General features: G+C 37.3%; 12 protein-coding genes and 1 long non-coding RNA gene across 36 annotated transcripts; 4 read left to right on the top strand and 9 right to left on the bottom strand.

The window, feature by feature from the left end:
* The first annotated feature begins 1,578 nt into the window (after window positions 1–1,578).
* LOC109102951 (arrestin-C) lies at window positions 1,579–8,496 on the top strand. 2 transcript variants are annotated; one of them, XM_019116282.2, is made up of 16 exons: window positions 1,586–1,856; window positions 3,189–3,222; window positions 3,674–3,704; window positions 4,181–4,241; window positions 4,577–4,621; window positions 4,707–4,900; window positions 4,979–5,038; window positions 5,129–5,205; window positions 5,294–5,429; window positions 5,535–5,619; window positions 6,758–6,830; window positions 7,019–7,156; window positions 7,360–7,464; window positions 7,686–7,735; window positions 7,961–7,964; window positions 8,085–8,496. In XM_019116282.2, exons 2-16 carry the CDS (start codon window positions 3,215–3,217, stop codon window positions 8,119–8,121), a joined length of 1,104 nt encoding a protein of 367 aa, XP_018971827.1. In that variant the 5' UTR covers window positions 1,586–1,856; window positions 3,189–3,214; the 3' UTR covers window positions 8,122–8,496. The 2 variants fall into 2 exon arrangements, with proteins under 2 accessions (XP_042594382.1, XP_018971827.1); XM_042738448.1 differs by having other exon boundaries at window positions 1,579–1,856; window positions 4,707–5,038.
* A 1,097-nt stretch (window positions 8,497–9,593) lies between these two features.
* LOC109102106 (NF-kappa-B-repressing factor-like) lies at window positions 9,594–15,138 on the top strand. 2 transcript variants are annotated; one of them, XM_042738446.1, is made up of 3 exons: window positions 9,594–9,758; window positions 11,940–12,064; window positions 12,287–15,138. In XM_042738446.1, the coding sequence occupies exons 2-3, from the start codon at window positions 11,956–11,958 to the stop codon at window positions 14,506–14,508; spliced, it is 2,331 nt and encodes a 776-aa protein (XP_042594380.1). In that variant the 5' UTR covers window positions 9,594–9,758; window positions 11,940–11,955; the 3' UTR covers window positions 14,509–15,138. The 2 variants fall into 2 exon arrangements, with proteins under 2 accessions (XP_042594380.1, XP_042594379.1); XM_042738445.1 differs by lacking the exon at window positions 9,594–9,758 and adding an exon at window positions 10,241–10,531 and having other exon boundaries at window positions 12,287–15,119.
* Window positions 15,139–15,211: 73 nt separating this feature from the next.
* Window positions 15,212–19,581, bottom strand: LOC109102115 (ubiquitin-conjugating enzyme E2 A). The gene is made up of 6 exons (XM_019115433.2): window positions 19,353–19,581; window positions 19,053–19,133; window positions 18,606–18,631; window positions 17,690–17,779; window positions 17,507–17,595; window positions 15,212–16,389 (listed from the first exon to the last, which is right to left on the bottom strand). The coding sequence occupies exons 1-6, from the start codon at window positions 19,394–19,396 to the stop codon at window positions 16,261–16,263; spliced, it is 459 nt and encodes a 152-aa protein (XP_018970978.1). The 5' UTR covers window positions 19,397–19,581; the 3' UTR covers window positions 15,212–16,260.
* A 297-nt stretch (window positions 19,582–19,878) lies between these two features.
* Window positions 19,879–27,436, bottom strand: LOC109102682. Its single transcript, XM_042738444.1, has 16 exons — window positions 26,828–27,436; window positions 26,091–26,202; window positions 25,647–25,860; window positions 25,177–25,319; window positions 24,239–24,398; window positions 23,827–23,882; window positions 23,514–23,716; window positions 23,324–23,434; window positions 23,113–23,238; window positions 22,848–22,955; window positions 22,595–22,753; window positions 21,179–21,761; window positions 20,995–21,058; window positions 20,734–20,909; window positions 20,547–20,635; window positions 19,879–20,452 (listed from the first exon to the last, which is right to left on the bottom strand). Exons 1-16 carry the CDS (start codon window positions 27,008–27,010, stop codon window positions 20,360–20,362), a joined length of 2,580 nt encoding a protein of 859 aa, XP_042594378.1. The 5' UTR covers window positions 27,011–27,436; the 3' UTR covers window positions 19,879–20,359.
* A 5,722-nt stretch (window positions 27,437–33,158) lies between these two features.
* Window positions 33,159–35,630, bottom strand: LOC109102110 (ADP/ATP translocase 3). The gene is made up of 4 exons (XM_019115429.2): window positions 35,402–35,630; window positions 33,912–34,398; window positions 33,694–33,834; window positions 33,159–33,610 (listed from the first exon to the last, which is right to left on the bottom strand). Exons 1-4 carry the CDS (start codon window positions 35,510–35,512, stop codon window positions 33,453–33,455), a joined length of 897 nt encoding a protein of 298 aa, XP_018970974.1. The 5' UTR covers window positions 35,513–35,630; the 3' UTR covers window positions 33,159–33,452.
* Window positions 35,631–36,267: 637 nt separating this feature from the next.
* Window positions 36,268–41,586, bottom strand: LOC109102108 (solute carrier family 25 member 43). Its single transcript, XM_019115427.2, has 5 exons — window positions 41,192–41,586; window positions 39,658–39,899; window positions 38,368–38,540; window positions 37,468–37,602; window positions 36,268–37,136 (listed from the first exon to the last, which is right to left on the bottom strand). Exons 1-5 carry the CDS (start codon window positions 41,461–41,463, stop codon window positions 36,921–36,923), a joined length of 1,038 nt encoding a protein of 345 aa, XP_018970972.1. The 5' UTR covers window positions 41,464–41,586; the 3' UTR covers window positions 36,268–36,920.
* Window positions 41,587–47,165: 5,579 nt separating this feature from the next.
* LOC109102116 lies at window positions 47,166–52,979 on the bottom strand. Of its 3 annotated transcripts, none has more exons than XR_002019817.2 (3): window positions 52,845–52,979; window positions 50,101–50,196; window positions 47,166–49,882 (listed from the first exon to the last, which is right to left on the bottom strand). It is a non-coding gene; the product is annotated as an uncharacterized LOC109102116 (long non-coding RNA). The 3 variants fall into 3 exon arrangements; XR_006156453.1 differs by lacking the exon at window positions 52,845–52,979 and adding an exon at window positions 51,835–51,971; XR_006156454.1 differs by lacking the exon at window positions 52,845–52,979 and adding an exon at window positions 50,532–50,801.
* LOC109113328 (ligand of Numb protein X 2-like) lies at window positions 51,881–68,947 on the top strand. Of its 3 annotated transcripts, none has more exons than XM_042738440.1 (10): window positions 51,881–52,060; window positions 56,294–56,844; window positions 58,096–58,286; window positions 59,476–59,672; window positions 62,350–62,751; window positions 62,904–63,038; window positions 65,956–66,130; window positions 66,220–66,463; window positions 66,596–66,754; window positions 67,918–68,947. In XM_042738440.1, the coding sequence occupies exons 2-10, from the start codon at window positions 56,453–56,455 to the stop codon at window positions 68,051–68,053; spliced, it is 2,031 nt and encodes a 676-aa protein (XP_042594374.1). In that variant the 5' UTR covers window positions 51,881–52,060; window positions 56,294–56,452; the 3' UTR covers window positions 68,054–68,947. The 3 variants fall into 3 exon arrangements, with proteins under 3 accessions (XP_042594374.1, XP_042594377.1, XP_042594375.1); XM_042738443.1 differs by lacking the exon at window positions 51,881–52,060 and adding an exon at window positions 53,523–53,654; XM_042738441.1 differs by lacking the exon at window positions 51,881–52,060 and adding an exon at window positions 54,917–55,358.
* Window positions 68,948–70,507: 1,560 nt separating this feature from the next.
* LOC109113324 (cysteine-rich hydrophobic domain-containing protein 2-like) lies at window positions 70,508–76,783 on the bottom strand. 3 transcript variants are annotated; one of them, XR_006156452.1, is made up of 7 exons: window positions 76,592–76,780; window positions 75,438–75,492; window positions 74,383–74,538; window positions 73,915–73,971; window positions 73,426–73,485; window positions 73,224–73,350; window positions 70,508–71,884 (listed from the first exon to the last, which is right to left on the bottom strand). XR_006156452.1 is itself a non-coding variant. In XM_019126114.2 (6 exons), the coding sequence occupies exons 1-6, from the start codon at window positions 76,732–76,734 to the stop codon at window positions 71,834–71,836; spliced, it is 522 nt and encodes a 173-aa protein (XP_018981659.1). In that variant the 5' UTR covers window positions 76,735–76,775; the 3' UTR covers window positions 70,508–71,833. The 3 variants fall into 3 exon arrangements, 2 of the variants coding, with proteins under 2 accessions (XP_018981659.1, XP_042594373.1); XM_019126114.2 differs by lacking the exon at window positions 73,224–73,350 and having other exon boundaries at window positions 76,592–76,775; XM_042738439.1 differs by lacking the exon at window positions 73,224–73,350 and having other exon boundaries at window positions 71,863–71,884; window positions 73,426–73,534; window positions 76,592–76,783.
* A 2,292-nt stretch (window positions 76,784–79,075) lies between these two features.
* On the bottom strand, window positions 79,076–82,070 carry LOC109113323 (homeobox protein CDX-1). Its single transcript, XM_042738438.1, has 3 exons — window positions 81,438–82,070; window positions 79,577–79,722; window positions 79,076–79,458 (listed from the first exon to the last, which is right to left on the bottom strand). The coding sequence occupies exons 1-3, from the start codon at window positions 81,925–81,927 to the stop codon at window positions 79,225–79,227; spliced, it is 870 nt and encodes a 289-aa protein (XP_042594372.1). The 5' UTR covers window positions 81,928–82,070; the 3' UTR covers window positions 79,076–79,224.
* A 7,604-nt stretch (window positions 82,071–89,674) lies between these two features.
* Window positions 89,675–131,803, bottom strand: LOC109113326 (vascular endothelial growth factor receptor kdr-like). 2 transcript variants are annotated; one of them, XM_042738419.1, is made up of 30 exons: window positions 131,622–131,803; window positions 119,774–119,870; window positions 118,326–118,522; window positions 116,796–116,920; window positions 115,714–115,876; window positions 115,445–115,581; window positions 115,121–115,286; window positions 114,904–115,021; window positions 114,593–114,762; window positions 113,691–113,847; window positions 112,012–112,132; window positions 108,931–109,039; window positions 107,417–107,704; window positions 106,591–106,737; window positions 106,332–106,457; window positions 105,358–105,464; window positions 104,724–104,859; window positions 103,964–104,068; window positions 101,864–101,977; window positions 101,681–101,769; window positions 101,438–101,591; window positions 100,735–100,832; window positions 100,051–100,173; window positions 99,561–99,672; window positions 97,767–97,866; window positions 95,358–95,463; window positions 94,638–94,759; window positions 93,921–93,999; window positions 93,719–93,819; window positions 89,675–91,409 (listed from the first exon to the last, which is right to left on the bottom strand). In XM_042738419.1, exons 3-30 carry the CDS (start codon window positions 118,498–118,500, stop codon window positions 91,235–91,237), a joined length of 3,723 nt encoding a protein of 1,240 aa, XP_042594353.1. In that variant the 5' UTR covers window positions 118,501–118,522; window positions 119,774–119,870; window positions 131,622–131,803; the 3' UTR covers window positions 89,675–91,234. The 2 variants fall into 2 exon arrangements, with proteins under 2 accessions (XP_042594353.1, XP_042594352.1); XM_042738418.1 differs by lacking the exon at window positions 131,622–131,803 and adding an exon at window positions 128,155–128,651.
* tex11 (testis expressed 11) lies at window positions 131,286–143,121 on the top strand. Of its 2 annotated transcripts, XM_042738436.1 has the most exons (29): window positions 131,286–131,474; window positions 131,687–131,802; window positions 132,044–132,128; window positions 132,326–132,405; window positions 132,552–132,632; window positions 132,823–132,942; window positions 133,118–133,198; window positions 133,326–133,411; window positions 133,568–133,625; window positions 133,939–134,034; window positions 134,134–134,215; window positions 134,312–134,390; window positions 134,495–134,646; window positions 134,726–134,811; window positions 135,529–135,666; window positions 135,748–135,850; window positions 137,927–138,051; window positions 138,212–138,297; window positions 138,425–138,478; window positions 138,559–138,599; window positions 138,690–138,767; window positions 138,872–138,942; window positions 139,065–139,181; window positions 140,741–140,813; window positions 140,917–141,066; window positions 141,540–141,648; window positions 141,768–141,888; window positions 142,259–142,426; window positions 142,759–143,121. In XM_042738436.1, exons 1-29 carry the CDS (start codon window positions 131,447–131,449, stop codon window positions 142,828–142,830), a joined length of 2,736 nt encoding a protein of 911 aa, XP_042594370.1. In that variant the 5' UTR covers window positions 131,286–131,446; the 3' UTR covers window positions 142,831–143,121. The 2 variants fall into 2 exon arrangements, with proteins under 2 accessions (XP_042594370.1, XP_042594371.1); XM_042738437.1 differs by lacking the exon at window positions 139,065–139,181.
* On the bottom strand, window positions 143,110–229,441 carry dlg3 (discs, large homolog 3 (Drosophila)). Of its 14 annotated transcripts, XM_042738421.1 has the most exons (26): window positions 229,140–229,441; window positions 227,940–228,071; window positions 220,875–220,960; window positions 215,676–215,786; window positions 181,953–182,006; window positions 181,512–181,562; window positions 179,898–180,022; window positions 178,289–178,458; window positions 177,906–178,042; window positions 176,198–176,342; window positions 173,076–173,250; window positions 171,972–172,118; window positions 164,189–164,345; window positions 162,894–162,996; window positions 156,365–156,479; window positions 153,324–153,500; window positions 153,145–153,220; window positions 151,543–151,572; window positions 150,574–150,673; window positions 148,366–148,407; window positions 148,081–148,131; window positions 147,317–147,418; window positions 147,035–147,207; window positions 146,790–146,899; window positions 146,182–146,273; window positions 143,110–146,052 (listed from the first exon to the last, which is right to left on the bottom strand). In XM_042738421.1, exons 1-26 carry the CDS (start codon window positions 229,153–229,155, stop codon window positions 145,946–145,948), a joined length of 2,784 nt encoding a protein of 927 aa, XP_042594355.1. In that variant the 5' UTR covers window positions 229,156–229,441; the 3' UTR covers window positions 143,110–145,945. The 14 variants fall into 14 exon arrangements, with proteins under 14 accessions (XP_042594355.1, XP_042594365.1, XP_042594367.1 ...); XM_042738431.1 differs by lacking the exons at window positions 151,543–151,572; window positions 171,972–172,118 and having other exon boundaries at window positions 229,140–229,438; XM_042738433.1 differs by lacking the exons at window positions 220,875–220,960; window positions 227,940–228,071; window positions 229,140–229,441 and adding an exon at window positions 216,766–216,801.
* Window positions 229,442–231,690: the final 2,249 nt, after the last annotated feature.

Genomic DNA, 231,690 nt, shown 5'->3' with positions numbered 1-231,690 from the left:
AGAGCATAGTAGTGATCAAAACACCTTTGCATGCCATTTGAGCAGAAAGCACAAGTCCTATAAACTTAGACCATCTGTTACAGCAGGTTTGAGATATGATGAGAGCCCAGATGTCCCAGTCTGATCCTTTTCCATCCTCAGAAAAAGGTTTACATCAGTCACTACTTCCATTAATAACAATATGTTCAACACTGCATTTCCCATTCAACACCCTTTAAATGAAGCCCTCAAAGGATAACATATAATAAAAAATAAAATAACCTTCACAAATGTGCTTTAATTAATATATTAATTATACTGACATATTGTTTTAACAAACCCTTTTTTGTAATTTAGGTTGTGTGAGAAAGAGTTGGGACTAATAACAAACCTTTTCAGCTGTGTTTTAGGGACATCATGTAAAACAACTGATAGTGGCACCTAGTGGCGTGGATGTAGTGTCACTCAAAGCTATGATCAGCAGTGACATTGCACTATAGATATGCATTATTGTCAGTCATGACAAATTTATTCCACAAGCAAAAGTGTCTAATAAAAGATGGTTTATCAAGTTTTTGCATTCTGCTTGTCTTTATAAATATGTAGCTGAAGTTATTCAGCATTAGTGTCGATGCATTTTGACCTCTTTAACCTCCTCCTTTGTAAGTGTGATTGATAACCCTCTTTGTTAAGCAATGCAAACAATATTAAAGTTATCGAATAGCAAATGGGTTTCTCACTGTGAATTTCAGGTAAGTTATGCCTAAGAAATCAAGTTCAAGTTCATTTTATTTGTATACCACATTTACAACAGCCACCAGGCTGACCAAAGTGCAAGATTGCACCACATACACAGAAAACAGACCAGACAAAAATTTAAAACAACCCGTTTAAAAAATAACCTTATCACAGTAGTCAATACACTAAGGAAAACAAATAGGTTTTTAGCAATGACTTTTAGCAAAGACAGAGAAGGGGCCATTCTAATCTCTAAAGGCAGGGTATTCCAAAGTTGTGGCCCTGCCACCGCAAATGCACGCTCCCCATACGCTTAAGCCTAACGTGAGGGACTATCAACAAAGCCTGGTCACAGGATCGTAGGCTTCTAGAAATGCTGAGTGTAGTGTACTGGGCAGTGCAAATACTGTAGTAACAGCCTACTAGCTGTTAGTACTATATGTCGTGTTCACAAATCCCCCTGAGGATACAATGAGAATGTCCCTTTAACTGCTTTTGAAGAAGCCAATATTCTAAAATAGTTTGACACCCACCTCATTCCCTCAAAACCCAGAAGACTGATGCCGAGAAAACCATTTATGGATTTATTATACCAACAGGAACAATGTGAGTATAGGAGTTTTAAAGCTGATTGTACCTTTATGCCTAACCAAACTCATCCTGTTAGGATGAATGTGCTGAGTGTTAAGAAGCTTTAGGAGCAGTTGTTATTGTTATTCTTGCATCATGACATCGAATGTGTGAGGACATACCCTAAATGGACACATGCTATGTTGGAGGTGGGGCACTGAACACAGACAAGAGATGCAAGCGTATTATCACAGTTCTGTCATCCAACCAAATGACCCTGAGGCTGACACCCTCATTCATACATGTACTCCTCAGTAGCTAATCCCTAAGTCTATTTGTGTCTATTTTTATACATATTGTAGCCAGATAAAGACGAGTACTAATCAACTAATAGGATAGGGAGCGAAATTAACATTTTATAGGCCGTGTAAGCCAAAGAGAGGGAGGAGAGTTTGCACTATAAAGGCGGACAACTGGGAATCACACTAGGAAACTATCAACACTAGCTACAGAACGGTGCTCCCGTGGAACAGTCAAGAGTAAAGAAGAAGACACCCTCTCAAAACCAGGTAAGATCTGAACTGCCATTACACTTAGACAAAAATGCACTTAGACTTTGAGGTGCAAGTGAAAGAGTTTAGGACAGCTGTTGATTTGCGTTCAGTTTATATGAGATTGTTCAGTGTGAAGACTAGCATTATTGTCCACTATAGGAAGATTGAAGTGTAGCATAGTATTTGTACATTTTCAGAAAAAATTGTTGTCAATAGGATGGCACCCTTTTAAAAGGTACACATTTGTACCTCGTTTACACCTAAAGGATGCATTTTAGTACATAAGTGGTACATTTTAGTACCTTTAGGAATGGGTACTGCCCCAGTGAAAGGTTTTGTACCTTTTTTTCTGAGAGTGTACTTAAATACAAGATAACAGATTGCTATCATGTAGACTACAGGCCGAGGAGCATCAGTTGTTTGCTATTTAGTGTCTTGCTTTCCAGTTAACTAAACATGCTAATATGCTAATTGATCTAACTCTAACCTGAAGGAATGAGGCCATCTTTATCAAGAATATTCATAGTCAATCATAAGAACGATAGTCAGCTAAATGTGACATATGATGCTTAGATTTTGTATCCTGATTGCACTTGAGAAAAGATTGTGATCATTGTGTTTTGTTATAATTTCTACGGCACGTTTTATTACTTTTGAACCACACAAGTGAATCAGTTTAACTGAACATACACACTAAGTCACACTATAGAAATCTAGGTAATTTTTAAACAAGAGCATGATGGATGAATTTTGCTGGCCAAATAAGTGTCTTATATTTCATGTGATTTATTCATATTAATTTACACATGAATAGTCTTAATTGTTGGGTACGCTCCTGTTCAGACTTTGAAATATTTCAATATTATTTAAAATATGTATTTTTAAATATTTCCAAATGCCACGCAGTCCCACATTTTAAAGGAATTTAACTTGTCTTCTGTTAAAATGTTTTATGCACATTTATATAATGTATTTAGCAAAGTACAACTCATTTTGCACCAATTTTGCACCAACTGACAAAGATGACTAAACACTTTGCAAACATAGTGCTTGAATATTCAAAGTACATTGCCACTAGTTGGCCTCATTCACAGAGACACATTAGAAACAGATAAGAGCTAATCCTGAGTGCAGCTTCTCCGGAGGATTATGAAGCAGTCTATCGTTATGCTAATCTCCTCTTCCCTGATTAGCTCTGTTGGATTGAAATCTCAGCAGGACAACATTGGAACATGAATGGTTTTCCAAACAATATTTTTAATTCTGGTACTTTTAATGTTGCTAAATCACATGACTGCTCTCTACTGGCACATTTTTACACTCCAACCTTTTCACTTCTCATTTCAGAAAGCCTCAGGTGATTTTCCAGAACCATGGCAAAGTAAGTTTGTACATATTCATTTATTGCAACAATTTATAAATACTTGAAATATCAGTCATAAAGACATTCAAAACATCATAATCAAGATTTAAATGTAATTAAGACCATCATTTCTCTGTATCCTATTCCTACAGACTATTCAATATTTTATACATATTTATGACAACAAGATTAAGGAGCCTTCATGTAATGCTCCTACACCCTGTTCACTAGTAGTATTAAATCTGTAAAAGTCTCTTTGGTCTTCAGTCCTAATGGATTACCAGATTATAAGGAATCCCTTTTAAAGTGGATTGACAGGATTACCACAAGAGTTTAATAGTAACAGTGCAAAGCTTAGCATATGCAGATGACACCTCATGGAGACTAACATATTAAAAGCATGCAAAAGCTAAAGATATTGTACTCTCTCAATGATTATAATATCAAGATTTTAATGACGTTTTTACAGGGTTTACAAGAAGACTAGTGGCAATGGTTCGGTAAGGCTCCCTTTATACTGCTTACACTTCCCATTACTTGTCATCTGCTCCAAATGCACATGCTCTCAACTAGCGGATCAAAACTAGCCAAATGACCCTAGCCCAAACATCAAAACTCAAAACATGCCACTCCAAGACCTAAAATAGATATTATGCATTACACACATTTTTAAATCACTATATAGGCTATATAGACTATATATATAAAGTACCTCACAGGAGTTCAGTGGCTCCCATCCCTCACAAAACTCATCATCTAGCACAGTTTTATCATTAGTAGAATACAATATATCAGTTTAGGCATTTCATTCAAATATAATTTATGATATATGTCAAACCTTTTCGTTTTATTTAATGTCAAGTTGAGAAAACAACAACCCCCTCAACGGGAAAACAACAGAATTGGCAACCCTGCACTAAATATATTTATAAGACACAAGCACACTGATAATCATCTCAGTAATCATTTATTACAGTTATGCCTTTATTTGGGGAGAAGAGACTTTGTGGACCATGTGGAACATGTTGACCCTATTGGTACGTTCTCGGCTATTTTTACCTTGTACTTTTTTTTATTAAATGTATATATGTATATCTATTCACATTACGGTCACACTTTATTTGACAGTACGTGTACTTACATGTACTTATAGTGTACTTACAGTGTATTTATCTAAGAAAGTTCTGGTAATACAAGGTAACTAGATGGGGTAGGGTTAGGTTTAGGGGTAGGTTCAGGGTTAGTACCTAGTTCTTACATAGTTATTTTAATTACTATAATAAGTACATAGTATGTACATGAGGAACAGGACTGTAAAATAAAGTGCTACCCACATTACTCTAGTTCAAAAGACTTGTAATTTCCCTCTCAGATGGGGTGCTCAAAATTGATCCTTCAGCTCTTAATGGAAAGAAAGGTATGATGTAATCTAAAACATTATCATTATGAAAATTTGTCATTAATTCATTTAGAGACATCATTTAAATTATTACATTTTTTAGTGTGGATACAGCTTGCATGTGCCTTCCACTATGGACGAGAGGATCTGGATGTGATTGGAGTTTCCTTCAGAAAAGACATCTGGATAAAGCGCATTCAGATGCATCCCTTTGAGGGAACCAAGCCCCCAAACACTCCAATGCAAGATGCGCTTTTGAAGAAAGTTGGAGACCAAGGACATCCCTTCACTTTTGATGTAAATTCACATTTATGCATTAGGTACTGTGAAAACAATCAAGGATGTCCTTCATTGGTCTCTTCTGTTCTGTCTCAGATTCCAGTACATCTTCCATGCTCAGTGTCCCTTCAGCCAGCACCAGAGGATGCCGGGAAGGTACAGTAGCAGAAAAACATGCATATGTGCAAATACACTCACATACAGAAAACTATGATTCTCTAATATGTAACATGTCTACTTTTACAGCCTTGTGGGGTTGACTATGAAGTCAAAGCCTATATTGCAAATGAGGAAGACGAGACAGATGAAAAGGCTGTCAAGAAGTATGTAATGCTTCATTTTAACATAAAGATATTTACCATCAAAATTAATACATTTTTATTCTGATTCCAATATTTCTACCAATAATAGGGACACTTGTCGTCTGATTATTCGTAAAATCCAGTATGCACCAAGTGAGCTAGCAGCCGGACCCAAAACAGATCTCAACAAACAGTTTATCACTGCAGACAAACCAATTCACGTGGAGGCCTCCATGGAGAAAGAGGTATGGTGTTTTAAATGCCTGTTGTTGATAATTCATGAAATTATGATGTTTTTATCATTTGCAGTTCTATTTCTCTTTATTCACGGTTGATTTCTCGCCCTTCAGCTCTACTATCATGGAGATCCTATTCCTATCAAAGTGAAAGTGAATAATGAGACCAGTAAAGTAGTGAAGAAAATCAAAATCAGCAGTAAGTATTTTTATTATTCATATTAGAGAACTAAACAGCCAGTTTTCACCCATTTAAACTATTTAAAAGTGATATATACAATGCTTACATATATACAATCATCAAAAAATGAAAATCTGCTAAGTACCCTGCTGGGAAAATAACAAAACAAAACAGAAACCCTTATAGAATTTGTAATGGTTTTGATGGGGAATTGTGTTGGATTTAATGGAAACTTTAAAGGGTCACTCCACCCCAAAATAAATATTTTGTCATTAATCACTTACCCCATGTCGGTCCAAATCTGTAAAAGCTTCATTTGTCTTCGGAACACAATTTAAGATATTTTGTATGAAAACTGGGAGGCTTTACTCAGCCACGACATAAGGATACGTTTTCTACATGTAGTTACGCTTTGATTTGAACGAAAACAGCACATCCGTGCAGCGCGGCTGACACAGAAGAGCGTATGCAGTTTGCGTTCAGAAGATCATATTCTCCAAAATGGCGCTTCGGTGAAGTGGAGAGACAAAGAGGAGACAATTTGTTGAATAAAGTCATTATTTTTTATTTCTTCGTGTACAAAAAGTATTCTCGTCGCTTCATAACGTTATTTGAAGCAGGCTGAATCACTGATGGCAGATGGATTATTTTGACGATCTCTTTCATCCTTTTCTGGACCATGACAGTGTAATTTACTTGGCAGTCAATGGGACAGTCACAAGCCTCCCGGTTTTCATCCAAAATATCTTAAATTGTGTTCCGAAGAAAAACGAGGCTTTTACGGGTTTGGAACGACATGGGGGTGAGTGATTAATGACAAAATTTTAAATAGGAGAATCCCTTTAATGGTCCCTTTGGGTCTCTGTTGGTAATTTGTTGACTTCTATTGGTGCCAATTTTTAAGAACATTAATTCTTAATGAAATATGGCCCAAAACAAAACACACTACTGGACAGGTTTGCCAGGTCTATGTAACAAAACCAGCCCAAAGGTCAATTTCACAGGAAAATCGCGTGCTTGTTTTTGTTTGAGATGCGGTATTCCCTTGCGACATCTAGTGGTTGAAAATCGTATATAGCACCTTTAAGAATGATTCATTATTGCTTTTAACTAGAAGTATGCGTTTCCCATAATGATCCACAATTGTATGTTTCAGTTCACCAAATTACAGATGTACTGCTCTACTCAGCGGACAAATACCACAAATGTGTTCTGAACGAAGAATTTGCGTGAGTGCACAGAACTTCACATCACATTTGAGAATTTTTTGTATTATTTTTGTAGCACATTTAATAAATAATGTTAAATAATATTATACTCAAATAATATCATAATTGTTCACATTTTTCATATCTTTCAAAAAAAAAGTTTGTTTTTGATTGTTCTTGAGAGGTGAACAAACCCCTTTTTGTAACAGGGACCAAATTAATGCAAACTCCACCTTTGAGAAGGAATATAGAGTCACTCCTCTGCTTGCTAATAACAAAGAGAAACGAGGTCTTTCACTGGATGGCAAACTGAAAGATGAAGACACCAACCTGGCTTCTTCAACAATGTCAGTTAATCTTCATTACAACATTTGAGTATATCCTTGAATTGGTAGTTGGAAAATATAAAAGTCATCTGTATTAGACAGATTTTCATGCTCGTAGTCCAAATAACATCTCTGTATTTTATACAGTATAAAAAACTTTTATTTATAAAAATGCAAGGCTGATAAACAAGGTGACTTGTCTGAATCTCTGTATCTCTTTGCAGTCTACTACCCAACATGGATAAACAAATACAAGGCCTCGTTGTTTCCTACAAAATTAGGGTTACCCTGATAATGGGAGGTGGTCTCTTGGGAAGCCTAACATTAAGGTTTGCATCTTTACATTTCATCTCATTGTCTCAGTGAAGAGTCATAGAGAGCATTTTACCTCTTTCTTTCTCTAATGACATTTGCTGTTATTAAGGAACAGTCTGCTAAGAGTCATCTTGTCATGAACCAACAATGAAAACAAATCCAGCAGTGATGTGTGATGTGGTTTACCATTGTGAACAGTGAAAATACTCAGGACATGTTTATCTTCCATACACAGTGATATTACCGCTGAACTCCCCTTGATTCTGATGTCACCTAAACCAGCAGGTGAGGTTTCTGTTCTTTTATATCTAAAATGAGGGGGACTTGGGTGTGTGAGGTTTATACAGCTCAGTTTTCCAAGGATACTTCTGTATTTGTGACCACAACGTATTTTCAATTTCAAGTGATACAAATTTTACCATTTCTAAAGTTGCACTGCTATGAAACATTCTAAAGAGCATAATTTTCTTGTTTTCTAACTGCATCCTTGTGCATTATCAAATTGAGCAGAAGTGTAAGTATCAATGTAAATGTTTTTCCCATGTTGAGAAAGAATGTTACATTTCTTTTTGTTTTCGTTTTGAATCTTAGACTTTGAGGCTTTAACAAAAATGAAACTTTTTTTTAAATCCAGGACTGATATAGACCTTGAAAGACTCTACAGCCAGTGACGGAGAGGAACAAGTCAGAGGGACAACTTCATTTCATGAGCTATAGACTATAGATGCTTCCTTGTTGCAAATATCTGTGTTAAAGGAATTAACTGTATAATGTTAAAAATGGGCTAAAGGCCTTGTACACTAAAAGGAACTCATTGACACTGAAACCATGCATTGGTCTGATGCTGATGTCATGTTTATTTCTTCTGCCTTTATCATGGGATCTCAGATTAATGTTTTAGTTTCTTTTTGTATGTGAATGTAAAAAATAAAGGAGTAATGAACTAACGATATATGTATTATTATAATTATATTAAATTCTATTCGTTTTTCTGTCTGTGGTGATGGTAGAACTTAATAAACACTGGACTGTTATTTGGACCACTATCAAAGTCTTTCCTCATTCTTCATCATGACTTTATATAGATGCAGGGGATTATTTTTTTAATCATCCTAAAATTACACCCACTATAATATATTGTTAATATACATATGTGTATATAGATATTCGTAAACTATGTATGTGTGTATATACACTACCAGTCAAAAGTTTGGGATCAGTAAGACTTGTGATGTTTTTAAAACAAGTCTCTTATGCTCATCAAGGCTGCATTTATTTGATCAAAAATACAGGAAAAAAACAGTAATCTTGCTAAATGTTATTACAATATAAAACAATGGTTTCTATTTTAATATCCTTTAAAATATAATTTACTTCTGTGATGAAAAGCTGAATTTCCATCAGCCATTACTCCAGTATAAAGTGTCACATGATCCTTAAGAAATAATTTTAATATGCTGATTTATTATTAGAATTATCAATGTTTGCAACAGTTGTGCTGCCAATTATTTTTTTTTTGGGAAACTGTGATACTTTTTTTATTAGTCTTTGATGAATAAAAATTTCAAAAGAACAGCATTTATTCAAAGTATAAATCTTTTCTAACAATATAAACTTTTACTATCACCCAAACTTTTGAACGGTAGTGTATATTGTTAGAAAAGATTTCTATTTTAAATAAATGCTCTTATTTTTAACTTTTTTATTCATCAAAGAATCCTGAAAAAAGGCATCACTGGTTCCAAAAAAATATTAAGCAGCAGAACAGTTTTCAGCACTGATAATAAATCAGCATATTAGAATGACAGTGACACTGAAGACTGGAGTAATGATGCAGAAAATTCAACTTTGCAATACAGGAATAAATTTGATTTTAATGTGTATAAAAATAGAAAAACGTTATTTTACATCATAATATTTCAGAATATTATTTTTTCCCTGTATTTTTGATCATATAAAATCAACATTGATGAGCATATGAAACTCCTTTAAATATATATATAAAAAAACCATTAAAAATCGTGTGTGTGTGTAGTCAAAACATTAACAATATGTATCATGTACATGTAACATTACTTACATAAGAGAAGAAGCGTGTATATATACTAACAGATTAGTGAAGTGAGTTTCACTGGTAACTACTGAGACACCGTTTCTGAATGAATGACTCTTTTCCAGGTTGCAGCAGTGGATTAGCTTTAGCAGTGTCAGTTTAAGATGCATATTCGTTTGTAAATCTGAATTCACCTCAAATCGCGACGGCTTTACACACTCAAGGTCACCTAAACAGAGCTGCTGTACGACAAAGGTAAGCTTCACTTAGTGTTATGCTATACATTCGTGTACATCGTCGTGTAGTTCACCGTAAACGCGCATATACATCATAACAAAACGGTTAAAAAAAAAAAAACACTGTGTGAGAGAATGAAGATGCGACTGCGTCATCCTATTTAAACTGTGGTTAGCTTAACCATAAAGTGAAAAATAACAAACATTTTCCTAAGTGCATGTATGACGAACGCTGTATTTTAAAGAGTTGCGGTTGTGCTATTTAAAATACAAATGATTTGTAATTATGTCGAGAAATATCGCAATAGTAGGACAGCGATCTCAGTTATATTGTTGTCATATGTAACAGTAAATATGCTGCAAATACAGATCAGAGCATATTGATTCGTTAAGTTTGTTACTCAAACGACTCCCATAACACTGATTGTGTGATTGTTTTAGCAAGCCCACATATTCTGTTCTGCATCGGTGTATCATAATATTATTGGGCCGTGTGAAGTTCCCAGTATGCACTGCGCGCACTACGTTGTTTCCGGTTAGCTGCTGGCTACCGTCAAACACCGGGATGATCAGACCTCATTCACCGGGCCCGTGTGTTTCGAGTAAACCCGCGGGTCTTCGTTACTGGAGCTGTAATATCGATGATTACCGGCAGCAGAACGAGAGTGACAAGCAGTGGTCCGCTAGACGTCAGTTCATTGTGAAACACATTGAGGAGTACGAGGGAAATGCTCTTGATAAGCTGCTGGCCCTGTCGATGGTGTGGGTTAACCATGTTTTCATGGGATGCAGGTGGGGATTGGATTGAATAGGATTTGAGAATTGGGCCGTTTAACTGTTTTTGGCGGGAGTTTGAGTGAATACTTATATCACAAACGTCCTGGTCATATTTATGTCATATTTATACATATATAATTATTATATATAATTATATATAATAATTGCACTGTTATACATAAGTAATGCAGGGCTCAAAATTAACGCTTGTCCAGGACAAGTGGATTTTGTGAAGGGGCAAGTGAAAGATAATTTTACTTGCCCGACCGGACAAGTAACCTAATCAAAATTTTAATAACAAACAATAACTAGGGCAGCACCGAAACATTGGCGAGAATGATTCTGATTTCATTACTTTCAGTGTAAATGGTGACTAATGACGGATAATGTATTGACAATATCAAAGTCTGGTTAGTTGAGGCTCGTGCAGCCTGTATTACTCACGGAGAAATCAAAACTATACAGCACACACAAAGAAACAAACATACTGCAGTAGAAAAACCCCCCATAAATATTCTATATAATATATGCAACATCACACGACCAAGAGTGATGTTTTCCCGACTTTCAGCACGATTGCAAATGTGATATTGATTTTATACAACTTTAGTTCAATAAACAAGTAATATTAACTGACTTACATTTTAGACACATTATAGATTGTTTTTGCTCCGTTTCGCTAGTCGCGCATCTCCGAGCAACACACAACAGTCTTGAATGATTCAGCATTTCTGAAGGAGTCAATGATTCAGTGAGCCATTCATAAAGAGAGTCACTTGCTTCATTTATTGGATGAATCAGCCGTTTGAACGAATCGGTTGAATCAATGATTCAGTCATTAAGACAGTGACTTGCCACCGCCTACTGGTGGTTTAATTTCATATTTAAAAGTATTATTGCATTTTTCCAACATTTCATATTTGTTACGTTAAAAAAGTAAAACATTAATCTAATAACATTATTTATGCATTTGCAATTTTGAGTAAATGAATTTATGGAACCTCTTATCTTCATTAAACAGTAAATACATCTAAATGGCACTTTCGATGCAGCTGCTGTGTTTCCTCTGAAGTGGAAAGATGGAGTTTGTTGATACTGATTTAATTTTAATAGTAACAACCATATAGTGTCTTATAATTCTAACTTAATGTTTTGATCAAATTTAAGAATTTGATGTAAATGGGTGACGTACATTTAATCAGGTTAGGAAAATATTGTCCTTCATAAAGTTAAAAAGTGTAACAGCAATCAATTTAAGGCAAATATCACAAATATACTGATTAAAGTAATTCCTGATAGAGCACTGATGAGTGCTCGGAATGACTGATTTACTGATTTAAACACATGTCAAAGCTTAATGTTGAGCTCTGTAATGCCAACCAAAGCATGTCGTCAACATTATGGCTGTTCTTTCTTGGGCCAGGTATGGCTCCCAACTGATGCACAAGGTGCTTGAGATGGCTGAAGGGATTGATGTTGGCGAAATGCCCTCGTATGAACTAGTTCCAAACGCTGAAGCAAATAAGAGGCCATATTCATCTGATGGAAGTAAGTTTATCAATGCTTGAAATCAGTCTGTCTGTCTGTTTATCGATCTATCACGCAAACATATTTATAATACATTTTTCAGCTTTGAAACATTTTGTGGGTGTTTTGCATCAAATAAACAAAATGTAAATATTTTATGAAGCATTTAAACAAAACTAAATTATAAGTAATCATATTTGCATGCAAATGGATATTTTAATTATGTATTATTTCATATATCAGGTGAAGAGCCCATGAAGAAGATGCCTGTGTCAAAATTCACATCCAGACCACGATTTGAACCGGTACACTTTGTAAGTGGTGGAAACAGCGGCAGTGGAATCGGAGAAACGGACGAAAAAGAAAACGAGAAGGAGCTCAGGAGGGATGAGATGAATGACGTAAGACTAAGGGAACCAGATCATCCACCATATAACGGTAACCATGGCAACGGCTCCTCTTCCTCCTCTTGCTCCCTTGAGACCAGGACGTACGGTTATGAGTCTTGGCCTGAGCACAGAAGTAATGATGTGGCCTCGGGCAGCACAAGTGGGCTTGGCTATGGCAGCAGAGGGTCCACCCCGAACTTCATGGGCAAAGTGCAGCAGGAGTACACCGCTAGATATGAGGCGCATACTGCCAGACAATCAGACTCATACACACAGGCAGGCCAAGCTGATGGATACAGAGGTTCTGGACAGTCTGGAGCCTGGGATAGTAGATGGCGTGGACTGGGATTTGGACATCAGGATAGGCCGACCTCCAGCAAGGCTTTCAGCAGGGTATACGACGGTCCAAGCAGAGGTGGCTCTGGCCTTCTCCCAACACCTTCACTGCAGTCTTCTCTCCCTGCATCAACAATTGATGAAAAACTGAGGCTGATTACCAGTGTATCATCGGCTGTTGCCGTTACCCTGAGAGATCCTGCGTTCATGAGTGGACCCGACATGCCAAACTACAATTTCATACTCAGCCGCAGCATTCAGGCTTGCAAGACAAACCCAGAGTACATCTATGTTAATTTAAGAGATATTCCACCCGCTGACCTTCCTAAAAACAGAAAAGTACCCTCTGATGGATATGCATGTGAACTGAGGTGTCAGTCTGTGTACCTTGCCACTGGGTACTCTGGGAGCAAAAACGGTGCCAGAGACCGAGCGTCAGAACAGGCTGTCAAACTATTCATGAGGCCGGTGGAAATTCGTGTCCTGCAAAGGCAATACAAGCGTACTTACGTTAATGACATGGTGGTGTGCCAGGTAAACACTCCAAACCCAATCCTTCCCCCACCTCTTCGCAACCCCGAGGACAAGATGCCCCCTAGTACCAAGGGCCAGTATGAGCCTGACCGAAGCAAACACTGGACAGAATTTGTAATCATGGAGAACGCACATGATGCCATCTGTATACTCAACAACTCGGCTGCGTTCAACCGCATGAAAGTTGATTATACTTTTGACCCGGTTCCCAACAGCAGTTTCTGGCTCTGTAGTGTGTACTTACAGGGCGAGCTGGTGGCGCAAGCCAGAGGGACCAAGAAGAGCTCAAAACACGCAGCGGCGGAGGAGGCGGTAAGGAAGTTGCGAATGAACCAGGCTGTTCGTCAACAAGAGCAACAACAGCAGCAGAATTTTTCTGGAGGGAACCACACTTCAGACCAGCCTGGTAGTCGCTACGCCCAGCAAAGCAACAAGAAGGCGCAGATAGGTGAATTGGTCATCCTTGAAAACTCAGATAACGCTATTTGCATAATAAATGACACTGCTCAATTTAATAAAGTGCTTGCTGACTACAAGTTCACGGTTCTGCCAGACCATCGCTGGCAGTGTGAAGTTTACCTCAACGGTCAGTATGTGGCTGCAGGCATTGGCCCCAAAAAGACGGTGAAACACATTGCAGCAGAGGAGGCCCTCGCCACACTTCGGCGCACACAAGCTGTGGTGAAGTCCAACCTCTGGAAGGAGGGCCACGTGGATGCGATTTCCCGAAATCAAATCATGGCTCGTTCTGGCGAGGAATCCATGCGGCAGGAGATCAAGGAGGACAACATCGGTAACCAGCTTCTCCGTAAGATGGGCTGGACGGGTGGTGGTTTGGGTAGAGAAGGAGAGGGCATTGCTGAGCCCATCAAGGTCAAAGAACAGTTTACCAGGGAAGGACTCGGTATGGACATGGACAGGCAGAGTAATCAGCTGACTAAGCGCGATATTGAGGAAATAATTCATAATTATGCGAGTTCTGATCGTCAAGATGACCTGCGCTTCTCCACAGAGCTCAACAATGAAGAGCGCCGGCAGATACACCAAGTATCCCAAAGATACGGGCTGCGCAGCAAATCATATGGACAGGGTCGACAGCGCTTCCTCGTGGTTAGCCGCAGAGTTCAGAAGGAACAGCTGATTGGTCAGCTACTGCAGGAGGGGCAGGTGGGACGATATGAACTGGTGAAACCTCAGCCTTCATAATGACTAGGCCTCTGAGAAACCAACAGATGACCATTGATAAAAGCAAATCGGTTTTACTTGTTACTTCACCTGTTAATTTATTTCCAAAGAGTGTAAACTATTTTAAAACAACAACAAAAAAAACGGAAGGTGGACTGAAGCCTGGAAAATCTGTCAGTTCTCAATGACAACAGTCTGTACCCTTTGCCACTATTTACCATGTATTTCTGTACAGTTCTTCCAGATTTGTCGTTGGTTAGTTTGAGACCATATGATGAACAGACATTACTAACTAAACTTTGTCATATCACGTATCCTGTGAATGATATTTATTGACATGGATATTAGTGGGGCCTTTTGGCAGCATGTGCTCCTCTGAAATGACATTCCATTTAATGTTTTCACAACAGACAATATATCATTCACGTCATTCATTCGTTGTAAAATAAACACTTGAAATATAAAAATAACCTAAGTAATTACAAAACAGTATATATTTTTGTCATTTTCTGGTTGTTTGTAGAATTAAATATTTATCTCACCCTTTAATCTCTGTCTGGAAAATCCTTAAGCAGCAATCCCTGTGAAATTGTTTGCCATTATGAACACTGTCATCCAGTCTGCTTGTAGTGGCGCATTAAATTTAGTCTGTTCATTGTCCATTTCTTAGTTCAGTTAATGAAATGTAAATGCTTCTCTTTGTTCAAGAACAAACACCACAGAGTTCATTTTACTGTTTATTTACAAGAAGTGAGAAAATGTACAGTTTCTTACATGGGTTACTAGTGCAAATCCGACACTCTTGGTAAATTAGAAGGAAAAAAAAGGAAGATTAGCTTAAATGGATACTGCATGACAGAACCACATCAGTATGGTTGGAGAAGCAATTTAATGTGAAAATAAACGGCACTTTAATGGAACTTAAGAAAATGAACAAAATAACCATGCATCTGGGTTGCAACACACCCTCAACTATGCCAATTTGTAATATTCTGAATCCCAGGCCTCAAGCATGGGGCTTTGTGAGACCGACAGATCACTGTGTACCTTCAAACAATTACACCGTGTCAATAGACAACATCTTAAACAACAGTATAAACTGCCTAATTAAAAGAACAAACCACTTGCACTTGATTAAAAAGGGCCATTTCCAACATTTGGTACAATACAATTTTCAAACTGGTTTTAAAAGTTCAGGTTTTCCAAGTGCAGTTATAAAGACATGTTTCTGAAACATGTAAGCTTTCCATACAAGACAATATATATGCTAACAAACATCCAACTTTAATGTCCTTGCAGCTTCATTTGGAACTCTGAACAACACATTAAGTGGCATTCGGTATGACACTTTTGCAGAGACTCAAAGAAATCAATCTCTGGATTCAAACAAGGATACTCAAACTTGCATTCATACTGAAAACAGCAACCAACATGTTAATACCCAAAAATGAAATCAGCCCACAGTGTAGGAGCAACTCATAAAACCAAAGAAATAAGATGACAAAAATGAGGGCAGGCCAAATAAAAGGAAGTAACCCTAACAACAATATTTTGTAAAACTAAGGTTTATCCTCATCCAGGATAAGGTTCTGCATGAAGAGGGAGACCACAACACAACATCATTCTAATCCTGCAACAGCTACAGAACAGACAATTCTACCGAATACGTGGAGAATGATTCAAAACATGATGTGTTGTATTTTATTCTTTGCAAGGTGGTTTTCCTCTTGTTGGCGAGGCAGACTATTGTTCGTATGTGAACTGTAAGGAGGGTCAACAGTCACGCCAGCTCTGTTCCACAATGGCCGACACGCGCTTCTCATACTCTCTCTTGTTTTCCTGATACAGCTGAGCTGCCTGGCTGTTGGCAGGGCTGTTTGGGTTCGGCTCATCCAGTAAAGACTGTGACAATGAAAGGTATGTTAACAACCTGAATAATGCAACATTTTTTATAAAAACATCAAAAAAGGCATAAAGAAAAGTTTCAAGCATAAGAAAAAAAGAAAGTCATGTGAATTAGATTCAAAATTCCAGACTTCTCTTTAGATTTTAAATTCACGATATCGAATTTACAATTTGTTACGTACCCAATACTACAAACAAGAGTTTTGTGAGTTTTGTAAAATTAAGTAGTCTTTTTTAGTATGTTTTTATATTTCAGTGTTTTTGGTAGTTTTTGGTAAAATTATTTGTAGCATGTACTCTTAAAATATTTTTCAATTGAGTAAACATTGCTTTAAAAAGGTCAAGTGAAAAGTAATCAAATTAAAAACAAAACAAAAAAATGTACTGCATAGGATAAGTGGCAAGTCTCCAAGATCTATTTTGACATACTAGATTTTTTTGTTTGTCCCATTCACTGCTATGGCTCTCACTGAGACAATCACTGCAATTTTGGATTCAGTCCCACATTTAAATAGTTTGCACTCTTGCCAAAACTCCCATTATAATCAATAAATACATCTACACTGCACAATGAATCTCTTATTTACATGGTCATAATGAAATCACACAGAACTTTAAACCTTGTGCTGAATAAAAACTCCAAAGTTTTGAGTAGAATTCTCTCTTACTCTACACATCTGATTGACAGGAGCGTTCACACCAGTCCTGTAGAATATCTATCATTACATTTTAAAAATTTCAGTACTGACTTAGTACCGAAGTACTGGTACTTTTGACTACTATAAACAAAGCCTGAATGAAGAAAAATTCAATCTGAATGTTTACTTTAGTAACTTATATTATACCAATTTGTTTCTTTAATTCTAAAAAAAAAAAATAAATACTTTTTATTGCAAAATAACTCATCAGGAATGGAGTGAGACTAAAAATCCACCAAGCATAGGGTAATGGTGATTTTTATTTTAGTTTTATCTTTTTTTTTTTGTTTTTTTGAAATTCTTAAGTTTTGTATTTTAGAAATTAGTTTCTTTTTTTTTAACACAAACATTTTCATACATTTCCATAATGTATAGGAACCCTGTAGTTTGTGCAAAAAAGCGTAGACATTTCATACCTGTATTGAGGTTAAAATTGAGGAAACATCATATGTTGGACTCCAGCGATTCTGAAGAATGTCCAAACATATACTACCATCTGCATAAACTGAACAAACACAAAGAAATACAATTACATTTTATGGTCCACTGAAACAAACTTCATAAATGCAATACTAGGATTTTAGAAATATAAAACTTACCATTAGGGTGAAACATTTTGGAGACAAACCGGACTGTAGGAGGTTTGTTTGGATATTCTTCTGTAAATTCTATTGTGAGTTTGAAAGTTCCTATGACAAGAAGTAAAAGAAAATATGAAGCAAAACCATTTGCCACATATAAGCAAAAAGAACCATACCATGCCGAATCCTAGTACACAATTATACAGTGGCACATACAGTATAATCAGTTGTCGGTATTAGGAACCCAAAGCGCAATCCTTTTTCAGCTGTCAGTGTGGTTTAAATAATGTTTTATCAATTTGTTTATCAAAATGTTGTATCAATCTGATCAAATCTGACAGTGAAGACATTTATAATGTTACACAATTTGATTACAAATTTAAATAAATAATGTTATGAAATAATTTTTTAAAGATAGCATTATACAAAAGTTTGAAGTCAGTAAGTTTTTATTTAATAGAAACTGATACTTTTATTCAACAAGGACACATTAAATTGACCAAATGTGACAGTAAAGGCATAAAGATAAGTAAAAGCTAAAAAAAACAAAAACAAAGAAGAAAAAAAACTAAATATTAACAGCACAACTGTTTTTAGCACTGACCAGAGACATGTTTCTTGAGCAGCAAATCAGCATATTAATATGATTTCTGCAGGATCTTGTGACACTGAAGACTGGAGTAATGTTGAAAATTTAACATTGCCATCACAGAAATAAAATTTCATTGGAAGACAGTCATTTTAAATTATACTAATAGTTTGCAATATTACTGTGTTAACTATTTATTTATCAAATAAAAGCTACCTATGTGAGCAAAAATAATAATATTTTTTAACTAACCCTAAACTTTTGAAGTTATTACTCCAACTGCCACATTAAAACTGAAAACAATTTTGTGAAATAAACATAGCGGTTTGTGTTTTCTTGACTTACCATCTTCAAAGGGTGTTCCTTCGGGGCTGTAGGCAGAAGAAATGGGTCAACATGTCAGGTTACACAAACACTTGGCATGACAGCAAGAAACAAAGCCAAAATTACCAGCCAACGTGCAGCAGACCTGCGCATTAACCTTACTGTAGTCCAAAAATAACAAGGCACATAGTCTACGGATATGACATTATAACCTGTTTTCTCCACCACAACAACACAACACAACACAACACAACACACGGCTCTATTCAGGACACCGTCACTTCAAAGATCAAATAACCAGCACCTCTTATGGGGGACCACTGGCCATCTGGCCTATTTAAAACTGCTTACATTATCGCTAACAAGCTGGATGTCATCTCACAGACCTCGAATGATCTGAGATCAACAAAATCGCCAGTGTGTTCACTTCACTGCTCATCGATGTCAAAAAAGGCACATGATACAAACCCAAAAATGACAGCGTTCCAGACCATGATGTTGTTTTCCGACGGAGCTCCGCTAACTCCTGCTGGTGGATCCTCCTGGAGACTGAAAAACAAGTTACCCGCAGAAGTTACACTACATATACTACACCAACATTACGACAACACTAAACACTGCAGTAATAGCATCCAAATACATGGTGGGAGAGGAATAATGATGTTTATAAATGGCTATTGTGGGGGGAAGTCGCAATGTTAAAGCCCGAGAGCAGCCGGTGTTCATGCAAAAAGCTACCGAGGGCCTTTAGCATTTTCTGTCGCTTACCGTTTAAAATCTCTCATCAGACGCCGTCTTGCTGGGGTTGACATGGTTTAATTAGATAGCCAAGACGTAAACATAAGGTATCGACGTTGTTATTTTAAATCAGTTTCAATTCTTTTAATTCAACGGACGTCGGCTTCGTCGATTCCGTTAAATGTCGATATTAGCCGTTCGCTGGCTTGGATCCTCCTGCCTGCTTTCTCTACTGAACCCTCTCTCTGAGACTGGACCATACCAACACAACGTGGGGGACAAGCAACTGCTCGGTGATATAAAAGTAAGCTCGTTTACACAACTGTAAAATTATTCGTGGTTTAGAAATCATTAGGAAAGTATATGTGTGACTGGGTTTATTAATTCGAGTGATATCGATTAATAAGAAATACAGATATATTTAAAAGCCGTTTACAGGAAACCCTTCAAACACGTACAGTTGTAGCAGCCTAACATAGTTACGTCACGGGTTTGACAGTCGAGGTTTTTACTTATTTTACAGTTTACTAATGTGCAAGAAATTAATCACTCGCAATTAGTAGTAAATATATTTATTGGCATTATTATTGTTCGAATACATTCCTCACAGACCGCGTACTGTAAGTCTTATAAAAAATTATCATCAGTATCACAATGACTTTATCTGTTTTGTCCTGAGTAACCTGTGCTGTTTATTAAAACAGAAAGTCAGTTCTTCACAGTGTACAATTTTAAGGTATGAAACAAAAAGTGAACTTATACAGTGATTTTTTTTTTAAATGGTAGTTAAAACATTATTGAAGTGTGACAATTACAGTACATTTGTTAAAATGCTACATTTAACAGAGGCTGGCATTTTTGTTTATTTAAAAAAATATCAAGAAATCTTAAGAGTGTTCACGTTGCTCAAAGTGAAAGTAAAAGGCTGACCTGTCTGAGGTATATCACAATGCATCCTTAAAGAATATACACATAAAATATTAAATAATGCACATTTTAAGACATTAGACAACTTACATTAAAAAAAATACACTCAATTATGAAACAAAATCCTTCACAGTTAGATTAGCTATTGCACTGAAGGCAGGCTCCCCGGGTAGGAACTCCCCAAGAATGTACGACAGCAGCATCTATGGACACACAAACACAAGGACAGAAATGTTAATCTGGGTATTTGTTTCTAAATGGATTTTACTGCACAAGAATCTTAGCAAGAGTCCTCACATAAACCAGTTTCTTGTTCTCCTCAGTGTCCTGGAAGATCTTGAACACAGTTTCAACATCAGTCTTCTTGAGAATTAGAGAGTTTGAATCTAAAACCACCACAACAATTACTGAATACTGGTTAGGATGAAAGAAACATAAAAAAAAAAAAATGACAGTCTAAGGCATGAGGAAATATTGCACATACATTTTGAACTTATAAGCTGTAAAGCCTTCTCCTTGGTCTTGTGTTTCTCCTCACTGTCAGGTGGCGGATGGATGGGTGCGTTTCCTTCCGGCCATATCTTCTCCCGGAAATTGTCAATGTAGGATGCAATCTGAGCTTCAGTGGGATTCATCTTTTTTAAAAAGTTGTTTATTTTCCTGCATGGGAAGAAAGCTTATGCTCATCTTCACATCGAAGCTGAATATCTTTGGTGTTTGAATAGATATAAAATGGGATACTTACTTCTTTACCAAAGGCTGGACTGCTTTTAGAATGGCATCAACGATGTTAATGAAGACTGAGTTACCTGAAGATGTTAAAGACAAACATTGAACACCAAAAAAAAAAAAAAAAAAAAAAAAATCAGTTTTAGTTTCAGTTCTTGGCGATCATAAAAGCCAAACAGAACAAGTGAGTCACATCATACCAGTTATTTCCTTAACTAACTCAAATATGGCTTTGGTGGCCTCAACTTGGTCCCAGTTGTTCTGGGGTTCCTTTTTCTGTGCCTGAGGCTGATTTGCCATCTCGTCCTTGAGCTGTCCCGTTTTCTCTTTTACGTTGGCCTTTTGAAATCCATTTGACTTTTTTTGAGTTAACTTTTCTTTTTTGTTTGTTTTGCCCCCAGACTGAGCATCGACTGAGTCAGACTGTAAGCCTTCAGTGTGGTTCATGACTGAGCTTGAGATATCACCCGAGTGTCCTGAAGGACTGACTAGTTTTGACCTATTAACAAAGATATCTAAACTTTCAGCAAGGCTCTCCTGTCCATCTGAAACATTCTGTTCATCAGAGGTCTGATCTTCCATATCTGGTTCTCCACTTTTGAAGGCGTCAGTTTCTTCACTAGGGTTACAAAACCTAACGTTTGTAGTTACTGGTACTTCTACAATGCCCCCCTTTGGCTCTTCATCTGTGTCGATGCAGGCTGGCTGTCCTGTCGACTGTCCACTGTTATGTACTGAGGCTCCTGCTCCATAGAGCTTTTCTTCTCCTCTGGGATTATGTGACTGTGAAAACAAAAAAATACTAGTATCACCAGAGGGTGGCAGTATTCTCAAAAATTTGCATTGTGCTGAAGCTAAAGGTATATGTCTACTATAAATCAACAAACTTTAGCTCTTTGGATAAGACATCAAATCTTGATGTATGTATATTGATCCAAATACATACAATATTGATAAAAATATATATATATATATATAAAAATAAATATATTTAGATATATATATATATGTTTATATGTTTTTGGTTGGTTTGAGGTTGTGTATTTTTTTATATTTTTTTTTATATTATTTATTTAGAATTCTTTATTTTTAGGTTGGTTTTAGCTCTATTTGGACAAGATTTAAAATCTTGCTGTATTTATATTGATCCAATTATATAACATATTGTTACAAATATACTACCATTCAAAGAGTTTTTTGATGTTTTGAAAGAAGTCTCTTATGCTCACCAAGTCTGGATTTTTTTTGTCTATTATTATTATATAGGCTGTATTTTTGTGAAATATTATTACAATTTAAAAAAAAAAAAAAGTTTTCTATTTGAATTTAATATAAAATGCATTTTTTTTGTATGATGGAAACGCTGAATTTTCAGCAGCCATTACTTCAGAAATCATTCTAATATGCTGATTTGCTGGTCAAGAAAAATTTCCTATTATTAATGTTGAAAAAAGTAATATTTCTTTTTTGAGCATTTGTTTAATTTAATGCATCCTTGCCGAGTAGTAGTATTTACTTCTTTCAAATAAATCTTACTGACCCCAAACTTTTGAACAGTAGCGTTTCATCAGTTTCATGAGGTTTCCATTAAGCAATTGACCTAAATCTGCTTTTACCTCATCCTCATCTTGGCTAGGATTAAGAAAGCTTGCAAGTCCATTCAGAAAACTCCATACACCTCCCTTATGGTCCTTATTACTCAGCAGCTGTACAATGGGACACAAGAATTGGAACACAGGCTGAGTGTGTCCATGCTGTGCATCAGAAACCAGCTCCTGAAGAGAAATGAGAGGAAAACATTGCCAGGTATTTATTTCAACTGACAACCCCTTCTTTAATTCTAGATAGTGTGTGTGTGTGACAGCTTACTTGTAAAAAGTGCTCCAAGGCTGATCCAACTTCTTCTGCATATGCACCATCAAGATCCTGCTTTGTTTTCTCTACTATTGCAGATATAGAGGGTAAAGTGGAAGTATCCTTTAAAAACAACAGAAAGTGAACAAACATTTTATAAGCAGGCAACTACATACATTAATCAATAATAATGAGTAAAATATGAATGACTATAATACAAAATAGTATGGGTTTAGATACAACTGATGCATTGAAGATTCCTCACAATTTCCTCTCTCACCTGCCAGAGGCTGCAAAAATTATGTACATCTGACTGGGACTTTTTTACATCCCAGTTGAGATTCTCAGGGTTATTTTTCTCCTCCAGGTGAAGCGTGAAACAAAGCTCTTCATTTTCCTTTTGAACCTAAGACAATTGTGTTTTTTTACTTATTCAACTCAGCGTAGCTTGTACGTTGTTTAGCTTCCGTTGTTTTTAACATATGCCTTACATTTGTAACACGGACTGCCCACTTCCCCACCCGCCACATCTCATAGGAAAGCCTGAACTCCATCATATCTTCTTGCACATATGTTGTTAGGTAAACATCCGTTTCACTGCCCTTTTAAAAGAAAGCACAGACAAACTTAGTTGCACCGAAAACTTCATGCAAATCAATTCAATATGCATGTGTTCCATACATAATCTGAGTCCATGCCACTTCTAATGGAGCCCTCTCTGCTCCTTGCACTATCATCTTCAATAACAGCAGATCTTCGTGCTGATAAAGCCCTCTGTAAAAGCTCTTGCTTCTCCTTCTTCTTCTTCTTATGGTTTTTCTTTTGGGCTTTCTTTGACTTGACCTTATCAACAAATTTAGAAAATCGTTCTTTGATCCTATTGCCTGCTTAGATAACATTGAAAAAGGTAATTAAATTACACTTTATTACATTATTTATGTACACTCACCGCTCATAAATCAAATTACTGAGATGAAAGAGAAAGATACATCACCCTTCTTCTTTTCTTTTGTGTCTTCAGAGCGACCATCCTCTGCTTCATCTGTCACTCTGCGGAATTTGTGAAAACCAGAATTAGGCAACCAGCTGAGATTAAGTGAGTGAAGTGACATACAGCCAAGTATGGTGATTATTATTATGGATTATTGATTTGTTTTTAAGCATTGAGTTGTGTTGTATTAAAATGAACACAAACCCAGAGCAGTGGGCAGTCATTTATGCTGCGGCGCCCAGGGAGCAGTTGGGGGTTCGGTGCCTTGCTCAAGGGCACCTCAGTCGTGGTATTGCCGGCCCGAGACTCGAACCCATAACCTTAGGGTTAGGAGTCAAACTCTCTAACCATTAGGCCACGACTTTACGATTAATATGATGAATATGCTAAAACATTATGTTTTTAGATGACTTACACTTCTGCTTCTTCACTTCCCATGGAAGATGGTGTGCCTTCCCTATCTGAGTTTAGCAGGTCTCCTGTTGAGCTTTTAAAGGTTACGCTATCCAGCTGCAAAACCACCATCTGATTCAGGTTGTCTGGATTACAGAGGCATGTCACAAGCACATCAAGAGCTAGAGATGGACAACAGGAATAACAAAGAATCAGTAAATTAGTAGAAAATACACAATACAATTACTACAGCACAAAAATAACTTAAACACTACTATTTAAAAGTTTGTGGTCAGAGTTTTGCTCAAACATTAAGCAGCAAACCTGTTTTCAACATTGATAACAAAAAGAAATGTTTCTTGATCACAAAATCAGCATATTAGAATGATTTCTGAAGGATCATGTGACACCGAAGACTGAAGTAATGATGCTGAAAATTCAGTTTTGCATCACAGCAATAAACTGAATTTTACAGTTTTAAATTGTAATATTTCACATTATTTTTTACTGCATTTTTTATCAGATAAGTGCAGGCTTGAAGGGAATATGTTAAGACAGTAAAGGTTTAGTAAACCACAAACAATCATGATTTGGTATACAAAATTAATAATATAAAATGAATTTCATTTTGAATGTATATTAAATATGATGTTGGAGGCAGTTAGAGACAGAAAGAATTCACTCTGTTGCCATACCCACTGTGAACAAAGTGAAGAATAGTTGTTTTGATATCCATGAGTTTTGTGGCACACAATAATGAAAACAAACAAGTTTGTAAAAGCAATGAAAGGATGGTGAGAATCTTTGACGCACTGAGTGACAAAGTAATGTTTGTTTCAGAGAAACAGTCCTAAACATAACAATGAATTCTACGAATGTTGATGCCAGATTGCTGGTGAATGTTCAGATCATTAAAAAGATCATTAGAAAGTATTTAGCACAAAGGTCAGTAGGACTAACCTTTTGTAGCAACAATCTCAGTTAGGACACACTGGTAGAGTTTTGCTTCCCAAAGGTACTCAGGAAAAAGGTTTCGCACTAGAGCTTCAGAAAATGTCCTGAGGACTGCCATCTCCTCAGACCTTGAACCGAACACTGGAGAGCTTAAAAAAAGATCAACAAATGAACATGCCGGTTTTTATAAATGACTCATATTACTAGCAGTATTCCTGGAAATACATCAAGGGATGAGTCATAGGTTAGGATGGAAAGTCCATGAGTTTTGGCAGATATTCTTTGATTTTAAAACATTAGCTCAAGAATCATAAGACTCAGTTGCTGTGCTGATGGTCTCTAAAATGGACCAAGCATAAAATAGAAAAGGAAGGAAAATGATAAAAAGATAGTGATGTCACTCATGTCAGAATATTACACAATATTCTCAGAATAAATGAGGCATACACTACATAATGACAGACAAACTTGCTCACCCATCTGACTGCTTTGCATTATGCAGGTGCTGAGTGAAGATCCTAATACAACCCACACTGGTAGCAGACAGATCGAAGTTCTTTGCCTTGCAAATGACTCTCTCGACTACCAGGTTAAACTCCGTCTGTAGTGCCCTATGAAGGGGCTGACTGTCGCCAAGTTCTGGGACTTTGTACCACGGCTGGACCAGGTTAACATAGGCACATTTAAACACTGCAAAGACATTTTAAAAAATCTTTTTAATCATGCACAACTGTAATGATCCCCTTGTAATACCACGTTTGTCCCTATCACTTTTGGTGCGGAAATGAATGTGGTATATCGCCACACAAACCTGTGAAATATTACCATATTATCTGATCTTCTGCTTCCTGTTCTGTCATGTTTACATTAAATCTCATTGTCAGGGAGTGAAGCTTGCAAACAACAAAATTATTATTTACCCTGGAGGAGTGACCTCTGTACATTTGGATAATGCTTTGTCTCAGACTCAGTTTGTGCGGTTCTGGCTGCATCAGTCTCATCACTGACACCAACATGGTGAGCTTTCTTTGTCTGAAACAGGAGGATTAAGGTGCAAGGGATTAAATTCCAGTAATTTCACTGATGATGTCTGAAATCAGAGTCATGAATACAGAAATGAGGTCAGAAAGAGCTTAGGGTTTTTGCTTTCTGGAAGACCCTCCATACAGAAATAAGGAACAAAAAGTGATCTTTTTGACATGAGATCCGAAACTCTCTCAACCAAAGCGTTCAATAATTCCTAGTAATGATGCTGTCCAAATTCTTCCCACAGTTAGTTCTGCCTATAAATTGATTTTATTGTTATGTATCCATTTACAATAACCCTTACAGGTACGTATTAAATTGCCCTGCTGAAAAATCCAACTTATGATAGAAGTTTTGTTTTGGGACACAGACAGTGGTTTCTAGCTGGTCAGCTGGTCAGTCCAGTCCAGCAGATTTTGGGAACATAACAGCTGGTCAGCCAGCAAATGACCAGCTTGAACCAGCTAATGGAAACTTTAGAAACCCTGTTCCAAAATACAGTTAAGTTAGATTTTCCAACAGGACAGTGTCAACCACTCTATGCACGTTCAAAGTAGTAGTAGTAGTAACAATAATAATAATAGTACGTACGTTGATATATATTATGCAGCAGCAGAAATAATCTTGTTACCTGTTGTTCTGTTTCTTCAAGTGTGTCGTCCGTCTGAGTGCTTGTTTCACGGTCTTGCTTTTTGAAAGGTAAATTGAAAAAGCATAAAAAACAAACGAATGCTTGTGTCCATATGTGTCCAAACTCCGAGAAGTACCAAACAAGTACAAATACAATGGCGAAGAAACACCGCCAAGTGTACATTGTTAAAAAGGTCTAGGTTCAGAAAGAAATTCCTTTGCATTCGATTGCTTCATTGGCCCACTTAAACGCAACACTGTTTCCCTCTCCTCTCCATTCAGACAGACAGACTCATATTGAATGCAGATCCGGAAGGTAAGTGTTTATGGTTTGAGGAACTTGTGATTGTAATGTGATTGGTGCACTTGAAGATGTCGTAGTATTTTGCCCTCCCTAGAGCTCCTGCTTAATCTTTACTATAATCTGCTCTCTGCAGGTAATAATTGCATGATGCAGCAGTGATTTCATGAACAAATAATTCTCGTTTACTTTCACTTTACTACAGACAACCGTTTACTGTGTAAAAAATGACAAGAGTAAAGCACGCACCATGCGATAACATCAAGCATATGGTGAAGTACATCCGACTTTCTTCAACCATGTTCGCCGCATGGTGGCACACCTACATTTCATTTAGGGAGTAATGTCTTCGCAAAGCAGGTGGTGAGAATTTGTTCACTTATTGTTGTTCAAGGTGACAAAATGTAACATGACATGAATTATACCACACACACACACACACACACACACACACACACACTTTACCGCCTTATTAACATGGAATATTGTGATTTTGATAGTTCCACCCTAATGAAAGAATCGGTGTTTTTAAACAGATCTTTAAATGAACGATTCGCTGTCGTTTACTTTCGTTTGTGTTGAACTGAGCGAACTAAGCATACACAATTAAAATAACGTAAGGAAGTTATTACAGCTTTTAATTTATATAAGCTATTGTCTTTATCAGGAGTTTGATAAAACAGGTGGATGGAGGAAGGAGTCTTGTTTCGGTCAAGAATAGCTAGTGGATGTATGGTACACACTCATAAACACAACTCTGCCACCTACTGGCGTAACCTTGTAGTCTACAAAAAAAAGCACCACTGAACGAATCAGTGAATGAATGAATCTTTTTATGAACGATTTCAAATCACTGAGATAAATTGATGAATGCTTCATCACTGCTGGTTGTGTACAACCTTCATCTTTGGCATGATCAGGGTTCCGGTTCGCAGAGGAGAAATGGATTCCTGGACAGGTTCATTCAGGCAACTGGCATATGATTAAACCTCTACAGTCACATGATGGAGTACAGCACCCTGACACGCCAGCCAGAGATTACACCCGTAAAAATAGACCCCTATTATGGCAAGCCGATTTAGTTTAAAATATTCCAAGCGTTACTCGTCATAATTGCATTTTACTAGTAACAATTCAATTAAAGAGCTCTGCAATTGCATTCTTATTAGTAAGAACTGAATTAGAGAGTTCTTTGATTACATTACAGGATCTGAAATTAACATCCTCCCCTCCCTACCCCTACTGTTTCTCAGCCTGATCTCTGTGAAGAGGATGTATGCAAAGTTTTCAGGAATCAGAATATAAGGAAAGCCAAAGGCGTCTCTCCAGCCTGCCTCAAAGTCTGTGCTGTCCAGCTATCATCCATTTTCACATTGATCTTAAACAGATCCCTGGATCTGTATGAAGTCCCCTCCTGCTTCAAATGTGAAGTGAAGTGACATACAGCCAAGTATGGTGACCCATACTCAGAATTCGTGCTCTGCATTTAACCCATCCAAAGTGCACACACACACCGTGAACACACACCCGGAGCAGTGGGCAGCCATTTATGCTGCGGCGCCCGGGGAGCACCTAAGTCGTGGTATTGCTGGCCCGAGACTCGAACCCACAACCTTAGGGTTAGGAGTCAAACTCTCTAACCATTAGGCCACAACTTCCCCTGTTAGGCCACGACTTCCCCTCATCCCTTCCCTCATGTTCCACCATCATCCCTGTACCCAAGAAACCAAAAATCTCAGTTAATGACTACGGACATGTTGCTTTCACATCTGTGGTCATGAAGTCATTTGAGAGACTGGTGTTGGCCTACTTGAAGGACTTTACTGGATATTTGCTGGACCCCTTGCAGTTTGCTTACCGAGCAAACAGGTCTGTGGATGATGCAGTCAATATGGGATTGCACTACATCCTCCAACATCTGGACAAACCAGCGATTTATGCAAGGATCTTGTTTGTGGACTTCAGCTCCGCTTTCAACACCATCCTCCTGGAAAACTCACACAGCTCTCTGTGCCCACCTCCATCTGTCAGTGGATCACCAGCTTCCTGACAGACAGGCAGCAGCGATTGAGGCTGGGAAAACTCACATCCAACACCCACACCATCAGCACTGGAGCTCCACTGGGCTGCGTTCTCTCCCCACTGCTCTTCTTCCTCTACACAAATGACTGCACATCTAAAGACACATCTGTCAAGCTCCTGAAGTTTGCAGACGACACAACAGTCATCAGCCTCATCCAGGATGGAGACGAGTCTGCATATAGACAGGAGGTCGAGCAGCTGGTTGTCTGGTGCAGTCTCAACAACCTGGAGCTGAACATGCTCAAAACTGTGGAGATGATCGTGGACTTCAGGAGGAAGCCCCCTGCTCTCCCTCCACTCACCATCATGGACAGCACTGTGGCTGCAGTGGAGTCATTCAGGTTCCTGGGCACAACCATCTCTTAGGAAGCGGGACATTCACATTTACTCCATTGTGAAAAAGGCCCAGCAGAGGTTGTACTTTCTTTGTCAGCTGAAAAAGTTCAACCTGCCACAGGCACAGATTACACAGTTTTACTCAGCTATTAATGAGTCGCTTCTGTGCTCTTCTTTAACTCTCTGGTTTGGGTCAGCCAGCAAATCAGATTTAAGAAGACTGCAACAGACTGTTAGGACAGCAGAAATGATGATTGGTGTGCACCTGCCCAGTCTTCAGGACTTCTAATTTTTAAGAGTGAAGAGGGGGAAAGTTTTAATAATTAGTTTTAGTTTTAATTTATGGCATTACATTTTTGAAATTATAAAGTGAGGCAGATGCTACAGATCTCTGTGTACTAGAACCACTGCACATCTAGGAATAAAAACATTTTTTCCCCCATGCCATCTCCAGCTTAAACAGCTAACATATGAATCATTACCTGAATTCTGTAATTCATTCCCTAATTCATTCTACATCTTACATTTTTGCCTCTCTCAAGTATTATGTAAATACATATGCATATCTCTTTATTTATACAGTTCTATATAGAGTAAAAATGCACAAATCTATACATAAATCAATCGACTGTTTCAGATTCATACACATTATTTATTGTTAAGTCTTACTATTTTTTTTTTCTGTTCTCATGTCAGATGTGTATGTATGTATGCATGTATGTATGTATGTACCAGGAGCACCTTTAAAAAAAATCCTCGTGTGTTTGCGCACACCTGGCGAATAAAGCTAATACTGATTATGAATTAAACATAATCTTTAATGTGTTTTTTATTAGTAAGAATTAAGAGCTCTCAAATTGGAATTGTTCCTAGTAAACATTGAATTAGAGAGATCTCTAATTGGAATTATTACTAGTAAAAATTTATTTAGAGAGCTCTATACTTGGAATTGTTACTAGTAAGAATTCAACTGTAGAGCTCTCTAACTGTAATCCTTATGAGTAAAAATTCAGTTGTAGAGCTCTGCAATTAAAAATTAATGGAATTCAATGGAGACATGACTAGTAAAAATTAATTTGTAGAGCTCTCTAATAGGAATTAAATTACAGAGCTCTGTAATTGGAATTCTTACAAGTAGTAATTGAATTAGAGAGCTCTCTAATCATAATTGTTACTAGTAAGAACTGAATAAGAGAGCTCTCTAATTGGCATTGCTACTAGTAAGAATTTAATTGTAGAGTTCTCTAATTTAATTGTTACTAATTAAAACGCAATTACGACGAGTAATGCTGGGAATATTTTAAAGGGTAACTAAACCCCTGGTCAAAGCCTGACTGCACCCACTGGCAATATTTGAAAAATGCTGAAAAGTGGGCAGAGCACAGCGGAGATAGAGGGGACAAACCGAGGGCGGGGCTGAGCGGGTGGGGCGTGAACCTGAGACCCGCAGTAATAGATTAATTGACAGCTGCTGTCAGAGTCACTAAAATGGAGAGTGACTGTAGTGAGGCAAGTAGCTTTGCATCAGAGCGTTCATTTGAAGTAGAGGACTTTTCTCCCCCACCTCCACCTGAAGTGGAGGATGTCGAGGTGTCTGTGGAAACAGGGCCAGGGCCTGAGCCATATCAATTCGAGCTGCTGGCTCAAACTGCGGTCTTAACTCCCACATCGCGATCGGCATCTGACGATGCTAGCGAAGCAGCCTCTACAGTGATTTTGACAGAACAAGATGGTTTTATACTCCCAAGGGCGTGGTAGCTCATACCAAGGGCGTGGTGAGCTGGAAACTGCTTACGTCACCTGCCACCGCTTACGTCACGTACCACCGCAAACATCCAGTAGGAAAAATCAACTGCAGTAGCCACTGTTCAACCTGAAGAGGGCAGCACTCAGGCGTTTTTACACTATATATTGTAGAATTAAAACACTTTATACTCAAATGTCAAAAAAGTTACTCGAATCAATGAACAGCACTAATAAAGCCCCATTCGATCATTAACTAAAAAAAGTTGGTTTAGGGTTTAGTTACCCTTTAAGCTAAAACGGCTTGCCATACCCTATGAGTGACTGAACCTGTACAAGTCATGTGATCTGCGAGTAGTCTGCAGCCAGCCAGCGCGAGTTTGAACCGCCTTCCCAGGATTACGTCACGTGCAACAAGACTGTCAGAACAAGTCTGACTCTTGTGTAATCGGCTCATCCTGTTAACGCATAACGCGATCCATTATACAAATTTTGTGATTTGTTATACTTAACTTGACATATTTCTCACCTAGCAGTCACGAAAGGGTTAGCAGGACAACTGACAAATTCATAGAATGTGCATAAATTATATCACTGTTTACTCGTGATACTTCCTTTGCTAATTAAATCGAAATTAATCCAAAAAGATTTATTAACCCTGATATATGTATAGCTGTCACAGTGTAGTGTCAGGCAACCAAAAAGTGCTTCATCAAACACAAAGAAAATTATGAAAACAGTTTTTTTTTTAAACCCGCCCCAGTTCCAAAGAAATTAGTCCCAAAGAAACTTCTTGTACCCAATCAGGAGGCCACGAGAGGCCAGAGTGTATTATCACCACCATCCACTATTTATCCCTTCTGAACATCCTGTAATGCCATACTCAGGAACTCGCCATGCTTGAAGTGAAGGTGATGCAAGGACGGATTAGCGTGCTAATTTACGACTAGCCTGATGTCTGCTAAGAGGTCAGCAAGGCTTTTAGCGTACGAGGGCACACACAAGCCAGCTTTTCCAACATACTGGATTACACTAGAGGAGAGCCATTAGCCTTGCAGCCTTTATAAACCTTCAGAATTTCATTCATGCCTCTCGAATGTTATCAGGTCACCTGCAACACATGGACAGGGGCCCAAGCTTAAAGCCATTTTTTCCCTTTGATATCTTTCCTGTGGTTCCTCTACTGGCTTTAAGATCAGTTGATGATTTGAAAAGATATTTGCCTCTTTGGCCTGTCAAGACTTGAGTAAGGAATCTCTAAATTACCACAGATGTAAAAATGCAGATGCACATAAATTAACAAAAATTGAGATGATACTCCAACACACTTAAATATGTGGGGCTCCAAAATAAACCAGGACTGAATTACATTGAGGGGCACAAGTGTCCCCTCAACTGTCCTTGGCTCAGACTCAAGCACAACTCTGGAAGTTCAACAGGGTATGAGGTTGCATCTTAAGAAAATGAAATACTGCCTGACACTCAGGAACATGTTTAAAGGCATGCGAGAAATCTAGCCTCTGAATAATCACTTGGACACTTCCAAGTGACAACTCTTTGCAGTGCAGTTTGAGGGTGATACAAGTTATTTGTTTCAATACTATGCATAAAATGCCCCACTACTCTTACTGCCTAAGGAATTCCCTACAATTTCTGACAATCCAAGACTCCCTAAGATGTACAAAAGGCCTTAGAGGGCTTTCTGCCTGTGAATCATTCTGCTAGTTCAGTTTGCGGACATGTTTTTAAAGGGTGTGGACAGAGTTTGTTTGAATTTATGAACAGGGCAGAAGCCATCCAAACGGCTTAGTGACAACACCTGTAACGCAAGATAAAGTAGAAAGAAAAAAAACACAAGTTACGGTGTAGGTTCATTCAGTGGGTCTTTATTGTTGCATTGACTAAAAACAGACCGGCTGGAAAACAGGTAGATTTTAGTACCTGGCATTCTTTCTTTTTGGGAACGACAGTATGGTGAGGGGAACAAAAACAGAAAATAAGATAAACCGGGGCAAAAGAAAACCGCAAAAACAATTTCCCCCAGTACAACCAGTACTGACATACTAGTTGGTCCCTATAAATAAGGCGGAATTTGAGAGTCCTTCCAAATGTACAAGATATGTTACAGTTTAACATCTCACATTGAATGGTGGACCGGAAACGCTTAAATGACCTTCTTCAGCTCATCATACAAGACCAGCACAAAGGCACCACCCATGCCTCTGAGAACATTGGACCAGGCTCCCTTGAAGAAAGCCTTGCCGCCCTCATCACGTGCGATCTTCTTCCAGCAGTCAATTGTGCCACTGTACATGATGTCAGCTGCAATAAAAGAAAACAAATGATTAATACACTGCTTTATCTTGACAACTTGTACTGGAATGGTCTTAAAAGTGGTAACTGACCTCCTTTGCGTCCAGACTGCATCATCATACGACGACGGACTGTATCGAAGGGGTAGGATGCAATACCAGCAACAGCAGTCACAGTCTGAGCGATCATCCAGCTGACAACAATGTGGGTGTTTTTGGGATCTGGCAGCATACCTAAAGACGAAAGAGCAGATGCAGTGAATGCAGCAAGTGGCACACATTGACAATACCCAAATGCAACTCAAACTCACCCTTGGCTGTGTCATAGATGCCGAAGTAGGCGGCTCTGTAAATGATGATACCCTGCACAGACACATTGAAGCCCTGGTACAGACCTCTGATGCCATCAGACTTGGAGATCTTCACCAAGCAGTTACCCAGACCGCTGAACTCTCTTTCTGCTCCAGCCTTGCCGACGTCAGCGGCCAGACGGGTTCTTGCGAAGTCGAGGGGATAGACGAAGCAGAGGGATGTGGCACCAGCGGCACCACCTGAGGCCAGGTTACCAGCGAAGTACCTCCAGAACTGGGTGCGCTTGTCTATACCATCGAGGAAGACCTTCTTGTACTTGTCCTTGAAAGCAAAGTTGAGGGCCTGGGTGGGGAAGTATCTGATGACGTTTGCCAAGTTTCCTCTCCAAAATGACACGAAGCCCTGCTCCTTGGGAATACGCACCACGCAGTCAATAATGCCCTTGTACTGCTTATCTACTGTAATCTGTTTGCTAGCATGTTGCACCTGTAAACACAGAAAAAAAAAAAAAATCAATGAATGCACACAATGAAAAACAGTGATTGAAATTGATCATTTGAAGCCTCCACGATTACAAATGTACCAAACTGAAGCAACTAACTTAATTAAGCGAGTTTAAAACCAGTTTAAAACAAAGGAGGAACCACGAACACGTGATTATGCTAAACGATAAAAAGCCGGCAACGAGTTAAAACGCGATATCTTCCGGTAGGCGGTTTCCGTAAAACTATAAAAAAAATCGTCCCCGAAAACAATTAAATAATTGTAAAACGGTGTGAAAACTAGAAACATGCGATATTAAATCAAAATGTTTATGATACGCCCATCATACAACGTGTCCTCTTAAACAATACCTGAGACGTCGTCGTTCTGGGACGCGAGCGTTAGCTTGCAAGCTAGCTATAAAGGCCTAGCTATTCACAGGCCTCCCCTTCTCGCGACCTTGGCGAGATCTGTGAGGATGCTGGTTTACCGTGTTTCGCGGAAGTGTTTTAAAATGAATAAAAATACGCCTTTCAAAACCCATACTAAAGGAACAAACCCATTCAGCTCTGTTAAATTCCGACCAAATGCTCGCAGATCGGTAAGAGCTTGAGGCGTTTCTCAGGATGTTCTTTCAGGGAGGGCTGGTAAAGGTTACGGAACACTTAAGGCCTAACTTTCTCGATCTTTTAACGAGTTATTCAACGACCAGCTCGATTTTAAACGGCTCAAAGTGTACCAAAACATCCTTTACTCACACAGATTAAGATTCTCATTTAGTGAAGACGTTCACAATGTCGTTAGACTCTCTCCATTCAATGATTAATTAAACATTAAAATACCGCCGATTAAAATCTGAAAATGCTCTTGGGTTTTATTTAAATCATAAACTCTTCTAGGATTACACTGTGCTGGTTGTATTCACGTTTTAGTCCATTATGTAACCTAATTTCTTAAAAATCAGGGATTATATAATCCCGATATTACTGCGTAGATTTAACGTTACCTGAAGCAGCAGCTTGACTCTCTCGATGGGGGCCACGGCGGTTTTAGAGATAGCAGCGGCGATACCACCGGCCAAGAAGTCCTTGGCGAAAGAGATGGCGGTCTCGTTCATTGTCGGATGTTCTTGGAGAGGTGTAGCTTGAAGAGGTCAATCCCGCTCTGCCGCTGGACTAGTGTGGAATGCCGGCTGATTCGAAATGGCCGATTGAAAAGTTGAGAAGAGATTTTTAATAGGTTCGTCTCGCGATAACACACGTACCGAACGCTTCTAAGATCTGATTGGACCGTCGACTAAACGTCACAGCTTCCAGGAGGCGGGGCCATTTTATGATGACGGAGATGAATGGCTCAAAGTTAGAAAGGTAACCTTAAGCCTTCTCAAGGTGGAAAGCGTAAATGACAACAGGAAGTTTTTAAAACATAAGAAAAATGTGTTTCCAAATAGTCAGTAATTCATGAGTGATAATATTAAAAACGTCACAAAAATAGTTTCATGCACACTGACAATTAAATACAGCAAGAAAATCAGGATTGTCCAGTTTTTCGTTTCAGCTGTCAAGTCAAGAAGCAGTTCTCCAAGGTGACATAGCATGCGTGTTTGTCACTGGCTGTATCGCTGACTGTCTTTAGTTAATGATCTCCAAGGGCATATGTGTAAAAGAAAAAGGGCCAACATGTCAGTACAAAGGCCTTCACATGACTTTTGACTGTGTGGCAGGGTGAGTGATCCATCTGGGAATGTGATTACACAACGCAATAAAAAATCAATACTATCTGTATTACAACCAACTATACTAATGCAATTCAATTTTGTTTGTATTATAAAATACTATAATACAGCAGATAATAACATATGACAAGTATAACAGTTGACAATAAGAACTAAGATATGTTTATTTCTTTAATTTTTACAATGTGCTTAAAGATTTAATCTTAACGTGCCACATTTTAAAAATGAAACACTCAAATACGCTTTTAGTAAACAAATCTTGTCCTTTTCACAGCTGAATCAGAGTCAGTGATTACTGGGTTACCATGTGTCCAGATCAACATGATGTATATTACATTACAATGCACATTCAAAATCATACTGTCATTAATGATCAAATATGCAAATGCAAAAACTGCACCACAATATGACTTTAAAAGCATGTGGTTTATAAATAACAGAAGACCTTTAAAAAGGCCCAAGAGCTAAAATCCGGTAAAAGACCTATACTTTGTTTGACAAAGGCATCGCTCTATATTGTTGAAATGATGTTCAACATATTTCCTGAGAAGTGATTAAAAGAGGTTTTACATTACCACAGTTCATAAAAACACTTAAGTCTGATGTGTTTGAGGTAATGTAGAATGTACGAAATGAACTTGTTTCAAGTGTGCATGTGCAGAATCCTTAATATCGGAAGTTAAATACAATAAGAGGTACAACTGTGAATAATACATTGTGCCTTCCAGCAGTACAAACACCTTATACTCATCATCAATGCACTTCTCAGAGTTCTGTTTATTACTGATAGTTACCAGCGGTTTCCTATGGATGAACTCTGTGCTTTGTGTGATTTTCTGTTTCTCAGGTAGCGCTTAAACTCCTGCAGTTCATGTGGGCCCAGGCTCTGGTCCACGCCTGGTTTAGGCTTGTAGCTTAGTGGAGAAATGATGTAGCCATTCCGGTAAAGGCAGACTTGCTTACACATCTCAAAGCAACTGAAAAGCAGGCCGAAATATGGGACAATCTGTAATGTGAAAATAAAACGTAATATTAGTTTCACAAGGAAGTGTAAATGTATTATGTATACAAGGCGTATCCACAAACACCCATTAAAAATATTTAAGCATGTTATTTCATGCAGAGGCCACTCAAGAAACTCAAGGTACAATTTGATGTATTCATTTCATATAGTGCAAGAAACAGACTGTTGTTCAGGAAATGTTTGTGAAATACAACCCTGTGAGTTTTTTAATTAAATATAAATCTTTGTAGAACCATTTACACAGAAAACATATGGTGCTTGGGTTATTTTTATCTCTGTCACCACGTAAGCATATAAAACACCTTCACTTCACCTTCACCATGTTGGCTGTAAGGCCACTCCAAAGAGCCATGATGCCCTTGTTCTTGATGACCTGTCTGAAGCAGTCTAGCATTCCATTAAAATGGACATCGACTCCTCCACAATGGGGCAAAAGACGACTCTGGGCCTAGAGTAAAGATTGAAGAAATATTCCTGATCATTAAGAAATAATTACATACTTGCATAAGATCCCATAAGAGAATATTGACACTGTTGTTTATAAACAAGAATAAGCTAAAATGTTCTATTTATATTTAATTCATGAACATTTGTTTTCCAGTAACAACTGATTGCCCTACTGTACCACATTCACCTAAACTTATCTACCCTTAAACCCTCTTGATGTGTGTTCTGTGTGCTTTGTTTACTGTGTCTATAGAGACTCTGTTTAGCACCAAACTGAAAGTCTCAGAACATTTAGCAGCTTTGGAAGGTTTATTCCTGACATTACAATTTAACTTGCAAAAGAGGAAAAAGCAGAACTTTATGTTTCTAGTTTAGCAAAACAAAACATATAGGAACCAGATCAGAAACACCATTATGTGTACTGTGTGTGAGAGGTCAGCTATCTTTAGACAATTTATCTTTGGCAGAGACAGACGGTGGACACTATGTACATTCTAGGCTGCTGCAGGGCCTTGTGTCCTTCATAATGGTGTCCTGCATTGTTCTGTGTGACCTGTGCCAAAAACTATTTAAAATTCAAATTCATGTTTCTGTAAAACATTTTAACGTTTCGTTCTTAACATAAATGAACAAAGGGGCCACAGCCAAGTTAAAAAGGTATGAATTTTTAACAAATTTAGGGACTCTCAAGTCTGCGACACTGGTACTATCGTGCCCCCTTGTGATAAGATATAGCATTACAGCATTATGTCTCAAAGATTCTCACCTGCATCTTCTTTTTAACAGATTCAAAGGGGAAGGAGAGCGTCTGAGCGACTCCTGCTGCAAGACAGCCATTGATGAAGTTCTGCAAAGATGTGAAGCGAACATGACGCTCCTGCCACAGCTTATCCAAATTGACATACACCGCATAGCAGCCAATGGAGAAGGGGACAGCACCTATCACAGCAATCCAAACATTAAGTTCCATTAACTTTTCAAGCAGAATTATGAGAGATCCAGAAGGTAATATTATTAATTAAAAGGTTATAAGCTTTCTATTTCTTGGCAATATACCTGATTCAGTTAATAATAGGAATAAATATTTACTCAGGATTCTACTAGCAGCAGCAAAAAAAGAGATTATTTGTCTATGGCACCAGCAGCCTCCCCCAACAAGAACTCAGTGGGAGCAAATAGTTACAGAAATTTACAAGATGGAAAGACTGACATTCAGGCTGAGACTGCAAGAAGAGACTTTTAAGAAACACTGGCGAAAATGGACAATCTATATATCAAAACAGAGAGATGACAGATAACTGCCAAAGTGGAATATGTATATTCATTAATGTAAATGTACTGTATGTAATTAGGATCCACGGCTGCTTGATAGTACACCTACGGAAATGAGTATTATGTTTATGAATGTATGACCACAAATATTCTCGTATACTGTACATGCTTAAAAATATTGGCTTATATTGTTACCAGTTGACCAGGCCGAAATTTCTTTCACTTTTTGTGTTATACTTTGGAAAAATATTTACATATGGACCCATGAAGGAGTGTTGTTTGTTATTGTTTTGACATTCATAAAAAAAGAGTTAAAAAAAGGGTTTTATTTTGACTTTGTTTTGATGTTTATAAATATGTACAGTAGAAGTATTTTTACTTTACTCAAGTAAATTTAAAAGGTATCTGTACTTTATCAGTGTTTTTCTTTGGAAAACTTTAACTTCACTACATTCCAAAGCATAATGTCATACTTTTTACTGCACTACATTTCATAAGTAAAAGTTGTTTTTTACCTTTAACAATAAAAAATGTAGTGCTTTCTTGTACTCAAGTAAAATTTGAATTACTTTTACTTGAGTAAAAGTATGAAAGTACTAGATTTCTAATGTAATTAAGTATTAAATGATATTTAATATGAAACATAGTGCAGTAAAAAGTACATTATGGAATGTTGTGAAGTAAAATTAGAGTATGAAATTTTAAAATATTTTATAAATTTTTGAATTATGTCCGCCTCCTTAATTTGATTATTCTGACGTGTAAACAAGGTAAAAATATATACCTAACACTGTGAGGGAAAAGCCCCTGTAGAGAGCCTGAAGTCCTTCATTTCTGTAGATGGTGGAGAGAGAATGCAGCAAGCCTCTGTATGTTGGTTCTTGGCAATTCTGAGCAATAAGTCTGGTTTCAAGCACCTCCAGTGGATATGTTGCTAGAGCGGCAGATATGCCTGCCAGCCCACCGGCTACTATGGCTCTCCACTGTGAGATATCACCCAGTTCATCAACATGAAGGTGGACAATACTGCCAAAAATAATAAGAATAAATGTTGTGATTCTGGAATATAGCATAATATCATTACCACAGAAGTTGAACCTAAGTTTAGAGTCCCAGTCCTATTAACCAGATACATGTAACTGATATGAAAAACCGAACTATCTAAAGGCTAAAATTTAGACTACGCAGGCTAAAAATGTACTTAATCTTAACAAAAAATTGACATTATCCATTTTCCATTTATTATTTTCTTTATTTTGAATGACTAAAAAGGATATGAGCATATTAGAATCATAACAGAATGATTTCTGAAAGATCAAGTGACACTAAATTCCAGATGTGCAAATGATTACAAAAATAGCCTAAATTTAAACTTCACCAGTTAAATAGAAATTAACATTTATCTATATATATATAAAAAAAAATTGTGTGTGTATTGTTATTTTGTGGTATTATATGTATAGATAATTATTACATTGATTATAATATAGATTAATACAGTATTAATAGTATCACTGTAAAGAGTAATAAAAATTATATCCTTTACTAAAATTTAGATTATTAATCAATTACATAAGCTTGTATTCGAGAGGTACACATATATTCTTTTCATAGGAACAGTGTGTTCAAAAGAGGTCGGAATTACACGAATACACCCTCCACTCTTTTTCCAGGAATACTGGAACACTATGTACGGGTCTTTCTGTTTCCGGTGTTCCGAAAATACACGTGACCCGGTATAACAATAATGAAGTACTTTTGAAAGCTCCCTCTGATGGGTGTTGCTAAGTGCATAGTTCATAACCATAGAAACACTACAGCTGAAATTGCTTTTACTATGTGAAATTGGCGTTTTATGAATGCACATAATTAAGGCCACGCCCATTGCAACTGAGACCACAATCGTGCTGGTTTTCTGAGCTACATGATTGGTCAGAAAATGAAGGCGTGATGGGTTACTGTTTTTATACAGTCTATGGTTACGTCACGTTGAGGCCAATGAAGGAAAAAGGGGAAATTTAAATTATAATTTCTTTAAACGCTCTATTGTAAATGTGACTTCTTAAGCATATTTAAATGAGTTCTCACTTGTTAGAATATAATTACTTCATAATGCAATTCTTTTTACTCGTCTACTTTCAAACGCTATCAAGCTAACACGTCAACTTCCTGTTGTCTTTGTTTACCATCACAGCTGATCTAAAAGTTGATAAGATCTTATAAATTTTACACAGATCTACAACACATGCATCAGGCATAAATGCTAATCATCAAACATTCATTACCGAACGTTAAAAAAAATGTCTAATAACACTTACTTTTTGTAAGTTGCTAAATGTATGGCACTGTAGGGGAACAACCGTAGACAGGAAACCATGTTACCCTTCCAAAAAGCTCGAAGTCCCTCATTCTGACAGATAAAAACGAAGCTGTGCAGGAAGCCACGTTTACAGTGAAACGTTCCTATTTGACTCAAAATCTTCACTACCTCCAGAGGTGACGTTACAGTTTTGCTAAAAACTCCGGCAAAACCGACACACAGTAAACTTTGAGAACTTGTCAGTCGGTCGTCCTTTTTGACTGTGGCCATACTTCATAAGAAAAACGATTTTGTTCTCCAGCCGTTAAAGGAAAAATAAGAAACGCAGGAAAATGAACACAATGTCGGTTTTGTTTATCAAACAGTCCCCCAGCTGCAGCGCAACTTGTCATTCAGTGGGTATTCAAGGTGAAGTTGGTGGTTTTATTCAGTGAGGCGGGGTGTGGTTAGTGCACGCGCAAGTTTGGTTGCATGCATCCAAATCAATCCATAATAGCTGTCAAGAAGCTATAGATGGAAAGACATTGCCATAAACCATCTCGTGTTTCTTAGACAGCCATAAATACATTTAATGTGCTTTCTTTTTTCGCTTTAGGGGTCAATATACATCTTATGAAAAAGGATGAATGAATCATGGACACACCGTGTCAATACATAGATTTATACAGTATTTGATAGTGTGAAAAACAAGTGCTGCACTGCGTTTGAAAACAGACTTTTGCAAAGACCTTTTGACAAAACCAAAACAGCTACATATATTAAATATTTTTTTTCTTCAATGTGTTCTTCTGTTGCAGGAGAGATGAATCATGTAGGTTTATTATTTCTACAAGAAATATGTCACATCAAAACTCAGTCACCTAATTAGTCAGGATAGAATTATGAGCATAATCATTTTTTACATCATATTTTATGTTTGTTATTCGTACACGCGATGTATAACTATTATCAGTTCGTTAAAGATAACGCATAATAGGCCTATGATAGTATATAATAGCTAGATGAATGTACATTATGAACAGTATATTCTAAATACATCTGAGCAAATAAATAACCATTTGATCTCTCTTCCGTACAAATAGTAACTTTATAAAATATTAAACAGTAACTTTTTGTTGCTCCTGCTGCTGCAGTGAATGATTTAGTGTGGCAATAGAAAAGTTCCAGTAAATGACCTGCAGGTGCCAGTCTTGGCCCAAAAACATGAAATCAAGTTATGTTGACTCTTCAATTGTTGAAGTTAAACACAGTTACAAAATACAGTATTACAAATATTGAATCAGCTATGTATATACATTAAATTTACAGTTTAAAATGAAAAACACAGCTTAAATAATTAATACAAATATAATAAGATGAAAGTCTTTACAATAGTCGGTATAATAGTCTTCAGTAGTCTTTCGGTCAGTATAATACTTATAACATGTATTTTGAATTTGGGGAAAATTAACTCACACAATTCTTCATATAGAATATTTGCCAGAAACAACTATATATTAACATACATACACACACACCAAAGTTCACAAAGAAAGAAAATAATACTAAGGTGGATTGAATTCAGGGAAGTGGATTAAATTCAAAAGTGACATTACACATTTATAACATTTCAAAATATTGCTGTTTCAAATAAATGTTCTTATATTGAACTTCATATATTTATTACATAATCACAATTTTCACAAAATATTAATCAGTTTTCAACAGCATATTAGAATTTCGAATCATGTGACACTGAGGACTGTAGTAATAGTTTTCCTTGCATGTATATAGAAGTATTACATTTCATAATTGTATATATATTGTTTTTCTTAAGATGTTGACAAATAGATACTTTCTATATAATCAAACAGACGAAACACATTAATTGTCAAGCAGTGTCTTCTGATGTTCCACAGTCTGCTGGTCAGACAGCCAGCAGATGGCAGTCTTTACTCAAAACCACAGATAGTATTACATGTATGACAAATGAAATATGCTGTTAACCTTTGCTATGACGAAGTGATGTATGTAAAGTAGTATTAATTTAAGCAAGGGAATATATATATGGAATATATTTTTATTCAGTTTGTTTAGGTTAATAATATGTTGTAATTAATTCAATGCATTCATAACCTCATGATTATTAGCAGAGCAATTCACAGTATATAAAATTAGAAGCCTTGTTTTATTATTTAAGGGTGGTTGCATTTAATGTTGAATCTGCCAAAAGCATCAGTATTAGTTCAGTGGGGAACTCATTCCGTTCATCAATCTTGTGGCTTCATTTTATAACTTAGAGCAAGTATTTAGTAAAATACATGTAAAAGGGGGTCAGGTTTTTTCTTAAAAGCAGACACTGGTTTTGTGGGTGTTCTGTTTGTGTCAGTATCTTCTGATCCACCAAACTGTGAGTTACATAAACAACTACACTCCATGCCAGTCATACCTTCAAACCACGACAACAAACGCAATAAAGGATGCCACATTGTGGCATGTTGCCCTATGTATGAAAATGAGCATATGAGTCCCCCTAATTTCCCAGCAGGGTCTTGTAGTTCCTTTCCTGTTAGGGCTAGTGTTTGTTTTCAGCCTGTATCCCCCTGCGATGTGCGCCTCCCTCCCCTGCTGAGTCGACAACCTCAGCTGCCTGTGAAGATCCCACCTCCTGTCTGTAGCTGGGCCACTTGGCTTTTTCACAAAGGCTACTGGAATAACAGTGCCCCGAAAAAGGAAATGACAGTCTGTTCAAAAGAGCCACAGCATTGCACTGGGGGGCTGGTATAGCTTAGAGCAGTGCGGGAGACGTTTTATCATTGCATATTGAGGGATTATTCAACATCTGATAGTCATACCACTCAAGTAAACCCAGGTTTAAGTCATAATGCAGCATAGACAGTGAAACAGTAAACAGCCTCCTCTGGGAGTTACTATATTTACACATTCAATATTTACAGTCACGTTGACTGTCATTGTGATCTGACCGCAGTGAGAATGAGTGAATTTTCAGCCCTCAGAAGCAGTAAAAGTCTTGGCACTTCCTTTGTATGTGACAAGAAGGACTCCTTTGATCTTTCAGTCATATGTATTTGGCTCCAATTACAAGATAATGGAGTGATACTTATGAAAGATCAGGTGTGAAGTGTGCGCATGTGCTGGATCTTATCAATTAGTGGACGAGCCACTTGACAAGACGGACACATTGTGTGCTACCGAGAGAAAATATCTTCTCGGGCCCTTTAATGTGTCTCTCAATCATGTTCTCACCTTTGTTTATTCACTGTTAGCCATCCTCGCCCGCCTCCTCTGTGATCTGCATCTACTATAGTGGATAGGGCACAGATTTCCTCCTCCTCTTCCAAAAATTCACACAGTGCCCTTCCTGACTCCCGCACTGACTCTGTGTTCTGGACTTATTAACCCGGGAACTTTCAGAGCTCCTTTGTCTTGCTCTTCTCTCTAGCTGTGAGCAGAGGGGACAGCTATTGTCATTCACTGTATGCCATGCGCAAGTCTGCCCTTGATCCCTGGCTTTGAAATTGAGTGCTGGAGGAAGAGAGACTAACTCGTCCAATACTTTCTGAACTAGCCTCTCTTTCTCACCCTCTTTATAAAAGTTTCTGCTCACAAATGATGATTAAATGTTCTTTGCGATACAATATGTTTATTTAAATAATGTAAAGTCAATGTAAACTACTATTTGGAGGTCCTCCACAACCCTTGGCCTGCATGATATAAGAGGTTGTGAATGTAAAGTGTCAAAAGAGGGCGCTCTTTGTCAGTCAGTGCTACACTGGAGACAGGCCCCCTCTTGCAAACTGGTGCCAGGCCAGAGACAAGAGCAATAAAATTCTCACCTCATTATCAGGAACACAGCCCACTGCCAGGTGGGAAGGGGAAAGATAGGGGGATGTGGAGATAATCTGGAAAAAAAGTCTGATCTGAAACCCTTCACCTGGTAATACTGCAGATAGTTGACTATTCCACTGCACAGAAAGGGCATTTTTTATATATAATATTTTTTGTAACATATTTTGTCATGTTCTGTAGTGATGAAGTATAATATATACTATAAACACTGCAATACTATATTAAAATCTATAATGAACATAAACATGAAAAGTAATAATGTTTTATTCGTCTGCTGACATGCTAAATACATCCACCATTTACTATCATATATGTGTGTATGTACGTGTGTGTGTTAAATGAATTATTATTTTAGTTATGTTATTAAAATGCATCTTTTCTAGTATGCTTTTATTTAGATTTTGAATTATATATAATACATTTTAAAATAACTGAAATAATCTATTTAAATAAAATAACTATAAAAAATATTTTATTTATTTAACTACAAGTCATGTGACTATTATCAGACAACAGAGAACTATGAACATGTAAATGTGGTGTTAAATTTAAATAAATAAATACATTTAAATATTAATTTTAAATTTGAGGGTCAACGCAAAGGAGTTCGGCTGACAAAAGTTTTGGAATCCTTGTTATAGGCAATTTAGGTCAGTGTTAATATTTCCTCAAGAAGAAGAATTACTATAAGCACTGAGAAGCTTTCATGAGAGCCATTTAGTTATAGAGGCTTGCAAAGTGCTAGATAGACCTGGGCTCCTAGCAGCTGGTCCTCCTATCTTCACATGTACAACCAATAAATCAATATCAAATCTAACAGGAAGCCAGATGGCCTCCCTCCAGACCCTCGATATAGTGGGTCACAGGCCTCTCAAAGCCAGCATGGCTACTGTAAGCCAGACCTTTGAAGGCTTAGACATTCAACAAGGAGGCTATGAATGACTAAAGGGGACAAATAAGCTGTTACGACTCGGGTCAGATCAGTGTTTGTGTTTCTCTGAACATCAAAGGCCTGAGACTGTTTGATATGCATGCCCCACACCTTGATCCAGAGCCGGGACAGGTAATGGGGTGGAGTAGTCCATTGAGTAACAAGGAGGGGGGGCTTGTAGAGTCCTCCTCTTAGGTCTTGCTGTAGGGCACTCGATTCAGACAAAGAATATTTTAGGGCCTCCGACTCCCTACGGAGCAGTCGGCCCCATGAAACCATGAGCATCTTCTGCTCACGGCTGCAACCTATGCCAGGGTCTGGTTATATGGGCCTCTCTGTGGTCCTAATGGGACTTATGTATCCAGTGTCCATTACTGGTACAGATAAATAATATTATATATATTTATATTATATATATTATTATATATTTTTTGTATCACATGGTAATACTGTGGTACATTGTAATATATCTTGGTGCTCAAATTCCATGGTACTTGATGGTACTTCCAAGACCACCATGTATCATAATACTCTATAATCTAGTACTTTTTTCTCTTTTTTTGACCATATACTACCATTCAAAAGTTTAAGGTCATTAAGATACGTAAAAAGGTTTTTCTAATATTACAAAAGATTTAGATTTAAGATAAATGGTGTTCTTTTGAATGTTCTATTAAAAAAATATATATATATTATATTAAATATTATAAAAAATAAAATATTTAGCGGCACAACTATTTTCAGAATTGATAATAACAATAAATGTTTTTCAGGCAGCAAATTAGCATATTAGAATGATTTCTGAAGGAACATGTTACACTGAAGAATAGAGTAATAAACGTAAAACAAAAAGTAAAAAGTTTAGCAGGAATAAATTATATTTTACAATATATTCAAATTGAAAAATTGTTATTTTAAATTACAATAATATTTAGCTATTTTTTACTGTATTTTTGGTCAAATAAATCTTACTGACCTTATTAATAGTGTACCTATTAACTGCACTCATCTAACACCTGCACATTTAACATCATCTAAAATGTCTTTAATAAATGGTTAATGTTATTGGCTTTTTTCGACTACACCTGGATACTTTAATTTGAATCAAAGTCGTCTTAATTAAAACAACAGCACGTTGTAAATCCATTATAAGAAACCATTTTTCCAAAAACACACATCAGTATGTGCCAGGATTAAACACAGATGATGTTGCAGTTTTAAAAAGCTAGATGCAAAATAACAAGTTAAACAGTAGTTTGATTGAATGGCTGTTCACAGAGGAGTGTGAAATGCCAGCTCTATGGTGAGGTGTGACTAGGGTGAAGGGGGCAGCTCTGGCCTTTGTGTAACTCCCAGGCTGAATGTGCGGTGGCTATTGTTCAGGCACGACTGCCTGGCCTCTCAGTCTCTCTCCTCCACAGCTTTGTCCACAGCTGCATGACCACTTCCTTAACCCAGGTCAGGACAAGGTCGTGACTTTGGTAACTTAACCCTAGACCGTCTGTGCTGTCTGCACATCCATAAATGCATAGATGTTCAGTTAGGCTGACTTTGAAATACACTTAAGGACCTACCGGTGGTGGGGGTGTATTAGCTCTATTCAGCTGACATTTTAATGGTAGGAAAAATTATACAAGATTGACTGAAAATCAGCTAAGGATAAAGATAAAAAATGTATAGCATAATAAACAATAAATTACATAAATCACTTCACAGAGTGACTGAGAGTTTACACAACGTGCTCATATTTACAATGTTGAATTAACCCCCCCGTTAACCCTAATGGGCTCTTCTATGTAACTGTGAAGACACAGGTCAGTCTGGTCTCTTTCTCATGTTCCAAGGCCTTATTGGACTGTGAAGAATGAAACCCCTTCTCTGTTGATAAGAAGAGGAAAGGCTAAAGTGCTTAAAGGCATGGTATACACAGTTTTGGTACTTTGATGGAGGTTGAGTGAAGAAGGAGGGGAGGTATATAGGCTGATAAAGATCACCATGGTTCTTTGATCTTTAAGAAACTGATAAGATGTAACCAAGTGGCATGCTGGGTGGACAAGCAGGCCCACATGACAGGTACAAACAAGCAAACACAGCCCCAGAGGTGATGTCTGCAAGGAGAGCCAGATAGCTACAAGAGGAATGGCAGATGGGCAATTAGCCATTTCGCTTTGGAGTGAAGTGGAGTGAAAAGTTAACACAGCACACTTGCCTCACTGAGCAAAGTACTTTAGATTTATATTAGATATGTTATGGATGAGTAGAGAGCATTATTTATGACTTAAAACATTGGAGATCATGTTTCCATTTCCCTAATGGAAATAATCTAACTTCCTTTTTAGCTAAATAAACTTTCCCAGAACTTAAAGGAATAGTAAGAGCATGCTTCACCAAAACACTGAATCAAAGATTTTAAATACATTTGTCTAATTTGATGGCTGAAGATTGTTAAAGTGACACTCAAATGTCAAACTAAGGTGTAGCGGGGGTGGGCTGTGTCTGTGTGCTCCCTAGGCACTGATTTAGGGCCTGCATGTGGATGCCAGACAGAGCCTGAAGGCTGGGGGTGCAAGCTGCAGCCTGAAACAGATGCCTAACTGTCTGGCTGAGGGACGAGGGGGGTAGGTGTTGAATAAGATGTGGGGAGCTGCCTGTGGAGTTAATGTGCTTTGATTGGTCCTCCTAGCAACAGAGCTGTAATATTCACTGCACCTGCACTAGGTCTGTAAGTGTGCATGTTAAGAGAAGGATGCAGGATGTTACAGTGGATATATATCTGTGAGTACATATGTGTATAGGTAATTATGTGTATAGGGTGTATAGGCTGGCACTCATTATATTGTGACAGGAAAGAGAGGTCATTCACACAAATAACATCAGTGATAATTAAATAATCTAGCAAAGACATTTCTCCTTTGATGACAATGCACTTTTGCAATCCACACATGTAAAACTATAAAAAAAACATGCTTTGTATTAATAAAAACGTTTGAAATGACAGTAAAATCAACTAAGGACTGGCCATCGGTTGAGTCAAATCAAATCAATAAAATAAAATAAACTGGTCATCCATGAACGACAAGCAGTCTGGAAATGAATGGATGAATAAAATACGATTAAATATAATTTAAAAAAATCAAATAAAATCAAATGAAATGGTCATCCATCCAGGACAATCAGTCTGGAAATTAATGGATAAAATAAAGTAAAATTAAATCAAATAAAAATAAAAATAAATAAATGAATGGACTGGTCATCCATACAGGACAAGCAGCCTGGAAATGAATGGATGAATAAAACACAATAAAATATAATAATAATAACAACAAGAACAAATTAAATCAAATGGAATGATCATTCATCCAGGACATGCAGTCTGAAAATAAAATAAAATAAAATAAATATTCATCCAGGACAAGTGGACTGGGAAATGAATGGATGGATGAATCAAATAAATAAATCAATTCAAATCTGTGGTGGATTGACCATTTGATCATGACAAGAAGTTTGGAAAATGTATAAACAAAATAAAATAAAATCTTTATATTAAGATTTCAGTTATGTCTAATTCCTGTTCATGGCCCAACGACAAAGACAATTAAAAGAATTAAGACGTAAGAACCTTCATTATCAGTTCCCTCCTACAGACATCAAAAGACACATACAGTGAGAGTGCAGCTGCCCTGGTGGTGTGACTTTCTTCTGTTTGTGTTGAGGATGTTTACCGATCCCAGGAAAGACAAACAGGTTCATTCTTACTTGTGGGAGTTGTGCTCAAACAGAGGAGCCAATAGGACTGATTCAGCAAAAGGGTCAGTCTGTTACTCATTGTTGCCATTGTTGTTTTTCGTTTCCTTTCACGTTGGCTGTGTCTTCATACACAGACGTTCCCGTCAACAGCCAGGGTCACAACTGGAATGTTTTAGAATACAGTGGCTATACTAATGCAGGAAAATGCATTTCTGTTGTATTCACATTTGATGTATTGTATTGTGATGTATTGATGCATATAGTACCATTATCAGATCCCACTATGGTTATAAATGCCAATCAGTTTATAGATAAAATAAAGACTGTACACTGAAGGATTTAAAAAATATATTATTTCTTCTACAAGTTACATAACTTACCACAGCCGCAATGACAAGCTTTCACTGTCAGTCATCCATCGTGAGTGTAAACATCTGGGGACAGCTGCAAAAATGTGGCACTCGCACAGCTGATCTCTGCATAAGAAAACAATTTCATTTAGTTTGCTTTTGATAAATCAGTTTAACTTATGTGATGTTTGTGCATCACTCTGTGTATTGTTGCTGGACAACTGTACATGCTCACAAAACAACATTTAGTAACAATGACAAATATAAAAATAATTTACATAATTCACTGCAAAACCAGCTTTTGTTTGTCATAATGCCTGTAGGTTTGACCTTGATTCTTTTCTAATGACTGTGTAATTTCTAATGGACACTACTTAGTATAGTATTTTGAGGAACTGACAACATTATTAAAACAAAGAACAGTGATTGGTTTGATCTGCAATACTCTGCGCTAGACTTACAGGGGTATAAATCACAGAGGGAACAAGCCTCAGCACAGAGGTTTTATGAGGGGAGACTTCCCTTGCATCCTGCAGGGGGTAGAAGCCAACACTGTTCAAGTGTCAAAGAGCTTTTAACTGGCAGGATCACAAATAAAGAATTATTACTTTATTAGACATCATTTAGGAAGACTTTTTTGCACTCACTCTGAGTAGGAGAAAACAATTAACACAAAAGAGTTATTCTCTTAAAATTATAGTTATTATCAAAAGTTTAATTTGAGATATACTCCTGCTGGGTTGTCAGTTGATAAAAAAACACTCAGAGAATATATCAAAGGTCCTTGCAATTAATCTGTTAATGCATCCATAAAACAATTATTCACTTTGATTTGATATTTAGTTGAACGATGCCCATACAAGTGTTGTCTGAGTTCAAACTTCAGCTATTCTCACAGCGCTAATGGATTGCTGACACTAAACAACACTATTGTCAAAACATGTCGAGAATGGACAATATTCATAGCTACAGAAGACAAATAAGATAGCTCTGCAGATTAACCAAAGCCACATAAATGAATCCATCCAGATTTTGTGTATACATGGGAGACTGGGGGTAGTTGTCACACACTTTTTTTGTGAATTAGAGAAATATTAGGAAACTAAATTGTAAACTAAATTAAAATAAAATAAAAATCTCAATATCATTTTTGTTATAACAGTTTAGAAAACAAGTGAGCACCATAAAACTAACTGGAAAACATTCAAACAAGTGTCAACAATATAGGCTGATAATGAAGAAAGTTTTTAACTGAGCTGTGTTCTCAGGATGAGGGTGTTTGTTATAAATGTAAAGTCACACTGTTATTGCTATTGGGTCTGTTTATAAGTTGTTGTGTGTTTTATATTTAGTACTTTTATAAAATGTAGGCCTATTGTATATATTTGTTTCTGAATTGTTGTATATTGATTGCTAGGCACCTACTGTCCCAACACTGTATCTTCAATTGTTGGCCAAAACAATGGTTTGATAAATTTGTATTTATTCTATTTCCATTTTTTCCTCCTGTTTCATGATTTTCTTGGTATTTCATAATTATTTTAACGTTTAAATGCCGTTTATTAGCATTGTGGCAACATACAGTGTGACAAACCCAGCAACTACAGGGGCAATAACTTTACTGTGCATTGTATAAACTTTATAAACAACGTTTAAAAAGTATCCCGACTTAGTTATAGTTTACAAATGCAGTATTTTTCCCGCGTAACACATCGTCGCACCCGCACGCCACGCGCTGAGTCCAAAGGTGAATTTGTTCTCTACCTGCGCAAACTTCCTGTGAAAGCGTCAGATCCGACTCGTTTGCCTGAAACTCACGCTGGTTGCGTCGCCTACGGTTTATTAATACCTGCCCTGTTGCCCAGATATTAAAACATGGAAAAGGAAATGATGAGATGCTCATATTTTGGAGTTTATCCGAAGTGAAGGCGGTTTGAGTTTTATATGTCGACCGCGTCTTTGTTTTATTACTTCCGGAAAATCCCCACAGGTAAGACTAGTTTCGCGTCTCTTTTCTTACATAACAACACACTAATCTTACAATATTTGCTTAAACGTCTTCTGCAAACTACTGTTTTTGGCTTATTGACTATGAATGTGAATGAATGAAGGTTAAAAGGACGGTAAAGCGAACATTACTCCGCTTCTTTCATAACAGGTCACCTCGAACACATTAGGTGTTTTTAGCAGGTTGGGTACGTTGTGAAGATAAAGATAATTAGGCTGAGTTAAACAAAGAAACACATGCGTTATTTGTATTGCTTCTTTACCCACCATGTAATTCAAGGGCACTCGGTTGCCCAGGTTACCATCAGAATCTCCTGTCAGCTGATTGATGAATGATTTATGACTTCTACTTTCTCGTGTGTCATATCTACCTGCCACGTGTAGGTCAGACCACATAGACCGAATTAAAAAGGTTAGAAAAGTCAAAGATTTTATATGTGATGATATGTGGTTTTAAAGTAGCTTAAAACATATTGCATGTTTTTTAAAGCATGCTGTTTATATTAGTCTCTGACTCCATAAATAGGTTAAAGTTAACCCCTAGAGAAGGTGGAGTCTCCTTTCAGAGTATACAACTGCAACAGACTTCCAAAAGTAAACAAATATGATTCATACTTTTTGTGTCCCATTCTTCTGGTTGTTTGCTTGTGGCGTGTATTATGTAGATAGCTTGTTTATTCCCGTAGAAGAGAACGTGTGTTGTTCAAACTTGTTCTAAGATTAAATGAATCATTCATTCGGAAAATGAAAATTATGTGGTTATTTACCTCTAGTCTTGTATGGTATGACTTTCTTCTTCCGTGGGACACAAAACAAGATGTTGATGGCGTACAGATGAGGTGAAAGTGAATGGTGACCGAAGCTGTCATTCCCTGTCATTATGTCTTCTTGTTCCTTTTGTGTTCCACAGAAAAAAGAACGGTATGGAATGATGTGAGGGGGAGTAAATGATGAAACAGTTTTATTTTTTTGCAAACTGTCTCTTTAAGAGATGAACTGTTGATTAGAGGCAGTGCAAGTATGGTTAGAGTAGACAATGTTTAATCAGCCTTCTTGTTTGTTTCTATTGACTTGGAGGGCAGTGAAGAAAAACTCCAGGTGACTATACAGAAGTATATTTTCATATGTTCCAAACTTAGTCATTCTGTCGGGGCTGTGCAATTGCCCGTGTATTCATTCTATAATGGTGTGTCTGAGAGAATGATTCATGGCCCCTGCTAGAGTTTGGTAGGTGAGATGTTTCAGACTGGGTGTTCACGTTTTCTTTGATTTACCATTTGTTCTGTAGGCGGTGGACAGGACAGGAATAGTGCTAATTTATGACATCAGCACCCTGGTAATCCTAACATCTGGAAACACTATATGGACTTTGAAAAAGTCAATGTTCAATGGCTGTTTGGTGCACAAACAGGTCAGTGACACATTGTGTACTCAGGGAAGTATGTGGACTTAGATTTGTTAGGTTTTGTAATAGAGTTCAACCTTGAAAGGATCAGAAACTCTACATCATTACGGGACAGGAGAGACTGACAAGCTGCTTGTCTCCAGTGTATAAAATACTCCCATGAGGCTGTGGGGTAAGTTCATCTATCTTAGCCAGGGTCGCACTCGCAGCTTCAGTGGGGAAGTGATTCTAACAAAACACATCACTGAGCCTTAAGGTTCGGTGTTTTAGAATGTTTATCAAGGCTGCTCTTAGTAAGTGTTGTTTAGTAAGGCACTTTTGCTATTTAGCTACTGTGCATATTTACTTTCATTGAAGGGTGGTCCAAAACCATATCTTATGATGAGAATATTGTTATCTATATTCAGTTCGTATCACCACAGTTGCGCCCTAGAATTGAAGTGATAAATCTTACACTGGCAAGCATCACTCAGAATTTTTCTACAGTGTGTACTGTGTAGTATTAAACATGCATGGGCTGCACCAATTAAAATTCTGGTAGGTTATTTTCATGTTATTTCCGATATTAAAATTCTGTACTGTTTTGTCTCTAAAACAGTATTTAAACCTAACATCAGGTATTTTAAATATTGTAAGTAAATTTATCAGAGCGTGATAATGTGCAGTACGAAAATGGGATGTTTTGATATTTGCTAAAGATTATGTTTAACAGTGTTACTAAATTGTTTTATTAAATTATAAACTGTTTTTAAAGCTTAACTTTAAGTGAGTGTTAGATGATGGGAAAGATAATGTTAATGTTAAAATAGCAGAATTGTATATCAATATTTACTATATATAATAGTATATAAATTTAATATATATACTATGTTTATCAGGGGTTTTCAAAATTGTGTATGGGGACCCCGAGGGGCCACGAGAGGGTCTGTGGAAAAGTTTACATAAAACAACGCTGAAAATGTAAATATAAATAACAAAAATAATATTAAACAAAATAAATTGAACTAAATTATTATTAATTTATAGTTTTAAGCAAAATATATCCTGGAAAACAAATTATATAAAAAAATATATAAATAATATACCTAACATTAGAGTACTAGCCTTTAGAAACATTTAATAGAACATTAAATATTTGCCAAATAAAATTTTACATATGCTGAATAATAATTTTTCACAGTATAAATTGGGTATTTTATACATAAAGTGTGTAGCTACCTTCTTTTAAAATTTAGGATGGAAGTTCCTTAATCATATTCAATAATATTGGTTGTCTATTGCATCTAAAACTGTGAAAACCCCTGATATATATTATCTGTTAGATTTTCCCCCCCTTTACGGTGATAAATGAATTCTACTTGATTTGCCCCTAGTGGTAAGCATTTTAAGGGTTGTGAATCACTGACTTTATGTTAATTATTGCACTCACTGGGTTATGTCCATTCAGTTATCTGTAGAATATTAAGGAGGTCAGTGAGTGAGAGAAATATGTCCTGCTTGACCTCGGACAACACACGCATACTCGCTGTGTAATTGGCCAGAGGTTGAGCTTGGTTCTTAGAATGCTCTGCCTGCACTAGTACCACATCAGCAGTCTACACTCCCCCTCGTCTTCCGTCACACACACACTCTCTCAACCCCTCCTCCTGGGTCGACACAGCCGGACTCTGAACGCTTCTCTCTAGTCTGTGAGGTCCCCTTTAACTGCATGTCCCTTGCATACTCACACGCACAAACACACTCTGTACCTAGTTGAGTTGAGATGACGGGCTCTGGTTTCAGTCAGGCTACAGGCGGCCAGCGCAGCTGTTGGGCTTGAGTTTCTTGTTTTCATGCAGTGGCTGCTGGGAGTCTGACTGCACTGCCAGCATCTGAGGTGGGTTGGAATAATGATTGAGATTTATTACCTCACATTCATGGCAGACAGTGTGTTTGTTTTGCTCATTCATTATAGTGCCAGTTTGCAATTGTGTCATTGCATTGTGTTATTTGTTTGTATTGAATCAATAGTAGTTATGGTGTAGTGTTATCATTATGTATTTATGGTATTCTAAAAGAGGATTTTTTATAGTTTTATTATGAGGGTCACTGACATATGAGTACCCACAATAAATAAAAAGAAGAATCTTATTTTAAAAACATGCTCTAAATTGCTGTTGGTTTTGAAACACTTTCAAGATCGTATTGAAATGTTAAAATATCATGTTTTACCAACTGAAAAGTAATTGCTTACACTTTGAATACATGTGACTACACATTTGAATCTTTTTTTCCCCCAGGTAAAATATATTATTCAAGGTTAAAATTGTTTAATATGTTGTTATTACTTCATAATAATATTATTCAATTATTAATTCATAAAATGTTTTCGAGTTTTCAAGGACATCATAACATCTTGAATGTAGTGTATTTAAGGTTTCGATACACAAGGTTTCATTGTAGATGGATTTAGCAGAGATTATGTGGCTCACAGAGGGAAGTGGCCCATTACTGATCGGGCATGAAGTCATTAACAACAAGCTTGTAATTTCTACACTATTCATTTTAAGTTCTTGCTCTTTTTGGGTGGCTGCTTTGTTCGCCCTAGTAAGTGAGTTTTGACTGCTGCCCTCCTGTCATTTCACTTAACCCGTTTAATGACTTGAACAGTGATAGTTAGCCAAAGGCTGTATCCTCATGGATACAGCTGCAGCCCTCTTCCCATATTGTTGTGGTTAAGTGGATCCATGTCATTTCCTGTCCAGCCGCCATGAGCCAAAAAAAGAATGCTTGACGTGAGCTTCAGTTTTTCTTTGTTCTCTTTTCCAACAGAAACTTGGGTGTAGATGAAGCGGCTAGCAGTTTGTTCTCTTTCTGGATTGGAAATATTTGATTGCTTCTCATCTGATGAAACTGATGTAGAGTTTGCAAGCTGAGAAAGCGGCATAAGCCCTCCAGCCCTGCGGACGTCCAGCTTAACTTCTTCAGGCCATGGCCGAGCCCAAGGCGTCTCCGGTGGGTGGCGTAACGTGGGCGCGGGTGTGTAAGGACTGTGGACAGTGTCATGATGGTCGAGACAGTCACCTGTTTGAATATCAGGATGAGGTGGATGATGAGCTGGTGTGCCACATCTGCCTGCAGCCTCTGTTGCAGCCCATGGACACGCCGTGTGGCCACACGTACTGCTTCCACTGCCTCAGCAACTTCCTGCATGACCAGGACTTCTGTCCCGTCGACCGCCAGAGGCTTCAGCTACAACAATGCCGTGCCTCTAGCCTGCTGGTGCGCAACCTGCTGGACAAACTGGCCGTGCTGTGCCCGTTCCGCAGCGAGTGCCAGCAGAGCATGCAACGCTGCGAGCTGCAGCCCCATCTTCACAACAGGTTAGTGCGTGCCACCAAACAAATGTTTAACTATCACTAGGGCAACATAGCATGTTGAAGAGATGTAGACATCGATAATGCAGATATCATTCTGTAGAAATGAAATGAAATCAGTTACGAGAAGTCGGTGGATAAATATGCACAAGTAGCCTTTAAGAAAGCTGCTGAAAAATTTCTGGAATTCCACTTATCCAGGTTTCATGTGAACAGAGAGATTTGAGAGAGCTGAGCAGGATTAAAGAATAGACATGAGTGGACCGTATGACTGATACTGAAAGAACAGGGGGACTCTCTTTTACATAATGGAGTTAATTAGGAATCACATGAGTGATTACTATAGAATGTGTCCGAATAGTTAAGCCTCGTCACCTCTTCCAGGAACACATGGGAATTGATGTTTAATTTTTCCCTATTTAGTTAAAGGCTTTAAGCGGTATTAAGTGTTTAACCCTGCTCACAATTGTTTAGTTGATCAAACTTATAGTTTCTACAGTTCAGTATAAAATATAGAATTCACTAAATGGTTGATTCACTGAATCCAAAGCCATAGTATATGATATAGGTGATATGGTATGCAAAAAGGAAAATCCCCTGGGAATAAAACCCATGACTTTGGAGTTATTGCCATACTGTTTAAACTATTGGAACTATGCATAGAATGACCCTGTGCCTCAGCGTTCATCTCCCTTACATGGGTTTTCTTTCTGCCGTTTTATCATATTCTTATCTTCTGTGATGTAAAGCATGGTCTAAAGGTTGTTAGGCTGATAGTCCACGTGGTCAGGGAAAGCCCAATGTAAACACAGAGAGAGCAGCTGTGGGATGGGGAGGGAGGTGTTGACATGGTGAAACCCAGACTAGACCTGATTCTGTTTTTTTTTTTGTTTTGTTTTTTAACCTGTACCATCTCCATCCCTGCAATGCAGCAGAAAAGCCTGTTTGCATAGCTCCTCTTGTTTCTGTACTGAGAATTCACACTCCCTGAGCATGTTCATCTTTAATAGATAAATGCTATGTAGCTTTGCACCGAACCGATTAAGCACTGACTTGTTTTTCGCTGCTGTTTTCTGCTGACTCCTGAATATGGAAGATCCAGAGCAGTAGTCAGCATTGGTGTATGTTTAGGATATTTTTAGTTACTGTTGCTGCTATCTGGTAATGAAAGTCTTGTAGGTTAATTAACAGCAGACCACTGAGTTATGATGCAGAAGTTCTCTCTGACTCGGTGTGCTCCAATTCTCTCTTTCTCAGATGTCCTGCATTCAGACGACTCAGGGAAGAGGCGGAGAGAAAAAAGAGACCCTCCTGGAATGAGTTAAAGGGAAGCAAATCAGATGGAGATTTAGCTGATGCCAAGTCTACCCCAATCGCACGCACAGGTCAGCTCAGTGGACCCTCAGAACCTGGACTGGTCAATCCGGCCTTTGAAGAGGGTGAAGATGGTATTGCAGCACTTTCTGTTTTTCTTGTACTCTGTCTAACAAATATTATTACAAAATCCTATGAGCGTTAGCAGATCAATATCTTAAGTATTTATGATATTTCAAATTTAATTAAAATCAGGAGTATGTGCATAATTTTATGGAATATCGTTACCAAAATGGTTATCAGATAATATTGCAGTTTTTTTTTATTGGTCAGTATTGGATATTTAATTGTTCATGCATATCTGTATAATCCCCTATATTAGCTTTGCTGTCATCTAACACCCACTTAATCTAAACTTAATCTTTATCATTCTGTTGCGAACACACAATAACACAACAAATAATTATCACAATAAATATAAAATTTTTCATTTTATGTAGTATTTTATAGCATTTAAAAACTTATTTTAGCTTTTAGTGTGTTATTTTTAACGAATTTAGGTAAAATAATACATTTAATGTTGGTTATTGATTGTAGCAGGAAAATAATTATTGGTTTATTGGTAATGGCAAAAAATTCAATATTGCTGTCCCTTTACATATATAATATTTGTATAATATCTCTTTTTGCACTGTTTTTCACCACCTGATAAGGATTAGATTTAGAAAAGAATAAAGCACATTCTTGGTGGGTTTTTTTTTTTTTTTGGGATGATTTATGGTTGTTTTTGTTTTTGATTTGTGGTAGCTCAGGCGTAAAGGTGAGAAGAGTGTAGCACAGACGGTGAAAAGCTAAGGAAATTGATTTGCAGCTGTGTTTACTTTTGGTTAACCAAAACAGAGGGAATCTTTTATGTGGCCCTTAATCTTGTGAGTAAATGGCTGAGGAGTGTCAGGATGTTATTAACATTGCATCAAAATGTATTATGGCATTAAAACCAACAATCGTCACTGTCTGAGAACATGTACACTCATGGAGATTCACATCAACTTTTTTCTGATTAAAGCTCTAAAACACCTGGGGGGGGGGGGGGGTCAACTTTTTTATGGATTAATGGAAATGCTGTTAGTCATAAAGTCACCTAGCAACTCTCTAAATATCTCATGGGAATATTACATCATACATTTGTGTGCTTTCCCAAATAAATGACTCATTCCAAAGCAGCCACAAGCAAACTTCTTGTGTTACTGCCATATGTTGGACTACTTAGCTACTTAGTTAGCATTTGTAAATCAGGTTCCTGATGGTCTTTTGGGTTTCCAGACACCCCTCTGAGGTCCAGTCTTGTGGCAGAGGCGACTGTGGTGGAACTGCTTCGAGAGGATCCAGATGAGGATCTGGGATTGCGTATAGTAGGAGGGAAGGACACACCCTTGGGTAACATTGTCATTCAGGAGATTGTGCGTGATTCACTGGCTGCACGGGATGGCAAGCTGGCTCCTGGGGATCATATTCTAGAGGTGAGGCATATCTCAGCTCGCCATGCCATTATGTTTGTTTTAGATTGTCAATCATTATGGATTTGAACCCATTAGATGTTTTCCACTGGTTTTATCTTTCTGAATCTGTCTTTCTATCCAGTTCTCATGTTGTCAGTGTACACACCCCAGCATCATTGTGTTTACATTGCAGTCACATCCCTGGATAAAGGTCACAAGATCCTGCTTTCCCAAATGTCAGGAAATTTCCATTGGCTGGCACATTATTGACCATATAAAAATGTAGCTGTTTTCAGTTCAGTAGACAAATTCTGTCTTAGGACATGTGTGACCTCGAACCACAAAACCAGTCTTAAGTTGCTGGGGTAATAGCAATAGCCAAAAATACATTGTATGGTTCAAAATTATTGATTTTTCCTTTATGCCAAAAATCATTCGGACATTAAGTAAAGATCATGTTCCATGAAGATATTTAGTAAATTTCCTACTGTAAATATATCAAAATATAATTGATTAGTAATATGCGTTGCTAAGAACTTCATTTTGACAACTTTAAAGGTGATTTTCTCAATATTTAGATTTTTTTGCACCCTCAGATCCCAGATTTTGTAATAGTTTTGTCTCATCCAGATATTGTCCTATCCTAACAAACCATACATAAATGGAAAGCTTAATTATTCAGCTTTCAGATAATGTATAAATCTCAATTTCGAAACAAACATTGACACTTATGACTGGTTTTGTGGTCCAGGCTCACATGTATCAAAATGGGTTTAGTTCAATACATGTCCTATAAAACTGACCCACTTTACACAAGTTTTCACTAATTGGTCATATTTAGCTGATTTACAGTTAGTTTGTGTAGTTCCAGAATGAAAGATGTTCATGTTAAATTTGAAAATTCAGATTTCATTAAGAGTGATTTCAGAAAAAGGGGCATTCAGTAGTTCTTTAGCTAACGTTAGCATCGCTGTTCTTTGTGTACTTTAAGTACCGATACCACAATGGTGTTAGATTTTGCACTGCCATCTGTCGTGGAACAACACTAGTCAGTTTTAGAGCCTGGTCTACTACACGGAAATTAATTCCTTTATCTGTCCCAGCAAAATAGAAGCAACTTGGTCTCAGTCATCAAATCTTTCCACCTTGTTTAAGCTGTACTGATGTTTACGCTTGTTTTTTGCCTTTGTAAGTCTTTCCGTCTTCAGCTTAAGACCTTTTTTGCATCTTTGGCCATAAAGATTCTGATCTTCTCTTTATTTAATCTCGTAAAGCACGATAAGAAATGTTCCACTGTCTAATTTTCGCTCTTCACGTCAAACAACACTGTTCAACTAGTGTATCTGCAGATGCGGCAGCTAGTGAGTACACGCACCACCTTTTAGTCAAAGACAGTGGATCATGTCATTTCAACATGGCAAAATACATAATTAAAACACTTTGTACAGTCTTCATCCTGTGCGAATAACACTAATCACATGACTCTTCACAAAAGCACAGTGTATTTTGTTTTATTTGTAAAACATTTTAACTTAGCATATTTGTAAAACATTTTAACAGCACTAAACTACAGAATTCACCTTTAGAAAGCACAGTTACACAGTAGTGCTTCTCAGTTACAATTCAGTTCAGTAAAGCAAATTTACATTCTTGTTCCCACAATCCTACGCTCTCCTAGGATTTCTGCTCCTGGCCGTCCTGGAATGCAGTTCCTTAGTAAAGCGAACCAGTACAACTGTCTTCACATTCAAATTCAACCTTGAGATTTAATGAATGCCTCCAGCTCGTCTTCTCTGAGATCATATATATGGAAATCTGAATGAGGTCAACCATCAACCCTAGAATGATCTGTATCCCAAGCGGAGCTTCTTTGACTTTTTTTTAGGGAGCTAAGGCCTGTAAAGAGATCTGTGGATGGCTTAGATATCTTGTTTCTTGAAATGGGATCTCTCTTTTCCCCTTCTGGTTCAACACAGCATTGATTATCACAAAGGGCTGTTCCAAGCCTCAGGCAGGAAGATTTTCTCTCTTTTTTTGGGTCCAGAAGCATAAATAACAGCATTATTTTAGGATCTTTTAATATGGTGTTCTTTAGAGAGAACAAAGCGTACTGGTTGGATCTTAAATAAAGGTTAGACATTAACCTGAATTCCCACATGAACGGATATCAAGGCAATGCTTTCACTTTCTGAAAGGACTGAGTCTAAGTACAAATATTGACTTAAAGTCTTTAAAAAACATTTTAAAAATAGACACATTAGTGTTGTTTTAGCTTTTAAACATGATGCATAATAAACCAAAATGACTCTCCAAATGATCTTCATAGGTGTTGGGTGTAAATTTGGTGCAATTTGAAAATCGCCTTTATCTATTTTCTAAATGCATCTTATTTAACTTATTGTAAATTATTCATCCATACTTGTTTCATTTAAAAAAAAATGTAACTTGTATTGTTTAAAATTTTCTCTGGTGGCGTATACCAGATTTCTCCAATCATTTAATCCATATAAACCCCATCCCTTTTAGAGCTGCCTCCACCCAAACAATAAATGGTGGACAGAACCAAGTCCCGTCTTACGTTATTTTTTCTTTTTTTTGATAATCTGTTTCACTTAGCTATACGACATAATATGGAAGAAAAGATCTGTAGCTCATTGCATTGCACTGCGACCTCAAACTAATGGTATGATCTTTGCAGGTCAGTGATGTCAGTTTGGCATCCATCCCCCACAGTCGTGCCGTTGCTGTGCTTCGGCAGTCATGTTCCCGCGTCAGGCTAACTGTCATGCAGGAGAAGGGCTTCAAGCCCCGGCCTGAGCATCTTGCTCAACACTCAGCTTCTCCCCCGTCACAATCACCCAGTCCTAACCAGAACCACGGCACCATCATCCAGGTCACTCTCGTAAAGCGTGAGCACTCTGAGCCGCTGGGCATCAAACTCATCCGTAAGTCTGAGGAGCCAGGAGTCTTCATCCTGGACCTGCTGCCTGGGGGACTGGCTGCCAAAGATGGCAAACTGAGGAACAATGATAAAGTGCTGGGCATCAACGGACAGGACCTGAGACATGGCACCCCAGAGAGTGCAGCTCAGATCATACAGGTCAGGAACAGACATACAGAATCACTTTAGAGAGAAAAAGTGTATGTCTCAAACTACTATTAATACAATCTCTTACTTTTAAACACCTGATTAAGATTTCAGGTTTCATAGTAAATGTAAGTGATTGTTATGCTCTGTTATGTGTATGGCAGGCATGTGAAATGCGTGTAAACTTCGTTGTGATGAGACTTCCTGATCTCTCAGAGGAGGGCGGTGAGGGCCAGAGCAGAGGAACCAGGAGGGTCCCGGAACCGCAATACTTCAAGCGACGATCCGAATACATGAAGGTAAAAAGAGCATAATGTTGACAGGTTTAAAGGCACAAATAGTCGTAGCTGTGGTCTACCATTATGCTTACTTGGGTGATGCAAGTTTTTGCTCACTCCCAATCTCCAAGTTCCATATAGATCGAGAAATAAAATGTATTCCCCATCCACACATTTTTTTTATATAGATCGAGAAATAAAATTTTTTTTAAGGGCAGTAATAGTATTAATTATTTTTATTACTTTTATTACAAACTAAAATTAAAAAAAAAAAAACTGTTTTCGATTGTGATATATTTTAAAATGTGACTTATTCTTGTGATGGCAAAGCTGAATTTTCAGCAGCCGTAACTCCAGTCTTCAATGTCACATGATTCTACAGAAATCATTCTAATATGCTGATTTGCTGCTCAAGAAACATTTATTATTATTATCAATGCTGAAAATAGCTGTGCTGCTTAATGTTTTTGTGGAAATTGTGATACCTTTTTTGGATTCTTCATTCAAAAGAATTTTTGCCAAAGAACAGCATTTATTTGAAATAGATTTTTTTGTATTGTCTTTACTGTCACTTTTGTTCAATTTAATGTCTCCTTGCTGAATAAAAGTATTCATCTGAACAGTAATTTATATATACAACACTGGCTAAAAGTGAAGAAAACCATACAAAAGTAAAAGAAAGGTGCTTTGTGATTATAGTTCGACTTGTTGGCAAAAGCTTGGTTGCATGTTGCACATGTGTGCGCGTGAGGTGACTTTTCACCCAGAGACCAGTCACACCCTGCTTTTGTGACACTTCTTCACCAGCTGAAGGCAGAGGCAGCAAACACAGGCTGGATAGTGGGAGATGAAAGCAGAGACCCCCCTCTCTCTCTGGGACTCGTCCCTGATCAAAAGGCCGGGGTGCTGCTCTCTGAGCTGCTGTAGCCACTGTGTTTGTTTATAGCTGGGGATCAAAGCTGGTGACAGTTAGCTTTCACCTGTGGAGATGAAGCTTGAGCTCACGCTGGGAGGAAGGGCCACCCCTCCCTCTCTGGAGGTCTGGAGAAGATGGCTGAAAGAAGAGCGTTTTGCCCAAGCGGACCTCGCGCTCTCTCTCGTGAAGCCAACATGGAAGTGACTAAAACTGCAATTCATCGACTGGCCGCAGGCTGGCTGCAAAAGGGAGTCAATCCCATAGACTCCCCATGTTAAAAATGTCCAACTTTACAGCAGCAAAAAAAAAACATGTTTACAGCCTGGTTAAAAAAATTATTTTGGTCTATATAGCTAACTTTGCCCTTCATGATAACTGTGAGGCAGGTGAATTTTTTTATAACTCTTCTGTTTAAATGATATTAAGCCTTAAAGTTCTGCATAATTAAGGACGTGGCCACTTGAGTGACCAGTGGATTGCCGCTGCTGACACTGCCGTCAAGCTAGGTGGGCATGGCTTCAGCGACCAACTCCCGCCTTTTTGCCCATTTTCGATTATTATAATGACGCGCTGCCAAAATGGTGAAGGTGGTTTCAGGGCACGTTGTGCTTAAAATTGGGTCTTCAGAAATCTGCGGGTGACGTCACGGACACTATGTCCATGTTTTTATACAGTCTATAGTCTTGCCCCAATCTATGAGTTATGATGGCAGTGTGTAAGAGCCACTCACATTAATGCATCTCTCTGCTTGGCAGTGTGTAAGAGCCACTCACATTAATGCATCTGGATCAACATCATTTGTTGATCCTGGATCAACATTACTGTCCAAAAATACAGACCTAACCCAATCCCTACCCCTAAACCTAACCTTACCCATAATGTATTCCTAAAATCAGAGGGAAATTATAGCTGATTAACAAGGGTGTAGAAGCACCTAATCCTGATTGTAAGCCTAAAACTGACATTTCCTGAAAAGTTACCTCTCAGTTCTGATTGGTTGATTGGAACAAGGATGTCGATCCAGGAACATGGTCAAATCACACTCACCCTGCTTCGCAGCAGGATCTGGGATGTTTGTTTTTACAAATGTTTTCACCGCAGGAGTCAGGCACATGTCTTAAACTTTCACTTTTCACCCATCCCCCAAATACAGACCTTTTCAAAACACTATTACTAATCATTAAGCACAGTTACAATGGATCTGCAGTAAGTTTTTGCATAGTTAAGGTACAGTTTTTTGAGTATACATGACGCAATAATAACCATTCTTAAATATTTAAAGGATTAAACATCAACTCTGTCTTTCAGAGCATGCTCACAATGCAAGGCCAGTTGTAGTCTGTTTACTGTGTGTATACGAACAGTTCAAAAGTTTTGAGCCAGTATGATTTATTTTTTAAAGACCGAAATGAATACTTTTATTCAGCAAGGATGCATGAAACTGATCAAAAGTGACAGTAAAGTATTTTACATTGTTACAAGAAAAAAATCATTTCAAATAAAGTTCAAGAATATGAATAAAATGTATCATGGCTTTTACAGAAATATTTAGGAACACAACTGTTTTCAACATTGATAATAGTAGTAGTGTTTTTACAGAAATATTTAGGAACACAACTGTTTTCAACATTGATAATAGTAGTAAATGTTTCTTGAGCCTCAAATCAGCATATTAGAATAACGGGAATAAATTACAGTTTCAAAAATGTTAAATTATGATTTTTAATGTGAATTTTTATTGAGTTTATATGAATTTGTTGAGCATGGCACACATTTCAAAAAGTTATTGTACATAGTAGATAAAACCAAGTTACAATCACATTGCAATATCTAGATCTGATAGTCCAGCTCTTGGCATAGTTGGACTGGTACAGTGTTAACATGACTATTTGAAAGGTGCATGTAACTAAATTCAGCTGTTGGAAAAATTGCTGTTACTTTCATCCACATTAAAACTTTTTTTTTAAATTTTTTTTAAGTTTGTATTTTGTAAGTTGTTTAATGTACATTATCTGGTTTCAGGAGCCTCCAGTTGGGTTCTCTAGTCAAGAGAAGACAGTGAGTCTAAAGAAGGAGCCTCGACACTCTCTAGGCATCACCATCGCGGGTGGGAGAGACTGCCGCAGCCGTTTGCCCGTCTACATCACTAGTGTGCAGCCGGTGGGCTGCCTGCACAGAGACGGCACTGTCAAAACAGGTCATTCTCCTTGTGCCTCCATATAAAATGCTCTGCTCTGAGCATCATGTGCAATGCTTGTGTTAACTGTGATGTCATGGTTGCAACAGGTGATGTATTGCTGAGTATAAATGATATGGACCTGACCCATCTTACCTACAATGAAGCAGTGACCATCCTAAAGACTCAGGCCGCTCAGAACACAATAACACTGCGAGTTATCCAAACCTTTGCTGAGGAGGAGGAACAGGACGGAGAATCCAGCACCAGAGAAGACATGGACACACTGGAGGGACCCAAAGAGGATGACATTAACTGGGCTCCTCTCTGGACCCGCTGGTTGGGCCTGCCCAGGTACAGTTTTTTTTTGTTGTTGAGATATGGATTATTGAGTGCGTAACTCAAATTTGATGTCCTCTTCTATAACTTTTGGGCAAGTATATGGCTCATAGGTGCTTAAACATGATCAAAATTTTTAATCCCAAGTTACATCCACTGGTGTCGTGATATTATGCTGATGAAGACCAACAGTGAGAGCTGGGGCTTCAGTATCGTGGGAGGATATGAGGAGAGTCGTGGCCAGCAGCCCTTCTTCATTAAAACCATAGTGCCTGGAACACCAGCTCACTTTGATGGACGCCTCAAGTGAGTCTCCTGTCCTCTTTAACAACATTACCATTCAAAAATTTGGGTCAGTAAGGTTATGTTGTTTTTGAAAGAAATTAATTATTCTATTTAGGAAGGAAGCAGTACGTTCTTTTGAACTTTTCTCTTCATCCAAGAATACAGAAAAAAGTCACAGTTACCACATAAATATGAAGCAGCACAAATGTTTTTAAAATATAAGAACTGTTTCTTGAGGAAGAATTGGTGATACTGAAGACAGGAGTAATGATGCTGAAAATTCAGCTTTACCGTCATGGGAATAAATTCTCTTTTAAAATGTATGAAAATGGAGAACAGTTATTTAAAATTGTAATAATATTTCACAATATCGCAGGTTTTACTGCAGGTTCTTGGTGAACATAAGAGAAACAAAACATCTTACTGACCACAAAACATTTGAATGGAAGTGTAGAAGTGACTTAAAGTGATAGTTCACCCAAAAATGAAAATTCCTCATCTTTTTCCAAACCCAAAACCTTTGTTCATCTTCGAAACACAGTTTGATATTTTTGATGTATTCAGAGAGCTTTTTGATTCTGCATAGACAGAAATGCAACTACCACGTTCAAGGCCCAGAAAGGTAGGACATTGTTAAAATAGTCCATGTGACAGCAGTGGTTCAACTAGGGCTGGGCAAAAAACACTCACAAATCACAAATCGCAGCATTTACAACACAGATCCATAGTTCACTGACAAGCTACTCAAAATCAGCAATGAATCGCCAGCAATTTTGTGTAGCTTGTCAGTGAACTACGGCTCTGTGTTGTAAATGACACTCCCGGAGCGGCATTTACATTTACTGGGAGCAGAGTGATAATTAAATGCTCAGAGCGCGGAAATTGGGGAAATTGTTGCCGCTCACATACTCTGATCTGAACGCACATGCTGGAGATTAACTGCTAATCACAGGAGTGGCTTTACTGTCGAGATGCACATGAAAATCGCATTAGATTTTTTGCCCAGCCCTAGGTTCAACCGTTATTTTATGAATGACAGAATTTTCATTTTTTGGGTCAACTATCCCTTTAATTGTTGTGCTCCAGTTGTCATCATTGACAAGCTATTATGAACTTGAGTGCAGCGAGTTTGCCTCTATAAAAGGAGATGCTTTGATTATTGACTCCCTCATGCTCTCCTGCAGGTGTGGCGATGAGATTGTGGCTGTGAATGGAGTCACTACAGTTGGCATGAATAACTCCTCCTTGATCCCAATGCTGAAACTCCAGAAGAACAAAGTCACGTTGACCGTGGTCTCCTGGCCTGGCAGCCTGGTTTAAAGACTAGCCTGAACTCTATCACTGTTACTGGATCCACCACTGGATTTTAAGTTGATGCACAAGTCTGTTATTGGAGAAGAGATGTCTCTTCTCTTAAGAACAGGGTGGAAAAACTGAGCAAGTCTGTTAACAATTATTGACCCAAGATTTAAAAGCAAGCCAAAAGGTTTATATTATTTAATCCACTGTAGGCATTTAGTGTTTCACAAGTGTGCATTGCTCTTTGATGAGCTGTAATGGTGAAAAAGTGTGAACTGCATTTGAGGGCACTGGATAAGCTTGACTTCCTGTTTAAAAAGTTGTTTATTTTATCATTTATCATGCCACTTGCCTGGGTGTATATTTTAGAATGGAACTTCTTGTTTCCATATATAACCAGTAATAATCTTTTAGAAGGTTTATGATTGACATTAAGTGGTCAGTAGTGAGGTGATAAATATAAATAATTATTTTGACATTACCTGGAGTTGGACCACATCACATTCTCATGCTGATGGCCGCTCTGATGACACTTTTCACACTGTTATATGTTCTGAGAATAGTTACACTAGTGTAAAACTATGTAGGTGATAAGTATGGACTGTTTTTTAAAACACAGCCTGGCTTGTTTGACACATTTTTAATGTATCTCTTGGGTGCCTTGGATATGAATATGTACAAACACTGATCCACACCTGCCTTAATTGCTTGTATACCAAAAATGCCAATTGTTATCTTTGGCCTTTCATCAACTGTAGAATGTTTATTTGCCTATAACATCTGTATGTTCAACCCTTTACTTTTTAATGCATTTTAGTCAGTTTTAATGATGTTCGGTTTTTTGACAAGCACAGCAAATGTGATGTGACATTTGTGTTATGATGCCAGAATAAACATTTTTGTTTTATTTTATTACATCCTTGTTCTAAGCAGTAGCTGTTTTGTTCAGTTTTTCTGATCTGTAGTATTATATAGTTGTAATTGATTATATCAGGTCTTTTCTATAAATTTAAGAACTTACAGATTCCCAAATAATGATTTATATTTAATATGAATATGGATGTAATCTGCTGAGAATTATTCTGCCATAACAATAGTGGCTTCAACATTTTAACCTTGTTTAGATTAGTGTTGCTTTTCTCTGTAACTCGAGTTAATGCTAAAGCCACATATTTCACTCCCCTTCCAAATCGTTCATTATAGTCCCTGTGGGATTCCCAGGCAATATCTGCGGCTTTGCCCTGTTGAGTATCTCACCATCTGAGCAGTTTGAAGGGCGAGTGGGCCACGTGCTGTCACACAGGGGACCTGTGCAGGATGTAAATCAGCCCTGCACAGTTTGAATTTCAGCCTTGAACTATGAACCAAGGATTAAAAGGTTTAAAATCCTGCTGACAGGCTAAACTAATGCAATAGGTTGCCAACTGTTAAAGAAAAACAAGATTGATGTGAGGCAATCTTTGTTGAATTTGAATTTAAAGTGATGCGATATCCAAACATCTGCTGAGAACGTAAAATCCAACTGTGGCACAAAAGGATATTTTGTTGATTTAACATTGACTAATTCAGATGACATATTTCAGAACAAACAGAGTAAAAATAATATATATATATATATATATATAATTAAAGGCTAATGTACATATTCCAAATGCAGATGATATGTACCAGGACATTCTCAGACATCATTTTAGGCCAGATTTGAAACTTCATGCATTTAAACTGCTCCACATTCTTCATTGTGTCTTAGCCTGCCCCCTAGAGGCCAAATAAAGCTCAACATATCAAATTAGTATTTATTTATTTTTGCGTTAAGTGGTTGCTAAATGAATACTAAGAAGCTTAAAATACATAAAGCGCTAGTGAAAATGGACAGACTACCTCAACTGCAGCTGTCTGTATCTGAATCCTTCATGCTGAGTTACGTTTGTTCGTCACACTCCCCTTTGCACCCCCGCTCTACATTATGTAAACCAATGGGTCATTTCTATCTTTGACAAAAAACAAGCAATATTAAAACCACAACTTTAAATGCCATGTATCTATTTAATCTGAATTATTTCCATTGCTATTATAATACTTTAAACTCTATGGATTACGATCTACAGCTTTTTGTAGTACTTTTGATTTTAAATCTGTGTTACTGTGTATAGTATAACGCTATCACATTAAGCAGTAGTTAAAAAGCTGTATTTATGTGTACTATAACACAGACAGTAAATTAATCACATAGTAAGTGAATAAGCCGTATAAAAAATAAACCTTTGCATAAAACTCAAAAACTATCAAATTAAACAGTTTACTTCATAACTTTAGTTATTAACCAATTAACAGAAAAATGAATGACCATATTTAAAATATATATATATATATATATATATATTATATTATATTATATATATATAAATAAATTTCCTTTAATGTTTATTCATATTTTTAGGTATGGCCAAATATATACATATAAAGAGAATGTTGTTCAAAAAGATCAAAATCAGGAATTTATTGAAGCTTTCCATAGGATTAGGTAGGGACAAACATTTACAGGTACTTTAACAGAACCAGTACTGAGAGCAGATTTCCTTTCTCTCCATTAGATTGCTAGGCAAAGAATTATTCCTCTTCAGCACAGCTCCCTCTCAAGACCATCTACAGAGGCACTCGACTAATGCAGTCATGTCTACAGCACATGGAGCAAAGATGTCATACAGTTACAGAAAACAGATAAGAGGCCGTTTTAACCATTACATATACAACATTGTGTATGTGGTTACCCCAGTAGTAGAACCACAGGATACAGCATCCATGAATACAATTAAAACACACTCCAAGATGAAGCTGTACTGAAAAAAAAAATACAGGGTACAAAGTATATTCCAACAAAAACTTGAATGGGTAAATATCATTGGTGCAAAACTGAATGACACATTTCTCTTGGTAACAAATTCTGCTTGATTGGCATACCTTATTGTTTTTAAACACTACTACTGACATTGTTAAACAATATCAAAAAGCTCCAGGACAATCAGCTTGCCCTCATGTGCTCAGGTGCAATTTTCAGCCCTAACTCGAGTGGCATCTTTTACGTACATTTTATGGCTTACTGGGTAAACAGGTCCATATAAACTGTAAAGTTACAGAGACACGGCTTATAAACAAACAATGCTACAATAATATATTGGCGAAAAACTAATAACCAGCTAAATTACATAATGTAAACATGGTATACCACACTGTACATCCTGTCCATGATATTTACAAGTCAGTTTGTTGACTTCCCCGTGTAGTAGACAATCGCAAATGTGCCAGATCACGCTGCTGACTGGTCCTCTAAGCTAGCTTCAAAACCTCAACGCTAGTCATCGCACTCTGAAAACATTAAAACAACACATTTCTGACTCCTGCACTTTACACGCCCGATTTAAAAAAGTTTGTCCTTTAACATAAGGCAAATTCACACCATAAGGTGCCTTGTTCATAACAACACCATAATATATTATGTGGGGAGGACTTGATGGCTCTTTGGGGTAAATGCACTTTTTAAACAGTTATCAGAGTTTGCTTTCTTCCCATCTCTCATTATATGTAACAAAACGTCTGAGTGCAACACAGGAGCGCTTCTACTACATCAGGTAATGTGCAAAATCTGCTCTAAAGCAAAGTGACAGTGTTGCGAATTCTACTGTACAAGGTACTGGGAGAAGGGGTCTTGTAGAAACCCAGTGAAGACCCTCGATCCGACATATATACAAGGCACTAAGGAGAGGAATGAAGGGCCTTCCACGAGGATCCAGCAGAAGTCCTTTAGTCAGGTCTGAATATAGGATATTTTGGTAAGAACTCTATAAGAATAACCTGTAGACAGCAAAAAAGACAACGTTATGCAAGCACACTTGAGGGGTAAAAATCACCAGCCTCAGGGTTTACAACCTTAAGGTCTGACTTTGTAAGAAAATGCAGAACTCCAGAACAAAAAGAAAAAAAAATGACTGAATGAAACATTGACGAGTCAAATGATCTTTTAGTTACAAATTACAGAATCACATGTTGATGTTTTTTTTGAGAAGCTGTGAAAGTGTGAAGATTTTTATTTTTGCTGTTAACAACAGTCAGTACTGTGATTACGACAGTTTAAGTCTTTTATGGTGTCAGTAAGATTTAGATTTTTCTTTTTTTTTTAAAGAACTTCTACTTTCCTTCAGCAAGCATGCACTAAATTTATCACAAATGACAGTAAATACATTTAAAATGTTACAAAAGATTTACATTTAAAATAAATGATGTTCTTTTAAACTATCCATCCAAGAATCTTAAAAAAAGACTGCACAAAAAACTGTAAGCAGCACAGCTGTTTCAACATTAATATAATATGATGTTTCTGTTTCTGAAAAATCACGTGACACTGAAGACTGGAGTAACGTTGCCGGAAATTCAGCTTTGCATTACAGGAATAAATCACATTTTAAAATATATTCACAAAGAAAAACAGTTATTTTAAATTGTAATATTCCACAGTTTTACAGTTCTTACTGTATGTTTAATACAAATCAAATAAATGCAGCCTTGGTGAGCACAATAGATATCTTTCAAAAACATTTTTGAAAAGTACGGTTAAATATGTTTTTTTCTCTGTTTTTATTATACCTAAGGTACAATTTGATGCTGACACTTTAATGCACATGGTTGTACTTGTGACACATAAATATAACAGTTTTAAAAGTTATTTCTGCCTGTTTTTAAAATAAATACGAAGAGTTCATTTGCAAAAACAGATAACTCTTCTTTTTTTTTATCCTGCATTCCAATCAATATCAATCAAACTTCAGTTGGTTGTTTTGTTCAAATAATAATAACTAAAACTATACAGCTAACTAACACTATAAAAAACATGATTTATTTATTTTATTTAATAAATGATTTGTTTTTTTTTTTTTATAATATATTCTTAATTAATGCATTGTTGATTATGATCACTCAAACAAATATTCCCTTAGAGCATAAAACTGGATTTTTTAAATTATTATTATTATTATTTTTTATATTTGAAAGTTTTTACGATTACAAAAAAAAACTATGAAATTGAATGTCGTCACAAAAGGACAAGTGAGACACAGGCTGAATCTTTTTGACTGACTCATTAAAATAATCAGTACATAAGAGACATTTGTTCAAAAAATCAGTCATCACAACTCACTTGTGCATGATAAATCAGATGAATACTCTAATGAGATGATGCATGAAGTTTCCCTGACTTTTAAATTATTGTTGCACAATCAATAAAAGTGGTGCATTTGCAGTAATTTAAGTAGCAGCTTATAGCCCTGAAATGAAAAAGAAATGATTTACTTTAATCACAGTTAAGAAACTTTCATGAAAAACAACATCCATGAACTTACATATTCCATCATGTTGTTGCTCTCACATTTTCTCTTGCTGAGCTTCCAGTGCAGCCCCAGCTGAAGGCGAGGCAGGAAGAGACGGGTTAGACAAAGCCGTGCGGTAGATCTTCAAATAGACGCAAGCACTTCAGATGCTCAGACACACTTTATACACAAGGGTTAGCTGAGGTCAAGCAGTGGTCAGCAGTTAGCTGAGTTTCCTTAACATGTCTGTCAGTCAAAGCTTCGAGACACAACAAAACGAATGTGGCTTTTTACTGCTGACCTTTCCACAGTCTGGTCAGACTCTGCACTATATCACTGCATCAGACCAAAATGGCTGCGAGGGCAACAAGCATTTGACAGGGTTAAATGTTAGCAGCCATTTTAATGATTGTTATCCACCACACACCAAGTCTTGAAGGGCTCTTTACATAGCAGCTAAACTGGAGCTGATCCGCTGTCCTTATCTTTATGTGTCTGAGATTAATTCTGCAATGAGCTTACCTTGTGATATAATCTGTTGTTTTCCCATTCTAACAATTTCTGGATGGATCTTCGCGTCTGAAAACACACAAACAAAAATGAGCTTATACAAATAAATAATTATACACAAACAAAAACAGACAAACACACAGGATTTTATGCTAATCACCCTGTCAAACTCATGCTTAACAAACTCCAATAAAACTCCCAGGGCATGAAGACTTCAGAGGCATTTATGGACCGAAGCTCGTAGTTAAGCACTTTGTAAGCTGCACGTCACGGCCAATAACTTAAAATTTGTAGTTGTAAAATCACCACCTTTCCAAATTCAACAAGCCACGACTTCTGACATATATCAGTTTCACACACAGTTAATAAGTGGATGAGGTTTGTTACTTGCCTCCTCACTGAGCGGGTTTATTTATTAGGTGTTGAAATGAGGCAGTAAGTAATTAATACAGATTAATGGGGGTAGGACCGGTCACTCACTCTCTTGTTGAGACATATGACAGGCCACAGACTGCAGCCCACCGTACAGCAACAGCACAGGCAGCCGCAGAGCAACCATTTCACATTGACCGGTAGGTTCTTCTTCAAGCAAGCGTTTACTCGATTGACGCTCGTCTTGAACTCCTCTGGAGCAACCTAGAGCAGATGGGAGAGAAGCAAAACAGAATTGTAAATAAGTTAAGTAAATGATTCTGTGTGCTTTATTATTAAGGGAATAGTTAAATAAATAGAAATAAAAATATATAAAAAATAAGAGAAATATTAATACTTTAATAGAATATAAATAGTAACACAACAACTAAATGTTCATTTAAGAAATACATATAAGCTCCATATAAGGTCAAAAGATTTTCTGTTTGCAGATGTTCTCTGGAGATCTTGCAATTGCACGCTTGTAACTTGCCAACCGAGCTCTGACACTCTCAGGGCAAAGGGAGGACAAAAAGATGAGATAAGCCCGTGGCCTGTGGCTGCGCCGTCTAAACAACATGAATGGCTGCTCATTCCTCTCTGGGTATGTACGCCATAAAACCGGGGTCGTAATCTTTTATGACAGGATGCAAAGTTCTCTTTGCAAACAGCAAAAGAACTCGGAATAAAGCCCAGCAGGCCTGATCTGCACCCTTCAGTCATCATAATCCTGACCTCATCCATCACATGTCACTCTGGGTCACAATACTGGAGCTCCGCTTTATTGCCCCGCACTTCCCTCGGCCTGCTCTTCCCCCTGCAGCCTTTTTGTATTTCTGCACCCGTCCCAGGAAGCTTCCTATTCTTGTGGATGGCACAGTGTTTCTTTCATTATTTTGTCTCTAGAAGCCCTGGACGGTTTACTTATTGACAGATTCTGTTCCAAAAACTCAGCAAGCTTGGATTAAAACCATTTTAGAGATTTCATCAAGGGATTCTGTATTAATCAGAGGTTCATGAATTATGGTTGTAAGGTTAAAGGTCAACAGGGAAAGATATTTTATTCACACCATAAACAAAATTCAATAAGATATATATTGTAGATGTGAGTTAGAAATCATTACCTTTCCTGTGAGAACAGAAGGAAACTCTGTGTCAAATTTGTTGCTTAGTCCAAACCTGAAAACAGATTTTTAAAAAGGTTATGATTACGGGAAAAAATATGTTAAGGGTCATTTTCACCACATAGCAAAAAATATACTGCATTGGTAAATAATAATTATGAGATACTATGTAATAATTATGATAAAAATTTGATAAAACTACTAGTCAAGTATGACCGAGAAATTATGACACAAAAGTCAGAATTATTAAATAGAAATAATGAAATTATGAGACATTAAGACATAGTTATGAGACAAAAATTTTATTTTATTTATTTCATTGTTGTATTTTTGTTATGAGGTAGAGTCTAATGTTATGGTATGTAAAGTGAATTTGTTTTGTTGTATTTTTTTTTTGTATTTTTGTTATAATGTCACAATATAGACGTTTAATCTCATAAGTATTCATATTTACCAAAGCATTTTTTTTTTTTTTTTTTATGTGGCAGAAATGATCTTACAAACAAAGGCTCTGTTTGTCAAGACAGGGGAGAAAAGATATCTTGGTTAACACTGGGTTCATTTCAGTTAGATGTTAATCTCATTAAGGACTTGAAAAAACACAGACACAACAAAGTGAGAAGGTTGAGTTTCTACATTTAGCTTGAACTGCCAGAGAATCTGTGTCTTGTGTGATGTCTGTTTATGATCCACTGCAGTACTAGGTTCTGCTGCCCCGTGTAGAAACATCACGTTGTTTACCTCATTAAATAATAAAATACCTTAAATCTCTACTGGTCTAGCTGGTGATTCAACTTCAGAAATGTGTGCATAACTGACAGTTGCAAGGGTACTTGGTACGTATAACACAGTTACCCACAACTTCAAATTAAAGCAAAGATCCTAATGAGTTTGAGTGTGGTTACGGAGCAGCCTTTATCCACAGACAGCAATAAAACCATAAATCTCTGTTCTAACAACAAGGCTTCGGGTAAGAAGGGCTGCTTCTTCCTCTTAAAATCACTGTCAGGACACAGCTGGAGAAGCTCGGACTACGTGTATTTTGATACCACAACTTAGCGACAAAAACATGCAGTGAGCTTAGCATGGAGGCTACACACACAGACATGAGCTAACAGTGACTAACAGCGGTGCTGCCGCGTTCATACGCTTACACGGTGATGTGACCAGCCCCACGCATGACCACGGGCTCGGGACAGTGTCTGACGAGATGTTCTTCACTCACAATTCTCTCATCTTCTTCTTCTAACTCATAAATGGTGTCAAAGTCCGCCATGTTGGGCAGTAGGACGCTCATGACGTCTCTGGCCCAGCGCCGATGACATCATCGCACCAGTGCTGTGGAGGGAGCGTCATCGCAGCGTCGACTGGCACTGTACATAAAACACAGCTTTTTGTTATTTCAGACAGCCTAGATATGAAACATTATACTGAGTTACTACTTGGGCTGAAAAGTAGTAAAGTAAAACGCACTAAGTCTATATGAGAATCTTTTATGATGATCTCATACCCTTTTGTTTTTTTTATTTATTTATTTATTTATTTAGTTATTACTATTTATTTAGTTATTTATTTTTATTTTTATTTTACATGTATTAGTTTATTTTGTTACTGTATATTCTCATTTTCTACATATTATAGTTTATATTCAATTTTTTCTATACTAAATGTTGGAAATTACTATTTTCATGTTCATTGGCTGTAATTGGACTGGCGTTTAACACTGTACACGAATAAATTACAAAAGGGCCCTGAAACTCTTTTTGCAATTTATTCGTGTACAGTGCTAGTCTTTTTTCACACATTCTGTATAAGCTAAACATTTTGAGTGAAATGAGGAGCTTACTTATGCACAAAATGTTGATTAGTGATAAATTTCAAGAGCTGAAATTAAATATTATTTGAGCTGTTTAATTAGATTTTCAACCCTACTTGGGACCTGTTTACAGAATGTTTATAACCACGAATTGTGCGATTTTGTGGTTTGCAATAAACAATAAATAAAATGAAAACTAAATTAATTAATTAAAACTAAGTAAAATAAATACAATTTTAAAAACTCCACATCAGTGTATAACATAGTTGCACATTTTGTCTAAATTACGCTGTGCTTATATATTTACAGAAAATATATTTGTTTAATCCTGTTTCTGGGTGATATTGAATTAAGTTTTGAATTTTTGCAAAAATTGAATGTGTTTATTTTCTTGTCTTTCTGTAGTTTTTCCCCTCCTCAAATAACCTTTAACCAGTTCAATAGATTATAACAAAATTGGCTTCTCAGGTTCTGTCAAGAAGGTATGATATGTCTGAATTTTAAGCCTAAATGATAAAGGCCAAAATATTAGGAAATAGGCCTATTTTGATGTGTTTACCAGACGTTTGACATTTTTCCTGCTTGGTTAATTGTTGTTCAGTGATCATATGTTGTAATTGTTCATCAAACAAATCTAACAAGTGTCACACCAAAGGGATTTGTGCATCTAATGCTTTTAAAATAATAAAGTCAAGACTGTATACTGTTTACTAGGCTAAAAGCAAGACAGGGAAATCAGTGTTCTTAACTGCTCTAATGTCTCACTCTCAACTGAAAAAAAAACAACAAACAAAAATACCAAGCACATTACAACATTAAATACTTGGGAGATTTAGAGCTTGTCACACTGATGACTGAGTGATGCACCTTGCAAACAATGATTGTTTTCTTCCCAAAAAGGCTATTCTATTAAGAGGTTCCTGGCAGACATTTCTACTTGTAAACCATTTTTCGATATTTAATGACATGCAGCTGTTCCCACAATTTAGCCTATTTTTAAGCTATTATTCGTCCTTTTGTGTGTGTGTGTGAAAATCGTTAATTTAAAACTAAATCCTGCTAAACCAATGGTTTATATAAACGATAGGCTATGTGACGCCAAAATAAGACATTTTTGTTGGTCTAATGTCATTCATTTTCAATGAATAGGCTACTGCATTTGTAAAGAAATACTATACAGCCTAAGAACTGTGCAGCCTTACACAAGAAATGCAGTTTTGCAGGTAGGCTACGTTTGAAGATGTTTGGTCTCGCGTTTAAAGGGTAGCTTAAATTAGGCTAAATGCTTGCTGTCCATCAAGCAAAATGTCAAAACCAGAAGAGCGTGCAATATTTAATTCGTTTAAGAATAGGCTATATCAAGACACGATAAAAATGATTGCAAAACTTTTTATTTACACATTGTTGGAAACAAACGTTATACCCGTGTTAGGTGTGTGACACCTGCACATCACCCCTGTGAAGAGAAAGTGAACGACGTGCGCTTTGGACACAAACTGGAGCATAAAACAGCCTTCCATCGCAGGTCATTGGTTTACACAGATAATAAAAGTTTAACAGATCCAGGGTAAGGATCATTATACATCCCGAAAAACGCTGTACCTGTAGCTTCATTTTATTTACAAACATTTAGATACACTCACCACATACAGAAAATGATATTTATATCTTAATTGAGCAAATACAAACAAACCCTTAAAATATTTAGTCTCTGGATCAGACGAACAATGTTTTTGTATGTTTTTTTTTTTCTTAATCTTAAAAACTATTCTATTAAAACAATATTTGAAGAGCCTCCAGAATTTCGTTGCATTTCAGACGTGATTCTTCTGTTGTAATCCACAACACGCGCCTTGATGCATGTCGAGTAATAGTTTGTAATCCGTTTCGGCCACGCGAGCGGTCCGCTTCGGTTCTGTCCTTTCAGCGTGTTGGAGTGCTCATTTAAAGTTGGATCTTTCCAGTTCGAGTTCACTGAGTGACAGTAACTTGCTGTATGTTCCTCATAGATGGTAAGGCGTTCATTCCTGGGGGTGGGTACAGAGAACCGTGTATGTCTGACGGACTCAGTGACCCCGGTACCGGTAGGGGACTGACAGAACCGGGATCGCTGTGGACTGACCCTCCGCTGCCGTCAGACTGACCCAGTTTCTTTTTGATTAATTTCCTTTCCTTAGCTCTGCGGTTCTGAAACCAGATCTTTACCTGTGAAGACAAAGGACAAACGGTTAGAAAGAAATACCCTTCGTCTAATTGTTTTCAGCTAGTGAGATGACTCGTATTCTATAGTCTAAGTAAAAACATCTAAAGTGAAGTGTTTTACCTGTCTTTCTGAAAGCCCGAGGTTTACTGCCAATTCTGATTTTCTTCTGATTGTGATGTAGCGATTAAAATGAAATTCTTTCTCCAGCTCCAGCCTCTGATGGTCTGTGTAAACAACTCGATATTTCTCCTTTGTTCTCGTTTTTCCTTTAAAAAATGGGAAATAAACGAATAATTATGAAACAATGTTCATAACATGAAGAAATTCATCATAAAAAATTTATAATTCTGAAATAAAGACCAAATTAAACATGGCGATGACCAAGTATACCTAAGAATCAGCACACCTTCCCTTCAGTCATGCTTGAAATATGTCATATTGCGATTAATAAAACTGTAATGCAGAGGAAGAATTTGTGCACTGTATAATTTCTATAGGCTAGGCTATAATTATTTTTATCATATTGACTTTCTTCTCTTACATTTATCGTTGCATTTACAATACTAGGCCTAGGCCTATACAATCTCTCATTTTAACTATAAATCATTACGCCACTGGAATATTTAGTCAATTGTATAAACTAAGATTACATTGCTAGATATGCAAACTGAGCTTCTGAAATTCTTTGAGGAGATTTTTTGAACAAACTGCAGAACAAAGAGACGCAAAGACACATACCCAAACGCCACTGATGTGTTAAGAGACAACACGCGTCTTACAAAAAAAATTACAAGGAGATAACGTCAATTTTTTTTTCAAGAGCAGGCTGCACTTGTTTGATGTACAGACCAACTAGATATAACAAAACTTTATATTTTTATGTTCGACTAAACTCATTAAAAACACAATTAATTAGTGATTTTTATTAAAAGTTTAGATGCAGTCACTGAAAGCACGATAAAGTGTAACATCTAAATTTAAATATGTTACCTTAACTTCACATGCATGTCATTTCCAAAACTTTCAGTTTTGCAGTCTTAGTTATGAAAAAGGCCGTTTACATTTAGGTCATGTAACTTTGTGATGGTTTTCTCTGTTGATTTAACATGCGCCGGAGACAGGAGAACTTTATGTGCTGTGAAGTTTGTCACTCTTCGAGGTAATACAACCCTCAAGAACAGAGACAGAGGAAGACGCGCTGCTGCATATCAAAGTGAACAAGGTGTTGAAAGAAGTCGCCCTGAATATGACAGATAACCCTCAAAACCTGAGACAATGTAACAGGAAAACCAGTCCTCACATCTTGTTTACGGGAGTCGCAAATTAGCATTATAAGTGACCCTGGCGCCAATACCCAACACCTTCATTTTACCACAACTATTTGTCTAATGCGTCAAGGAACAAATATATTAATGTAACTCAGATATTCCGGGGTTTTTTTTATATGAACGTTTTCTCAAATAATGAAGGTTGAGAAGGACAGTTAGCGTTTTCATTTCGTAATATTTTGTCAGATGTGCCATTACTTGAGGAAAACATCAAACAATGTAAAGTTAACACATTTTAACAGTGTTGCATTTAGCACGATTGGTCCTTGGGTAAATTATTTGTCCAATATTAAACCAAAATAAGAAAAAGCAACCATTTTGATTTTCTTTTTGCTATATTTTAGACATAGCCTATTTTTTCGAATAATTTTTATTAAAAAAAGTAGCCTAACTGCATTTTAGTAGGCCTACATAACTTAAATTGTAATTCTTATTTTACAACACCGAGAAAATAAATCATAATCATGAACTTTTGTCATTTTTCGATCGCTGATTTCAAGACCTTTAAATCATTGTGCAGTTTACGTTTTAAGGTATTACTTAATAAATAATTTAACGTTTTCCTTTTTGCGTGTTATGCCATATATTTTAAATTCTTAGCAAGCTTTTTTTATTATTATTATTATTTTTTTAAAGACATCTATTGGCCTTACCGGTTGATGAGGACTGCACGGTTTTGCTCATCCACTGATAGGAATTGCGTCTTTCTCTCTCAGGTGAAAGCTGGCCCACAGAAATATTTTCAGGTGGTGGAGGCAGCACCGCTGATCCCGGGCCGTGCATGGCATTATAATCTGAAGAGCAGTAGGAAACTTGTCCCGGGGATGAACTGCTCATAGGTGCAGAAATAGTGTTTGGAGGTCCCAGGCTGTAGGCGCCCCAGTCCTCTCTCGGTGCGCCGTAAGGAGGGCCCCAGGCCCCCGCTGACTGCGCGTGTGTGTCCATGTTGGGCACATGATGGTATCCTGCAAAATCTGAATACTGAGGTGTGGAGACAAAATTCTGTGGTGGAAGACTGATGCCAGATCTTCGCACGGCTCCTTGGTGATACATGCTTCCCTCTTTATCCAAAAGGTATCCAACGTACATGATTCGAAAGAAACCCCTAAATAACTTTTTTAAGGCAACATGCCAGCCATACATCAAGCCGATTATCTCTCAAAACCAAGGCCCGACTCAATACTTTTTACTCAATTGTGTTAGTCCAAAATGATCTCCAGGTCACGCGACGTAGTCCTTGACGTGCTTCAATCAAACATGATGTGACCCTGTTGTCAAGGTGGTGGTGGCAAAGGTATAACCAAGCCCTCCTGACGTCAGCCACGACTTCAAAACCTCCCGATTTGCATTCAAATGACCAGCCAATAACACCATCAAGCCCTCAGAGATTCCTCTAGTGCCAGATTTTCGCATCACCTCAGACTTACATTCACCCAAAACCACTTCTTCCATGTTCAGTAGAGTTATAGACTCGCACTATATGACTCAAGAAATCAAAACATTACACTGTAATATTAATATTAAGTTCAAAATTATTTTCTTTCCTCAAAGAAGCCAATTTGAAAGGGGTTTTGTCACATCTGCTTTAGTTTGACATCTAATAAATTAAAAGAAAAAAGTTCAAACCAGCAAATTCCTTATATTTTTATTATACATGTTTTATATTATTAACAAAATAATTGATTTGATAATCATTTATTTTATTTTGTTAATTTAAATTATTATAATAGGCTATATGTTATATTTTAAGTGTATTTATTTACACAAGTAAGTTTTACTTTTAGTTTTATTGCTAAAGAAGTGTTAATCATAAAAGTGAAATAAGCTGTGACGTGCTTATAGGCAGGCAGCGTCATTCAGCGATTAATGGTCGCTTGAAGTTTTACTGCCCTTTTCTCTGTAATGGAGCTCAACCTGTGGATATGGGAACGCCACGTCTGCATAGTACCCATGCCACTTTCTCGCCTTCAGAGTCCATGCGTCTTTGTTAAAGGATACTCTTGTAAAAGAGGTGCAAAGCGGGAGAAGGTGTCTTGAAGTAAGGCGAACTTTTCACATTCCGTATCCCTCACACCATAACACTCTCGGGTCACACTTCACAGCTAATTCCGGTTTATGGAAATGTGAGGTATCACCTACAGTACCCATGCGACGACAATGTGTCGTGCGTGTCGCCATGTAGTCGAAATATTTAACGAGTTGTTAATTCATTTTACAGAGAGGTTTCTGGGGGTATTTTAAACATTAACATATGCAGACAGTAGCTTGTTCTGGCTTGACTGTCATGTCTCAGAAAATACATGTCATCAATTTCTTACAGCCACAATTCATTTTACATTTTATTCACTACAAAAAAAAAATATTATCATTGTATGTATGTGTGTGTGTGTGTGTGTGTGTGTGTGGGTGTATACACAGGTCAACATCCCACTGTATGAAAAATTGTTTTACAGCAGCTTCTGTTACTGGTTTTCCGTGATTTGAGCTTTTTTTCCAGTTCATTTTAAAAGAGTTTTGCTCTCACAAATTCATATACAATTATTCTTTCAAATAAAACAATGTCATAAAATGCATGTATATTAATTTTACCATTAAAAATGCTTTTTTTTTAATTATTTTAAATAATCAGTTTTATTTAGCAAAAACAGGAGATGCTCACATTTTCAATCATTTTTAGGAAGGCAATGTGAACTATGCACTGAACTATGCAAAAGTAGTTGAGTTTTTTGCAGATTTGTAATGGTGTGAAGATAAACCTTTATGCCTTCAGTAGTTTTTATGCTACAACCCTTAAGTCACAATGTAAATATGTCAAAACAATATTTAATGTGGTTTCTGTGTGATAATGATTGACCTTTGAACATAGCCTAGTAAGGGACTGCATTTCCTTCAAACTGCTCCTTCAGATACAGTGGGACTAATCATCCAGACAGCACTTCAAAGTTTATAACAAATATATTTACTCCAATTTCAATACGGCAACATAATATTTAAAGCAGTTTTCTTCTATAAAAGTGATAAAAACAGTTAAGATTATGTCAAATTAAGTCTATACCCCTACTGGAAAAATCATGTCATATCAGCTTAAGCTGTTTTTTTTTTTTTTTTTTTTTTTTTTTGGAAATGATAGCTTATTTTTTAGATGTCCAAGACAGTCTATAAGATTTAACTGGTCCAGCTAATCCATTTTCTAGATTGGACCAGCTAATGACCTCTTGTCTGTGCTAGTGTATAGCTAAAATCAGGCTATTAGGAAATGTAAACTGTTGGTTGACATGATTCATGTAAGCTTATGAGTAATAAACCACCAGAACATGTTTATATGGGTGACTGATGATATCACTTATAGACTGTAAGCCTATGAGATCAGTAAGCTGCAAGGCAGAACAAATCCACTATGATGATGTCAGGCAAATGTGACCCTGGAGCACAAAACCAGTCTCAAGTAGCACAGGTATAAGGCTATATTTGTAGCAGTAGCCAAAAATACATCATATGGGTCAAAATTATCAATTTTTCTTTTAGCTAAAAAATCATTAGGATATTAAGTAAATATCATGTTCCATGAAGATATTTTGTAAATTTCCTACTGTAAATATATCAAAGCTTAATGTTTGATTAGTAATATGCATTGCTTAAAAACTTCAGTTCATTTTTTTAAAATCTGTTTGACCATTGCTGAACTCAAACTAAGTTATAGTAAATGAGTCTAGGGTTAAACTTCTACTTTTTTTCTTAGATATTTTCCACACAGTTTCAGTCCTGCTCCAAACAATTCGCCAAAAGTGTAAATGAGGGTCATATACGATATGTATAGGCAAATATGGTGCATATTCATATTGCTACCATAACAATCTGAAGGCCAGATCTGGGTTTTGTGAACACAGTAGCACACGCGTTGTTGATGCAGGTGTAGGCTACTCAGTAAAGAAAGCGACAGGTTAGTTTGGAGGCGCAACGCACAGCGCAGTGACGCCCTCTGCTGGTCAAATAGCTGCAAGAGCGACTCACTATGAATTAAAATGTAGTTGCTGCACGGACACGTTTATGACACATTTTCTGATATTTATGGTAGCCTACAACACGTTATTTCTACATCCTTCCCTTACTGTGTTTTAACGAAATGAAGAATGATCTTGAGATTTCATTATAAATTAATCAGCACAACTACAGAAGGACCTCTAGAGGGCAGTATACACCAAGTAATTTGTTTACGTGAAACTGCGCCGTCTGCGGAATGGATCATTGAATAACGTAGTTATGTGAATTAGTTGTAATGATTGCATGTGACGTATAATCAGATACATTTCTGTTGCACAGTTGTCTAATGTTGTAACATTGCTATTCGCTATATATATGGGCAGTATAAAAATCTGATAAGGCGTGACCTGTGGCACTGTGGCCTGTCCATTGTTTGGATATGACAATTCCGTTAGCGATAATGTCACAGTAGACTGTATGTTCCACAAATGAGTAAAATATAGCCTGTCCCTGTATGAGAAGTGCCAAAAAAATAGAGCATACTAAAGAGAGCCTGACAGAACAAGTTTAAGATGCTTGGCTTTATTTAAGAAATAACACTCACTCTTATTTATTTATTTGTAAGTATTTTATCGTAATATTATGTGAGTCTTAAAATTTTGTGAGTCTTAAATAAGGATGGAGAAGGATTTCAAAGGTTTTGTTTGGAAAGGATTCCGTTCTCTTCTGTCTAAAGGAAGAATGCTTTATCTGAGGCGAGAGATGCTCTCAGCATGACAGATCTTTTTTTTGGAAACTTGAAAATAACATGTTTGTCCCAAATTTATGATGGTTTGGGGACACATTGCACTCAAAATAGTTTAAATTACGAATCATATGTTTTCTCATTTTCTTTTCCACTATGAGAACTAGTCACAATACTGTCCATATAGACCATTGCTAAATTTACATTTATTTTTAGTTTAAATTAAATGTTAGATGTAATGTTCTTATCATGGACTTTATAGACTGCAGTCATTCTCTAGTTTAATTCTCCTGTGTAAAATCTGAAATGAATAAATGTTGTGAGAAGTTTTGTTAAAGAATATCCTCAAAATCTTATTTTTAATATACTATAGCTAAACACTGAAAAACAAACACATGTGGCTATAAAAATTTTGTATCCAACAAATTCCACAACGGATCAGTTGCTCTAAGACAGCATATACTCAAGAGCAGTGGCATAAACATTCATATATGCATGAGAAGACGATAAAAGGCGGTATGGATGGATATTACTGGTGAGACCTTAGTTGTTTGGTCCAAATTCACTGTTCTGAGGATTTCTGTCAGATACAACCACAAACCCCCATCAGTTCAGTTAATTCTGAAAGCTTTTCCCACTTTACCAACATTTGCACGAGTTTCACATTACCATTCATCATTTATGAGTTCATCATCAGTAATCCCATCTTGTTTTTCTTTACAACATAAACCAGGAGAATATTTTTTTATTCTGTCAAAAAGCATACAGTATCTAGACAGCCTTTGGTTCAATGCTTAAGCAGATTCGAGTCCACAGTTCCCATAGCGCAGTAGATCAGATGTTTCTGAATTGTTTTCAATGTCAGAATTCTTGACAGATTATAAACAGTTCATTTTTAGTCATTGGAATCCAGTGGGGACAAAAAGAATTTACTTTGATCTGAAGGCCAAAGTCTAAGACAGCTATTTTTAAGATAAACAGTCTGTTGTGATTTAGTCAGAACTCTTTGACCCTGCCTTTGGGCGTCATGGGAGTTTATTAAAATATTTGGGGCTATTTGTATTTTCAGTGCTACCTTTCTGGGAAAAGGTGGGCAAAAGCCATATCTGTGGTGAGTGAGGTCTACCCCATTGTCCCAGGCTGTAGGTGAGAGGTACGGATGTGGTTCCCCCCAACCCCGATCCTGCCGTTCCCTGCACTCCCTCACCAGAACACAGCGTGAGAAGTGCGAGAGGAGGGAATATAAAATAATTTCTGGTTTTGTGACGTCTGATTTATTGTCAATTCTTCCACATGTACAGTACATACATACAGAGAATCGAAATTGCGTTACTCTCAGACCCCCGGTGCATACAGATAACACTAACAGTAGAGCCTAAAAAATCTAGATCAAATATAAAATATAAGATAAAACTATACAATAAGGGAATGTAAAAAAGACATAATAGAAAAAATAAAATAAAAATAAGGTTAAATAAAAGCAGCGCAAGGCACATGGCAGATAGAGTGCAAACCAGTGAACAAACAGTGCAGATAAAAAGATTTTTAGTGCATAAAAAAATATCTTATTCAGTCTGATTAAAAGTGACAAAGTGACAAAGGGCTCAGAGCAGTTATTTTATTAAACTGACTGATGAGGAGGTAGAATGATGTCAGATCCATGGTGAATGAGTAGTGAGCAGACCACTGCTGCACAAAGTGACTGGTGCATGACATTCGTATGTTAGAGGGAGGGGGGGTGGAAGGACCTGGGGATGTGGGACCTGGGGGGGGGGGCGGGGGTTTCATAGTTCAGTGGTGCCTGAGGCAGAAGAGGGACGGGGGGGTAAGTTCGGGAGCGAGTTCAGCTTCCTGACAGCCTGATGGATGAAGCTGTCCTTCAGTCTGCTGGTCCTGGCCTGGAGACTCCGCAGTCTCCTCCCTGATGGGAGCAGACTGAAGAAGCTGTGTGACGGGTGAGTGGGATCACCTGCAATGCAGAGGGCTTTTCGAGTGAGACGGGTTCCATAAATGTCCTGGAGGGAGGGGAGAGAGACACCAATGATCTTCTCAGCTGCTCTCACTATGCGTTGCAGAGTCTTCTGGCAGGACGCGTTGGAGGCGCCATACCACACAGTGATGCAGCTGGTCAGAATGCTCTCGATGGTGCCTCAGTAGAAGGTGTACATGATGGGGGGTGGGGCTCTGGCTCCTCCTCAGTTTGCGGAGGAAGTAGAGACGCTGTTGTGATTTCTTGGCCAGTGTTGCGGTGTTGTCGTTCCAGGAGAGGTCCTCTGTGATGTGCACACCCAGGAACTTGGTGCTGCTCACTCTCTCCACAGTCGCACCGTTGATGGTCAGAGGAACATGCTGAGTGTGCGCTCTCCTGAAGTCCACAACAATCTCCTTCGTCTTCTCCACGTTCAGAGAGAGATTGCTGTCACTGCACCACCCGGCCAGGCGGCTCACCTCGCTCCTGTAGTTTGTCTCATCTCTGTTGCTAATGAGACCCACCACAGTCGTGTCATCCGCAAACTTAATAAAGAGGTTGGAGTTGTGTGACGGTGTGCAGTCGTGGGTCAGCAGAGTGAAGAGGAGGGGGGCTCAGCACACATCCTTGGGGGGCCCCAGTGTTCAGTGTGATGGTGCTGGATGTGTTGCTGCCGACACGTACTGCCTGAGGTCTGATCACAATGGAAGGAGAATGGGGTATGATAGGATTTCAAGGCATTCTGTTTTGTCACTGATTGCAGGAATGAGTTTTGGCAGACTCCCAAAGGCAGCAATATACCACCTCTGTTTTAGTTATTAATGAAGCATCTTGCCACCAGGGGCCTATTTTCCTTGGGAAGGGACTCTGGAAGTGGCAGCGCAGGGACTTTCACATTGTTGAAAGAGAAAAACAAATCGGTCCCAACAGGAGATAGCCTTTAATTAGATGCATACGTGATGTTTTTCTCAAAGATAATTTTAGAAGATTCCATTATAGACTATTAAGATGAAAACTGCAATTCACAATTCATATAATTATAAAGTGCCAAAAATCCTCTGGGAATTCTCATTACCATTCAAAAGGAAGATTTAAAAAAAGTTTTGGATAGAGGTCTCATATGCTCAGTTGCATTTATATGATAAAAAATATATTGTGAAATAATATTACAATTTAACAATACTCAAGAAACATTTATTATTATCAATTTAAAATCAGTTTAATATTTTCTGTAAACTTTTTTCAGGATTCTTTGATGAATAGAAAGTTCAAAAGAACAGAATTTATTGTCACTTTTGATCAATTGAACGTGTCCTTGCTGAATGAAAGTGTTAATTTCTTTTTGTTGATTAGTGAGTTTGTTATATTATATATATATATATATTTTTATCAATTGAAGTAGCTATATATATATATATAATTGTAGCTAGATATTTTTGTGTTATTTAGTACTTTTTATTGGTTAATAAAATGGAAAAAATGAGGAAATGATGCATGATCACGTAATATTCATATTCATTTGTAGCAAAGGAAATTGAGAACTCTGATTAGCTGTAGAGCTCGGAGACTCTATGTACTTCCTGTGAGTTTGGAAAAATATGAGGTGTGCGTGAATGCCACGTTTGCGCTTATGATGAACCCTAACCCTCCCAACATCCTTCCCTTGTTTGTTTATAGCTCATATTCCTGAATCAGTTTGCATGTCTCACAACCTTCACAACAAGCCAATAACACACCGCCAATCCTCAATAAGTCAAGTGAACTTTTACAAAGCACACAGTTGTTTATCTTTAATATGACAAGCAGAAACGGCAACAATATTCACCTTTTTCACCTTTAGCGTTTTAGCGCCAAAGCTGGGGGGCACTGTTGGCCCTTAGGAAGTTTTGTGTTTGGAGCTCTGTTTTGATGGGAATGATGGAGAAGCCCTTCCTTTTGTTGCCACAGAGGTATTGTCCTGGTGACAGACAGACTGCCGTCACCTCGCCCCATTCAGGAAATGTGTCTGCAACCAAGGAGCAGTGCACCGATGCCACACAGCCTAACCATCTCCACCAAGAATCTTATAATAGTCAGCCTAACCTTACTGGAAATATACCTTATCGGAAATCCTGCTATAGGAAGCAGAATGCAGTACTTGACAGGCAAACCATTGTCATTGTACTAGTACAAACGCAATCATGACTCTGAAAAGGTGCTATATATAAATATATAGATCTTTATTTATGCTTGGTTAATATTAAAATACAATTATAATACAAAACAAATATATGTAGAAAATATCAGTGCATACAAATTTATTTCACAAATACCAGGCAGTCAAAATAACATTACTGAAAGCATCATTTGATAGTATATACATTTCATATTTGGAAGACAGTCCATCAACTTTGAATGTAGTACTTGGACTTAATAATAATTAGCAATAACAGGCCTAACTGTTTTTACAACTGTCAATATCCAATCTGATTTAGCCAATGCAATGATTTCCCACCCATTCCGTCATGTTAAGTAGTTAATACTGATAGCACCTACATGTGTGCAGGTTTTTACTATAATCATCATGACCATTTATATAGTGACCAGCCTGTTGACAATATTACAGCCTGCCCTGCAAGCTTTAGTAGTATTTTAGCATGAAAGACTACTGAATCAGTAACAGAATACGTTCCTCTGGTTAATAGCTGCACAACATATTACGTGCTGTTATGTATACAGTAGTGTAAACAACATAAATATGGAAAGTACACAACGCAGTGTAACTATTGTTGAACAGAGCAAGGCCGTTTTATTGTGGTCCACATTTGATCGATAATTAACAGAATGTTTCCTATTAAATGTGCATGAATAATTTACTTGATAAGGCTTTAGAAACATTTTTCACAGTGATAGACTGAATGATAACGGAGTTCTGCCATGTGTTAAACGTTAAGCTTGACTAATTTCTTTAAAATTATCCAGATTAAGAGCTATGAGGATAAAAAAATACTATATGCGGGAACAAAGGTGATTTATTTTATCTTCATTGAACAAGACTCAGGAAAACGGCCCTCAGGCCGAAGCAACAGATCCTGGAAATACAATGTGCATCCGTAGTGTTGATGATCATGTGTCCTGCAATTTCAGATTGAGTTCCGGGAAGGAATTTCAGACCGCACATTCAATTATTCATGATCTGTGGTCTTTGTTTGACATTTGCGTCTGACAGAGTAAAATATAAGTGAAATTTATTCTAAAGAAAAATATTTTCCTAAAACGAAAAAGAGCTTTAGTGAGCTCCGAAATAATTTTAGCAAAATAAAAATAGAATACCATATAACCAAAATTCCAGTTTTCATTACAATAAAATATTTATCTAGAAATAAAATAAGAATTGCCTTTGTCCTCTCATTCCAACCACTGAACAAATGATTTCATAATTAGCCACCATTCTGTATGAAAAATGCTGGGAAAAACAGTGCCATTATTGTAATAAAATGTGCTTGTTGTGTTCACAGTAGACTGCAGGAATACCTGAGGTGGTCCGTTTGTATGTCAGACTGCCACAATGATACGAGTGGCAGCCCACTGTACTCACACACTACCTTGAAAAAGTGCACAGAAAGAGAAAATGTGAAACTCTGAATGACCAGTCCAGTACAGAATAAAGTGGGGGAAAATAAAAGAGATCTAATGTGCAGAGACAAAATGGACCCAACCAATCAGATCCTCCAAAACCGGGTGACACTTCTGGTGGCTAAAGAATGCAGATCAACTCAAACAGGTGGTGTGGAGTAACGGACCACATAGTTATAGTCTGGAGGTGGGCTATGACATTCCAGCTCTGGGTCGAGAGAGTCCTCCAGACTCAGGACCAGTGAGGGAACAAGTAGTGGGTATTTCTCCTTCTCGCCCTCCAGCAGAACTGACTCCTTACTTTTGCTCTTCATCCTGTGGAAGAAGCAAAGCGATTCGAATGAATTCCAATTGAAATAGTATTATTCTGTTGTACTTTGCTCTGTGTGTTGCTACAACTCTTCATCTGGGGTCAATGGGTCAAGACACCCTGGAGGGAGTCTGTGAGTTTGCATTGCTTTTAGTCTATAGTCTCTCAAGGGGTGATAATTAGCAGTAAATACCTATGCGAAATGGCATGTATTGGGGTTTGAACACAGAGTGAAGCAGAGCTGTCAGTGCCAAGCACTTCACATATGTGCATACTAAATGTGAGAGTACCACGTGTAATCCAGAGGCACAATGTGGAGGGAGAATCTTGGACGTAGTAGTAAAGCTGTAGAAGGTCAAAGGTGACAGTGATTGAGTGGGTCCTCGGCAGGGGCCGCCTCTTTACAATATATACATCTTTCTCTACATGCTCCGAGTGGCTCTTTTTTTCCCATGCCTGTGACCATGGCAACTTGTGCATGGATTTGCCAGCTGGTTGCAGTCTGTTCCCAGCTTTTCATCATATCAGGTTGGGATAAAGAGGGCACTGGACATGTAAAGTCGGGGGAGTGCTGACACGAGGCCAGACTCAGAGTGTTTTTAATCCAAACCTGTTGACTACATTCATTTGTAATCAAACTTGGCTCATCAATCATAGCAGTAGAGGAATTTAAAAATGGTGGAAGTGTGGTGTGGTGGTATTAAAACAAGGTTACACAGCTCTCTGTGGAACACTTGAATTTGATTGGTTGATCGCAGCATTCGGCGGTCAGATGTTTGGCGCTGCTTTTCATGTCTCTTGTATCATGCTGTTGACTCGCTCACAGTCATATCTGTACACTGTAGTGAACAATTTATTTTCTTAGAAAGTAATTGCTCCATGTTGGGGATTATTTTTTGATAATGAAAGCTTTACTTCAAAAAATACTTGATCTATACACTACTGCTCAACTGTTTTTTTTTTCATTAATTTTTATTTATTAATGCATTAATTTGTTGGATTTTGCTGATTTTTCATTACTCCTTTTTATGTAAATGTAAATGTTTTTACCGTCACTTTTTCTTTTTAGCAATTTAATGCGTTTTTGTTGAATTAAAGTATAAATTTATTTTTAAAAAATCATGCTGACACAAAACTTTTGAGTGGTAGTATAGATGAATTTTTTTTTTTTTTACAAGACCGTAAAATAAGATAATTTTATAGCTGAAGATCATATAATATAGCCCTGGCATTGTGGTGTAGCCACTGTTGAACTCAGCTGTCAATCTATAGCCAGTCACATATTTAGACTGAACACTTCTAAACAGCATGATCATGATTAGTCAGTTAACCACATTGCCTCTCCAGGTCTGAGTCATAAACCTCCAATCAGTAAGAGATTACCACTATTTGTCTAGCTGCAATTGGTGGTCCAAACTCCTGCCCTCAAATATTAGGATGCCATATAGTCCACAAGGCCTTGAATGCAATTTAGAGGATAACCTTTGTAGATTAACCCTGGCCTTTGCTGCATTGGAAGACCATAAATGCAGCCTAGGATCTCAAACGCTTTAACAAAACCAAGGCTAATCCAGACCTGGCTAATACAGACCTGGCATTAATAACTTAAAAGGCCACCTTCACTTTAGTTTTCAGCACCATTTGCCCTGGGGCCCATTTATGAACAAGTAATGATGTCTCAGAGCCCAGCACACTTTAGTCTGTGGTTCATAAATTATTAGGCAAGAACTGACTATGTTTTTAAGGAGATCATCTTAATTTTTATTAAGCATTCAATATATTTAGGTTGTATTCACAGCTTACCTTCTGTAGCAAAAATAATAGAACCCCAAATGGAATATATTGTAATCACTAAAAGTATTAAACACTCATTCTCTCAAATGCTTCCTAAATAAAATAAAGGCATGTTGTTGTATGAGATGGCCATGTGCCATATCTGTAGCATGTTTCAGTGATGGAGTCAGAGGCCATTACGACCCAAGCGGTACAAACAAAGATGCTAGTCACCAGATCTTACAGCCAGCTTTAACAAGTCACACGCCCAGCACTGCTTTTGTTGTCTGGCTGTTGAGATTGTCACCTTAGGCAATATCTCTCCACTGTGCCATTGTCTGAGAGACTCTCGCGCAGGCACGTCTCTCAAAGAAAAGGGGTAGTGGCTGGAGTCGTGTGGAGATGGGGGGGAGAAACTAAGACAATTGTGGCATCTACATTCCAGCCCAGTGGGAGGGTCTCCAGGGCATATGCCGGCAGACCTACCCATTCCTGTGGTCCAGGCAAAAAGTCTAAATAGTATTGAATGTACTATACTTACGCTCGGGCCATGAAACTCCGGGGTCTGGCCAGTGACTCCAGACGCTTCAGTGTCTTCAGGTCGTCTGAAGACAGACCTATTCCGCTGTCTGACTGGCCTCCCTGTGAACAACCAAACATGATTTAACCACAAATGCAATTTGCATTATTTAGTAATGTGCCTTTTCTTATGAAGGGGAGGGTGTGAAAAACCAGCTCTTCACCTCGTGGATCTTGTTGCTTCCATTCTCCATGATTACTTCATCAAAGGTCTTCACACTCGCTGGGCGGATCTTGATGTTCCTGAAAGCATCAAATATCAGATCAGTGTGGAGGGTTTCTCATGACATCATGTCTGGCAGATCCAAACAAATACATGAAACACATTACAGTGAGAGGGATATGTTCGGTATCACAGTTTCCAAGTAAAAGTTCAATACTGTGTTGGATAAAATATTTGTAATTTAATTTTGCGCAGCAGGGTAAAGCGATATCTTTTAAATTCAGCTTAGGGGATAACATGGATTGCACCATTTCGATACTGTTCTCTACAAATATACTTGAAGGACCTATGGAAACACAAGGGTTGGATAAATATTATCTTAAGGCGGCATAAATCCTGAAACAGCATTTGTGGCAAAAGAGGAAATTCCATGAGGGGCCTATGAGGACCGTTTCTTATCAAGAACCAATTAGTGCTTTCCTTCACTTTTAAACCATTCAAGCATTCAAGGCTGTTGGGATGAAGTGTAGTGCATGTTTGAAACAGGAAAATGAATGGAAACCAGAAAATAGATGGTAGAACCTTATCTACAAAAAAAGAGATTTCTAAAATAGTCCTCATGAATATTGTCCTTCCAAGTGATTAATAACAACTGAATTACAAAATCAAATCAGTTTGAGCATATATTCGTTACATGGATAAGATAAAGCTATCTTACCAAGCCGTCCCGGAATCTCTAAGAGAGACAGGTCTGGTGGAGGTCCCCTCTGTGGGTCTCAGGTTTGAGGGGTCTGCTTTGCTCAACAGGGCCGTGTTGATTGGGATGTAGTGTTTTCCCTCCTAAGACAGAGAAGATGTTTAAACATTCAGCTCATTTTGAAACTGTGACATCACCCTGCATATACTTTTATAGGATTCTGGAGGAATCTGTACATAAATCTGCAAAGGAATGTGTGAATATGTTTTATGGAGATGATGTTATGAGGGGCAGTCAAGGCAGTACACTAAGCTTGATTCCTTATGTGAGAAAGAGAGAGTTTGGATGGCTTCCAATTCAGATGGCTTGGAATATGTTTTGTTCTCTATGCTGTGTAGTGTAGTCTTTTACTGAGACCATATCTTCTATTCAAGCCATGATTCATTTCTTACTTTATTTTTCTTCATGAGTGACTTTGCTTGTCTTAACATTTCTTTAGTCACTCCAAACTCACTTTAAATTTTTCCATTCATCACATTCATAAAATATTCACCTTTCATCTACGAGTAGCTGTTAAACACAGTTTGCAGTGACAGTCTAACATGGTTTTGCCTGTGTAATGGCAATGCATCTCTCATCCCATAAAATCCTTGTGGTTTTGCTGTGGTCAGAGTTGTAAACATTTAAATAAAGTCTGTGGGAAACCCATGCAATGTAATGAAGTGCATGAGACTCTCTTACCTGCTGCACACTAGCTTGTAGCAGATCTCCTAGCCTCTCTACCAGCTCTGTGAAAGTGGGCCTCTTGGATGGTTCTCCATGCCAGCAGTCTAACATGGTTTGATATCTATGGAGAGACACAGGCACACGTTAAAGAATGTCCTTTGAAAATAATACGCCATAATCATAAATTGCAATTCTTCATCAGCTACACCATCCCTCATGAATTACACCCTTTGCCTTGACCTCTAGGTTATTCTGCAAATCCGGTTTATCCAATTAATTACTGTTATCAATAATATTCAGTGCGTGACACGAGGAGTGAGGCTGAGTGTTTTCACTGCACCATTCTCAGGATGAGAGTTTGTGTTGAGAGGAACTTCCTCCTGCTTTACACAAGCTGTCAGCATCTCTCCCCACAAGGGACGTCTGGGGTCCTTTATTGGATTTTGCATTGGCCTATAATGGTTAAGTTTATCTGAAGGCTTAGTTTCAGTTGTGAAACACTGGGGCGTCAATGCACTAAGCAGGCATTTGAAAAAATGATGACTGCCGATGATTGAGCTGTATCCTGTTTATACTACGGTGTTGCACTCACAGGTCCTTGTATAAATAAAGCCTGTTACCCATGAAACTCTCTGATCCCGTCTGATTAGCACAATATTGGGCAATTTAGAGTATGGAAAAATTACTGTACTAGTTAATGACTCATTACTTCCTTACACTAATCAACTAATATATCCATCTGGGTTTGAATTAGGTAGTGATCAGAGAGGAGGTACTCTTCTCCAGGGCTGTGTAGGAGATTAGCAGGAGGAAGCAGGACCTCTAAAATGGTTTTTTTAATGAATCCAGATGGAGCAACTCCTTAAACTAACAGGAAGTTCAGAAAAATGGCAAATGCTGGTTCCTCTAAAATCAACGATACACCAGGATGTTCTATATCCTCTCAAGTTGCGCTCATACTTATGGAAATGTTTATGGAAAATATATTAATGACAGCCCATAGCATTTAGTTCAGTGTATTGGATAGTTATGGGCCTGTGGGACAGTGGGAACCAGTTTATCATTAAATGGGTGAATCAGTCTAGACAGATGATTCTACAGATGATTCAATTCTCTAGTTTGTTCAGGGTCACTCCCAGGGTCGGAAATATAGTAATGTTTAACCTTGATGCCAGCACATAACTTGATCACAGTCTCTTCTCACTTGAAGAACAGTGTTATTAGTGCTAAAGGTAAAACAGTATATTAAATTGACCCTTATCTGCAATGCTAGTTGACAATTTCTTTGAAGCAGAATGGAAAGACTTGTGGGTTTTGAGGACTTGGCCTCAGAAAGGCTGTATTTATAAGGGCCGAATTCAATTCAGGTCTGAGGTCTGGATTGCATTTTGTAGGTCATCTCCAATCACCATCTTTTATGACCTCTTGTTATGTTCAACTGGAGTGTGTGATTGCAAATGTGAGACAACTCGCATTACGTGCTATGTTTAAAACATAAGTGCTCTGTTCAGGTTTCCAAGTGCGTATGATACAGTTACAGAATATCAGATATAAAAAAATTACCATCCTGAACTAGCCCATAGTTTCAAAATGAAGATTGAGTAGAGCACTTCTTTGACAGCAGTAGGGGTTGTTATTGAGAACCGGCTGTAAGTAGTCTTTCTCAGAATGAGGCGATTCAGTTCTGTGCACCTATTTAAAAGCAACTCTAATCTGAAGTTGTCCGCTTCACTTCCTTTCCACATTTAAAACTGATACCATGACCTCTTCTCTCATATCTTGTTACATCTGAAAACTTTCAGATTTTGTTTTGGCTTGCTCTCTAACCCTGTAATCACAATGGGAGTATCTTGCCGGTGGGTTTCCCTGTCTGATGCCCAGGGGCCCTGCCACTGTGCTTGGCCACCCCTTGCTGCTTGGGTAGACTGAAGTCTTTAATGTGAGCTTGAGTTTCAGCTGCATTGGTGTAAGTTTGTAATGGATCCCTAGCACACATCAACTGCACTATAAACTAGCTGCCAATCAGAAGCTGCTTCTTTTCTTTTTCTTAGTGAATAATTGATCTGTTTCCATTTAAGGCTTCAGTCTTGTGTCAAAGCAATGAAATTAGATATTTCTGCTCATTTCAACTGTATCGATAGGAGAAGAGTTTCTTTCCCCAGAGAGCAGATTTCAGTTAATAATCCTAAAAAGTTTTGTAGGGGGTTAAAGAGTGAGGTGAGGTTTGTTTTGGGCTCACTTCAAGTTTGTTTAAAAGTCCCGGGATCACACAGAAGGAACTTACTTAATGACATTTCAAAAAATAAATACCTTAAAAAATGTCCATGCATACTTTGGTACAGTGGCCTGTGCTAGGATAGGTAACAGGCAGTCATATATATATATACATATATATATTAGTGACACAAGCAGAGCGACTCTTACATTTCAGAGGAGGAGTATTCAGGAGCTTTCATCCTGGTGCCCTCCTTCAGTCGGCAGCAGAATTCCTCATCAATGTGTAAGCCAGGGTAAGGGGAGGCACCTGGTGAGAAGAAAGAGAATAATGGGGTTATCAAGACTTTTCCATGAAATAGAGCTCTGGCCACTTCAAAGGGTCTGACAAGAAGCTCACTAAACTGTGAAGTGGGTTGAGAGCACAGAGAGATCAATGGAAAGACCTCTGCACAATCAGCATCAGCGGGGCCAATCTGACTGAACTTGAAAACTCTACGCAAAGCTGTTTTCTCCAGAAACACTAAATTATTAAGACAGCATGAATTTGCAGACTGTTGAGGCTTTGCTGCACACTTGCATAAACCATGATTCATGAAACAATATTTTCATTTACTTGAGTGAAATCCTTTTAATAATATCTGAACACCACTGAAATATGCAGATCATAACAATGAATCTCGGACAAGTTCAATCTTTCATTAAACTATGATCTAAACCCCCTTCTGACATAGATTAGGTAGTCATTAAAAATAAATACATTAACAGCACTTGAAATCTCCTGCAACTTTGGGAATAGAGTGCAGTAGATGTGGAGTGCCTAGAAAAACAGGGATAAGAAATTCAATCCACAACACAAAACATGAGCGTGTACTTTGGGTGCGGTGCAAACTTTTCTCCCATGGACACCATCAAGTAGCAATAATACTTTTTCTAAACTTTTCGTGTTAGTCTATTTGACACCAACTTAAATCAGCGCGGCCCAGTGGTTGTGACAGCTCAGAGTCATCAGTTAAGATCCTATTCCTTCTATATCACTGATAATGGTTTATTTATATTGTGTTTTCCTATAAATGTTGCTTTATTTTAACATGTGAAATGATGCCCTACTATTTTCCCACAGAGTTCATTGCACCCAGTGTGAATGTAGATTTAGGGGAATTTTACTGTTGTTTCTGGTTTATTCATTATGCATTTACAAGGCAAATCTTTAAAAACACATTTATATATTTACAAGTCTGAAACCACATTTATTATCTAGAATTTTAGGGATTTAAATATACAATTTAGTGGTTGCTTAGTATTGTGAAAAACCTTGCATTGTGTTATATTTTTATGTTATTGTGAAAAAGTTATAATGCCAAAAAAAATATTTACCACTTTTGATTTCTACACTATTACTGGCAAAATAAGCGGAGACAGTTATAGCCCTCTACATCTGGAGGAGGTTGATAGCGCAGGGCACCTCATGAGCAGCCTGGTTTGTGCCAGGTGTCTTTGATTGGGGACTCTTGAGTTCATTTTATTTCTATTTGGATGAAGCACAGCATGTGCTGAGTTGCCTTCCTACAGTACTTCATGTGTTTAACTTTGAAATGGGTGCTGAATCCTGTCTGGGCTTTTTGCTTTGGTGTAAAATGCACTGAACCAGTAAAGCAAACAAACAAAGTCTAAGAGACGTCTCTATAGAAGAAAGGAAAGAAAAGCCGACACTTTGTTTCATGGAAAACATCAGAGCAGAAAACACTGTTCCAAGAACTGAATGCCTGAAATCATTAGAGCTTGAAATTATTCTTTGATCGTTTCATAATCGAATCTCTCCAAAATATTAAATTAAGATTGTGTGTGATAACAGTCAAAATAAAATAAAACATTAGAGAGAATTTTAAACTCTTTTAATTGCTACAAGTTCCTGAACTGTTGCAACAGTTCTGTGTATGTCTCCAATGAATAGGTGAATAAAGAGAATGTGAGTTACGCTCTTAGGACAGTGATGATATTTACCAAGAGAGAAGATCTCCCACATTAGCACTCCAAAAGACCACACGTCACTTTGAGTGGTATAGATCTTGTCAAATATCGCCTCTGGAGCCATCCACTTCAAGGGAAGTCTGGCCTATAAAAAGATAAGCAGACCACGTTACTCTCACCTGTTAAGGAACAACTCCCAATATTAAATGTGTAGCTTATAAACTGCTGTGTATTTGATTATACAATCTGTGTGACGTCTTGGCTCACACTTGACCATAAGAAAACATCTTTTGACCAGAATAATATTATCAGGGCTTATAAAATGACTAACAGCACGCCAAAGACTCTTGGCATTAACAGAAACATTTTATCTTTTTCCAGATGAACATTCACAGTGTCAGTGGTTTTTGGACCGTTATCATTTGCGTCCATCACACTAAGTAGTTTTGAAACACTGTGTGCATTATACAGCCTAACTGCACCATGACCGACATGAAGTAATTGGATAATCTTCCACACTTACGTCTCCTTTGCGGACATAGTCTGGGTCCTTGTATACATCTCTTGCAAGTCCAAAATCGCAAATCTTCACAACGTTGTTTTCAGACAACAGGATGTTACGTGCGGCCAGATCACGGTGAATACATTGCAGAAGTAAAAGAGAGATCCTATTACAATATGTTTTACCATATTTCATCTATCAGTTTATTGTAATAGCAGGATGTAATTGTGTTTTTTCTACTCTCAGTGTCTTGACCAGGGAACGCGACTGTAGTGAAGATGCGTTTTGTGTCTTATTTGAACCATGTGTGGCATTACGCTGTCAGATGAAGCACATGATGGAAAGCTGTGTTAATGTAAAACATATGGAACTGGCATTGGGGAAACTCTGACCTGAGGTGAGATTAAACCACATGTGCTAAACCGCATCTTTAGTACGTGGCAATTAATCTCATCTGTTGGATGTGTGTGAATGAGCGTGTTGGATCAATGAAGTAATTAGAGTTTTCATATTCTAGAGTTTTTGGACAAAACTTCTCAAAGTGTTGCCAAAATACAGTGTTCGATTATAACCGTAAAATATTACAAGCCAGAAAATTATTTAAAAAGGAAATTATTATTAAAATGGACTGCCATAACAAACTAAGAATACAAAGATACATTACAAGGGTTAGAGATACTTTTCATGAAATCTTGAGACTCTTACTTTTCTTGAAGCCAAGAACTCCATGCCTTTAGCCACTTGAAAGCTGTAGCAAATCAAATCTTCTAGTGTGAGCACTTTCTTATACAAATCCTCTTGCTCTGCAAGAAGAGGGTAAAGGCTATTAGCAAAATCAAAACCATTGTTTTGTTATGCAAGTTTTGGCAGGCCAAAAAAAAAAGAAACAGAATTTCCAAGAATATCTTTTGCTACCAATCTGTGCTGTCTACAAATTTGTAAAGTTTGGATCCTCTCTCAATCCCTTAATAAAGTTGTAATATATTTTGCCCTGTTTACTACAGACACATCCGAAAGGGAGACACAATGAAACGTTGCTTCTTTTTTTAGATGCGGACGGAGACGTGCACTTTGTCATTGATACTCAAGAGAGGGGCTTTTGGGTGGATCATCCACCTGAGTAAACAGTTTATCAGACCAGAAATAACCGGCATGGGACAGCACGACCCAGTGTACCCACAGCGGACTAGCTCTGGTCTGGGGGAAGGAAATTAGAAAAAGCTTTGCGCGCAGTGGGTGACAGTGGCTCGTACAAAATATCAGTTGTATTTATGAATCCCTGAGGAAGCCACCTATCAGACTGAGGGGGAAAAACAATCAGCGGAGCCTTGAGAGCAGAGAGGGTGGGGTGGAGGTGAGGGGTTGAGAGGGAGGAGGGGAGAAGGGAAGGAAGACACTCAGTCGCTACCTTCCTCCTCTTCCTCCGAGTCACAGTAGCTCTTATCTTCAATGAAGCCGGAGCTGGCTGAACTTCCGGTGCTGGCCACGCTCTCCAACCTGCGCTTGATGAGCTCGCTCAGATCACACCCGGAGCTGGAACGCAGAGCCTTTCCGTCCTGAGACTGTGGATGTTATCGGCACACATTGCCATCAATATAATGCATCATCATGTTAAATCATTGCATAAATGTACAAGAGATATTCTGCTTACCTTGTAAACCACAAAATCTCCCCTCCTACTTCTCAAGTAGTTGGAAAGGTTTCCATACTTGCAGTATTCCACGATTATCATTAGTGGACCTGAGCGCACACCAACAGAGAGGAAAAAGTTTAAAACATTTTACAAAATTCTCATATCGCCATGGTTGAATTCTCTCTGCCAGCTTGCTCTTACCTCCACGCTTTGTGCAAGCTCCTAGCAGATTGACTACATTGAGATGATGACCAATATGGATCAGAATCTTCAGTTCAGACATTAAAGCTCTCCATTCATTATTTGTAGCTCCGGCTGTTGAGTGTAGAGGAAGTTGGAGGATTAATTAATGTAATGTCTTACATCTGTCTATCGATCTACACAGATACATTATTTTGTATTATATTATATATATTATTATTTATAATTGTCCTATAAACAACATAATTTGTATTATATTATATATATTATTTATATTTGTCCTATAAATAAAAAAGGTAAAACTTAAATCATGCCACCAAAACAGTTTGATCAGTGCTTTGATAATCAGGATAAACATCACGTTCACACATGGAAAGTATAAAATTAAAGTTCAAAGCCTGTCCTTGTGTTTAAAGGAAACTTAAACAGACATAATGCACGCCATAAATTATAGTGGACAGATCAACATCTGGCGGCAACATTGTTACAAACTGTCTAAAGGAGAGAAACAGCACTTTTTCAGTTTCTTGGTCGTTTGTACATCATTCTAGAGAAATATGTGGTCAGGAACACTATCCTGGTGACCTTCTGAGGTCATGAAGTAAGACTGGGTTGCTGTTGTTTTAACACGTCAGGTTTCCTGTGGTTTAGACCCATCAAAATGACACAGGAGAGCAATGTTCAACGTTGAGCAGTAATTCGTACATGATTCATACCAAAGACACCTCACAGTGACTTTTACTGAGAGGAATATTGGTGCTGGAATGGAACCAGCGTGAAGACTATTCATGATGTCAAACTGGGGGCAGACAAATTTTTCCTTTGCATTTTAGATTTTTCAAGTTTTGGGTGATAAAAATCATGCAAATAATGAAACATTGACTGCTTATCTAGCAGGCCCACATCATACTCTGGAAATAAAATATATGTAGGCAGTAGATTTGATCATTAGAATGGATTTAAATGAAGGCAACTGCTTTTTATTAAGAGGTGACCTGTGGTGCATAAGGAGGCATCAGTCTTGCCTCTAGTTCTGTGTTTAATGCACAGGGACGACTAATATAATAACACAAGTGGGAACACACATTTAATGAGTGCAGAGATTTATCATCATCAAGAGCAAACAAAACACCACCACCACCAGAGCGGCACTCATCACTCTGTAAGAACGCACCATCACTAAACAAACACTGCAGACAGTTGACCAGACGGACAGAGTTTAAACAAATACAACCGCAAGAGAATACAGTCCTACTAGACCAAAATATTTGTTTTACTTGAATGCATAACACAAATTCCCTGTGTTGACTCGATATTGTTGTATTACAGTGGACATTTTGGAAATAAGCAATAAAATAGAAACTGAACAATTACGTGAAGCGTGCTAGTTCTGGTTTGGTGTGATCTAAGAAACATCTGTTCATGGGTCAGTGATAAATGCTACGTGTGTATTTGCACATTCAGTTCACTTACGTATGTTGTTGTCCAAGGTTTTATATCTGTGGACTATCACATGCAGCATGCAATACCCTGAACAGCTGCTAATTATCTTCATATGCACTCAAGAAACATGCAAGAATACCAAAAGATCCACTATGGACTTCTGTTTTCAATACCTGATTTATATTTGCATTCAATATACTGGATCATTGTATTCAATGCTGCCATAAAAAGGCTTCACATTTCTAACAGAGGAAATTTGTGATGTGAGAAAACTTACAGGAATGTTGATTACATTCAACTAAGTACTTTTTGTGCTTGTTCTGCGTTTCTGTTGATCATTATATAATGTGAGGTCTAAAAGTCTGAAAACCACAATCAAAATCTGGGAATTAAAATAAAGTTCAAAGTTGAAATTTCAAACAAAGAAACGCTCTGGTGGTCTATTTCTAGGTCACTCATCCAATAAGTAAATTTGTGTAAACAGATGTTTTTCTTCCACTGAAGCACAAGATGCTCATCGGATCACTCTCCAAATCATGCTGGAGAACATCATCATAAGGTTTTGCAGAAACTTTGAAGTTCATGCAGCTGGTGACATTAAAAACAAATCATGTCAATTTTCAAATTGTCATTTGTAATGGCTTTTGTTGCAGTTACCTTTCAGCATTTTCACTGCCACCGTTTTGCAAGTAGAAATCTTGTCTATGCCAAATGCAGAGGCCTCTACAACTTTTCCAAATGCTCCATGGCCCAAAGTTTTACCTGTTACAGAGAGAAAGAGAGAGAGAGTCTACATGAGCTAGCCATGTCCTGGGGACTCATAAATCAGGCAGGATGCCCTGTCAGGAAAGATGTGAGGCTGTAATTAAAACAGCCTGCTGAGGTTGGAACTGCTTGACTGACCCTCCACTAAGAATTCATGGAGCAGTTAAGACTGAATGACAGAAGCCGCTTGCTGATATATAAAAGCATAATATTTTCTTTTGAAAACTTAGACAACCCTGTTGCCCACCGTTCTCAAACAATAGGCCTGAGAATTAAGGCAATTAAGGGGCAGAAAGAGACAATTGTGTTCAGCTGTGTATGGATAAATTTTTGTATTTTTATTGCTCTTTACATGTTCAGTACCACAAGAAAGAGACTTCAATATGAATCAATCATTTTAAATGAAATTCTTCCAAAACGAAGTCGTATGAGCTATGCCATCTATATTGACTGAATATAGAAAAATATAAAAAAAATATATATTGAAAACTACTACTTTGATATCTCTAATGAGTCTCATGAGTTATGAATGAATAACTTATGAATCTGGAAGGACTTGAGTTCATTCCTGTTTATATCAGATGCTTTGATCTCAGAGGAAAATTTAAATTTTTAGCTAGTAAAAGTGAATGAAAAAGATCTTTGAACTCACCGAGCCTGAGGCGGTCTCTGGGGAACTCCCATTTGTTGCTGTCATAGGGCAGACGATCACACTGCTCATCAAGGGGGATCTGGTCGGGATCCATGATGATGGACAGGTACCCCGTCTTTAAATCTGCTGAACTTGGCTGGTAGAAATAAATAAATAGTTCATAAAACAGAATATTCATACAAAAAAGAACAGGGTTCTGTCATTCTTCCTATGTAGTTCCATGACTCTTGGGACTCTGATTACATAATTTCACACACATCACTGAGTGTTTTGGGAGAAAACCATGACTATGCAACAGAAATAAAACAACAAATCACTGTAAGTTACATAAGAATTAGTGCGCACACATTCGAAGAAAAAGATTTCAGAGTAGACGTAACTGGAGTAACGGCTGCTAAAAATTCAGCTTTGCCATCAAAGGAATAAATTGCATTTAAAAAATAAAATAAATGGGAATCAGTTATTTTAATGGTAAGAGTATTTACTTATTTCAAAACCTTTAAAAAAACATCTTATGGTAGTTCAGGTACAGTTTACGTATACTTACTGTCAAGTCCTTACTAGACATGTGAAAGCAATATTAGCAATTAATCACAACATGAATATTTCATACCGTCTTATGCCTAGTCCTTACCTTTCTTAATTTACGGACAAAGAGAATGAGCATTATCCAAAGAAACGTTGCTGCTGCTCCAGTAGAAACCAAGATGATCACCTCAATATTTGGTTTACCGTCTTCTCCTGTGTGCAGAAACAGTATGTTTTCAATGAGAGAACCATCTGTACCATATTCATCACAATGCTTTTGTCTAATAAATATTACACATCACAATGTTTTTGTACATGTAATCACATACCAAGTGTACCAAATACAAAACCACATTTCACAACAAATAAACTGGATTTGTCATGCAGTGCTGCTTTCTGCCTTTGCACTAAATTTGAGTCTGATCTACAATATTAGTGCAGCGTTTCACTGGATAGGATCAAGCTCACTTGTTCTCATTTATCATGTACTCCGTGTTCATATACTACATGTAACAAAAGGAATTTTGATTTCCAAAAGAGGAAGGAGAAAGAATTCAAGGCACACTCTGCTCTCCTTGAATGAATGTGTTTGGCTTAGGTTTGCTGAATCAAGTCAAGCTAGTTTTTTACAGGATATACAGTGTAACTGAATTCCACTACTGAGATAAGCAGTGCAGTTGGTTTTGAGGAGTGCAGAGACAAGAATTTTGTTCATATTAAACCCCCTGCTTCTTTAAAGACATTTCTCATTGGTCATTAATGAATATCCTCTGAGCCTATGAAGAGGTCAACTCCCTTGTGAGAGGACCCTGACTTTAACTCCCAGACCCCCATCATAAAAGTCTGGAATTTGCATGGTATTCCTGGCAGCCTTAGTCTGGCGTTCTCATTCAGTAGTTATTCAAAGTTTGGCCAAAAAAGGCTGTCCTGTTTACATTACTATACGGAAAATCAGTGCTTACGGGATTTTGAATCATCTTCACAAAGGAAGTGACAGTTCTACAACAGGACAATTTGCAAAATTATGATAATATGAATGATGAATAAAGAAATAAAAGCAGGTGAAGAGTTGCTACTCACCCACTACAGTAATGACCGCACTAGTTTTTGCTTCCCCTCTATCATTGCTGGCATGGCATTCATAAATGCCCTCATCATCCTTCTTCACCCTCTCAATGATCAGAACGCCATCTTTTAGAGTGATACCTGAAAGCATTATTGAAAGATGCAACATATAAAATAAATCCAAATCCCTGACAGAAGGATCTACATTTAAAGTCACTGTAAAATAGCTGATATCACCTGTGACCACATAAAAATCCATTTAGTGCTTTCTCACCTGGTCCCTCTGTGACAGGAGTCTTGTCTTTGTACCATTTGATATCGGGTTCTGGCACACCCTCAGCCCAACAGGCCAGAGTCAGGGTGCTGCTGCTGTTCACATCCTGATTGGTCAGATTCTGCATCAGTGTGGGCCTTTTCCTCTCTGTGTTAGACAACGAGAGTTATACATTTTTCTCATTAACATGCCACACTTCTATAAAATTACTTGATTATATATATATATATATATATATATATATATATATATATATATATATATATATATACACACATATATATATATAGAATTTATATATACATAGTTTATATTTATGCATAAAACATAACATTAATTTAATATATAAATGTAATCCTATAATTTAGAATTTGATTCTAAATTATTTTCATAAAGTACATTAATTAAATACAGTAATGAAAATTAGAAGTGCCTCATTGTCATGAAAACAGTAATTCTCTTAATGCTCAATATTAATATTTATTACATGTAATTTTTTATAAATGTATATTAATTTATTTTACATTATTCTATAATAATATATATATATATATATATATATATATATATATATATATATATATATTTATATATATATATATATATATATATATATATTTAGAATTGATTGTATTGTATTGCATTTAATTACACTAATTGTTAATCATCCATACAGGCTAATATTTTTAGTATTGCTTTTATTGTATTGGTGCCATTTGTTTCTCACTGATCAGTAACATAAGCTGGGTCTTACATTACATCATATCATGTACGCTGATGCTTTCATAAAGAAAAAATTCTTTGGTTCTTGGTAGTTCAAACTCACCATTAATAGTCAAAAGAGATGTTGTATTGACCATTTTATTGGAGTTGATGTTTAAAGCCCGGCATTCATAGCCCAGTGTGTGGTTTCTAGAGACATTGGGCAACTTGATGGACAAAGATATGGTGTAGGGCTCGATCCGAAGAATTGCTTGGCCTTTGGGAACTATGTGGCCCTGTGGACCAAACCAATGCAACCTATCGTAGAGGTATCTTGTGCCTCTGCAGGTCAATGTAACGTCATCTCCTGCAACAGCTGTCGAGGGCCCAATCTCAAGCGGCTGTGTCTGATCTAGTGAAGGTAAAAGAAATAAAGACATTAAGAAGCAGGATGGAAAAGAACAATTCACTGAACATGTCAGTCAACATGATGCATTTATTGCGTGCTTTTCATGCATAATCTGTATATCGACAATCAGAGAAAGCATGACTAACTCACTAAACATATGGCTCATGAGGGACCTGAAATTACGCTATAGATGTACTGCTGAAAGAGATCACCGTACTCTGGCCTGCACTACAAACACAAAGCTGTCCGCTGCCATGCCAGGAATGTCAAATTTGCAGTTATTTCCTGTTTCATCACTCCTAATTGGAAGCATGTTGCTGGCGAATGGCGGCAGCGATGGCTGACCATAGGAACCAGGCTAAGGCCAGGCCTCCAGGGAGCCGGCAAAACGCTTGTTTATTCACAGCAATATACGTCCCACCAGAGGAGACAGCTGTTTTTACTATTTCATCCCTCTGACCAGCATTCCTGCACACAGTCATCTTCACCTCTTGCATAGCACAGCATATTCTCTGGGGCTTTCTGTTCTGTTCTGGAGACATGCCACTTGACATCCTCCATTTTATCTTCTGTCTCCATTTTTATTGCACAGTTCTCATTTTTCACGCTTCCCGAGTCACGGCTGTTATTCATTCCAGCTCATTTTTTCTCATCACTCTAACCTAGGCAGCTTTGAGCACTCTGACAGCCGACACACTCTACATTACGTAACTCAGTGAATGGGTTTCTCATTTCAGACACATTTGACCCCGCTCAGCTACATATAACAGTGATTCATTATAAAACACAGATTGGCAATCCAGTACCACAGTCCTTTCCAGAGTATGTAAGCAGAACGGGGAGCGGAGTTGCAAGCCTTTGCCTGGAGTGAGGAACTTTTTTCACTGCAAAACTGTTTCAGTTCTGCTCTATCATAAGCATAACGCATGTTAACTTCCCAGAGTAGTTACAAGTCAGCCAGAATTCATCATGTAATAAAACAGTGTTAATAGACTATTAGCAGTCAAAACAAAAATGGAATTTGTGAAATATTATTAGATATGTGAAGATTAAATACATACTGCATGATTATGAGTGTGAGGATAACCAAAAAATGTTGTACAGCATTTATTTATATATATGAAAATAAAATCTGGATACAAACTGTCAAAATTTAAATCAGAAGCAAGTTGCCACAAATCTTTTAAAATGGATTTTTTACTTTCAGTAAATGAAAATGGTCCACTTACTATACACATAGAAAGGGATTCTCATGGTCCGGTTCCCAAGTTCATTCTTTGCTGTACAGGAGTAGATCCCTGACACAGTAGCTGTTTCCACCATCAGAATGCTTACAGTCTAAGCAAATGGATGAAGATCATTAGGAATGTAAACCAGTGATTTGAAAACATAGCACAATATTCTTTTAACAGGAATAACACAATATCATGTCATCTCAGTACCTATGACATTAAACTTTAAACCATTTATTTCCTGTAAGCAGACGGGTCACAGGACTAATTTACTGTACAACTGGACCTTTTACACTCCTCAGCCTCACACATTTAGTAGACCACATCTGGAGTTTTAAGGCCAAATGCAGCACATAGAATACAGCACAGAAGGTGTTCCATGTCATTTCCTGATACACATTTAAAATGCCAGGCTTAATACTGTCACCATTCAAGTGGAACTCATTAATAGCCTATGTAGACATAATAATAATGCAGATTTTTGGCAAAAGACCAGATTCCAGAGCTCTGTTTTCAGTTTCAAACAACATCTGTTTTCCTGGCCGTCACATCAAAGGTATGAAACACTCCGGGTGTATTTCTGGAGCAATATACTAATTTTTCAGCTTACTTCCTGGAGTTCACAGACTGTTTATAAGATGCATTTGAAACATAAGAAGCATGGCTTTGGCTCTGAACAACACGCATTTAAATTTTTTGTATATAAGATGTAGAAAAGTTATACTTAACTGAAAAGAATTTTTACAAAGGTTAGGATTTCTTTTGTACACAACATTACGCTGCTGTACAGACAGAAATGAGGTGTGGAGCTCATTTAATGTAAATCTGTGGACTTGTTGTAATGTCGCTGTTTAGTCTTACATGTAGCTGATTTTAACTGGCAACACTGCACTAAAATATACCTGAAAAACAAGACGCATAATTGGCATGCTTTTCAGCGTAAACATACCTCTATTCTATGTTAAGTAATTTTATTATAGAATGCACATTATTCATGCAATGTTTTGGATAAACTCAGTGACAAATTTCCTGAGTGACATTTTGCTTTTCTCTCAATCTAATGATGTAGTCAGAAATTCGGAGTGACCTTTCTATTTTGTCTTTTAGTTGCTGTGACTGCCTTTTCTTATTTACAAGGTTACAAGGAACCATCACAGATGGACTCTTACCAGGCTGTTATTCACATTGCTGGAAAATTTATATGAGGTGACAGAAAGGAATTCACCCTAAACAAATCCCACCCTGTTAAATGGGGCCTTGTTATCATTGACCGCTGTGCTTTATCCCTGCAATGCATCATCTATTTGTCACAAAAGCCTTTAAATACAGCTAACCACAAAATTTACACCTATTCCATAGTGAGAACGAACCTCCTAGCACAGGGGAGGGCAGGCATGATTGGTTTTGAATGACATTCCTACTGTGAGAATATACTGTGTCACATAAATCTTGCAGTAAGGAAAATCTTGTTGTAAGCTTATATTTTTGGTGGTGACTAAATATCAAATTCAGAGCTTTTTGCTGATGATTTGCAGTTGGATACATGCTTGACCTGGTGTACAGTCAAACTGAAGTGTAGAGGAATGCTACAAATGAAAACCTGTGCTTCATTAAGTTTAGGGTGAGTGGTTTTGGTAATAAAGGCCTCATGGGATGTTTTCCAAAATGTCTGCAGTGTTCACTGTAACATTTGGCAGCACAAGCAAAGGAGTGACAGACATTGGAGATCTGTCTAAGCAAACAACTATGGATACTGTAGCAGTCTGGATTCATCCCAGAAGGGATACAGTCAAATTAAAACAGGGACATTGGGAACTCTCTGGTTTTTCACACATTTTTATGTGATTACAACATTGGAAAGACCACGATGACTGCCCTGTACATAAATAGCATTTAAAGTCATCTCATGTGTTTGAAAACAGGCCTGAAACAAACAACATTCAGTGCATGAATAGTCCTGGGAGAAACTTCTGTTTATGAGGATTTTACTGGCTTCAGTGTGCTCAGTAAGATGGACTGATTTATCAGTATAAACTCTGTCCTGGGGCAACACTCAAAGCAGCAGCTGCCCTGTTTAGTGGCCACTGTTTTCCACTGAAGGTGACTGAAGCATAGCATAATTCACAGCAGAGCTAAATGAGCCTCAGCTATCAGTTCCATTAGGGGGGAACACACAGTCACTCACATGCACACAGTGAATGTCATTCTTCACTAATCTATTGATACTTCAGCCAAATAAGACTACTAAAGTGGAATGCACTGTCTCGAAACATAATGCTGATTGTTGCTTTTTTTGAGGGTTTCATTACATTGAGACCTATTTTCTCAAAATGAGTTATAAAAGGACAATTTAGTAATGTGAATGTTCAATAGACTTTATGAGTTTTAAATGGAAGACAGATGTATGCTGTACATCAGATTTGGATTCTTCTCGTTCACTTCTAAATCACCATTTTTCATATAAACTGTAGTATTTTGAGGTCAATTATTTTGGGCCAAAATGAAGCTGAAAGTATCATTAATCTGGATTAGCAACCCAGTTTCTGCATTATTTAAAAGCTTTGGTTTTAAAAGTCAGACATTTAAACTAATACATTTGCACTTAATTATTCCATTTACAGTCAGAATGCATATTTTTAACAAACAAATCTTTTACATTTTTAAAGGTACACTCAGTATTTTCTTTATGTTAGCAACATTTTAGTCATCAACACAGTATGACAATATGCTGACACTGAGCTATGTGGGTGTAGCATCATGCAAAATGTTCAGTTACCAATACCACTGAAGCAATGCAGCATTCCCATTATGAGAGCAATAACAAGAGTTATTACCAAAATAAAATAAGTAACCCTCTGTCTGGTCATGTCATCTCAACACGAAGAAACCTGCTCCATGTAAAATAAAACAGCTACTTTTTACCTCATGTGAGTGTATGTGATCTGAACATTTTTTATCAAAAATATACTCATTTCTTTATGCATAAAACTTAATAAAGGGAACAAAAATAAGTGCATCTTTTTTGAAGGCAAAACTTTTACTAATAAATAACAAAATTGTACATACTGTAATCCATACCTTGTTTTTACTTTTTAATAATTCAACCTTGTTCCTCACATCCTTAATCAAATTATGAGGATAATGGTTGTGCGATTCAGTGACATCTCCAACAGGCAGAGGATCAGTGTAAGGTTTGCACCTATCAGACAAAAACACACACATTTAGAGAAATCCTAACTGTTTAACCAACATTTGTAATAAGGAATGATATTTCTGCTCTGAAGTTTACAGAGGAAGTTTTTGCCTTTTGACATCAAAGCAGGATGTACACAAGGAAATACCAAGGCGTACAGTCATAAAATTTCAGTGAATACCCTTTCACCAACTTTTTTAGCTAACGTCTTTCAAATACATTTATATTCTGCCGTTAAACACAAGGTTTCATGGAACCTGATGAATGAATGTTTTTTTTTTTTCCTGAATTTGAGGGCCTTGTATCAAGTCATGTGTTTTATGCTTTGAACCGGCAGGAGACCAAAGACCTGTTTTGCATCAATCTGAGTAGAGGAACAATCGGATTAATGAGAGTCGAGGTCAGAGAGGAAACTGCAGCGTGACAGGAAGGGCTGAGTCATGCGTCACTGTTCAAAGGAAACACCCCCACTCTCTGGCCGGCTGAGATAAGGCTGAGCCTGAAACTCCATGGTCAACAAGGGATCACTGATAACTTCTCACAGCCCCTTGATTAAGAAGACTTCTGAGAGATCACCTTCATGAGCGCAATAAAGATATCTCTAACATGGGACCCTTGAAAACACTGATTTTACAGACACTTAATGGCACATTAAATAAAAAATGATCATGTAGGGGATTCACTCCCACAACTCCCAAATCTGGCAGTGTGAACATGGCTAATTTTTCTTTTTGGTCACTGCTCAAGCAATAAGTTAATTTTACTGAAAATAAAAAAAGAATGGTTCTGTTTTTTTTTCCAACTAGGGCATTGCAATTACCCTCCAATGTACCTCTCTCATTAGATGTTGAAAATCAAGTCTTCTCACCATCTATATTATGAGCTGTTGTGTTTACTGCCATTGCTGATTATATTTAGAAGAGGCAAAATGGTATTTTGGCACTGTGGTACAAAGCCCAAAGTATTTTTGTAGCAAATTTGGCAGTACCCCTTGACAAATAATTACTCTCAATTATGAGAAAATCTTGTCATGACACACCAGCTAAGTTCAGTGGGCATCTGTAGCGTTTATAAAGGTTCACTAAAAGGCTGGCACTTACACTGCAGTACTCTTGCTTAAAGCACAATGCAGGCTTGGGGAATGAGAACAATAAATCGCCCTCACATTTACAGAGCCAATGACTGCAAAATGTAGCTCTGGGGCTATTTTTCATCAATAAGCATACTTTATTTTGAACCGATGTCAAGGAAACGGATGCAGTTCATTTGAATAATGAGAGCTGTGGGTAAAGGCCGACATTCATCATTGACTTTAACACCTCAGCAAGAAAAGAGATCTTCCATGTAGTAGGGTAGAACTCCTTATGGAGCCACAAACCAAAGTTTGTGAAAATGACAAAAAAACCAGACCTTGTCACAATTTTTGACACAATGAAATGTGATTAGAAGTAATGCAATCTTTTATCTGATGTAAAATACTAAACAGAAGACCTGTTGATTCAATATAAATTTGAATATGAACAGTAACAAGAATCAGTTTTTTTTTTTAGTACTATTGACTTACTCTGTAAGATCAGGGCTGGTGTCACACGGCTGCCAGAACCAGGTAATGTTTGGCATGGGAATCCCAAATGCAGTGCAGGTGAGCTGGTGCCCCTCATTATATTTGTAAGCTTGTGGGCCCCCTGGAGCCACATCCTCCTCAAAGATCTTTGGCTTCACTGTGTGCATATGGACATACATATCATCAGTCATTTAAATGGTCATTGGCTAACACTAAAAAACTTTCACCTCATAACTCCAAAATGGAAGAGTAAGAATATTCAGGCTAATATAATATTCAGGGAGCAATATTGCCTTTATGGGTCTCATTGAAGAGCATCTGTGCTCATGACAGAGAAAAACAGCATGTTTGAAGATTTAGCATCAGGCAGATTTCAGGATTTGATGAATGATGCCCAAAAACAATTGCAACCAGAAATCTCTTAACACTGTTTCCATTGTTTTTGACCTTGGTTCTTGGTTTTGCTTTTGGGTCTGCAATGATGTCATATACTTTGGTTCAGGTTGAGGACAGAGACACATTAAAATAAATATTTTATATTAGGCCAAAGAAGGCAATCATAGTTGTGTACATTGTGGGATGGAAGGCTTCCAAAAATTAAGGGGATATCTGGGCAGCACATTATGAAAATCACAGCTCTGACAGCACATTCCAGAACTTTCTGAGACGAGGGTATTAATTCATCTGCTTACTTTGATTTCTCCCAACACATTCAAAATTTGCTAAAGAATCTGTTTAGTTTCATTGATATGTAATTAAAATGCAACTAAAAGTATTTGATTTTGTGCTATTAGCTATTTATATTTGTGTTTTATGTTAAGTTGTGACAGCACTTTTTGATCCAGTATTGCCTGAAGCAAAGAAAACCCTCAGATGATCGTATTACAGGGTTTCTGCATTACCTCTGACTTCCAGCCTGTAGCTGAGGTTTCTGTAGAGACCCCTCTCCTGGTTTGACAGAGCAATAGTGAATATCCCAGCATCCTTCTGCCTCACTTGTTTTATGGTGAGGCTGTAGCCCGCTGTCTCATAACACGTGGAATTTTCTGAAATGGCAACTCCATCTTTGTACCTATACCAAAAAATAAGGCCCCATCAATACAATGATCATACAATAAATTCATTACTAGTGGAATACTTTTACATGGTTGCTACACATTAAATTTGTCTCATGGCGTTTGAGTAACATTTATTTATTTTTTAATGAATTTACCACAACACTCTGTCTGGTGCTGGCAAGGCATTGACCCGTGGCTCAAACTGCACCTTTCTACCCTCTATGGCAGAAATGAATTTGCGTTTATTATGGGTCGCATTGAGGAATGGATGCTCTGTAGAGACAAACAGAAAAACAAAACCCAATAAATGTATTAAACTTTTTAACAAAAGCACAAGTTTGTTAAAGTAGAGGTACAACATTGCATCCTCACCGTATACAGTTACTTTAGTTGAATTAATAAGCTTTTTGTCTTCAATTGATGCTATGCACACATACGTGCCCTTGTCCTCCATTGTCACATTTGGCATGATTAATGCATTACTCATCATGACGGTTTTACCAGATATGACCCTATTCTTTTTCATTTCTTGATTGATCTGAAAGCACAGAGAGAAAGTTCAGAGGATGTCAGGCCGAATTTGACATAATGCCAGTTCAAATCAGGTAGCAGATCTGAGCATTAATCTAATAATACTGAATGGCTTTAGGTAAAACTCCAGCACATTTAGCATCTTATCATCTCCTGATAACTCACCTGACCCTTAGGGTTCTGCCACTTAAAATCAATTATGCCATTGTAAGTGGTCTCTGCAGAGCAGTTGAGGATCAGGGTGTCACCGACCAGTACTTTTGGTCGTTCTGGTTTGATGCCAATGTTTTCCAGCTCCGCCGCTAGGCACAGAGAACAGGAGGTACCAACATGAATCCAGGTTATGTCATGAAAAAAGCTTTTGTAATTTTAAATGACAGATTTCAAAAGGTAATTGCGTAACTGGGATTTTCTCCTTAATTAAAATGACTCACTTATCCTTAAGAGCATGTAGACTGATGAAAATTGTTTGTCATCCACACTGGTAATACACGTAATCATTTGGTAGCTGTCAAAAGGTTTCAAGGGAATCTTGAAACCTCTCTTTGGATCCCACTCCATCCTACTTTTTACATGATCTGTCATAGGATTATTCATCTGAAGAGCAAGAGGAGAGAATTTATTTAACACATTTTCTTATAAGGTGACAGTTTTTTCAACTTATGATTAGTAGCCCATCCAGTAATGAGGAAAACAGGGCTGAGTTTGTCTGTGTGAAACTGATCATGCAAGTTGTATACTCAATTTCGCTTCTTTTGTTTGTTCGGAGTCCAAGTGCCCTGCTAGGAAAGAAGGGAAGGAAGGAAACAGGAAGGACGAATGCCACAGATCTTCCAATGGCAGGAAGGTTACATTACTATCTGTGCCATCTGGCTTAGAAGTGTTTATCCATAGCAAAGAACTGTGAGAAATGACCATAGACCCACTACATGGCCATTGGAAGGTTACATTACTATCTGTGCCATCTGGCTTAGAAGTGTTTATCCATAGCAAAGAACTGTGAGAAATGACCATAGACCCACTACATGGCCATTGTGGAAAAACTCTATTTTCACATATAAGTTGCTTACTAGTATACATAATAAAATTAAATAAAACATTAGAGGATTTTTTGTTTCCCTAACCTAATCTTCATGGACGTGATGCTTAAAAAAGTTGTTTTATTTATAACCTGAGTTTCTATTTTGAGTGAAAAACAACAGTACAACGCTACCTTCCTGTTCTTACAGGAAGCAGACAGAGTGACTCCTTAGGCCTTCTTGAGCTTCCCAGAGCTTATGGCACACTATCTCTATCTGTATACACATGCTTTGATGGGTGCAAGAAACGCCCAGGCATTATTTGTCAATGTAGGATTTTTTTGTAAATGTTAGTCTTTTTTTAATATTATAGTCTTTTTTTGATTGGAAAGCAGTTAAAATATTCACCTTGTCTGCATGTGGCCATAAATTAAATGTGAATATTTTTACATGAAGTGGGTTTGAAAACAGTGCTGTTAACATAAAAAAATACTCACAGTCTCAAGGATAACATGTTGATTCGGGGATGTTGTTCTGCATGGGACCACTAAAAAACGTTCCTCCCGATATGCATAAAGCGGTTGTGCTACACTGTGAGCCTCCACAAATGGATGATTGTGATCTATGATTTAAAATGAATAAAATAATACAGTAAGCACAAAATAATAACAGTTTGCAGAGCACAAAGCTAATTTACCGATCACAAACACCATAATTCATTAATTCACTTATGATTTTAAATTGCATTTTTATAAGTATTTAATCTTTTATCAATGAATTCTTAAACTTCAGGCAATACCTAGACATCCAGCCTAGAGGAGCAATTAAATATCCCAGATAAAGTCAGATAATTTTTCTCTTTATACAGCAAACTGCTACACAGGCTTGCCGCTTGGCAGGAGGGGATGTTACTCTACAGCTATGCTGCGAGATTGCCGTGATTAAACAAACAAGATCTTCTGTGTGCTGACAGTGTTCATGTAATAAAATATATTTTTTGAACAAACTTATCTCGCATAAACAGTGGAATCACATAGTGAGATGAACCAGGGGACTATCGGGTACTTAATTGGCTATATATACAGCAGGCCGCAGTTGGAGATGGTCTGCTTAACAAAACAGTTGGTGAGCCAGAGACTTGGTGAGCTTTGTTGCCATTTTCACAGCTAAAGTTATCACTGTCTTTTGCTATAGATAAACTGCAGATCAGCTGTTTTGGACATACCCTACCATTCAAAAGTGTAGGGTTGATAAGATTTTTTTAAAACAAGTCTCTTATGCTCGCCAAGGCTGAATTTATTTGATTAAAAGCGAGGCTAAATATTGTGAAATGTTATTACAATTCAATTTATTATTACAATATCTTTTGAGGGACATTAAAAAAAAAAAAACTATTGCTTAAAATGTTAACACGCAGTTGTCGGGAGGTACAGGAAGACTCTAAGCAGAAGCCCAAACAGGAAATTATCAAAGACCAGGCTTCCAGAACAATCAAACTCTGTTTCCATTTCTAAAGACATCCAGCTTAAAATAAAATCCTTCCTTTTCTGTGTCACTGATTTTCTATTTCCTAGTCTTTTGACAGCTAGGTTCTGTCTTGCAGATATGGTCCAGTTGCCAGTGATTCAAATCGTCTAAGTGAGCGCAGTCATAGCTGCATAGTTACAAGCGCCATTGCCTGGGTAACAGGTTTATGGCTTTGTTTCAGTCAGGTCTACAATGAGGTGAAGTTTCTCATTACTTCATTTCTTTTTTAAATCTCAAGCTTTTCTAAAGGCTTGGAGTTTTTCCAGTTCCTGTTTTACACAGAGAGACCTCAAAATCTCTTGTGGCAATTAATTGGAAGGAAAGGGCCAAGTTCCTTGGTTTATACTGTAGGGATCATTTGTAACCAATAACACTGATGTACACAAGTAAAAAAATAAAATAAATAGAAACTTCTAAAGAGATGTTTTATTTTACTAAACCAATTTTGTACAATCTCTGGGTCTATGCTAAAACATTAATAAGTATTCTAATTATCTTACCTTTAACGAAAAGATATGTGGACACCTCATGATTGCTAGACTTTTGGTAACTGCATGTGTAGAAGCCAGTGTCATTGTGACTCAGGTTGTGTATGACCAGCTTGCTGCAGTGCTTGTGCATTCTCTCCTCACATGGCTCAATCCGTACCGATGACACATCTCTGTTAGCCAGCATCCAGTGCAGGAAAGTTGATCCTCTAATGTAAGCCATAAAAACAAAACATCAGCAACAATAAAGATAATTTCATAGCCAAGTTGGTTTATGCCAGATTAAGTAATCATTACAGTGAGTATCTACCACTATAACATTTGATTTTTAGTTATTCATGTCATATTTTACAGATCAAAATCAGGAAAATTACACAACCAACCACATACAACCACATTCTGCAGCCTACAAACGCAATTCTAAAAGTAACTGAAATGAATCAACAGCAGATGTTTTTGATTGGCATCCTGAGCATAACTTTAGAATTAAGCATAAAGAGGGTTTATAGAAAGACCAGTTTAAAACAAATCCTTCACTGACTGATGCTTCTGCGGTTCCTGATTACATTTGTTTTAAATGCTACAAGAGCTCTTTCTGAATGACTGAAAATTCGTTTTTTACTCTGAGAGCATGTCAGATTCTTCATCCATATTCTCAGAAGGGTTTATTTCTGAAAGTTTTAAAGTCTGTTAGTGTCCCACTTTCACATGGGAACAGGTATTTATTGAATGGAAGCCTTCAAATGTTACAAACAGTGTTTGTTTTTTTAAAAGGGCACATTTTAAGGACCCCAGTGGAGAATCAGACATATCTCACATACTGCTGCTGCATCTAGATTGATGGGTCATGCAATCTCTGTCCAGAGCCAAAGGCAGTATCTGCTTCTGGCTCACACGGCCTTCTAGGGAAGCGTTGCATTAGTTAAGATTCTTCAGGGTCAGCATTCCTGGAATGAATGCATGGAATGCTCTCTCAGAGTCTATGTGTATGTTTCAGAAGTCCCCCGTCCCCTTCTCTTTCCGCTACATCTGAATGACATTGCTATTTTGGTACAACATTGCTTTCTGAGAGCCTCTCATCCCATGTCAAACCAAAAGCAAATGAGTTTCGTTTTAAAGAGTTATGGTGTGAGATCTGTGTGCTTGGATACACAGCGGCTGCCACCCAAGTGCTTATACAGAATTAAAGAGATAGTTTACAAAGAAATATACATTTTGTCATTTACTCATTTACTATGTTCCAAATCTGTATAACTTTCTTCTGTGAAACATAAAATAAATTATTTCTGATTAGATGGTTTTAAAAGAGGTATTTAAAATAATTTGGTAGTTTTATGCTATTCTAAATTGAGTTTAAATCTATTTTGTCTGAATACTGGAATGCTTAATTGTATAATATCAATAAAATAATAAAATTAGCATATTCTAGATTTAGTGTTTGTGTGAGATAGACACAGTACCTGCAGATGAGTGTGAGATTGCCACCCACATCCCGAAGGTGTGTGTCTCCAGTAGGAAGCAGCTGTGGATCAGGCAGATGAGATCCCTCTACCAACCCTACAGAAAACACAATATAGCAAAACACACAATCAGTGACACACTAACATTGCAAGTGCATCCCACAAAAGCCACAATGTGGTCAAATTGATAGCCTTGAAAATAGTAACACCGCAACAAGTTTCCAGGTTTTCAAGTTAATGTCATCTTTTTGAAGATGTGCATTACAGTCATTTCTGGTGAATTGTAATACGAGCACAATGCTAAATGGGGAAGTTGTGGCCTAATGGTTAGAGAGTTTGACTCCTTACCCTAAGGTTGTGGGTTCGAGTCTCGGACCGACAATACCACGACTGAGGTTTCCTTGAGCAAGGCACTGAACCCCCAACTGCTCCTGGGTGCCACAGCATAAATGGCTGCCCACTGCTCCGTGTGTGTGTGTGTGTGTGTGTGTGTGTATGTGTGTGTGCACACACTTTGGATGGGTTAAATGCAGAGCACAAATTCTGAGTATGGGTCACCATACTTGGCTGTATGTCACGTCACTTTTCTTTTTAAACTGTGGTTAAGCAAACCACAAATGGAACACTCTAGGAAGTACAAGATCATTACAGTGTAATTTGGAGACTCTGATTCAGAATGTTAAGCAATAGCCTTTCCGCTCCCATGTTGAGCTGGACTGTCTGTGCTGGACAGGTTTGAGCTGGCAGAGATGTGGAAACAGTGCGTTTGAGCATGTGTATATATTCTAGATCAGAGGAGGGAGGCCAGAGGTACAGCTGTGCCCCCCATGGAGGGGTCACCTCTGTCAGCATGTGTGTGAGAGAACAAGGCAGATCCCAAATGAATCCGATGTCCTTAAACACATCCTTGACATCAATCAGTCCCTATTTTCTGCCCTCTGCATAATGCCACCTTTTTATACTCTGATGAAGAGCTTCATTTTCCTCGGATCTCTCGAGATCTCTTCTGTGTGCTATTATTACAGTGAAGGTTCACTGCTGGTCTGGGGCCAGGTAAAGCTGATGATAGGAGCCATGAGCACACTCGGGACAGGAAACAGTATCATTCCCTCTGCTGCCCAGGACGAGTGACATTCATCTCACAAGTGATTTCCTTCTTTTGAACTTACTCCCTGAACGCTTTCTGTTGTGGCACTGTAATGCAGGTTATTTGTGTTGCCAGGCAAAAAAATTTTATTTTGAATTTTTTTGTTATAAGAACAGCCTTCTGGGAAATATCCCCTGTGAAAAATACAATCTTAGATCAGCACGAACTTTGATTCTGTTCCAAGCTGGTCTAACTAGTGGACCAACATCAAAATGCAGATCACCAGTTTTACAGTCCTAAAAGCACAACGCTCATGCGTGAGACTTTAAAAAAGTGATGCAAAGATAAAAGATATCCATCTAGTGCACATTTGGATAAAAAAAGCAATTAAAAGTAGTTAAGTGGAATGCAAAAACATGTTTTGTGTGGACAGGTTCAATTTTTCATTGATTTTTTTTTATGCATTTGCAGATATCCTCACTTTTCATTTTCTTCTCATCTACACCCATATTACTTTCTCTCTCTCTTTCTGATAAAACACACTTACTAATAAATGATGAAAGTCATGTTCTATTACTCATGTATAGTTTTTTTCCCCCACATGACTTAAAAACAGCTGCATTCACAGAATGAACTTACTACACCAACACTGCCACTTAATATGAACTTCCTCTCAGTATGTTTCAACATCATTGTTGTTTCACAGTCCAAGGTTAGTTAAGGGGAGCGGATGTAACTAGAGCTTTTCACGCAAAGTACACACCTCTACCAGCTTGATACTACCCTCTGACCAGATGAGACATAACCAGACATAACCGCAGATGTCCTACTCAAAAAAATACCCTCCCCTATGGTGACTCACTTATTGCACTACAAATCTGTTCTGTAGATATTTAGACAGATTTGATTTGTAGATTTACGTTTATACATGAAATTAAAAACACATTAAAAATGTCTTTGCTGTGATGTTGGTGTCTTTCATAAATCATGACAAAAAGCCGCTGACCAAACTTTGTCAAAGACAGTAACTTTGCAGGTCCACCCCCTGTCTCCGACCAACACCATTCACCATTAAATTTCCTAAACTCATATGTTGTACATTTTGTCCACGTTTTATGAGTCAGGATGTTCTAGAAACAGTGTACATCTTAATCCATTACATCATAGTTACAAGAAGATGCGGTTCACACTGTACAACAGAGGGATATTAGTTAGAGTGAGTCAAACTGGATTTGACCGCTCGGAAATGCTTGCTTACCACACAGAAGCTTTGGTCTGATACCAAATAAGTTTTTATGAGAATTATTGATTCCTGCTGACATCCACATATTCTTATTTTCCCTCGAAGCCTCGTTCGCAGATGTACGCCTGCATGCAAACACGACCAGTGAATCACATCCTATAAAACCCAACAACTCTCGCTGTCTTCACAGCTGCCCTGTTCAGCAGGGGCCCCCAGCAGCCCACTTAAGAAGAGTACTTTCTCATAAAAACCTCCTGTCTCTGTCCCTGTACACCCACGTATTCCCACAGCACACAGACCCCCACCTGCCCCTGATGTCTGCCCTGTGCTGACCTCAGAGCGACACCTCGCCCCCTCTCCGCCAGCTGTGTACTGCATTCCTCCAGCACAGAGACTGAAAAATGCCAAAAATGAGGCTTGTTGTGGTGCTTCAAGGGCCTGGGACCTGGTTTCCATTAAAGCATATTAAAAATAAACGACAACCATGGATGAATGGAAAAAACACAGCGCTGATGCTACGTGGGTTGCCATATTCAGCATGATTAGCCTACGTGCCTCTCTTGGGAACATATAAAAGACATGTCACTGTCAAAGGCTGCGCTCCTTCTGACCTCCTACAATCATGCAATCAGTCAGTCAGGCGTGCTAATTGATGTTTGTAGATTTGTGAGGAAGAACAAGAGAAGGTTCATGTCCAGGAGAGCAGAGGAGCCTGCACAAAAGATGATAGGTTTAAATGTTGAATGAGATGAAAGACAAAAACACCGAAATTAAACTGAAATGATGTGTGGGCTTTCGTGGAAAGCTGACTTCTGGAGAACTATAAATAATATCAGCATTGTGTTGCAAAAATTTTGACCACAAACTGTTCAGCAAACATAACGTGTCATTGGTCCCTGGTGGATGTTAAAAAGCTGGAACTTATGAAGTCAGACGATGCTTTAGTTTGATTTTTTTTTTTTTTACAGATGTAATTCAATTTACTTGTGCACTGTCTTTTGTAGAGAGGAAATCCTGTCGCTGCCCAGTAAGCGTTGGTCATAATATGCGGAATTCCCTACTCTGTGGCTGGTACAAGACTGCCTGTGCTTCCTGTCCACCCATGTGATGCACAGTGCCGGTAAAGCAGTCTCTGAGGACGGGGCAGGGGTAATTTTTTTTGGGCTTACACAACAATAGAAATTTATTAATCATTTAACCTTGCCACAGTATCCATTGTGATTTCAAAGCTTTACAAGCAACGAAGGCTTCTTAATAAATAAAAATAACGTAAAACAATAGTAAGCGTGTCCATGGGCACAGAACCAAAACGTCAGGCAACTGTTGCACGCGACCAATCGCACATTAATTTCTTTCCTGTCTTTTTGGAAGTAGAAAAAGTACCCTTCTGGGACATGTAAAACTCCATAAATACTTGAATTTTGCAAGACAGAAATTGAATGTGTATATTTGGCTATATAAGCTGATATATTATGACAAGAGATACTGTGACTGTACAATTTCCCCAATAATGTCATCTATATAGTTTATATCATAAATCATGGAATATGTCTGGCAATGTACAGTAAGCTGGGTCTCACTTTGTATTAAGTGGCCTTAACTACTATGTACTTATTTCAAAAAATAAGTACAGTACAATACATATTGTGTTCTAAACACATATTCTTCTATTAGACAACACTTCTGCTGCTCTTGAGGTGGGATACTGGTAAGGTTAGGGACAGGTTTAGTGTTATGGGTTGGTTTAAGGGTGGGTTAAGGTGTAAGGGATTGGTCACCAGTTTAATTATAAATGAAATTGCATAAAATAATTACAGATGTAATTACATGCAGGTATAAGTACAATGTAAAAACATGTATGAACATAATAAATGCAATGTACCAAATTATTAATTTAAATGTAAGTATTGTTGTTGTTGTTGTTACTTGAGAAGAATGAGATAGCATAGTGATACAAGCCTGAAATGAGCACAAGTAGGATAATCAAAATGAAAACATTTAAATCAAGTATTCCTGAGAGCTATAAAACAAATTGTATGTCTGCTTGTAAATTTACTACAATTCATATGGTAGTTTGATGGTGGTTATTCTGTTTCTAGTTACACACCTTTTACATAATTAATGATGGTCCAGTCTGCCACACAAACAACAGTAAAACAAATCCACGAGATGTTCAGGGAGCTGATGGCAGACTGAAGAGAAACTCTTAAACAAAATTAGAGACCACACTCCAAAAAAGTTGCTACTACACCTCCAACTGTGCTGCCTGCCTTCTCATTCATTGAAGTGTTCTCTTGTTGCAAGTCCCTTTGCTACAACTACTGCTCCCTGCCAAGCCGTAAGGTTAAGACAACAGCAATGGAGAATGCAGATTTTATTAGTTCCTGGATTGGTCTTTGGATAGTAGAGTCGAAAACCCAACACATAAACACAACTTGTATGAAAAATGAAATAAGATGGTAAATTAAACAAAGAACAGCTGGCGAGGCTGCGTGGTAATTTTGGTCATAGCCTATTTGACCAAATATTGAAACCATGGAATATGAAGAATGCTGTAAGTGGATCTGAATCACATACTGTAAGCTTCCACAATATGTTCTGCAGCTCAGGGGACTGTGCTATACTCCATGCTGGAGATTCTCCTTGAAATTGCAATATAACGCACCATGAACAGCCATCATGGCCTGCAAAGAGACTAGTGTGTCAAAGAGAAAAGATAACTTAGAGGAAATAACCCATGATTAAAAATGGTACATAAATGTCTCCAAAGCACACCGCCTGAGGTTCTTTGGTTGTCTGACTGTGCACACTAAGGATAATAACTATGAGTATAACGTTTTTAAAATCTATTTCATTAGAATAGGGATGACAACATTTTTTTTCCAGCTGATGAATGATAAAATCATTGACAGCCAATCAAAATCATTTAAAGTGGCAGATGACATAACTGCAGTGTGTGCTTATAAACCAGAACATTACTAATCCGTTGGTGTGGATGCTGAAATATTGTTATATCTCTGCAAATGCATACAAAAGCAAGCGAGCAAGCCAGAAATTATAAAAGAGAGAAAGAAAGAAGAATGTCTGCGCACAGTCTGTACTTGCGTGCCACCCCACCGCTGAGTGGATGAGCTTGAATTGCACTTGGCTGACCCCTACCTACTGTATTCCTCCCAACATGCACTGCTGTTGAACGGCTGTTCAGAAAGAACATTATGGTTCTTCCTGAGCCTGGAAAATAAAATGTAATCCAGAAAGACATCACACTAAGCAAGTTTAAACCATGCACTATTTTGTATAGAACATGTTCAAATAACTATATATGTCACCCATATTAATAGCTTACTGTATTTACACTGCTTGAGTTAGCTCTGCATAGCAAGGTGCAAGTACAGATTCAGTACTGAACCTATTTTGACTATAAATAGTGCACTGAACTTAGCAGAATACAAATTAAATCATCTGCAATATACAGTAGGCTTTTATTAAGCAACATAAATAACTACTCCACTGTTTGAGAAAAATGTCTGTCAGGCTTGATGCACATGTTGCAAACTGTAGGTTATGTTCCGTGTAGATTCATTATAATTTGAATTAAAATGTGGTTCAACTTGCTCATGCAAATATAATTTAACAACTTTTAAGTTTGTAATAGTTTTCAATGGCCAACTCCTCATAACCATTTTAAAATTTATGTCTGTTATCAAGATATCAGATATCATTTTGTTTTCTGTTTACAGCCATATCTCTGTTATGCAGCATAAACGTTTCCAGACGCACAAAGAGAGCCTGCAGTTATGCTCTGCTTACGTGCTTCTTATGCATACAATGTGAAACAGACCTAATTTGTCAAGTCAGTAATTAAATGTTGTATTAATGCAAAGCTGTGATGTTAAAGGGGCAAGTACGAGTTGGCTAGCACGTATTCAGTGACTTCTGGAAAGTAATGCAGTACAGAGGGTTCTCAGATTTGTAAAATTCCTGGAGTATTTTAACCTTTAAATGGTTCAGCAAAATTTGAAAACAGCCCTGGGCAATATCTGGATCATTTCAAGATGTCTTATATCTCTCTCTACAGAGCAGCATTATTGGATATTTCTCTTACTTAAAACAGATTTTATCCTTAATCCTTCTCATTCCTATAAATAAGTTACTTCTAACAGCCAAGTAAAATTGTGTTTCACTTCTCTAAAGTCCGATTTATAGATCTAGTGCTGAGTTTGACTATTGGCTCTGACTCATTCGGATTTCCAATGTAACAGTTTCTACTGAATTTTTAATTCTTAAGAAATCATGTGACATATAAGACAACACCTTATATAGTTGCACCACATGGATAAATTAACACAATTCAGCTTACAAAATTGGTCTTAAATGTAATAATCACAGTGACTACCAAAAATGGGATACGCCTAATGTCTTCATGGCCAATTTTTGTCTAATGGATTAACCATACACTCCTAACATATGAAATATAATGGCATGCTCTTCCGCTCTACCATTGTCTTGAGGTGGGGGGGGACTGACACACATTTGGAGTAGAGGAGCAAGCAAGAAGTCTGGGGAAGGAATCTTTACTCAGGTAGCGTGTCACATTTCCGTGACCTCTACTGCCAGAACAATTCCAGGGTGCCTCCTGCCTCTCCATCCGCTTCCTTCATGTGTCTTTCCCACGCTTTGCGCGAGGATAGCGAAGGAAATCTACTTGGAGACCTTGTAGACAAAGCTTGAAGACCCAAAAAGTCATGGGGGGGAGCAGTATTTCCTCTGTTTGGATCAGAGTGAGTGCTGCTGTTTGTTTGGATAGCAGGAGGAAGACCTGTATCTGTAGTGTACAACTACTATGTCACAATGAACAATGGCATCCATCTTCTGCTATCTATCTTGTTTATAAGGAGATGCAGCCAGAAGTCCAAGCAGCCAGAGTCAACAATACACTTTCTCTTATAAACACATATTCTCTTGTCAAACTGGAGAACAACACTGGAACTGGAGATGTGCCCATACTACCCATTCACAATAAACTGTTTTGAATGTTATCAAAAACACACCTGATATTTCAAACACAATGTGTGTTCATTCTTGGAATAAGTAAATAATGACTTATAATAACGAACTAGTCCCAGACAATGGAGGAATTCAAGAAGTGCCCACTGCCCAACTGTTCTTCCATCGTTAGCTGTGGCAGCAACTGGGGGTCCCTGGAATGATTGGGGTCCCCAGAAAAATGAGCAAACGTCAGTAAAAGGATTTAAGCCCCAGCAGGGAGAGATCACCTCCTGCTTTCTAATTGAACATTTCATTTAGTGCCAGAGACCACTGATGACTGGGTCTTGAAACCCAGTGAGCTGCCTAAATAGATAAATTATGGGACCCCAAAATGGGTTCTAACAATGCATTTGGCACATAAGATCCCCAAAATGTAGTACTATTAAAGTACTACTAAAGTGTAATATAGGCAGCACATTCGGTTTTGAGAAACATTGCCAATGACATCAAAGTAGGTTACCTTTAAAGAATGAGAGAAAAAAATATGACATTTTAATATTTCTATATATATTAATATTTATGTAATTACTAAATTTAATGCCTTCGGATAAGCTATGTATATTTTTTTCTAGTACAAAAACGCTGTAAAATGTCATTACTGCATCAAAAGACATCATTGTGTCAACATATGTGTTCCCATCCATTTAATATGTCTCAATGATTTTCATTATGGTCTCTTCTTCAGTAATTATAGTCGGAATAGTTTGAAAAGTGCAATAAACTCACGACCGAACCGAACATATTGCAATATATTTTCTAGAATGAAAATCATCAGAACTATCAATAAACAGTTGACTAGTAATTCAATGGCATCAGATGTAGGCTGTTATTCTAGCACAATACTAACATGTTTTTATCATTACATCCACATTTGTTTTCATCCATTTACATAAAGTGAACAGAACTTCAAACCGCATCTGTAAAACAGCAGCCATGGAAAGACAAAGATCGCCTGCAGTTTCACTTTACGCGCAGAAAATATGACAAAAAGCTCGCACTTACCCCTTGAGAAGAAACTGAGAAGCAGCTGAAAAGTAAAGAAGCCTTTGACTGAGGTTTGAACAGAGGTCATTTCGTCCGATAAAATAAGCATATTCCGTGTAATCAGCTGTCACTAGCCTATTTGGATGAGGCTGTTATAGTCCAAGTACTGTTATTTCTCTCGGTGAACGGTTAACTTGTTCCCGTATAGTTTAAATGCGTATAGTTCCCGCTGATATGACAGAGACTGTTCTTTCAGTGATGCCTCTGGAGTGAAAACACCTCTCGTAGTCTCTCAGTGACTGTAAAGGTATCGCATGGTACAGCGCCTGCCCCGGTGCACCAAACTACTCCCGAGGGCAGGTGCGACGTTTGCTCTTCCTTCCTAAAACTGAGTGAATGAAATTTTGAAGACTAGACTCTGTAAAGAAGGTCCAACACTAATATAACGATGAAAGAACTAATGCCAACCGACTGATAAACTACAGCACTGCCTTTGGCTTTTCTGCTGGGGTTCTCCTCTCAAAGGCTTTATATGAGTGAAGCAGGGACGGAAGGACGCAACGTCACCATAGTAACCCTGCAGCGATGCTCCAGTTCACTCCACGCGCACTTTTCCTACGAAATTGACCCACATATATATTTATTAAGATATTTTGTCTAGTATTCATCTAAATTATTTAAATGTTTATGCTATTTCAGTCTGACTGAATGAAAGATTTATTTTGTCTCTGTGAAATATCCCACCCAAATGCCTCTATGAATGTGAAGAGGCTTTTACTCTTGTTTTAAACTAAAATCTTTCAAACCTCACCGGTCCCTAAAATATCCAGGTGCAAAGGTAAACAGGCATTGTCTGATAACAAATCAGTCAAAATACCTTGGAAAAATATTTACAGGGTTTATTTTTAACTTTATAGCAACAGGATGTGCAGCTAATTTTATATCAAAGTAAATAATCATGGGGCTTCTTTTCACCTTCGAACACCCCACGGTGTGTGGATGCACCACCGACCGTCTGTCTTTTTGATGTTATGAATGGGGACATGCTACCCGCAACGTACGGCATCGCATTGTCTCTATTCATGTCCTTCCATCTGAATTATTTCAAATGCACAGGATGTTAAATTGTTTGTGTCCTTCCATCTGAATTATTTCAAATGCACGTTTTTTTAAGTTTGTTAATGATGAGTAAATATTGTTAATTAGAGATGAGTTTTTTTTAGTTTTGATTGGAGGATAATGTGATAATGTAAGGGCCATTGTTTGTATTAGAAACAATGAAGGTAGCTGCTAATGTTAAGGATTTAGTTATTTCAAACAATTTTTGATGAAGTGGGATGGCACATATTTTACAAATTAGATTTTGTTCTGTAATGTTTATGCAGACTTTTTATTTTTTATTTGTTAAGAAATTCTGTGTATTTTCACCTATTTTTGATGAGGTGTGATGTAAATTGATTATATTTTATTTTACAATGTTTATATATATATATATATATATATATATATATATATATATATATATATATATATATATATATATATATATATAATAAAGTAACTGTATTATTATTATAGACCTTTTTCATATTTCTGGGTTTGTCAGCAGTGAAAGTTGTCATAGTTGGGTGAATGGGAGAGTACCACAAATATATTTTTTGCATTTCAATTTGCTCAAATAGCAAATGAAAAACCCCACAATAGTGTTTTCATGACTTTAGAAAAAAAGGGAAAAAAATTAGAGATGGATAACGACAGTCAGAAGAGAGAACGATGTAATTTTTTTTTTTAATCATTTTTTTTTAAATCTACATTTAGTTAAGAAGTTTCTGGTCATGTTTTCTGGTATGCGAGGTGAAGTATTTTTAAATCTGGCACAAATGCATAAATATGCCTGTTTATTATTATTTTTATATTATTTATGTAGCAGACTTTAGGAAATCTTGTGTGCATCTCTCTGACCACATATCATAGGGATCATGTTTGTTTTTTTCTTTCTCCTGTGCAGTCAAGCCCTCTGAACTGATCACATTTCCCTCAGGCCAGCACGGTGGCTAGATAAGACTCAGGCAGAAACAATTGCTGGAAGCCGAGCACCGAGAGGAGTGGGCTTTTAAGACATCTTATTTTTGAATCTAGTGCAGTGAACACAATAAGAGAGTCCACAACCGATTCTGTGTACGCAGCTTGAGCTCTTTCCTTCAGCTCAACAATGACCTCCCCTGTTAAAACAAAAACTCCAGCGTTATCAACACACACTTTCTTGTGGGTGAATGAGGTTCTAACTACCAGAAGGTGATGAATATTATGCTTAAACAATGCTATTATACCATAATGCCCAAATCTTTCAACAGGACAGAGTTGGCAATTCTTAATATACTGCAGTCGTGTATGCGTGAAAAGAGCAGTTCTACATTTAACTTAAATGCTTATTTTTGACTTACATCTGTCTTTTAGCTGCTATATTTTATATAGCCTAATAGTATTAAAATTATTAGCTATTTTAAACAGTATACATTTTAATCTCATATGTTTCTAAAAAGTTAGTAAAATGTGACCCTGGAGCACAAAACCAGGCTTAAGTAGCACGGGTATATTTGTAGCAATAGCCAACAATACATTGTATGGGTCAAAATTATCTATTTTTCTTTTATGCCAAAAATCATTAGGATATTAAGTAAAGATCATGTTCCATGAAGATGTTTTGTACATTTCCTACCGTAAATATTTCCTAAATAAATTTTTGATTAATAATATGCATTGCTAAGGACTGCATTTGGACGACTTTGAATGTGATTTTCTCAATATTTAGATTTTTTTTTTTAGTTTTTTTTTTTTTTTTTTTTTGCACCCTCAGATTCCTTATTTTTAAATAGTTGTATCTTGGTCAAACAATGAAAAGCTTATTTATTCAGATTTCAGATAATGTATTAATCTAAATTTTAAGAAAATAGAGTCTTACGACTGGTTTTGTGGTCCATGCTCAATAATAATTATATTTTATAATTTATTTTATTGTTGTAGCAATGATAAGTTTTGTTTTTACCGCGCCAATAAATTTGCTCAAATCTACATGTGAAATATGTGAGGGAGAGGTGAATGAACACATAACCGTGTGTGAGACACCACCTTGTGGCCATACTGTAGAATTACATTCGTACTGCAAGCGCGTGCGTGTTTTTGGCGGCGGACGGTCGCGAGGGGTCGTGTTTCTGTCACTGACACACAGAAAACACTGACAAAATATATTCGACCGTATTAAATTACGTTACTCGAATTGTGTGTTGAAATACACAAACCTGACCGTAATATGGAGCAGTTTGTTGCCGATGTAAAAAGTAAGAGTCTATTTTGTGGAAGATATGTGGCAGTTAGCGCTGGGATTAACGTTAGCTATTAACGTTACGCACGTTTATAAAATAACTGATCCCTTAAGGATATTATTGTTAATTTTAGCACTATCCGGTGTAATTATTTCATCTTACCTTGATGTCATAAAGTGATTTAGCACAGTTTCGTGTTTGAAGGCTGACTCTTGTCTCTTTCACAGACCTGTCAGAGAAACTTCTCCACAGACAGATCGATTCAAACTTGGATGAGGTGATTGAGACTCTCTTCAAAACGATTTCAACTCTAGATGCTGCAGAAAAACTACAGGATTCACAGGTGTGCAATTTCCACCTCAGTTGAAATCTACGGAGGCCACAAGAGATCATGTGTGATTTATTTTTTCCTGTCTTGTTTTATCGCGATCAGATTTCCATGTATTTTCTCGTTATCTTCACATAACTTATTTTTATTATTATTATTTTTTTTTTTTTGTTTAAGTAAGTTGACTCAGAGCTTCTTAGAAATGTGGTAATTATGGTTTAATCTTTAAAAAAAATTATGCAATTGTGTTTTGTAGTTGGAGGAAAGCGCCATACAGCTGTGGAACTGGGCAGTGACCAAACGTGTTGGCTCTACTATTACAGAAGAGCAAAAGGCCAAGGGTCATTTTTCTCTATTATTGTATCTGTCTATTAATATATCTGTGTATCTGCCAACCATCTGTCTTTCAATTTTGTCATAAAGATATTTTTTCCTGTACCAACAAAAGAAAGTTTAAAAAGTCTGTCTCCAGATGTTTGAACAGATGTCAATTATTTGATAAACTACAAATTTGTTTAACTCACTGCACATGTTTCAGTGCGTCATGTGGCATGCAGACTTCTGTATTTATGTGGGCCTGAGAACCCATCGGAGAATATTGTTCGCAAGCAGATACTGGTTTGTGAAATCTGTTTTTGTTTTGTTTTTATCCATTTAGCTTGTATAAATTATAGCAGCAGATATGTTCATTCAATCTTTTTGTATTGTTTCTGGCATATTTTATTACTGTGTATATTACTGTAACTCTAAAATGTCTTCCTCAGATGGCAAGTAAAACGGGAAGAACGTGGCTTGATTGCAAAAGACCCAAAGTTGCTGATGATTTTTTGAACCTTGCTGTCAATGTACGTACATTATGAATGCAACCTCACTATGAAGACAACAAAAATAGACTTTACATGTATTTTTTTTTTTTTAAAATGAATAAATAAAATATAACATACATGCAACCACTGTAAATTGGAACATTGAAAATACCCTTGATTATTATTATAATTTAGTGAGAATAAGAAACTAAGAATGATACTTTCACAGAGCCTGGAGACTCTTTACAGCAGACTCACTTCCCATGGAGATTGTGCAGAAGATATAAACACACCAAAGGGAGACATTGAGAAAGACCTGCTGCGGGTTTTGTCATATCAAGCTGAATCTGTGAGCAGAGATTGTTTAGCTTAAAATTGATTTCTGAATACTCTGAAACCACTGGATCAAATGTATATTTCATATTTGAGATTTAGCAGATTATTGCAATGGTTTTACAATTTACACAACTATATTTGTGTTTTAAGTTTTTTTATATTGAAATTATTTTCTGTTGTCTCAATAGGCAGTTTCTCAAGAACAACATCAAGAGGCCGTGTCATGCATACAGCGATGTAAAGAAATGCTTCTGCGTCTCCCTAAAGAGGTGCAGAAACTGTTGTTATCAGCTTGTCAAGTGGTGTCATTTCGTATTTTGATTTGAGAGAGAGAGTTAGAAAATACAAACTATTAAAAAAGAAAATAAAAACACGCTTTTGTGAAATTTCCTTCAGACTGGCTATCTCTCTCTCATCTGTTACAACTTTGGGGTCGACACTTACAGTCAGGGAAAGCATGAAGAGAGCACATTTTGGCTAAGGTAAGGATATCTGTAATATATATTGCATATACAGTACAACTGTTTTGTATTTTAATATATTTACATTTTTCATTTAAGTTTTGTTGCTACAATATAATTGGTAATACTATAAGTATTTACACTGTTCCTTATATATAAACTTTTTCTGCATTTCAGCCAAAGTTATGATATAGGCAAGATGAATGTGAAGTACTCACCAGGATCAGAGATGCAAGTAAGAAATATTAGTCAACTGAAATTAACAGTTAGATATACAATGAGATCAAATATTTGACCATGAATGAAAACTATTAATCATTATAAATTATTGTCATTTACTGTATATAAATTTATAAAATTCTCTAATCAGGATAATATATGGAGTATATTATTAAAAAGTAATGTTCATTCACAAACAATCACATTTAATGTCAAAGTCCAAACTCTGTTTATTTCCATGTCTAAACTGAATCCCAGATTTTCAGTGCGGTCTCAGACTTTTTTGCATTACCTGGATGCATTGTAATCTTACCTTACCGTTCCTCCAGGCCAAAGTTTTGAGACTTCTTGCAAAGGTTTATTTGGACTGGGACTGTCAGAAGTACCTGGAGAAAGCTCTTCATGCTGTGAGCTTGGCTAATAAGGTAAAGTGACTTTGACACAGCAGACCATCAGATTGGACTGTAACACACACTATGTTTCTTTTTTTTTTACATTTGGCCATTTCATTGTTTTCTTTTCAGGAGAATATGCAGTTATCAGGCCTCTATCTGAAGATTCAAATCCTAATTAAAAGCTGCAGCCCAGATGAGGCAATAAAGTCTGGTGAGCCTGGAATCTCTGCTGAAATTGCAGTTTGTGGATAGTGTATTTTCTACTCTACAAATGTGACCCTTCTTAACATGTTCCTTCCCATGTCAGGGCTGTCAGAGCTACTGGACTGTGAGGTTCCTCTGGAAGTGTGCTTGAGCACAGTAAAACTGCTCGTGGAAGAGAACAGGTATGATCTCTCATCTCTCTAAACAGGCACAAAAAATCATCTTCTTGAAATCTGTGGTTGAAAAGGCCAGGTATGACAGAAACACTGACATCTTGTTGTTTCAGGGAGGCTCTGGCCTTTGACTTCCTGAAGAGGGTGTGTCAGCACTTTGAGTCATCTCCTGAACTGGGCTCTGCTCTGCTCATGCATATAGAGCTGCTGCTGCAGCGGGACAAAGAGCTGCTGGCCAAGCAGAAGATTGAGGATGCTATCACGGGTAATTTTCATTCAGTGTTAGTAACCAAGAATGTGTTTCATGTCATTACTGAATTGTGTGTTTAATAATTGTTTTCTAGGACATTACACTGGAAAACAACTAGCACCTCAGACTCTATCATCTCTCCACCTTCTTCTGTGGGATAGAGCTTCCAAAAACTTTGAGGTACTACATCAGTTTTATGTGATTAAAAAATATTTTAAACCCATGTTTAGAAATGCAATAAATATTTTGGATTCAATAATCATTCTATTACAAATAAGATTATTATTACCTCCATTGAAAACATTTTATCATACCCTACCTCAAAAGTTTGGGGTCAATTAGTTTTTTTATCAATGTTTTTGAAAGAAGTGTCTTATTTTCACCAAGGCTGCATTTGTTTGATCAAAAATATGGTTAGAACAGTGTTGTGAAATTTAAAGTTACAGTTTAAAACAACTGTATTTTAATGTATTTTAAAATATTACTCCATTCTTCAGTGTCACATGATCCGTCAGAAATTATTCTAATTTGTTGATTTGCTGCTCAAGAAACAAGTCTTATTATAATCAAAGTTAAAAACTGTTGAGTTACTAAGTATGTTTGTGGAAACCATGATAAAAAAAATTCTCAGGATTCTTTGATAGGAAGTTAAAAAGAACGGCAATTTTTTGGAAATATTTTGCAACAATGTCTTTGCCGTCACTTTTTGGTCAATTTAACGCATCCTTCTTTAAAAAGAAAAATAATCCTTCCCCCACACTTTTGACCAGTAGTGTGTATAAAGAGTGTGTGGGTATGTTTTTCTTTATATAGTACTGTATAGGTGCAGCATAAATCAAGTGGAGCTTGTTAGTTTGAGTTCAGTGAGACAGCTGTCATGTTTGTTGTCTTGCACAGGCCAAGAACTATTCTGAAGCTCTGGAGTGGTATAACTACTCACTGAGCTTCTACAGAGCAGGCGAGCTGGATCAAAACCTTGCTAAACTGCAAAGAAACCGATCCACCTGTTTCCTGCACCTGCATCAACTCGAGAAGGTAACATCTCATTACGTGGACACAAGTTTTCATACATACATGTCTGGTGTGAAAGTTGCCACATTGTTTAATTCTTGTTGAGCCAAAGAGGCTGTAGAAAAGGCAGCAAGGATTGATCCAAACAACATTTTCACACAGTTCAACATCTACAAGTTCGCTGTACTGGAAAACAATGCAGAGAAAGGTAAGGGATAGGATATAAAGTCACACGAGTGTCTCAGGCGTCTCTGTAAAATAACCAGAAACAATGCAGAGAAAGGTAAGGGATAGGATATAAAGTCACACGAGTGTCTCAGGCATCTGTGTAAAATAACCATTAATAAAAAAAATTGTCTAGAAAGTAATTGATTGACTACATATTGATCTTTGATTTGTACAATAATTTGTAATCACTTTGAGACTTTTAGTCTGCAAGGAAGCATTAAAGGTTCATATAATTAGAATATCAACAAAAAGTTGATTTATTTCACTAGTTCCATTCAAAAAGTGAAACTTGTATATTATATTCATTCATTACACACAGACTGATATATTTCCAATGTTTATTTCTTTTAATTTTGATGATTATAACTGACAACTAAGGAAAATCCCAAATTCAGTATCTCAGAAAATTTGAATATTGTGAAAAGGTTCAATATTGAAGACACCTGGTGCCACACTCTAATCAGCTAATTAACTCAAAACACCTGCAAAGGCCTTTAAATGGTCTCTCAGTCTAGTTCTGTGGGCTACACAATCATAGGGAAGACTGCTGACTTGACAGTTGTCCAAAAGACGACCATTGACACCTTGCACAAGGAGGGCAAGACACAAAAGGTCATTGCAAAAGAGGCTGGCTGTTCACAGAGCTCTGTGTCCAAGCACATTAATAGAGAGGCGAAGGGAAAGAAAATGATTTGGTAGAAAAAAGTGTACAAGCAATAGGGATAACCGCACCCTGGAGAGGATTGTGAAACAAAACCCATTCAAAAATGTGGGGGAGTTTTACAAAGAGTGGACTGCAGCTGGAGTCAGTGCTTCAAGAACCACTACACACAGATGTATGCTAGACATGGATTTCAGCTGTCGCATTCCACTCAAGCCACTCTTGAACAACAGACAGCGTCAGAAGTTCCTAGAGTCTGGAGGAAGAGAGGAGAGGCACATAATCCGTGTTGCTTGAGGTCCATTGTAACGTTTCCACAGTCAGTGATGGTTTGGGGTGCCATGTCATCTGCTGGTGTTGGTCCACTGTGTTTTCTGAGGTCCAAGGTCAACGCAGCCGTATACCAGGAAGTTTTAGAGCACTTCCTGCTGCTGACCAACTTTATGGAGATGCAGATTTCATTTTCCAACAGGACTTGGCACCTGCACACAGTGCCAAAGCTACCAGTACCTGGTTTAAGGACCTTGGTATCCCTGTTCTTAATTGGTCAGCAAACTCGCCTGACCTTAACCCCATAGAAAATCAGACACAAGAATGCAGAAGAGCTGAAGGCCACTATCAGAGCAACCTGGGCTCTCATAACACCTGAGCAGTGCCACAGACTGATCGACTCCATGCCACGACGCATTGCTGCAGTAATTGAGGCAAAAGGAGCCCCAACTAAGTATTGAGTGCTGTACATGCTCATACTTTTCATGTTCATACTTTTCAGTTGGCCAAGATTTCTAAAAATTTCTAAAGCCTTGTAAAAATTCGACGTGTTTCAGAAGGCATCAGAGCACACCTTGCTTTTCAGGTTCAGTATGTGGAAAATAATGTGTTTTTTTTAACCTTAACCTGCATAAACACATTTCATTACACCAAATACACCAAATTTTGTTCTTTTTAGCAGCATCATATCACCCCTTTAAGCAAAGTTACAAAAGATTTATATTTCAAATAAATGCTGAATTTTCTATTTCTTGAAGAATCCTGAAAAAAGTACCATAGCTTCCACAAAAATATTAAACAGCATAACTGTTTTTAACATTGACAACAATAAGAAATGTTTCTTAAGCAGAAAATCATTGTGACTGATTCCTGAAGGACCATGTGACACTGAAGACTGGAGTAATTGGGCTCAAAATTCAGCTTTTCCACCACAGGAATATATTAAAATTTTTATTGTATCAAAATAGATAACAGTTATTTGAAATTGTAATAATCTTTCGCAGTGTTTTCACTGTGTTTTGATCAAATTAATGTCACCTTTGTGAAAATTTTTTTAAATGGTACAAATGGAAATCAGCCACAGAAATTACTATACGTTTTTAAAAACTCTATAATGTGTTAATGCTGCCGCAGCTCTGAGAGAGATTTGCGCCCTGGCTCAGAATCCGGTCACCAGTGAGGACAGACTGCTAGTGACTGAGAACGCTGCTGCAAACCTCCTCAGCCTGGCCGCACAGATCGCCCTTGAGGTTGGCCATATCATACCAGATTCTTATGACTTTTCTCTCATCTGTATATTTCAACAAAATAATATTATAAGACAGCAGTCACTGTGCCTTTTTGTTTGGTTTAATAAGCCACATAATTGTCGGTACCTCGGAAGTATTTCAGCAGTATTTTTCACCACAGCATGAGCAGCAGGAAACAGCCATCAAAGCCCTAGAGAGTCTGTGTGAACACTCACAAGATGTTACTCAAATCCTCACTGCCTTGAGGTCAGTCACACATTCATTTTGACCTTTGACTCTAAGCTTCAGCTCATAATGCTTATATCAGCAGCAAACAGGAGCACATCAAGTATCTCTGCTATAGAAACATCATGTCCTCATCTTTCTTTGTCAGGTGTTTAGTACGACTTGTTCTTACAACAATGGAAAACATCAGTGAGGAAAACAGGTTAGTAGATCAGTGGTGCAGTGGCACAAATTCAGCAAAGCTGCAACTCTTATTGATCACACACTCTGTTATTAAAACAGGAATGCCAACTTGGATATCCTCTTGTCATATCTAAAAACAGGTAAATTTACCCATAATATTTCATTACACTGTTGTTTTAATCAGTCATATTTCTTCACACTGATTTACTGTATGCATACTGAATTTACAGCTCTTGAGAAGTTCTCACAAATTCATGGCCACGGAGCACAGCAGCATTCAGAAGACGCCAACTGGTTCAGGAGAATCGGTGCTTTATTCCTAAACCTCCAGCTTTTGAGACATTTACCTATTTGTTGGTTGTGTTTGATTGATTGTGTGTGTGTGTGTGTGTGTGTGTGTTGTCTCTGTCAGCGTGGAACTCAGCCCTGCAGTGTGAGCACAGTCCTGTGAGGATGAGGGATTTCTTTCTTCTCTCCTTCCAGGTAGGTTCAAGCACTGTTCCTCTTAGTAGCTGTAGGCTAGTTCATAATCACATACGCTGATACTGTAGCTGTAGTTAAGTGTAGTTAAAGCGAGATGTGTGACGTGCTGTCTGGCTGGGCAGCTGTCGCAGCTGTGCGCCCCAGACCGAGGTGTGTTGATGGGGCAGAAGACGTGTCTGCTGATGGCTGCTGCTGCGTCTCTTGAGATCTGCAGGAGCTCTGATCACACTGAGCAACAGGTGGATCACTCACTCGTTTTAGCAGTTCATCACTTCCACCTGATTAAACAATAACCAGGAGGCAAGAGGCGTTTTGCTTGCTTTTTAAAGACAAGGTGGAGCCTTGAAACTTGACACTGTACAAAGCAGGAGGCAAGAGGCGTTTTGCTTGCTTTTTAAAGACAAGGTGGAGCCTTGAAACTTGACACTGTACAAACATGCTTTCTTAAGCTAAAAACTCTCTGGTCCTACTTCATATTAAGTGGCCTTAACTACTATGTACTTACATAAAAAAATAATTACAATGTACTTATTGTGTTCATATTGTATTGCAAAACACATTTGCTGCTATTTAGGTGGGATACGGGTAAGGTTAGGGACAGGTTTGGTGGTATGGGTTGGTTTAAGGGTGGGTTAAGGTTGTAAGGGATGGGTCAAGAGTGTTATTATAAATGTAAACACAGAAATTAATTAAAGATGTAATTACATGCAGGTATTTTTTTTAAATATAAGTATAATTTAAAAACATGTACGTACAAAATAAGTGCATTGTACCAAATGCTTAATTAAAATGTAAGCACAGTAGTTAAGGCCACTTAATATGAAGTGGGACCAACTCTACACATCAGCGGTCTTCAGCCAGGTGCAGTGTCAGTGGGCCTCTGTATTTTCTCAGCATTGCTGAGTCCAAGGCCTCCTATTGTCCACAACACTATTCGGAGGCCCAATAGTCTATAAATGCAAGACGCTATAAATCAACAGAAAAAAGAAACTCATGCAGGTTTGGCTGTCAGGTCAGGGTGAGGAAATGATGATAACATCGTAATTTTTGTGTGAAAGTTTCCCATTCTGTCTAACCAATGACTTTCCCAGTCATTTGTGATATACAGGACAAGGGATAAGGAAAAATTATTTTTTTTAAATATATTTTTTAACTCACGCTTTCTAACTCACACTTTCCAAAAATGTATTATTAAAAATCATTATAAAAACCCCAGAGGAGTTTTAATCATTTTTAAATTTAATAATTTAATAATTTGTCCAGGCCTAGAAATCACACTTTTAAAATTAAAATTTTAAAACTTAACTAATCCAGGTTTCCCTGTTTCTTCAAATAAAGATAAAAAGTTTATGAGGTGAATTAAACTAAAAAATATCTTACTTTTTAGTTAATTTAGCTTGTTTTAATGGCTAATAGCTTATTTTATTTTAAATTGTGGCTCCCTTGTTGAGAATCACTTTTCTAGGGGTATTTTTTTTATATATGCAATATTTACATAAATATACAGTTATTAAATATGAATAATCATTTATTTATTATTTGTAAGTCTAACAAAACAATTCTCTTGATTATTTTTAATATACTGACAGCCCTTCATTTTGTAAACATGAATTATTTCCAGCAGAAGTACAAAAGCAAATATCAAAGCCCATGTTGGGTGTTCTCCAGTATTGTTTTTGACAATGGGAGACCTTGAAGTTGGAAAGTTTTGAGAAACACGTTCTCTGATCTCAGTTTATCCTTGTTACTATGACTAACCAGCAGAGGGCGCAGTGTATAATATCTGCTGTGCTTTCAGACCGAGCTCCTGACCCAGACTCTAGAGCACATTCAGCTGTGTAAAGAGATCTGGACCACCATCAAAGCATCAGGTGTTTTCATTCTTTTACATTTGTTGGATTCTAAATGCAGACTCTACCTGTTTGTCCAGATTGACAAGATTCTTAAGCATCTTTCTGGCACATTCTTTCCTAGGCACTTCCTCTAAAGACAAAACAGACACATTATTGCTGCTCTACGAGTTTGAAGCCCGGGCCAAATTAAATGATCCAAAGCTTGAATCTGTGCTCGAATCAGTTTTGGAACTGGATCACATTGAGACCAAGCTGCTAGAAATGATCGCAGGTGAGCTTCTAGAACCATAACCTTTTTTTTTTTTTTTTTTTTTTTAAATTTTTTATTTAAAAAATTTAAAAAAATGTAAAAAAATGTATGGATGGTGACACTACCTTATTTATTTTTTTGAAATAACTGAATACTTTTATATGGATGGTGACACTACCATTTAAAAGTTTGGGGTCATCAGGGGTACATTAAATTGATCAAAACTGACAGTAAATATTAAGCAGCGTGACTATTTTCAACATTGATAATAACGATTCTTGGGCACCAAATAAGCATATTAGAATTATTTCTGAAGGATCATGTGACACTGAAGACTGGAGTGATGGCTTCTGAAAACTCAGCTTTGCCATCACAAATAAATTACATTTCAATATATATATATTTGATCAAATAAATTTTACTGACCCCAAACTTTAAAATGTTAGTGTATAAAATACTATAAGCTCTGATGGTCCTGTACTTTGTGTCTACAGTCCTGGCGATGGAACCGCCGGCCCATTTCCCTGTTCTGTGTAAGAAAGCACTGAGGATCGCCTTGTCACTGCACAGAAAACAGCCACAGGTCGACCTCACGCGCTGCAGGTCAGACTAGCCGAGCGTTACTTACTTACACAGTGAATTTACCACACTGATAGACAACAAAAGACACCAAACTGTTCCTCGTATGACACACTCCTTATACATGTGTGTGTGTGTCACAGTAACTGTTTACACAGCCTGATTCAGCTGACCCTGCCGAGCGGCGTGTCTGAGGTGCAGCCCTGCGTGCTGGAGGAAGTGTGGGGCTACTATGAGGAAGCTCTTTCCATCATTGCAACCGCAGTGAGTTGGTAACTGTGACTCAGCAGCCATCACACACGACCCGCTGCAGCTCAGCCCCGCAATTATCCCCATCTTTAAAAGAATCTCCTGTTTCTGTCAATGGGCTTTTAGTTATGCCTCATTTCCCAGATGCTCCATTCACCAGCTTCTTCCTGCCAATTTGGATGCTAATTTGAAATCTCGCCTATGTCCTTTATCTTGAACTAGCGTTGCAGAAAACATGCATAAGCATCAGGGGTGCTATTCTGAATTCATGACCGTCACGACACCATCGATATGAAATCACATTATATAATTCTGCAGCTATTATTATAGCATCTGATCCATTCCTCCTTGATATCACTAACGGACATCTTGCTTTCTCACACAGCCCGAGGACTTTCCAGAACTGGAGATCCTGTGGCTGCTGACCCGAGCGTGGAATACAGGAATCCTGCTCTACAGTCTGGCCCAGTATCCCGAGGCTGAGAGGTGGTGCGGGCTGGGAATGAGCTTCCTGAAGCACCTGGGCTCCCTGCAGGACAGCTATCATTCTCAGGTAACGCTGCAGGAGGCAGATGGGCTGCTCTATAGCTGTTTAAGTGCTGGATTTCATTTTCATATTCTCCTTGCCTCAAGTCAGGTGCGTGAGCTGCTTTTTTCATCACCTCAGTAGGAGGTTTAATTAGAGCAGCAGGGTTGGTTACAGCTATGTGGGTCGGTAGTTAAAGCAACATACAGTAGTTCAGCTAGTAGTTTAAATGTGTCATTTGGCAAGAATGATTTCAAGAATTCACAAGATAATATTCAATAAAAACATTTTGTTAATGTTGTCTGTTAAAAGAAAACGTGGCAAGGTGTGAATAAAATACATGAAATGTGTCTCCCCAGATGGCGGGTCTGTACAGTGAGGTGTTGGACAGACTGGATAAAGCAAAGAAGAATCTCATTATTGAGGAGTAAATGACAGCGGCTTCAGTCGCAGATGGAGATCTCAGGTCTAACTGCATGTGTTTAATATGTAGTGTGAATTTCTGTGCATGTTTTTGAGAAGCTAAGAGATGTACAATGCATCTGAGGGGTTTGTTTGAACAGTTATGGAATGGTTCATATTCAGTTAATCTGAAATACTTTTGTCAGTATTATTTTATTACCTGGCATCCAGTTATCTGTTTGAGCTTTTGTCGGTTGACTAGTTCAAAATATCTGCATTGCGATACTAAACAAATAAAAATGCATGCATTGAAATCGTAACAGAGTCACATAGTTTATTTCCAAACAAATAAACTCTTGTCCAGTCCAAAAAAAGAAAAAACAAAACGAAACCAAAATAATAATAATCGGTAGGACTGTGTTCCTTCTTGACCAGGATATAAAAGAGCAGTTTTCCTTGTGTCCTGATGGGTTGTACCACCTGTAATCTTGGGGAGGACACTACTGTACAATCAAAGGGTTCATATTTGCAAGCACTTACTGCACAGGTGTGCTGTCACATCAAAAACTCATAATCACTCAAAAAGACAAATCAGACCCATTCCCTCCCCATTTCACGCTCGTGCCTTCCAGAGCAGAGACACTCATTAGTACACCAGAGCTGTTCTGATTCAATCCACTTCTTTAGAAATATAGTACAATGAATCAAAATTCTTTGGGCTTCACCAACACGGCTGACCGGCATCAACAGTGCGAACGGTCAGTTCCTTTTCCTCTCGTCACCTCAGTGGACCATATCTATGCTAAAATGAGTCATTTAAGCTCCTGGTTTACTTTAATATCAATCTATGGGTTGCTGTCTGCATGTCTTTTTATATATTTATATTTATATATATATTTTTACATTTGTTTTTCATCTATATACTCAGACAAGTTCCACAAGATATCACAAGTAGACAGGCCGTGTTGTAGAGAAGCTGGTTCCCGACTCACTAAAAAAATGTTCTGATAGGCAGCTGAAGATATTTTTTTTCTATAGAGAAATACCAACGTTACGGCACATTTGTATGGAAATTAATCTCAGAATAAATTCAAGGTTTACTTACCTGACATTTGTGTTTTATAAAACATGTTTGTCCCAGTTGTATCACACATGCATGAAGCACAAGTGAGGGGGATATTTACACTTTACAGCTATCATACCCATTAAAACAGTCTGTAAGCAGTTTATAAATGGCTCTGTTCCCTTCGATTATTCCCTGAACTCTGATTTTGACACAGGTATGACAGCTGATTTCGCAGAGACGCTTGGCAGGTGAGCGCACCTGTTTAGAAAATGCCTGCGGGGCGGGAGGAAGAGAGTGGGCCCAAGAACTTCCCTCACTTCCTGCGGGATCCAGACTTCTTGATACAGAAAGAAAGATCGAAGGAAGTACTGTACTTCTGTATCCTGTTCCGTCGCAATCCCGTTCTCTCCGGCTGAACCCAAGGGCGACCACAGACATAGTGCTTACAAAGTGTTTCAAAAAAAAAAAAAAAAAAAAAAAAAAAAAAAGAGGAGGACTAAATATTTAGAATACACAAGTATAATATATCAGCATGTCTGGGTGTTCAGTTAGAGGAGAGAAAATCATCCCTTTGAGTTCATACTCTATTCCATCACAATATGATCGCGGCCCTTTAGTAGTGTAAAATAAATTGTAGTAATTATCCATCAGATTCCTGAGCTCGCCAAGCTCATCCCAGCACAAGGCTCAACACAGTGGAGTAAACATCAGCCCAGAAATGAAGGAGCAGAAGAAAAAAAAATCGTTTAAAAGCTTTCATTACAAAGAACAGATTTAATCAAACCATCGTCGAGTTCTGGGGAAAACGGTCAATTTCAGGCTCCACTAACGCTTTAATATCAAGAAGGACATCCAATACAATTATTGTCTTGATTTTACCCGTTTTAAGGCTGCGCTCCTGGGCAGCTAACAGGACAGTACCTTGTTACCGTTCAGTCTGAAGAGAATATAGTCATGGAAGGCAGAGGAAGTGCAAGTGGGCTGTCTGCTTTTCAACAACTTCAATGGTGGCCAAAATTGGATTTTGCTTAAGACAAAAAAAGCTTTGCAAAAAAGGATTTCACAGAGGTAAGACACTTAAGTCTATTGCACTCACAAGTTAGGCCTCCAATAGGATGATGGGAAACTCACAAATAGCAGTAAAATCGAGTCTCCCTCCAAGCACTGATAGGTTGAATATTGTCATTCCCCCTCTCCCCCAAGATTGATAGGAATTTGACAGAAGTGTTTATTCATCGTAAGGCAGTTTGGTGGTCTGCAGAGAGCCCAGTTACACCTCTCTACCCCCATCTTTAATACAGAGCAGCTAAAACCACAAGAAAGAAAGAACACAAAAACCCAAAGACAAGTAAATGAAATCTAACAGCCCTCAGAGTAGACAATTCTAGTGAAGTGTAAAATGTGTACCGTATCATTTTGTATTATGTAGTAAAATCTCTCCGTAGGGTTTTTATTTTCCATGTGATTTCAGTAATAGAAATGTATAGACTCAAACCCCGTTTTCCATTTTGTTCTGCCTCCGAACGCATCGCCATACAAACGGCCAGGCAGCCGATCGAGTAAAGCGAGCTGGTTTGTGAGTTCTGTTTTGAAGTTTATCCGTTAGAAATGCGAGCAGTGACTGTACCATCAGCAGGTTTGAACTGTACTTAGTCCTCATAAAAAACCTCACACAGCATCCTCGAATGTCTTTTTCCATGAAATCGAATGAACATATACAAGGTTCCCGCTCGTGCCACCATCTCCAAATCCCCGGCTCCCCGTTCTCACTTCAGTGTGACATTCTCATCTTCAAGTCCATCCGAAATGCACGAAAGGATTCGCTCAGGTTTCCCTTTTTTGTTTTACATGACAAAAAATTTCTTTAGGAATGGCATTTCCAATCTTGAATGGAATTGCTGAGAAACTCATGCAGGGGTGTGCACAGTCACAGTAATGATGATAAGACGTCTTTCAATTGAGGATAACATAATGATGACACTAAAACTTGATTTGAAACATATCAGTGAAAGGGAAGGAAAGGTGTCGGGTGGGAGTGGGTGCGGGGTCAGGTGGGGGGCTCCGTAAAGGCGGCGAGCTCAGAGCTTCTCTGCGGACGGGATCCAGATGTAAGGGCCTGACTGCTCCTCTATGATCAGCTTGATTTTATTATAGATCTCATCTAGTGAGTCACCCTGGACTATGGCTGTGGAGACAGAGAGAGAGAGAGAGCAACAGTCATACTACAGCACACTGTTAAACAGTAACAGAGGGGCGGGACTAAAAGATTCCCTCTGGATACAGTAAAGAGAAATCACATGATGGTGGGGGTTACCTGTGAAATACTCTCCAAACTCTTGTTCGAGCTTCATTGCCTTATCAAAGACTTTATTGGCTTGCTCATATGTCTGCCTCTTATTCAATTCCCTGATAAACACAAAGAAGTGCATTACTTATTTCACATTAATAAGCACATGCACAGAATTATGAGACAAAATGTAGATAACTACCATTTAAAAGTTTAAAAGTATTTTTTGTTCACCAAGGCTGCATTTATTTGAACAAAAACACAGTAAAAACAGTAACTTTGTGAAATATTATTACAATTTAAAATGGTCTTTTTTAATATTTTGTTTTTTTTAGAAGCCACTACTCTAGTGTCACATGATCCTTCAGAAATCGTTCCAATATGCTGATTTGCTGCTCAAGAAACATTGCTTTTTATTATAAATACTACAAACAGTTGTGCTGCTAAATTTTTTGTGGAAAACAAAAGAGCAGCATTTATTTGAAATTGAAAAATTTTCTAACAAAAATATAGAACCTTCAAATTTAACACATCTTTAATGGAAAAAACAAAACAAAAACAACAAACATGATATACATGACACCAAACTTTTGAACGGTCGTATATAGATTTAATTTACAAAATCTTAAACTTACATTAGGGCCTCCACAGATTTTGGCTTGATGAAAATGGCGATTGGATAGAGCTGTGCTTGCTGCAGTCGCTTTATGGCGTTCCCAGACACATCCAGGATACAGTGTTTTCCCTACAAGAGGATTAAAGAAACCCTTTCATCCCGTGTTTCACTTTCACTGCACACAGTAATTGCCACAGGGAAAATATTCAAGGATTAAACAGGAGTTCAGATCCTCTGGCATGTTTACACTAGGGAGTCACTGACCCTTTCAGCCACTGCCCGGACAGACAGGATGCTGGTCCCATACAGATTCTCATTGAACTGGCCGGCCTCGATAAATTTGTTGTCCTGAATGTCCTTCTCCATTTGCTCCCTTGAAGCCACAAAGTGGTAGTCCTGGCCGTCCATCTCATTCTCTCGCTGAGGACGAGTTGTATCTGAAGAAACGTGTGTATGTCTTGCTTTACTTTTACAAGAACTGCTAAAACATCTGATGATAAAGATGTTGTACATGCAGCCAGCATGGCCTTTCCTTATTACACTCACGTGGGACGCAGGATCCAAACTTGTGGGGAAACTCTGAGATCAAGTCATCGTTTACTCTGTCCTTCATTGGACCCAGGATAATCACAGGCCTTGTGTAATGGACTGAAAAGAAAGCCAAATCAATGTTGGTCAAAAACTTCCAGCCTTTAGAATAATTTCTTGGCTTTCCTCATGGAGGACATATAACGGAAAACAGGATTTTTCTTTCTTTCTTCTTCTTCTTTTTTTTTTTTTTTAAATACAAGCTCCCTCCCCAGTCCACTTAGACCATTTAAGAAAACTAAACTGCAAACACATAATTTACAAATGGTCACATTATCGGATGATGTTCATATTTGCATATCAACAATTGTTTATTCAACACCTTGACCCACCCTAATGAAAAACAGCTTTAACTATGGCACATACACTTCATGTTAAGAAATTAAGGCATCATAAAAAGAGGTTATTTACATATAGAAATCCTAATGCAAAAACAGTGTTGACTGTGACAGTTCACACTGCTACGACAAACACAAACACACCAACTTGTGTCAGTATGCTTGAGCAGAGAAAAGTAGATTGTAGCTTGAACGCACAAAAACTAGATCATAACTGTGCATGTAAAATGCAGCAACTAATCCAAAAAACATAACCGTTGGAATTTGTTGTGTGTTGGCATGTGGGCAGTGAAACCCAGGATTAAGGGTCAGAGTGAGACTGGGAATTTGTCATGTAAAACTAAATTACAACCTTATAAAAAATATTAAATTCTGAATACTTACTCTCCTGTCGAATTACTGGCTCATATGATAGAATTGTGTCTTCCTGACCCTCTGCATGATGAGAAAAGATAAAAATATCTATATGAAATATGAAGGTTTTAATTATCATCATTCAATACAAAACCAATCCACTTAAAATACCACTGGAATGAACTTGTAGGTGATAGATCATAGCTATAAAGGTTTATAGCATGACACTGATCCAATGGAATGCTGCACCTCTGCAGAATACATTGGTACAGATTTAATGCAGTAAGCACAAAATGGATGTTTAGAGGCACTTACTGGAGCTGCTTTCACTGTCACTGGTGTTGGACGTCAAGCATTCTGTGGATATAAGATGAGTGAAGTTTAGAAATGCACATTTTTGCCCATATGTAAGATTAAGAGTATATCCAGTACAGCCTGGAATGAAACTATACACCCTCCCGTACCATCATGCCAGGAATAGAAAAGGCTGAGTGAAGAGAGGAAAACAAACAGAAAGAACTTTTGGGCACTTAAATGGCCGCAGTTTCCTTAGAAGGGAAATGGTAGGATGAGGCAGCAATAGGAAATTAAGTATTTCCTTTTCCTACGACCCTAGTGATCTTAGATTCTGTGCTGAGCGTTTCCTATGACCTTGCCAGTGTTCGGTTCATAAGACAGTGATACTGCCCCTCATGCCAAAGTAAACAAGCCAGTGTTGGATTCCTTACAGGAATCAAATTACAAACATCCCTTAGATACAATGACAACATGATTAAAACATTAAAAACACTAAACACAAACTCACTCCAGCCCAGTATGAGCTGGCTTTGAAGACAGTATGGGACCTCAAGAGGTCTACCATGGATTCACTCTCCCTTCAGTGTATCATATGGCAATCAGATCTCTGATTTAAAAATATTTATGTGAATGATTTGTGTGTTTAAAAATGGTCCCTTTCAGGTCATGGTTTGTGAGTCCCTTGCTATGAATTCTTTACTGATTTTTATAAAGTAAACATAAGAATAACGGTTATATTTTTTTGTAATTTTTCAGTATGAACATTTACTGGACAGAAGCAACTTAGGTTTACATTATTATACATAAATAGTTTTTTTTTTTTTTTGGAAAGCCATGTTACAATGTATATGATACAATGAAATATGATAAACCAGGCTTTTAAGAAACATTTATTTGTACCTCCCACAATCATTGTATTGCATTGCATTATACATTTTAAATGCAATAAAAACTTCACAGCGTTGATCATAAAACTAAGCAAATATCATCCTCTTAAAATTATTAGGAGAGAGAAAGTGACTATATATTTTTTGCAAGTAGTCTGTTATAAAGATATTGATTTACATTATAAGCTATCAGAATTTTTATCTTGCCTTTTTGGCCATAAATATCAGCATCAGCACCAAATTGCATTATTTTGACATATTTTCTTCCTCGTGAATGAGCTCCCTATTTTCACTATATCTACTGTATGAGCCATAAAAGGCTGACGGTTCAAATATACCAAAAAAAGGCTATTTATTTTAAGATTTTTATTATTTATTTTTGTCCAAGACTCAAACTGTTTACAGGGTAACATCTTTCAAAATGTAATAATTTGTACTTGTAATTGCTTTGTTTTCATGTAGGCCATACACATTATTGGATAAAGTTAACAAAAATGATAACTCTCTTTTTAAGCATGAAAACTCACATTAGGCCTGGCTTTATATTGGTACGTTATACCCACTTTCCCACCTTTTAATAGACACTTGATGGATATAATCAAGTCCTACATTTTAGATGCTAAACATCTTATTTCATTCTGAAATGTGTCACTAAAATGAGTTGCGAACGTCAAATAATGTGTACTTTCAAAAAGCAGATGACTATTAAGGTGAGAAAGAGAAACAGAAAGAAAGAATAAAATGTGTGTGGTGTGTGGCACAGCCGGTTCAGTTAGCTCAGGGAACAGCTGCTTGACAAGAGGAACCACACACTTACTCAAACTCTTTGATCCATAAAAGTCATCGCTTAACCCTGGGAAGTCCTGAGCGTCCCGACAGGTGAAAGCAAGAACAAAGAGAGAGAGCAGAAAGGAAGAAGAAAGAGGTTAGTGAGAGGCTGGGAGAAGAGAGGTGTTGCACTCTCGAGGGATGAAGCAATACTAACATCACCTTGCTGTGCGATGAAAGATCTGGGTTGTCCGTTTGTGATTTAAGGGCCTTCCCATGCAGATTCGTCAGTAACAAAATTATAAGTTCAAATGCTGAAGGGAGCAGCTCTAAACAGCTCTGACACTGATGGATGTTCTAGCACAGCATTTGAGTGTTAGTGCAGCCTCACACCTGTGAGAAGTGCTGAGGTCCCCCTCAGAGCAAGACAAAGGCCAGAGAGGCCCTGATTTGCTCTGTTTCCTCACAGAAAGGTCAAGAGCCAATCAGAAGCAGTCTCCAGGGTGAGTGACAGTGACAGGATGAAGCATGAAGGACAGAGTCAGAGCCCTCGTCACAAGCTCATACTCACGTTCAGTCTCCACCAACTCCTGCACTATATTCTCCTTGCTCTTGTAAAACGGGAACTTGCGTGATAGGTTGAAGCTTTTTTTGCGCTTCACTTTGACTGACTGTGTGGACACGAGCCAATGGTGGGGGAATGGGGATGAGGAATGAAACAAACACACAAACAAAAACAAACAAACACAAGAATGGGTTTCAATGTAATTCACAGCACGCATGCAGAAATAAAACCAAAGATGACATGGTCGCACAAACAAGTGGGGATAATGAATTTAAACAACATTTAAATTAAATTTATTTTAAGTTTTGATGTTTTAACTGTGAATGTAACAGAGGGAATACATAACAGAACAATGAAAGATGTAAAATATCTTCATTGCACAAATTGCAGAAGAAAATCATGGGTGTCAGCGGCAAAACAAATACAATTTAAAAAGTAAAAGTGAAGTGTGCAATTTTTTTTGTTAAAAAAAACTTTTGTCTTCCGGTTAAATGTGCATAGTCGATTACACCACCATTCAAAAGTTTGGGCTCTGAAAGATTTTTCATGATCCTTCAGAAACCATTCAAATATGCCGATTTTGTGCTCAAGAAACATTTCTTCTCATTATCAATGCCGAATACAGCTGTGAAAATTATATATATATTTTTTAGGATTATTTGAATAGAAAATTTGAAAGAACAGCATTTATTTGAAATGGAAATCTTTTATAACATTATAAATGTCTTTACTTTAACTTTTGATCAATTTAATGTGTCCTTGTTGAATAAAAAAATCTTACTGACCTTATTTTTGCACAGTAGTGTACAAGTATGCCATATTGAGACTTGGTTTTTTTATTTTTTTTTTAAAGAAAGTACACTGCACACGTTCAAAACATTGCTGTTTGTTTGAGCATCCTGACACGTCCATTACACACTTCACCCTTAAAAGTTTAGTTCACCCAAAAATAAAATATGGTCATTATTTACTCACCCTTATGTCGTTCATTCTGCCAAACATCTCCTTGTGTTTAATGAAAGAAAGAAAATCATACATGTTTGTAATAACATGAAGGTAAATAAATGACAACTGTTATTTTCGGGTGAACTACCCTTTTAAGATACAATAAAGTATTTCTCAATCCTGATTCTAGAGGGTCCCCAACAATCAATTCAGGTCATAAGCCCTATTCGGACGGGACTGTTTTACAGGGAATCGTTAGAGAAATTTGTTTCACAGACATACTTTGCGATTTAATCCTCTCTGAATCTGCCACGTCTGTGTTTTTCTCACACAACCTCTGTAATAATTCCAGAGCAAATTACCTACTGTATTTCAGCAAACTCTGTGATTCTCTGAGAAAATTAATCCCGTTCGAATGCTAATGTCTGTGATTGCTGACAATGTTTTTTCCACAACACATTATCTTGTGTTTTAGCCAATGTGAACAACCGTAGAATAGGGGTGTTTCATTGCATCAATGCAGTAATAGACTGTAATTGATTATAGCCTACTGACGTCATTAGCATACGTGCTTATCACGCCAGTATTAAAAAAAAATGTACCCACTATTTTTAACTTCCAGATCTGGGCACATTTTTGGAAAAAACAAGTTTATAGTGGCACATGTGCGCTAGAGCCTATCGGATTTGTTGTCCTGAAGCATGATTTCGGCTGCAGTTAAATGCACTTGCATCTCTGAATACTTTTATGATACGAAATTGCAGTAATAAATAAATAAATAAATTTGATATAATCGTGATGCACTGTGATACTGAATCTAATCCTGATAATCATAATCAGATCGCATTGTGAAACCAGTGAAGTTTCACACCCCTGCCGTAGATGGTCTTACTAATGCGCACATTTTTTTTTTATGTTTGCCTTCAGACACAGAAATAAAAAAAATTAAATCAAGAGCCAGATTATGTAATCTGTCAAGACTGGCTGCTGTAATATCAGTCAGGTAAGATAACTCCGCTTCATTAATGCACTCAATTACATATGTACTTTTACGAAAATTAACCACGGCTTTGCTATACTAGCCATAGCTGAACTATGGTATTTATAGTAAAACTGGTTACTAATGGTAATCAATCCAAATAACTACACACAATGCACGCATACAGAGCACGTTATCTCTGCAACGCCCAGGTGTACAATATTGACCCTCCCACCTCTGTTATAAACGGATATACTAGTCCCGTCTGAATTGGTACATGAAAATCACAGACATCAGTGATGAGAATCGAAACTCAAACGTAGTTTAGAAAACTAGTCCCATCCAAATAGGGCTATAGAGCACTTTACTAATGAGCAGAGAAGTAGAATCATTTGAGGGAAACATCAGAAATGTGAAGTTTTGGGGGCCCTCCAGGACCAGAACTGAGAAGAATTGATCTAACCATCATAGCTGATTATGATGGCACAGTGCATGTTTGTAATTGTACGCTTTTGTTTGTGTGGCTGTGAGAAATGAGATGCTCAGTAACAGGAGCCTTCAGGATACTATGAGAAGCCACCAATTCCCACACTCAGGGGAAGTGGGGCAGCTCCCATGAGCCGTTCACAGGAGGAGGACGACGACTCACTCACCCTGTTGGACTCAATCATGCCCGTCCTTGCGTGGAACTTGACCGTTTTTAACCGTGCACGCTCTTTCTTTTCCACCCTGTGGATTAAAAAAACAATTTTTGTATAATTGGCAATGAACACACTCCATTACTACAGGGCAAATGCTTTGATTCTGTCTGGGCTTGTTGGCAGTACTGTACCTTTTCTTGCTTGGTATGACCCCAATTTGCTCACTCTCCCCATGGGGTGTAACCAGCCGTGCCTGCCACCACTCATCATCGGAGGCATTGATGACATGCAGGATGTCACCATAGGAGAAACTCAAGCCCTGGCTAGGGAGGCAACTGTCCCTTGTCCTGTCGTAGTCAAAAAGAGCCCTGGGAAAACCAAACGAAACAATACATACATCAACAGTGTGCTGGAAGAGTGGGTATTCAGGATTCATTGTAAAACATCTGTTGTGTTTGATTAAATGATGGGTGTGTAAATACACATACACAGACAACAGTACATCAATGGACATCTGCACCTATTTGTTGTTTAAATTTGTTTAGTAGATGCTCTCTCATTAAAAGCAACTTACAACACACTTCCTACCAAAGTCATAGCAACCACTTTAAAAAACATGTACATCCTTCCACACTTTGCAAGATTAATTTTAAATTTACAGCACTGTTCGGAAGTTTTTGATTGTTTTTAAAACTCTTTTACACTCAACAAGGCTGCGCGTAGTTGAGAAAAAAATAAACAAAACAGTAACTGTTAAGTTTTATCACAATTTAAAAGAATATTTTTATATTTTTATAATGCAATTTATTGCAGTGATGGCAAAACTGAATTTTTAGCAACCACCACTCAGTCTTCAGCATCATATGATCCTTCAGAAATCATTCTAATATACTGATTTCATGCTTAAGAAACATTTCTTATTATCAGAGTTGAAAGCAGTTGTGATGCCTAATATTTTTGTGGAAATATTTTGTGGAAACAGTGATGCATTTTGGTATTGTTTACACTGCCAGTTAAATGTGACCTAATTCAGATTTTTTGCTCATATGTGACACAGATCGGATCTGTTCTATGACAGTGTAAATGGGAAAAAAAACGCATGCATGCAAATGGGTGTGACTCATTCATTTTTTGTCGGATTCCAACAAATCCTAAATCATTTTGAAGGTCTTTTAATGGATAATTTATTTTTCCCAGTTTTTTTTTTTTTAATTGCTCATTGTGACTCGTTTTGTCAGCACAAGTCACATTATTCTCATGTGACGTTTCATATGGCAAGTGTAAACACATGAATCGGATATGGGTCACAATTGAAAGAATGTGTAAACGTACAGCCAAAAAACTTCGGATATAGGCAACAAATTAGAATTGGGCATCAAGACCTGCAGTATAAACGAGGCCTTTATATTCTTTGATGAATACAAAGTACAAAAGAAAAGCATTTACTTTAAATTTAAATATTTTATAGCATTATAAATGTTTTGTAACATTTTTAAAGTCATCATCACTTGATCAATTGAATGTGTCCTTGCTGAATAATTGGGCAAATGTCCCCCCATTTTTCTTATCATTGCTACATCCCTGCACAGTCAGTCCCCCGGATTAACATGAGGTTAAGCACAGAGGGGCTCAATAGTGATAGAAGATCCACATAAAATCCTGAGAGAAAAAACAGATGGTAGATGACGTTGAGTATAGAAACACAGTCAGGCATTGTGTTCTAAGCTGAATGTTTTTACCTTGTCAGACAGGTAAATCTAAATGAAAGGAGGAAACCCAGTGGAGCAAGTCTTCCTGTTTTTCTACATACCTTTCTCCTAGGACACACTAATTACAAGCCCACCGAGACACACACACATAGTTTGCTACACAGCTAAATTGAGAAAAACATCAGGCCTCTGTTTTAAGATGGAGCAGTGCAGTGTGGGATCAGCACTGAGTGACATGCCTGTACCATTCTGACACACTTTTATCTCATCACTGCATTTGTAGGAATGTGAAAACACCTTGAGATTTCACACTTAACATTAACACGTGTGGTCAGATGACTCATAAACCCGCAGCAGCTGAACGCTGCGTTAAGCACAGCTCACCTTAGGTACAAGCCATTGTCAGGAGGGCAAACATAAATTAGGTGGATTATATATTTATTATGCACATAACTATACTTACTGCACACTATGGAAAATTAAAACTATTATCAGACATTGATATAATTTCTTTAGAAAATATCAAAATGTCAACTTCTTTTTAATATGAGATCCTGTCATTAAACCTAATCAATGGCTGGTGGTTTTGCCCATTCATTGTGGGCAAATTGCTCCATTCTCTCAGGTTTGATGGGTGCTTCTCCCAACAGTTAGTTTCAGATCATAAGGCCACTTCAGAAGGCTTCAGAGTTTATTTTCAACTATTCTTAAGTGTTTATTGAGGCCTGTTTTGGCTCATTATCCTGCAGGAGAACTCAGGACATATGACTTGGTTACAGATCTCTAACACAAGGCTGAATGTTCTGCTCTAAAATGACTTAATTGACCTCTGATTTTATGATGCCATGCACAGGTTCAAGGTATCCAGTGCCAGAGGCAAAACACACCAAAACAAGAGTCTTCTTGCATTTTCTACCATGAAGACCATTTTCATTCAGAGGGTGACAGATGGTTACAGACTGTTGCACCTTGTGAACTTGGATTTGTTTTGTAGATTCCCTTGGTCCTTTCTATACCATTTGCACAATTTTTCATTGTAATTTTGAAATAATTTTCTTCCCACTGCCATGTCCAGAGACACTGGTTATACTCCCATGAATCCTAAACCTATTTACAGTGAACACTTCAATTAATCTGGCTGAATAAGTATGGAATACTTACCATAAAGTTGTAAACACTGGTGAAACTATTCAGGGAAGAATTATCAAATCAAATATCTCCCAAGAATACCAATAATATTATCCTGGCATTTTAGGATATCTTTGTACAACAAAAATTATTTCAGTTTTTAAAAAGCTTTAAATTCCACTGCAAACAAAACTACATGTGTTGACGACAAAAATGTATAATTGGACACTTTTTAGCAAAAAATGGTTGCTCACTGGTATTAAATGCAAGAAAACTGATACTCTGCTGAAAACATGCCTTGACTATTTTAACTAGAATTTTACTTGTATTGACTCTGTTTGATCGACAAGAAGATTCCTCGGTTTGAAAAAGCACTCTTATAAATATTAAGATACCTGACGTAGAGGGAGCGTTTCTCACTGGTGCGGAGGGAGCCAGAGCCAGAGCTCATGCTGCTGTTCATCATCTGCTCCCTCAAGTCGTGGATCTTGGACTCAAAACGACTGTATTCTGGAAAGAGACAAGGCACACAATCCATCAGCAACACCTATATTTACAGTGATATTCCGGGCTTTGCTCCAGGTCTTATGAGTGGAGGTGCTTGTAGCGCAGGGCAGAGAAGGAAAGCTCAGCAGCTTATTGAGAACTGATTAATGACCTGGAGAACAGATGGATATTAATCATGTATCTGCATGAGCTATACGCTAATATCTCCTGCCAGATAATTAATTATGCATATTAATTAAGTAGAACATGCACTATTCGTATTCAGTATAAAGGAATGAAAACCTCCAACAAACGTCGGGCCCTTAATAATTATTCACAGTGAACAAGGCTCTCGTTTTAGGGAGCAGCACTGAAGCATGATGGCTGATTGTTCGGCGGACTTTTAATAAAATGTGTACACCTCTGCTGCAGTGTGGTCAGGCAACTCACAAGCTTAGCAACAGAATTACACACTGAAATGCACAAGCAAACAAGGGTAGCACATAGCCAAGGAAAGACTATTGTTTTCCTAAGCACTGGGATTTACCTTGTAAGTCCAATATAGATCATCCATAACAAAGACTTTATGATTTTTAACCTGCTCCGTAACATTGTATCCAAGGATCAAAAGTCTACTTTCCAAATCTTCCAAAAAACAGAACCTGAGGCAGGAATTCCAATTTTTATGAGAATATGAGAACCTGAAAACTCATAATGGAAGTAACTCCAAGTCTAAAGCTCAAAGCAAAGTCGAAACTTGGACTTCATTGTCAGCAGAAACTGCGCCTGCAGGGAGCTCTTCTGTAAACGCCCTGTCTATCACAAACGGGTTAACAACATGCTGGAATGACAGGGCAAGGTAAAGTAACCTGACACCACCTGCCTGTAACCAGGGGAACACTCCAGCAGAGAGGTGGAAGGAAATGGCTTGACAAACTTCTTAAAAAACTAGTAAAGCAAAAAAAGAGAAGCTAAATGTACTGCATTAAAAAAGAAACTTGTTTGCAAAATAAAGCTTAGTATTCAACATCAGTAGCTTCAAATCCACTGCACTCATCTGATAAAGAATAAAGCAGAAAGTAAATTCACCCCACTGGTCAGACACTCTACGGGTAATACAATACACATATGACAGACGAAACAGACAGCTGGGTCCTCTCAGCCTGTCAGACACAGTTCACAACATTCAAAGGCTAATGCTAAAGCGCAAGGTCTTCGTTGTGACCCGTCAACACAAAATCTGGGGAGAATCTGGGCCAGCTCTGCCTCACACTCACATGGCCTCACTTGCCTTCATTATGTGCAGGGCTTTTATTTTTTGGGAGTGGGGATTGGCTGCAGGCTGCCTCTTTGTCAATGCAGTTATATAATATTGCAGCCATGTGCTTTTAACGTGAAAAGCATGTATAGGGACTAGGTTATCAGACCTGCCAACCTTGGAAAAATTTTTTGAGTAACATCAGCGTGGGGGGTGGGGGGGGTGGGTGTTTACAGTTTACTGTTTTTTACTGTTTACCCTTAACTGTTTAGTTATTTTTTGCTATTTAGTGGTTTTTTATGCCATTAAAAAAAAAAAGAGAAAAAAACTACAGCACACTTTAATTAAAACTTCAGTACACTTCTGTATAGGGCTGGGCGATATGAGCAAAAATTCATATCTCTGTATTTTTTGGCTGATCTGCGGTATACGGTAGCCTATATATCTCGGTATTTTTGTATTTGGATTTAACCAAATAAAGTGAATGTAAGCATGTAGGCATATAGCTATTATGTGCAAAAAAACGGTTAAAATCACATTACACTGTAACATTGCAATCTAAAAACAACAACAACAAAAAATTTAAAGCAGAAGACTAATTGAGTAAAAAAGGCTATTTTGATTACCCCATTACACTTTACAGTTGCTATCATACAAATACACTTACTTATAGGTTTAAAATTCTACGTCATATTTAATGTCCAACTACAAATATTCAGCAAAATGTATATTTTAGTCAAGAGTTATTGCGCTCCTATTTCATTGAGCTCTGTCTGATGGCGTGCATGCGCGCTGCGGCGCTCGTTCTAAATGAAGTCTGTGGAGATTAGCGGAGAATCGCTAAAGCAGAAGCTTATGCACTTCTGACAGCAAAAATTAGAAATATTTCCATTGGTTTTTAACATTTACAGATGCAGAATATACCTGTGAAATGCAAGTTATGCATGAAGGAAAACAGCACATCTCAAACACATTAAACAGCGCGTCTCTGTCACCCTCACACAGCCTTTCTGTCAGAGCATCTGACGTGGCGCGCGCGCGAACCCCTTTGTACGGAAACCATAAACTATAGGCTTCTAGGAGAGAAATAAAACTCAGGAATTATTTAAATGCAAAACAAACAAAAGACGCTATGATTGGTTTAACTCTTCATCTTTTTCTGTTGCTTGTTTTGAATACTGCGCGTGGACAGAGGCGTAAACTAGATTTTTGCGTAGTTTAGGGTGACAAATCGTACCAGCGTACTTTGAGGTCAAAATGCGTAGCCGCTACGCAAAATGCGTACAGGTTGGCAGGTCTGGTATAGGGACTAGGTTATGATTAGTACAGCCCTCTTAACAGGCATGCAAGTTAGTACCACAAACCGTTTCTGATTATTTTATCTGATTTGATTAATGAGCAATATGTAACTTCTCACAATTCCATGCGAAAAGACATTTTAGTATAATGATGTACAGTGTGAAAAAAATGCATATTTCTTTGTGTGATTTGCTAAAGTTTAGATTTAACAGTGTCATTAAATTATTAGTTTTTGAAGATTACCATAAGTGAGCATTAGCCGACCACTACTGGTTGATATACAACCAATACTCATAAAAATAAATAAATAAATAATATCAGTCAGTAGCCAGTATAGTTCAGACTACATCCCTAATATATATATATATATATATATATATATATATATATATATATATATATATATATATATATATATATATATAAATAATATAAAATAGATATACTATACATATCTAAAAATAATAATAATAATAATAAAAATAAACTGCATGAAACAATTATTTTATTATGCCAAAAAAACAAAAACATGTAGAAAAAGTGTTTTTTTTGAGTTTTCATCCTTATTTTGGTGTCCAGATTCTTTAATTTTTTTTTTTTTTTACATGGAGCTATAACAGCTATTTTGCAAATGAACAAGTTTTGGTTGCTCTAGTGTCCAGTGCATTATGTATTGATTAGATAAAAAAGATGGAACCTGAAGTAGTGACAATCTTTTCTGCATCGTCACGTACATTCAAGTTAAATGAATTATCGAAAAGAAAAGCAAATGCAGACTGGGGACTTCAATCTACTCATTGGTTGTTGTTTGGATGAAGGCAGATCTGAATGTGAGGTTACAGCTGATTGTAAGAAAGGGGTGGCGTTAAGTGGAGACTGAAAAAGTCTGTCATTTCAACGCCAGATTGATTTATAACATTCATTAAAAAGTACAAGGTCAAAAAACTATTTTAAATATGCAATAAGTTTGCAATCAGATCAATAGCATGAAATTTGAAAATATATAGGGCAAATTTCCTTTTAATGGTTTAAAATATCTAAGGTGTAATTTATGTGCTTAATGTGGAATGCAAGGCCAAATAAGAAAAAAATGTTTTGTGAATGTTTGTCCCTGCTAGAAACAAATGCTTCACAGTTCAAGTTCAATCACTGTCCCCTAAAGTTAATGTATGACAAGAGGAGTTCAAATTTTAACAGAAGCCAGTCTACAAATAGACTCTGTCCCTTTCTTACACACACTCAAGTAAGAAGCCATAATGTCTCTCATATTTCTGGTTCCCACCTAATTCAATGAGCTATTCTGGCACAAATTAATGTGTCACTTCTATTTCTATGTAGACGTAAGAGCCCTTGGGAGGGAGAGGCAGGTCATTTATACTCCAGGAACGTCTGACTAAGGAGGAATATGGGGGAGAGCGTGCCGAAACAGATAACTTACACTGCAACATTCCTGTCATTGCTCACATAGACACCAGAGAATGAACTATGCACTGACATACTAAATATTAGTTACAGTGGTTATTAATGCACTTCAAATCTTGTCAAGGATTATAATTGATTTCCTATCGTCTGTGCCAGTCAAATGTATCCAGGTTTTCTGATTAGTGTTTACAGCTAGTTAACACCATCTTTGACACATCATCTTTCTGGTCTAGAGAGATTATTTGAAAGTGTCAAATCGTAATAAAGCAACAGCAAAACATTTAACATAAATAATATAAACAATATTACAAAGTTTTGTGTTGTAGTTTCCACTGAACTAAAAAAAAATGACAGTAATGTTTAGCAATTTTAAGTTAAGTGACTTCCTGAATGGGCCCTTCCCTGCACCTGCTCCATAAAATAAAGTATTGAACAAATATGACGAAGAAACGTCAGGCCTCAAAGAGCAAATATGCCGAACACCGGATCATGACAGAACTGAAGTTCAAAGTAGAACTACCCTACTCTTCTTACTGAATGAAAGCACTATATTGCTTATGATAATATAAAATATGAAGCACTGAATGACTTACTGTTGCCTTTTGTCGTGTTTATGGTTTGAATATAAAACATTTCTCGAAATCCTCGAGCAAACAGTAAGACATTGAGAGAGGTGTTCTATAGTATTTGACTAGAAACAACATTCATGACGTCAGCCCAACGGCTGAACAGCTTCATAAAGTTATTTTCGTGACTTTTATTAATCTTTAAACGCACTACATTGTGTTGAACATGTAACTCGAGACAACAGATATCCATTGTGGACACAAACAACGACGCTTTCCCTTTTCAGCATAGCATACTGAAGCACATAAAGCTATTCTACTGCCAGTTTAACGTATAATAAAACCACACTGTGTTTTCCATACTTTACACAGATATTTCCTGAAAATACTCTATGAATATGAGTTGAGGTGATCTTACCCGGCGGCGTCTAAAGTGCTGTGTTCAGCTCAACCTCTCGTTGTCCAGCTCACTCCAAAGACATTTTAGGTAACGTTCAGATAAAACGAGTTAAACAATGAAGAATAAACTAGCGAATGCCGCACATCGGCGTGAGGAGGGAAAATGTCGTTTTCTTACGTTTCGAATCGACACGAAAGGTAAATAAATAGTAAAGAGTTTAATGAAAATGTTTCGGTCTGTCCCGCTTCGCTCCTCCCATTCCAACAGCGGCACCTTCTTCTTTAAAACCGAGTCTCATTCGCGCTCGAAACGCGGGATTTCAGTCCGTCCCGCTCACGCGACCAGCGCGCGCTTACTCCATATCTCCTGTCAGAGAGACTCTCTTGTGATCCAGCAGATGAAACGCCGAAAATAATCTTTCAAGCGGTAAAGTCGGGCTCTTCCTCCACTCTGAGGTTTTCAGTCCATTTAGTTCTTTCCCCCCTCTTCTTTTCCTCTCAGGTTGATCCCTCCCACTTCTGGCACAGTTTAACCCCAGTACTTTCATTCAAGAGAGGGAACTACAGTAGTTTTGGGAAGTCTGAATCATTTCCGTGAATCGGTTCTTTTGAACAGTTCCTTTCAAAGAACCAGATTCAGTGATTCTTTTACGTCATCGCACGGTTCCTGTCACCCGGTGACACATTAAAACGTACCAATCAAGCCACACACAGGCCTATTTCCGATTAGTTTCGTAAATAAATGTAATAATAGGCTATAAACACTTTTCCATAATCCAAGACTCCTAGTTCAATTTGTTGCAGCTGTAACTCATCTTATAAAAATATATTTAGAATCTAAATATCATTTGCTGCAATGAATGGCTTATTGTGAACCAGTTCAAGTAATTATTTAAAAAAGATTCGACTCAAATAATGATTCATTCCAGTGATTTCCAAGAAACTTTAACGCAGTCACGTTGTTTCCATGCATAGTTCTGGATAAAGCTTTATTATTGAACACTTTACTGAGCAGAGTATGTCAAACAAAAATCTGCCACCTTAATTCTACAAAAGTCAACCAATCATCAGTCACTGAATGTCCTCATTTGCAAATAAGGATTCTTTCTCATAAAACTAGGCGAGGCTAAGTAGTTCACCTTTCTTAAAGGGACATGCAGTAGTATGCGGCTGTGATGGGAGTGATTACAGAAGCAGGCAAGCCACAACAGGCACACATGGGTGTGTGAAGAAAGCGAGAGCGGTTTGGGGTCTTGATGCAATAATCTTACATAATATTTCTAAGTATAAAGGTGATCTTTTCTTAGAATCACACTTTAAATGATTTATTGCTCTTAATGAATCATTGCATATTTAAAGACCCTATAAAAAGCTAACTTGCATGCATCAGCTCAAATCTCTTGTCATTGTTAATCTCATGCATTGTCCTCTAGGGAGCACAGTTTCTGTTGCAGTGACAAACATCATTGATATACACTGAAAAAGCCACTCTACCTTCTGGTCTGTACTGGGCAATGATGGTCACCGTCTGTCCAGCCCTCTTCAGTGCAGCAGCAGCCTGCTCATGGGTAGCATTGCGCAGGTTTACACCATTCACCTGGGACAATACCATGGTAACAGATTAAAACAACAACCCCCACACGCCACACACTCACGCATATCACATGATGCAATGCCAGCTCTAAGACTTCATACCAATTTAAAGAGCAGATTGTATTAGGAATCATGAAAAAATACATTCCTCTTTCTTTCCATATATTATACACTGAAGAATATATATGGCTGTGGTCAGTACGACTTTTTTTTTGTAAAGAAATTAATATACTTTTATTCACCAAGGATGCATTATATATTGATTGAAAGTGGGAGTAAATCAATACTGTTCTTTCTATTCATCAAAGAATCCTGAAAAAAAAATTAGGTTTCCACAAAAATATTAAGCAAAACTTAATATATAACAATAATATTTATTAATAATAACAAATAGTTCTTAAACAGCAAATCAGCATATTAGAATGATTTCAGAAGGATCATATGAAACTGAAGACTGGAAGACTGGAGCTTTGCGATCACAGGTATAATTACAATTGATAAAATATGAGACCCTGGTTCACAAAACCAGTCATAACTAGCATGGGTATTTGTAGCAATAGCCAACAATATATTGTATGGGTCAAAATTATTGATTTTTCTTTTATGCCAAAAATTGTTAGGATATTAAGTAAAGATAATTTTCCATGAAGATATTTTGTAAATTTCCTACTGTAAATATATCAAAACTTAATTTTTGATTAGTACTATGCCATGCTAAGAACTTCATTTGGACAACTTTAAAGGTGATTTTCTCAATATCTAGATTTTTTTGCACCCTCAGATTCCTGATTTTCTAATATTTGTATCTCAGCCAAATATGGTCCTATCCTAACAAACCAATTTTAAAAAAGACCCTTATGACTGGTTTTGTGGTCCATGGTCACATATGTATAAAATATATATTAAAATTAAAAGTTATTTTAAATTGTAATAATATTTCACAATATTTCTGTTTTTATTGTATGTTTGATTAAATAAATGCAGCCTTGGTGAACATAAGACTTTGGAAGCTGGTTTCCACCACGGGATAAAAAATGTAAAAGTCAGAATCGGGAGATAAAATATTGCCCTTTAATTTTTTTTTATTCTATGGTGGAAAATGGCTTCCAAATAAGAAACTTTACAAGACACGTCTTGTAATTTTAATGCTGTCCATCTTCACTATTTGAACACGAGTGTCATGGACAGTTACTGACCGACAGGATGCGGTCTCCTCTCCTCAGCTCTCCGCTCAGGTCGGCTGGCCCACCTGCCAAGATGAAAGACACGAAGATGCCCTCTCCATCCTCGCCGCCCACAATGTTGAATCCCAAACCTGTGGAACCCTTGTGCAGCAGGATCTTCCGCGGCTCCCTGCCAAGCAGAACGACAGAGTCAGAGATCATGATGGACTCAGATCACCACAGCAGCAGGGAGAGGATGAAAGACAGACATGTATGTGCAATAAAAAAAGAAATATAGAGGAAAAACCACATTAAGAAGTTTGAGAGTGGGGCGGTTTTTAGACATGTTTCAAAAATATTCACAAAGCTTAATTCATCCCAGACTGCAGCAAGAAAGAATGAGAATGCTTAATTGGTCAAAGGAACAATGCTAATGTTTCAGTCTAGCCCATTTACAGAGAGTGGAAATCGAGATGAACAGATTCATGAGAGCACACAATGCTCTAGTCACAACTAGAGGAGACTGGCAAACTTTCGTCCACAACAAAGCTAAACAGCAAGTGCTCCAGATTTGTTCCAGAAATCAGCGCTAACACATACACACTGATAACGAACACACTTTCTCACTCGGGCACAAAACACGTTCACACATTGAGCTCATCCCTGCCTTGTGCAGGACTGCGGTACTGTTTTAGCAGCCATGATTCATCTGCAGGCAGAGAGGCATTCCAGACTGCCCAGATCTGGCACACCAGCAAGACTCAACGACATTCAGTGGCCATCAAAAACCCTTTCTAAATGTACTGCAGAATAACACACGAAAACCAGTTCCCTAAAATCCAACACACATCCACGTTAGTAGTGACAGCTCCCAGCTTTCAGCAGTGCAGCACGCATGTTTCTCATTAGAATTCTGTACTACCACAGAACTCGGCTGGCTCTTGACATGAGCCATTCCACCTCCGTTGCCCATGGTACAGCTTTATGATGCTGAAAACAGCACTTTTATGTGAGCGGATGCTTTATGCTTTTAGGAAGTGTTTTATCCATATATGAAACATACATAATGAACATACAAACTGAATGTGGTGTACTGGAGTGCGAATCAGTTTACTGAGAACCTTATGTCCATAAATTTAATGAAGGTGGTAAACAGATTTTAATCACCTTTTTACCTCCTTTTATTACATAACACACTGTAAAACCATGGCCTGCACAACACCTCCCTGCCTTCTGCCTCTCTGGTGGATTTCTTGTACACAATGTTATTTTTTTTTAGTTCCTCTCTAATATGGTCTGTCCCTGCTGTAAGCTGACAAATTGAAAATGCTCTCACACACACACACTAAACATCTGTGATTGATTACCTGGGAATACTGGAACCAGAATGAATTTCATGTGGTTATCTTGTTTTGAACATGCAATGTAGAGGTTGATACTTTACAAACAAACATTATAATTGACCTGTTAAACACTAAGATCTAAGATTAAACACTAAGATCAGGTTGATTAAATAATAATCAGAAGTAATAAAATGAATGAAAACAGAGGCATATGAAACAGATTTTATGTGAACTGAGTTCATTAAAGGCAGTTATTAATGTCTACATCAAACACTTATTAGGTCTAGTGAATGTTTGTGCTAAATTAAGTGAACATATGCTTTTATTAAAAAAAAAAAATTACTAAGAATTTATTTCAAATTCATACCTTTTATACCAAAGCAAATAAAGAAATGAACAGCAAATATGTTGCTATTGCAGAGCTGTACAATTCACAGCTTCCTGGTGCACAACAAGATAAAGCAGTTAACAGATGCAAACAGTCATTCACTCAAACCACTACCTGGAACTACTGTACCTGTTCATGAGGGTGATGCTTGTCCGGCCTCGTCTCTCTACATTGGACTTTACCATTGGCAAGGAAGACGAGATGTTTACAGTGAACATGGTGCCTGCTGCTAGCTACCCAGTAAGGTTATGAAGAAAATTATCCCAGGACTTCGTAACTCAGTCCAGACCAGCGGTGAATGCTGTATGTGTATATTTGTGCTTTCTCTAAGTGTAGGGGGAGTGATGGGAAACAGCACCACATCGCCTGTCATGCAGTCACCCCTGTAGCAACAGGGTAAGACTTAACTCTTACCAAGCCACTCCAACCATCCACCCTCCAACATAATAACACATCCACAAAAACACATGAAAAGTAGCTTATTCGTAAATGAGTATCTGCATGTGAAACAAAGTCTAAGAAGCTATTTATTTGGTTAACATTATGCAATAGTTAATGTGGCCTAAGTGATGCCAGTGCACAAGGAAAGTTGCTTCAGAAGAGAGAGGAAGTTCTTTTTTTGTAATTAAAAACGAAAAAAAGACTTGTTTTTCTTTGCAATAACTTGCAAAAATGAATTGGTTAATATAAGACCGAAAAGTGCATTAAGAGAGTAAAAGTTGTCTGTTTTGTATATTATTATTTTGCAAAGTGGAGGGTAACCAGTGTGTTTGCATTATGAAAATACATTAGAATAATAAAAGAAATACCTGTTTGCAATATCAAGCAGCATAATGAGCTATTTTGTACAGCTATAAAATGACAAAGAGAAATTGACACAAGAAGCCTCAAATATTCAAGTCACAATTGACCATGCCTGTTCTTATGTTAAGAACAAGGTGGATATGGCGGATATCAACTTTTGTAGAGTGTTTATTGTTGTCACTCCTTCTCCAGCTACCACCACCACCCCAACTTTGTGGCACAGGATGAAATTTCCTGACCTCATTGAAGGATGACCACAAGGCTCAGAGGTTTATAGGGTTGCAATGCCCCAGTGCAGTCTGTCTGCTTCTCTTTCCGCTCTAAGTAATTGGCTCTGGTTGGGTGATTAATGGTGGACACAGTGGATACTGTTCTCCGGAAACACGCAGAGACATAATTCTCTCTGGAAAACATATTCTCTTTGGCCAGATCACAGGCTCATGGCTTTCATGGCTGCTATGGACTGCTCTCTCTTCATCTTTTCTCTGCGTTTTCAAAGCTCTGGGTAAAAAAACATCGATCTCTTCCTCAGAACACACTACTTCAGTCCCATTTGACTCCATGCCAAGAGAAGTTCAAGATATTTTCAGCCTCTCCGAGCAGCTAAGAATAAACCAAGTGTGTCAACAGTTTACAATCAGGTGCGTAACTGAGTAAAGCTGCCAAAAAGTACCCCTGTTCATTCATATTGAATCCCGTCTGTTATTTGCACATTATAAACTATAATGACAAATGATGAAATTGCTTGACACTCATATTGCTTTATTGACAATGATGTTTTAAAGATTTAGATTCTGAATTGTCAATGGTACTGAGGAATAGATGCTTATATTTACTCAACTACAGTATATAGTTGCTTCAGCTGTAAGTTACCCTGCAGCGTAAATGAGTGCAAATTTATGTACTACTAAGTATTTCAAACATAACCTATTACATATAAACCAAATTTAACAAAGCCTCTAACTAGAAATAATGGTTGAAATAACATGGCAGACAGATTAAATTACATAAATTCACACCTTAAAAGTTTGGACTCTGAATGATTTTTTTAAAAAATGTTTTTTGAAAAAAGTCTCTTACTCTCACCAATGCAACATTATTTGATCAAATATCAAATATACAGTAAAAACAGCAATATTATCAAATATTATTACAAATTTAAACAACTTTTCTATTTTAATAATTTTTAAAAATGTAAATAAAAAATCATTCAGAAATCATTCTTATATGATAATTTGGTCATAAATATGCTTAAATTTTATTTATTTATTTGTGAAAACCATGCCATTTCCATCAGGATCTTTTAATAGAAACGTTAAAAAAAACTGCAATTATTTTGTAACATTATAAATGCCTTTTTATCAGTTCAGTGCATCCTTACTCAATAAAAGTATTCATTTCTTTAAAAAAGTTATTCTCAATTAACCCAAACTTTTGAATTGTATATATTTATTAGATGATTATGTGAAAAAATAAGTTCACAGCTGCTCTCCTGCATGTAACTGATCTTAACAATGAACGTTCCCATGGTGCCCTGTTTCACTTGCAAGACAAAAAATTTAAATTAAATTTTAAAACCATACAAATGGTTGGTGCACCTCTACCCTTCAGCACTTTCTGTGCAAACAGTTCCATCTAATCATTTTTTCTTTTCTCAAAATTCCCAACCTATATTTATTCGACTTCATATTCACCCTGTTGTGCATGTGGCACTCTTTAGTCATGAAATACATCAAGTCTCACCAAGTGATGTAATGCACTGAATGGAAAAACAAACTCCTTGAGTCATACAAGGAAGCCATTTCTGAAAACCATAATCAAACATGGTCAGAAATGGCCTGAACTATTGGAAATTTGAGATGGTGTGTTTATACACATCTCTATGTCTGTCTGGCTTTGTAAGCATTTCTAAATGCGTGTCCGTCATTTGTGAGCATGAGTGTGCGAGCAGATTGTCATTAGCCTGTAAGACTGGCGGCATGGCCGGTTGTGTTCTGAAATCCGAATGGTGGGTGGGAGATCTCCCCCAAATCTCCATAATGTATTCAGCTGGTAGAGAAGCCAAGAGGCCGTTAGTGTGTACTGGGTCAGATGGAGGGATCTAAATGTGTCTGTGACCGCCATGCTAGTGTGGGGGAAGCACAGATGGGCAGAGGGCCTATCTGAGTCTCTCCTGTGACTCAGTCATGTATACACACACACACACACACACACACACACTGGCAGAGTCCTCCAGGAGTGAACTGACACTGTACACCAACACAAAGTATATATGCCTGTAAACAACTTTTATTAGCCTCTAGGAAGACCTCCAGGGTGATTGTGATAAGGTTCAGACTTACTTTGACAGCTTACTTTGGGACAGTGAAGAGAAAAGTGGGATAGTAGAACACTATTTATGTACTTTGGTAGGCCTAGCCCTGCGTAGGTTTAAATATTGTGCTTCATACTGTATGTGTGTGTGTGTGTGTGTATGTTTGGGCTGCATGTCAAAGGGAGTGTGTGTTCATGTCAGCACATTATGACAGAACGTCTAAGTGTATCTGTGTGTGTGATGGGCATTGGCAGACCATCCAATGTGTGTGTGTGTGTGTGTGTGTGTGTGTGTGTTTGTGGCCTGCTTTCCCCCATTCAAATGAATCATGACAGCTTCAGGAATGTGCGCCACTATTCATTTGTAGTCTGACTGCAAGAATCAGCCTCTCACTTCCCAATACATTTATGGTAAGAGCAGGCCCTACTGTTTATATTTACATAACTGCAACAGAAGCCAAACATTCCTGTGTTGGAAGGTTCCATGAGTGTGTATTTATGTGTTTGGAGAATAATGAATTGTTTGTGACTGCCTCAGTCACACCTACGGTAATGCTACTATACACGCTGATGATGAGCATACAAACATACACATACAGGAGGACAGAATTGTTATATACATTCATGATCACACACACATCCTTGTGGAAGAATAGCTCTGCATATAAACAAGTATCCTTCATATTGTGTCTAGTTTTTTAGCACATTTCTATGCACTTGTATGGGTGCTGCTAGTGATCTCTGGATAAAAAAAGCATAGTGTCTGTGATATATATGGCTCTAGTATTTCAGTGTAAACGTGTATTCTACCAGACCTAAATTGTAGGTTTATCTGTTAATAGTGCATACTTTTCAATAAACTACATGATCAATGGTATCGACAAGTGAGCTGCTGATGAGTTATGTGCTAAAGGTTAATATTAGGTATATTACTTATAAGGCCCTTGGCAGTCTAGCTCCTGCATACCTAATTAGTCTACTATCATGCTACAATCAATCACACTCCCAATGAATAACCTACAACTAAATGTAATGTAGAAACTTAATATTTTCTGTAAAGCTATTTTGCAACGATTGGTATCGTGAAAAGCGCTATACAAATAAACTTGAATTGAATAGTGGTACGTAAAGTTGATGATACCCATCCCAGACAGCCAGTCACAGTACATCACTCAGACTAAGACTGCTTCAAAGAGCACACACAAAACACCAAGACATTATATGGGCTGGTAAAGGAGGATGGGTTAGACTCACATATTATCTGGGATTATACATATGTACAAAATGGGCAGGGTACGAATTAGGGGGAGCTTGAGGGTTCTGAACACTCTATTGACTTGTCAAATAAAGTCAGAATAAAAGGCTGCAGGCTTCTTAAGTATACTTTAATAGCATTTTCAAAGTTTCAATAACCTAAAAAAAAAATAGTATGTACTGTATGCGTTAAATAGTTGTATTTTCCCTAAAAGAGAAATAAATAGTGGGCTACTTGAGTGCTTTCCTTTGGGATCAGTATGGAATGATACCTCATGCTTAATTAGTGGCAATATTTATCACTTTGTTGTAGATTTACTTCACAAAATCATCATAAAAACCTTTACTCTTCTGAATAAAATGTCTTTAAGATGCTATGGTAGGAGCGGCAAAAGACTATTTACTTTAGGTTGGGCAAGATTAAAGAGACAGTCTAAAACAGCTAAAATCTAAAAAAAAAAATTATTCTGTCATAATTTAGTCACATGTATGACATTCATCTGTGGAATGCAAAAAAAAGATATATTTAAAAAAAAAACTCTCATTGTATAGGTCTTTTTTTTTAGTATCTTCATAGTGACACAAGTCACACAGGTTTGGAATGACATGAGGGTGAGGAAATGATGACTACTATCTCTCGAAACTATGTCTTTAAATTTGAACCGTCTGTGTTCCAAAAGTAGCCTCCTGTTTAATTTGCACACTGAGAACGTGACAGACATGGCTAGACTGGCGTAAAAAGTTGAAAGCCCTCATTCATTTGACTCTTTTGTCTCTAAAGGTGCCTAAAGGTCTGTTTACACCAAGACAAATATCCAGTGTGAAAATTTGGTGAGATAAACGCGACAGACATAAACATTTTGAATTGTATGAATTTTGATGTTTTTGTTAGGTAAACATTTTACATTTGCATGGCATCAATGTGACTGATTTTATTTACATTTCATCTCAAAGTGAATAAAACTGGCCATCCAATAGGATTTTTCTGTAATTTGCACATGAGTGCATTTGAAAAGTGACATCTGAGTGAGTGACAGAGTTCCCAAACTTTTTGAATCGATTTCCATTATTATTTTTAAGTTAAATGTTGTTAAATGTTGATTATTTTATAAATTGTACTCATAATTTATAGCTGGTATTTTAGAGCCAAAGTATTTTTAAAAGATTATATTTGCTGTAGAAATTTCCTTGTATGATTTTTACAGGTATAGAATTTTTTTCAAAATCCCCTGATATTTCCAGGTTTTTTTTTCCTTCTAGGACTGAAGAAGTGATTGACTGTGAGTGAATGGATAAATGCATGTACAGTTACAAAGCGCATTGTGTCCCAGAATAACTAAGGTAGTGCCGCTTTTCTAAATGTGCCACCTTCTGTTAAAAAAGTAAATCTGCATTTGCATTTAACCCATCTCCTGTCCTTTACGCATTGGTCTGAACAGACAAATCTTATGCGAAAATTGGACCTAATTTTTCTGCCAAACATTTCTGTCGGTGTGAACAGGCCTTAAGGATTTTAATACCACAAGCTAACAACGTGCTTCATCTCCTCCACACTGTAAAGGAGTACGCGGCTCGAGGCAGGGAGCAGTTTCGCCTCAAGGCCTTACCTGTGTCACACTGGAAGGAGGGTGGCCGTGCGGGGCGGGGGTTAACTGTCAGGTTAACTAGACTATGCTAAACTAAGCCAGGCAGAGCGAGAAGCAGTGGTTAGTACCTGCCGGTGTACGGGACCAGGCTTTGACACAGAGCAGGTGGGGTGGGGCTGCAACCCACATCCCCAGACCCCCTGCTGCACAGATGGGGGGAGGGAGGGCTGGTGTCCCCATGAGGTTTGTGGATGGCACTGTAAATGGGCTCGGCCCTATTGGGGGTACAGAAATCACATAGTAAATGGGGCGCTTTCAGACACACAGAGACAGCAGACACAGAGACATACTGTATGAAGACACGTATGGCACACACATGCACACAGACGGAGACAAACACACACATGCAGAAGTGAGGATGCATTCAGCTGGATGGCAAGAGAGGGACGAGTCAGCTCTGGGGCCCAGACTGACTCACAGGCTCCAGGGAGTCCCTGCTCAGAGAGGTGAAACCCATCTCACGTCCAGGCAACAGTGGCCGTGACTTCAAAACATTTGACCCCATGCCAGAAGCATCTCTTATATCCAGAGTGTTTGTTTGCCGTGTTGGGATTCGTGTTGGAGACTTTATACACCCAGTCATGTTAAAGCAATGTTCACAAACACACCACCACAGAGAGGCATTACACACCTCGTAGACGTTCTTCAGCCCACACTCAACACCTACTTAAAATCATTTTTATTTGTTCTATCTTTTGCCCAGTTACATCAGAAAATGTGAACAGTATCGCCAAAAAGAAATTAAACAACTACTGAAGCTGAAGAACTGTAGCACAGATTGTGGAAAAATAATGTTCTTTTCTAATCAAATATATATATATGGACATGCAAGTGTTGTTTTTTGTGATTTGTGCATGAGTGCATTTGAAAAGTGAGAAAATTTGAGTGAGTGAAAGGGTTCCCACATTTTTTGACCAATACATTTCTAGTCAGTTTCCAGGAGAATTTGGTCTACAATTGACTTGGTCACAATTTCTCACTCATTTAATATTTTAGAGCTGAAGTATATATAAAAAAATAGATTAGCTGTGAACATTTCCTTTTGCAGGACTTTCCAGGCCTGGAAATGTTAAAATTCCTTGATGTTTCCAGGTTTTCCATGGCCGTGGGAACCCTGGAGAGAAGAAGTGAGTGATTGTGAGTGAATAGATGAGTAAATCCATGACTCTGACCTGGTGAAGTCCTCCTCCCCCAGCATGTGGCGTGGGACTGGGGAGTACCTCGAGGGGGTGACCTGGGGCGGTGGGTACACTGGTTTAGGCTCCATGCCTCCCATGTAGGCCATGCTGGAGTTGTGTCCGACGTGGTTGTCCACCATGGTGGGGAAGGCTGGAGGGAGGCCGAGACCAGTAAAGGGAAAAAAAAGGCAGATGATTTAACCAGGTAGTTACAAAGGACCAGATTACCTCTAAAATGTGGTTGGGACTGTAGATGTGTGTAACACAGCAGCATCATAATATATAGTTTAATTGTAAAGGTTAATGCACAACTTAATTAAAATCTAAAACTAAAATTCTACTAAAGAATGTAGCATTCTAAATTAATCAATAATGCCTAAGTAAGGTTTTTGGACATTATCAGCATAAATCGTTTTAGTTTTTGATGATTGATAAGGGACAACATTATGAACTACAAAACTATGAAAACATGTTATAGATATATAAAAAATAAAAATTTATGAAATACAAATATAATATTTAAAAAAAACTGGTTCAAATTTAATCCAGTTATCAGGAATTATAGCTGCCAAAAAAGCAAGTCTGATGGTGATGTGCATATACACTACTTGAAAAGTTTTGGGTTGGTAAGATTTTTTATGTTTCTAAAATAAAAGTCTCTAATGGTCACCAAAGATGCATTGATTAATACAGAAACCAGAAACCTGAAACTATACAAAACCAAACTATACAAAACCAATACAAAATATAGAAACCTTTTTTGATCAAAAAACACAATACTGTGAAATATTATTTAATTCTATACTTTTCTGTTTCCTGATTTAAAATTATAGTTAAAATTCTCAGCAGCCATAGAGTGGGGGAACTATGACGTCACTTTGTAGGCGGATCGGCTGTTAGCATCACACTGGTTCCCTCGACAAAAAGCCAATATAGGATTTCTCCATAGGCTTTTGAATTATCACAAAAAATAAGCTCTGTGTTCAATCATAGTTCATGAAACGTACACGTTTTGTCCATCAATATAATCTTCACAAAATAATATAACTTTTATTATTTTGAAGCCTAAACAAAAGCGCCAAACCTTAAAAGCTAAACTACAGCACCACGGTTGCTCGCCTTCAATGTCATCACCATCATGCTCCCTTTTCAAACTTATTTTTAACACGTTCAGTGAAAAGGATTTACTCCTGTGGATGAATTTAACCCATGCTACATGAACCTTTTATATAAACTGGAATAAATATAGAAAATGAAATAAAAATAAAAATGAAATAATCATAGCTAAAGGACGTATGAAAGCACGTATTTCTGTACATTTCGGAACAAGGTACATTAAAAGTCAATAAATCCTTGATTAATATGAATATTTTAATTAAAAACGTATCTCCACGTATTATTCAATAAAATTCTAGTGCATTTATTCTATTAAATGACAGCAGGGTGAGCAAGTTTTTGGATAGGGTAAGATTAAACTTCTTTTAGTGAATAAAGTACCACATTTCAGCTATCATTTTGTTAGGGTGGGTAATGTTACACAAAATGTTTTTTTTTTTTATCCTTGCTTCTAGAAAATCCTCAAACTTTCTGCTTTCTAACAGCTTCATGTGGCTGTAAACATTTAATTTTAACATAGCTTTAAGTATCTTGAGCTTGTGTGAACCACGGACCTTATTTTAGGGGATTTAACAAAACTAAAACTCCCATTAAATAATACTGATTATTGTGGGATGGTGGAAGAAGTGGTGATATGATGGTTTCTTGGTTTTTGCCTACAAAGTGACATCATAGTTCCACCACTTTATTACCAGAGATTGTCTTACTATAAGGGGATGAGAGAGTCTGTATGGTAAACTCTAAATATAGTTCAATTCAAAAGTATTGTTTAGTGTAAAACATGCTGAAGATTAGCAGATAGACTGTCGATTCATTTAATGATAAGCCGTTTCCTCTAAAAAGCTGTTTATTCAGCTTAGTGAAGCCTCTCCTCCATTGAAATACATTAAAAAACAAACGGCTTCTGGTCTCCTTTCCTACGTACTGCCAGACCGGAAGTGTTAGCTTTAGCCGTTACGCTTCTTCGGCTAATGTTTGCAGGCTTGCCTTCTAGTGGCTTTGCTATTACTCTAGTCTTCAGTGTCACATGATCCTTCAGAAATCACTCTAACATGCTGATTTGATTCTCAAGAAACAATTCTTATGATCAGTGTGGAAAACAGTTGTGCTGCTTAATATTTTTGAGGTAACCGTGAACCATTTTTTCAGGATTCTTTGATCAAAATAGCAGCATTTTTTGGAATAGAAATCTTTTGCAATGTTATACAGTAAATGTTTTTACTGTCACTTTTGATCAGTTTAATGTGTCCTCTCCTTGCTGAATAAAAGTATTCATTAAAAAACCCTTTTGATGGTAGTGCACACCTTTATTATCTAATCAAAAGACAAAATCATTATTGCTTGCTTTCAATTATAATTTCAGGTTACTTTAATGCATTTATATCTAAAAAGGATTCATGCTGATATTGGTCATAATTCCACTTTGCGTTTTTGAGGGCAATTTACTGTATGTACAATATTCCTGGATTAAACCTTCAAAAATACTGTATGAGGAACAATACCATAGGTGTACTTTCATTCAGAGACTTTCATTAAGAGACTGGCTTTTCAACTGACCAAAATAAATAAAATATATTAAATATTTGAATTAAAATACAGTTTCATAGCCAATTTGATTTATTGAGTGACAATTGTATTGTGTTGAAAAAAGTTTATTTTGTATTTTGTGTTGATTTGTGCAGGTGGATTGTGTGAAAGCCTCGTCTCGCAGTGGGAGGGAGGGATTGGTGCTGTGATGGGAGCAGCAGTGCAGTGTGTGTGGGTGTCTGAAAACAGCACCCACTGCTACACTACAGTACTGTTACAAAACTCCATAGCACTCACAGGCACTGCACCACTCGCTTTCATTACAGGGTTAAAGATAAAAGCAGATAGGGACACAGGTTATATTTCAGTTGACAACCACCAAGTCCATTTCACGTTTATCAATGCAGAAATGGACAGATTTTAAGCTCGTAAGGGTGTAGGGTGGATGGAGATCAGCAAAAGAAGGTACGTACTGCTAGAGTAGTCTGGTGGGGCGTACATGTCGTTGAGATGTACTGGTCCCGGCTTGGCCACTTTCAGATAGACCATGTCTGAAGTGTTCTTCAGGGCGGCCACAGCCTCCTCATGACGCACATCCTGAAGTATAATGTTATTCACCTGCGAAGGCAGACACACACACATGCATGTTACATCAGCTGGTCTCTGAAGCGTGACTCAGAATGTTCACGACAGCACATTTGAAGATGTGGGAAGGAAGCGACTGGAGCAGAGGCCGGATGGCCCCACACTCTGTGACGACGCTCCATTCTCCAGCTCTCAGCCGTCCGGTCACAAAAGGAAGGATGAGAGGGAGGGGAAGCTGGAAGGGCGTAGTGCTTTTTCCATTGTAGGGGCACCTACACGCTACAGAAAGCTGAGTGTTTGATGGGTAAAAATGTGTCTGATATGTTTTGAGGATGTGGAAAGAGACAGGTTTGAATTGGACTCGCAACCGAAAATAATTACAAATTAATAAATAAATGGCAAAATACATAACAGCAAATAACAACATTATTTCTTTAGAGTTATAAGGTATTCCTTTATTTAAAACAATTGAGTTAGTTATAGATTTTACTGATATATATTTAAATATTTATTTATTCTATTTAGTAAAGTTAGCCTAGTGGAGAAAGTTGGCAAGATTTTTTTTTTTTTTTTTTTTTTACCCTAGTTAATTTATCCAAAAGTTTTTAAAACAAAAGAACATGATGCAAACTAAACATCTAAGAAGCTATTGCTAAAGTAGCTAAATTCATTGCAAATTCCAACTCATTTGACAATAGAAGCTAGAAGCTTGCGTTCTGAAAATGAACTTTGCTTAATTGTGCCATCCCAAAGAGGCACAAAATCGATTTCACGTCCTTAGCCATCTTTAAGAATTGGCTAAAAACACATCTCTTTCATCTTTATTTGACCCTCTAACTCAAGCACTCTCTTTTCTATTCTTAAAAAAAAAATCGCCCCTTTTAGACTCTATTCATTTACCAACTGCTTGTTTTCTTAAAATAAAAACCTTACACTAGCTTGCTCTATTAATTTTCTATTCTATCTGTTTGCTTTTTATTTATTATATAATTAAAAAAAACTTGCTATGTGACAACTATCACTTTCAGAATCAGATCCTATGTTCTTGCAATGAACCATCCCCAATAAAATCAATGGATAAATAGTGTTATCTGATGCAACATCTGCTCTAGATGGACTACACAGAGACATTAAAATTTGACTAAATCTAGGCATTCTGTTCAGAAAATCAAAGTCCCAGACTGAATTAAAACCATAATTTCCAAGTAAAGAAACGCAAGTAATGGCACACTTTACATGTCTGCAGTTACAGCAGCCATGATTGATATGTAGCCTTTTAATAATAACATTTATGACCATGTCAAAGCCTGCTCAGTCCCTGGCACTTGCGTACCATGCAAGTGTTTCTCTTTATTACAGCTGTGTCCTTGTTTGAGTTTGCGCTCAGCTTCAAATCACATCAATCACACTGTGGCCCATAAACCTTCACACATGAGATACATCGCCTATAATACGGCATAATAGCCTACAACAGTGTTTGCGTTCATTGAAGCATAAAGTAATTCACTGATAAAAACAAAGTCTTGCAAAGATATGCAATGTGTGGATTTACATATAGTGAGGTACACAGATGCATGTGTGCAGGTGAAATCTTACAGCCAGTAGGCGATCGCCTGTCTGCAGACGTCCATCTTTCTGTGCCGCCCCACCTTCGATGATCTTTGTGATGTAGATACTGTTGTCGCCCGGGATGTGCTGGTTGCCTATACCACCAGCAATACTGAAGCCAAGACCTAGTGAACGGAATGGAGTTAAATTTTTAACCAGGAAATCAGTCAATACGAAATGGCACTCATAAACCAATTTATTTGCTTAATGTTGCATATTTCCAAGAGAAACAAGCAAATCAGTGAGAAAAATATTATGAAAAATGTGCACTGATGCATAGTTCAAAATAATTCAGAACTGCTTTAATAGAGATAACGCACATAACAGCATCTGTCTCAAATGTCTTGGTATACACATTTAGCTCTTCTAACCTTTAGGCCCTTTAAGTAGGTTGACCTCCAAAATGGTCTCAGGAGGAGCCTGTCTTCTGCGTACCAGCAACCTGACCACTGGGCCGGCCTCCTTCAAAGCCTCTACTGCCTTGCTGTGCACAACCTCTGACACATCCACATCATTCACCCGCAGAACACAGTCATTTACCCTGAGACACAAGAAGGATAAAGCATTATAATAAAGCAATGTAATGGATACATACACAAAAACGTTGTGGCGTATTGGCAGCTTCCTTCTACGTCAGCATCCTAACTGCCAACTGTCTTGCAGTCACATAAGATACAGTCACATTGGCAAAATTTTATGTCATGGTAAATTTCCCTACACAGAACTGCAAAATTTTTTTTTTTTGCATGAAATTATTGTTCACTTTCAAAAGCGTTAAGCACTAAATCACCATATACACAGTAGTCACTTACAAACCAAGCAGAATTCTGTTGGTCAACTTGCCAAATTCACATGAAAACTTGAACGTGTGGGGAAATGTTCCACTGTTATGCAGAATTTCCCATTTGCATGGACTCCTTTTGAAATGACTGGATTTAAGGTGCCCCTATTATGCCATTTCAAATATTGCCTTTCATGCATTGTGTAATGCAGTTGTATATGAATGTAAGCGATCTGCAAAGTTATAAAACCAAAAGTACACAATAAATAAAGTTACTGTTTCCCAAAATAAAGCCTCTGAAAAGCCTAAATGAGTCGCCAATAATTCAAATGTTCTTCACTGGCTGGCCACTAACAACGTGACCTGCCATCAAACACTGTAGCTTGTTTGTGTGGTTAATATCATGTCAAGAAGATGCTGTGTCCTACGCTGTGAAGGTTCCCGCCATTCTACTGAAGACTTCTTCACTAATTCCCGGGAGTTCAACACGGGATTCACAAAACACTTGTTCAAAATACAGAATGACAAAGGGTGTATCAAGGACCAATCACTACAGACTGGGCCATCTGAATAATCAGAGCAGAGTAGGCTTACAGATAGGAGGGGTTTAGAGAGAACTGCTATGAAAGAATCGTTAGGTGATATTTTGAGAAAATCAAAATGTTTTTTGACCTTGCATCCATGTTTATCTATCTAGGAGACTTCCAAAACAATATTAGGAACTTCAAAATGGCATAATAGGGGCACTTTAAAACTTCTCCAAGCAACTGTAAAATTGACAGCAACTCCATATGCAACAAATAGAGCTGGGAACTCAATTTCAATAGTTTGGCATTAGCATGTAGTCAAGCTGACATTGTTAGTTAGCTGCTAAGCTGATACTCTAATAGGGTAAAAATACTTAGGAAAACAGTACATTTTTAATTACAAATAACTTTTTATAGATATTTCACTATTGAGTTTCCTCTTGCCATGTCTGTCATCATTGCCTCCGCCACCAAAGGATACATGTGATGCAGCCTTAGAATTTGGTCAAACTAGGCAGGATAATTAAGATGTCTAACTTTTGAAACAGCCATTACGTGGGGAGTCCGCCTATGATGCTTTAAAATACTGTCTATGTAAACAGCTCAGTAGGTTTTGGAAAAAAGCTAGAGTTGCACAAAGAAATATTAAATCCTGAGAGAAGTATCACTCACCCTAGTCTCCCATCCATGGCGGCGGCACCACCTGGGATAATCTTGGTGATGAAGATTCCTGGATCATCAGGAATGTGTGGATTATCCACACCTCCAGCAATACTGAACCCGAGGCCAGAGTTGCCCTATTGACAACATACATGAGTAAATTATTATAGATGAAGAGAGTTTTCATAAAGATTTTGGAAAAAGTTTGCATCTGCTTTTCGGAAGGCACCTGGCTCTCAATACTTTGTAAACACTATCTAGGATTGGATAGTTTTCTGCTGCTAAATATAGGTATTTGTGGTGCGCATTTCAAGAATCCAAAAATCTTATCCGTTTCCGCCTATTTCCTCCCTCCGTACTTCATCACTTCTTACACTGCTGTTTTCATTCCAGTGCCAAAAAGCTGAGACAGGCTGGTCTGTCTGACAGTCACATCTCAAAAGACAGGCCCTAAAGCAGACAGCTGAGAAAAGACTTCACTTTATTATTTTCTATAATTAATGAGCAACGGTCGCAGCAAATTAGTACAGAGTGGAGCTAAGACATCCCAGTGAGCCTTTCCTGCTCCAGAGCCACTGCGAGAGCTCCCACTAAAGAAGCGAACACACCCACGGACCTTTTAACGTGTGAGATCTTAACATAGTTTATTTAGGCCTCGGTGTGCAGAAATGGCACTTAGAGAACAGCCCTGCAATTATGCTGAAAGCTCAGAGATGCACCCAAATCCAACATCCACTGCTGTTTAATGAATGGCCTATGCAGACGGATTTAGATTCATTTACATTGAACAAACCTCAAGTATGAAAAGACCTTGCAATGTTAAAACCATGCTAGTTCCTATGATAATTCAAACATTTCGATAAGAACAGCACCTGTACACGGTGAATTGCATGGTACTATCTGAAAAGTGGTGCATTTTCAGTACTCTTTAGTAGTCCAAATATATTGTCAAAATGCATTTTTTTTATTATTATTATCATCAACAGACTTAATACAAGAAACAAAATCACAAAGTAACTTAATCACAACACGTCTAAACGTCTTTCGTTCCATTTGCATATGTTTTTATTCATTTCAATACATTTGACTATTATTTAATCCAACTATTATTTAATCATACTGATTTTAATGGTTAATCTACAAAGAATTAGGTATATCTATAGATTTTCAAATGGTCTGATCATTATGTGTTTTTAAGGTATTGACAACTGTTTTCCCCCAAGTACTGACAGAAAGCCTCATTTTAGCATCACATCTCCAGTGATCACATCTTTCGAATACATATTGAATAGATGTTAATTATGGATTTTATGTCAGTTTAGTAACAATACTTTAACATTTAATACAAAATTAACTGATGTTTAGATTAACAATACTCAAAGATGATTTTGGAGATTAAACCAAATTATTTTTAATATAATTTCCAAGCCTAATGTTTTGTGATGAGACTAGTGTTTTGAAAATGCACCAAATTACATTGTATAAAGTTCATTTTCAGCCATTAGCTCAACATTTACTGCCATCTAGTGTCCAGGTCCCCATAGGTATCAATGGTTGGAGGAGAATATTGGCAAATTTTACAAGACCCTAAAAAACAGACATATAAAACAGCTGAATGATATTTACCCTTTCCAAAATGATTTCTTCATATTTATACATGCCATCACTCCCATTCACCTGCAATAGACAAAAGAAAAATAACAGACTCATTAGACATGATGTAATGCCAACAAATTATACACAAGAAGGTCACAACTATAATTAATTATGTAAAAGCAGAAACGCTATAAACTCAGTGCAATAAAAATGAGTGGTATGAATCACGTACAAGGCACAGGGCTGATAAACAGTCAAAGACAACTCATTATAACGGTTAAATAATAATTGCACTCGGCATTAAAGCTACAGTCCACATCTGCTGTCATTTAATCTGAGCATATTTTTATTGTTATTATCTCATGTACATTGGGAAAGGTTTGGCCGGGTTGAGGGGGATAATTCCACGTGGCAGGCAGTCAGGCAGGCAGGCGCTACTGGAGGTGCTGAGAGCATAAAGCAGATACTTACATAAGGGCCTGCATCCAGTGAGTCTGCGTTCACAATGATGGGGGGAGGGTTTGCCTGTGAGATGAAGAGATGCACATTACCTCAGTGTGTGAGGCTGGTGGCTCACACGTATGCACACACACACACGCACGCACGCTGTCATGAGGAGATAGTAAATGCATGCCATGGGAACAGTGGGTCTCAACAGAGCATGGTACATCATCACCATGATGTGACGCTTCAGGGGGAAGAGTGAGGACAGGACTGGAGGTGTGAAGATTACAGACGGCCTGTGGTCTGCCGTCGAAATTGAACTGCAGTCGAGCCGAGGAGAGACAGTACTACTGTATGTGTGTTATTGCCCTCCGGCTAGTTAAATTTTTCATGTTTAAGCAATATCGCATAAATATCAGCACGGCTATGATTACACTTTTTTTTAAGAAAGGATGAATTAAATTGATTGAAAGTGACAGTAAAGGCATTAATAATGTTACAAGAGATTTCTACTTCATAAAAATGCTATAACTTTCTATTTATTAAAGAATCCTGAAAAAAAATTACTGTTTCCACAAAATTTTAAGTATTATCATTATAATATAATTATAAATATTAACTGGTTTCAGTATTGACGATAATAATACTGTTTCTTGAGTACAAAATTGAAGTAGCGACTGCTGAAAATTTAACTTTGCCATAACAGAAATGTAACTGTAATAATATTTCATAGTACTTTTTTAATCAAATAAATGCAGCATAAGTGACTTTAGTACATTTAGTTTAGATTTAGTAACATTTTAGACACAATAGATGAAATTATTTTGTTTATTTTTCGATCTTGTAATGAAAATATCTCCAGAGTGGGTTCATTTCTATTTTTGCAGTGTAACACAAAAGAAGAAATTCTGAAAGCAATGAAAGGCATTCAGAATGGGCTGTCAAGCTCTAAAAAGGTTTAAATTGCCATAAAAAGCACCACCAGTGTAGTCCATTTGACTCATGTGCTGCATTTCAAGTCATACGATAGCTCCGTTTGAGGAAAAAGACAAAAACTTAAGAACTTTTGGGAGTTCGACAGTCACCATCTACATTTAATTACACAAGAGCATCTTCAACATTGTGCAGAATAATCTTATTTTGTGTTACACAAAAGATAGAAAATAGGGACGACATAAGAACATTTCAGACTTTTTGGTCAATAATTCCTTTAATATATAGCAAAGAAGTGGGCACGTACAAATCCACGTCCTCATGTCATTTTAGGTATTGTCCATAGAATAGTCCATGCTCTTAACAAACCATATGGATGAACTGAGGCAGTGGACCAACTGACATTCATGGCCTTTCACATGCAAGCCTTGTTGTGTTTGTGAGTATTGATCTGATTGATCTGTGGTGAGGTGATGCTGACAGGGCCGCCGGGTGACTAGCAGAAAGAAGATGTTCACTACCTCTCCACCCCCTTTAGTACTTAAGGAGTGAAGCACTAGATTATCACTCCATTCATACTAAATCCCATAGACCTCTTGTAATGAAGCCACACACATTGTTTTCCAGAAAAAAATATTTAAACAACTTTTAAATGAGATAAATTCACAAATATTGCAAGATTAGAGAACATATCTTTAAGTTTTTTTTTGTTTTGTTTTTTTTACCAAATTGGCAAATAATTTTCTTACTTGGTTCAATCATAAATAAGCTTAATTTGAGATATATTCTTTTCAGTGCAGTTATTAGCCTTGCCATAATCCACATACACATAACGTGAAATAACACACATTTCTAAGATCACTTTTGACTGCTAAATGTACATTGCGTGCACGGATGCTTTAAACAGTCAGAATTTTGAGCATGTAAATGGGTAGAACTACTGCAGCCAGCTTTATGTAACGTTCAGCTATAGTTTACAGATATTTACCCCCCTCACTTTTCCAGTGGTTGTCACAGCAGCTACGGCTGATTGCCATTCGGTTGCAGACCCTGAATAATTTGTGCACCTTTCTAAGCCAGTAAAGACCTGAAAAGACCATTTGAGTTACAAGAACATATTCTAAAAGCGTTTCCTACGTCACCACCTCTATTTTCACCTGACACTTCCTTCCTCGTGACAGGTTTTCACAGGTGCAGACAGCACTCAGGTACAGCTAGCTCTCTAGCGTGAGAGGTTAGCGCAGCGGCAGCTCCATCCAGACCTTTGAACACTGGGTAAAGAGCTGCTCTTAAACTCTAGAAGAATCTCATTGGTGAACAAATGCAATATTATAAGACTTAGGCTTTTGTATCGCTTATTTATGTGCACAAGCAACCACCATTTTGTGTTAAAACTACAGAAAATCAGGAGTGAGTAATTCAACATGATTTACATATTGAGTGCTGACTGATTCTAGTTGCGTCCCTAATGATGTACTACATACTTTGTGCTTACTGTACACAAAACATTATGTACTCTTTTTATAATAGTTTTTTTAATTTTTGTGTGATTTTTTTTTGATTTTTTTTTTTTTTTTTAATTTGATTTAAGTAAAAATTTTTAGTTGCTTTTTCTAGTTTATTTTGGAAAAAAAAACACTAAAAAATTCTTCAAAATATCTGGTTCTGTGTTCCACAGAAGACATAAAGTAAACCAATCGATTTAATCTTATATGAGATAACACAGATTACCATTCAAAAGTTTGGGTTTTTTGAAAAAGTTATCTTATGCTCACCAATACTGCATTTATATGATCAGAGATACAGCAAACAGTAATAAAATGTTATATATTATTACAATTTAAAAACATATATTTTAAATACATTTTTTAAATTCCTATGAAGTCAAAGCTGAATTTTTAGCATGATTACTCCATTCTTTAGTCTCACATGATTCTTCAGAAATCATTCTTATATAATAATTTGATGCACAATAAACACTTCTTATTATTATCAATGTTAAAAACAGCTGCGCTGCTAAATATTTTTATGGAAATTGTCAAACATGACCCAAATTTTTCAATGGTACTGTACACGGTGATATGATTCTTCAGAAATCATTCTAATATAATAATTTGATGCACAAATAGCTAATAGCGAAGGTATGTGGGCCAATAAAACAGCAAGTTGACACTTTAAACATCTTTCCTATCATCAACAACTCACTTAAAGTCTGCCTCACACTACACCGTATATAAGTCCAGGTTTCTCACTGCTATTGCTAATTGGCTCAACAGTTTCAAAAACAGACATGAGAACCCTTTGACAAAAATAGACAACTGTGAAAAACAGTGCACTAACACCTGAGTGCATCAGCCTATGTGCAAATCGTAATCATAAGCATAAACTGGGAGCAAAATTACAATATTAAAAAGAACTAACTCACTTTATCTTCAGCACTGTGTTTTCAGTCAGACATCATTTTGATGTGTTTGTGAAAAGGCCTCTGTGACAAGTGAATTGTATACGCCCCCTTGTATAGTTGCAAAAGAGCAAAGCATAAGTGCAAAATGTCTGCACAATGCTCTGTACACCATGTAAGAACATCTTGGACAATAAATTATACTTATACGCTACCGCAAATTGGCACGTTTGAGCACAGAGGTGCCAAAGACAAGGCCGAAGCGTTTTAAAATCAGTGCCCTCCTCTTCTCTCATCCATGGAGATATTCCAGCACAGAGAAAGCGATGCAAGGAAACAGGTGAATATACAGCCTGCCATACAGCACCATTAACTCTCCAGATGCTAATTAAGCATGAAATGTGTTGTGGTAATAACACAACAGACCTCCTACGCTACTGGCCCCTTAAACCCATCAGAAAAAAGCCATCGTCATGGTCTAGGGGATATGGGCAGTAATCTCTATGTTTCTATCATACAACACAAGCAAACGAGATAAAGGAGGATGATAATCTCAGACGCAGTAATCTGGGATGGTGCTGCTGTCTTTGGAGGAGCCGGTGGATGAATGTGCAGCGGTATCACTGAACTATGTCACAGCGATACGTGACCTGAAGTGTCCATGTCCTGAAGAGAGGCTTATTCCATCACTGCTCATAACTCTCTATCCCAGATTAAAAAGCAGAGGGATGACGGAGAGGTGAGGTGGTGGAGTCACACAGGGGCGTCACCAGCCCTGGGCTTTCTGGGGTAAAGTCATACAGAGTTTTTTTTCGAGCCTCTAATCTTTTTTTCACCCTACACAACTGCTGCTGTCCATTGTTATGCAGTGAGATGTTCAAAAGCAACATGTAGCTCAGTGCTGCGTACATATAAGGGTTATTCTGTTTTTTAAAAAAAGCACATCTATGTGAAGCATGATGAAGCAGCAGTAGTGACAGTCTCTTAATGCTCTGAGCAGACCTGAGAGGGTCTGAAGGTTCAGCTGAGCCAGCCAGTTCGCTGTGACAGGGGCAGGTGAGCAAGTGGTGCCACAGCTGGCTGAGACTAACCACAGCTAATCATACAGCTAACATTCACCTCAAAGTTCAAACAGAAAGTTCTTTCATCATTTACTCACTCTCATGTTGTTTCTAACCTACTATATGGTGTTCAGGACACATTTTTATAAAAGTTTCAATTATTTTGTGCATTCAATTAATGTTCAAAGCATAAAAATCACTGAAACATTTTTGGTGTTATGTACACATTTTTATAAATGTTTCAATTACTTTGTGCATTATATTTTTGTGATGACTTGAGGGAGAGTAAATGATTTTAAATGACATAAGGTTTCAAAACTGTATTATTATTATTTTTCTTCTGAAGAAGATATTTTAAAAAGAGTTGTATATTTGAATATATATATTAGTAAAAGACACACATACACACACACACACACACACACACATTCCAAATATCATTTTTTTGTGTATTTTACACAGAAGAAAGGAACTCATACAGGTTTGGAACAACATGAGGGTTAGTAAATGATGACAGAATTATGATTTATGGGTGAACTAAGCCTTTAATTTGACATTTTCAGACGTGATGCCCCTGGACAAGAATCCAGACTTATTCCAGATGTTCACAAATGCTTGCAGTCACATAAGACTGGCTCGAGAGAGGTGAGAATACAGAAACGGTAAGAAGAAAGAGTGACAAACAGCACAAGGCTGGAAGGTGTCCAGATGTGGCAGAAGGGAAAGACTAAAGGGTACGAGAGGGATTAGACAAATCTGGATTAGATTACAATAAATCCCTTAATTTCCTTTTAATTCAAAGTCTAATCATTAAAGGCTGTTTTTTAACAGCCAGCTGTCACTGCACCGTTATCTCCAGCTGCAACACACACACACACACACACACACAAACGTACATGCACATCACGTCTGAACATCCAAGTACTGTAAACTCAATTTGACTTTCATCATCTACTTATTCAAACTCTGTCGTTGGTTTTTACACACTGGTTTCTTGTCTTTCTCTTAACAAACCTCTGTAACATCTACACAACTGCTGTCAAATTGTAATATCTCCATGTGTGTCCACTGATGGCTCATCTGCCAGATCTGTCTCCATCTGTTGCAACCTAGAAAAATCAATGAATAAACATGTCTCTGTATCTCGAGTCAATACTCTGGATAGGCAGCTCATTTATTGTAACTGTTGCTGTAGCTTCAGTTTGCTCATTAGAGGAGAGAATTTGCATTAGCTCCCTGCGCAATTGCCCCTGTCAGGCTTTCCTAATTGGACTTGGCCAGAGACCCTTGGGGCTGCAATCTGACAAAGGCTCTCAGTGAATCAAGGCAAGCACCGGGGCAAGTGCTTCATCCAAATTGTTAAATAATCAATGTGTTCCTATGGCAACGGCTACTCTGGCCTAGGCATTGACTGGAAGGAGCGGGCAGAGTCTGTCCTCCCTCGTTTATCTCTCTCAGGACATACGCTGGTGATGACGCCATGACAGTGGTCCATTCTAGCCACAAACTAGAGTGGGATTAACATGCCCACCCAGTCAGTCCCATTCGGTTCTGTTCAAATCACACGGCGTACATGTAGGTCTATCACACCATTTCTCAAGCCTCAACAATTGCAGCATTCAGTGCCAGACAGTTTTTGGGTGTGGCCATGCTCCATATCAGCACATGCTTGACCTTTTAAACCATATCAATTGCCTTTCTAAACATAACCCTTTGTATAAAGGAGAGCTCTTGTTTCATAAAGAGCACACGGCACAGGATAATTATAGAAAAAAACATGTTTTTTCAGTACTTAATTGGTTTATTTGAAAAATGATCTGACCTCGTTCACACACATTTTTATGTAAATAATAATAGAAATTTTAAATAATTTATTTTTTTCTTTTAAATAATAATAATACAAATGTTAATACACTAACTTTTCAAGATTTTTATATTACACTCCAAACTGGATATTCAATAAAAATCAAAGTTGCATTAACCTTGCACATACAATAATACTAAAAAATATATTATTATTTTTAATAATAACTTTACAATTATTATAATATTAAATTATTTTTTTATTATTATTAATACTGCCAAATATTGGATTTAGTCTTTTTGTCAATTTGCTTTAATATTTCTTTTTGGAACTGACTGTTCATAGGCCTCATTAATCTGAGTTTATGCTGACAAAATTATTGACAAATAATGTTTTTTCACTCAATAATTTAAGTGCATAAGCTCAGATCAATGCAACCACTGTGCTGAAACTGTGCTAATTGAAAGAAAACATGGTGACAAAAAGATTCAATCCAAGATAATAATGACTTGCATAATGAGATATTTACAAGCAATTTTTAAAGGGCCGGTCACCAAATTAGGTGAAGGAATTTCAGTACAGTGCAAGGGATGTGTTTGTGTGTGTACGTGCAAACTTTGGCACTTTTGTGCTGGTTATTGAAAATAAATAAAAACAGCTCCAGTGCCACCCCTCCAACTATATGCATCCTTAACCATACTGTATATCAAAAAAGTAGCATATATAACATTAGTCTGAAATCCAACAACCTTTGCTCATTTGATCCCATCATGAAGGCAGCTCTGTCAGATACTGTACCCTCAGATGATCCTTGCTTGATATAGAGACAAGTTATACCAGGGGAGCAAGCAATTCTTTTGGAGTGTGAATAACTCATACTTCATGAAATAAAAACTACAGCACACCTACGAGGGTCTAGATCTGAAATTTTCACAACTGGTGGGTGGGTTGGAACCCACAAACAGGCCGCAGGTCTGTTCTAATAGGTTTACAGACAGGAAAGAATAAAACAATGCTAAATTCAAACAGGTACAACTTTTCCTATATCTAAATTGAATACAGCTTACAGGTTTGGGTTTAAATGATGTCCTAAAGCAAAAGCAGAGATTGTATGCTGAATATGTAGAGAGGAAACTAAGACAGAGGAGTAGCTACTCTTAGATCCTCTCTTGTTAAGCCTCAGTGGGTTGTATAAGCCACGCTGCAATTCAATCAATAAGACTTAATTACCATGCACCCAACATTGCGCTAGGGTACAGGTGCTCAGGGACACCAGAAGGGGAAAATCAGAGATGCAGGAATGTACGTGATAGAGAGGAGAGATGGACATCTGAAAGATTTTTTTATTTGTACTTCAAAACAAGCACAAGCAGAAACATGTTGCAGGTGATTTAACACATATAGGAAAATGCAGAAATCAAGTCAGGACGGGTCTCAAAATGGCAGTGTTTTGGTTACCATAGCACCACTGACTGTAAATGAACTGAACAAAGTGTATAGTTTGGACATAATTTACATATCTCCATCTGTCACTGTTATTCCAAACTGGTATGCTGTTATTTTTTGATGGAACATATATATATAATAAAAAAAAAAGTTATAGCAATACAGTGATATGTTAAGTAATATTAAGTAATATGGTGAACATAATTAATTTGGATAATGACTTTAATTTTGGTTTGTTTCTCATGTATGTATTGACTAGATCTAAACAGAGTAAAAAAACACAAAAAACTGCCATAAAATATAATATAATAAGTAAATAATGTAAATAATTGTAAATAATAACAGATTTTTCATGTTGGGCTCTCTATGAATTGAATTACTGTGATCTTAAAGGGTCCTTAAACAGCCAGCAGTTTTTTCTGTATCCTTTCTGCAAAGTTACTGAAGCATGTCCTGGCTGTGTGTTCTGTTTGGTCATGGTGAGCAGCTCCAAATGAGCCTCAGCGAGGTCACCAATCTGACCTTCAACTAGCGCTAAATGATGATATTAAATATTACATGGGCTATAAATAACCCAAGCTAGCCCGAGTGTACAAATGAGTGTGCCTTTAGCATCTGGGGTATGTAATATATGGCGAGTTATGCAGCGTCAGTCTGACTAGCGGGAGCCGGTTGAGGAGGAACACATCAGCAAAATATGGGTTAATAATTCAATCTACCCTGCCCTGTCTGATCACACTGTTGCCAGGTTACGTGAACCACTGCCGCAGCAGTGCTGTAATCATCTCTATCATTACACTGTGAACACAGCCTCAGTCACCATTGAGATGAGAAGTCAGAGTGCTCTGCATTCTATCACAAGAGGCTGAGAGAGAATCTGATGCAGCGATGCAATACGCCACTGCGTCTGCTATGGAGATTTCTACTAAAATGTAACCGTACTTCATTACATTCATATAGAATGAATGAAACGAATAACAAGTGCTGTTCTGAGTCCAATGCTCGTTTCTTCTCTGCCACTGGCTGGTTGCTACCCCTTGTTGCTAAGCTAAGAGCTGTGCCCACTCCTCTGCGTGGTGTCCTGTGCCAAGAACAAGGAATATTTTTTTTAATCAGGATTTTTTATCTTTTATTTGAAAGCTGTGTTGTCTAGCTGTCGTTAGAAGAAATGTGACTTCAGGCCTTATAATGTGAGAGTTCATAACAAAATGCACATTCTGCCATCATTTACTCATATTGTACCAAAAAAAGATTTATTTCAAGGAACACAAAAATGAGACGTTTTGATAAATGTTCATGCTTCTCTTTTCCATACAGTGAAAAAGTATGGTGAGCACAGATACTGCCATGCTTTAAAAAGGACACAAATTACCTACTTAACTTGGACAATATAATATAATATAATATAATATAATATAATATAATATAATATAATATAATATAATATAATATAATATAATATAATATAATATAAAAATTTGTATTAATAATGACATTCCAATTTTATTGTACTGCCGAGTTTTAAGAAGGACAAATAACTTCATAAAATTACCTTCTTAACTTACCACTTTATTCCAGGTATATAATATAAGAATATAATAGAAATTATGTATCTATAATTATTATAATTATTTAATATTGATAAAAAAGTTATATATTTATGTATATTCCAGTGAAATACAAATACATTTGCCAAGCAACTTGACTCGGTCATTAAGACTTGAAAGAATGTATTTTAATTTAAGTTATTGAGTTTTGTTTTTTAAGTTTTACGCACTAATGAACCAGCAAAATTCTTTAAACCAGGCTTATTATCTTACACAGTTTAGTTAGTAAGTTAAGTAGCCTACACATTTTTGTCGTGCACGGGTTTCAAAAGACATGAGAGTGAGTAATGAAAATTTTAATTTTCAAGTGAGTTTTATTCCTTTATGAACTGCAATATTGAATAATTTTCCATGCAGCGAATGTCTATGACACATCAGCTTTGCTCTGGCAGGCCTTATCCTCTCACATCATGACCTTGCTGCATGTTGCATCTCCAGCAGTCACTCTGGCAATCCATAACGCTCCGTGCAGCAAGCAAAAGTGCAGCAGACGTGATACACAGGCTCAGACATTACTGTCTCTGTAAGCTTTTCACCTGAAGGCAGCACAGAGTTGAGCACAGACACAGTTGGCACCGGAGCACACAGGAGCGGTGCCGGGGTCACAGAGAACGCAGTAAAATCCTTTGAGAGCTGTGTTAAAACAACAAACACAGATGACAAAGGGCACCTCTGACTCCATGATCCTCTCTTCCATTCTCTCTACACTCTCCCAAGTCATAACTATAGGATCAGTGCTACATCCCTGAACTCCATCACGCCCACATCCCTCCATTCACTTTGTGTGCCTGCCTTCAGTTTGGCTGACCAATTTGTGTAGGTGTCGAAAGTGAAGAATTACAGTAAGTAGGACAACGGCAAGAACGACAGCAGAAAAACAAGTGCTGTGCCACTACTTTCTGTGTGCAATTATGAATACATTCATGAGGACATTTATCCATATGCTGGTGTATTTACTGCCAAATAGCTGTGAAAAGAAGCTTTGTTTTAAATGTTTGTATCACATCAGGAATTGCCAAAACAATCTGCCTCCCACAGAGAGGCCAGATTTGCAGTCTCTCTTGCACACCTTGGACAGGAGACAGAGAATATCAGAACTGAAGCCCCATAGCGAAGATCTCCACTGCGATCGGAGTGACCGTCACTGACTTTCACATTTTCATCATGCCCACTGATCTGAGGACACACAGACCGTTCGCAATCAGAAGCGGAGGAACTGTTCGTACGATGCATTGAGAATTTGATTCAGTCCATCAGAGAGGTGACGTGGGCCGGGTCTTATGGTTAGGTAAAAGGAAAGCATATACTGATCTAAAGTTAAATGGACTTCTAATATCAGCCTATTTCATATGTGTAGAGATGTAATTTTATTTGGTTCAGAGCCATTTACAGTATTCACCATCTATTTCTGTTATGTAATAACCTGCTCCATATGGAGAAAGCACAAAACTCAGCAGAAAGCTTTGCAAATTTCCACAGAATTGGAACATCCGACATTCACACATTTCCACACAAACTCCCTTGTGTATTAGTTTTGAAATATTTTGGCTTTAACATTGTGCTTTAACATGTTTAATGGCTGCATGTCACAATAAAATCAGCACAGAAAATTCCAATAAATAAATAATAAACAAATAAAACCATCTTGCCTGGCAATAAATATAAAATCCTTATTTTAAATAATTTGTCAAGATACTATGCAAACTGATGTAAAGTCACAGATATACATTGGGTATTTTCATTCAATTGCATTTTAGAGCCAGAACTGCCAATGTAATAGAATATTCATTACCTTTCAAATATTTGGTGTCATTAAGATTTTTCATTTTTTAATCTTTAAAAGAAATTAATACTTTTATTCAGCACGAATAGAAAGAATTGATCAAAAATGACAGTAAAACTTTTATAACATTACAAAACATTTCTTTTAAATAAATTATGTTCTTTTGAACTTTTTATTTATCAAAGAATCTTGAAAAAAATCCACAGTTTCCACAAAAATATTAAGCAGCATGTTTTGAACATTGAGAATAATAAGAAATGTTTCTTGAGCAGCAAATCAACATATTATAATTACTTTTTGATTGGTCATGCGAAACTGGAGACTGGAGTAATGCATAAAATTAGATTAAAATGTAAAATTTCATTATTGCTTTTACTGCATTTTTGATCAAATAATGCAGCTTTGGTGAGCATATCTTGCAAAAAAAATATATATATATTTTTGAATAGTGTATTAAGCGGAGTTAAAACTTATTCAACTTTCAACCTTAAAAACCCTAATATAAAGCCAATCAAAACGGTAAAGGATTTATGAATTGAAAGGCAGGACATTATGAAGATGACTAGAAATGTATTATTACAGTAAATCATAAAAGATGGGATTCTGTCTATCATGAGTGAACAATAAAAAACAATCTCAACAGAGATCAAATACCTCAAAAGACCAATCAAACACAATCAGACTAAATTCTACATGTGCACCCAGGTCCAATGTCAATCAGTTTTATTCAAGCTAACAACTCTCCTAACATAGTTCAAAGACTTTTTACTTGGGTTTGAGCTTTATTTAATAACTCATAAACCAAAAGTAATTACATAAATGACTCTTGCTCATTACTCCATATTCTCAGTGGACGGTTTGACGAGAGAATGCTCAGAGGATGTAAATTGTATTTAGAGCTGTCAAGCAATCAGCCTCTTTAAACAGACACATGCTGGGAAGGTTCATACATTCCCCATAATTCATGTCATTAATCACCTTTCCTTACACTGAACAGTCATAGAAAATGCAAAGTGCTTCTCTTTTTCAGGGTTGTGTCGGGAGGTTCAAAATGTCACAACGGCCTCACGTCCCCTGAGGTTAAAGCATTAAAAATTTGGCATGCTGTCACTGCTTCAGCGAGGGATGTTCTGTGAATGACCACACACAGTCAGCCCAACACCATTGGCAAAAATGATATTAGAGAGTGCACCGTAAGCAGACCTCTATTGCGTCATTCTCTCAGGTTCAAACGCTGGCCCTTGTCATCACGAGCTCTGCAGCGATTCTGATGAGCATATGCAGTGCTTGGATTTGGCTGATTATATAATTGGAATTTTAAAGTGGAATATTAATCCACTGAGGGCCCACATTCAGTTTTATAAGCTGGCTGATCAGGATCTACTAGAGCGACTCCAGCAGCCTATATTCAAAGCGCGGTGACTCTCTGTGTTACACAAGCCACACACTCCTGTAAGCCAGTATACTAAAATAGTGCAAACTCACAATATAGTGGCATTCCCAAATGTTATTATGAGGGTTAATATGCAACGAGATTATCCAGCAATGTACTAAAGAGTTTACGTAAGCATTCATGAATGTACGTATGCGTTTATGTGTGTGGAGGTCAGGTTTTACCATTATTGAAGGGACACCTAAAATCACCTACATTTTTGGGAGCAGCCAAGCACCCTCACATAGAAAACAGCTGAAATGTACTGAAATAATGTCACAAATAATTCTAGCTGATATCAGATTACTTGTAATGGCCACTAATATATAGCAGATAATATTAAAATGCTATAATATATTTTGTGTGTGTATATATATATATATATATATATATATATATATATATATATATATATATATATATATATATATATATTATAATGTACTACAAAATAAAAAATATTACTTTTAATTTTAATTTGCTACAGATTTATGTAACTATTACATTATTATTGTTTTAAATATTTCAATTTAATGAAAATGTTAAATGCAGTCTTTAAGTGATCATTAAATGAAAGTAATCTCAATATGTAAAGTCACTGCAATGCTTAATGGTGTTTATTTCCAATACTTATTATATTTAACATGTATAACAATCAATCATGCTATATTAATCAAACAAGATTAATATAACGTCAGAGCTAATAGAGCAAAGAATGCTCCAAGAAATTCTTTAATGGGTGCCTAGGATTTATTTCTTTTTGTTTTGTTTTCACTCTTCTGTTTCCCAGTATAGCCACACTGTCACGAAGTTGTGATGACTAATATCAAATAATAAAGCTTTTTAGGTCTGCAAGACAAAAATACAGCAGAAGCATCTAGTGTGTGCCTTAGCATCTCAGGTTCTTGCCAACATGTCACAAGTTTCTGTGGGTTTTGCAAGCATGTGATATGTTAGAGACTGTTTTATATATATATATATATAATCTCAGGTTCTTGCCAACATCACACACACAGAGACTGTTTTATATATATATATATATTAATTGAATGTTGATCATTTAAATTAAATGAATTAATTTGAAAATGCTTTGATTTTAAATTAACTGTAGAAATGTTTTTCTCCAAAAGTTACCAAAATTTCCCAAACTGACTGTAATGGATCATGAATAAAAAGAATAATAAAAAAAAATCAGATCAAGCATTTCCTTGAAAGTACATTGGCAATCAATCTACATACACCTGTATCAATGCTCTACCTTTAGCTCTTAGCCGAGCTGTAAATGAATTAAGACAACCCCTCCGTAAAACTCAAGTGTTAAATCAAACACAGACGTGCTGCCTGCAAACCATGTAACGGCGGGCCGATAATCCAGCACGTTATCTGTAAAGGCTCGGCACAACCCTCTTGTATCTGTGGCCTGAGGCAGCTGGGACTCTCAGATATCAGGGATGTTCTGCTTGATTTGTATCTCTCTGGAGAGGATGCGTGAATGAGCAAGTCTGTGTGCAAGTGGATGTATACATGCAAACTATTATTACTCCAATGTCCAATAAAGACTATGCAATGTGTTAGAATAGCATAACAGCTTCAACCTCTAGAGGGCCAAAGATCTGATTAAAAAACTGGATCACATAAGTGTGAATATGGCAAGGCGGAATAAACGCTGCATATGAAAAATTAATTAGAGACACTTTATAATAACATTAATAGTGGTATTCACAAAGGAGGAACACAGAACTAGTAACCCTACGTTTTTAAACTTTCATGCATAACTCGTCCCACACACTTGCGTTACAGACATAAATGATGCTTCAGTTCACGCAGCTTTTTAATGAGATGTGCTCTTACTTTTCTAAGCGATCACTTTTTCAAAACAATTTTCGACCTCTGATAAAATGTATTCAAAATACCCCCGCCCAAAAAAAAAAAAGATTTCAAGAGGATATTGTCTCAGAAAATGTTAAAATCTAGTTATTTTACATAACAATTAACATTACATACAAACTACCATACTTTAATATTTTTAAATATATAAAGCATATAATGTTTGAAAGTGCTTTATCAAAGTTACCAAAGAGATACATATATACTATCAGATATATATTATATAAAATCTCTCTTTTTACAATATGTATTTGTGTCAACTACAGACAAAACAAAGCTTTTTAAAGGTGCAAGAGTGATGGTGTAATTACAGCTGCTTTTTATGCACATCCTTTTAGGGAGAAACAGAGACTGATAACACTAATTGCATTAGTAAACAGTGTTAAAGCAATGTGCATAAACGTTCTCTGAAAAAAGATGCTATTTTGAAGAAACTTTTGAGGGGAAACGGGATGAGAACAAGGAGAACGAAGAAAAAATATGGTTAAAACACTACGAAAATTGGAAACGTCCAGAAAATGGCTGAAGGGCTACTTAGATAATGCAGCAATGAGAGATGACACACAGAGCATCTCTGCATGCAAGAAACGCTCTTTACTGGCAGTCTCATATAAACATGATCTGAATGGGATGAAAAAGCCCATAAATTTGCAGTTTTTCTATTTTTAAAAGCCACATTTAATGCAACAAACATATTTTAATATGACCAATGAAAAAATTAGGTGCTAAATAACCTCTTAAAGTTGGGAAATTAAATGCATACTTTTTACATAATATTTCTATAGTCAAATACTGCAAGAAAGTCAAATACTGCTTTCCACAATTTTTTTGTGAAGTTATATAAACTAGAGTGTTTTTCTAGTTGCATCTGCAGTAAATTGTATTCCAATTAATGCTGTCACTCTAGTGAACCTGACTGCATTTGTGCCACTTAAATCCCTCTGTTTTGTGAAAGTATTTCAGCTTGTTTTAAAAACAAATTGTCAAATGTTGCTTTATGTAATGTTAAAAGTGGAAAGCAGTAATTGCTAATTTCAATGTGATCTTAGCCTTAAATGTAGCTTTTATTAAGTGTGGCTCCCAAAACAACACACAAAGTTCAACAATCAATTCAACTTTAATTCAACAATTGGGCCTACTAAAAATAATAATAATTGTATTTTTGTCACACATTTGAATGTTTTCTTTAATTACTATAGCTTTAAACAGTCGGTATACAGTAAGTCTTACCACACTGCACAGCAATGGTTCTCAGCTCATTTCAATAGGAATAATCAAATGATCAGCAATAATCAAAAATGACTCAATGCTTATCAAGTGAGAATAAATCTTATCGATTAGTAGTGATTCATGAATCTGTTTGACTTTCATTCACAAATTTTCACAAATTGGACATCACGGGTCACGCTGTGCAGAGCACAATGACCTGTACTCTAAAGATATAATTAACCAATGCCTCATCACTAAATGAAATCTGATAAAAGAGCATTTCGGCACAAATATAGTTTTCCCTTCTGTCAGTTAATTACATTGTAATTTATTGCTGTAATTTTACTCACAGGTCGGAGCCTCGGCACAAGGTACGTTACACTGCATCCCTTGAAATTAATGAAAGGCAATGAATGCAAGCAATTCTGCACATAGAATATTCTAGGTCTGCAATCGCTTTACGCTCACAAGTGAGTCCACAGCAGAGGTAAAAGCCAAAAAGGTCTAAAATTACGAGCACTGGAAAGCTCAAAAGCTCTGTTAAAAGCACCCACAGACTCCCACAACACACAGAGAGAGTGAGAGGCTCGTGGATCAGCGCTCTCCAGTTATTGATTGTGATGCATGCAGATTCTATGATCTCGTGTGGGAGTTTTAACGCCGGCCGGAGCAAAATGCAGCCACTGATATTTGAAGCATCACACAGGGAGAGGGGAAGAGTAACGGCACAAAAGACGGAATGACTGTGCGAGCTCTCTAAAATTCATTGGGATGTTGTTAGCCATTAAACTGAAGCAGCAGGGAGGGCTTTGTGACAATGTTGCAATAGCAAGCGATGCTTGTGCCGTGGATCTCAGTGGCATGTGTACATGTCTGCCTTCCTTGTCAGAATAGTGGATGCATCCAGAACTGAATAAGATGAGTAAGCTGACCGCTATTCTTCTGTTTTCCAGGACAGTCACCACTGCGATAAGCAAAAACAAGAAATGAAACAAAGCAGGTGAGCAAACAAATAAACAGCCCTCTCGACTCCCCACCCCACGTGTGGCACAGAGCGGAGCAGGGGAGCTGTGCTCCAACAGGGCCGCCAGCTGAGAGCATATGGCTGACAGGTCAATGGCCATGAGCAATACAGTCACTCACATTACTACCCACACAAATGTATTTATATGGGGAAATATCACAATGTGTAAAGCTCCCGCAGTGGGTTAGTGCACAGAAACATCCTGCTGCAGGTCAACGGATGACTGGAATCTTAATAACGTGCTTCATTTTTCATTACGAGATCCAAAGATTAACAGTCAAGCAATTTCTTCAACTCTACAAATGTCATAAACAAACTTAGGGCTCGAAAATAAGAGTGGCCTGATGGCTAGGGGACAACATGAGACAGATCTGGGCCAGCTGATCAGGTCAGTGCTGCGTTGGCACTACTTCTTTTGTTTGCTGGTGATATTCATATACTTTTTTGTCTTGCAATCATGCGCAATTGGTGGTGTATTGAACATTCTGCTATAAATTCTGCCCATTTAAATAAGAATAATCTACACAAAGGAGGATATGTTAAAATGTTTTACACTGCTTATATATATTTGTGATGGGGCTAAAAGTGAAAAATATTCAATTAAATTCAATCCAATTCCAGTTTATTTGTATAGCGCTTTTCACGATGCAAATCGTTATAAAGCAGCTTTTCAGAAAATTAAAGTTTCTACATTATATTTAGTAATACCATGTAGTCAAACAGACGGTGAACACTATTAACAGCAATGATTATATGTTGTGATCAAACTTTTAGCAAAATTTGGTAGTTTTGTGTGTTGTCTGAGGGAAATAATTGATTGAAATAATTTCAAACCTTGCTTTTGTGTCCATTAAATTGTTTAAATTCGAGTTTAAAACATCTGACATAATAACAGAACTAACACTTTCTTTGTCACACTGTTTAAAATATTCACATAACACAATAGACATTTTTATTATCATTTCCTCAACAGTGGTTTCTTTCATTGGATGGATAGATAAAGGAGAAACAGGCAAGCAGCCAAAAATATAACAATAATGGCCATCAGAGGTGGGATTGTTTGAGAACATTCAAGTTCTATGTATATACAATGCCAGACTTCATCACAGAACAAACCAAACTTCTATCACACCGCAAGTCCACTAGTTCCCATAAAAACACAGTCAACTATCTCTTTAAAGTTTTCTCAGGGACAAATCTTTACCCTTTCTCAGTGTATAAAAGCCAACTCTAAAAGTATGCATAAATATTGCAGTGTGCCTTCTCCTCCGTTTTATAGTGCATTTGCGGTGATTTTCTATGCGCTCCTCCATCGTTTTTTTATAGGCTGAGTACATTTTGTTTTAAGAACAGGTTTATAAAGGCTTGCATGTGTGTGTGTGGCAAATATTTTGGAGTAGGATGATGCATTGATGGATTGCATTCAGCATCCTTGAGCCTTCTGACAACTGATACTTAATCAGCAGTGAGAAGGCCGTGAAACAACGCACTCTAACAATCACTTACTGAGCCAAGCGGTAGGTTTTTAAATAGATCAATAACATAATGCTGTAAATGAAATGAACTATAGGATGTGGTCATCTTCCTGTCCAGGCCAGCTGCTTCAATAGCTTCATATGTGTGTGTAGAGAGGATACTGTGATATAGCGAGCCCAGAATGCAAAGATAATATCACTGATCAATGTGTTAGTCTGTCTGTTGCCGGTGCCAGTGTCTGATTGGTTCCAAATTTCCGGGTTTTCCGGGTATTCGATAAGATGCGTGCATTTCGATTCTGCTTAACGATTCCTGCGTTCGCATTTCAATTTGATTAAAAACGATTAAGTGCAGGAACGAAAAGAATTTGCACCCTGTTTGTGTGCAAGCGCGTACATAGAGAGCAGCGGTCGGCGGTCGTGCTGCAGGTTCCCGGTTTGTGTCTGTTCTCGGACCGTTCCGTATATTTCCACTGTAGAAAAGGTTGTTCTGAGCCGAAACTGACTTCTTTCATATTTGTCGACCAATATACAGAAACCTACATCAGTATATCATCATAAACACAGCCATTTTTGTCTTACATGAACGTAAACAGATGAGAAAGAAAACACACGTACAGTATTTTTGCTTAAAGAGACAACAGCCTAATAAACGCTGCCTGTCATTAATGTTAATCAAAGAACAAAAGAAAATCATTCACTGATCTTGACTGAATATATTTAATAACTTTGATTAATCTTTATTTTATTTATAAAAAGGAAACTATGCAGTGTTTTTAAACTTTTAATTACAGTTTCTGTACCTGAAATTGTGTTTAGTTGTATTTATTTATGATATTGCTAATTGATTTGTTTGTTCCTATCTTATTACTGACGGTTTACTTGTCTTTAACACTTTAATATTTGAAATTTATATTAATCTAGTTGTTTTTGCTATGGTATTTTTTTTTTTTAAAGCACATGCAAAATTCCTCTTGCAGTGATTTGTAGACTGCTGATATTTGCTCATGTTATCCAACTGCAACAGAATGCTTTGTAAAAAGACAGAATACATGTTTGATATCTAAATGTTTGACTTAATTTTTTTTATATTGGATTTTTTATCTTATTGGAATCGAAACTAGGAATCGATAAGAATCGGAATCGATAAGAATCGGAATCAGAATCGATAAAATTGGAACGATACCCAACCCTACTGATCAGTGCATGCACAATGTAGTAAAAAAATCATTTTGTGAAGTTCTGCATGTCAAGGTAACTGCAGTGTCAGCAAATAAAAATGCTGTCATGAAGATGCACGATCATGTCTGTAAAATGTCACCGAATTCAGCTCTCTCTCTCGGGCAGCAGGATTTCTAGCCTTCTTGTCGCTATGGCAACACCTAAAGTTAACTGGGTACCTATGCAGTGTTCGGTAGAATCAAACACCGTTCTCCTACAAGACCATGTTTCCATTTGAAGGAACACACTTCGAGTGTGAAATGTGGCAAGTCTTAGTTATCTCTTTTAACAAATGTGCTATAAAGTAAAAGCATATGACAATGTCAATAATTGTCAGTGTCAAGAATGTTTCACAAGGATGGAATTTACCTCATCTGTGCACATATCAACAATATTAACAATATTTAATGTACTAGGCCTATACTGTGTGTATATATATATATATATATATATATATATATATATATATATATATATATATATATATATATTTTTTTTTTTTTTTTTTTTTTTTTTACATTGCAAAGTAAAATTTTGAATATTTTCAGATGAGATGCATCCAATAGAATAAATAAAATACAATAAAACAGAATGTACCTTATATAAACAAACATGGTATTTAAGATGTATTGAGATAAATCGAGTCTGATCACGTAAGCTCGATCCTACGAAAAGAAATACTTAAAAAATAAAAATATACAAAATAAATACAAAAAATAAGAGTACAAAATCTATATATCAATATCTATTACACTTCTATTTCTTCATTTAGTCTTTAATCTAGTAAGTTGTCTTCACATATGTGGCCTTATAATAAATTCTCAGTTCTCCAGAAGGACATATATTGGTTTTGGTGGAAAGAGGAGTGTCTTGCGGGACCAACCCTAAACTGGTCTCATCTGGAATGGATGGAACATAACCCCCAACCCCCATCCCATTTCCTTTCTGCAACCCAAAACCCCACATTACAAATGAAAATCCAATTTGTTAAAATCTCTCACAAACCCAGCCTCCTCTAAGATGAATGCATTACTATGCTGATGTCTCAAGCTAGCGATCCATCCGTAAGAATTTGTTTGAAAGTGAAAGTCGTGACATTTGTCAAGTATGTAACCCATACTAGCTCTGCATTTAACCCTCCAAGTGCATTTGAGAAGTGACCCATGGGCTATATATCCAGCGCCGGGGAGCAACTGGGGGTTCAGTGCCTTGCTCATAGGGCACTTCAGCCATGGGTAATGGAGGGTGGAAGAGAGCACTGTTCATTCACTCCCTCCCACCTACAACTCCTGCCAGCACCGAGACTCGAATGCGCCCTTCTGGTACAAGGCCAAATCTCTAACCATTAGGCCACAGCTGCCCCCCAGAGCTCACATATGCTAGCCCTGCTCCTGATTTATGACATGCATAATCAACTGAGGAACTTGGCTTACTGCTGAGATCACAAGAGCACAGAATATCACCTCTGATATAGCAGGGTGCACCATTAATGAGATGCTTTATAAAAAAATAAATAAAAAAACCTTAATGTATTCCTTGCATTCTCTTGCACTGAATGCACTGTGATGCCAGGCTTCATTCTAATGAATGCAAATACTTGATCAAGATATATTTCTCATAAATTGGCTACACTGGGTATCAGCAAAAGGAACCATTAAGGTGTTGTATCGCACGTAACCTAAAATGGATAAATGAGATTCTTAAGATGTGCCGTTAATCTTTCAACTGCTAGGAGCATGCTGACACACAAGCATCTGGGTGTACAACAAATTGGGTTTTTGATGGAAATGTAGTAACATTAAAAAACTTAAACTGAATTTTTATTTTCAGGAAATACTTCTAATTCTACCTTTAAAGACTGTTAATTTCTATATTGCTGTTTGAAGAAAGACTTCAGACATGAAGCTAATGGTCATGTCATGCAGTAGATTAAATAATATATACTGTAAATAAATTTACCGTCCGCTCTCATAACCTCCCAATTGCAACTGTCCAGGATACTGGATAAAGCTGTTTTTAATGGCATATGGCAACAGTTTTGCTGACAAGTTCTTCTACACAATGCACTTGTCATTTAACTTAGTAATCTTACAAATAAAATAAAAATTGATAGAATTTATAAAAAAAATATTGTATATGGAATTTTTTAAAAATGTTGTTTATCAAGAATTTGATAGGTTATGTTTTTTTTAAAAGGATTTAAATAATAATTTTAACTAAAAATAGAATTAAAATATTAATTTTAAATAAAAATTATGTTTTTTTTTTAGGATAATAAAATGTGAGTAGCATTTTATACAGTGTCCATATTACCAAATTACACAGTACCTAAGTTAGGACAATTACAACAGGGCTAACAAAAACAATGCGTCATTTGCTCCAGGAAATAATTACAAATTAAAACCCTGTTGCTCATTAATATTATTCACTGCTTAACTCATGCAATGACACAAGTGTAAGAGCTATTAAATATCCATTTTTAATTCTTCAATTAATATTTTATCTAATAAAATATTGCATGTAGTAGACACAAGAAATATGCTATGTTTGCTTTACTACTGTTTTACTGATGAAAATAAATGTTTTATAGTTCCCCTGCTATTTAATATGCAGCATTTAACATGATTTATTTGTTAAGTTTCATATCTCGGGAAGACTGAGAAAGATAATGATCTATGAATCATCTATACTATAGTAATGGTTGATCTTATGAATGAGACAATGAGAAGCTAAAAAACAGCATCCATTTGCCTTTCTCTCTAATTGTAATGCAGCCAGAACACATACTGTCACATATATTTCAACATAATTTCAGCACGGTCCATATGTTTGCGGCTACAAGGATGAGTTAACAAAAAAACATCCTTCTTGATATGATGCAGACGCTTCATTTCTAAGATGGAGGCTGTCTGTATCGCAGCTGGGGGTAAGAGCCGAGGACATCTGAGGAGTGAAGCCTCTCTTAAAATCTGTTCCTTCTTTCCCACAGATTTCTTCAAATACACTTCGACATATGTGATGCATGCAGTTCCTGAGCACATGTACACTGACAGACAGGTGACTGAGCAGGATGTGGAGTGTAATTTAGCATATAGCCCCATCAAGAAGTTAATATTAATATAAAGAAATCACAGAATCACAACAGAAAAGCATCCAGCACTAGCAAGAACAGTACATATGGATCACCTCCAGATATCTTCATTTACTAATAACAGGCACATGTAAAAAAGTATTCTTTCAAAATTTTAAAATCTTGTGTTAAATGATGTAAGGGGCCAATTGTTATTTAACACTAATCATAACCATGAGATTGTGCCATAAATCTCAAGAGCACAAAATTATAAATTGGTGCCTGGAGACAGACGGTTCATTCTGAAAATGCCTAGTCTCTCCAAACACATCCCTTACTTTGACGAAGAAATGTTGTTGTACTCCAACAGCTGACCATGTCTTTTGAAGCCACCTCATCAAATATCTACTGAATTAATGCAGAGAATAATCTTGAAATCAAAATGAAACCTTTATTGGTCAGATTGTGTATGATTCACCAAAGCACATTGTTTTCTCTAACATTTTAGACCACTCTTTTCTAATCATCTGGTTCCATTCTGTTAACATGCACAATCCAATCAAATTCAGATCAATAAAATTAATTATAGATTAACAAAAAAAAAAAAAAAAAACTCCTGTCCTACATTATTTCTCATTCAGAAATCCATCAAATGGGTTGTGAAAACTGGTTTTATGTTGATTTTAAAACCAATGAACAAATGATGAATAGACGATACTGCTTTAAAGTCTAACTGTGTTGTTTTTTAACATTTAAATCCATTCTCCAAATATACAAACACTCCTATTAAATGAAAAAAAACTAAAAACTGCAGTGCTTTCAACATTAGGGGGAAAGATCTGTTTTGGTTAGAAATGTTAAAAATGGTTCTTTTCTGTTTGGTGATGCTGGTGGTGCAGAAACCCCACATACTTCACCATTAAAGCACAACACAGAGCTGAAGCGATGGGGTGATGCAATTTGGCCACAATAACACAGTGCGAGAAAACCGATCTGTTGATTTGCCACAAAACGAACGAGAATCTTCTACATGATTTCTCTCCCGCAATGAATATTATGTTTTCTGCAGATATGAATGTGTTTATATATTATACGCACTCAGAGCGCTAGAAACCAATAAATGTGGCCTTACAGAAAGTCGGGGGCAAACGCAAGCACACAAATCCAAAGCTCTCTCTTAAAGCGTCTCCTCTTGCGGCTCCACCAACTGCCTTCTCTTATGTAACCCACTCTGTTTCCTCAGCCCACCTGACTTTATTGGCTGATTTCTCTCTTTTCCACATTGGCACTTTCACCTCTATTACCACAACTTTCTGTGCCCTTTCAATGATTGCCAAACACTCTCCACCCAATAAGGAATGTTTTCCCCCCTCATTCTAAGCTGAAATTCATTCATTCAAATTTTTCCCAGAAGCGATAGCCTTGGCAAATGAAACACATCCACAAGGCCTTCAAAGATAACTAAAGCCTCTTTAATAATCTTGACAGGCAACAGTCTGGCCAGAAGAGGAGAAACCAGCAAGATGATCCATGGTCTCCTCCTCACATACGAGAAGCTTTAATAGTGTCATTGTCCTATATGCCTCTGTTAAACAATTTCCTTCTCATTAATTAAACATACACTCCATCAATATGCCCTAGGAGTGCTCGTGCCTATCAGGTATTTCATTTGGCGCACGGGAGGAGATATATGCTTGATTTATTTCACCTCTCTGAACGCCATACAACAAAACGAGAAGGAAATTATTGCAGAAATAGAGAATAAACAGGAAATGTCACATCTTAAGGGTTCATTTATTCGGTTTACAGCAAATGCTGCCAAGAACACATGCATAATTCATGATTTAAACAAAAGGAATGAGTGAAAAACCGCACTGCTTTTGACTGATGCCTCTCCCATCCTCTGAACGGAGGCAGAATTAGTCAGCTCCTTGCTCACGCCTTCCCTCCCTGCGCTTGGTGAAATTTCTCCCTCGCTGCCACCGAGATCTCACCCTCCATTTTCTCTGCGTCTCTGCTGCTCTCTCTGCATTCTCTCTCCCTCAGCCATGCACAAATACCAATAAAAACCTGTGCACTCGCACGCACCCCCACACCGTAGACATCAAGTACACTGAAGGCACAGAGCATGCATGCGGGCTCGTTCTCACACGAGAGCCTGCTTCCTCCATTTTATACATTCAGAGCGACCCTTCCCCCACCCCTGCTGCCACTTACACACACACACACCTCACTTAATTACAGCTTCTGCTCCCTGGTTCGGTTTGAATATGAGGTTAAAATGTAGCTAAAACAGTCACAGACAAAAGGTGTGTATTATACTTCACAAGATGCCTCACCTCTCAATGAGCGACTAGAACAGCAGACTGCAAACGAATGAGAAACGTGCAAACGCACATCCATAAACATCTACATCTTCACCTCACAAATCTAGAATCCATTACTTGCTGGATATTAGATTTGAGCATGTGTTTTGCCTGGTCAGCAGTGTTGGCAGGTCACTGCCATCCTTGAATTAAATTGGCAGAGCTACATGCACTTGTTGCGTGGTCACAGCGGCCCTGTCAATCCTTGTCAGATGAGGGTTTAGATAAGTATGTACGTAGGGGATTGATGAAACCATAAAGCACTGATGGAGTAAATACACGAAGATTAAACTCCTCAGCAAGAATCAATCTTGACGAGCATACTGTAAGATTACAGCACATGCAGTATGAAAGGATCAACACTGGATGATTCCCTTGAAAAAACGATGCATCTTCTAGCAGCTTCAGGGGAGCTTTCTGATTTCAACCTAGCGAACACATATACACCGACTGCCTACCGCCTGCTGCCTACTCTTAAAGCCCCCAGCGGCACAGAAACGGCATTTACCTGGTCGTACCAATCCCGGTTGGAACAGGTGCATTCGGGCCACCATCCTGCTTGCCCTCCTGAGTTGTTACCGTTCACCTTGGGGCCGCCCTTGGATTGGCTCTTGGGGTTGGGGCCTCCAGGACCCCCAGCTGACATCATTTTCCCTTTACTTCTTCCCAATGTACCCCCTCCACCCATTCCCCCTCCTCCGCCCGAGGTTTGAGGCGGTAAGGTCTGGCCGCCTCCATAGCCAGCCGGGTATCCGTAGGGTTCGGGCTGCCACTCTCCATATGCCGGGGCGTCCATCCTGCGCAGGGCGGCCATGCGGGTCACTTCATAGCATTCTGGGCACTTGCAGCAGTGGTGATGTTTGTGCATGCTGGCTAGTTCACGCGGTGCAGCGCTCTCTGTCTCTTTCTATCTCACTGCTGCTGCTGCTGCCTGCTCAGATCAAACGCAGCGCGCAGTGCAGCTCGGCTCACAGAACGGCAGCAGGAATCTTCACAAACCCTGTTATCCTCCTCTTTGTTCCTCCCAATCGAGAAAAAGATGAGACGAGGAGGTAGCAACAGGGCAATGAAAAATAGAAAAAGCTTGGTGGTCTTCCTCCAGTCGATGCAAAAGGTTTGGAAATATAATAAAAATAATGTGTATGATCTCGGAATCAGAGACCAGCCCCGATGGTCGAGTTCTCTTCTTGCTTCTGTTGGTTCACAGTGATATGTATATAAATTCATAGATATGTATATTCATTTGTTTATATATGTATATATTTACACACACACAAATACATATAAAAATATTGATATAAACAGACAAGCACAAATACAGTTATATACAGGTATATATGTATACATATATTTCTATAAATATTGATATGCGTGTGTACAAATATATATATAAATAAACAATTTCTATATATATAAATGATATCCGTGATCAAATCTTCCTCTGTATGTCTCTGCTTGCCAGATTTCTTCCTTCTGCGTTTCCTCCTGATTTGGGAAGCGTTTTCTTGCCTTCTTTCTCTCACTCTTTTCCCAGCCTGCAGAGAGGAGCTGAGCACTGGATTGACTCTCAGCCTGCTTGCCCTAGATGTGGATTATACGGAGGGATGCAAGCAAGCGAGAGAGAGGGAGGGAGAGAGAGCGAGAGAGGGAGAGAGAGGGAGATGCGTAGCAGCATCCCTCTAGCACCTCAGCCCTGACAGGCACAGCCAATCAACTCACAGCACAGCTATCAGCAGCAGCACCAACACAGGACTGACTGCTTCAGTGACTGCTCTTAAAGGGCCAGCGCACCTGAAAATCAGCCAGCAAACAGAGCCAGAATGGAGACGCAGAGAGCACGTTATTCAGCTCCACGGCTTCACTGTAAGAAAGACTGAAGACCTGCTTTAAGGGTTTATAGTGGAGACGGGCTGATGGATGACCATGTTTGAAACTATTTTCCGATTAGGTTAATTTGTTAATTTACTTAGATTTATTTAGAATTAAATAAACCATACACTTTGGACACCACAAACTAGCAATGAAAATATGTAAAATGCTTGACAATAAAGAAATACTGCTCTACATCAAAGACCAAAAAATCTTTGTCTTCAAAGAATAAAACATGAAGGAAAATAACATTTGATATAATTATGCAGACCTATAGCTTTCAACTGCTAGCTGTCTCATAGTTATGTTCTGTCAAAACACATTTGTTTTCTTAAATGAATTTAGCCAAAATCTGGTAGTGTGGAATGATCAGAGAAAATCTGCTCCACATTTTTAAAGTGAGACTGTTCTCTGCAATATTTCCTGTTAGTTTTCTACTAACATCTTTTCATATATAATTGTTAGCTCTTTCCCTGCTAAACAAGGAACTTTCCGTTATTTATGAGACAATGCTTCCCCGCCAAACACCGTATTTTTACTGTTACACACTCTGGGATACTATTATGCATTACCTGAATGAGTCCAGAATGTACTGATCAAAAACACAGACCATGAAGATGCGAGGGTAAAATATCAGTCCAGGAAGTGGTAATGGACTGTGCAAGCAATCTACTGCATCTTTGCTTTGATCATCGTACTGAATATGATCCAGATGTAGTATTTAATAAAAATTTGATTTTCTCAGCTTTTGGCTCGAAATGTTGCATTTTTATGAAACTTACTTATACTAAACTGCTGACAAAAAGAATGCTTGGAGATAAAATAAAATGGATTTGTTTTTGTTTAAAAGTAGAGGCTATGTTCTTTGTTTTGGTGTGTTGCATGTTCAGATACTCATAAAACAAAATATTTTGGGGACCATGACATAAATGCTTGTGGGGCCAGAGTTAATTGTCTTTAATGTAGCCTACAGTCATTTGGTTGTTAATTTAAAAAGTAAAAATGGATAAATGCTTGTGGGGCCAGAGTTAATTGTCTTTAATGTAGCCTACAGTCATTTGGTTGTTAATTTAGAAAGTGTATTTACAAAAAAGTAAGAAATAATCAATGTTAATCGATCAAATTAACTACACCATTTTGAGAAAATTGCTTATTGAAATACTTGGAATCTACAGAATCAGAGTCTTGAATTGTTAATTTAAAAAGTAAAAATGGTAAAAATGAGTTGCACAATTTCTTGTTATTGTTATTTATTTATGTCAAGACAAGACATTACTGAATTTACTGACTATTGTAGATGAAAATCTGCATACCTAAAGGTAATACTCCCACAGCACTAAAGAAATCCATGTTAATTTGATTACAACAAGTGACCCAAGTGACACTCCTATTGAGGGATTTGAAAAGATTACTTAAACTGAAATGGAACAATTTTGTAGCTGAATCTAAACAGATGTTGGCCTGTTAGACTGCTGTACTATTACAAATATGCTTGAGCATAAACATTAGAAACCAAGTGTGTTTACTGATGCAACTATATGCATGCATGGACATTTGTGTGTGTGTTGCTCTGTTTATGCATGTGTGAATTCACTTGTTTTTGTGGCTGAGTCAGTTCTAATAGGCATTGCACGCTATTCTATTCCGACCCCACCAGGAGGCACAAACAGCAGGCTCAGCCACACTTAATTATATGCAACGGTAACTCACTTCATTACCACAATATACTATTCCGGCAAACTTTCCGTTTTCCAGGAGGAAGGCCAATCGGAGATAAGAATGGTGCGAGTATCACACAGAAACATTGCCAACGCCAATGGGGAGTGTACGAGTGGTGCTTGGTGGCTGAAAAAAGGCAATGCAAGCATATTCATCACAGCATACATGACTGGCCACATGTTACGACCACCCTGTTCCCTCTGCTCCCCTTGTCTATACAGCACGTTCTCATATAGGATGCAGACCTCCATGGTCTCCACAGAGGAATTTTTAATGTAGCTGGCCAAGAATAAAGAAGAAAGTGGAAGTCAGGGAAGCAGAGCGTACTTATGTGCATGCATTTCATGCTTGCATTATGTCATGTGTTTGTGTCGGGATCTTCCAGAGTGTGAGTGCATGTGGGCGTTTCTAGTACCTCTAGGGAAAAATGCTGCTCCTTAAAGAATTACATAATATCAAATCTTAAAAAAAAGACAGTCACAGCCAATCAAATGCGAAGTCTGTCAATATTAGCTAGAGTATCAGTACACATACGACAAAGGGTGATTATTGAGAAAAGAAAAAACAAGATGTGTAAATTATTCATATCAGGACATTGCACCACATCCACTGCCAAAAATGCTTATAGTTTAATGCATGTAAAGGGGCCATGTGTTCCAAGTAACATTTAATTGCCTAGATGTTCTTGCTACAGTAATTACATATGCAAATGTAAATCCAGTCCAAAACCGTGTAGAAATGCTATAAATATTATTTGATTTAAAGCTGGTGCATGATGTTTTAATATGGCTCAAATATGCATTTAAAACTGTATTCATTTCTATCTGCAGCCTTATTCTTTCTTGCAAACGACCACATAGAGAGAGACTGTGTGATGGGAGAGACAGATGCATCCTCCCAGGCTGAATGAAGAAAAGTACTACAGATGGACGGTTAAAAAAAGAGACAATTTAAGAAAGCACCTTCTATCTGCCTGACAGTTTCGACTGCTCTTTGACTAAGAAAAAAATCTGAGTATCCTTAGTTATATTATATATAGTATTATATTATATATAGTATTCTATATTGCATGAATACACTGAGAGAATCCCTGGAGAATGAAAACCAACCTCCGACCCAATCTTGAGAAATTGGAAGAAAGCCTATTGTTGATTTATGAAATAACTGAGAATGGTTGTGTTATGGATGTAGAATTTACTTCATGACACACAGCATATCTTATATCTGACAACCTCATTGTCAGTTTCTGCATTCACACATTACATAAACCCCCCAGCCGGCCTCACAACCCCCACATACTCTCTCGCATGGAAGGTATCTATAGAAAATTTCTGGAATTTCTGTGCATTCTCACAGCAGCCCATGTGACTGCACTCCTGTCACCTGACAGGATGTATGTCCATATAAGGCAAGATGAGACACAGGCAGTCTTAAAGGGGCTGTAACATTCTTGAAGGTTTCCTTTGAATGAACCGCAGATAATTGCTGTAGGAAACAGGTGCAGAGCAGCCTTTGAAATACTGTGATTATAGTCTATATTGAATAGGCAACATAAACATGATACAGTAATTATTAATGCATAAAATAAATGCAAACACTATACATTTTGAATTGCAGTTTATGTGCTGCTGCAAGGCCAAGAAAGGGTTTTGGGTTTTTACCTAAACACTCATCGAGTCGTAGCTCCTCCACATTGACACAATAAACTAAAGTGCCTGTGAATGCTGTGACTCCTATTAATAGGCCTGGTGACAGAAAACAGCTGCTGCACCAAACACCGCACATCCGACTGACAGCGTAATGATAAGGGAAATGAGAGAAAGAGAGAAAGAGGAAAAGAGAGAAAGGGAATATGAGATGCTTGTGAAATGACTAGAGAACTAAGAGGTCTTGAAGAGAAGAGTGGGTCTGATAAGGGCCACGTACACTGCGAGAGTGACAGCCGCATTTAAATGCAGGGATGAATCCCTAAATTATCGTCCTCTGAGGCTACATTCACAGTACCAGTGTTTGGGATTGACAACAGTCTTGAATTGTCCTGTTCACACAATAGGAGAGGGGTGAATAATGTCTATATGAACAATATGGAATATAGTCCCCTAAATAGCCTTAATTAATGCCTATAATAATGTCAGATAAGGCTGCATGATTAATTAAAACTAAATGGATTATCAAATCGCAAAAGCGTCAATTTCATTGAATATATGCGCTTCATGTTTGAGTAAAATGCTGCACTGTGTTCATTTACAAGTGAGCAGCTTGTGATCTAGTGTTTTTAGCGTCTCAGAGCAGCTCGGCTTACAGTAAATAATAATTTTTACAGTAAATAATAATACAATAATAACAATAATTTAACAATCATCAACTCATTTCCGCAATTGCTTAACACACATTTGGGAACGTAACATGCACCAATAATCTTTCCAAACTTGTAATGAGTAACACTTAAAAACCTGTTGAGTTAAGGGCTCCCTGAGGTTTTCCACCAAAATGAAAGTTTAATAGTTTAATGATTGAAAATGAAGATTATAAAGATATTGGTAGGCTACTGAAATTGTACAGTTGTACTGTAAAATAAAATTATTATTATTATACTATAAATTATTATTACCATATGATTAAAATTATTATATTACAGTTAGCATTTTCATGGTGTTTAATATTTGTACTTAGTAAAAATAATTATTAGAATTATTGTTGTTGTTAGTAATAGTAGTTGTATTTTATAGTCATATTAACATATATCAAATACATTTGGGGCCAAAAACTGTGCAGCCCAACAAAGAAACAGTTTATATTAAAAAAAAGTATCTGAAAAATTGCAATTAATAAAGTAAAGTAAATAAAGATGGTGATAAGAAAGATAGTAAAGAATGTCAATTAATTAAAAAAAACAATAGAGCAATGAATTACTTTGACAAATTGAACTTAACCGACAGTAAATTTGAATTTTTTGTTTTGTTTAGAGTGTGCCGAGTGCAGAGTGTGGTTTCCAATTTCGTTTAACCGAACTGTGTGTGAACTATTTTTAGTGCTCTGATGTATCTTCAAATACGTAATCATCAACTCGTTGTGCAGTTCAGATCTCACTACTTTGTTTAAAGTGAATTTGGTCGTAGACTGTGGTTGTCACTCGCCTAAATGAACTGTATTTGTACAAAACAGGATTAAACTCTCAGAACAGGAGTGACATCCGTATTTAGCTGCAGTGTGTACGTGGTGAGATGTTGTAGGTGAAGAGGGATGAGTAAAAGAATCGTGCACAGGCCTGGAGAGCAGGATAAACAGAAAAGAGCAAAAGTAAAATGTATGCATGTAACCATGAGAAAGATATGACTAGACTGAAAATGACTCTGGGGGAGGGGAGGGGAGGGGGGTAGCTCAAAATGTTTGACTGGGAATGAGAAAGCCTGATCATAGAGAGGGTTCTGAATGCAGAGAGGGATTCCTTTGTGCTGCCAAATACATATTTTGCATTGTTAATTCTACATCGTCTCACATTCATCCATCTCGAGTGTCGCATAAACACCCTGTCAGATGCGACACATGCAATTTTGCCATGTTATGTGACTGAACGCATATATGAGAGATGCAGAAAGATGCAACAGAGACAGAAAAAAAACAGCGACAGAGAGAGCAGGATCGAGAGAGGCAGCCAGTCTATAGGGATGCAAGTAGGGGGAGGAATTTGGTTTCCATGGCAACATGCGGAAGGCTGAGCTCTGGGTGTCCGTTCCAGCTCTAACTGCGTTGCACTGCACCGGCCCTCGCCTCGCCTCGCTCCCCCCATCCTCCCCCACTCTCGTTCCCTCTGCAGCTCTCTCTTCATCCCTCCCTTCCACCTCATACCCCTCCTAATGTGTGGAAGACACGACACCACATTCAGCTCAGCATCAGCCAGCCCTGCTGTCAACAGAACGCTACTGCCTTGTGCTTTGATGTAGACAATGGAGGCTCTCTGTTCTCATCGCCGCGGTCCCACGCTCTTCAGCCACGACCCGAGACCACACCCACACTACCATCTCCACCTCACGCCCCACTCCCTCACACTAGATCTCCGCTCATCTAAAACGCCAGCACCCGCAGGCAATGTGCCGCCACATGCCGCTGGGGGTGCTGTGATCGGGAGGACGTGAAAATGAGAGCTGCCATGATATAGTAGGACCTGATTGTTGTGCCTTCGTTAAGAGTATTTCTGAAAGACTGGGTGATTAAGAGCGTCATCTTGGCTTATTTCTTTCTGTTTCAGCTACATTGCAGCCTAGCTACTATCTACATAAATGACCACACAAATGCAGTGCAACCATCCATATGTATGTATTTATATTAATATGTGTTTTTGTTATGGATATCTTATTTAGATTGTGTTGTGGTTTTAATTTGTGGAGTTGTGATTTGTTTTATGATAACATCATAATCATATGTCTTAAATTTCATGACCTAGAGCCCAACAAAGAGAATTTATACAAAATTTCTATTTACAATCCTGATATTTTAACTGCCCCAGAATGTTTTAAACAAGGTTTTAATATGTTCAAAGGAATTCTGTTTTATGTTTTACATTAAAGATTTGCTTTACAAAATCAAACTACAAAAATAATGTATTAGGTTTTTAATTTACAATACTTATGGGAATTATTATGCTATTTTTTTATTTCAGTGCCTGCTATAAATTCAAACTGATGCCATACAGACATCTGTTTATAATTTTCCACCCATTCTAGCTGATGTAAAACCTCAACTTTTATTCAGCAAAATTCACCACTACAATGTTCAGCAGATCACACAAAACTACATTTTAAAGTTTCCATGGCATAAAAACACATGCATGATCAAAGAACCTATATACTGGCAGGTCGTACACACAAAATGTGTTTTTGCATTCCACTACATTGGTTTTTCATAGTTTTTCCATGTATTAATGCACTAGACAAGTTTGTCATTTAAGGCATCTTACATATGATACGGAACTTTTAACTAGACCTTTTTCTTTTTACTATTTTGCCCTGAGTCCCATGTTTTTAGCCCTGAGTCACACGTTTTTAAACACAAAAACTAGTTCTGTATGAACAGCCCATAAGGGAAAAAGCCTAGCATGCACTTTTACGAGCTATGCTTCAGATATAAACAAAATATCGACAACTGTTTTGATTTTGATTTGCTGTGCTGTGTATAACACTGAAACTTATTTCTTCAGACAGCATCTAAAAATACAGTATAAAAACAAAAGGCTGAAAACCACAATGATCCTAGGCCCTTAGCTCATGCTTAATTTTTAACCACTGAGCACTGGCACTGAGATGAAGTAGACATTCTACGTCACACAGTAACAAATCCCAATGCCAGGAAAGATCTCACATTTAGAAGCACCATTTTTAAGGTGTTATATGTTCTAAATTCTTTATTTTATAAAAGAAAAATAATGTTTTTAGCAGCCACTAACCTTTGGTGTCTCTATATGAGAGCGGCTTACCAGTCCAGCCACTCTCTCCACCTTCTGTGAGCTCCTCCTGCTGGTCACTCGCACCCGTGACACACCCTCTTCACCCGAGGTCTGCAAGTACAAATCACACAGATCAGAACATAGCTAGACCAAAAAAATAAATAAATTATTTTTTAAATTGATGTGTAACCAATATTCAATGTTCAGTGTATTCAATATTAGGTATTCAACGTAGTCCAAGCTAGTGGTTAGTGTGCTGAATACATAGCAAAAATCATCATAAAATCTAATAACTAATTCTATGAAAAATGTAAATGCTCTGATCTAATTCATATATATTTTTTAAATGTTTTTTTATATATATAAAATAAATCTAGTAAAATAAACTAAAGTGAAACTGTATGTTTACATAATTGTTTATATGGAGTTCCAAAGGAAAACAATTTTCACTATGACCAACTGAAAAACCACTCCGGGGCTGTGGAATATTCCAGCATGGGCACTAAGATTTATTTGTTATGTTAACGGAAAGTATCGTAGAGAGACAAATAGTACCATCTCCAAGATGGTTTGGATGGACAGACATCTGTATTATAATAAAAGAGAAAACAAGTACCAGCAAACATACATACACATTATAACACTATCCACAACTGTAACATCTTTCAAAATCTGACAACATTTTCATATATAGCATTTTAGTCCAAATTCACACAAGGCTTGATTAGATTAGTTCCTACCTGTTTATCATAACGTATGGCGCACTCACAGGCCACAGGCAGCAGAGGGCAGCCTTTGGAAAAGGCCATGACAGCAGATAGAACAAAGGCTTTCTCACTTTCCCTTCCCAAATGCTAACAAACTCAACTCTAGAATGTTCTTTTAGAATTTGTCCCATTCTGATACTCTAATAACAGTGTGTGTTTATATAAACAAACACACAGAGGCATGCAGGGTTGCAGCAGTAGGCCAAGCCACACCCATTTCAGTTGATGCAAAAAAAAATAAAAAGAGCAAAAATATAGTCACATCTACAATCACATAAAAACTGCCTTCAGGCAACAGTCAACAAAACACAATGCAAATTTACCGTTTTTATCATTGCCTTCATTGGATCACCATGAAATGATTGGAAAAATAGCTGCTGCCAAGCCCCAGGTTTGCCGTCATATTATCACCGGCTCAGCTACGAGATCGACACTGCAGCCAAGAACATGCAGGATTGCTGCAGTCTCAAACCCAGAGAGGAACATGGAGGCGCTGCTGGTGTCCAGTGCCATTGAATCACTGCTGACACATGACATACTGCTCGCTATATATAAAGAGGCTGGATTATGTACTGCTTGATACATTCAAATAAACATTTTTAACCAACATTCCCAGATATAAAACAGATACCAAATTATGTAACACTGTTATATTATCAACTGTAACTGTAGCTAATATAAAACACAAAGGCAAGACCCACTGCCCCTTGCTGTTTAACACAAAGGCTTTATAATGATTGTGCTGTAAATTATTCCAGGGTCTTTTTTTTCTTCCTTCTGCACCAAATCGGGGAATTTGCAGACTCATTTCATTTAACGTCTCTCAGGTGACCACACGCTATGAATGCTAATGAAGCCTGAGCTGGACATTCACTCAGATCCAGCCTCGCTCGCTCTCAGAGAACCACAGACACAGACTCAGACTGAGGCCTGTGATGGTCTCCACCATACATCACATAGTGACCCCTGCAGTATTTTTGTGGAACGTGTCACAATAAGATGATGCTTCTGGAAACTGCCAGTTGGGGATTTGAAATTGGTTGGATTATAATCACAAAGACTGTCCGAATGTCCGCTCTTCATTTGTTTCATTAATGTGTTTAGCATCAATAAAAACATCATGAATATCAATCATTGCTGGGTTTTTACCTGAACATCTACCGCAAGCATTTTACCTGTCTACATACGTAATGTACATGTTTTTGAATACTGCACTGTAATAAATGAAAAAAACATACAATTTAAATGATATATTTTAATAACTATTTAATAACTCTGATGCGTGTATTACTTAATCAAAAGTCTAGTTTTTCCATAAAATCATTGTTTAACCAAGTATGCAAAAAACAATGTGTATAACTTACTTATACATTCTCAGAAAAAAATGGTATAAAAGCTATCACTGGGGAGGTACCTATTCAAAAGGTACACTTTTGTACCTTTTAGGTACCAAAATGTACACTTTAGGTACTTATATGTATCTTTAAGGTAGCGATATGGACTCTTTAGGTACAGAGGTGTGCTTTTTGAAAAGGTACCACCACAGCGACAGCTTTTGTACCTTTTATTCTGAGAGTGTATAGACTACCATCTGTATTAACTAATCCATCCAGTGCAATCTTGTGATTACTGACATCTTTTTGGCACATTCTAGTTCAGACTAAGTTCATGGGTCTTAAAAACACATTGCCATTACATGATTGTTGTGCAGTGTTTTCAGGTAATACAAAATATAAAGCTATATTTTGGATGTATTGGTAAGAATTTTACCCTTATGTTCTATGAACACTCACTAAAACCCATCAGCTTATAAGAAGCTATGGGAAATTGCTTTATTCCTTGTTGAAAACAGTTAAAACAAGCATTCTTTACAGGCACATCTCAATAAATTAGAATGTCGTGGAAAAGTTCTTTTAAGTAATTCAACTCAAATTGTGAAACTCGTGTATTAAATAAATTCAATGCACACAAACTGAAGTAGTTTAAGTCTTTATTTCTTTTAATTGTGATGATTTTGGCGCACATTTAACAAATACTCACCAATTTACTATCTAAACAAATTAAAATACTTCATAAGACCAATAAAAAATTGTTTTAGTGAATTGTTGGCCTTCTGGAAAGTATGTTCATTTACTGTACATGTACTCAATACTTGGTAGGGGCTCCTTTTGCTTTAATTACTGCCTCAATTCGGCGTGGCATGGAGGTGATCAGTTTGTGGCACTGCTGAGGTGGTATGGAAGCCCAGGTGACAGTGGCCTTCAGCTCATCTGCATTTTTTGGTCTCTTCAGCTTGACAATACCCCAAAGATTCTCTATGAGGTTCAGGTCTGGTGAGTTTGAGGCCAGTCAAGTACACCAACACCATGGTCATTTAACCAACTTTTGGTGCTTTTGGCAGTGTGGGCAGGTGCTAAATCCTGCTGGAAAATGAAATTAGCATCTTCAAAAAGCTGGTCAGCAGAAGGAAGCATGAAGTGCTCCAAAATTTCTTGGTAAACGGGTGCAGTGACTTTGGTTTTCAAAAAACACAATGGACCAACACCAGCAGATGACATGGCACCCCAAATCATCACAGAGTGTGTAAACTTAACACTGGACTTCAAGCAACTTGGGCTATGAGCTTCTCCACCCTTCCTCCAGACTCTAGGACTTTGGTTTCCAAATGAAATACAAAACTTGCTCTCATCTGAAAAGAGGACTTTGGACCACTGGGCAACAGTCCAGTTCTTCTTCTCCTTAGCCCAGGTAAGATGCCACAGGAGTGGCTTAACAAGAGGAATACGACAACTGTAGCCAAATTCCTTGACACGTCTGTGTGTGGTGGCTCTTGATGCCACCTTAGCCTCAGTCCATTCCTTGTGAAGTTCACTCAAATTCTTGAATCGATATTGCTTGACAATCCTCATAAGGGTGCGGTTCTCTTATTTGGTTGTGCATCTTTTTCTTACACGCTTTTTCCTTCCACTCAACTTTCTGTTAACATGCTTGGATACAGCACTCTGTGAACAGCCAGCTTCTTTGGCAATGAATGTTTGTGGCTTCCCCTTCTTGTGAAGGGTGCCAATGATTGTCTTCTGGACAACTGTCAGATCAGCAGTCTTCCCCATGACTGTGTAGCCTAGTGAACCAAACTGAGAGACCATTTTGAAGGCTCAGGAAACCTTTGCAGGTGTTTTGAGTTGATTAGCTGATTGGCATGTCAGCATATATTCTAATTTGTTGAGATAGTGAATTGGTGGGTTTTTGTTAAATGTGAGCCAAAATCATCACAATTAAAAGAACCAAAGACTTAAACTACTTCTGTCTGTGTGCATTGAATTTATTTAATACACAAGTTTCACAATTTGAGTTGAATTACTGAAATGAATGAACTTTTCCATGACATTCTAATTTATTGAGATGCACCTGTATATTTTCCGGAGTAGTAAGAGTTGGAGTGAATTGAGTTTGCAAAGCTATTTGCAACCAAAAACTAAAAAATAATTTACACTTACATTTATTGATTTAGCAGAGGCTTTTTTCCAAAGCGACTTACAATTGGGAAAACACATCAAGCGATTGATCTTAAAGAGGCAAACAAACACAGGAAGTGCTTGTCACACCAAGTTTCAAGCATTGTTCATTATAAGTACAAGCTAGACAGAGAAAGACGAAAGAAAAGAGAACTTTTGGGGGGTGAAGTCAGACCGAGACGAAAGAGGTGAGAAATTTAATAATTCCACAGAATTTCCCTGATTTTGGATTGTCTGACACCACTGAGATGATGGCAAACTTCATTCTATAACATTTTAAAAAATTTTACTGGACGAACAGACACTATTTTAGTCAAACCCGAGTGTATGTTTGTGTGAACCCTCAGAGAGACCACAGAGTGATCCTCCCTCACTGCAGTTGCTTTTAACAGAATCCAGACAAAAGTTGAGGTTATTTTCTGTACTCTCCCTATAAATACTTTGCATAGTCACATGATTGCAGACACTTATAACGAAAGGTCCTGGTGACATCATCACACAGCCCACCGAGGAGCACTTGGTGTTATCACTGCAGTGCTTTCTAGATATGACTAATGTTCTGTAGTGTCTGTACACATGCTCTCTCTTTCATTCTTTCCCTCTTTTTTCTATTTTTGTCCAGCACTTCTCTGTAAACTTCCCTCCCCTGTTTTTTCTAAACCTTCGTCTGTGCTAATTGCTGCTACTGGGGACAAAGAAAAATACTACCAACAAATAACAGGTCAAATTTATTTCAATTTTATTTCAATATATATTCAATGATAATCTTCCCTTCTGTGAGCTGTTAACTGCTTCACCTGTCAGTGAGCTAAACTTGAGAACCAGATTGGTCGGATTCATGTAAGATAACAATGATATAAGGGTTTGGAAAATATAAGGGTGAGTAAATATAGCTGCCCTTTCTCTAGAGCTCTTACCTCCCATGTGTCCACAGAGATGCTGTCTTTAACTCCATTTTGTGCTGCATTCATTTGCAGGGTAACCTCGTAGCATTCCTGAATATCTGAGAATAATGGAATAGCGATGTCATTGAGGGAATCTGTTTAAATAATGCAGGTATTTATGCTGAAATATGTAATACCTCTGTTGCATTTTTAGATTAATAACAAAGAAAAAGTATATGAAATAAAAAATGTATAGTATAAATGAGGCTGGCATTCCAGCATTTATGCTCCCAAGGATTATTTCACCCAAAAATTAAATTTCCCATTTACAATTGTCATTTACTCACCTTTAAGTTGTTACAACCCTGTATGCCTTACTTTATTGAGTGAAACATTTGAAGGAGAATTTTATCAGAATATCTGAATGAATGAATGAATGAATGAATGTGGATGGGAACCAAGAACTCCCAAAAGGACCAAAAACATTATAAATCATCATAAAAGTATCATAAATGTACTTCATGCTTGTGTCTTATGAAGATATAAAATAGATTTGTTTGAAAAACACAGTTGTTATTCACTGAAATCTTGCTTTAAACATTTGTTTAACATCCATGAACACCATTTGCCTTCTATGGCAAAGAGCAGCTTGAACACTATAAATTTCTAATTTTGTGCTTCACAGAAGATTGTGAGTCATGTGCTTTTGAGAAATATGTATTTAGCCCCTAAAGGGACGCAAAGATTAAAAAAAATAAAATAAAAAAATGGGAGGACTTTACATTCAAATCACAAAACATTTGTGGTGGAATTAATATGATGTAAGAGGAATAAATTTATATTTCAATACTTTGGGGTTTTCTTGAAAATCTTCTCCAATACCATGTGGAACCTTACATTCTTGAGCAAAACATTTGCGTTCCCCAAGAAACTTTAAAGCACAAAAGTTTTGCAAGCGAACGCAAAAGCATTGAAATACAATTCTTAGGGTTCCATAGACATGAGAGTGAATTAATTATGCCAGAATGTTCATTTCTGTGAACATTTCATGACCCCCATCAATAGATTAGTAAAAAAGCACAGGTGCACATGTCTTCACATGTCAAGTGAGCAAGGTCAAGACCTATGTCAACTTTTGGCTCAACTTGAGCATCGTTCCCACTATTGTGGGTTTCTATAAATATCATCCAGCGGCCTCATCCAAAATCCTGTCCATACTGGGTTTAGAGAGCCGGGGCAATCACATTCACTTAGAGACGCTTTTAACATGACTCACTCATGACAGCGCAGAGCCTACAAACATTAGCAGAGGTAACAGTGGCTCTGGTGTTGAGGGTCAAGCACAAAGCTGTGAGCTGTTTACACTTGTGCAAATTGGGACAATTGGAATAGCATGTTAAAATCATCAGTGCACACTAGAGCAGAGCTGTGGTATTATAAGTATTCACATAAAATCAGTTCATGAGAAGTTTGCTTGGACCACTGGAATCAAACAAGGGGTGTTGCAGTGGTAATTGCAGCAAATTGTTGAACTTTTCTGAAGTACAAGCATTTGGACAAAAAAAAAAAAACATAAATCGAATCCTCAAAGTGGTTGTCCCCTTTTTCCACACATGCCTAACATGAATTCCAGTTATTTTAATAGGAATCTGCATAATCTGGAGGTCCTTACACAAATTGCACTCGTCTTCAAACTGTTCAAGCGAATTCGCTCGCTGACCAACAGAAAGCTGCTTGGTTTGAAAGTAAGTTCTGTAACAATGAACAGTGGACCTGTTTTACCAACAAAGTCTTGCCAAAATGTGCATGTATATGGGCCCATATTTTCATAGTTCATTCTAAAATTGGTCCAAAATCACTTTCAGAATTTGGTTATTAAACAATTTGTTTGTCCACTGCAGCTCTTTCCACCTTTAACTGCTCCGACCGACAGTTAATTCCAGTCTTAAAATGTGGAGGCACTTGTTTGTTTGTGTGTTAAAAACAGACCGTTCATCATTGATTTTTCTGTAGGTTTATATTGTTTCCCCAGTAGGTGACGACAAGTGTTTCTATGAGAGACTCAATTATATAATTTACTATTCGCTTAGTTTACCACAGTATAACATGCTTAATTTCCTATTCAAAAGCACTGATTATTATGAGAAATAATTGACACTCCTGAGTGAGTGAATCATTTAGTCAACCGGTTCAATTATATATAGATTTATTCAGAACTGCGTGTTGCACAGAGACAAAGGTTGAACTTGCAAAAAATGGATAAAGTATCTCAAAATATTGTCTAACAATTATTCTGGTGGTCTAAATATCGGCATGGCTGCAATTCTTTAAACACAGCATTCTTGCTTGTGTTCATTTCTACATATTTAATACTTACATAGGCCTATTTTAATAATTCTGACGGTTACATCAAAGATTGGGAAGTTTCTGGTCTCCTGCTACTGTCCTGGTCTTGTCCCCAAACCACCTCTTCCCCCCTTCCAACAAGAATGATTTGTTTCTTCACCCCACCCTTTCTTCCTCTCTATACGTCTTACCTCATTACCTCTTAGGTCACTAACTGCCGTGGCCTGTGGTCACCAACAGAGGGACGACCAGCTGATGAGAATGGAGGGAGACAATACTGCTGATGTCACCCACACTCCCACACTGGCCCACAGCCTGCACTAATAACATAATGAGATGCTTGTTACCTTGCTGTGCCTTTGAAGCATAATGCGCTCTCGGTCCCCTTTGCACTGGAAGAAACGAGCGAGTCTTTTTTAAGATGGAAGAAGAAAGAGCTTGAGAGAAAAGCAACTCTTTTTTCAGACAGATAAGCCATGCACACGGACTGGCGGTGCATGCGGACCGTGTACGTGGTTGTGGGGGGGGTTCTGTTAGGGGCAGTAATGGAGTCCCACTGGGTTGCAGCGGGAAAGACAGTAGAAGAATGGGGCTATGTGACTCATCATGGCTGTGTCTGTGTGAGCCTGTGTGAGTGGGATGAGAACAGTGTGTGGGAAGCGGTTTCATCGCCTGGCTGGTCAGAGCCAGATGAGAAATTGAGGTAGCGGAGAAAAGAAAGTGAGCGATGGGGAAAGTAAACTAAAGCGTAGAGTCTTCCACTAAATGCTGCATGATTATAAAACATGCAGCTGTCGGATGAATGGAAATGCATAAGTGTGTCAGACAGAAACACCTCCTCGTTTAGTAAAGCTGTCCTGAATGTCTTTGAAGACGTGAGTATGAATTATGTCTTCATCGAGGAGACCTTTCCCCTTTTAAATCCATTATTGAGTGAAACATAGCAGGCAATATCAATGATTATTCATGTCTAGGGCTACTTGCTGTCATGGATATAACAGATTGTGTGTGCACTAAAATGTTTTTTTTTTTACAGCTGAATGCTAAAAATTGGTTCTGCAAAACAGACTAACATACTTTGATATACGGGCACATTTATTTCAGACAAAGTCCTGGTGAAATGATACATTTTTTTCCTCCAAAAAAAAAGCGTTTCAGCAGAATGTTTCCAGAGCCAAGTAAATCCTAAAAGACCACATAAATTCCTGGCCACTGAACAAAAAACACAAAGTCCTTTTGCTTAACTACACAGTCCTCTACACAGAATCATTTTTACACAACTGCTTTCCTTTTCACTTGGTTCACCTCATTTCAATGTCAATATTAAGTTAACACATATTTGATTTGTTGAAAACTGACTTTTAACACTTAGCTGTTATGTTAAAAACCATCCTGAATCAGTTTCCCACATATACTGATTCTAAACTATATTTTATAGTTTAAAACAGTACTGTTACAGTTCATTCATATTATATGGTAAATTATACTGCATGTACAGTATTATCCTGTGAATTCAATATAATTCTCACCGCTTTTCTTCTGTAGGTACCTTGTAAAACTATTATCAGTGACCCAGCTATAACATTTTTACATTTTTTAAAACATTTGCCGTTTTAAAGCAAACAGATCCTCAACAGACTTACACTACTGTTCTAAAGTTTGGGGTCAGCAACATTTTTGTGAATAACTTTATTGAATTAAATTGATCAAAAGGGACAGTACAGACATTTAAAACGTTACAAAAAATCTATTTCAGATAAATACCGTTCTTTTGAAATATTGACATTTTAAGCAGCACAACTGATTTTATCATATATATTTAATTGAAATAAAATTTCACAATAAGACAGCTGTTGCTATAGTTTTTGATTAAATAAATGCAGCATTACTGAGAATTAAAAAGGATTTAATACAAGGTGAAAGTGAAGTAGGCTGACTTGTTATAGTATGTATACATACTGAAAACTGTCTAGAAGGAACTAAAACATGATAACACAAAAAGAAACTCTGTATTGAGTACTGAGAAAGTACTGAGGAATTATGGACTGTCTGTTTCCCCCAGCAATAAAAATAGCCCTGCCTTGATATTGGGTCATATTTGGGCACAAAGCCTGTGTGATCCCTAGTCTGTTTGTGTGTTTGGAAACAAAGGGATGAGTGTGCAGTTAGGAAAACCTTTGTTCAAAATTGTGCAATCATGCAGACAACCAAACAAGCCCACGGTCGAATCTTCCTCCCTCCCACAGTGCATCGCAGAACTAAATTGTTACAAGCCTCATTGTATCCCCAATATATTCGATGATCACTTTTTCTTTGCTGCCACATAAAACAAAGGGCTTTCAACTTAGAGTCTAAGAACACTTCAATTATGTGAATGAGATTAATGACTGAGGATTAAACATCATGTATAAGCGCATGATATTTTATCACTTAAAAACCCAATATTGAAAGCTATATTAAACTTTAATAATACAAATCAAAATATAATATAAAAATACTATAATATTTAACATAAAATAATATAATATTAAATATTTTCCATCTGACAATACATTCTTAATCGGCCTCATTTTTGCTAGAATTCCTACTGTATTCCCTTTTTTAACTCTGGCTAACACCCAAGAGGCTGGAGAGACGATTGAAACCACATGTTGCTCTCAGCTCAGCCTCACATGACCCTTCTCCTCTGTACCTGAGAGAGAGAATGGGCCGTCCTGCACAAAGTGATACTCTCTGCTTAATCTGGCCTGAGGTCAGATGGGAGTAATTCACTGTGGCCAAGAACTGTTTGTTTATCAATCTACCAACATGTTATCCCACATTCCCGCTAATGATCCAGCCTCTTTCTGGAATGTGTGGAATCCTTATCCTCTTACTGTGCTATGCCAGTTTCGAGCATGATGAATTAGAGTATTTGCAACATCTGTTTGGCCTGCTGTAGTCAAACAGTTTTATTAGAGGCATAGGTAAGTATATATACTTAAATGTCAGCAGCAGGATCCATATTTGTTTTCAAAAATTATAATACCCTTTACCCCTAAATCACAAAGCTTACCACTATGAAAAAATAAACAGGAAGATTTAAGTGACTGAAACTTCCTGTAACACCAGAGGAATCATAATAAAAGGTAAAATCCCCTCAACAGAATCCAAATGATTTTCAACTAAAAAAGGAAACAACTTACTGTTCAAAAAGTTTGGGGTCAGTAATGTTTTTTAAGAAAGAAATAATTTTATTCAGCAAGCATGCATTAAATTGTTCACAAATGGCAGATTTAACAAGATATTTTTCTTTCTTATAAATGCTTTTCATCAAAGATTTTTATAACAGTTTAAAAAAATATTAAACAACATAACTGTTTCCAACATAGTAAAAAATAGGAATGTTTTGAGCAGCAAATCAGTAAATCAGAATGATTTCCGAAGGATTGTGTGACACTGAACGCTGGAGTAAAAATTCAGCTTCGCATCACTTCTGCATTTTAAATATATTTAAATAGAAAACAGCTATTTTACATTGTAATATTCCACAGTATTATGATTTTTACTGAATTTGTGAGTAGTGCATGTGATCAAACAATTAAGAAATTTACTTGTAATATATACTTTGAAATCTTAAAAAAAAAAAAAACATAATTTTCCCCTATAGTCTTTAACTGCTTTGAATTGTATAAAGTTGATATACTTTATATATTTACAGGTTTAAATAAAATAGACTTTATATGTCATTTTCTATGCCTTTTTAGAATGACCAGCACATGCACAACAGTATCACATAATAAGCCTATCATGCCGATGGCATATGAGAAAACCCAAGAGTTGAGATCAGGGGAAACCTGTCCCTCTCCTCACTACAGTCCTATGGCAACGCAACCCCATGGCTTGATCACGGCCCCTGTGGTACTACTCTTCTGCATCACAGCAACAGCAGCAGGCAGGCCTCATTAAAGCCTGGACCTGGTAATTAAGATAACCACTCAACCATTTTGTAATGGGACTAATTTGTTTCCTTTGCAGGACAAAAACTAAAAATAAGTTAGGAACTCTCTTATTTTTGTTAGATGCATCTGGCATGACAGTGATACCTATTGTTACTTGTGTTTTCTTATTCTGGCTGTTGTGAGACATCATTAAAATGTGACAGAGCACATCCACAGTACTGATGAATCAGCTGGGGTTGTGAAAGTTTGACTCGTTGTGTAACTTGAGAACAGTGACACAAACTTCGGTAAACATTCTGAAAGTCTCAAATACATGCAAAAATCAAGCCATTAGAGACAGGAGTGAGCAGTGATTTCAGTTTAAAACAGACAACCTTTTGTTTTTATTCTGAAAGAACCTATTCATGTGGCTTAATCCAATAAATCAAAACTTGGTTAATGGAAATGAGATGAGCAAAAGATGAGCAAGTTCCATCGGGTCTGATTTCTCTTCAGTACAAAATAAGTAACTCGTAAAACTCATAATTTGAAAAGCAGCGTCAGTAATGTTAGTATATTTGGTGAAATTATTATATCCTAAAGCCATTGTTAATGTAAACGAGGGAATTGAGACAGCTGGTCCATGGACAGAAAACAAAATGTACCATTCAGAAAAATATCAGCAGTGTTTAGTTAAGCTGAACAAATTGTAACATGGCTTCTTGGAACATTTTGCTTAATGTAGAATGTACTGGAATCAAGTGGTACAGCCCTAAATAATGACAGTTAATCATTATTTGTTTTGAGACCCAAACACAGAAACAAACCTCACCCAGCAGAGCCTGAAAAAGATGACTGCCAAAGATGGAAGAGACCTTCTCCACGCTGGTCTTCAGGGCCTGCTCTTCTGGGCTGGTCAGACTTGCCTGGTACTGTTTCAGTAGCCCAACTGCTCTTTTGGTATCTGAAATAAAAAAAAATAAAAAAAGACAAGCATTTCTATTTCAGTACAACTCCTACTCATTTTAATGCCTTTTCTCTATTACCTACATACGCTTTCTGACAGTCCGAAGACATTTTTAGATGCATGTCTAATTCTGAAAAGGCTCTGCACTGTGCTAGATGCTTGAAATCTGACATTACTTGCCTATAATTACAAGAACCCCTAGAAGGGGTGTGCAGCCAGATGTTCAACTCAACCAGGGCTGTCTAACAACAGCTTTTCAGCAAGCAGATAAAAATAAAAGAATGATTAGTCTTGCGTAACAGCCTGTGTTATTTGGTGGGTTACTCATATGGAATAAAAGGGACCATATAGTGGCCAAAAAATAAATAAATAAAAAAATTAGACACCTAGTTACACTTAAAATGCATTAGATAACAAGTGATGCTACAATTTTGTAAAGCAGTTTTACAGTTAACCAGTTATTTATGTTCACACAGGTGTCCTAGAAGAGTAATCACGGGTTTAGTTCGTTTAGCATACTAACTATGAGCTTGAAAATATATCTGTAATATCCAATAAGCCATATAACAGCAATGTGAGGTTTGTTTAAACATTTGTTGTTAAAAGTTTTAATTGAAAATGGTGCTTATGCTTTCTTTAAATGAAATAATGCTTCGCTAACACAGTGGTATTGACATATTTTTAAGCATAAAAACATTTTTTAGGGTTGTGAGTCTTTCAGGTAATGGTTTAAGGGAAGAAGAGATAAGGCAAAGGTCAAGAATGTAGCAGTTTCCACATAAACATCACAGACTGTGATGGGTTAAACAGAGTCAGTATGTCGCCTATGCTACACTTGACATTAACTGAGTTTCTGTAAAGAATAGCGGTTTTATTAAAAGTTACATAATCTCACTTCAGACTAATGCTTCCTGTTTCCCTTGGGGTTTCCAAAAGATTTCTACTTGAAAATACACATATATCGAAAGTGAAAAACGTTAAAAACAATGAAATCACTGCCAGATCTTGTTTATAAGATAACGTCTTCTTATAACGACTGAAGCTAACTGTTTTAACGAAACTTACCATATTTATGTACCATGATGTGAAGACTGTTAGAAAAGTGATCTTGTAAATCCAGTTGCAACCTTTTGACTGGTTCTCCAAATAAATAATTACGGTTTAAAAAAATCCTTTTTTGGGTCAGCTGTCACTTTCAAGTTACTCCGACCAGACTTTCAAAGGTTCTGCCGTAGTTTTTCCATTCGCAGTGACGATATTGCTTCTTTTGGGAAGTTCTAGTTACGTTATTAAAGACGGGAATAGAAGTTACTCCAGCTGGCAGCAGATGTTTGTTGTGGAAGCAGTGAGAGTGTGAGGCGGATTCCCGTTATCTGCAGCATTGGGAAGTTTTGAGGGGAACCAAGTGAAACTGGAGGGCGGTCTCTAGTAACAGGGTCTTTCTCACCCACATGTAAATTGTGGATAAATGATAACAGTGCTTATTAATGAGCTTGTCTTCATAGGGAAAACATACAGCTTTGTTGCATAACGGCGAATCATATGTGATGCATTAAGTTGTGGCTAGCAAAGAGAAAGGAAGGAAGACAATGGGTTACAAACTAACACAATAAATATGCCTGAAATATTTTTCGTTAGTCTATCGGAAAACACCAGAAAAGGGTGATGCAAGTTTGACCATGGAAATTATTATTTCGAAGTATATTCTGCCACCTATTGGAGAAACGGTGAACCTGCTTTGAAGGAGTCGGTAAAGGCCTTTTATAGCAATAAGGACTGTATTAAAATGAGAGGGGGGGGGTCATAATATTAGTTACTAGCTTGTTAAAAGTAGTTTTTCTTCAGTGTTTTTTAATTCGATGTCGCTCTATCAACGCTTTGCACAAATGAAAAACCCGGAGTTGATTTGGTTACAGAGCGCTCAGTGTATTGTTTTCACAGTGCTGGGCATTATAACCAATCACACACGATTCTGTTGAGCTTATGAATGCAATGACCAATAAGAGGCGTTCAGGTGAGTCATCTTTGAAACGCGGTGTTTTGTTCGCTGACTGACTGCGAATTCTCTCATCAGAAACAAAAGTGCAGATGTGAGTACAAATGTAAGTAAGATATTAATTTCATACTGTAGCTTCAGTGATTTTAATGGAAGTTTTTGAGAGTGTCTGAACTCTGGCTAGACTAAATGAAAATGTTCTTTGCTCAAAATGAAAGTGTTATAATTAGTAACTTACAATATTGTTATTCACATTAAATGCAAAGTCAGTCACATAAAAATATTTTTATGGCATGACACCCATATCTGGTAGCTACTTAAGACGGGGTTTTATGTGTAGTTAATAGATTACACTATTAGTCTACTTTGTCTATCACCCATTAAAGAGGAAAGTAAACTATAAAGGTGCAAAACGCATTTACTTTCGAATAAATTCAAATTAATTTTCTAAGAATTCACATTAAAAAAGCAAGTATGAAAGTAGTGCACCAGTGCAGGGTTGACTGGTCGATTTTTTTATTTGATGAAAATCTCATATTCAGTATCACATAATATTTCCTTATAAAAAAAAAATAAAAAGTTATGTTGTGCACTTGTGGCTGAGGTTGTGTGTTTGGTTGGCACAATTTTTAAAGGAAACGGAACAGATGTAAAGGTTTATTTTAAACCAAACTAACACCACTTAACCCAAATTTGCCAGATAGTGTTTTTATGATTAAATAAAAATTTATGATACATCATTAATTTTATTTAACTTTTACAATCTTTTAAACAATCAATAGGGTGATTTTAGAGGTTGTTTTGCTCCTCTGTTTACTTATTATTCCACCCACGTATTTAGGACTGCAGTATATCAATAAAAATAATAATAATAATAATATATAATAAAAATCACTCAGACAAAGTTATTGTTCAGTCAATATGGGGTTTCAGTGACTGATTCTTGAAATATTACATATTTGGATGGCATAAAAGGTATAAATGGATACTTTGAGGAGCAAAACATCTTCTAAAGTCTCCCTAATGGTTATTTCAAAGATTGTAAAAGTTGCGAAAATAATAATAATATATCATGAACCATTATATTAGCAATAAATGTTGTTCCCTGGAAAGCAAAATTAATCACAGATATCCAAACTGTACAACAAATTAAAAAGGTTTCCCATAACTAATATTTATAAAGTAATTTTTATAGATGTCTTTATTGAACCAGTGTGGGTCAAAAGGGAAAACATTCAGTTTTGTGGCAACACTTAAATATTATGACCCCAAAATTAACCCTGCACCAGCCAGATCTTATGTCCAGCCACCCTTGATCTCCCATACGTTTTTTTTTTTAATGAACACACAACAATACAGTTATACTTAAACTGCCTCTTTATGAATTTGTCTTGAATACCCATTTGCCCATGAAAAAAAAAAAAACTTAAACAGCAATTAAAAATATCTAAATAAAATTTTGTTCATTTTGTTAATTTAAACACTTTGACTACACTTATTGTGCTCATGTTGTACTGCAAAACACTTTTTCTGCTATTGACACTGAACACTGTTAAGGTTCGGGACAGGTCCAAAATTTTTTGCACAAGTAAACAACCCTTGTAAAAACTCTTGTCATTT

Source organism: Cyprinus carpio, chromosome B14 (assembly GCF_018340385.1).
Source record: "Cyprinus carpio isolate SPL01 chromosome B14, ASM1834038v1, whole genome shotgun sequence".
Classification (NCBI taxonomy): domain Eukaryota; kingdom Metazoa; phylum Chordata; class Actinopteri; order Cypriniformes; family Cyprinidae; genus Cyprinus; species Cyprinus carpio.
The sequence above is the reverse complement of the archived record's forward strand: the minus strand, read 5'-3'. Positions and strand labels throughout refer to the sequence as shown.

Coding starts and splice junctions, on each gene's coding strand:
- LOC109102951 (XM_042738448.1), top strand. Junction 5,039..5,128: donor CACCAGAGGATGCCGGGAAG/GTACAGTAGCAG, acceptor CTACTTTTACAG/CCTTGTGGGGTTGACTATGA. Junction 5,206..5,293: donor GATGAAAAGGCTGTCAAGAA/GTATGTAATGCT, acceptor TACCAATAATAG/GGACACTTGTCGTCTGATTA.
- LOC109102106 (XM_042738445.1), top strand. CDS start 10,305: ATGATCAGACCTCATTCACCGGGCCCGTGTGTTTCGAGTAAACCCGCG. Junction 10,532..11,939: donor CATGTTTTCATGGGATGCAG/GTGGGGATTGGA, acceptor TTCTTGGGCCAG/GTATGGCTCCCAACTGATGC. Junction 12,065..12,286: donor GCCATATTCATCTGATGGAA/GTAAGTTTATCA, acceptor TTCATATATCAG/GTGAAGAGCCCATGAAGAAG.
- LOC109102115 (XM_019115433.2), bottom strand. CDS start 19,396: ATGTCAACCCCAGCAAGACGGCGTCTGATGAGAGATTTTAAACG. Junction 19,134..19,352: donor CTGATGAGAGATTTTAAACG/GTAAGCGACAGA, acceptor CTTGTTTTTCAG/TCTCCAGGAGGATCCACCAG. Junction 17,596..17,689: donor CAAAATGTTTCACCCTAATG/GTAAGTTTTATA, acceptor GTGTTTGTTCAG/TTTATGCAGATGGTAGTATA.
- LOC109102682 (XM_042738444.1), bottom strand. CDS start 27,010: ATGTACACTTGGCGGTGTTTCTTCGCCATTGTATTTGTACTTGTTTGG. Junction 23,717..23,826: donor CACAAAAGAAAAGAAGAAGG/GTGATGTATCTT, acceptor TTATCTAAGCAG/GCAATAGGATCAAAGAACGA. Junction 20,636..20,733: donor ACAGCTTATAAGTTCAAAAT/GTATGTGCAATA, acceptor TGGTGGTTTTAG/ATTCAAACTCTCTAATTCTC.
- LOC109102110 (XM_019115429.2), bottom strand. CDS start 35,512: ATGAACGAGACCGCCATCTCTTTCGCCAAGGACTTCTTGGCCGGTGGT. Junction 34,399..35,401: donor GAGTCAAGCTGCTGCTTCAG/GTAACGTTAAAT, acceptor CTGTGTTTACAG/GTGCAACATGCTAGCAAACA. Junction 33,611..33,693: donor GCAGTCTGGACGCAAAGGAG/GTCAGTTACCAC, acceptor CTTTTATTGCAG/CTGACATCATGTACAGTGGC.
- LOC109102108 (XM_019115427.2), bottom strand. CDS start 41,463: ATGGCCACAGTCAAAAAGGACGACCGACTGACAAGTTCTCAAAGTTTA. Junction 37,603..38,367: donor CTGTTAAAAAGAAGATGCAG/GTGAGAATCTTT, acceptor TCTTTACTCTAG/GCCCAGAGTCGTCTTTTGCC. Junction 37,137..37,467: donor TTACAGCCAACATGGTGAAG/GTGAAGTGAAGG, acceptor TTCACATTACAG/ATTGTCCCATATTTCGGCCT.
- LOC109113328 (XM_042738440.1), top strand. CDS start 56,453: ATGGCCGAGCCCAAGGCGTCTCCGGTGGGTGGCGTAACGTGGGCGCGG. Junction 62,752..62,903: donor GTGCAGCTCAGATCATACAG/GTCAGGAACAGA, acceptor TGTGTATGGCAG/GCATGTGAAATGCGTGTAAA. Junction 63,039..65,955: donor GACGATCCGAATACATGAAG/GTAAAAAGAGCA, acceptor ATCTGGTTTCAG/GAGCCTCCAGTTGGGTTCTC.
- LOC109113324 (XM_019126114.2), bottom strand. CDS start 76,734: ATGAGCGTCCTACTGCCCAACATGGCGGACTTTGACACCATTTATGAG. Junction 74,539..75,437: donor CTTCTGTTCTCACAGGAAAG/GTAATGATTTCT, acceptor CATCTGCTCTAG/GTTGCTCCAGAGGAGTTCAA. Junction 73,486..73,914: donor ACAACAGATTATATCACAAG/GTAAGCTCATTG, acceptor CCTCGCCTTCAG/CTGGGGCTGCACTGGAAGCT.
- LOC109113323 (XM_042738438.1), bottom strand. CDS start 81,927: ATGTATGGCTGGCATGTTGCCTTAAAAAAGTTATTTAGGGGTTTCTTT. Junction 79,723..81,437: donor CGTGCAGTCCTCATCAACCG/GTAAGGCCAATA, acceptor CATTTTTTAAAG/GAAAAACGAGAACAAAGGAG. Junction 79,459..79,576: donor TCGGGCTTTCAGAAAGACAG/GTAAAACACTTC, acceptor TTGTCTTCACAG/GTAAAGATCTGGTTTCAGAA.
- LOC109113326 (XM_042738418.1), bottom strand. CDS start 128,245: ATGCTTATTTTATCGGACGAAATGACCTCTGTTCAAACCTCAGTCAAA. Junction 106,458..106,590: donor TCCTGTCACAGAGGGACCAG/GTGAGAAAGCAC, acceptor TAATGCTTTCAG/GTATCACTCTAAAAGATGGC. Junction 101,770..101,863: donor AGCTTGCACAAAGCGTGGAG/GTAAGAGCAAGC, acceptor GTGTGCGCTCAG/GTCCACTAATGATAATCGTG.
- tex11 (XM_042738436.1), top strand. CDS start 131,447: ATGGAGCAGTTTGTTGCCGATGTAAAAA. Junction 133,626..133,938: donor CACCAGGATCAGAGATGCAA/GTAAGAAATATT, acceptor CCGTTCCTCCAG/GCCAAAGTTTTGAGACTTCT. Junction 135,851..137,926: donor GGAAAACAATGCAGAGAAAG/GTAAGGGATAGG, acceptor AATGTGTTAATG/CTGCCGCAGCTCTGAGAGAG.
- dlg3 (XM_042738420.1), bottom strand. CDS start 207,512: ATGCACAAACATCACCACTGCTGCAAGTGCCCAGAATGCTATGAAGTG. Junction 178,459..179,897: donor GCCATGGATGGGAGACTAGG/GTGAGTGATACT, acceptor CTTGTGTCTCAG/GGTAAATGACTGTGTTCTGC. Junction 162,997..164,188: donor GAGGAGACCGCATCCTGTCG/GTCAGTAACTGT, acceptor GTATTGTCCCAG/GTGAATGGTGTAAACCTGCG.